Source organism: Hypanus sabinus, chromosome 12, assembly GCF_030144855.1.
Source record: "Hypanus sabinus isolate sHypSab1 chromosome 12, sHypSab1.hap1, whole genome shotgun sequence".
In the NCBI taxonomy this organism is placed as follows: Eukaryota; Metazoa; Chordata; class Chondrichthyes; order Myliobatiformes; family Dasyatidae; genus Hypanus; species Hypanus sabinus.
The window spans coordinates 65,931,310-66,219,667 of NC_082717.1; the positions used below are offsets into that span (position 1 = coordinate 65,931,310).

General features: G+C 40.7%; 3 protein-coding genes across 8 annotated transcripts; 1 reads left to right on the plus strand and 2 right to left on the minus strand.

Moving 5' to 3' along the window:
- Positions 1-5,802: 5,802 nt before the first annotated feature.
- Positions 5,803-93,086, plus strand: ugp2b (UDP-glucose pyrophosphorylase 2b). 2 transcript variants are annotated; one of them, XM_059986137.1, is made up of 10 exons: positions 5,803-5,862; positions 17,940-18,076; positions 31,994-32,101; positions 74,197-74,382; positions 77,089-77,222; positions 80,424-80,721; positions 83,406-83,603; positions 88,605-88,847; positions 91,437-91,541; positions 92,602-93,086. In XM_059986137.1, exons 2-10 carry the CDS (start codon positions 17,972-17,974, stop codon positions 92,707-92,709), a joined length of 1,485 nt encoding a protein of 494 aa, XP_059842120.1. In that variant the 5' UTR covers positions 5,803-5,862; positions 17,940-17,971; the 3' UTR covers positions 92,710-93,086. The 2 variants fall into 2 exon arrangements, with proteins under 2 accessions (XP_059842120.1, XP_059842119.1); XM_059986136.1 differs by lacking the exon at positions 5,803-5,862 and adding an exon at positions 6,452-6,611.
- Positions 93,087-94,188: 1,102 nt separating this feature from the next.
- Positions 94,189-208,017, minus strand: vps54 (VPS54 subunit of GARP complex). Of its 3 annotated transcripts, none has more exons than XM_059986130.1 (23): positions 207,932-208,017; positions 182,073-182,241; positions 179,867-180,108; positions 179,533-179,620; positions 172,467-172,501; positions 171,702-171,842; positions 166,037-166,422; positions 159,862-159,985; positions 157,575-157,682; positions 154,730-154,785; positions 147,752-147,848; positions 146,600-146,940; positions 140,617-140,746; positions 130,152-130,333; positions 127,741-127,853; positions 124,566-124,629; positions 123,587-123,692; positions 115,738-115,825; positions 113,235-113,356; positions 110,246-110,326; positions 98,631-98,738; positions 96,319-96,413; positions 94,189-95,481 (listed from the first exon to the last, which is right to left on the minus strand). In XM_059986130.1, the coding sequence occupies exons 2-23, from the start codon at positions 182,209-182,211 to the stop codon at positions 95,376-95,378; spliced, it is 2,952 nt and encodes a 983-aa protein (XP_059842113.1). In that variant the 5' UTR covers positions 182,212-182,241; positions 207,932-208,017; the 3' UTR covers positions 94,189-95,375. The 3 variants fall into 3 exon arrangements, with proteins under 3 accessions (XP_059842113.1, XP_059842111.1, XP_059842112.1); XM_059986128.1 differs by having other exon boundaries at positions 207,830-207,965; XM_059986129.1 differs by lacking the exon at positions 207,932-208,017 and adding an exon at positions 207,836-207,860.
- A 14,253-nt stretch (positions 208,018-222,270) lies between these two features.
- Positions 222,271-287,132, minus strand: peli1b (pellino E3 ubiquitin protein ligase 1b). Of its 3 annotated transcripts, none has more exons than XM_059986139.1 (7): positions 286,981-287,132; positions 259,944-260,112; positions 253,503-253,632; positions 245,873-245,974; positions 225,218-225,415; positions 224,931-225,119; positions 222,271-224,515 (listed from the first exon to the last, which is right to left on the minus strand). In XM_059986139.1, exons 2-7 carry the CDS (start codon positions 260,018-260,020, stop codon positions 223,952-223,954), a joined length of 1,260 nt encoding a protein of 419 aa, XP_059842122.1. In that variant the 5' UTR covers positions 260,021-260,112; positions 286,981-287,132; the 3' UTR covers positions 222,271-223,951. The 3 variants fall into 3 exon arrangements, with proteins under 3 accessions (XP_059842122.1, XP_059842121.1, XP_059842123.1); XM_059986138.1 differs by lacking the exon at positions 286,981-287,132 and adding an exon at positions 285,211-285,345; XM_059986140.1 differs by lacking the exons at positions 259,944-260,112; positions 286,981-287,132 and adding an exon at positions 253,985-254,187.
- Between the last annotated feature and the right edge of the window lie 1,226 nt (positions 287,133-288,358).

A 288,358-nucleotide genomic window follows, 5' to 3' on the forward strand; every position in this document is an offset into this window, starting at 1 on the left:
AGATTCACTTTCACTTTCCATTTCAGTCGTAACTGGGATTTGTGGTTCTGGTTGTTCTCGTTTGCGCATGCTCCTTCCTTCATGTTTGCGCAGTTCTCATTGGTCTTTTTCTTTAGGATTGATCGACTTTGCCGCAGTTTCCTGTTCTGTATCGCCGGAGGTGAAATGTACCTGAGCCCGTGGTTCATTGGCAGAAGTGGGCCTTGATTCTGTTCCAACTTGCGTTGTCTTCATGGTAGTAGTTTTCTTCATCTTCTGTTTGTGAGGCATAACTTGAAACAATCCGGAGTAGTTTATAAGTAACTTTTAGAAAGTATTGACTAACTTTTCTTCACTTAAACATTAATTTATTGATTTTTTACGGGAGAGCTGGGTTCCAGCATCTCGATCCGATGTCATCACGTGACGTCCCCCTCTAGCTCCTTCTTGAAAGCATCCAGAGAATTGGCCTCCACTACCTTCCGAGGCAGTGCATTCCAGACCCCCACAACTCTCTGGGAGAAGAAGTTTTTCCTTAACTCTGTCCTAAATTACCTATCCCTTATTCTCAAACCATGCCCTCTGGTACTGGCCTCTCCCAGCATCTGGAACATATTTCCTGCCTCTATCGTGTCCAATCCCTTAATAATCTTACATGTTTCAATCAGATCCCCTCTCAATCTCCTTAATTCCAATGTGTTCAAGCCCAGTCTCTCTAACCTCTCTGCGTAAGACAGTCCAGGCATCCCAAGAATTAACCTCGTGAATCTACGCTGCACTTCCTCTACAGCCAGGATGTCCTTCCTTAACCCTGGAGACCAAAACTGTACACAATACTCCAGGTGTGGTCTCACCAGGGCTCTGTACAAATGCAAGAGGATTTCCTTGCTCTTGTACTCAATTCCCTTTGTAATAAAGGCCAACATTCCATTAGCCTTCTTCACTGCCTGCTGCACTTGCTCATTCACCTTCAGTGACTGATGAACAAGGACTCCTAGATCTCTTTGTATTTCTCCCTTACCTAACTCTACACTGTTCAGATAATAATCTGCCTTCCTGTTCTTACTCCCAAAGTGGATAACCTCACACTTATTCACATTAAACGTCATCTGCCAAGTATCTGCCCACTCACCCAGCCTATCCAAGTCACCCTGAATTCTCCTAACATCCTCATCACATTACACTGCCACCCAGCTTAGTATCATCAGCAAATTTGCTGATGTTATTCTCAATGCCTTCTTCTAAATCATTGATGTAAATTGTAAACAGCTGTGGTCCCAATACCAAGCCCTGTGGCACCCCACTAGTCACCACCTGCCATTCCGAGAAACACCCATTCACTGCTACCCTTTGCTTTCTATCTGCCAACCAGTTTTCCATCCATGTCAATGTCTTCCCCCTGATGCCCTGAGCTTTGATTTTACCCACCAATCTCCTATGTGGGACCTTATCAAATGCCTTCTGAAAATCGAGGTACACTACATCCACTGGATCTCCCCTGTCTAACTTCCTGGTTACATCCTCGAAAAACTCCAACAGATTAGTCAAGCATGATTTACCCTTGGTAAATCCATGCTGGCTTGGCCCAATCCTATCACTGCTCTCTAGATATGCCACTATTTCATCCTTAATAATGGACTCTAGCATCTTCCCCACCACCGATGTCAGGCTGACAGGTCGATAGTTCTCTGTTTTCTCCCTCCCTCCTTTCTTAAAAAGTGGGATAACATTAGCCATTCTCCAATCCTCTGGAACTGATCCTGAATCTAAGGAACATTGGAAAATGATTACCAATGCATCCACAATTTCCAGGGCCACCTCTTTTAGTACCATTGGATGCAGACCATCTGGACCTGGAGATTTGTCAGCCTTCAGTCCCATCAGTCTTCTCATCATCGTTTCCTTCCTAATGTCAATCTGTTTCATTTCCTCTGTTACCCTATGTCCTTGGCCCATCCATACATCTGGGAGATTGCTTGTGTCTTCCTTAGTGAAAACAGATCTAAAGTACTCATTAAATTCTTCTGCCATTTCTCTGTTTCCCATAACAATTTCACCCAATTATTTCTTCAAGGACCCACCATTGTTCTTAACTATCTTCTTTCTCTTCACATACCTAAAAAAGCTTTTGCCATTTTCCTTTATATTCCTGGCTAGCTTGCGTTCGTACCTCATTTTTTCTCCCCGTATTGCCTTTTTAGTTAAGTTCTGTTGTTCCTTAAAAACTTCCCAATCATCTGTCCTCCCACTCACCTTAGCTCTGTCATACTTCCTTTTTTTTAATGCTATGCAATCTCTGACTTCCTTTGTCAACCACTGTGGCCCCTTTCTCCCCTTTGAATCCTTCCTTCTCTGGGGGATAAACTGATTTTGCACCTTGTGCATTATTCCCAAGAATACCTGCCATTGCTGTTCCACTGTCTTTTCTGCTAGGCTATCTGTCCAGCCAACTTTGGCCAGCTCCTCCCTCATGGCTCCATAGTTTCCCCTGTTCAACTGCAACACTGACACCTCCGAGCTGCCCTTATCCTTCTCAAATTGCAGATAAAAACTTATCATATTATGATCATTACCTCCTAATGGCTCCTTTATTGCAAGATCGCATATCAAATCCTGTTCATTACATAACACTAAATCCAGAATAGTCTTGTTCCTGGTTGGCTCTTGTAAGAGCTGTTCCAAGATCGCATCCTGTAGGCACTCTACAAACTCCCTATCCTGTGGAACAGCACCAACTTGATTCTCCCAGTTCACCTGCATGTTGAAATTCCCCATAACTACTGCGACATTACCTTTGCCACACACACTCACACAAAATCTTATATATATGGTTTGATTAAGAATTCCTGTTGGTTTAAATAATTAATTACTGTTTATGTCTATAAATATGTAATTGCATACGTCATCACACTATAACGTGGTATGTGTTTGCCCTGCTTAAAGAAAAGACAAAGTTACACTCACTTTTTGGACTCTCTTGACTTCCTTTGAATTAATTTAATATGTTGAAGTTACAAAACATAACAAGGATCTTAGGTGGAACACAAACTTTTTGCCTGCAAGAGTACAGCACCAACAGCACTCAAAAAGCTCAAATAAGGCACAATAGCAACTGTATTTCATTTAGAGTTTGAGGAGATTCAGTATTCCAGAAAATTACTATATCTGTAATTTTCTACAGATAATAGTGTGGAGAACATTCTAACTGGCTGAATTACCATCTGGTATGGGTGGGGGGTGGGCTACTGTACAGGATCAAAATAAGCTGCACAGAGTTGTAAACTTAGTCAGCTCCATCATGGGCACTAGCCTAGATAGTATCCAGGACATCTTCAAGGAGCGATGGTGGCATCCATCATTAAGGACCTCCATCACCCAAGGAATGTCCGACTGATTGCTACCAGGAAGGAGGTATGGGAGCCTGAAGACACACACTCAATGACTCAGGAACAGCTTCTTCCCCTCTGCCATCCAATTTCTGAATGGTCATTGGTCATGAACACTATCTCATGTCTTTCTTTATTTTTATTTCTGCACTTGAAAAGCTGTTCACTTGATTGGAAGCTAAGTATACAACGTTAAACATTTATTCTCTTAATTATTTCAGTACTATAGCTTCATTTGATATGACCTACATATCCAGCACAATAGCTGCTTGACCATCTATTGCAGTTAGAATGTCACTGAGTTATAGAATTACACGGTAACTGTTGCCACAGTTGTGGAGGCCAAGTCATTGGGTCGATTTAAAACAGATTTATAGGTTCTTAATTATTAAGTGTGTCAAAGGTCATGGGGAGAAGGCAGCAGGAAGGGGTTGACAATGATAAAGCACCATGATGGATTAGCAGAGCAGGCTTGATGGGCTGAATGTCCAAATTCTGCTCCTCTGCTCTTATGGTAACAAAACAGACCTTTTGCCAACACACACAAAATGGTGGAGTAGCAGCTATGGAGATAATGGAAATTGCAGAGAATTCTGTGATGGACGTGGAGGCTGGTGGGGTAGTGGGAGGATGGGGTGAGAGAAGACATGCGTGAAATGGAAGAGATGCAGCTGAGGGCAGCATTGATGGTGGAAGGAGGGAAGTCCTTTCCTGTGAAAAAGAAGGACATCTCTATTATGGAATGAAAAGCTTCATCTTGAGAGCAGATGTGGTGGAGACAGAGGAATTGATAGGAGAGGGTGGCGTTTTTACAAGTAACAGGGTGGGATGAGGTATAGTCCAGGTAACTGTGAGAGTCCGTTGGTTTATAATAGACATCGGTGGATAAGCTGTCTCCAGAGATAGAGACAATGAGATTGAGAAATGGGAGGGAGATGTCAGAAATGGACCAGGTAAACTTGAGGGAAGGTTGGAAGGTGGAGGCAAATTGGATGAGTTCAGCACGGGTGCAGAAAGCAGCACCAGTGCAGTGGTTGATGAGGCACAGGAAAAGTGGGGGCGGACACCAGTGTAGGCTCGGAACATAGACTGTTCCATGTAGCCGACAAAAAGGCAGGCCTAGCTGGGACCCATGTGAATGCCTTTGACTACACCTTTTGTTTGAAGGAAATGGGAGGAGCTGAAGGAGAAATCATTTAGAGTGAGGAGAAGTTCCAGGGGTCGGCAACCATTACCACTGAAAGAGCCATATGGACCCATTTCCCACAGAAAAGAAAACACTGGGAGCCAACAAAACCCGTTTGACATTTAAAATGAAATAACACTGCATACAACGGTTTTTTTTTTTGCCTTTATGCTATGTATAAACAAACTATAATGTGTTGCATTTATGAAATTGATGAACTCCTGCAGAGAAAACGAAATTACATTTCTGCATGCAACAAAAACATTTTGAACTCCGAAAAAAAGACGTTGGGTTGAAGGTTACTCCATAGTTAGCCTACTTTCGATCGAAAAATTAAAAGAAATCGCACACTGGCGGGTGTCAGGGATTGGCAGTGGTGATGTATATTAATAGCGATAAAAAACACGTTGAGGCGGTGTGCTACACGCAGCGCTAAAATAGCAACACTGCAGTCAAAGATAACTTTATTCGAACTAAACAGCCTTGCTTTAAAGCCTCCCTCAACCCGCCCCCCGTGGGCGCGGATACTCCAAAAGACACGTACTCACAAACCCCCGTAGGTTATCTCCCTTAGCCGGAACGGTGGCTAATTATGAGCCGGTTCGGATGTGCCAGGAAATGGGGTCGCCACAACTTTTTACTTAGATTGTACAAGATCACCATAATCTTCAAATTTCGAATTACATTTCAAAAACTAACAAACCACGCGGAGCCGCAGCACAGAGATGAAAGAGCTGCGTGCGGCTCAGGTGCCGCCGGTTGCCGACCCCTGCACTAGACAGAGGAGAGTGATGGTGGAGGGGAACTGGTCGGGTCTGGTGTCCAGAAAAAAAATGGAGAGCTTTGAGGCCTTTCTGGTGGGGGATGGGGGTGTGTTCAGGGACTGGATATTCAAAGTGAGAATAAGCTGATGGGGGCCAGGGAACTTGACATCATTGAAAAGATCCAGACTAATGGTTCCTATTGGAGTATACATTAGAATCAGATATCATAGTATGAATTGTAATGCACACAAAATGTTATAGAAAGTTAGCAGGTCAGGCAGCATCAAAGGAGACGAATAAACAGTCGAGTTTATATTATATATATGTGTGTGTGTTTATATATAGATGGATAGGCTCCACTGGCCTGAAGGCTGGTTTCTGTCCTGCCTGTTCCTCTGTCCTCGACCTTCAGGTCGGACATGCAACGTCACACTACAGCCACCACCCGCTGATAGGCTACTTTCCCTGCCAATCATAGCCAGAAAGCCAATAGGCGTCTTTCGCTTGACCACCGCCTTCAGTGCCTGCAGCTCGCTTGCTCCTGAAGGTGGGTTTGTTTGTTTGGGCCACTGTGGTGCAGTTTTATCGCCGGTTCTCGGGCCATTGGAAGAGAGAGCGTGGAGGAAAATAAGGGGCGCAAAGGAGAAGGGAGGGCTGGTGCTCTGGTGTGGGATTTAAGCCCGGTACTCTAGAAATTGGGGCCCTGTGCTTCATTAGCGACATTGAAGTGTTTATCTCGTAACTCGGCGATTAGTCAGTGGACACCGACAGTTTTTTAAAATAACCAGCGGGAATTGGTGCTCGTGGTGGGGCGCACGCGTGACGTCAACACGGGGAAGCGCGAGTCGGTGGAGCGATCGGTTCACAGAATGCTGGGTAACAGCGGCGAGGACGGGTGACCCGCGCCTGGCGGGGGCGCGCGAGGCAGAGGGCCAGTGGCGTGATGGAGCGCGCCTGGCGGGGGCGCGCAAGGCGGAGGGCCAGTGGCGTGATGGAGCGCGCCTGGCGGGGGCGCGCAAGGCGGAGGGCCAGTGGCGTGATGGAGCGCGCCTGGCGGGGGCGTGCGAGGCGGAGGGCCAGTGGCGTGATGGAGCGCGCCTGGCGGGGGCGCGCCGGTTCACTGGTCCGGTGAAGGCGTGACTTCGGGGAGCGGAAAGTTTGTGTTTAGGGTTCGGTCGCGGGCCCGCCTCTTTTCCAGTCCTTAAAAGTCGGATGAGCGCCCAAAGAGTTTTAATCGGCATCCGCAAGCGATTGACTGTAAAGTATTTCAGATTTACTTTGGCAGAATGTCGCGAGGTAAGTGGAGAAGCTTGAAAAAGAAACATTTTTAGAGCAGTTTTTAGGGGATAAGATCTGGGAATGCGACTAATTGGATTGCTAGTCCCGATGGGGTAAATTGTCTCTTCCTTTTTAGTGATGTAACCTTTATCCCTTGGGACTTTTATCAGGACCCATTATTTATTTCCCAAAATTAGTTGATTATTGACTTCCTGAAATGTGTACTGTTTAAAATATTTTCACTAAAGTTTTCTATAACGTCTTCTGTTAACTTTCTTGAGAAGACCCGCTGCTTGCAATTTGTCTTTTACGTTGTTAGATATGCGGCGAATTGTTTGCGTTGTTTTGTGGGGTGGTTGGCGCGTCAGTCTATTGCTAAATGTTTGGCAAATGATGGACGAGGGGCGTTCATATTGGCGAAAGAACGCATACTTGTTTTGCTGAATGTTTGTGCTTGAGAAACAGCCCATCATAAAATATCGGCGATCAATGACCAGACGTTTCTTCTTGCATGCAAGAGCACGATCACCTGAGTAAGAAACTGAGAATATCGAAACTATTTTATAGGGTTGCCAGCTTGGATATATTTATAGAATCTCGGTATATTCACTATATTTAAAGAATCTCAGATTCTTACTTAAAATGTTAATACAAAAAACTGCCGGATGTAGACATAACTCAGACTATTTCTTCACTTATTACTTTTCTAACTTTTTATCAGAACAAATCCCTTTTGTGCAATTTTAATCCTCAGTCTCCTACTTGCATTGCTGACATCATTACCTGAGAATTTTCTTTTGCATTCTATGATTTATTTTACCAACCATTTTTAAATCAATGACCTTCTGTTTTGTTCTTTCTCACAAATAGAAACAATTTGATGTTTACGCTTAAACTGTTTCTGCCTAAACGCTTAATTGTAATAGATGTCTTATGCCAACTTGGGTGTTTTAGATCCTCATCATCCAGGCCATGACATCGCTTACCATAGGACAGGACTTACTTTACTGAAGCCTGAAGTCTCACGCTACCCTGGCTGAAGTGTTCCCTTCAGCCAATGGTTCTTGAACCAACTGGCACAACTCTAATCACTAGAGTTTCCAACACTTTACACTAAAATGGACTTTGTTTGTTCTAAGTGTATTTTATCTAAAATTTTGTATTTTTGTTTAAATGCTGCTTGTATAATGCTGGTTGCCTGTGCTCTGAAAGTAATTTTTGTATGTGTACTTGTGCTTATGACAATAAACTGTTCTTTGACTTTGAGGTGTGTCATGTGTAGAAATGATGGTTGAGATAAAAATTAACTACCTTTTCTGTTACGATGTAAATGAGATCTGGTGAGGATGAGCACTATTATTATATTCTGTTTTACTGTTTTTTTGTATTCACTTATATCCTTTATAAATAAATTTCTGGGCTTGGCCTTATTACTCTGTGGTGCTATATTTAAGTGATTAGTTTCTAATATATATGTTCCCTCATTTTCCTAACCAAAATTTAATGCCTTACATAGTCTTTGAGTTTGAATAATATTACAGTATTAAGTTTATTAATAGTTTTGAACTTGCATCAGTATCTTTATTACCAACTCCCACAGCCAATTAGGTGTTTACTAATTTAGAAATTTTTATTTACAAATCTTAAATATGAATTGGACAAGTCATTTCAATGTTGATCCTTGTGGACTCAGCTCCCCCCCCCCCCCAGTTGAAAGCAGAGGGAAGGGTTTCCTGATGTATGACTCTATACATTCTTGCCTCATTTGTTATTCTATCACTCCCAGAAGTTTAGAAGAATTAACTAACTGCATCGGATCACTTAGAAATTAATGACGCAGTTAAAAATTTCTATTCTCATCCTTATTCCTCTGAATCTTTGAATGATAACATCTCTGTTGATCATTTTTTAAATAATCTGAATATTCCTTCGCTTTCATCTGATTTTAAAGCCAAACTTAATGCGCCTATATCATCAGAAGAAATATCTTTTGCAATTTCTGCATTGTCCTCTGGGAAATCTCCTGGACTTGATGGGTTCCTCGTAGAATTTTATAAATCATTCTCTTCACTTCTTTTTGCTCAGTTACTCTCAGTATTATCTGACTTGTTTAATTATGGCAAATTGCCACCCTCTTTTAAAGAGGCATCTATTATTCTTTTATTAAAAAAGGGTAAAGACCCAACAGAGTGTTCCTCATATAGGCCGATTTCTTTGCTTAATGTTGATGTAAAGATCTTAGCTAAATTTTGGCTAAAGTTTTGGCTTATAGATTAGAAACTGTTATTCCCTCTATTATTTCTGATGACCAATGGTTTTATTAAAAACCGTCTTCCTTTTTTTAACATTCGGCGTTTATTTAATATTTTATATTCGCCTCTAACTGGGATTCCTGAATGTGTTATTTCCCTCGATGCGGAGAAAGCATTTGATCGTATAGAGTGGAACTAACTTTTTGCAGTCTTAGAAAAATTTGACTTCGGTCAAAGTTTTATCTCTTGGATCAAATTGCTGTATTTGTGTCCTACTGCCCTTGTTTTAACTAATTTTCAGAAATCCCAGTTATTTAACCTCAAATGTGGCACCCGTCAGGGATGCCCTTCAAGTCCCTTTCTCTTCGATCTGGCTTTAGAACCTTTGGCGATAGCATTTCGAAATTGTCCTGAATTGACCGGGATTTGGAGAGGGGGTGTTGAGCATAAAGTTTCTCTTTATGCTGATGACTTATTACTCTTTCTCTCAAATCCGTCTACATCCTTACCTCCAATGTTTTCACTTCTTGACCAGTTTAGCCAGTTCTCTGGCTATAAACTTAATTTACATAAGAGCGAACTTTTCCCAATTAATAAGGAAGCACAAGAATTAACATTTCGTGATCTCCCTTTTAAAGTAGTCCATAATCAATTTACCTATCTTGGGATTACAGTCACAAGGAAGTTTAAAGATCTCTTTTGTGAAAATTTTGCCAATCTTTCATACACTATAAAACAGAGTCTGGTACAATGGTCACCTCTATCTATGTCTTTGGTAGGTCATATTAACGTTGTTAAAATGTATGTTCTCCCTAAACTTTTATATTTATTTCAATCAATCCCAATTTTTATTCCTAAATCTTTCCTTGATTCCTTAGACTCAATAATTTTGTCATATCTGTGGAAGAATAAGCGCTCTCGAATTAATAAAGCCTATCTCCAAAAACCTAAAAAAGGAGGGTGGCATGGCTTTACCTAACTTTCATTTATATTATTGGGCAGCCAATATACGTTGTGCTACCTTTTGGTCTTTTTTTCCATGGCCAACCCGAGTGCCCTAATTGGGTGGCAATGGAGTTGAGCTCCACTAAAAAATTATCTATCTCTGCACTTCTTGGCTCTGTACTCCCTAGTAGTGTGTCCAGATTAATAGCTAATCCTCTTGTTAGACACACTTTGCGTATATGGGCTCAGTTTAGGAAATTTTATGGTTTCCGTGGTTTTTCCATTTCCAGCCCTGTCGTACATAATCACCTTCGCTTCGCTTCTTTTCAACAGTTCTCTGCTAAGTTCAATCTGCCCAATACTTATTTTTTTAGATATCTCCAAATTAGACACTTTATTGTTCCTTTAATTCCTAACTTCCCTGAAATGCCTGAGAAAAATGTTATGGACTTATTTCTTTCCATTAACCCACTAGGTAAAGGTTTAATATCAATTATTCGAGATAAACTAGCAGCCTTACGACGTGCCCCTGTGGAGAAAATTAAATTGGCATGGGAGCAGGATTTAAATACCTCCTTATCTTCTGAGACTTGTCAAATTCTCTTACGTGGTAATAAGTGTAGCATGAGTAAATTAGTTAATTCTTTTTTATTAGTTTTTTTATACATTTTCTACATAACTGCAGATAAAAAAACCCAGATCAAAATGAAGATCGCTGATACAGTGCAAAAATAAGCATACAATAACAATATGGCACAAAGAAAGATAATTGAAAAAGCAGGGATTCTCAAATCGGTTAATTCATCCTCTCTGTGTGCTCGCCACTGCCTTTTACAGTTTAAGATTGTTCATAGAGCCCATATGTCTAAATCTAAATTATCTCGATTCTACCCTAGCATTAGTTCGCTTTGTGATAAATGCAAAAGGGGCGAGGCCTCTCTCATTCATATGTACTGGTTTTGTCCTAGCTTGGAGAAATTTTGGAAAGATGTTTTCATAACGTTATCGCATATTCTGAATCACCACCTAGAACCAAACCCTTTAATTGCTTTGTTCGGTTTCTGGGGTGAGACAGATTTACGTCTGAGTTCGACTAAGTGTCAAATTTTATCTTTTGCCTCTCCCCTTGGCTAGACGTTTAATCCTCCTTAGATGGAGAGATGTTGCCCCACCCACGTATGCTCAATGGCTTAACGATATTATGGCCTGCTTGGACCTTGAAAAAAAATCATTATTCAGTTCTTAATTCGGATTTAAAGTTCCATAAGGTCTGGGGGACCTTTTATTGAGTACTTTCATAACCTTCCTCTTAACTAAGGTCTTTGTTTCGGTCCCTTGCTTTCAGCTCCTTTTTCTTTTGGTAGTAGGCATTATTATCTTCTGTTGCTAAGTGTATTCACAGTTTGGGGGTTTGATTGTCCTGATTTCTATTTTCTATATTGCGTTGTGGTTAGTCTGGAGTTTTTTTTTGCGCTGTGGGGCTTGGGGAGGATACTAATTTTACTTGTCTTCAATTTGGGTGCTTTTTCAATTATCTTTCTTTGTGCCATATTGTTATTGTATGCTTATTTTTGCACTGTATCAGCGATCTTCATTTTGATCTGGGTTTTTTTATCTGCAGTTATGTAGAAAATGTATAAAAAAACTAATAAAAAAGAATTAACTAATTTACTCCTACACTTATTACCACGTAAGAGAATTTGACAAGGTTGATCAAGATTTTGACCTCTATTTTGATGTAGTCTTGCTTCTGGATTTTTTTTCTCCTTTTAATAATGTTTTCATTAATTTTCCTGCTGCTGCTAAGTCCCTATGTCACTGGATGTGTTCTAGCTTCATCGTTAAATAAAGGTATTTCATTACTCTTAGCTAGTTCTCTGGCACCGTATCTTTTTGCAATGAATTATTAAATATGTCAAATGGTGCCTTTGCTATCTGGTTCCTAGATCCTTTTAAAATGTGTGAATGTTATCCACTTGGATCAAGGAATAAATTTAATGTTATGATTTCACTTGAGAGGTGGTCATATCATTTCTAATAAGAATTAATTGAATCATACAACACAGATATGGCCCTTCTGCTTACAAAGTCCACGCTGACCATCAAACACTTGTTTCCACTAACTTCTGTCAGTCATCTACATGACATTCCTGTCAATTTCTCCAGAGTCCACCAATCAACATAGTATGGGGGCAATTTGCATTGGCAAATTTACCTACCAACTGGCAAGAGTTTGGGCCTAGGAGGTAACTGAGACCTGGAGAAAACACATGCAGTCACATGGAGAAAGTACAGATTCCTTGCTGACAGCACTGGCGGACAAGATTGAACATCGGTCTCCAGAGCCCTCAGATCGCAGAATACTGTTTTTTTTTATAATGCTACTTGATCTTTTTCCTCAGTAAGTACAAAGCAAGTTATTTTAAGAATCTTTACTTTTTTTAAATTGGTGCTATGGCTTCAATATTGTTATCTATTCCCAACCTGACATTTTTATTTCAACCTGTAGTATTTTACTATCTTCTTTCACAATTTTGTATTTATTTTGCTTCCTAATTATATTCTAACATGCCTTAAGTTCTTCATATTCTCCATTTTCCTGGTTTCTCTACTGTTCATGAATTTGCAATAAGGCACTTTCATTTCCTTCAGATGTGTCACTTGTGTTTTAATCACATGCTTACAAGAATTGAGGACAATCTCTATTACCTCATCCACAGATATTATGGCCTTTGAGGTCTAAAAGCATCAATTCTATCTTCTTGCTAGGCACTTCGCCAGTATTAGAGGTGAAGGGGAGGGTGTTGAGGAGACATGGTTGCGTTCCTAAAAACGATCCAGAAACACAGAAAAACCACAGCACAAAACAGGCCCTTTGGCCCACAATTCTGTGCCGAACATGTTCTTATTTTAGAAATTACTTAGGGTTACCCATAGCCCTCTGTTTTTCTAAGCTCTATGTACCTATCCGGGAGTCTCTTAAAAGACCCTATCACATCTGCCTCCAACAGCATTGCCATTCCATGCACTCACTACTCTCTGTATAAAAACAACAACTTGACCCTGACATCTCCTCTGTACCTACTTCCAAGCACCTTAAAATTGTGCCCTCTCGTGCTAGCCACTTCAACCCTGGGGAAAAGCCTCTGACTATCCACATGATCGATGCCTCTCATCGTCTTATACACCTCTATCAGGTCACCTCTTATCCTACGACTCTCCAAGGAAAAAAGGCTGAGTTCAGTCAACCTATTCTCATAAGGCAAGATCCACAATCCAGGCAACATCCTTGTAAATTTCCTCTGCACCCTTTCTATAGTTTCCACATCCTTCCTGCAGTGAGGTGACCAGAACTGAGCACTGTACTCCCAAGTGGGGTCTATAAAGCTGTAACAATACCTCTCAGCTCTTAAACTCAATTCCACAGTTGATAAAGGCCAATGCACCATCTGCCTTCTTAACCACAGAGTCAACCTCCTTAGAACACCTGCAGAATAAAGACGCATATGTAAGGCTCGTTTTCATTGACTACAGCTCTGCCTTTAATACCATCACTCCAAATAAACTGATTCCTAAGCTCTGGAACCTGGGTCTTAGCACTCAGATCTGCAGCTGGATTTTCAACTTCCTCACAGACAGGACCCAGGCTGTAAAAATAGGGGACAAGCTTTCCTCTACAATCACTGAGCACCGGTGCCCCATAAGGCTGTGTACTCAGCCTCTTGCTGTACTCACTGTACACCCATGATTGTGTAGCCAAGTTTCCATTGAACTCTATATAAGTTTGCTGATGACACCACAATTGTATCTTGGGTAATTATGAGTCTGAGTACAGAGAGGAAATTAAGAACCTAGTGGCATGATGCAAAGACAATAACCTATCCCTCAATGTCAGCAAGACAAAGGAATTGGTTGTTGACTTCAGAAGGAGTAGCAGACCGCACATCTACATCAGTGGTGCGCAGCTGGAACAGGTCAAAAGCTTTAAATTCCTCAGGGTGAATATCACAAATGACCTGACTTGGTCTAACCAAGCAGAGTTCACTGCCAAGAAGGCCCACCAGCGCCTTTGCTTCCTGAGAAAGTTGAAGAAATTAGGCCTGTGCCCTAAAACCCTCACTAATTTTTATAGATGCATTGTAGAAAGCATTCTTCCAGGGTGCATTACAACCTGGTATGGAAGTTGTCCTGTCCAAGACCGGAAGAAGCTGCAGAAGATCATGAACATAGCCCAGCATATCACACAAACCAATCTTCCATCCTTGGACTCGCTTTACACCGCACGCTGTCGGAGCAGTGCTGCCAGGATAATCAAGGACACGACCCACCCAGCCAACTTCCCTCTTAGTCCCTCTTCCCTCTGGGAGAAGGCTCAGAAGCTTGAAGATTCGTACGGCCAGATTTGGGAACAGCTTCTTTCCAACTGTGATAAGACTGCTGAACGGATCCTGACCCAGATCAGGGCCGTACGTTCCAAATATCTGGACCTGACTTGTACTACCTTACTTTCCCTTTTCTATTTTCTAATTATGATTTAAAATTTAAATTGTTATTATATTTGCTTCGATTTGTATTCCAGGCAGCGTGAAGCGCAGAATCGCTGTGATGATTGTACGCTCTAGTATCAATTGTTTGGTGACAATAAAGTAAAGTAACCTGCTGCGCAAGTTTGAGTGTCCTATGGACTTGGACCCCAAGATCCCTCTGATCCTCCACACTGCCAAGAGTCTTAGTTTAATACAATATTCTGCCTTCATATTTGGCCTACCAAAATGAACCACCTCACACTTAGCTGGGTTGAACTCCATCTGCCACTTCTCAGTCCAGTTTTGAATCCTATTGATGTCCCGCTGTAACTTCTGACACCCTCCACACTATCCACAACACCACCAACCTTGGTGTTACCAGGAAATTTAGGAACCCATCCCTCCACTTCTTCATCCAGGTCATTTATAAAAAACACAACGAGAAGGGGTCCCAGAACAGATCCCTGAGGCACACCACTGGTCACTGACCTCCATGCAAAATATTACCCATCTACAACTACTCTTTGCCTTCTGTGGGCAAGCCAATTCTGATCCACAAAGCAAGGTCCCTCTGGATCTCATGCCACTTTACAATAAGCCTTCCATGGAGTACCTTATCAAATATCTTGCTGAAATCCATATGCACTACGTCTACTGATCTACCTTCATCAATGTGTTTAGTCATATCCTCAAAAAATTCAGTCAGGCCCATAAGGCACAACCTGTCTTTGACAAAGCCATGCTGACTGTTCCTAATCATTATGCCTCTCCAAATGTTCATAAATCCTGCCTCTCAGGATCTTTTCCATCAACTTACCAACCACTGAAGTAAGATTCAGTGGTCTATAATTTCCTCGACTATCTCTACTCCCTTTCTTGAATAAGGGAACAACATCCGCAACCCTCTAATCCTCTGGAACCTCCCCTGTCCCCATTGATGATGCAAAGATCATTGCCAGAAGCTCAGTTATCTCCTCCCTCGTCTCCCACAGTAGCCTGGGGTACATCTTGTCTGGTCCCGGAGACTTACCCAACTTGATGCTTTCCAAAAGCTCCAGCACATCCTCTTCCTTTCTTAATTTCTATATGCTGAAGCTTTTCAATCCGCTGTAAGTCATCCCTACAATCACCAAGATCCTTTTCCGTAGTGAATACTGAAGCAAATACCTCTGCTATCTCCTCCGGTTCCATACACACTTTTCCTCTGTCACACTTGATTGGTTCTATTCTCTCACATCTTATCCTCTTGCTCTTAACATACTTGTAGAATGCCATGGGTTTTCCTTAATTCTGTCCACTAAGGCCTTCTCATGGCCCCTTCTGGCTCTCCTAATTTCCTCCTTAAGCTCCTTCCTTCTAGCCTTATAATCTTTTAGCTCTCGATAATTCCCTAGCTTTTTGAACCTTTTGTAATCCTTTCTTCTTGACTAGATTTACAACAGCTTTTGTACACCATGGTTCCTGTACCCTACCATCATTTCCCTGTGCCTATGCAGAACTCCATACAAATATCCCCTGAACATTTGCCACATTTCTTCTGTACATTTCCCTGAGAACAAATGTTTCCAATTTATGCAGCAGGCCAGACAGCATCTATAGGAAGAAGCACTGTTGACGTTTCGACCTGAGATGAAACCACACTTGGTTGGAGGAACAGCACCTTGTATTCCATCTGGGTAGCCTCCAACCTAATGGCATGAACATTGGTTCATGGCTTCCATTAATGCCCCTCTTCCCCTTCTTACCCCATCCCTGATTTATTTATCCCCCCCCTTTTCTCTCTCTGCCCATCACTCTTGCCTGTTCTCTACCTCCCTCTGGTGCTTCCCTCCCCCTTTCTTTCTCTCTAGGCCTCCCATCCCATGATCCTTTCCCTTCTCCAGCTCTGTATCCCTTTCGCCAATCACCTTTCCAGCTCTTAGCTTCACCCCACCCCCTCCTGTCTTCGATCATTTTGGATTTCCCCCTGCCCCTCCTCCTTTCAAATCTTTCTTTCAGTTAGTCCTGACGAAGGGTCTCGGCCTGAAACATCGACAGTGCTTCTTCCTATAGATGCTCCCTGGCATGCTGCGTTCTACCAGCATTTTGTGTGTGTGTTGCTCGAATTTTCAGCATCTGCAAATTTCCTTGTGTTTCCAATTTAGGCTTCAAAGTTCCTGCCTGATAGCCTCATATTTCTCCTTACTCCAACTAAACGCTTTCCAAACTTGTCTGTTCCTATTCTTCTCCAGGAGGAATAGAAAAGGAGATAGAGCTGTGATCACCATCTCCAAAATGTTCTCCCACTGAGAGATCCAACACCTGACCAGGTTCATTTCCCAATACCAGATCAACTCTCCTCTTGTAGGCTTATCTACATATTGTGTCAAGAAACCTTATTGAACACACCTAACAAACTCCACCCCATCTAAACCCCTCGCTCTAGGGGCATGCCAATCAATATTTGGGAAATTAAAATATCCCACCACGACAACCTTGTTATTATTACACCTTTCCAGAATCTGTCTCTGTATCTGCTCCTTGATGTCCCTGTTACTATTGGGTGGTATATATATATTTAAAAAAAACACCCAGTAGAGTTATTGACCCCTTCCTGTTCCTAACCTCTACCCACAGAGACTCCGTAGACAATCTCTCCATGACTTCCTTCTTTTCTGTAGCTATGACATTATCTCTGATCAATAGTGCCATGCCCCCACCTCTTTTGCCTCCCTCCCATCCTTTCTGAAACATCTAAAGCCTGGCACTTGAAGTAACCATTCCTGCCCCTGAGCCATTCATGTGTCTGTAATGACCACCACATCATAGCTTCAAGTACTGATTTCGGCTCTAAGCTCATCCGCTTTGTGCATGATGCTTCTTGCATTAAAATAGACACATCTCAAACCATCAGTCAAACCCTATCACTTACCTATCCTCCCTCTTGCACTGTCACCCAGCTTTCTATGTGTGAGCCAATTGCCCCCTCTTCTGTCTTTTCATTTTGGTTCCCACCCCCCCGCAATTCTAGTTTAAACTCTTCCCAATAGCCTTGCCATGAAAATCCGTATCACGATTTTCCATAAAATGAAGATGCATCATCTGCATATGTTTGGAAATATGAGGTAAAAGGAAAACTTCATTTAGCTTTCTCACAAATTCTAAGACATCAAACTCTGTATGTAAAAGTTTTGAATAGCAATTTGTTAATATTGTAAAGTCCAATTTTGGTTACCTATATGGCTGTAATATGGATTGCCTGTACTTGCAGTACAGATGACTAACAACTCAAAATATATTCACAAGACATTGTTGCTTTGTATTTAAAACTTTAAATAGTTTGCACTGGCCTCTTGTTAGTAGTAGAATCTGAGCGGAGGGAGGTTTTGATGGGAAGAGACTTAGTGGAAATGGGTGATTAGTGGTCCATATTGATGGGCTGAAAGGCATGTTTTTGTGTTGTTAATGACTGATCCATTGAGTAACTAATGTAATTAAATATTATGAGATTTGGTTATTGGGATGAATCTTTAGCACTGATTAAATCCTCTAAATGATTTGATTTAAATACACCTTCACAAATTGTAACTTTGTGTACATAGTTCAATTCACTAAAATCCTGTAAATTTCTTGTCATTTGTTAGGTGTTCCTGTACCGTTAAACCTCACTGCAGCCATGTCGAAAGGTGGGATAGCCAAGTTTGAGTGCCAGCAACTAGAAAGTGCTATGGAAAAAGAGCTTGCTCAATTATTGGCAACTGCTTCAAAGACTGAGTATGATGTATGTATATAGTTTTTCTTTTCGGCTGCTACACTGTGTTTAGAGTATTCAGATAGAAAACTTTGTACCTTTTGCAAGCGAGTTGGAAGTGGATGTCAAAATGATTTTAGATTTGGAAAAAGTGGTTTCATTGAATTATTTAACAATGGGACGGGGAAGAGATGACATGGAAATGTTTAGAAAGGGAAATCCCGGGGGTGGGGGTGGTGATGAGGGAGATTACATGTAAAGTTAGAGCTGTAAATTGGCGGTGATGAATATCTTTGGGTTAGGCTTGTTGAAGAATTTATAAAGGAAGATGTTGCCTTGTTACAGGAAGTATTAAATGATAAAGTGGCATGCAAAAATTTGGGCACCCCGGTCAGAATTTTTGTTACTGTGAATAGTGAACTGAGTAGAAGATGAACTGATCTCCAAAAGTTATAAAGTTAAAGATGAAACATTCTTTTCAACATTTTACGCAAGATTAGTGTATTATTTTTATTTTGTACAATTTTAGAGTAGGAAACAAAAAGGAAAGGAGCGCCATGCAAAAGTTTGGGCACCCCAAGAGATTTGAGCTCTCAGATAACTGTTACCAAGGTCTCAGACCTTAATTAGCTTTTTAGGGCTCTGTCTTGTTCACAGTCATCATTAGGAAAGGCCAGGTGATGCAAATGTCAAAGCTTTATAAATAACCTGACTCCTCAATCCTTGTCCCAACACTCAGCAGCCATGGGCTCCTCTAAGCAGCTACCTAGCACTCTGAAAATTAAAATAAACAATGCCCACAAAGCAGGAGAAGGCTATAAGAAGATAGCAAAGTGTTTTCAGGTCGCCGTTTCCTCACTTTGTAATGTAAGTCCATCTCCCACCACTGCCCCATCCTCACCACATTCTACAGAGGATGTATCGAGAGCATCCTGAGCAGCTGCATCACTGCCTGGTTTGGGAATTGCACCGTCTCGGATTGCAGGACTCTGCAGCGGATAGTGAGGTCAGCTGAGAAGATCATCGGGGGCTCTGTTCCCGCCATTATAGATATCTACACCACATGCTGCACCCGCAAAGCTAAAAGCATTGTGAAGGACCCCACACACTCCTTATACAAACTGTTCTCCCTCCTGCCATCGAGCAAAAGGTACTGAAGCATTCAGGCACTCAGGACCAGACTGTGCAACAGTTTCTTTCCCCAAGCCATCAGACTCCTCAATACTCAAGAGTCTGGACTGACATCTACATCATTTATTATTATATTGAAATTTGTCCTCTACTGTGCCTATTGTTTTGATTATTAATTATTGTGTTGCCTTGCACTGTTTTGTGCACTTTATATAGACCTAATCTAGTCTGTAATCTAGTGTAGTTTTTGTGTTTTATGTAGTCTAGTGTAGCCTTGAGTTGTCTCACATAGTCATAGTCTTTTGTGTTGTTTCATGTAGCACCATGGTCCTGGAGGAATGTTGTTTTATTTTTATTGTGTACTGTATCAGCAGTTTATGGTCGAAATGACAATAAAAAGTGACTTGACTTAATTAAGAAATGGCAGTTAACAGGAATGGTGGAGGTCAAGTTGAGGTCTGGAAGACCAAGAAAACTGTCCGAGAGAACTGCTCGTAGGATTGCTAGAAAAGCAAATCAAAACCCCTGTTTGACTGCAAAAGACCTTCAGGAAGATTTAGCAGACTCTGTGGAGTGGTGGTGCACTGTTCTACTGTGCAGCAACACCTGCACAAATATGACCTTCGTGGAAGAGTCATCAGAAGAAAACCTTACCTGCATCCTCACCACAAAATTCAGCGTCACATGTGTGCAAAGAAACATCTCAACAAGCCATTTGCATTTTGGAAGCAAGTCCTGTGGACTGATGATGTTAAAATAGAACTTCTTGGCCGCAGTGAGCAAAGGTTTGTTTGGAGGAAAAAGGGTACAGAATTTCATGAAAAGAACACCTCTCCATCTGTTAAGCACTGGAGTGCATCGATCATGCTTTGGGCCTGTGTTGCAGCCAGTGGCACGGGGAACATTTCACTGGTAGAGGGAAGAATGAATTCAATTAAATACCAGCAAATTCTGGAAGCAAACATCACACCATCTGTAAAAAAGCTGAAGATGAAAAGAGGATGGCTTCTACAACAGGATAATGATCCTAAACACACCTCAAAATCCACAATGGACTACCTCAAGAGACGCAATCTGAAGGTTTTGCCATGGCCCTCACAGTCTCCTGACCTAAACATCGTCAAAAATCTGTGGATAGACCTCAAAAGAGCAGTGCATGCAAGATGGCCCAAGAATCTCACAGAACTAGAAGCCTTTTGCAAGGAAGAATGGGCAAAAATCCCTCAAACAAGAATTGAAAGGCTCTTAGGCTACAGAAAGCGTTTACAAGCTATGATACTTGCCAAAGGGGGTGTTACTAAGAACTGACCATGCAGGGTGCCCAAACCTTTGCTTCGGGCCATTTTCCTTTTTCATTATTTTGAAACTGTAGAAGATGAAAGTAAAAAAGTAATCTTAAAATATTAAAGAAATGTGTCATCTTTAACTTTATGCCTTTTGGAAATCTGGTCATCTTTTACTCAGCCATTCATAGTAACAGAAATTCTGACCAGGGGTGCCCAAACTTTTGCATGCCATTGTATAATATTATTATCTATATAATATTAAATTTTAAAGCAATGTTTAATCAAGTTTCCAGAAATGCATTTAGTTTGCAAGTTCAAGTTTATTTTCATTTGACTATACATTTAAATGAACAAGTTAAATAACATTCCATTGGACCAGGGTGCACCAGGAGACCATGAGACATAGGAGCAGAATTAGGCTATTCAGCCCATTGAATCTGTTCCGCTGTACCATCAGGGCTGATCTCGGATCATATTCAACTCCATACACCTGCCTTTTCGCCATGTCCTTTGATGCCCTGACCAACAAGGAAACTGTCAACTTATGCTTTAAATATACGCACGGACTTGGTCAGAGCATTCCACAAGTTCACTGCTCTCTGGCTAAAAAAATTCCTCCTTCCTTCTGTTCTAAAATGTTGCAGTTCAATTTTGAGGCTGTGTTCTCTTGTTCTGGATAACCCCACCTTAGGAAACATCCTCTCCACATCCACCCTATTTAGTCCTTTCAACAGGCCTCTTTCCACCCCCCTCCCTATTTCTTCTAAATTCCAGTGAGTACAGGCCCAAAGCTGCCAAACGCCCAAAGTGTGGCATAACCAGTGTCTTAAAAAGCCTCAGCATTATCTCCTTGCTTTTATATTGTATTCCCCTTGAAATACATGTCAACATTGCATTTGCCTTCTTTACCAGAGACTCAACCTGTAAATTAACCTTCTGGGAGTCTTGCATGAGGACTCCCAAGTCCCTCTGCACCTCTGATGTTTGAACCTTCTCCCCATTTAGATAATCCACACTATTGTTTCTTTTACCAAAATGCATTACCATCCATTTCCCAGCATTGTATTCTGCCGGCCACTTATTTTGCTCATTGTTCCAGTTTGTCTTGTCCTATAGCAATTGCATTGCTTCCTCAGCATACCTACCCCCTCCACCTATCTTTGTATAATCTGCAAACTTTGCCACAAAGCAATCAATTCCATTACCTAAGTCATTGATAGACAATGTGAAAAGTAGTGGTCCTAATACTAACCCCTGAGGAACACCACTAGTCACTGGTAGCCAGCCAGAAAAGGCCCCCTTTATTCCCACACAGATATATCTCACACAACACATAAACCAAAATGTGATGCTGTAAATAAGTTTAATATGTACTTCAAAGTGTATGTCGTTTGCAGCACAGGTAAACAGTACAATAAACAGCTCACTGTCCTAGTGGCGAGACCTCTGTAGTGGCAGGGTATTCATTAATCTCACAGCCTGAGGGAAGAAGCTGTTTCCTATCTGGTAGTACTAGTCCTGATGCTCCTGTATCTCCATCCCAATGGTTGTGAGTCACAGAGATTGTGGGATGGGTGTTGGAGATCCTCAACAATGCTTTGAGCCCTTTGTCTGTAATGTTCCCAGTAAATGTCATAAGAAGGGAGTAGGGAGACCCTGATGATCCCCTGGGTGTTTTTTTTAACTGTTCTCTGTAGGGTCTTGCGATCTGATGCCTTGCCGCTTCTTTACCACACAATGATGCAGCCAGACAGGGCGCTCTCGATGTTGCTCTTGTAGAAAGTTGTTAAAATAGGGGCAGAGAGCCTTGCACACCTCATTCTCCTCAGAAAGTTTCGAAACTGCTGTGCCGCCTTGACTAGTCAGGGTGTTGTGGGTCTAGGTTTGATGGCCCATTATGTGTACACCAAGGAACTTTGTGCTCTTCACTCTCTCCATGGCAGAGTGGTTGACCTGAGCCTTCCTGAAATCCACAATCATCTCTTTTGACTTGTCAACATTGAGACTTAGGTGGTTGTTCTTGCATCATTTGACAAACCTCTCTACCTACTCTTCATTGTTGCTGGTGAGACAAATCCACTGTCATATCATCAGTGAACTTGATGCGGTTTGAGTTGAATCTGGCAGTGTGGCTATGAGTCAGCAGCTTGAACAGTAGTTGACTGAGCATACAACCCTGGTGGAGCAACAGTGCTCAGTGTGATACAGCTTGAAATGTTGCTGCCAACTCAGACTGACTGAGGTCTTTGTGTTGAGATCCACAATCCAGTTACAGAGAAGAGCATTGAGTAACATTGAGGACAGTTTACCCACCAACCTCTGAGGGATAATCATGTTAAACGCTGAGCTGAAGTCAAGGAGGACTGCAGCATCATCAGTGGAGTGATGTTGAGTGGTAGGTGAATTGCAAAGAGTCCAATGTAGCTGGAAGGTGGAATTTTGCATGATCTATTACTGGCCACTCAAAGCACTTCATGATTGTTGAAGTCAGCATCACTGGGCAGTAATCATTTAGGCCAATTGCTGTTGCTTTCTTGAGTACTGGAATGATGGTGGCTGCCTTGAAGCCTGTCGAGACAGTTTCAGAGAGATATTAAAGTTGACCGTTAAGACCTCTTGTAGCTGGGCCGCTGAGTCCCTCAACATCTGACCAGGTATGCTTTGCATGGGTTTACCCTGGATAGGGTACTCCTTACCTTGATTGGCTAGACAGTATGATACTTCCTCAGGAAGAGAGGAGGCTTTCCTTGTTGTCACGCATTCAGTTGGTCAAATTGTGCATAGAGAGCACTTGGCCTTTCAGGGAGGGAGGTGTCACTGTCATTGATGCACAGCATGGTCTTGTAATCGGTTCTGATTTGTATACCATGCCTTGTGCCTTGTGTCCCTGGCATCACAAGGATGTCTGTGGGTTTTCTGTGCATACTCAACGTTTTGGCTTCCTGATGGCATGGGTGAGTGTGGCTCTTGTTTAGCGTAGAGTTGTCCTGTCCCCCGATCTGAAAACAGTGTCATGATCCCTAATCAGTGAATGAACCTCCACAATCAGCCCTGGCAGTGTAGTGTTTAATCATGGTGAAGTCCTTAATGCATTTCCTATGTAGCCAGTCACTGATCCTGTGTATTCATCAGTGTTGACATGATGATCAGAGGCAGCTGCCTCCCTTAATATGTTCCAGTCCATGATTTCAAAACTGCAGCACTGAGATGGCACCTTCGGGCCCGGTCCTGATCTCCCTTGAACTGGTTTGACTCATTTAATCAGTGGTCTGTATGCAGGGATTAGCAGAATGGATATGTGGTCTGAGTATTGGAGTTGAGGATGGGGTGCGGCGGGCGGCCTTGTAGGCATCACAAAGTTTGAAATAAACCAGGTCAAATATGCTCTCCTCTGGTTGTGAGGTTGATATGCTGGTAGAACTTTGGCTTTAAGTTTGCATGATCGAAGCCACCAGCAACAATGAAGATGCCACGGTGGTGAGTGGCTTTTAAAGTTGCAGGTTATGCCGTAGAACTCCTGCCTCCTCAGCATTAGAATGGGGAATGTAAATAGCAATAATCAGAATGCAGTAAACTCCCTTAGTAAGTAGAAGGGGGGACTTCACTGTCATTGTGATTTCATTGTCATTTATTTATTTAGTGGTACAGTGTGGAGACGGGTCCTTCCGGCCACTTGAGCCACACCACCCCAATGTTCCCCGACAAACCTGATTTAACTTTAAACTTATCTCAGGACATACTCAGTATGTCTTTGGACTTCGGGAGGAAACCAGAGGACCCAGAGAAAATCCATGCATTTCATGGGCAGGATGTACAGCGACACTGCAGAACAGCACTGGAATTGAACTCTGAACTCTGGAATGCTGAGTTAAGGTAGCATTGCGCTGACCGCTGTGCTACCCTTATTGCTGTTTACATCACAGTAAACATTATTACTGTGGAAAGACGTCAAAATTATCAATATTCCTTTGTCATTTTGAGGATGTTATTGTGAATCAAAATGGATTTACAAGAGTAGTTAGAGATGGGCTTTAATTTCTTACATTCTCATTGAAGTGTATAATCAATGACTGAATAAAAATTATTTGTATTTAGTATAAATACAAAAATGGGCTTTGAGTTTTGGTTAGAATAACTGAGGATAACGAAGTTCAATGTTTTATAGAGTAATGTTGGGGTGTGGTGGAGTGGGGGAAGATTCCTACTGGTAGAATATTGAGCATAGGAATCCAGTTATTCTATCTCTGATAGACTTTTGGTATGGAAATCCTCTGGAGGAATTGAGATGAATTGCCGTCCAATTATTACCCATGAGCCACATTAGAGTATGCAATAGCTGATATTTTTAGGTATAATTTCTTTCTTTCTAAATCTTTTTATTAATATTAATAATATAAACAGAATACAGATGATATATTGATAAAGAAATTACCAACATACACATTCCATTACATATGAAAAAAAACCATACATAATAGTTACAATATAAATGAATTTACCAAGACATAGACCATAAGATATATGTATGGACATAGTAAATCTAAATATTTCATAATGTATAATATAAAAAAAACAGAAAAAAGAAAGAAAAAAAACAAAAAAAAAATTATATAATGCAGAACTAGCTAATCTAATCTAATAACTATAACTAATAAGTAATATAAAAGAAAAAAAACAAAAAAAAGAGAAGGAAAAAAAAAGCGGGCTGTTTATAATATCTCACAAAAATAAGTATTCATCAATGCCGTCACTTCCGGTCCTCTCAAAATACATAAGCTAAAAGCTGGGAAATCAAATGAACTTGGCACAGGGTCATATTACATCATATGAAAATGTTGAATAAATGGTCTCCATAACTTTTCAAATTTAATAGAAGTCTCAAAAGTACCACTTCTAATTTTTTCTAAATTTAAACATAACATAGTTTGAGAGAACCAATTAAATACAGTGGGAGGATCAATTTCTTTCCAATTCAACAATATAGATCTTCTAGCCATCAGAGTTAGAAATGCAATCATTCGACGGGCTGAAGAAGATAAATGCAGTGAGTCTAACATTGGTAAACCAAAAATTGCGGTAATAGGATGAGGTTGTAAATCGATATTCAAAACCGCAGAAATAATATCAAAAATACTTTCCAATATTTCTCCAAAAATGAACACGACCAAAACATGTGAGTTAAAGACGCAATTTCAGAATGACATCTCTCACAAATACGGCTTATATGAGAGTAAAAATGAGCTAATTTATCCTTGGACATATGGGCCCTATGTACAACCTTAAATTGTATTAGTGAATGTTTGGCACATAACGATGATGTATTAACTAATTGAAGAATTCTATCCCAATTCTCACTAGAAATACTAAAACTAAGCTCTCTTTCCCAATCCTGTTTAGTCTTATAAAGAGGCTCTAAACGTATCTTCATAATTATATTATAAAGTTTTGAAATAAGCCCTTTTTGAAAAGGGTCTAATTCAAATAAACTCTCCAAAGTATCTGAAGGCACAAAATTTGGAAACGTAGAGAGTACAGAACTTAAAAAATGTCTAATCTGTAAATAACTAAAAAAATGAAATCTCGGCAAGTTATATTCGTTGGATAATTGTTCAAAAGACATGAAGCAATTATCTAAAAATAAATCAGAAAATCTTAGTAATCCCTTAGTTTTCCAAGCCGAATAAGCTTGATCTATAATGGAAGGGTGAAAAAAACAATTAGATACAATAGGACTATTTAAAACGAATTGAGTCAACCCAAAAAATCTCCGAAATTGAAACCATATACGCAATGTATGTTTAACTATTGGGTTGTCAATTCGTTTCGGCAATTTAGAAAGAGCAAAAGGGAGAGAAGTCCCTAAAATAGAACCCAAAGCATAAGCTGATACTGATTTAGTTTCTAAACTCGCCCAACAAGGGCCAAAAGATCCACCCCCATCTTTCAACCAACATAACAAATATCTAATATTAACTGCCCAATAGTAAAATCTGAAATTAGGTAATGCTAACCCGCCTTCCTTTTTTGTTTTCTGTAAATATGTTTTACCTAACCTGGGATTTTTATTCTGCCATATATATGAAGAAATTTTAGAGTCAACATTAGTAAAAAAAGATTTCGGGATAAAAATTGGTATCGCTTGAAAAATATATAAAAACTTAGGTAAAATAACCATCTTAATAGCATTAATCCTACCTATTAGGGATAAAGACAAAGGTGACCACTTAGTAAACAAACCTTTAATCTGATCAATTAAGGGTAAAAAATTAAATCTTTATGGTTTTTTGTGATTTTGATCCCTAAATAAGTAAAAAAGTCATTAACTAATTTAAAGGGTAAATTTCCATAAATTGGGACCCGTTTATTCAATGGAAACAATTCACTTTTATTAAGATTTAACATACCCAGAAAACTCACTAAATTGAACCAATAATGATAAAACTGCTGGAATGGATTTCTCCGGATTAGAAATGAATAGTAATAAATCATCTGCATACAAAGATAACTTATGAATATCTGTCCCACGATTAATACCCAAAATATCCTGTGATTGTCTGATGGCAATTGCCAAAGGTTCTAAGGCAATGTTAAATAGTAATGGACTAAGAGGACATCCCTGCCTAGTGCCCCGAAATAGGCGAAAAAAGGGAGATCTTTGATTATTGGTAAACACTGAGGCTACTGGAGTATGATAAATCAATTTAATCCATGATATAAATATCGGACTAAAATTAAACTTCTCCAACACATTAAATAAGTAAGGCCATTCAACTCTGTCAAATGCTTTCTCCGCATCTAATGAAATCACGCATTCTGAAGTATCATGTGAGGGAGTATAAACAATATTCAACAATCTCCTAATGTTAAAAAAATAATAACGATTTTTAATAAAGCCAGTTTGATCATCTGAAATAATTTTGGGTAATACCTTCTCCAATCTAGATGCCAGTAACTTGGAAAAAATCTTGGAGTCTACATTCAATAAAGATATAGGTCTATAAGAAGCACAATTAGTAGGGTCTTTATCTTTCTTCAATATTAGAGAAATGGAAGCTCTATAAAAAGATTGTGGCAAATTCCCTAATCTAATGGCTTCCTCAAAAACCTCACCTAACCGAGGGGAAAGAGTAGCGGAAAAAAATTTAAAAAATTCAACTGTATAACCATCTGGACCCAGTGCTTTCCCAGAATTCATTGAGGAAATAGCCCCCTTAATTTTTACATCCGTAATAGGAGTATCCAATATCAAAAGATCATCAGATGATAACCTTGGAAAATTTAATTTTCCAAGAAAATCAGACATGGTATTATAATCTTGAGGAAATTCAGATTGATACAGGGAGGTATAGAAATCTTGAAATGCCTTATTTATCTCATCATGATTAACTGTCAGATTCCCATTCTGCTGACCAATCTTAGTGATTTGTCATTTAACCAGAGCATTCTTCAATTGACTAGCTAACAGTTTACCAGATTTATCACTATGTATATAAAAATCAGATTTAGTTTTCATTAATTGATTTTCAATCAAGGATGTAAGTAATAAACTATGTTCCATTTGAAGTTCAACCCTTTGTTTGTAAAGCTCCTTACTAGGAGCAATCGAATATTTCTTAGCAATCTCTTTAATTTTATCAACCAATAAAAGAGTTTCCATCTTAATACGTTTCCTTAAACCAACAGAATAAGAAATAATCTGTCCACGTATATAAGCTTTAAAAGTGTCCCAAAGTGTTCCACAGGAAATATCATCTGTAGAATTAGTTGAGAAGAAGAAGTCGATCTGCTCCTCCATAAATTTTATAAACTCAGAGTCTTGCAACAAGGTAGAGTCAAATCGCCATTGTCTAGCATTAGAAGCTGTATCCGTAAATTTCATAGAAAGTAATAACGGAGCATGATCAGAGATAGCTATAATATCATAGTTACAACCGATTGCCAATGGAATAAAACAAGAGTCTACAAAAAAATAATCAATTCTTGAATAAGAGTGATAAACATGTGAGAAAAAAGAAAACTCTTTGTCATTAGGATACTGGAATCTCCAAATATCAAAAACTCCATTGTCAGTCAAAAATGAGTTAATACAAGTGACTGACTTATTAGGTAAAGTCTGAATAGATAAAGATTTATCCATCAGAGGATTTAAACAACAATTAAAGTCACCACCCATTATTAACTTATATTCGTTTAGATTGGGTAAAGAAGTAAATAAAGACTTAAAAAAGTCAGGACAATCCACATTTGGAGCATAAACATTAACCAAAGCAACCTTTTTATTACAAAGTAAACCCGTAATTAACAAAAATCTGCCATTCGGATCTGAAAAAATATCATGTTGAACAAATGAAATAGAGGAGTCAATAAAAATTGAAACTCCTTTTACTTTAGCATTCGAATTTGCGTGATACTGTTGACCCCGCCAAAATCTAAAAAAACGAAATTTGTCCTCCCTCCTCACATGAGTTTCTTGTACAAAAATGATATGAGCATTAAGTCTTTGGAATACTTTGAAAATCTTCTTTCGTTTAATTGGATGATTTAAACCATTAGTATTCCAAGACACAAAATTAATGGTCTGAGCCATAATTCTATAATCAACCCTTTGGTATAGAAAGGGTTAACCAACTTATAAACTCATGCTCCCGGAAGAGGAACAAAAGTAGTGAGAAGACCCGGAAGTGACGACAACACAGACATATTTGAAGTTCAAAAACGGCCCGAATAAAAAAACTAACACAAACTGGTACAAAAAAAATAGAATTAGAAAACAGACCATCCCCCCACCCCCCGAGAAAAAGAGAAAAAGCCAAAATATGACTTAAAAAGAGAAAAAGTAAGACTAATCCTACCCCCATGTCAGCTGGAACACTCCATAAAAAAAGGATATATATAAAAGAATCACCCCAACTTTAAAAATAAAATCGCTATAATAAAAACCATATTTCTAAGTATAGTTAGTTGTAAAAAGAATAAAAATATAATCACTAAAAAACAATTATAACTCGGGCTCTGGCCCAGACAAAACAAAAAATATTTAAGCTAAGATAAGCGATGCATTGTACGGAAGAAACACGAAAAATATAAACATAATGCCATCTTAAGCAAAACCAAAAATCTTTTCCAAAAAAACCACCATCTTAATCAAGGAAAAATTTACCTTCAAAGAATTAAAAATATACCTTCGAAGGAACAAAGTTAATAGACAAGTATGTAGTTAAATGATTAAAGTGTATAAGGCAAAACAATTAACATGACGCAAACACACTTTAACTTAGGTATAAAGTGTAGGATGAACCTACACCAATAACCAAATTTTAATTCTGGTTTAAGAGATCGAGAACCATCTTACATGATCAGAATCATTCATTTATTAAAGACTGGTGTCTATAGCAGTAGGGAAGTTCTCCTCCAGATATTTTCTCGCTTCTGAAGTTGAAATGAAAACCTGTCGTGGAGCATTCGACGGAGAAATTCGAAGCTTCGCAGGATATAGAAGCGCAGATTTCAGATTTTTCTCATAACATTCAGCCATCAACGGTTTAAAAAGAAGCCTTCTTTTTAAAAGATCTGGACTAAAATCTTCGATCAGGCGGAAGCAAAAATCTTTGATTTTAATCATTCCTACCCGACGAGCTGCTCTTATAACTTGTTCTTTGTCATGTACATAAAGGAACCGGACAATTACCACCGAAGGTTTGTCTGTAACACTCGGTGATTGACGCCGAATTCTATGTGCCCGATCCAATAAAGGGGGGTTATTCGGGAAAATCGTCGGAAACGCTTCTTTTAAAAGTTGAGCAAAATATTTCGAAGAGTCATCTTTTTCTATGCCGTCTGGAAGACCAAGTATACGTAAGTTCTGTCTTCTGGACCGATTCTCAAAATCGTCAGTCTTGGCTTTAAGGGCTTCCATCAGCTTAATGGTCGAAATTAAATCCTGTTGCAGTTTTCCAATAGTCAAATCTTGCTTCCGAGCTTCTTCTTGCAGAGACGCAATAAGAGCTTGTTGCTGTTTAATTACTAAATCCGTCTTAACCATGTACTCTTGAAAAGCCTTTATATCTTCTTTAAAACATTATTGTAGTTCAGCAAATTTTTTATCCAAAACCTCCATAAACAATTCAAAAGTTAATTCTGTTTGTTGTGTCGGAGCCTGCTTTTTTCCGTTACCATTCGGATTACGTCCGGGATCCCGTCCCTTAGACCTGAGAGACATTTCTGTTTGCATATCTTCAGAAGTTCACAACAAACTCTTGGCAGTAAATCCAAAAAAAAAGAATAAAGAAACTTTCGGTATAGGTAAAAATAAGCTGAATAAGGGTGATCAAAGGTTAAAAAAAGTAAAGGTTATGGAGCGAATCCAAAACGGTACTCACTCCATGAGCGTCTCCAGCTGACCTTTGCAGGTATAATTGAATATTGAAGTGATTGCCAATAAACACCTTAAATTCAATTTTTCAGATGTGTGTTATACCTTCAGAATTCCCCTCATCTCATTTAACTTTCAAATTTAGTTGGTGATATCTGGTCAAATCCCGTTGATTGAAACATTGTACTGTATCATATTTGCCAGGAAAGCACAAAATCCATCTTACTGTAATTTAGTATATTTAAACAAGGCATGGGCTCTCGTGTCATGTTTGGAGAAAGTGATGCATAGGATTTGGGGCACTTTTCAGTGTAGGGACCAGCAGTGTATACTTTTACCCCTCGTGGCAAAAGTGGGGCTATCATAGTTTTTGTGAAGAATTGTTTGTAATTAAATTTGTAGTAATAATACTCATTCCTCTAATTTTTACACTCATTCTTTCAATTTTGAATTCAAGTAAATCACCCTTTCCTTTGCCATTCTGCTTTATCATTTCTCTCTCACCTTATCTCCTCACCTCCCTCTCTCTGGTACTCCTCCCCCTTTTCTTTCTTCCATGGCCGTCTGTCCAGCCCTGTCAGATTCCCCCTTGGCTAGTGCTGTATCTCTTCCACCTATCACCTTGTAGTTCTTCCCCCCCCCCCCCACTCCATTTTCTTCCTGTCTCATCTTTTCCTTCCCTTTCCTGGTGAAGGATCTCGGCCCGAAATGTCAACTATACTCTTTTCCACGGATGCTGCCCCGCCTGCTGAGTTCCTCCAGCATTTTGTGTCTGTTGTTTGGATTTCCAGCACTTGCAGATTTTCTCTTGTTTTTGATTTAAAGAAATGCTTGGTGTGATTGTTTTTTCTCCTTCCTGGATTGAAAGCTAATATAATAAGCCAAAAGCGTAAAAATGCACGGTAATGTTTTTTTTCTCTCTGGGGCAATAAGTAGTAATCAAAAAGTGCCTTTTGTTTCAGGGCAAATTGCTGTGTGTAATTTTGATCTTTCATTCTGAATTCAGTTTTGAGTTTAATTGACTGACTTGAAATTTGAAACTGCCATTAAACTAAATATGTAAATGTTATCGAGATACTTTGTAGTAAAACTTGTCCTTTCAGATATCTGTATGAGTGAATACTGTATGCCTGTAAAGTGTTATTATTTGTTTTGTAGCAAGTGAAGAAAGACTTTGAGGGATTCCAGAAATTGTTTCACAGTTTACTACAGCGAAAAGGTCCTTCAGTAGAATGGGAGAAGATTCAGAGGGCTCCTGAAGATTCTGTAAGTCCTGTGCATTCAGTAATTCAAAGGTTTCAAAGGTACATTCAATGTCAGAGAAATGTGTAGAATATATATTCTGAAATACTTTTTCTTTGTAACCATCCAAGAAAACAGAGGAATGCCCCAAAGAATGAATGACAGTTAAACGTTAGAACTCCAAAGCCCCCCTCCCACGAGTAAGTGGCAGCAAAGCAACAATTCCCCCCTCCCCACCAGCAAAAAAAAAGCATCGGCACCCACCGCCGATCACTCAAGCATGCAGCAAAGACACAGACTTGCAGTAACCCAAAGACTACTCATTGACCTGGTATTCAACATATCACATGATCTCTCCCTACCTAATAAGGGAGAAAGAGATGTCTCTGTTTCACAGCGAGAGGGGAGACATAACTGACAATTTGCTGATATATGATGTTAAAGTTCGGTTGCATTGCTTTCTCCGAGCTCTGTGCTCAAAGAACTCGGGTCTCTGGCACACAGCCAGCTCGCTGCTTTCGATCTTCTATCTCCCTCGATGCACTGGATTCCTGCAGAGACACCAACCCTCAGTTCGCCTGTCTCCAGAGCCACGAGATCCCAGAACTCCAAAGGTGAGTTAATCTCTTAGGACACGTCCTTGACATATCGAATAACGGCCAGTCATGAAACCCTGAGAGTGGGGTCCCTTTTTTGCAAAGAACCAAAGTAAGCTTGTAACTCTGGGTCAGGATCTTCAAAAGAACCCTGAAAAGGAAAAATAGAGATATTAAAGATTGAAATAGAGCTATTTCTGAAGATGCAAGCAAAGGAGTTGCCATTAGGCGCCATTGTCCCCTCCTAAACTCCTCCAATCTTCATTTTTTCACTTTTTTAATTCACTTTTTTAAAAAAAGTGAGTGAACAGGATAGAAATATTACACCTATAACTATTAAGATTTCTTCAGACTTCTGTTGCAAAATTTCTATTTTTTAAAATTTAGTCACCGACTTAGATACTCATAACAGATGAATAGTATGCTAGCTCTTGCTTTCTGCTGCAATCCCATGGCTGTATCCAATTCTAACATAACAAATTTATGGACAGTTTTAGAAAAAAAGTGTGCTATCATTGTCTTCCAACAATAAGGCTCTAGTGGCAGTGGGGCAACTCCCTCCCCTTCGTAACGGAAGGACTTGGGAAACGACAGGCTCAGTGGTCAAAATTTCCTGTAATCGGGAATGTTATGTTAATAAATGAAAGATGGCAAAGAAAGTGTAAGACAGAATTCGCCCTGACCAATTCCTCACACCTGACTAGACACAAGCAAAATGTTTTTAAGGATTAAAAAAAACGCCCAGAATTTATTTTTAAGCTATCTGTTTCAGCATAGGCAAGTATTTCTCGCTTTCCTTTAGCAAGCAGGATCTAGATCAGACCAGTATGCTGTTATCTCTTAAAAAATGTTCTTTAAGGAGTGTACTCGGCTGAATGCTGGTTTTTAGCTGAATTGTAATCATGTGCATTTAGGTACGGCCTTCAGAGTTCTCCTTCAAGTCATGATATAACTGGTTACTCCTGTTATGGAATTGCCCTTGTTCTGGGGATTCTTGGCCTTGACTACATCTGCATATTATAGCAATGTCATCTGTGTCAAGACTGTTTTCCTTTTGGATGTGAATCTTTTTTGTGGACTAATAGTTGGGGATCAGTATTTGGAATGTAAATATCATGTCAAAATTGTGACACTGCTTTTACCTCACTGGACCATTCTTGTTTCTCAACAAATATTGGTCACTGGGGAAAATCTTAAAACTATTAGATTGAGCCTATTTGATTGTAGCACTGAAATTGAAGAAATTGTGGATCATTAGGGGAAAATGCCAATTCTTTTAAGTTTAAAAAATTTAAAATATTGCTTTTTTTCTGGTGGGGTGGGTTTTGGTGTGACTAACATTAATTAGCTATTCCTAATTGTTATTTAACAGGTGATGCTGAACTGCTTTAAATGTTTGCAGTGCACTGAGAAAGAGTGGAGTAGCTTATGGAGCTTTTCAGCCATCAGCTCTGAGTCCACCATGTTTACGGCAGATGCACAGTCTCTCAATTTCATCTCTGGAACACAGTTGTGAACCAGATTGATAAAAAAAGCCTATCTGGTATTTTGTCATTGCCTTTACTAAGACTAATTAGTTTTTAAAACTTCAAATTACTTTGCAATTTAATTTAAATTCCATAGCTGAAATTTGAACTTTTGGGTTATTATTTCAGGCCTCTGGGCTTCTAGTTTGGTTATTTAACCACTACTCTACTGATGTAATAATTGCCTTCTGTTCCCCCAAAAAGTAGAATGTTTAGTTTCCTAACGTTTAGAGCAGTATCTAGGAGGGGAGCAACTAACTGAAGTACGCCATAGGGTTGTATGAGGCATCAGGTAGGCCCCTTTGGTTGCAAGTTTTGTGGGGGAGAATTTAACTCTCCTTTGCCAAATAAAATGGAGGGCCATGTGATTTTTTTTCAAGTTTTGTCGGCAGAATTTTTTTACCTTTAAACTAGATTTACTAAATTATCGGTACCATACATATTTAATTATCAGTGATGAATGCTTTACCAAATATTAATCAATATTCCCATATAATAACTGGTTAAAATTAGTTACATTGACTCTTCATCACCAGATGCATGGTTTTTATGAAAATGAATAGGTTATGTGAGCAAGAATAATTCTGTTTTTCATGTAATTGCACACTTCAAAATACCAAGCAAATGTATGTAGTTTACTGAGAAGCTTTGGCCTTTTTTCCATCACCTTTCACTTTCTAGGTGTTTTTTATTTTGGTCTATTCATCTGGGTTACTTCATTTCTTACAAAGTTGCAGAAACAAATAAGTTTAACATTTTCTACGATCTAATTTTCTGTATGGTGACTTAAAGCAACAATTTATTAACAAGGAACCTTATTTTACCAGTACAGCAGTGAACTGAAGATGGTTTATGTGAAGCACTTGGGTCCTCCAGTCAAATTCTGATTGATGATCAGGAAGTAAAAGAAAAGTGCTGACTGATTTAAATATTTCATGAAAAGCAGCTTGTTCTTGTTTTCAAATATGAAAGGAAAGGCCTGTCAGTACAGCTCGATTAACACTTGGGCTTGTGTGCTGTTCATCTACTTGAGTTAGTTTTGGATTACATATATTTCATACAGTAATATACAAAGGTTACACATTAGTTAGTGCTTTGGTATAGATTTGCAGTAGGGATTGGAATGAGCAGGCTTGGCAGCATTCCAGGTATTGGAGAGTGGGTGCAGTGAGGGTGTATATTCTTCTATAGAGCTAGAGAAATAGAAACTACTCAGTAATGTATTTATACACTCAGTGGCCACTTTACTAGGTACAGGAGTAGAAACCAGTGTTGTCTTCTGCTATGGTAGCCCATCCACTTTAAGATTCGACACATCTTTGATGTGTTCAGAGATGCCCTTCTGTACACCACTGTTGTAAGGGACAGAATGGCTGCCTCCTGTTCCCATGTGCCAATCTTCAATGCAGATCTGACGCACTTTGATTCTGGATTTGTATCATGTGCTTTTGAAGAGGTAGAACTATCTTTACAAAACTTAATGGTATTTTTCTGCATTAGTGATAGGTTCCCATAAAATCCATTAACCTACAACAGTAAGATTTGTGAATTGAGACACTCAATAGGGCAGCAACAGAAAATACTAAATTGGGTTAGTACTATTCTATTAACCAAAATACCAGTTGCTGTACTAATGTAGCCTTTTTTTAAAATAGGACTTGCCCATCAGTAGCTACATTTTTTTTCTGGGGAAAAATATATATTTCTATGGGAGAGGGCTTTATTTATATTGCTGGAATCATGGAAGGATGCAATGCAACAGCAAGCCATTTGACTCATTGGAATTAATTGTGCAACCATTTCAGTCCTATGCATTTCCTTGTGATTCTGTCTCAGCATTTTACCTAATTTCTTTTCAGCAAATGTTGGAAACATCTTTAGCCTTTTTCAGAAACTTTGATCAAGTTCTGAATAACCTTTTCTCTCTTAGTGTTCACTGGTTCTTTTGTAAATATCTACCATATTTTGATTTGATCACTGATTTTGTTCTATTCTGGGAAATCTTTGTTTTTTGCTTACTCATCAGAACATTTTCTGTGTTTGAATACGCCCATCAAATCATTTCAGCACATGTATTTTGTTGTCTAGTTTGGAATAGTTAAATCAAAGGGAATACTGAAACATTGCAAAAGGGCATACTGAGAGCAGTACAAGGCATACCTAAAATTGTTGAGGTGTGAACCCAATAAAACTGCAGAACAGGAATGTGTACAAACAGACTTGAGCAATCATGCAACCAATGAGTCAGATGGAAGGCCAGGATTCTTACCATATCTGAGGTAAGTCTCACTGGCCTATACTTTCCTGGGCTATCTCTATTCCCTTTCTTGAATAAGGGAACAACATCCACAATCCTCCAATCCTCTGGAACCTCTCCCATCCCCATTGATGATGCAAAAATCATAGCCAGAGGCTCAGCAATCTCCTCCCTCGACTCCCACAGTAGCCTGGGGATATCTCTTCCGGTCCTGGTGACTTAATCAACTTGATGCTTTCCAAAAGCTCCTGCACATCCTTTTTCTTAATATCTACATGTTCAAGCTTTTTAGTCTGCTGTAAGTCATCCCTACAATTGCCAAGATCCTTTTCCTTTCTTTCTTTTTCAATCTTTTTATTATCATTAATAATTACAAAATACAATTGATATATTAATAAAGGGATTACAAACACACAAGTTCCCATTACACATGAAAGAATACATAAGCAATCATTACAATATAAATGAGTTTTCCCAAAACATAAACCATACAGTATATGTATGAACAAGGTAAATGTAGGTATTACATAATATATAATATAGAAAAAAAACACAAAAAAGAAAAAAAATATTATGCAAAAATAACTAAACTACTAATCTAATAAAGAAGAAAAAAAAGCAAAAAAAAAAGAAAAACTAGAAAAGGAAAAAAAAAGGGCTGTCTATAATATCTCACAAGAGTACATAATCATCAGTGTCATCAACTCCGATCCTCTCAACATAAATAAGATTAAAGCTGGAAAATCAAATAAGCCTGGAACAGGGTCATATTACATCATATGAAAATATTGAATAAATGGTCTCCATATCTTTTCAAATTTAATAGAAGTATCAAATACACCATTTATAATTTTTTCTAAATTTAAACATAACATAGTTTGAGAAAACCAATGAAATATAGTGGGAGGATTAATTTCCTTCCAATTCAGCAAAATAGATCTTCTAGCCATCAGAGTGAGAAATGCAATCATTCGACAGGCGGAAGAAGATAAATGCAGTAAGTCCATCATTGGTAAACCAAAAATTGTGGTAATAGGATGGGGTTGTAAATCGATGTTTAATACCGCAGAGATAATATCAAAAATATCTTTCCAATATTTTTTCAAAAGCGGACATGACCAAAACATATGAGTTAAAGACGCAGTTTCAAATTGACATCTATCGCAAATAGGATTTATATAAGAATAAAAGTGAGCTAATTTATCCTTGGACATATGGGCCCTATATACAACCTTAAATTGTATTAATGAATGTTTGGCACATATAGATGTATTAACTAATTGAAGAATTCTATCCCAATTCTCAATAGGAATAATAAGATTAAGCTCTCTTTCCCAATCATTTTTTTATCTTATAAAGGGGCTTTGAACGTATCTTCATAATTATATTATAAAGTTTAGATATAAGCCCTTTTTGAAAAGGGTTTAATTCAAACAAACTCTCCAAAATATCTGAAGACACAAAATTTGGAAATGTAGGCAGTACTTAAAAAATGCCTAATCTGTAAATATTTAAAAAAAGTGAAATCTAGGCAAATTATATTTATTAGATAATTGCTCAAAAGACATAAAACAATTGTCCAAAAATAAATCAGAAAATCTTAGTAATCCCTTAGTTTTCCAAGCCGAATAAGCTTGATCTATAATTGAAGGGTTGCAAAAGCAATTAGATACAATAGGAGTATTTAAAACGAATTGAGTCAACCCGAAATATTTCCGAAATTGAAACCATATACGTAAAGTATGTTTAACTATCGGGTTGTCAATTCGTTTCGGCAATTTAGAAAGAGCAAAAGGGAGAGAAGTCCCTAAAATAGAACTCAGAGCATAACCTGGTACCGATTTAATTTCCAAACTCATCCAATGAGGGCCAGAAGATCCATCCCAATCTTTCAACCAACATAACAAATATCTAATATTAACTGCCCAATAATAAAATCTGAAATTAGGTAATGCTAACCCACCTTCCTTCTTTGTCTTCTGTAAATGTATTTTACCTAACCTGGGATTTTTATTCTGCCATATATATGAGGGGTAATTTTTGAATCAACATTAGTAAAAAAAGATTTCGGAATAAAAATTGGTACCGCTTGAAAAATATATAAAAACTTAGGTAAAATAACCATCTTAATAGCATTAATCCTACCTATCAGAGTTAAAGATAATGGTGACCACAGTAAACAAACTTTTAATCTGATCAATTCAGGGTAAAAAAATTAAACCTAAATAATTCTTTATGATTTTTTGTGATTTTAATCCCTAAGTAAATAAAAGAGTCATTAACTAATTTAAAAGGTAAATTTCCATAAATTGGGACCTGTCTATTCAAAGGAAACAATTCACTTTTATTAAGATTTAACTTATACCCAGAAAACTCACTAAATTGAGCCAACAATGATAGACCTGCTGGAATAGATTTCTCAGGGTTAGAAATGAATAATAATAAATCATCTGCATACAAAGATAACTTATGAATATCTGTCCCACGATTAATACCCGAAATATCTTGTGATTCTCTGATGGCAATTGCCAAGGTTTCTAAAGCAATGTTAAATAGTAATAGCCTAAGAGGACAGCCTTGTCTAGTGCCCCGAAATAAACGAAAAAAGGGTGATCTTTGATTATTAGTAAACACTGAGGCTACTGAAGTGTGATTAATCAGTTTAATCCAGGAAATGAATGTCGGACTAAAATTAAACTTCTCCAACATATTAAATAAGTAAGGCCATTCAACTCTATCAAATGCTTTCTCCGCATCTAATGAAATAACACATTCTGAAGAGCTATGTGAAGGAGTGTAAACAATATTCAGTAATCTCCTAACATTGAAAAAAGAATAGCGATTTTTAATAAAACCGGTTTGATCTTCCGAAATAATTTGGGGTAAAACCTTCTCCAACCTGGATGCCAGTAACTTGGAAAAGATCTTGGAGTCTACATTCAATAAAGATATTGGTCTATAGGATGCACAGTTAGTAGGGTCTTTATCTTTCTTCAGTATTAAAGAAATAGAAGCTCTATAAAAAGATTGTGGCAAATTCCCCAATCTAATCGCTTCCTCAAAAACCCTGCATAACCAAGGAGAAAGAGTAGCGGAAAAACATTTAAAAAAATTCTACTGTACACCATCTGGACCTAGTGCTTTCCCAGAATTCATTGAGGAAATAACCCCTTTGATTTCTGCGTCCGTAATAGAAGTATCGAATATTGAAAGATCATCGGATGATAATTTTGGAAAATTCAATTTCCCAAGAAAATTACGATCCTGTGGGAATTCAGATTGATACAGGGAGGTATAAAAGTCTTGAAATGACTTATTTATCTCATCATGGTTAACTGTCAAATCCCCATTTTGCTGACGAATCTTAGTGATTTGATGATTAACCAAAGCACTCTTCAACTGACTAGCTAACAGTTTACCTGATTTGTCACTATGTATATAAAAATCAGATCTGGTTTTCATTAATTGATTTTCAATTGGAGATGTAAGTAATAAACTATGTTCCATTTGAAGTTCAACCCTTTGTTTGTAAAGCTCCTTACTAGGAGTGATCGAATATTTCTTGTCAATCTCTTTAATTTTATCGACCAATAAAAGAGTTTCCTTCTTAATGTGTTTTCTCAAACCAACGGAGTAAGAGATAATCTGTCCACATATATACGCTTTAAAAGTGTCCCAAAGTGTTCCGCAAGAAATATCATCCGTGGAATTGGTTGAAAAGAAGAAATCGATCTGTTCCTTCATAAATTTAACAAAGTCCGGATCTTGCAGTAAGGTAGAGTCAAATCGCCATTGTCTAACATTAGAAACTGTATCCGTAAATTTAATAGAAAGTTTTAATGGAGCGTGGTCAGAGAAACTGTATCCGTAAATTTAATAGAAAGTTTTAATGGAGCGTGGTCAGAGATAGCTATAATATCATAATTACAGACGATTACCGATGGAATAAAATAAGAGTCAATAAAAAAAAATTCTCGAATAAGATTGATAAACATGTGAGAAAAAAGAAAACTCTTTATCGTTAGGATACCGAAATCTCCAAATATCAAAAACTCCATTATCAGACAAAAAGGAGTTAATACAAGTGGCTGACTTATTGGGTAAAGTCTGAATAGATAAAGATTTATCCATCAAAAGATTTAAACAACAATTAAAGTCACCACCCATTATTAACTCATATTCATTTAGATTAGGTAAAGAAGTAAATAAGGACTTAAAAAATTCAGGACAATCCACATTTGGAGCATAAACATTAACCATAGCAACCTTTTTATTACAAAGTAAACCCGTAATTAACAAAAATCTACCATTCAGATCCGAAAAGATATCGTGTTGAACAAATGCAATAGAGGAGTCAATAAAAATAGTAACTCCCTTTACTTTGGCATTCGAATTCGAATGATACTGTTGACCCCGCCAAGTCCTAAAAAAGTGATATTTGTCCTCCTTCCTCACATGAGTTTCTTGAACAAAAATAATATGAGCATTAAGTCTTTGGAATACTTTGAAAACCTTCTTTCGTTTAATCGGATGGTTTAAACCATTAGTATTCCAAGACACAAAATTAATGGTCTGAGCCATAATTCTAAAATCAACCCTTTGGTATAAAAAGGGTTAACCAGATTTTAAACTCATGCACCCGGAAGAGGAACAAAAATAAAGAGCGGACCCGGAAGTGACGACATCGTAGACATATTTGAAGTTCAAAAACAGCCCAAATGAAAAAACTGAAACAAACTAGTGAAAGAAAAATAAAATTAGAAAACAGACCATCCCCCACCCCCACAAGAAAAAGACAAGAATAAGCCAAATTATGGCTTGAAAAAGGAAAAGATAAGACTAATTCTATCCCCATATCAGCGGAAGACCACTCCGTACATAAAGGGTATATATTAAAAAACCACCCCGACCTTAAAAATTATGATCACTATACTAAAACCACACTTCTTAATATACTTAGTTGTAAAAAAAAAGAATATAATCACTAAAAGCTTATAAATCGGGTTGTAACCCAGACAAAACAAAACATATTTAAACTATGATAAGCGATGCATTGTAGGAAGAAGACGAGAGAAAAAAAAATACCGCCATCTTAAAACCAAAAAAATATTTTTCAAAAACCCACCATCTTAATAAAAAAAGAATTCACCTTCGAAGGGTTAAAAATACACCTTCGAAGGAACAGAAATAATAGTCAAGAATACAGTATAATGGTTAAAGTTTGTAACACAGAGCGATTAATATGACGAAAACACACTTTAACTTACCGTAGATTCCGGACTACAGAGCGCACCTGATTAAAAGCCGCACGCTCTAATTTTAAAAAGAAAATCAATTTTGTACTTGTACAGGCCGCACCGGATTTTAAGCTGCAGGTGTCCCGGGTTGTAATATGAGATATTACATGTGAGGATTTTTTAACTTTTAATTAAATCAGTATGGTAACATAAACAAATACATATTGCAAATGCTTTTTTTCGAACAGTGCCTGTAACACAGCTACTTTTAAATATACATACGTATCGGTAACACACAAATTACATTGCGTATACTTTTTTACTGAACAGTGCACGAACAACATTCCAATATCTCCTAATGACTGGTAAAAAAAATATATATACTGCAGCCTACCAGGAAAAGTTATTGATCGCCTTCTTCATCTTCCTCCTGCGCACTAAAACCATCAAAGTCCTCTTCTTCAGTGTCCGAATTGAACAACCTCAGGATCTCGTCACTCACTTCAGTCTCTTCGTTGTCGCTCTCACTTGAGCGCACGCGGTCCTCTTCATCACGCAGCAGTCCAGCCTTTCGAAACCTGTTGGTGATGGTGGATGTTGTGACACGGCTCCACGCATTTAGGATCCACTGGCAGACTTGAGTTAAAGATGCTCTTCGCATGCGTCCTGTTTTGGTAAAGGATTTCTCGCCGCTCGTCATCCAAGCCTCCCACTCAACGCGCAGTGCCGTTTTTTTCTATGAAAAAATCCCCCTGGTCGCTTGGCGTAGCACTCTCTCAGCCAATCCTTCATTAGACTCTCCATCATCCAACCTTTCTTATTGACTTTCACCATGATTTCTTTTGGGAATTTTTCCTTTGGCATTGTCAGCCGCTTAAAAATCACCATCGGTGGAAGCTTTAGTCCGGATGCTGTGCAGCTCAGAACACAAGTAAAATGCGTTCTCTCATGGCCACTTGTTTTCAATGTGATGGACGAGTCACCTTTTTTATTAACAGTCTGAGTGAGAGGCAAGTCAAACGTCAAAGGTACTTCATCCATATTTATGATATCATCTGGCCCGATGGAATTCTCCGCTATCTTTGTTTGAGTGAATGTGCGGAAGTTAGCAAGTTTTTCCTCGTGGTTGGGAGGGAGCTGCTGACACAGAGTCGTGCGTACCCTGACGGACAGGCCTTTTCGTCTCATAAATCTAAAACTCCACGATGGCCCACCTCTAAAATCTTCGATTTTCATTTTGGTGGCGCTTCAGTCTGATCTGCACGCGGCCGCCTGCTCTCTGTGTGTTAACCCAGTCTTCAAGAAAGTTTTCAAGTTCGGGCCATCTGCTATGATTACCTCTGAAAGCTTTTGTCGTCTTTTTGCATTGACTCAGTTCTTCACGCTGGCGTCTCCACCATCTCACCATCGATTCATTTATGCCAAGATTATGTGCAGCAGCTCGATTTCTTTCTTCAACCGCCAGATTGATCGCCTTTAACTTAAAAGCTGCATCATATGCTTTTCTTCGAGTGTTTTCCATGTTGATGAAGGTGAGTACAAATGACTTGATTTACAATAATTTAATTGTGAAAGTGCGCTTGATTTATCGTACAATTTCATTGGACCTCTGTGAACTACTCATCAATTTTATTGGTCTACTGTTACAAGGTAAAATGTTTTTGGCGGCATGAAAAAAAAGTGCATTAGCCGCACCGTAGTATAGGCCGCAGTGTTGCTGCAGTGTTCAAAGCGTGGGAAAAAAGTAGCGGCTTATAGTCCGGAATTTACGGTAAATATAAAGTATAGGATAAACCTACACCAATAACCAGAGACTAAATCTGGTTTGAGGAATCGAAAACCATCTTACACAATCAGAATTACTCATTTATTAGAGATTAGTGTCTGTATCAGTCGGGAAGTTCTCTTCCAGATAACTTCTCGCTTCAGATGTTGAAAGGAAAACCTGGCGTGGAGCATTTGGCGGAGAGATTCTAAGCTTCGCAGGGTATAAGAGCGCAGGTTTTAGATTTTTCTCATAACATTCAGACATCAGAGGTTTAAAAAGAAGCCTTTTCCTCATAACTTCAGGACTAAAATCTTCAACCAAACGGAAATAGTAATCTTGAAATTTAACCATTCCTGCCCACCAAGCCGCACGAATAAGTTGTTCTTTGTCGTGTACATAATGAAACCGGACAATTACAACTGAAGGTTTAGCTGGAGCATTCGATGATCGACGCCAAATTCTATGTGCGCGATCAAGTAACGGAGGGTTATTTGGAAAAACCGACAAACGCATCTTTTAAAAGTTGAGCAAAATATTTTGAAGGGTCGTCTTTTTCTATGCCGTCTGGGAGACCAAGTATACATAGGTTGTGGCGTTTTCACCAATTTAGTGGTCGAAATTAAATCCTGTTGCAATTTTTCAATTGTTAAATCTCGTTTCCGAGCATCTTCTTGCAGAGATGCGATAAGAACTTGCTGCTGGTTAATTACTGAATCCGTCTTAACCATATAATCTTGAAAAGCCTTTATATCTTGTTTAAAAATTTGTTGTAGTTCATCAAACTTTTTATCCAAAACCTCCATAAACAGTTCATAAGTTCATACAGCGTGTTGCGGATGAGCTTGCTTCTTTCCATTACCATTCGGGTTGCGCCCAGGTTCTCGTCCTTTAGATCCAAGAGACATTTCTGTTTGCATATCTTCAAAAATTCACAATAAACTCTTAACGATAATTCCAAAAAAATAGCAAGAATCTATTGGTGTAGTTAAAAATAAGTTGGATAAGGGTGATCAAAGGTTAAAAAAAGTAAAGGTTATGGAGCGAATCTAAAACAGTACTCACTCCATGAGCGTCTCCCGCTGACCAAGATCCTTTTCCATAGTGAATACTGAAGCAAAATATTCGTTAAGTACCTCAGCTATCTTCCCTGGTTCCATACACACCTTTCCACTGTCACACTTGATTGGTCCTATCCTCTCATGTCTTATTCTCTTGTTCTTAACATACTTGTAGAATGCCATGGGGTTTTCTTTAATCCTGTCTGCCAAGGTCTTCTCATGGCCCCTTCTGCTCTCCTAATTTCCTTCTTGAACACCTTCTTGCTAACCTTATAATCCTGCCTGATAGATTCATATTTTCCCTTACTCCAACTAAATGCTTTCCTAACTTGTCTGTTCCTATTCTTCTCCAATGTGATGGTAAAGAAGATAGAGTTGTGATCACTATCTCGAAAATGTTCTCCCTCTGGGAGATCCGACACCTGGCCAGGTTCATTTCCCAATACCAGATCAAGTACAGCCTCTCCTGTTGTAGCCTTATCTACATATAGTGTCAAGAAACCTTCTTGAACACAACTAACAAACTCACCCCATCTAAATCCCTTGCTCTCAGGCAGGGGTGTCAAACTCATTTTAGGTCACGGGCCAGCTTTCATTGCCTCTGTTTTTTCAGCCTGTTCTCATGTTTCTCAGTCTCTGCTATAACTACAAAGTGTTTCACTTCACAAATTCCGTTTTTTATGAAGAAGACTGCTGAGCAAGCATTATTTTTATGATTGGAATTAACTTACAATCATAGGCTTCATATCGCTGGGCCATTAATAATTAAAATAATAGATCTATCTAAAATGATCTCGCGGGCCGGATATAATTGTATGCCGGGCCGGATGTGGCCCACAGGCCTTGAGTTTGACACCTATGCTCTAGGGACATGCCAATCGATATTTTGGAAATTAAAATCTCCCATCATGACAACCCTGTTAAATACACCTTTCCAGAATCTGTCTTCATATCTGCTCCTCGATGTCCCTCTTACTGTTGGATGGTCTATAAAATGATGGTATTCATTTTGAGAAGACTAGAATATGAAAGCAAGGATGTAATGCTGAGACTTCATAAGGCATTGGTCAGACTGCCAATCCAGACATTCGAAGTTCGAGAGGAGGGGATTTCATTCATGTCCACTGACCCAGTGTCAGATCTCGGAATTGATTTGGAGGTCTGACCAGCAACCAATCAGCGTTTGGGATTGACTACCAAGAGCAAATTAAAGGAAAGCAGGGGCAAGTGCAGTGGCCATAGTCAGAATGGACAGAGTTAGTGGTGAGGCCTTAGCTCTTCGAGGCTTCAGTGAAGAGAAGCTTCAGTCAGAAAAGTCAAAAGAAAGGTTGGTAAGACTTTGGGCAAAGCCCAGAGTCAAAAGGTTGAGCATAGTGCAACTAGTGTCCTGAGTTGCATGTATTTCAGTGCAAGAAGTATCATTGGAAAGACAGAAACCTTTCTAGGTGTTAAGGCATGGATTAACACCTAGAATTATGATGTTGTAGCCATTAGTGAGACTTGGTTGCAGGAAGTGCAGGACTTAATATGCCGGGATTCTTCATGACAGAGTGGGAGAGAATAAAGGAGGAGTTTACTACTCAGGGAAAATTGTTACTGTAATCCATCAGAACAGACTGGAGAGTTCAACTAGTGAGGTGTTATGATTAGAACTGAGAAATAAGAAAGGTGTAACTACAAACCCCATTTCCAGAAAAGTTGGGATATTTTCCAAAATGCAATAAAAACAACAATCTGTGATATGTTAATTCACGTGAACCCTTATTTAACTGACAAAAGTACAAAGACAAAATTTACAATAGTTTTACTGACCAACTTAATTGTATTTTGTAAATATACACAAATTTAGAATTTGATGTCTGCAACACACTCAACAAAAGTTTGGACAGACGCATGTTTACCATTGCGTTACATCACCTTTCCTTTTAATAACACTTTTTAATCGTTTTGGAACTGAGGATACAAATTATAGATTTGCAATTGGAAATTTTGTCCATTCTTGCTTGACATAAGACTTAAGCTGCTCAACAGTCCGTGGTCTCTGTTGTCTGATTCTCCTCTTCATGATGCGCCATACATTTTCAATAGGAGATGGATCTGGACTGGCAGCAGGCCAGTCAAGCACACGCAGTCTGTGTCTACAAAGCCACGCTGTTGTAGCCCGTGCAGAATGTGGTCTGGCATTGTCCTACTGAAATAAGCATGGACGTCCCGGGAAGAGATGTCGCCTTGATGGCAACATATGTCTCTCTAAAAACCTAATATACGCCTCAGTGTCAATGGTACCTTCACATACATGCAATTCACCCATGCCGTGGGCACTGATGCACCCTCATACCATCACAGATGCTGGCTTTTGCACCTTTCACTGATAACAATCAGGATGGTCGTATTCATCTTTGGCACGGAGAACTTGACGCCCGTTTTTTCTGAAAACTAGCTGAAATGTGGATTCATCTGACCACAGCACATGGTTCCACATCTGAGATGAGCTCAGGCCCAGAGAACTCGCTGGTGTTTTTGCATAGAGTTGATGTATGGCATCTTCCTTGCGTTATACGGTTTCAAGTTGCATTTCTGGATGCAGCGACGGACTGTGTTAAGTGACAATGGTTTTCCGAAGTACTCCCGAGCCCAGGTGGCTATAATTGTCACAGTAGCATGACGGTTTCTTAGGCAGTGCTGCCTGAGGGCTCGAAGATACGCGCATTCAACAGTGGTTTCCGACCTTGCCCTTTAAGCACTGAGATGTCTCTGAATTCTCTGAATCTTTTCACAATATTATGTACTGTAGATGTTGAAAGACCTAAGTTCTCTGCAGTCTTGCGTTGGGAAATGTTCCTTTTGAACTGGCTAACAATTCTCATGAATTTTGGCACAAAGGTGTGAGCCACGACCCATCCTTGCTTGCAAAGACTGAGCCTTTGATGGACGCTATTTTTATACCCAGTCATGATACCCCACCTGCTACCAATTAGCCTGCTTAATGTGGAGTCTTCCAAACCAGTGGAACTTTAATATTCTGTGCACTTTTCAATCTTATTTTAACTCTGTCCCAACTTTTGTTGAGTGTGTTGCAGCCATCAAACTCTAAATTTGTATATATTTACAAAATACAATTAAGTTGGTCAGTAAAACTATTGAAAATCTTTTCTTTGTACTTTTGTCAGTTAAATAAAGGTTCACGTGAATTAACGTATCACAGATTTTTGTTTTTATTGCATTTTGGAAAATATCCCAACTTTTCTGGAAATGGGGTTTGTACATATATGGGGCTATATATATAAATGGGACCGTGAGGCAGCGAGAGTATTTAAAGAGAACAGTAGATAGAGCGGGCGACATTGTAGTGGGTGACGGAGTAGAGGGAGACAGAGTAGGAATGCTTTGTCTCGAGAGGTTTCGGCGAGCAGAGGCTGAGGATGAGCTTCACTCCAAGTGAGGTAAGGCCGGGTAAGTTCCTTTCAAAGGAAAAAGTTTCAAAAGTTGAGGCCTGTATTGGGTAGGTCATGGCAGCTGAGATCGGCCCCGTGGTTTGTTCATCCTGCAGCATGTGGGAAATTAGCAATACTTCCAGTGAACCTGACGACTATGTGTGAAGGAAGTGTGTCCAACTGCAGCTTCTGGCAGACCGCATTGAGCGTCTGGAGCTGTGATTGGATTTATACTGGAGTATCCGCGATGCTGAGAAAGTCGTGAATAGAATGTTCAGTGAGTTGGCCACACTGCAGGTAAAGGCTACACAGGCAGAAAGGGAAGGGGTGGCCGCTAGACAGCGTAGCAGTAGACAGGTAGTGCAGGAGTCCCCTGAGGTCATCTCCCTCCTAACCAGGTACACTGTTGGGGGAGATGTCTCATCAGGGGAAGGCAGCAGCAGCCGAGTTCATGGCACCATGGGTGGCTCTGCGGCACAGGAGGAAAGGAAAAGGAGTGTGAGAGTTATAGTGATAGGGGATTAGATTGTAAGGGGGATAGATAGGCATTTCGGCGGCTGCAAACGAGACTCCAGGATGGTACGTTGCCTCCCTGGTGCAAGGGTCAAGGATGTCTCTGAGCGGCTGCAGGACATTCTGAAATGGGAGGGTGAACAGCCAGTGGTTGTGGTGCACATAGGTACCAACAATATAGGTAAAAAACGGGATGAGGTCCTACAAGATGAAGTTAGGGAGTTAGGAGATAAACTAAAAAGTAGGACCACAAAGGTAATAATCCCTGGATTACTACCAGTGCCATGTGCTAGTCAGAGTAGAAATAGGAGGATATTTCAGATAAATACATGGCTTGAAAAATGGTGCAAGGGGGAGGGATTCAAATTTCTGGGGCATTGGAACCAGTTCTGAGGGAGGTGGGACCGGTATAAACAGGACGGTCTGCACCTGGGCTGGACTGGAACCAATGTCCTAGGGGGAGCGTTTGCTACTGCTGTTCAGGAGGCTTTAAACTAATGTGGCAGGGGGATGGGAACAAGTGCAGAGAGGGTAGAAGCAAAAAGTAGTAAGGTGAAATGTAAAAGTGGCAGGCAGGCAAATCCAGGGCAAAAAGCAAAAAGAGCCACTTTTCAACATAATTGTATAAGGGCTAAGAGTGTTGTAAAAACAAGCCTGAAGGCTTTGTGTGTCAATGTGAGGAGCACTCGTAACAAGGTGGATGAATTGAATGTGCGGATGGTTATTAATGAATATGATATAGTTGGGATCACAGAGACCTGGCTCCAGGGTGACCAAGCATGGGAGCTCAACATCCAGGGATATTCAATATTCAGGAGGGATAGACAGCAAAGAAAAGGAGGTGGGGTAGCATTGCTGGTTAGAGAGGAGATTAACGCAATAGAAAGGAAGGACATTAGCCTGGAGGATGTGGAATCGATATGGGTAGAGCTGCATAACACTAAGGGGCAGAAAACGCTGGTGGGAGTTGTGTACAGGCCACCTAACAGTAGTAGTGAGGTTGGGGATGGCATTAAACAGGAAATTAGAAATGCGTGCAATAAAGGAACAGTAGTTATAATGGGTGACTTCAATCTACATATAGATTGGATGAACCAAATTGGTAAGGGTGCTGAGGAAGAGGATTTCTTGGAATGTATGCGGGATGGTTTTCAGAACCAACCTGTTGAGAAACCAACTAGAGAGCAGGCCATTCTAGATTGGGTATTGAGCAATGAGGAAGGGTTAGTTAGCAATCTTGTCGTGCGAGGCCCCTTGGGTAAGAGTGACCATAATATGGTAGAATTCTTCATTAAGATGGAGAGTGACATAGTTAATTCAGAAACAAAGGTTGTGAACTTAAAAAAGGGTAACTTTGAAGGTATGAGACGTGAATTAGCTAAGATAGACAAATGATAGTTAAAGGGTTGACGGTGGATATGTAATGGGAAGCATTTAAAGATCGCATGGATGAACTACCAACAATTGTTCATCCCAGTTTGGCAAAAGAATAAACCAGGGAAGGTAGTGCACCCGTGGCTGACAAGGGAAATTAGGGATAGTATCAAGTCCAAAGAAGAAACATATAAATTAGCAAAAAAAAAAGCAGCACACCTGAGGACTGGGAGAAATTCAGAGACCAGCAGAGGAGGACAAAGGGCTTAATTAGGAAAGGGAAAAAAGATTGAGAGAAAGCTGGCAGGGAACATAAAAACTGACTGTAAAAGCTTTTACAGATATGTGAAAAGAAAAAGATTGGTCAAGACAAATGTAGGTCCCTTACAGTCAGAAACAGGTGAACTGATCACAGGGAACAAAGACATGGCAGACCAATTGAATAACTACTATGGTTCTGTCTTCACTAAGGAGGACATAAATAATCTTCTGGAAATAGTAAGGGACCGAGGGTGGAGTGAGATGGAGGAACTGAGGGAAATACATGTTAGTAGAGAAGTGGCGTTAGGTAAATTGAAGGGATTAAATGCAGATAATTCCCCAGGGCCAGATGGTCTGCATCCCAGAGTGCTTAAGGAAGTAGCCCAAGAAATAGTGGATGCATTAGTGATAATTTTTCAAAACTTCTTAGATTCTGGATTAGTTCCTGAGGATTGGAGGGTGGCTAATGTAACCCCACTTTTTAAAAAAGGAGGGAGAGAGAAACCGGGGAATTATAGAACGGTTAGTCTGACATCAGTGGTGGGGAAAATGCTAGAGTCGGTTATCGAAGATGTGATAACAGCACATTTGGAAAGAGGTGAAATCATCGGACAAAGACAGCATGGATTTGTGAAAGGAAAATCATGTCTGACGAGTCTTAGAATTTTTTTGAAGATGTAACTTGTAGAGTGGATAGCAAGGAGCCAGTGGATGTGGTATATTTAGATTTTCAAAAGGCTTTTGACAAGGTCCCACACAGGAGATTAGTGTGCAAACTTAAAGCACACGGTATTGGGGGTATGGTATTGATGTGGATAGAGAATTGGTTGGCAGACAGGAAGCAAAGAGTGGGAGCAAACGGGACCTTTTCAGAATGGCAGGCAGTGACTAGTGGGGTTCCGCAAGGCTCAGTGCTGGGATATTAATGATTTAGATGAGGGAATTAAATGCAGCATCTCCAAGTTTGCGGATGACACGAAGCTGGGCGGCGGTGTTAGCTGTGAGGAGGATGCTAAGAGGATGCAGTGTGACTTGGATTGGTTAGGTGAGTGGGCAAATTCATGGCAGATGCAATTTAATGTGGATAAATGTGAGGTTATCCACTTTGGTTGCAAGAGCAGGAAAACATTATTATCTGAATGGTGGCCGATTAGGAAAAGGGGAGGTGCAACGAGACCTGGGTGTCATTGTACACCAATCATTGAAGGTGGGCATGCAGGTACAGCAGGCGGTGAAAAAGGCAAATGGTATGTTGGCATTCATAGCAAAAGGATTTGAGTACAGAGGCGGGGAGTTCTGCTGCAGTTGTACAAGGCCTTGGTGAGACTGCACCTAGAGTATTGTGTGCAGTTTTGGTCCCCTTATCTGAGGAAAGACATTCTTGCCATAGAGGGAGTACAGAGAAGGTTTACCAGATTGATTCCTGGGATGGCAGGACTTTCATATGAAGAAAGACTGGTTTGACTAGGCTTATACTGACTGAAATTTAGAAGATTGAGGGGGGATATTATTGAAACGTATAAAATTCTAAAGAGATTGGACAGACTAGATGCAGGAAGATTGTTTCCGATGTTGGGGAAGTCCAGAACGAGGGGTCACAGTTTAAGGATAAAGGGGAAGCCTTTTAGGACCAAGATGAGGAAAAACTTCTTCACACAGAGAGTGGTGAATCTGTGGAATTCTCTGCCACAGGAAACAGTTGAGGCCAGTTCATTGGCTATATTTAAGAGGAAGTTAGATATGGCCCTTGTGGCTGAAGGGATCGGGGGTATGGAGAGAAAGCAGGTACAGGGTTCTGAGTTGGATGATTAGCCATGATCATACTGAATGGCGGTGCAGGCTCAAAGGGCCGAATGGCTTACTCCCGCACCTATTTTCTATGTTTCTATGTCACTGACCACCCAACAGTCCTAGGGATTTAGAAAAATATATTTGTGAAGAGAGTACAGACTGTTGCGAGAAACATAAAGTTGTTATAGAAGCTGATTTTAACTGTCCCCATATTGGCTGGAAATTCCATACTGTAAAAGGACTAGATGGAATAGAGTTTGTCATATGTGTTCAGGAAAGTTTCTTTCATCAGTTTGTAGAAGTCCCGATGAGAGAGTTTGTGATACTGGATCTGCTATTAGGGAATGAGACAGGGCAAGTGACATATGTTTGTGTTGGTGAACACAATGCCATAATGTTTCAAAGAAAATATGCTAAAAGGTAGCAACAACACACACAAAATGCTGGTGGAACACAGCAGCCCAGGCAGCATCTATAGAAGCACTGTCGGCGTTTCGGGCCAAGACCCTTCGTCAGGACTGTCTCGACCTGACGCGTCGACAGTTCTTCTCCTATAGATGCTGTCTGGCCTGCTGTGTTCCACCAGCATTTTGTGTGTGTTGTTTGAATTTCCAGCATCTGCAGATTTCCTCGTGCATGCTAAAAGATAGGTCTGGATTGTGGGTTGAGTTTCCAAATTGGAGAAATGCCGATTTTGATGGTAACAGAAATGATCTGACAAGTTTAGATTGGGACAAGCTGTTTTCTGGCAAATGTGTACTTGGTAAGTGCAAAGCCTTCAAAAACACATTTTTGAGAGTACAAAGCTTGTATGTCCCTAACAGAATAAAAGGTAAAGGTAACAAGTGTAGGGAACCTTGGTTTTTAAGAGATATTGAGGTACTGTTTAAGAGAAAAAAATAAAGGTGGAGGTATAGGCAAGTGGGAACAAATGAGGTGCTTACGGAGTAGAAGAAATGCAAGGGAACACACAAGAAGGAAGTCAGGAAGGCTAAAGGAAGACATGAAGGTGCTGTAGTAGACAAGGTTAAGAAGAATCCTCAGGGATTCGACAGATATGTGTGTGGAGCCAAAACAGATGGGGGAGATCTTAAGTGAATACTCTGTGTCTGTATTCACCCAGGAGACAGACAGAGTGTATAGAAGTGAGCCAAAGTGGCATCAACTTCATGAACCCTGTATAGATTACAGAGGAGGAGGTGTTTACTACATTTAGCCAAATTAGTGTGGATAAATTCCTAAGGCCTGATGAGTTGTTCTCTTGGAGCCTGTGGGAGGCAAGTACGGAAATTGCCAGGCCCTAGCAGATATATTTAAATCATTCTTAGCTGATGGAGGAGATACCAGAGGATTGGGGAATAGCCAATGTTGTTCTGCTGTTTAAACGAGTCTAAACAGAAACCAGGACATTTTTGGCTGGTGAGTTTAACATTAGTTGTGGGAAAGTTATTGGAAGGTTTTCTAAGGGACTGGATATCAAAGTATTTGGATAGATAGGGATTGATTAAGGATAGTCAGCATGGCTTTGTACATGGTAGGTCATGTCTAACCAATCTTAGTTTTTCGAGGAGGTTACCAGTAAAGTTGATGAAGGCAAGGCAGGGAATGTTTGCATGGATTAGTAAGGCATTTGACAAGGTTCCACATGGGAGGCTGGTCAAGAAGGTCCAGTCACTCAGCATTCAGGATGAGGTAGTAAATTTGATTAGACATTGACTTTGTGGGTGTGGGTGAAGCCAGAGAGTGGTAGAGGGTTGTCTCTCTGACTGGAAGCCTGCAACTAGTGGTGTGCCACAGGGATCAGTGCTGGGTCCGTTGTTGTTGTTAGCTATATCAACGCTCTGGATGATGATGTGGTTAACTGGATCAGCAAATTTGCGAATGTCACCAAGATTGGGGGTGTAGTGTACAGTTAGGAAGGCTATCATGGCTTGCAGTGATCTGCATCAGCTAGAAAAAGGGGCTGAAAAACAGCAGATGGAATTTAATGCAGTCAAGTGGGAGATTTTGCACTTTGGTAAGACTTACAGTGAACAGTAGGGCACTGAGGAGTGTGGTAGGACGAAGGGATCTGTGAATGCAGGTCTATAATTCATTGAAAATGACATCACAGGTAGATAGGGTCATAAAGAAAGCTTTTGGCACATTGGTCTTCATAAGTCAATGTATTGAGTGCAGGAGGTTGGATGTTATGTTAAAGTTGTATAAATTGGTGAGGCCTTATTGGAGTACTGTTTGCAGTTTTTGTCACCTGTCTACAGAAAAGATGTGAACAAGGTTGAAAAAGTACGGAGAAAATTTACAAGGATGTTTCTGGGTCTGGAGGTCCTGAGTTATAAGGAAAGATTGAATAAGTTAGAACTATACTCCTTACCACGTAGAAGGTTGAGGACTTTTTCTTCAATACTTTGATAACTCCTCTTTAGATTAAGTTTATTCTTTTTTTCTGTACCATAATCCCTTACTTTCAGCTTTTTTCCTGTAAGTTTTATGGGTTTTTTTGATGGGAATTACATTATAGCTTTGGTAGTAAGCATTATATATATATTTTTATATATTTACAGCTCTATGGGCTTGAACACTCTGATTAATTTTTTTTTACATATTGTAATGGTTGGCCTAGAGTTTTGTAATGGGAGGGCAGGGAAGATATTAATTTTATATGATTTTATTTTGGGTGCTTTTTCTTTATTGTTACAAATTATATTTTAGACAGGTTTGTTTTGTGCTGTATTAATCTCCATTTTGTTGATGGTTTTTTTTTGTAGTTGTAGAAACTCATAAAAATGTTAATTTAAAAAAAATGTTGAGGGGAGATTTGATAGATGCATACAAAATTATGAGGGATATAGATAGGGCAAATGCAAGCAAGCATTTTCCACTGAGGTTGTGTAGGACTACAACCAGAGGTCATGGTTAAGGGTGAAAGGTGAGAAGTTTAAGGGGAACACGATGGGAAACTTCTTCACTCGGAGGGTCATGAGATTGGAATGAGCTACCAGCACAAGTGGTGAATCTGAGCTTGATTTCAATGTTTAAGAGAAAAATAGGTACGTGGTATGCAGGGCTATGGTCCCGGGTGCAGGTTGATGGGAGTAGGCAGTTTAAATTGTTTCAACATAGACTAGATGGCCTGAGTGGCCTGTTTCTGTGCTGTACTTCACTATGACTCTGTGGGAACTATTTTGGAAGATGACAAGCTTTTTCACAATGAACATGCAGGTCATTAATTCTGGGGGATTTACTTCAGTTTTGTTTATTTCCCAAGTTACGTTCTTACATTACTAATGCTAATTTCTTTCAATTTATTCCACTAGCCTTGACAGCAAAATACCTGTTTAGTTTTCTCTTCCATTTCCTTATTCCGTAATACATTTTCTTGATCCTGGTCTGTGGGGAGCCCACATGAGCACTTGCTAATCTCAGAAGTTCATGTATTATCTCAGTATGTATGCACTATATAATTCCAAGATTCAAATATCAAATTAAAATTTATTAACAGTGTACATGCATGTCACCATTCAACCCCAAGGTGACTTTTCAGCATACTCAGCAAATCTATAGAACAGTAACTGTAAACAGGATCAATGGACAACAAACTGCAAATGCAGATAATAAATAAATAGAAATAAATAATGAGCATGAATTAACAAGATCAAAGTGTCTTTAAATGAATGTTGTTATCTTTTGTTTAAGAGCCTGATGGTTGAGGGGTAATAACCTTTCTTGAACTTGGTGGTGCAAGTCCTGAGGCACCTGTACCTTCTACTTGATGGCAGCAGCGAGAAAAGAGCATGGGTGGTGAGCATCTTTGATACCAGATGCTGCTTTACTATGGCAACATTTCACGTAGACACAAAGTGCACTGCAGATACTGTGGTCAAAGCAACACATACAACAAGGAACTCAGCAGGTCGGACAGCAGCCATGGAAACAAGCAGTCAATGTTTCGGGCCAAGACCCTTCGTCAGGACTGAAGAGGGAGGGTGCAGGGGCCCTATAAAGAAGGTGGGGGGAGGGTAGGTATAGATATGCCCAATGGTTGGGAAGGTTTTACCCTTTGTACTGGGCCAAATCCTCTATCTTTTGTAGGATTTTCCACTCAAAGGCATCGGTGTTTCCATACTAGGCCGTAATATGGCCAGTCACCAGATGTAATAGTGGTCAAAGGAGCTAGGGTAAAGAATGAACTGAAGGAAATTTATATTAGGCAAGAAACAGTGTTGGATAGACTGTTGAGTCTGAAGGCTGATAAGTCCCCAGGACCTGATGGTCTGCATCCCAGGGTACTTAACGAGGTGGCACTAGAAATCGTGGATGCATTGGTAATCATTTTCCAATGTTCTATAGATTCAGGAACAGTTCTTGCTGACTGTTGTCCTAATGGTGGCTAATGTTGTCCCACTTTTCAAGAAAGGAGGGAGAGAGAAAACAGGGAATTACAGACCGGTTAGCCTGACGTCAGTGGTGGGAAAGACGCTGGAATCAATTATAAAAGATGAATTATGACAAATTTGGATAGCAGTAGAAGGATCAGTCAGAGTCAGCGTGGATTTATGAAGGGAAAATCATGCTTGACTAATCTGGAGTTTTTTGAGGATGAAACTATGACAATGGACAAGGGAGAGCCGGTGGATGTAGTGTACCTGGACTTCCAGAAAGCTTTTGATGAAGTCCCACATAGGAGATTAGTGGGCAAAATTAGGGCACATGGTATTGGGGGCAGAGTACTGACATGGATTGAGAATTGGCTGGCTAACAGGAAATAAAGAGTAGCGATTAACGGGTCCCTTTTGGAATGGCAGGCTGTGACCAGTGGGGTACCACAAGGTTCGGTGCTGGGACTGCAGCTGTTTACAATATACATTAATGATTTAGATGAAGGGATTAAAAGTAACATTAGCAAATTTGCCGATGACACAAAGCTGGGTGGTAGTGTGAAATGTCAGGAAGGTGTTATGAGAATGCAGGGTGACTTGGACAGGTTGGGTGAGTGGGCAAATGTATGGCAGATACAGTTTAATGTGCATAAATGTGAGGCTATCCACTTTGGTGGCAAGAACAGGAAGGCAGATTACTATCTAAATGGAGTCAAGTTAGGAAAAGGGGAAGTACAACGAGATCTAGGTGTTCTTGTACATCAGTCAATGAAAGCAAGCATGCAGGTGCAGCAGGCAGTGAAGAAAGCTAATGGCATGCTGGCCTTTATAACAAGAGGAATTGAGTATAGCAGTAAAGAGGTCCTTCTGCAGCTGTACAGGTCCCTGGTGAGACCCCACCTGGAGTATTGTGTGCAGTTTTGGTCTCCAAATTTGAGGAAGGACATTCTTGCTATTGAGGGAATGCAGCGTAGGTTCACAAGGTTAATTCCTGGAATGGCGGGACTGTCATATGTTGAAAGATTGGAGCGACTGGGCTTGTATACACTGGAATTTAGAAAGATGAGAGGGGATCTGATTGAGACATATAAGATTATTAAGGGATTGGACACGCTGGAGGCAGGAAGCATGTTCCTGATGATGGGTGAGTCCAGAACTAGAGGCCACAGTTTAAGAATAAGGGGTAGGCCATTTAGAACTGAGGTGCGGAAAAACTTTTTCACCCAGAGAGTGGTGGATATGTGGAATGCTCTGCCCCAGAAGACAGTGGAGGCCAAGTCTCTGGATGCATTCAAGAGAGAGTTAGATAGAGCTCTTATAGATAGCGGGGTCAAGGGGTATGGGAAGAGGGCAGGAACGGGGTACTGATTGTGTATGATCAGCCCTGATCACAGTGGCAGTGCTGGCTAGAAGGGCTGAATGGCCTCTTTTTTTGAAAACTTTTTTTATTGCATTTTTAAGTGATTACAGAGTAAAGTATGGAAAAAAAATGTATATAACCCTTCCCCCCTCCCCTTAACCCCTCCCCCCTAACTTCCCTATAGAAAAAAAAGAGAAAGAAAGAAAGAAAAAAAAGCAAGTGCCTGGTTGTTGGAAGATCCCCACATGCTCCATGGAGTTCGTAATAACTTTAGTATATATATTTATTTCTTTCCCCAAGTAACCAATTGTTTCATCTTCAGAGCACCTATATATTTAATCCTGTCTTTTGTAAATAAGGGCACCAAATTTTCAGAAATGTTTCATATTTATCTCTTAAATTATAAGTAATTTTTTCTAATGGAATACAGCCATAAATTTCTTTCTTCCAACAATCTATACTTAAATATGTATCCGATTTCCAAGTAACTACAATAGCCTTTTTGTAGGCTATTGTACATTAGCCAGTGCAATTTTTATGAATTCTTTCTGCTATTTATTTAGTTTGAGTTTCGGTTTTATCCCTTCAATATCACCTAGTAAGAGTAATATTGGATTATGAGGAAGTTGTGTTCCTGTAATTTGTTCCAGTAAAAGTCTTAAATTTGTCCAAAAAGGTTGAATTTTAGAACAAGACCATGTAGAATGTAAAAAAGTACCAGTTTCTTGGTTACATCGGAAACACTGATCAGATAAATTTGGATTTAATTTATTTATTTTTTGTGGTGTAATATATAATTGATGTAGAAAATTATATTGCACTAATCTTAACCTAACATTTATTGTATTTGTCATACTATCAAGACATAGTCTTGACCAATTTGTTTCTTCAATTTTAATATTCAAATCACTTTCCCATTTTTGTCTTGACTTATGGACTCCTTGTTTAATTGCCTGCTTTTGAATCAAATTATACATACAAGATATAAATTTTTTAATATTTCCTTTTTGAATTAAAATTTATATTTCATTAGATTTTGGCAATAACATTGTTTGACCTAATTTTTCTCTTAAATAAGCCCTTAGTTGAAAGTAACAAAATTGATCAAATGACATTAATATACCTCCTTCAAAACAATCTCCTATATATCTAATCCCTTTTTGAAACCAATTATATACAAGTTGATTGTCCATTGTAAAAGGAATAAGTCTATTTTGAATTAAAGATCTCTTCGCTAATAAAGATTTTTTTGTCTCATCATCAACATTTATCTTATTCCATAAGTCAATCAAATGTTTTAATATAGGAGATTCTTTCTTTTCCGGTATCCATTTAGATTCCCATTTATATATAAAATCTTCTGGTATGTTTTCTCCTATTTTATCTAGTTCTATTCCAATCCATGCTGGTTTATCTTTCTCGAAAAAAGATGCAATAAATCTAAGTTGATTTGCTTTATAATAATTCTTAAAATTTGGAAGTTGTAACCCTCCTAGATCAAATTTCCATGTCAATTTTTCCAACGATATTCTTGACATCTTAACTTTCCAGAGAAATTTCCTCACATATTTGTTTAACTCTTGAAAAAACTTCTGGGGTAATTGTATTGGTAATGATTGCAATAAATATTGTAGTCTAGGGAATATATTCATTTTTATAGTATTTACTCTACCTACTAATGTTATTGGGTAATGTCATCCATTTATCAAGATCTTCCTGAATTTTTTTCAAAAGTGGTGAATAATTTAATTTGTATAAGTTTTTTATGTCATTATCAACTCTTATACCTAAATATTTTATACCATTTGCCGGCCATCTAAATTGAGTTATTAATCAACATTGACTATAATCTCCTTTAGTAACAGGTAAAATTTCACTTTTATCCCAATTTATTTTATAACCTGTTATTTTCCCATATTCTTCTAATCTGTAAAATAATTTGTGTAATGAATGTAATGGATATGTTAAATAAAGTAGAACATCATTAGCAATTAAGTTAATCTTGTATTCTTCCTGATTAACTCTGAAACCCTTAATATCTGGGTCTATTCTAATTAATTCAGCTAATGGCTCTATTGCCAACACAAATAAAGCAGGTGATAATGGACAACCTTGCCTAGTTGATCTTGTTAACTGAAATGATGTTGAAATTTGACCATTTGTCACTACTTTAGCTTTGGGATTAGTATTTAAGGTTTTAATCCATTTTATAAATGATGTTCCTAATCCATATTTTTCCAATACCTTAAATAAATAAATAAAAATAAAAAATAAAAAATAAAAAATCCCATTCCAATCTATCAAATGCTTTTTCTGCATCTAAAGCAACTGCCACACTCATTTTCTCCCTTTTTTGCGCTAAATGGATTATCTGCCGATTGTCTATTTTTGATAAATCCTGTTTGATCCATATGAACTAATTTTGGTAAGCATTTAGATAATCTATTAGATAAGATTTTTGCTATTATTTTATAATCAGTGTTTAATAAAGAAATAGGTCTGTATGATGCTGGTTTTAAAAGGTCTCTATCTTTTTTTGGCAATACTATTAAAATAGCTGTCGAAAAAGATTCTGGAAGTTTATGCGTTCTTTCCGCTTGATGTATTAACTCCATAAAAGGAGGAATTAATAAATCTTTAAACTTTTTATAAAATTCAGTTGGGAAACCATCTTCTCCTGGAGATTTACTACTTTGATAGAGTTAATTTTACTACTTTTGATTTTGTAATAGCCTTTGTTGATCTATCTAAAACTGGATCTAAACAAAAATTAAAATCTCCACCTATTAATATTTTATCATGTGCGTTAGCCAAATTCAAAAAGACCTCCTGTATAAATTTTACATCATTTTCATTTGGTGCATAAATATTCATAAGAGTCCATAGTTCTGAAAAAAATTGACAATGTATAATCAAATATCTTCCTGCTGAATCAATTAATACATTTTGTATTTTAATTGGTAAATTTTTATTAACCAAAATTGCAACTCCTCTCGCCTTTGAGTTAAATGAAGCTGCAATAACATTTCCAACCCAGTCTCTTTTTAATTTCTGATGTTCTATGTCCGTTAAATGAGTTTCTTGTAAGAAAGCTGTATCTATTTTCATTTTTTAAATATATGCTAAAATTCTTTTTCTTTTTACTGGTCCATTAAGCCCATTAACATTAAAACTTAAAAAATTCAATAAATTAGTCATTGTTTTTAATTATGTTACTCCAATCAATAATAATGCCTAATCTTTCAACTTTCGTGGTATCTTGAGAAATCTTTTTAGAAGTCTCCATGTTGCTATGTGTGTCCCCACCTATCATCCAGGCAAAAGAATAGAAGAAAAATAGAGTATAAAGAAAAAAACAAAATACCCTCCTACTAATGTTGTGAAAGATAAAAAACGCAACATTACCCCCCTCTATTGTATGGGTCATGGCAATCGCCATGATTACACACGTGAATCCCGTAGTAACCGATTCAAAGCTCCCCAGCCCCCCCCGCAACATAAAAAGTATATATATAAGAAAAGAAAAAACATACTATTCTCAATTAATATTTCTAAAATTTTACTTTTCTCCCTTGTATCGTCCTTAAATGTCCATCAGTTCCATTCGCTATCTCTGTCTTCGTCTTTAACCATTACATTTAGAAGTCTCTACGTTTAATTAGCGAATAGATGGAAGTTTTTGTGTGAACACCTCCGCATCTCGATAATTGGAAAAAAATCTTTTTCCCTCCTCCAAAAAAATTATCAGTGTTGCTGGGTGACGCATTAAAAATTTATATCCTTTTTCCCATAAGACTTTTTTAGCTGAATTAAATTCTTTCTTTCTCTTCAAAAGGTTATAAATTATATCAGGATAAAAAAGAACTGGTTTCTCTGCTATCATCAATGGACCCTTTCTTCTTTTGGCACCTTGGGCAGCCGCCCTCAAAATCTTTTCTTTATCCTGGTATCTTAAACATCTTATCAAAATTGATCGCGGATTTTGAACATCTTGAGATCTTGGCCTTAAGGCTCTGTGCACCCTTTCAATCTCAATTGAAGTTTCTTCTCCCATTTCCAATTTTTCAGGAATCCGTTTTTGAAAAAAATTTATTGGGTCTTCTCCTTTGGTATCTTAAGTCCAACAATTTTAATATTGTTGCGTCTACTAAAATTTTCAAGCTTATCAATTTTTTCCACGAGTTGTTTTCTTTCTAATGTCCAGGCATTATTATCATCTTCCATTTTCTTCATTCTTCCATCCATATCTTCCATTTTAATTTCCAAATCTGTAATTTTCTTTTCCATTTTTTCCTGTTTCTTTGTCATTTTATCAAACATAGTCTCCATATTTATTATTTTTTCTTTAATTACTTTTTGGTTACTTTTAATTACTTTTAGTGCATTTAATTTATGCATTATTTGCCTCAAAGTCTTTTTTGTATTTTCAGAGGAACTTTCATCTCCATCTTCGTCTGATTTTTCCAGAGAATCCGACTCTCTCTCGGATTCACTTTCACTTTCGGTTTCAGTCGCTGCTGGGTTTTGTAGTTCTGGTTGCTCTCGTTTGCGCATGCTCGTTCCTTTACGCTTGCGCAGTTCTCGTTGATCTTTTCCTTTAGAAATGGCCGATGCTGCCGCAGTTTCCTGTTCTGTTTCGCCGGTGATGTATTGTACCTGAGTCCGCGGTTCTTTGGTAGAAGTAGGCCTTGGTTTCCAACTTGAGCTGTCTTCGCGGTAGTAGTTTTCTTCGTCCTCTGTTTATGAGGCATAGCTTAAAACAATCCGGAGTAGGTTATAAGTAACCTTAAGAAAGTATTGACTAACTTTTCTTCAGTTAAACATTAATTTATTGACTTTTTTATGGGAGGGCTGGGTTCCAGCATCTCGATCCTACATCATCACATGACGTCCCCCCAATGGCCTACTCCTGCATCTATTGTCTATTTTCCACCACACATCTATAGAAGTTTGCCAAGGTTTTTGGTGAAGTGCTGAATCTCTGCAGACTCCCGAGGAAGTAGAGGCACCGTTGTGCTTTCTTTGCAATTATATTTATATGATGGGTCCAGGAGGTCCTCTGAGATTGTCACACCCAGGAATTTAAAATTACTGACCCTCTCCAACTCTGAATATCACTAGATCATGGATTACTCAAGGAAGATTACTTCCTTCTCCTGAAGTCTACAATCAGTTCCTTAGTCTTACTAACGTTGAGTGAGAGGTTGTTGTTAATACACCATTCAGCCAAATTTTCAGACTCACTCTTGTATGCTGATTCATCACCACTTTTGATACAGGCCACAACAGTGGTGTCATCAGTAAGCTTGTATGTGGTGTTGGAGTGTAAAGCAAGTAGAGCAGGGAGGGGGCTGAGTACACATCCCTGCAGTACTGCTGTGTTGATGGAGATTGTGGAGGAGATGTTTTTGCCAATCCGAACTGACTGGGGGTTTGTAGGTGTGGAAGTCCAGGATTCGATTGCACAAGGGGTGTATTGAGGCCCAGGTCTTGGAATTTACTGATTAGTTTTGAGGGGATTTTAATACTGAATGCTGAGCTGCAATCTATAAAGAACATCCTGATGTATGTATCTTTGCTGTCTAAATGTTCCAAGGTTGTGTGAAGAGCCAGTGAGACAGCATCTGCTGTAGACCTATTGCTTCATTAGGTGAATTGGAGTGGATCCTAGTTGCCACTCAGAAAGGAGCTGATATGCTTCAGCACCAGCCTCTTAAAACACTTTATTACCATGGATGGAAGTGCCATGAGGCAATAGTCTTGAGACAGGTTACAGCACTCTTCTTGGGCACCAGTACAATTGAAGCCTGCTTGAACCAGGAGGGTACCACACACTGCCAGAGCAAGAGGTTGCAGATATCTGTGAACGTACCAGCCAGTTGGTCTGCACAGGTCTTCAGCAATCATCTAAGTACTCCATCTGGACTGGATGCTCTCTTGAAGTAGCCCACACATCATCTTCAGGTACCGAGACCAAAGGGTCATTGGGAGACATGGGTATATGTAATGGTTCCTCCCTCTTCTGGTGATCAAAGCAAGCATAGAAGGAAGTGAAACCCTGTTGTCCTCTATGGCAGAGTTTTTAACTTTGTAGAGGTTAGGGCATTCAAACCCTGCCACAGCTGTTGAGCATCCCTCATTGATTCCAGTCTAGTCAGGAATCTCAATTTTGCTCATGAGATGGCTTTTTACCTGCACCTGATGATCATACCTGCACTTCTTGTAGCATTCTTGATCTCCAGACATGAATGCCTGGAGATTCAAGCAGATTCTGGGTTTCATTGTTCATCTAGGACTTCTGACTGGGGAAAGCATTGAACGATTTCATGGGGACATTCAGCACAGCTGTTTCACTAAAATCTAATGACCCTGCTGTCGTCATTCAGGTCCTCAGTTAAGTTCTTGAACATGGCCCAGTCCACTGTCTCAAGGGAATCCTGTAACTATTCCTCTGCTTCCTGCAACCACCTCTTCGTTGTCTGGAGCCATGGTCGTTTTGCTCTGTATGTAGGTAGCAGGAGTACAGACAAATGATCCGACTTGACAAAATCCCGTCTCAGGAAGGAACGTTAGTTACTGCTTATCGTAGTGTGGCAGTGGTCTCATAAATTGGGATCTCTGGTACAACAGATAATGTGTTGCTGATTATTGAGCAGGGTTTTCTTCAAGCAGGCCTGCTTAAAGTCACCAACTATAATTTGAAATGTGTCGGGATGGGCTGTTTCTTACTTACAGACAAATCGTGCAGTTTTGTGAGTGGTTGCTTATAATTGGCTTATGCTGTTATATAAACTGTGTTTAGGATCATGGTCGAGAACTCCTGAGGCAAAGAGAATGGTCTACATTTAATTGTTAATTGTTCTAAGTCAGGGGAACAAGAAGTCGACATACTCCCAACGTCTGTGCACCAATGAGAATTGACTAAAAAGCACACATTGCTACCTTTTTCCTTAACAGAATTCGCGGTTCAATCCATTCTGAAAATCGTAAAATCTTCGGTTGTATCACTGCATTCGGAGTATCCACACTTAACTAAATTTCAGTGCAACAAACACTTGAGATCTGCCTCTGATACAGCAGCCTTACCCTGAGATCTTGAATTTTCCTGTGACTGCACATTCACCACAAGATGCTAAGCCTCATCTTTCTAAGCTTCAGCTTGGTTTGAATTCCACCTCTTCTACCACATTTTCGGCTGTGACGTTGACCCTTAACTGCTTTGTTCATGACTTCATGTAATTTCATAGCCTGTTGTTAAAAGGATATTTAAATGCTGCAAATTGCAGCAAAAGGAATTCAAAAGGGGAAAATTTAAGGGAAAATGGTTCAATTTTTTGCAGTCTACAGAGAATAGCTGATGTATGCCGGCGCCATCTTGTTCCTGATGGCCACAAAACAAAGAAAACCGTGGAAGACAGTTCAAAGAGAAACAGCAAACTCATCCCCTGCACAAAAAAAGAAAGGCAACACGATCATCAACCCAGCACAAAATGCAACAAAAACATCAGCTCCAAATCCCTTGCCTTGTACAAGGGAACCCGTTTGTTTTCTTACCCCATTTCCAGAAAAGTTGGGATATTTTCCAAAATGCAATAAAAACAAAAATCTGTGATATGTTAATTCACGTGAACCCTTATTTAGCTGACAAAAGTACAAAGACAAGATTTACAATAGTTTTACTGACCAACTTAATTGTATTTTGTAAATATACACAAATTTAGAATTTGATGGCTGCAACACACTCAACAAAAGTTGGGACAGAGTTAAAATAAGATTGAAAAGTGCACAGAATATTCAGGTAACACCGGTTTGGAAGACTCCACATCAAGCAGGCTAATTGGTAGCAGGTGAGGTACCATGACTGGGTATAAAAGTAGCGTCCATCAGCGGCTCAGTCTTTGCAAGCAAGGATGGGTCGTGGCTCACACCTTTGTGCCAAAATTCGTGAGAATTGTTAGCCAGTTCAAAAGGAACATTTCCCAACGCAAGACTGCAGAGAATTTAGGTCTTTCAACATCTCCAGTACATAATATTGTGAAAAGATTCAGAGAATTCAGAGACATCTCAGTGCTTAAAGGGCAAGGTCGGAAACCACTGTTAAATGCACATGATCTTCGAGCCCTCAGGCGGCACTGCCTAAGAAACCATCATGCTACTGTGACAATTATAGCCACCTGAGCTCGGGAGTACTTCGGAAAACCATTGTCATTTAACATAGTCCGTCGCTGCATCCAGAAATGCAACTTGAAACTGTATTACACAAGGAGGAAGCCATAGATCAACTCTATGCAGAAACGCCGGCGAGTTCTCTGGGCCCGAGCTCATCTCAGATAGACCGAAAGACTGGAACCGTGTGCTGTGGTCAGATGAGTCCACATTTCAGCTAATTTTCGGAAAAAACAGGCGTCAAGTTCTCCGTGCCAAAGATGAAAACGACCATCCTGATTGTTATCAGTGAAAGGTGCAAAAACCAGCATCTGTGTTGTATGGGGGTGCATCAGTGCCCACAGCATGGGTGAGTTGCATGTATGTGAAGGTACCATTGACTCTGAGGCGTATATTAGGATTTTAGAGAGACATATGTTGCCATCAAGGCGACGTCTCTTGCCGGGATGTCCAGGCTTATTTCAGCAGGACAATGCCAGACCACATTCTGCATGGGCTACAATAGCGTGGCTTTGTAGACACAGAGTGAGTGTGCTTGACTGGCCTGCTGCCAGTCCAGATCTATCTCCTATTAAAAATGTATGGTGTATCATGAAGAGGAGAATCAGACAACGGAGACCATGGACTGTTGAGCAGCTTAAGTCTTATGTCAAGCAAGAATGGACAAAATTTCCAATTGCAAATCTACTATAATTAGTATCCTCAGTTCCAAAATGATTAAAAAGTGTTATTAAAAGGAAAGGTGATGTAACACAATGGTAACCGTGCCTCTGTCCCAACCTTTGAGTGTGTTGCAGCCATCGAATTCTAAACTTGTGTATATTTACAAAATACAATTAAGTTGGTCAGTAAAACTACTGAAAATCTTTTCTTTGTACTTTTGTCAATTAAATAAAGGTTCATGTGAATTAACATATCACAGATTTTTGTTTTTATTGTATTTTGGAAAATATCCCAACTTTTCTGGAAATGGGGTTTGTATGTATTTACCGTGGCTTCTGTAATGTGTTTTTATTTCTTGGTAATTTACACTTTTATCTAATGCTGTAATTTACCCAATCTTTTGGCTTGCTCTGAGCAACAATGACTGCTAAGAGGAGTTAATGCACCTAAGAAGTATATGTAAAATATGACTTTTTCGTATCTCGGAAGCTACTAGTTGGGTAGTAAAGGCAAACATTAATGATGAAAATTTCCACTGTCTTCATTGTGCTAGCACAGCCTTTGGTCAATTGAGGAAAAGGATATTGAAGATCAAGGCCTAAGACTTCACACAAAACTCATGGTCAACTATCATATATGCAGGTGGTCGCCAACCCGTCGATTGTGATCGACTGGTCGATCTTTGAGACTTTCCCAATAGATCCTGAAAAAAATGAAAAATAAATACACAAATACTGTTGAGAGATTGCTTACGGGTTGCAGGGTTTTAGTTCCGTTCTTTCTGCCTAGTGCGCATGCATATAGCTCTCCCGCCACGAACAACATAGTGTACTTCAGTGGTCCCCAACCACCAGGCCGTGAGGAAACGATATGATTTGGCAATATGAAACAATATGAGTCAGTTGCACCTTTCCTCATTCTCTGTCATGACCACTGTTGAACTTGAACGCAGGTGAGGTCATAAGTCACCTAAACGCAGTGATACCGTCGCGCGATAGGGATCACTGGTTGGCCTTGAGTAACTGGCTGCCTCATGGCTGGCAAGAAGTGCCGTTGCTACTGGCCTGGAGCACAGACATGGGCGCTGCCTCTAGACCTGTTTAACACACCGAATGTTCATGGGGAATCCACTGCTAAAATATTCACAGACGACCTAATTCAGGCTCAGGGTTTCATAAATAGCAGAGCAGTTACGTCGCTGCGATCTGCTGAAACAAGCTTTTCTCGGCCGATAGTCTCTACAGTGGGGGGGTGGGCACGTGTTCTGTCGCACTCCTCGCTCTGTCGGTCTCTCTGGACTGCGACCGCTGTGACCCTGGCACGGGAACCTCCGGCCCTTACCTTGTCCTCTTACCCCACCCATGACCAGCCCCACCTGGTCAAGGCGTCTGGTGGCGGGTGGGCGGGAGGCTGGCGTTCGGGCCCGGAGGCTGTCTGATGAGGCAATGAAGCCCTTAAAACTGCTTTGGTACCCTGAGTCCAAGCACCCTGCACTTAAAGGCAAACCCACTGAGTTTTCAGTGGAAAAAACATGAGCAAGTGGGACAGAAGCTAAGTGCTGAGAGCCACGTAAACTAAATTGCGGAATAGTCTGGACATAAGGAAAGCTGCTTTGAGTATCGCTGTATTCCAGTCGTGTTTAATATCCCCCCTCCCCCTGTTGGCCAGTCTGCAAAAATATTGTCAATATTAAACCTGTCCGTGGTGCAGATAAGGGTGGTGACCCCTGGTGTACATACATTATTTCTACTTCTGGGTTGAGGGCGGGGTTTTACTTCCGGTCTTTTCTGCTCAGTGTGCATGCATGTGACTAAACAATTTAGTAGGTCGATCTTGCCTTTCACTAAGGCCGAGGTAGGGGATCTTGGGCTTAAAAAGGTTGGTGACCACTAATATGTGCTTATAACACCTGGACTGCATACACCTCAAAACAGTGGGGAGCAGACTATCATTGTGGTTTTCTCTGCACAATCATCCCATACACTGGAAGGATGTGAATCAGTGTTGGCATTCTTCAGCACTGAGGCCTTAATTACACTCAGTTGGCTCCCTCTCACAGTCCATGTGGTTCACATTGCCTTACAGCAGATTTCTGAATAGACAATATGCAGAACTCTGTCATGAGAAGAGATGACCTTACAGACAGGAAAAGATTTGAGGATTTACTCAATGCCTCCTTGGAGAAATATAATATGCCCACTGACTCCCACAATCACTCATTGGTAAAAGAGTATTTGGGACAGTAATGAGAACCTCAAAGCAATTTGTTATGAGCATGCAGAACTGAACCTTTGCATAAGTCATAAAAGGAGTGCTGCATTTCACAAAATATGCACTGTCTGTCCTCCCAGGTACCATCTGTGGAAGAGATTTGTGTTTCCCACATTGACCTTGCTAACCATTCCAGAGATTATTCAACCAGAAAGGAAGCTAAGCATTACCTGATGAGAGGAAGATTTTTTTTTGCAAACAGCATTGATACCTTGCATGTTAGAGTCAGTGCTTATGTACTGCCCTACGTTTTCATATTGTTATCAGATCTACCATGGCTAGCTTGCGCCTTATACTTCTGTATATGCTTTAAATTTAAGATCATAGCTTTGAATTGAACAATAGTGTGTTCCATTTATTCTAATTATTATTTGTCTTCCCTAAGGCCCCTTAACTACATTAGCACAATACAAGTTTTTGTGCTGGATTTCTAGATTATCATACTGAAGAACTATCTTGTATACACTCTATGAATTTGTTCTCCATGCTGCTATTGCTAATTTAACTTGTCCAGACTATAAGATTCCTGTAATTATTTTATTACCCATGTTACCATATGTGTCCTTGATTTCCTGATTTTTTTTATATATACCATGAACAACATTACCACTTCTGTTAAGGAACTCACAACTCCCACCAATGACTCCTACTTGCTGTTTCTTTGCCCTTAGCTGAATCCACTTAATTTTCCTTGCAATTATCCTTTCTTTATTAATGCCTTTTATCCCATGCTTTATTATTAGGGCAGTTTGTCCATTCAGTTTTGCCCTTCTCTTTTAAGTTAAATACGCATCAATACTCAATTTTCATCTGTGGGCACTTACACTGAGTACAATGGTATTCGATCATTTCCATTTATTTATATTTGTACTGTGGCGGCTCTTTTCCTAGCGTATGCGAACCGACTCACAATTAGATAGCCTACGGGGGTTTGCGAGCACAGAGCTTTGGAGCCTCTTCGCCATGGGGGGCCGGTTGACAGAGGCTTAAAAGTGAGGCTGAAGTTTTCGAATAAAGTTTTTCCTTCGACTGCAGTTACCGACTCCGTGTCGTAATTTTAGCGCTGTTTGTAGCACACCGCTACAATTGGTGACCCCGACGGTCCAAACGATTTTTGGACCAGAAATGACCGACGCCGCCTCTGTTCATGCGGTTTCGTTGAAACTGCCGGGTTTCTGGACACAGCGCCCGGACCTATGGTTCCAGCAAGCCGAAGCCCAATTCCACGTTCGCCGGATCACCTCAGAAGACACCCGCTACTACTACGTGGTGGGCTCCCTCGACCAGGACACAGCTGCCCAGGTCGCGGAGTTCGTACAGTCGCCCCCGGCAGACGGCAAGTACACGGAATTCAAAGCCCTGCTCCTCAGGACTTTCGGACTCTCACGGCGTGAGCGGGCTGCCCGTTTACTGCACCTGGATGGCTTGGGAGACAGACCTCCATCGGCTTTAATGAACGAGATGTTGTCTCTGGCCGAGGGACACACAGGCCTCATGTTTGAGCAGGCATTCCTGGAGCAGCTGCCCGAGGACATACGCCTGCTGCTGTCCGACGCGGATTTCAGTGACCCCCGGAAGGTGGCAGCCCGGGCGGACTTGCTGTGGAACGCCAAAAAGGTGAGCGGGGCGTCCATCGCACAGATCTCCCAGCCACGCTCCCGGCAGCAAACCAGTCCAGGCCCGGCCGCAGAGCCCACTAACCCCCGGCCCAATGACCACTGGTGCTTCTACCACCAGCGGTGGGGCGCAGAAGCCCGCCGTTGCCGCCCGCCCTGCAAGTTCCCGGGAAACGCCAGGGCCAGCCGCCGCTGATGGCTACGGCGGCTGGCCATCGGGATAGCCTCCTGTATGTGTGGGATAGCAGGTCGGGACGCCGCTTTCTGGTCGATACTGGGGCTGAGGTCAGCGTTTTACCTCCGACAAGTTACGACACTCGCAGCAGGGCACCGGGTCCCCCCCTGAGGGCCGTGAATGGCAGCACAGTAAGGACCTATGGCACCCGTCAGGTGCAGCTACAGTTCGGCCCCAGCCAGTTCACGTGGGACTTCACACTGGCCGCCGTAGCCCAACCGCTTCTGGGTGCGGATTTTTTGCGAGCTCACAGCCTGCTGGTTGACCTGCCCAGGAAGAGACTGGTACACGCCGAGACCTTTCAGACGTTCTCCCTGGGCGCGGCCCAGTTGCCAGCCCCTCACCTCGGCTCCATCACGCTGTCCGACAACGACTTCACCAGGGTCCTGGCGGAGTTCCCATCGGTTCTGGCACCGCAGTTCACAGCAGCCATGCCCAGGCACGGCGTACAGCACCACATCCCGACACAGGGACCACCCCTCCATGCCCGTGCTCGGCGGCTTCCCCCGGACAAGCTCCGACTGGCGAAGGAGGAGTTCCAGAGAATGGAGGAATTGGGGATCATCCGGCGGTCCGACAGCCCCTGGGCTTTCCCCCTGCACATGGTGCCCAAAGCGACGGGGGGCTGGAGACCGTGCGGCGACTACCGCAGGCTGAACGAGGCTACCACACCGGACCGCTACCCTGTGCCGCACATTCAGGACTTTGCGGCAAACCTGCACGGCGCCCGGATCTTCTCCAAGGTCGACCTTGTCCGAGGGTACCATCAAATCCCGATGCATCCTGACGACGTCCCCAAGACGGCTCTCATCACCCCGTTTGGCCTCTTCGAGTTCCTCCGCATGCCGTTCGGCCTGAAGAATGCCGCACAGACGTTCCAGCGGTTAATGGACGCGGTGGGACGGGACCTGGACTTCGCGTTCATCTATTTGGATGACATCCTCATAGCCAGCGGCAGTCGTCAGGAGCATCTGTCCCACCTCCGTCAACTCTGCGCCCGACTGAGTGAGTACGGTCTTACAATTAACCCTGCCAAATGCCAGTTCGGACTTGATACCATTGACTTCCTGGGCCACAGGATTACTAAAGACGGGGCAACCCCTCTGCCCGCTAAGGTAGATGCGGTCCGCCACTTCCCCCGACCCACCACGGTCAAAGGCCTTCAGGAATTCGTAGGTATGGTCAATTTCTACCGCCGCTTCCTCCCTTCAGCTGCCCGGATCATGCGCCCCCTGTTCGCCCTGATGTCGGGTCCGAGCAAGAACATTACCTGGGACGAGGAGTCCGCCGCCGCTTTCGTTCAAACGAAGGAAGCTTTGGCTGACGCCGCAATGCTAGTACATCCCAGAATGGACACCCCTACCGCCCTCACAGTGGACGCATCAAACACGGCAGTCGGTGGGGTGCTGGAGCAGCTCATCGCAGGTCGCTGGCAACCCCTGGCGTTTTTCAGCAAACACCTGCGGCCACCCGAGCTCAAGTACAGTGCTTTTGACCGGGAACTGTTGGCGCTCTACCTGGCAATCCGGCATTTCAGGTACTTCCTAGAAGGTCGGCCCTTCACCGCGTTCACGGACCACAAACCGCTTACCTTTGCGTTTACGAAAGCATCCGACCCCTGGTCATCCCGCCAGCAACGCCACCTGTCCTACATCTCTGAATACACAACGGATGTCCGGCACGTCTCGGGTAAGGACAATGTCGTGGCGGATGCGCTCTCTCGCCCTACCGTTCATGCCCTTTCCCAAGGGGTAGACTTTGAGGCACTGGCAGAGGCACAGCAGGTGGATGAGGAGATTCCGAGTTACAGGACTGCAGTCTCTGGTTTGCAGCTCCAGGACTTCCCCGTGGGCCCAGGTGAGAGGACCCTACTCTGTGACGTCGCCACCAACCAGCCCCGTCCGGTCGTCCCCGCAGCCTGGCGGCGACGTGTTTTCGACTCCATTCATAACTTGGCGCATCCCTCCATCCGGACAACTGTCCGGATGGTTTCCAGCAGGTTCGTTTGGCACGGACTCCGCAAACAGGTCAGTGAATGGGCCAGGACGTGCATGCACTGCCAGACGGCCAAGGTTCAGCGGCACACCAAAGCCCCACCGCAGCAGTTCCATCCCGCCCACCGGCGTTTCGACCACATTCATGTGGATATCGTGGGCCCCCTGCCAGTGTCGCGCGGAGCGCGTTACCTCCTGACTATCGTGGACCGGTTCACAAGATGGCCAGAGGCGGTCCCGCTCACCGACACCACCTCCGAATCTTGCGCCCGAGCCCTGATCGCCACCTGGATATCCCGCTTTGGTGTACCAGCCCACATTACCTCCGACAGAGGCGCCCAGTTCACCTCCAGCCTGTGGTCAGCTATGGCCAGCCTTTTGGGGACTCAGCTGCACCACACCACTGCCTACCACCCACAGTCGAACGGGCTAGTGGAGCGTTTCCACCGTCACCTGAAGTCGGCCCTCATGGCCCGCCTGCGAGGAGCCAACTGGGCGGACGAGCTTCCCTGGGTCCTTCTCGGCATCCGCACAGCGCCCAAGGACGACCTGCACGCCTCGTCGGCCGAGTTGGTATACGGCGCGCCCCTGGCCGTCCCCGGGGAGTTCCTACCAGCCCCGAGGGGGCAAGAGGAAGAACCCGCTGCAGTCCTGGGCAGACTTCGCGAGAAGCTCGGTAACCTGGCCCCCATACCCACTTCACAGCATGGGCGGCACCCGACCTGCGTACCCAAAGACCTACGGAACTGTAAGTTTGTGTTTGTACGAAGGGGCGGGCATCGGCCACCGCTGCAGCGGCCATACGAGGGGCCGTTTACGGTGCTCCGGAACAACGGGTCCACGTTCGTGCTGGACGTTGGGGGGAAGGAGGAGGTTTTCACGGTGGACCGCCTCAAGCCGGCCCATGTGGACCTGGCGCAACCGGCCGAGTTTCCGGCGCCTCGGCGCAGAGGCCGACCTCCCAAGCAGGTTCTGGCCCAGGCTGTGGACATTGGGGGGTGTATCGCCGGTTCTGGGGGGGGGTTATGTGGCGGCTCTTTTCCTAGCGTATGCGAACCGACTCACAATTAGATAGCCTACGGGGGTTTGCGAGCACAGAGCTTTGGAGCCTCTTCGCCATGGGGGGCCGGTTGACAGAGGCTTAAAAGTGAGGCTGAAGTTTTCGAATAAAGTTTTTCCTTCGACTGCAGTTACCGACTCCGTGTCGTAATTTTAGCGCTGTTTGTAGCACACCGCTACAGTACCATCAATTCTGTCTTGTTTTGAATGCTGTACACATTCTGATAAGAAGCCTTATGTTATTTTTGCTCCCCCCCAAAAAAAACTTAGACTGCAATCTTATGTTTGTTTGTTCTGTCCCTACCTGACATAATTAATATTGCTATTTGGCTATTCTGCTCTATTGCCTTATCCTTCATCATTAGCTTGTTGAATTTTTTGACAGTTGAACTTCAGTTCCTCCCCTTTAGAGCATTTGTAATTTGTAACAGGAGTTTAATCCTAAATAAAGAGCCACAGAAGTGCTCAAGTAAAATATTTTGCTATAATTTATCAGGTGACATTGAATTTTGAATGAATAGTGATGGTTGCATTTCTTTAAAATTTCAATTCTACTTACAGATTCAGTCGTATGATAAAATACAGGCCCGAGGATTGCCAGATGATATAGCTTCGCTTTTAAGTAAACTGGTAGTGGTGAAGTTGAATGGAGGACTTGGCACTAGCATGGGTTGCAAAGGGCCCAAAAGCCTGATTAGCGTACGTAATGAGAATACGTTCCTGGACCTCACAGTACTGCAGATAGAGGTAAGAACAAATTGTTCTGATCTAGAATGTGTTCAACTGTCATGTAATTTTGCTATTGACTTTTTCTAATTGGTGGAATGTTGTTGTATTGTACCTGGCCACATAAAATTAATTTGGGCTTCTCTAATGAAAGCACAAGCTATACAGACTTGAACTGTTGCCGAAGTAGAGAATACAGTTGATCATGGTATCGTGCATTCGGATAACAGTCAAGCTGGCTGCCTGGCTAGATACTGAAAGAATGGTTGGTGCTCGAGTTCCTGTGAGAATGATGACTAACAGATAGAACTGCAAATACTGGAATCTAAAACTGAAATACTGAAAGAACTTAGCCAATCAATCAGCATCTGTGGAAAGAAATTATTTATTTAAATCTTACATCTGTCCCACAGTGTGAGAGAATAAAAGATCTTGGCATTATGACTGTATCAATGTAAAAACATATGAATTTAAAAGTCTAATGGTTTGTAGAAAGAAGCTGTCCCATAGCCTGTTGGTCCTGGCTTTAATGCTGCGGTACAGGTTGCCAGACGGAAGCAGCTGAAGTAGTTTAAGGTTGGGGTGACTGGTGTCCGTGAAGATCTTCCAGGCCTTCTCTGCGCACCTGCTGCTGTAAATGACCTCAATGGAGGGAAGTTCACATCCACAGATACGCTGGGCTATCCATACCACTCTCTGCAGTGCCTAGTGCCCGAGGTTGGTGGGGTTCCCATACCAAGTGGTGATACAGCCAGTCAGGAGGCTCTCAGTGGTGCCCCTGTAGAAGGTTTTGAGGATTTGGGGGCTTGTGCTGAACCACATTAGTTGCCTGAGGTGCAAGAGACACTATTGTGCGTTTTTTGCTACACAGCTGGGTCTGTTTGGATCAGGGATCTTGCTCAGAACTTGGGCAAGAGTGGAGGGTTTGTAGTTTACAAAATGAAGCTGGGGGAGCAGTGAGGTAGAAGACAAAAGACTACATGGAGATAAGATCAGGCCATAAGCATGGGTACTGAAATCATTGTAGAAGCATTGCTAACCAGTGATCTGCTCTTGACTGCTTTCTGTATTCTAAATACTACTTAAAAATATAAATAAAGGCTCGGTTTTCAGGTAATTGTAAAATAACTATGGATAGTTGTTTTGGCATGAAGGGTCATTCAGGGGACCATATTCCTCCCTCTGATTCTGATGGCCTCCTTAATAGTTTTAGATCTCTGTTGCAACCCATTACGTAGGCACACCATTGGTGAATGAACCAGCTGCATAGGTTTTGTACATCAAATTTCTTTCCAAATGCCTCAACCTCATTATACCATTTTTCCTTCTATCCATTTTCCTTTTGCTGTGAATGTTCATCTCTAAATTGCCTTCAGACATTTCTTCAAATTAAACTTCTGTTGATGTTATTGTCAGGCTGCATGTGCATTGCGCTCAGATCAGATTGTCAAATGTACCGTCTAGGGACATCTTTTTAAACTAACAATCATCTATTAACAGCATTGCCATTGACTGAGTTGGAAACAAGTTAGGGTTTTGCTAGGATCTCAGTTAATTGTAGGGTAAACAATTAATTTATTCAGTATAAACTGAAGCTGTGAAATACATTTTTTGACTTGTGTGTGCAACTACTCCCAATGAAAATTATGTGATTTATCCAGAAAAAAAATGCCTCGAGTGAAGGATGATATACAAGTTACATTGTTGTGGTCACTAGGCTAGGGTGACTTTGTAATTACCTGACCATCTCCTAATCAGGCACTAGGCATAGTTAAACCATAAGAAATAAACAGACATTTGGTCTGTTGGGTCTGCTCCAGCACTCCATTGTAGCTTGTGGGGGGATTTATTATCCCCCAACCCCATTTTCCTACCTTCTGTTTGTAACCTTTGGCACCCTGACTTATCAAGAACCTGTCAACCTCCGCTTTAAGTATACCCAACGACTTGGCCGCCACAGCTGTTTGTGGTAATGACTTCCACAGATTCATCACCTTCTGGCTAAAGGAATTCCTCCTCGACTCTGTTCTAAATGGACATCCCTCTATTCTGAGGCTGTGCCCTCTGGTCCTAGGCTCCCCCACTATAGGAAACATCCTCTCTACATACACTCGATCTAGGCCTTTCAGTATTGAATATGGTTCAGTGAGATTTCCACCCCCCCCCCCCCATTCTGCTAAACTCTTGTGAGTGCAGTCCAGAGCTCCTTCCTGAAGAAGGGTCTCAGCCTGAAACATTGTTTACTCTTTTCGAAAGATGCTGCCTGACCTGCTGAGTTCCTCCAGCAGTTAGTGTGTGTTGACTTGGAATTCCAGCATCTGCAGACTTTCTCGTGTTTGTGGCCTATAATTTCTTTCACTGTCTCCCTCTCTTAAAGGGTAGAGGGACATTTGCAATTTTCCAGTCTTCTGGAGCCATTCCAGAATCTAGTAATTCTTGAAAGATCACTACTAATGCCTCCATAATCTCTGCTGTTAATGTTAGCATGCTGTAGAGATGCAAATATTAATTTTGTATTTGATCTCTGAAACCATATTGGAATATTGAGTCCGCATAAGAAAACATGTAGAATATTATTGTGAAATTTTTAAACCAGATGTGCTGGTGTTACTTAAAAACAGAATTCTGGTGAATAGCTTGAGTAATAAGGTACAGTGCATGTTACATCAGTTATCATCAAAACTTCCCCTTGTAATAGAATAAAATCTAAATTTATCTTTTTGTTAGCATTTGAACAGAACGTACAATGCAGATGTTCCCCTCGTCTTAATGAACTCATTCAACACTGATGAAGATACTAAGAAGATATTACAGAAATATAATCACTATGGAGTGAAGATTCATACCTTTAACCAAAGCAGGTAAAGAAATCTTTTCAGAATGAGAATCAGGTTTATTATCACTAGCATGTGATGTGAAATTTGTTAATTTAGCAGCGGCAGTTCAATGCAATACATAATCTAGCAGAGAGAAAAAAAATTAAAATAAAAACAAGTAAATCAATTACGTATATTGAATAGATTTAAAAAATGTGCAGAAACAGAAATACTGTATATTTTTAAAAAATGAGGTAGTGTCCAAAGATTCAGTGTCCATTTCAGATCAGATAGCAGAGGGGAAGATGCTGTTCCTAAATCGCTGAGTCTGTGCCTACAGGCTTCTGCATCTCCTACCTGATAGTAATAGTGAGAAAAGGGCATGCCCTGGATGCTGAAGGTCCTTAATAATGGATGCTGCCTTTCTGAGACACCGTTCCCCAAAGATGTCCTTAGTACTTTGTAGGCTAGTACCCAAGATGGGGCTGACTAGATTTACAAACTTCAGCTTCTTTTCGTCCTGTGTAGTAGCCCCTCCATACCAGATAGTGAAGCAGCCTGTCAGAATGCTCTCCATGGTACAACTAGAAATTTTTGAGTGTATTTGTTGACATGTAAAATCTCTTCAAACTCCTAATAAAGTATAACTGCTGTCTTGTTTTCTTTATAACTACATCAATATGTTGGGACCAGGTTAGATCCTCAGACATCTTGACACCCAGGAACTTGAAGCTGCTCTCTCTCCACTTCTGATCCCTCTGAGGATTGGTATGTGTTCCGTCGTCTTACCCTTCCTGAAGTCCACAATCCGCTCTTTTGTCTAACTGATGTTGAGTGCCAGCTTTTTGCTGCAGCACCACTCCACTAGTTGGCATTATCTCACTCCTGTATGCCTTTTGTCACCACCTGAGGTTCTACCAACAATGGTGGTATCATCTGCAAATTTATAAATGGTATTTGAGCTATGCCTAGCCACACAGTCATGTGTATATAGAAAGTAGAGCAGTAGGCTAAGCACGCACCCTTGAGGTGCACCGGCATTGATCGTCAGTGAGGAGGATATGTTGTCATCAGTCTGCACAGATTGTGGTCGAAGATCTAATTGCAGAGGGAGGTACAGAGAACCAGGTTCTGCAACTTCTCAATCTGGATTGTGGGAATGATGGCATTAAATGCTGAGCTGTAGTCAATAAACAGCATCCTGACATAGGTGTTTGTGTTGTCCAGATGGTTTGAAACCGTGTGGAGAGCCATTGAGATTGCATCTGCCGTTGACTTATTGTAGCGATAGGCAAATTGCAGTGGGTCTAGGTCCTTGTTAAGACAGGAGTTCAGTCTGGTCATGACCAACCTCTCAAGACATTTCATCACTGTCGATGTGAGTGCTATTGGATGATAGTCGTTAAGGCAGCTCACATTATTCTTCTTGGGCATTGGTATAATTGTTGCATTTTTGAAGCAAGTGGGAACTTCTGCCCGCAGCAGTGAGAGGTTGAAAATGTCTTTGAATACTCCTGCTAGTTGTTTGGCAGAGGTTTTCAGGTGCGCCATCAGGACCTTCCACCTTGTGAGGGTTCACTCTCTTTAATGACGGTCTTAACATTGGCCTCTGAGATAGTGAACTAGGCTGCCTTGTGAATTTAGTAACTCAGTTTGATCTGATTACAGTCTCAGCTGTTTTTAAGTGTGTCTGTTGATCACCCATTTAACACTGGTACTTTCAATGAGTAGCATTACTCCATTAAGCAGCATTAATCCATTGCCAATAGCAACCTGGCTATGACTACTCTAATGAAACCTCTTTATACTATCAGAGCATTAACCATCAGGTTTTTCCTGTTAGGAGGTACATCATTTTAAATGCAATTGCGAATGAATTGTTGAACTATGATTCATTTTTCCTTAAATTTAGCAGATATACTTCCTATTTCAGAAGAAGAATTGCATAATTTCTGGTTAAATGAATGTTTTACAGACAATGGTGTGCTACAAGTCTCTGGTCAAAGTGTATTTTGCAGCCTGGCAATATAATAGTTTTGTCAGCAGTGAATGACACTTCCTGTTTATTGATGGTAGTTCAGTAATGAAATATAGCTTTGATTCCTAGCCAATAAATACATGCACCATTTCAATTTTACAGCATCAACTACTAGGTCTAGCATAAATGGTCCTACTGTTTTGTAAACTGGCAATTTTCTTAGTTTGCTTGCTGAGCCAATAATGTCTATTGCTGCCCTGCAGCCAAGACAAAGAATAAATGAAAGGACAGTATCACCTGTTTATTATGTTTGACCTTTAACAATTTCTAGGTTTCAAATGAAAGTAGATTTCACAACAAGGGAAAGCTTTACCTGAAATCTAAGTACAGCCAGTCCCCGGGTTATGAAAGAGATCCGTTCCTAAGTTGGAACAGGTTAGCCTATCCTTCGATGCCTTATTCCCTAGTGCACTTTTCCTCTTTCGAAATGTAGGTCCTTTCAGGCATAAGCCAGTCTCATCTAAATCAGATATTTGGTCTGGCAAATAATCTCCCTCAATAATTTTTTCAACATTTCAGGAAGATCACTCACAGCACTTACATCGGCACTTGCTGCTTCACCTTGCACTTTAATATTATGTAAATTTGCCCTCACTTTGAAATAATTGAACCAACCCCTACTCGCAACAAATTCTTCATCACAGAGTGAAATAAACACGAGATGGGAATTATCGATCCATAAAGTTAACTCGTGAAACAGGAACACTGCGGATTCAGCAGCAACCATAGGCGGTGGGTCCTGAGCTCCCCCAGGTCCTAAAGTCCACCTGCACTGAGACAGGGACACACTCAACAGTGATAATGGCATCATGATCCAACTTAAAATGGCGGTCGGCATTCTCCTTCCTCGAGCTGATGAACTTTTAATATAATAGGCTTTATGGCAGGCCATTCGTAAGTAGGAGTTGTTCCTGAGCTGGACGTTTGTAACTCGGGGACTGCCTGTAGAATTGAAATAAACTGCTTTTGAAAGATGAGTTGTCTTGATTTTTATCCACTACAGCAAAAGAGAACGGTTTCGAGTTCAATGTTTCAACAACATCGAATACTAGGAACTTTTATGTGATGGTTTTACGAATTTCTTAATTTTAGACCAATTGTTGATTGTCAGAATAGGCTGTATTACTATGATCTTCCATTACTCTTTTAGATCTAGATAGAAAATTTGCTTTTAGTAAAATCTCCCAATTTTTTAAATTGTTCCTCAGGTACCCACGGATTAATAGAGAATCCTTGCTTCCTGTAGCTAAAGAAATACCTAGTTCTGGGTCTAATGCAGAGGCCTGGTATCCACCAGGTCATGGAGACATTTATGCCAGCTTCTACAACTCGGGTCTATTGGAAATGTTTCTCCAACAGGGGAAAGAATATATTTTTGTATCCAATATTGATAATCTTGGAGCAACTGTTGATCTGTACATTCTCCATCATCTTTTGAATCCACCAAATGGAAGGAAGTGTGAATTTGTTATGGAAGTAACTGACAAGACTAGAGCAGATGTTAAGGTAATTAACTTGTTTTAAATTCAAATATCAAACATCACAAATTTTAAGCATTTTAAATATAAAATATATAATTTATGATTTGCATGTTGGAATATGCAGCAAGAAATGAAGCAAAGCACAGAACACGGATAAAATCCCATTATATGCTGTTCCCATATTCAGATACTTATTGGCTAATCTCAGTGCTGTGGACTGAAAAGTAAAATTTTGAGCTCAAATGCTAAAAAAAGCTTCAAAACATTGAAAGCACATCTAAATGTTTTGTGACAGCAGGATTGCTTGATGTTGTACATGTACATATGTGTGAGCACAGCACATTTTCTGGTATTTATTTGACTCATTTGGATTTAATCTTACTTGTCAGAAACTATTGGTTAATGTTGTTGAGACTTGTGACAAACTCTAATAGTGCTGAGACACAAGAGACTGCACCTGGAGGAGCTCACTAGGTCAAAGCATCATCAAATCATGTTGAAATGGTTATTGACTTCCCAGATTTTTAACTCCATAAACCAGTGATTCACATTTGTATTTTTCTTATAGAGCTTATTTATTTTTTGGGCTCCGGGTGATGCTGCAAGGCCAGCATTTATTACTTATTTAAAATTGTCATTAGAGGTGAGAATCCTTTCCAAGGGTAGCAACACACACAAAATGCTGGAGGAACTCAGCAGGCCAGGCAGTATCTATGGAAAAGAGTACAATCGATGTTTTGGACCGAGCTCCTGTTGAAGGGTCACAGCCCAAAATGTCAGCTATACTCTTTTCCATGGATGCTGCCTGGCCTGCTTGAGTTCCTCCAGCACTTTGTGTGTGTTGCTTGGATTTCCAGCATCTGTAGAATTTCTGTTGTTTGTGATTGGATTTCCAAGAGTAGACCCAGTAATGGCAGACATGTGATAAATTTCTAAGGCAGGCAGGTGTTACTTTTGTTCTTGATTGTAGAGGTTAAAGAACTGATCCTAGTATCAGTGTATTTTGTGCTTGAGGTATAATACAACCATTGCTCTGGTGGTGTAGGAAATGAATGTTTATGATGATTGATGGGGCTCTAATCAAAAGGACTGTTTTGTACTGAATGGTGGTGTTTCCTGAGAGCTGTTGGAGCCACACTCATTCAAGCAAGTAGAGTGATTTTGAAATGTGCTTTATAGCTATTAAAAAGGCTACTGCTATCTATAGTGGGGGGTGGGGGGGGGAGTCATTCACTGTAGATATCCAGGCTCTGATCCCTGGTATTCGTCTGTCTGGTCTAGATGAATTTCTGGTCCCAATAGTTGATGAAGGAAGTTGTAATTTTCTCACATGCATCCCCTCTGTACTTCTCTTAGATTTCTTCAGGAGGTCTTGCAGTTCTTTTGAAGTATATCCACCTTCTGGCTTCCTGAAATATGGGATCTTGAGTCCATGAAATTACTGAGGGGCAAAGGCGGTCCAATATTCGTGAAGTGAAAAATAAAGAAATTCTCCAAAGGCCTTGATGCATGAAAAATGCATGCTTACAGACATTTATACTGTGTCATTACTAAGAGCAGAAATGACCTTATTAGAAATTGGGTAGACCAGCTCTTTGAACAAATGCGATTCTACCTGGAAGGACTCTGAAAAGTCATACTTTAGGAAACTGGTAAAATGTTACTGAGATAGTAGTGCAACTCAGTCAAAGCATATGTAAAAATAACATATGGAGAAAAATTGCATAAAATAGATCCCGTCAGCTTTTTTTTTAGTAAATATAGTGTCATTAACTGAATCTAATGCTAAGCAATTTGGTATTTTAAGGGATCAATCTCATCACTTTTCCAACAATAACATTTTAAATGAGGAACTATATCATCTATAAATTTCAGGAACTTGTAATCAGTTGAAGACAAAATAAGGAAAGAGCAGTCAAAAGTGACTCTGGCTTGAAATATTGAAGGAAATTTTCAGTTGTAGGCTTTAAAAATGACATGACTTGCTTTAGCACTGCATTAATAAATAAATACTATTTTTGGATAAATTTCCCTAGAAAATCAATAGCATAAGACTGAAATACATTTTCCATTGATTTTGGAATGAAATGCCATAATGTGTGTTTCTAAGTTTCACTTGGAAATCCAGGTCTGAATCAACCCTGTGCTCCTGATGTATTTCCTACTTCAGTTGTGCATGGTTTTTTTTAGTTCATTTTGTTGTCCTGCAGTGACTATTATTGGACAGTTTGGATTTTCCAGAGCATTTCTAGATTGGGAACTCTCAGGTAAATCCTGTACTTGCCTTCAATTCTTATAACTCCTTGCATTGCAGTAACTTCAGTTAATTTCTTTTCCCTCCCACTCCTAAGCATGCATTAAAATCTTGCATTGGAGCAAGTGGCACAAAAGTGAAGTATTATTTTAAAATGGCATTTTTTTCTTGAGCAATGTTTCAAAAGTCCAGTAATGAACTTTTATTTCCATATACATATTCAGTATTCTGCTTATTAGTCATAAGGAATTATCCTTGAAGTAATATTTGGCTTTTCCAAATAAGTAGGAATACTTGTATGCCATTGTGATCATTTTAGTTCATAATTGAATTCTATGCATTGAGTGTGACTCACAGAATTACTTCCTCTTTGTTATTCTTTAAAAGGTGGAAATAACAACTTGAATTGTTTGCTTATTTTCACATTTGATTCTCATGAAGCCATTGCTCTTCAGGGTGGTACCCTTATTCAATATGATGGAAAGCTGAGACTGCTGGAGATAGCTCAGGTACCAAAAGCGCATGTCGATGAGTTTAAATCTGTCACTAAGTTCAAGATCTTCAACACCAATAACTTGTGGATTTCTTTGGCTGCAATTGAAAGGCTACAAAAACAAAATGGCATTGACATGGAAATCATTTTAAACCCAAAGGTAATCTAATTTATAAATATCAGATGTTTTAAAACAAAAGCTTGCATTTGTTACAGATATTACTTACTAGACTTGTCTCAAAATGTATCAGACAAATTACTGTTTATAGTCACAGAATATTGTAGCCAATTTGTGTAGTACAGTATCCCAGAAACAACACTAAATACTTATCATTTTATTGTTCTGATTAATGTATTATCTTTGAAATAAATGATCATGATAGTATTTTAAATGTTTCTCCTTCCTTTTAGCTGTGCTATGATTATTAGATACTAGACCACAAGACATAGGAGCAGGATTACGCTATTTGGACCATCGTCTGTTCCACCATTCAATCATGGCTGATCCTTTTTTCCTCTTCTTAGGCTCAGTCCCCGGCCTTCTCCCCATAACCTTTGATGCCATGTCCAATTAAGAACCTATCAAACTCTTAAACAACCAATAACCTGGCCTCCACAGCTGCCTGTGGTAACACATTACACAAGTTCACCACCCTCTGGCTAAAGAAATGTCTCCACATCTGTTTTAAATGGACACCCCTCTATCCTGAGGCTGTGCCCTCTTGCCCTATACTCTCCCACCATGCGAAACATCCTTTCCACATCTACTTTGTCAAGGCCTTTTAACATTTGAAAGATTTCAATGAGATCATCCATCATCCTTCTAAATTCCAGCGAGTACAGACCCAGAGCTATCAGACATTCCACATATGATTACCCTTTCATTTCTGGAATCATCCTTGTGAACCTCCACTGCACCCCCTCTAATGCCAGCACATCTTTTCTGATATGAGGAGCCCAAAACTGTCCATAATACTCGAGGTGAGGTCTCACCAGTGCCTTATAAAGCCTCAGCATTACATCCCTGCTCTTGTATTCTAGACCCCTTGAAATGAATGCTAACATTGCATTTGCCGTCCTCACCACTGACTCAACCAGCACATTAACCGTTAGGGTGCTCTGCACAAGGACTCCCAAGTCCCTTTGCATTTCAGATTATCTCCTTGTTGAAAATACATTTATTTCTATTAACAAGGTGCATGACCATGCACTTGCCAATGTTGTATTTCACTTGCCACTTTCTTGCCCATCTCTTAATCTGTCCAAGTCCTGTTTCCTCCACCAGTCTTCGTATCATCTACAAACTTGGCAACAAAGCCAACTATTCCATCATCTAAATCATCGATATACAGCATAAAAGGAAGTGGTCCCAACACCAACCACTGAGGAACACCACTAGTCACAAGCAACAAACCAGGAAAGGATCCTTTTATTCCCACTTGCTGCCTCTTACCAATCAGCCAATGCTCTAACCATGCCAGTAACTTTCCTATAATTCCATGCGCACTTAACTTGGTAAGCAGCCTCATATGTGGCACCTTGTCAAAGGCCTTCTGAAAGTTCAAATATACAACATGCACTGCATCCCCTTTACCTATCCTACTTGTAATCTCCTCAGAGAATTCTAACAGGTTCATCAGGCAAGACTTTCCCTTAAGGAAACCATGCTGACTTTGTCTTATCTCGTCTCGTGTCATCAAGTATTCCGTAACCTCATCTTAACATTTGATCAACATCTTTCCAACCTTCCCAAGAGAGCACCTTCTCTCTTGTAATAGTAACTTCACTCACTTTTCTTCCCTCACGCTCTTCCAACACTGGCACATTGATGGTGTCTTTCACACAGTGAAGACTGATGCAAAAATACTCATTTAGTTCATTTGCCATCTCCTTGTCCTCCATTATTATTTCTTCAGCCTCGTTTTCTAGTGGTCCTTTTTTTTTTACATACTTCAAAAAGCTTTTACTTTTCATTTTGATATTATTTGCTAGCTTTCTTTCATATTTCATCTTTTCCCTCATAATGATCTTTATAGTTGCTGTCTGTAGGTTTTTAAAAGCTTCCCAATCCTGTTTCTGTTGATTTTTTTCTATGTTGTATGCCCTCTCATTTGCTTTTACATTAGCTTTGACTTGTCAGTGACAGTTGTACTATTTTGCCATTTGAGTATTTCTTCACTTTTGGAATACACCTGTCCTGCACATTTCTCATTTTTCCTAGAAACTGACATTTTTGCTGCTGTACTGTCATCCCCGCCAGCATCTTCTTCCAACTTACGTTGGCCAACTCTACTCATACTACTGTAGCTTCCTTTCAGTGAAATACAGCTACATAGATTTTACTTTCTCCCTGTCAAATTTCAAATTGAGCTCAATCACATTGTGATCACTGCCTCCTAAGGGTTCACTTATGTGGCTGGAGAGGGTCATGGATAACGATGTTTTCCACAAAATGCTACCCTTCACATCCCCTCCATATTATGAAATGAAAATCCGAACAATGTAATTAAAGTCTAGGTTTCTCTATCTGGCATATTATTTCAAAGTTAAGTATATATGAATGTCTTCCAGTTTACTAGTTTTTGGTTTAGAATATCCAGCATTTTTCAGTGTGTGTCTAGAAATTCATGTCAGTACATTTTAGAGTAATGTGTTTGAATAGGTTAGAATTGAATTGAATTGACTAGGTTGGTTGGTAACACACCGTTGCCTTGGTGTTGGAAAATTATACTTTGAAGTCCCATACTAGGATTTGCACTTCTGAGCTGATATTTAGTACAGTACTGAGCAATTGCTGCATTGTTAGAAATATCTTTTGATGAAATGCTTAATCGAGGTATGAGTAAATGATTTGTGAGAAAGCAGATCACTTCTGTCAGCATTGCAACCTGTACATTAATGATTAGGAACATTGGAAGGTAGAATAACTTCTATAACAAGTGGTGTATATGGGATCTAGCTGTATGCAAATGGAAATTTAACACCGAATACACTGAGAAGAATTGTTAGTTGTGAAGCACTTCAGGATGATAACACTGCATGAAATATGCATTGTGGCTGGTTTCATTCTTATATCACAATTTAAAAATTTGAATGTTAAATCTGAATCTAGATTAGATTGTGAGAGTAGAAATCACAAACATGAAGTTCACAGTCTGTGCATGAGAACTAGTGTGGGTTTTGTTTAATCTGTGTTTGCAGGAAAAAATTGGAACTAGCAGGATTTTCCTGATTATTTTTTGATAATGCATCTACTTAGAGGAGATGTGAAATGTGGGTGTCAGCATTAACTAATGTACTCATTGCTTTTAAGGAAATGTTTTTTAAATTTAAGTAAACACTTATTTTCTCAACAATGACTCGGGTGGCATTATTTTTAGTTATTCTGTATTGTCCAACTACATTTTGTTAGTTGGGGGAGGAATCTGTAGATCAAAACTTGAAATTATTTTCACCTCTTGCAACCCTTTGACACGTTGACCATATCGTCCTTCTGCCACGACTGTTCTGTTATCAACTGAAATGCAGCAGCCTACTCCTGATTTTTTTTTTCTTCTTACCTCCTGCAGCCAGAGAATCTCTAAAATATCCCCTTGAACACTCCTACACCATCGCTTCTGACAATCCCGAACACATTACTGAGCAAAGTCAGGTTCCAGGTGTACACTGAAAATAAACTTAACCTACTTTTCCCCACGGCCTCTCTCGTGCTGCTTGGTCAGTATTCAGTTCAGCATAACCTACGTTTCCTTCAGATGGACATCAGCAGAACCAAAGCCACTACCTTTGCTGTATCGCATCACACTTCCATCACTATCTTGGGAGAACTAGATTGTGATCTCAGCATTGTATCTGACCCCAAGCTGGGCATCAAATATTAATGGGTTATTAAATTTGCATAAGACAAAGTTTGGTTTGTGGATATTGTAGATTTCAGTGATGCAGAGCTGGGCTGAGAAGTGGCTGATGGAGTTTCAATCTGTAAATTTGTGAAATGATACACTTTGGAAGATTGAATTTGAAAGCAGTGTCAGAGATAATGAAAAAAATCTTAGCCATGTAGAAGAACAGAAGGATCTTGGGGTCCATGTCCACAAATCCCTCAAAGCAGTCGTGCACGTTGATAGGGCAGTGAAGGTATATAGTATGTTGGCTTTAATTAGTTAGGGGATTGAGTTCAATCTGCAAGTTAATATTGCAGCTCTATAAAACTCTGGTTAGACCACACTTGGAATATTGTGTTCACTTCATAGGAAGGATGTGAAGGTTTTAGGGATGGTGCAGAGGAGATTTACCAGGATGCTGCCTGGATTAGAATGCATGTCTTGCAAGGATAGGCTGAGTAAAGTAGGGCTTTTCTCTTTGGAGTAAAGGAGAATGACAGGTGGCTTAATATAAGTGTGTATGATGATAAGAGGGATTGATAATTTTTTTTTACACAGAATGGGTGTGTGGAACAGGTTAACATGGGTGGTGGTAGAGGCAGACACAAGGGCATTGAAGAGATTCTTAAGTATACACATGGTTGAAAGAAAAATGGAGGAGGGGTTAGATTGATTTTGGAATAGGTTAAAAGGTTGGCATGATATTATGGTCTGAAGGGCCTGTATTGTGTTAATACTATTGTTTTATATCCTGTCCATCACATATATATCCTTGTAATCAAAAATAGTACTACTGTGAAATCACTTGCCCCTGAACGACTTATCCATTGTTTTATCTCCAGAGCTGCTTATTTCAATACTTTTCTGGCCTTGTCCCTTTTGGCTCATGTTCTCACTCTCAGAAGGTTCCTTTGCTCCACACATGCTCTTGGAGCTACATTTGCCTCCACTTAAGCAAAATTTAAATTTCAGAGTTGTCAACTCGGTTTTCAAATCACTATCTTTGTGTCCTCCTGCACTAATACCACTATTCTTCCAGTTCTGGCCTCCTAGATAAACTTCATTCCCTTTGAAATATCATTGACAACCTTGCTTTCAGCCTGTCCAGGAGAATGCCATCTCTTTTCTGCTTACAAGCCCTTTTTTGGCCAGTCTTTTTAATTACCCATTTATATATTCTCTTCCTGCACCTTGACAGAGTTTTTAAATGTCTAGTTAGACCTTTAAGTCCTGTTGTCATTTGCTTTGATTTCACTATTTGCTATTTTTTCTAACAGATATTGGATGATGGTCTAAATGTGATTCAGCTTGAGACAGCTGTAGGTGCAGCCATTAAGTGCTTTGAAAATGCATTGGGTGTCAATGTGCCACGTAGTCGCTTCTTGCCTGTCAAGACCACATCTGATCTAATGTTGGTGATGTCCAACCTTTACAGTCTTAATGCTGGATCTTTGACAATGAGTGACAAAAGAGAGTTCCGAACTGTGCCTCTGGTTAAACTTGGGAGTTCCTTTACTAAGGTAATCAACTGAGGAGATGCCAGTAAAAGTATTGTTCATTTGTTAAACACTGAACTATCCATTCTTGAATGATTGTAAGCTATACTTTGTAGGCTTAATATTTTTCTTTCTCAAATTGAATGAAACGTGACCTGTTTTTTACCCAGAGAAGGAAGAAAAATAGAAAATAAATTGAAATATACTGTGCCATAATTGGATGGGTAAGTTAATAAAAAAAATACTTAATAGTTAAGTCATCAAATTTGGAGCCTGTTTGATATTCCAGGGATCTACCTCTACAGACTTGTTCATTCTGCAGCAAAAGCATGTCTCACTTCAGTGCCCTGCACCGAGGATGCATATTTTGTGATTTAATGAGTATTCTTGTCGATATGCCTCTCTATCAGAGGACTTTAGGTTCAGACCCAGGGAATAATTGTCAAACACAGTTTACTTCAAAATACATACTGTTCATTAGCAAGCTTGCATTGCTCAGTTGACAAAACAGAGTTTCTGCTCATAGAGCCTGGGAAAGTCCACTATCAAGTGAGCCCCAAGAATTGTTAAACATACGTTATTATATACATACTGAATGTTGCTTGGCATCTTGATAAAGGTACACAGAGCAGTTTTCTCATGCAACAAACACTCTTCTGTTCTTACATTATCCTCACAGTTAGCAGATTAGTTATCGTGCAACATTATTAGCCAAGCTGCAAATAAGTCAGTTACTTTTACTTCTGCATATAATTCCTCATTCTCATGTATAAAAATAAACATAACTGCAGAAATACCTGATGCAGTGCCTTGGGCATGAACCTGATTCAGTTTGCTATTAAGAAATGGGAACAAGTGCAGCAATGATCTTCAAATCAAAAGGGTATTTAGTGGCAAGTACGTCTTTCTTGTTAGTATCTAACATTGCTAACAGTTCCGACTTTTGAATTGATGAGGTTAGGAATTCAAGACACTCACACCAATTCATGATGACTTTTAAGATGTATACAGTCTAGTAAGAACCACAGTTGGAAAGTAGATATTCAAGAGCTCTAACTTAGAGAAGCAAGTTTAAAGAATGATGGTCAGGATAATAGCTTAGCAATTCAGCATTAGTACCAGTTTGATAGAAGCTAAGAAAAACAAGGGCAAGAAAACACTGTAGACCTACATTAGTGATATAGAGCACAAACTAAATCAAGAAATGTATAAACATGTTCATGAGGAATGGAGACAAAAGTAAGTTTAATCTGCATATTGAATGGAGAGACTGAATTAGTTGTAATGGCAAAGACAAATTCATGGAGTGCATCAGAATTGGTAATATAATCTCACTGTGAAGAACCAAGTTAGAAATGACTTTTTTAGTTTACACTTCTGTAAAAATAACTCAATTAACCTGCTGGTTGAGGATGTTTCCAAGAAAGAGCAGTGACTTTAAAAAATTATGTATGATTGGTACAATTTCAGGTCTGCCTGCAATGTGGATCTTTAATCTACAGTATTAGAAGGTATGATAGTAAATTAGCAAGGGAAAATATTACTGAATTATTACATGAAAATTAGTTGTAAACTATTCTTTATGGTAAAAAAAAGTGAAGTGGTCCATACATGGCTAACAAATAACAGTCAAAGGTAAAGGCTAAAAGTACAGCAGTGAAATCTAAGGATTGGGGAAAAATTTAGAATTTTTGGTATAAAAGAACTAGGAAATATATGGGAAAACAGAAATATGAAAATAATCTATCAGGCGTGTTTAAAAAGGAAAAGATTTAGCTTGTGTTCACTATTTTGTAGATAGATTGATAAGTAATAACAGAGAATGAAGAAATTGCAATAAATTAAATTATCTGTCTTCATAATAGATGTCAAAGAAAACCACCTGGTCATAGAGAACAGTAGAACTAGACAATGAGCTGAAAGAAATTAAGAAATTAGAGGGAAAAAATGAATGTAATGGGACTGAAAATCAAATTCAAACCTGATTATCTGTTTTGAAAGAATTGTCAGTGACAGTTATCTTTCAAAATTCCATAGATTCTCAAAGATGGAATCAAATCTACCAAGTGGTAGCTGGTCACTTAAACAATAGAATTAAATGTTGATATGGGATTATTAAGTAGCTTGTGCTTGACAAATAAGCTTTCTGATGTTACAGCATTGCTAAAACATGAATATCTAGCTGCAGACGGCCTCACATGATTGGTAATAATTAACTTCATCAGGAAAGAGTATAACCCCGGAATGCAGAGGCATTATCAAATTATATAGAACATGCTGGCTGCATTTCTCAGGTCTATCTTCATTTAACAGTGAGGAAGGAAAGTTAATATTGATACTTAAAAACCCAAGATTCTGTTTTGTTAGTGATGTCAAAATTTATGTTTCTCATCTAACAAAGCATTGTTTAAAGATGATAGCGGCTAAAGTAGTTGTGACCCAACTTCAGAGAAGATGAAACAGTATTTTATATCTAAAATTGAATTAATAGTAGGCTTGTTAGGTATAGAGTACAGCAAGTGGATATAACTAGCTTTTAAAACAGTGGCCAAATAGAGAAGTAAGTACTAAAATACTAAAGTTTAAATTGATGAGTTTATTTTTCCTTATTAGGTACAAGATTACTTGACCAGGTTGGAGAGTATACCAGATATAATTGAATTGGATCATCTTACTGTCTCAGGAGATGTTACTTTTGGGAAGCATGTTGTATTAAAGGTTAGTGAAAACCATGTTTAGTGTGCATAGTAAAGTGTTTGTTTTTTCCTAAATTGCCATTCTGTATGCCCAATTTTCACATGACTACTGACTGTATTTTTCAAAATGTTGCCTGTGTTCAAATGAAAACTGAACATTTAGCTACAGCCAAACTGAACCTTTTCCTTTGCCAACTTGACTATGAATGAGTTCATTTATGGTTCAAAAATATTTCAATTAAATTCTTGGAGGAAAAGATACAAGTTCTTGCCAAGTGTATCAGCATAAAACAGAGGTTTGTACACTTCTGGTATCAAGTCAGAATCTTGTCTAAGCTAATTAGTAAATCACACCTATTATTGAAAATGTTTTTTAATTTCAGATATAATTTTCAAGTTCATTTAGTAATCATGTAAAGATGTTTTTATATTGTGTCTTTTACAACCACAGACATAAAATGCTTGATAGTCTTTGAAGAAATTCATACTATTAATTCGTGTTTTTTTTAAACAAAAGGCAATGAAATAGTAAACAAATAATCAGTAGTATTAGCTGGAACACCAAGAGAGAACTCTTGCAATGTGACGAATACAACAGGATGTTTTAGATCCTCCCGAGGGTAAATGGACCTTAATTTATATCATGTAAATGTATTCTTTCTGCTCCATGCACAAATAAAAGTTATCAATTTCCCTGTTTCATAAGTATATTCTCACCATTTAATTCACATCTAACTGCTGTGTTGGTAGGCTAACTGGCTACTACAATTTATCCCTCTGTTGTTAATGATAGAAAATCAGAGGGGATTTGAAGGGTGTGTAAGAGCATAAATTGCAGGGGTACAATAAAAAGGAGAATGGGACTAAGGGGTTGCTCCCTTGGAACCAGCTTGCACTCAATGGTTAATGGCCTCATAGTTACAAGACATGCTCATATTTCCACTACATTAGTTCATTAAACTTCCATATCAGCAATTGGTATTCAGTAAATTGTTAAATGTTTGTTTTATGATGTAATTAAAATGCATTAAAAAAAAATATCACATGCCTCAGCCTGAACAGGAAATTATTTCTCTTTTTAGGGAACAGTCATCATTATTGCAAATCATGGAGACAGGATTGACATACCTCCAGGTGCCATATTGGAAAATAAGATTGTTTCAGGCAATTTGAGAATCTTGGATCATTAGAAAGATGACTCTGAACAGCTGAAATAAACTACTTAAATTGTTTTACGTGATTAGTCACACAGAAATGCCAATCAGAGTTATGTGTATCTGGTGAGTGTGTAATAGCTTTGAGTGTGAAAATGTTGTTCTTCTGGGCAGCTCTTTGCAAACTTGCTTGCCATTTTAAAACTGTACCTGTTACAGTCTTGTATTTTAAATTGTATAACAACAGCCTGGTAGTAATTGTATATAAGTATCAAAATGTGACCCTAATTTTCCCATTAAAACTAGCTTTAAAATAAAGGCCACTTACCATAGTGGAGCCAAATTGCAGTTTTCCATTCAGAGCTTGTATTTACGTTGTTAGTAAAATGTAATAAAGTGCACTTTGAAAATTGTTTATTGTTGTGTGCAGTTTTGTAGTAGTAAATAGATTTCTCTTCCTTACCTCCACACATCCTACCAGAGGAGCACCATTCTTCCCACATGCTTGAGCCAAAGAGGTGAAAGGGAGAAATTTAGAAAAGTTTGGGACATTTAGAAAGGTTTCAGATTACCACAGTGAAATTATAGTTGCTCTCAGTTCATACTGAAAGGAACTACTGCAAAATTGAAAGCTGCAATTAATGGAGAATCAAAATGTTCCTATAATAGTTATTAGAGATTTAATTTTAAAATAAAGTTTCACTGGTTGGAATGTAAAAACAGCCATGTTTTAGGGATTATTTCAGAGGAGGAAGAGGAGCATATATTCCACTTAAGCATGAATAAGCACTTATAAAGAAAAACACCTTATCCTCTGAACACAACTTCAAATGTCCCATCATTGAAAAGTTCCTACAATCAATGGACTCATTATCAAGGACTGTTCCTCTCATATTATCAATATTTATTGTTTCATAGTTTGTTGTCCTCTACACACTGGTAGAATGGCCTAGTTGAACAGACTTTCATTGTTTCTGTTGTAGTTACTACTGCTTAGATTTGTTGAGTATGCCCACAAGAAAATGAATCTCATGGTTGTATATGGTGACATATCTACTTTGATAATGCTGTTGCTGCAGTTTTGAACTTCTGCATTTTCTTATCTATTTAATAGAGGATAAATATAAACCAGAGCCCAAGTCTACAGCTGCTCAAGGCTTCATGCTTCTTGGCAGTAAAAGTATGAAATTAGTGTGTTAAAGCGATCTGTTTATATCAGCAGTGTTAGTTTATAAACAAGATAATTAATGGTTTTAAAAATAAACTTATCCATAGCTGAAAAATGAGCCAAGTTGCTTAATTGAATAGGAGGAAGTCCACCTGTAAAGGTAAATGCACAGAGATTACACCAGATATTTAAGCAGACTTGGAATTATGTTACTAGCTCTTGGGGTGGATTGCAAAGAACTGTTAATATTTGGGTGGAAAGCAACCTTTAGCTGATTAAGTGCTGTTCAAACAATTCTCCAATTAGATCACCAGAAGTCTGAAACACCAAAAAATATAAACTGTAAATAATAAACAATCTTACTTTTATTTTTACATTTTATTTCAATTAAAAACAAGGATTGGAGAGAGATTACTATTAGATATTATCAATCCTCAGCAAGCTCAGTTTTAAATTAATTATAATAGCAGCACAGAAGGGAGACAAGTTGGTGTTCAGTGCCACCAGTGTGGAATTAGGCACAATAAATATGGACTTCACTCCTGGCAGCACAAACTAATTTTTTGCACTGCATGATAAATAAACTTAGGCACTTGACTGTATTGTGGATGGCCACCATTAATTCTGTTTACAGATGGCACGAAGTTCCACAAAATGATGAAAAATAATTTCAAATTTATCACCACTTCATTTACAAGTACAGATTGAAAATAAACTAATCAGCTAATGTTTTCCTTGAAATCCAGTGAGGCATTTTAAGCACCAAAGAACTTCCCTAAACATCTATTTCAGAAATGAAAACTGGAATCTGCCAAATGCAAAACAAGCAAGTTGTTAAGCTGCTGCATCTAAAAAAAGGAAACTCATTACAAATATATTGTTGCTGTCTTCTATTGTTTACCAAAGGTGCACTGAGGATATACAACTGAAAATAACCCCAAAACACTTGAAATTTTTAAAGCTTTGCTTGAACAACAACTGGGCTATGGGAAAACTGTACATCTTATATGCAACCACCACTCCGAAAGATTATTTAAAATTCATTATAGAAAGGTCTGTAAAAAAATAAAGTTCCTAGATTATTAATAGTCTCCCACCCCATGGATAAACAAAACCATTTTTGAATTATTAATGTAACATGAATTTACAACTGTTTAAAAGCTATAAACTGTATCATCATTAACATTTTTGTTTAAAATAGTGTTATGATTGCACAAATTTTAACATACAAATAATCAGATGCAAAGCATCATTTAGTGCTACATAGTCTTCCAGGAAAGCCAGAGCTCACATACAGTACTGCTTTTGGTCCACAGACATTAGAACCTACTTTGAAAATGAAGGACCTACTTTAAAAAATGAAGAACACTCAGCTGAGCAGCTGCCCACAGAAGAACACTTTCTGCAAATCACGCCCCAATTTGGTCTGAGAGGTGCTTCTCCAGTGGAGAACAGTCATTTGATTATTGGGACAGTGAAGGTTGAGGATCATCAAAATAAAATCGCAGCATGCAAAGAGGTGTTCTTCAGAATGTCACCTTTTCTGCTCCCATATTTCTGTCACGTTAATGTCCAAACTCTCAAGGCCTTTTAGTGCTTGAATGTTTCCAGTGTAGAAAGCTAGATCTGATGTAACAAGCCTGCAGATAAAATAGATTGTCCAATTAGTCTCAGCCATAATTTCTCCACGTACAAGTATGCATGATTTGATGCAGCCACGGCAAATTCCTCTCATCTTTCTACGCCACTCAGCCATTTTTTAAATAAAAAAATCAATGTAACATAATGTCTTGCTCATTGGCTGTAAAGCTGCAATGACCACAAAGATGGACAACAAACTTATATTTACCATTTCATTCTGTGGCTAGCATAGTTCAACAAACAACTGTAGTAGTTTTACACAAGTATTCAATATTCAATTGTTAAACCCACTAAGAAAGAGCAGAGGCTGGTGCAAGAGTAACCACTCACTTGAGATGGTATTTTTGATGCCATTTTACACGCAATTCAAATAACTAAATTGAAGAATTCTAAATGCGTAATACTACAACTGTTGTATTTTTCAGGTGAAAATAAAATGTGCTGTAAATTGCTCTGATTCAAAATAATAATCACTACAATTACACCAATTGCAGTCAAATAAATTCAAAAGCAGCTCTAAAATTTTTTTTTCATACAGCCATGACACCAATAAGGATGCTTTAGAAACCTTTTTTATTATTTTAAAACAAATTACTGAAAATCTTACAAAGGTATCCTGACATAAAAATATAAAAACATTTGTCAGAAAACTCAGTATTTTAAAATGTTACCCACAGGTATATTCAGCAGTATTAATCAAATCAGATTTAATCACTATTCTTAAAGATCAAAAATTTCTAAATGTTGCTGGATTGCGCTGATTCATGGCAGATCTTACATTCAGCAATATGCAAATACATTCAAGAGGAAACATTAATCAATAAAAATGTACAAACCCATGTAAAGGTCCACCATCATTCACCACATTTAAGCGGTTAAGTTGCCTCTTCAAATGAACTTTAAAACTTGAATTGATTTTCAAGAACAACATCTAAAAGTTCAGAGAGAAATGCATTCACATTATGATGTTAATTTGTGCTCTTGTCCCTTTTCCTACTTTGCCACCACCTACCCTCATGCACATCTCCCTTCCACAAATACAACATTAAGTTTCCAGAGAATCTGTACAATGGGACCTGATCACAAACTCTCACAGTAATATTTTGGTACATTTCCAACTGACCTTTTGAGCTTAGAAGAATGGAGCGTGAGGAGAATCTCATTAAAACCTATGGAATTGTGAAAGGCCCAGATAATGTGGATGTGGGGAGGTGGTTCCTATATGGGGGAGTGTAGGACCAGATGGCACAACCTCAGAACAGACAGAATTCCCTTTAGAACAAAGATGATGAGGAACTTCTTTAGCGAAGGATGGTAAATCTGTGGAATTCACTTCCACAGCTATGGAGTCCAAGTCATTGGGTATATTTAAAGCAGAGATTGATAGGCTCTACGGTGCCAAAGTTATGGGGGAAAGGCAGGAGAACAGGGCTGAGGGGGATAATAAATGGACAATATTGAATGGCGGAGCAGACTCAATGGGCCAAATAGCCTACTACTGCCCCTATTTCTAAACACAAATTCTTTAATAAACATATTAATGCTTGTAATGAATGGCCAGGGAGAGGCAATATCAGAAACTATAAGAGGATTCTGTAATTATTTGGTAGTAAAATTAACTTAAAACAATTACTAATACATCTGGGGTGCATTATTTGAACGTATTAATTTCTTGGTGCCTTACCATTTCTACATGGTTATTGTACAACTTGATAAGAATGGTGGTCTGATTCATAAGTTTACATATGACAAAAGAACTGGTGGTGTGGATAAGCAAAAATCCACACATTTTATTTTATATGTCATGTAAAAGCAAAAAAATTACAATTGAAAATAAAAATGTTGGAAACATTATGCAAGTCAGGAGAAGCAGAAAAGAGTTCCATGTCAAAGACCCTTCGTCAGAACAGGGAAAATTGAAAAAAAACATTCATTTTAAGTTGCTGGGAGGGATGAATAACAGAAGTAATCTGAAAGCCTACATGATCTCTGTGCCTGTGTCCTGCACTTGGGTCCGCACTAGCCGCTCATTGCAACACATCCAGGCCATACTCTCTTCTTGCTGCTGCCATCAGGAAGCAGGTACAGAAGCTTTCGGACTCACACCACCAGGTTCAAAAAGCTCTTTGTAACTACCTCTTCAGGTTTAACTGCTGAGGTACTGCGGGTAATAACTTGTAGTGGAATTTACTTTGTATTAATTATTTCTCATTTACATGATGCTGCCTCTGTACAACTTCACAAATCATTTTTAGACTTACAAGGAAAAAAGTTTGGACGTTGGAAGAGGATTCAAAGAAAACTTACAAAAGGTAAGTGGACATATATGTGAAAAAGCATTTTAACAGAGTATGGGGAACAGCTAGAAAGTGGGATGAGCTGGATGACTCTTTTAAGAGGCAATATATATGCAACAGCCTGAATGTTCAGCTCTGTCGTGCAGACTCCAAAATTCTGATCAGAGATCATCAAGCTGCTGCTTGTAATGCTAATTAGTCAATCTTTATATCGGTGGAAATACAGACCATGAAACAATCCCTTCTTTAGATATATTTTTAAAATAATAAATCACAGAGCATAGACACAGCCAACAAAAAAAAACCAGCATCTATAGTCTACCCCAAAATGAGGTGCCAATTAAAAGTCCAACCACACTGGGGGACCTGGACTCAGGTGTAGGCCAGACCAGGTAAGATAATCAAATACTCTTTCTGATGGCCATGTCACTAAATAATGAACACAGGATGATACAGAGTTGACGGACAAAACTTTTACCCAGATTAGAAATAAACATCAGAAGACATGCTTCTAAGGTCCAGCAGGAAGTGTTTTTTTTTAAAAACACACAGGGGTAGACACCTGGAACAGGTTATGAAGAGTAGTAGAGGAAGCAGAGGGAATTTAAGAGGCGTTTGGATGAACATGAGTATAAAGGAAATGGAGAGATATGGATGATACACAGGATGAGGACATTTAGTTCAAGTCGGGTTCAGGACCAGCACATCATGATGAGCCAAATGACCTATCCAGTGCAGTACTGTTGTTATGTTCTAACATTGTATTTCCAGTTAATACTATCCAATATTAATACAAAAGCACATTACTCAATTTGTTACGGATGCATAGATTTAAAAAAAATATGACCTACCTGTGTTTGTTCTGGAGGTAAGAGGTCATATATAGCTTCATGCATTTTAGATGTTTGCTTACAGATGTTTCGGAAACAAGTAGAGGGTACTGGTGCTTTCACTTCATACTGGAAACAAGGTAAAAGCAGAAATGCTCACACGAGGAAATCTGCAGATGCTGGAAAGTCAAGCAACACACACAAAATGCTGGTGGAACACAGCAGGCCAGGCAGCATCTATAGGGAGAAGCACTGTCGACGTTTCAGGCCGAGACCCTTCGTCAGGACTAACTGAAAGGAAAGATAGTAAGAGATTTGAAAGTAGGAGAGGGAGGGGAAAATGCAAAATGATAGGAGAAGACCGGAGGGGGTGGGATGGAGCTGAGAGCTGGAAAGGTGATTGGCGAAAGGGATACAGAGCTGGAGAAGGGAAAGAATCATGGGACGGGAGGCCTAGGGAGAAAGAAAGGGGGAGGGGAGCACCAGAGGGAGATGGAGAACAGGCATGGTGATGGGCACTGAGAGAGGGAAAAAAAAAGGAGGGGAAAAAAAAACTAAATATATCAGGGTTGGGTTAAGTATTTATTTTTTTACCCTTCTTTTTTTTCTCTCTTTCTGCCCATCACTCTGGCTGTTCTCCATCTCCCTCTGGTGCTCTCCTCCCCCTTTCTTTCTCCTTAGGCCTCCCGTCCCATGATTCTTTCCCTTCTCCAGCTCTGTATCCCTTTTGCCAATCACCTTTCCAGCTCTCAGCTCCATCCCACCCCCTCCAGTCTTCTCCTACCATTTTGCATTTTCCCCTCTCGCTCCTACTTTCAAATCTCTTACTATTTTCTTTCAGTTAGTCCTGACGAAGGGCCATGGCCCGAAATGTCGACAGTGCTTCTCCCTATAGATGCTGCCTGGCCTGCTGCATTCTACCAGCATTTTGTGTGTGTAGCATAAATGCTTACTAGTTTAACAGTAACTCACTATTTCTCAACATAGTATGTCCTTGTAGTCAATGAATTAAGGTAGCTGCATTTTAAAGGCTGGGATCTGAAGGACCTAGAATCAAATGATATTGCAAGTTCATCTTGCAATACATATGCCATTGCCCTCTGTTGTAATTACCACATATACTAACATTCCCAGTTAATGCATTAACTTACTCATTCTTAACGTGTTGTCTTTATATTAAATGGTTACGTTATCCTTCCTCACCAATTATCACACAAAATCTTCATACACCAGTTTAAAATTTTCCTTTGCATTGCATCACAAATTGCTGCTAAAATACCACTGTTCATTCCTTCCACAGCAATAAAAAATTAAGTTTCAGGTATCATAAAATTACAGAATGACAGGAAATCATTGACAAATGTGTAGCTCTCTGACAATCCCCAATTAATCCACACTTCAGCCACTGCATATTATCCTCAAAAATCTCTATTCCATTTGTAATTCACTTTTTTATTGAAGTTCATCATCAAAAACATTTCCTTAAGATGTACTTCAGACACTGTACATATATATCATATAATCATATATATCACAAATCTCCACAAAGTGTTTATCCGAGGTATACACTTACAGAAAAGAGTGGAAAGAAAAAACTAGCAAAAGGAAAGAACTATGTACAAGTGTAGGGAGTGATCTTTTTTTTTACAACAGATTCATTGATTTGTGAGAATAAAATCAGGCCTATGAGGCATTATGTAGTTCAACCATTTTTCCCCAGTATGAATCAAATTGGATAAAATTCTCTTACGTTTGATTGGATTTAATAGGCCATTGACATTAAAAGAAATGAATTTTACCTTGTCCTTAGCCATCTGTATTTATCTGTCAATGTATCATTGAAATTAGAATAAAACTTAATCGATCTACTCCTTGAACAAATAAGAACCAAGAAACGCAAATAATAACAAAAATGGCAACGAACGTGTGATTCCAAGGCTGAGGTCTCTAGTAGATGACCCTGCGTTGAGCTAGAGGAAATGTCTAGCTGTGGGGGATAACCCCTCCTACTTGTGAGCTGAGGGCCCCCACTGCAGTATTCATAAGTCAGTGAACAAATCCATTACACAGAAAAGATTTCCCTGTGTACTCCTATACACACATATACATACACACACATATATTACATACATACATATATATATATATATATATATATATATTCTCATTTTGGTGGGGGAAAAAGAAGTAAGCGAATAAAGAATAACAACTAAGTAATATAAAATCCACATTATAATAAATATTTCTCGAGATAGGTATATCACCGTGTACTTTTGCTTCTGTTTAGCTTCTCAACAATGTTAAAGTTAGCCAAACCTTATGGCTCTTCTGAAGGGGGTGAGGACTGTCTTTGGGAAACTCCCGGTCTCTTCCTGATGTGTTTCTCTCAGCCTCCTCCCATCTCCTGCCTTCTTGATTCTTGCACTATTTCCCTAGTGGAGCGGGATAATTCCTCAGTTAGGCTTTCGCTCGTTTTGGTCACGCTGATGGGCAACTCTCTGGCCTTCATGTCTGTAGTCGCCTCTTCCACTCTCTGGTATAACCGCGTCCCATTGTCATAAAACACTCGAAGTTTAGCAGGGTACGGAGTTTGAAATCTAATTTTTTTTGCTTTAGCACTTGCTTTACTTCAGAGTATTCTTTGCGTTTCTGCAGGACCGTGGTGTGGGGGGGGGGGGGGGTAATTTTGGTCGAAATATATTAATTTATTGTCGAAAAACACCCCAGGCCCTTCGTAGAATCTCCGCCTTGGTGCTGTACCGCAGGAATTTAATTATTATAGAGCGTGGCTTTCTATCCTGGGTAGGTTTCGGGACTAACGCGCGGTGGGCTCTTTTGACTTCCAGCTTCATAGCCGAGGGAAGATCCAATGCGTCCCACAGTAACTTTCCGACAAACTCTGTCATAGACGAGCCCTCCACTCCTTCAGGAACGTTGTAGATTCTGATATTTTTCCACCGTGATCTTCCCTCTAGGTCAAGCAGTTTACCTTCTTGGTGATGTAGTATTTTTAGTCTTACTCAGTATCCGTTCCACGTTTTGAATGCGATCTTCCACCTTCTCAATTCGAGTCTCTGCCACCGCTATTTTTTGATTGGCATTGGCGCTGACTTAACACCACGGAGCTGCTGCTTTATTTCTTTCTGGACCTCCATTATTTCTTTCAGGATTTCGAAGGTATTCGCCGCTTCGCCTGAACAAGGCCCAGCGTCCGCCTCGCTAGCACGCGGTCGGGTAGGAGAGCCGCTCGCTGCACTCCGCTTGGACGCAGGCTCCACAGTGTCGCTTTTTTATTTCTATTCCTTTTCCCCATTCTTGCCCCTCTTTTCAGTTCAAATATTTTTTGAAAAATATTATATTTGATGGGATAACGGAGCTTAATACGTGTTTTTCTGGAGGAGCTAGTGACTTAAACTGCCATTCCTGACGATAACGTCCCCGGAACCAAAAAAAAATCTCTATTCCAATTGTCCTCATTCTTTAACAGAACTCTCCTTTTCATCATCCGTTTGTGAGTGAATCTTCTCTTTGCTGTCTTCACTGATTTCTTACCTTTGCTAATTACTTAAGCCTTCTCTTTCATGTAGGATTACATCAAATCAGAAGTCACTCAGCTTCTAATCAGGAACGATCACTAAATAAGACTTTCCAACAACAATAACCAAATTGAAAGAACTTTCTAAAAAGAAAAAAATGCTTATTCATTTGTTGATCTCCATCTCATGACATCAAGGATTCGTCCACACAGATGTTGCTCTCTGGATATCTTATCACCATAAGACATAGGAGCAGAAATAGGCCATTCAGCCCACTGAGTCTGCTCTGCTGGATCATGGCTGATGCTGGATCCCACTCAATTCCATACACCTTCCTTCTCGTCATATCCTTTGATGTCTTGACCGATTGGGAACTATCAATTTTTGCCTTAAATATACACATGGACGGCCTCCACCGCATTCTGTAGCAGAGCATTCCAGAGATTTACTACTCTCTGGCTAAAATTATTCCTCTTTAGCTCCATTCTATATGGTCACTCCTCAATTTTGAGGCTGTGCCCTCTATTTCTGGATACCCTGCCACACGAAACATCCTCTCCACATCCAGCTTGTCTCATTCTTTCAACATTCAGTAGGTTTCAATGAAATCCCCCTTGTGTTCTTCTAAATTCCAGTGAGTACAGGACCAAAGCTGCCAAACACTCCTCATATGTTCACCCCTTAACTCCCAAAACCATCCTCGTGAACCTCTTCTGGACTCTCCCCAATGACAACACATCCTTTCTTGCCATATGGAGCCCAAAACTGTTGACAATGTTCCAAGTGTAGCCTGACTAGTGTCTTATAAAGCCTCAGCATTATCTGCTTGCTTTTATATTCTATTCCCCTTGAAATAAATGCCAACATTGCATTTGCCTTCTTTACCACAGACTGAACCTGTAAATTAACCTGATGTGAGTCTTGCATGAGGACTCTCAAGTCCCTCTGCACCTCTGATATTTGAACCTTCTCCCCATTTAAATAATAGTCTGTACAATTGTTCCTTTTACCAAAACACATGACCATACATTTCCCAACAATGTTTTCCATCTGCCATTTTTTGCCCATTCATCCATTTTGCCTAAGTCCTGCTACAATTCCTTAGCATTACCTACCCCTCCACTTATCTTTGTATTATTCGCAAACTTTGCCACAAAGCTATCAATTCCATTATCTAAATCATTCACAAAGAATGTCAAAAGCCAGCCACCCCAATACTGACATCCGAGGAACACCACTAGTCATCGGCAGCCAACCAGAAAAGAACCCTTGTATTCCCACTCGCTGCCTCCAACCTGTCAGCCATTCTGCTATCCCTGCCAGTATCTTTCCTGTAATGCCATAGGATTTTATCTTGTTAAGCAGCCCCATGTGTGGCACATTATCAAACGCCTTCTGAAAATCCAAATAAATGATATCCACAAATAAATATCATTGTCCATCCTGCTTGTTACTTCCTAGAAGAACTCCTAACAGATTCGTCAGGTAAGATTTCCCTTTACAGAAACCGTGCTGACTTTGACTTATTTTATCATTAGTCTCCGAGTACCTTGAAATCTGATCCTTAATAATAGACTCCAACACTTTCCCAACCACTGAAGTGAGGCTAACTGGCCTATACTTTCCTTTCTTTTGCCTTCTTCCCTTCTTAAAGAGTGGGGTGACATTTGCAAACTTCCAGTCCTCTGGGATTATGCCAGAATCACGTGATTCTTGAAGGATCATGACCAATGCATCTGTTATCTCTTCAGCAACCTCTCCCAGGACTCTGGGATGTAGTCCATTTGGCCCAGGTGAATTCTCCACCTTACAATCTTACAGTTTGCCTGGCATTTTTTCCCTTTGTACTAGCAATGGCATTCACTCCTGCATCCTGGCACTCACGGACCTCTAGCACACTGCTAGTCTCTTCCACACTAAAGACAGATGCAAAGTACCCATTAAGTTCATCTGCCATTTCTTTGTTCCCTATTACCACCCCACCAGCATCATTTTCCAGTGGTCTAATACCAACTCTCACCTCCCTTTCACTCTTTATATAACTGAAAAAATAGTTTTGGTGTCCTGCTTTATACTATTGGCTAGTCTGCCCTCTTTTCCCTTCTTAGAGTTTTTAGTTGCCTTTTGTTGGATTTTAGAAGCTTTCCGAACATCCAACTTCCCACTCACTTTTGCTACCTTATATGCCCTTACCTTTGCTTCTATGCAGTCCTTAACTTCCTTTGCCAGCCACGGTTGCCTAACCTTGCCATATGAGAACTCCTTCCTCTGTGGGACATATCTGTCCTGTGCTTTGTGAACTGTTCCCAGAAACTTCATCCACCTCTGCTTTGCCATCATCCTCGCCAGTATTCCCCTACAATCCACTTGAAGAAGCTCTCTCATGCATCTGTAGTTCCCTTTATTCCATTGCAATATTGATACATCTGACATACTTCTCCCTCTCAAATTGCAGTATGAATTCAATCATATTATGATCACTGTCTCCTAAGGTTTCCTTTACATTAAGCTCCCAAATAAGATCTGGGTTATTACACAACACCCAATCTAAGATAGCATTTCCCTGAGTAGGCTCAAGCACAAGCTGCTCTAAAAAGCCATCTCATAGGCATTCAACAAATTTCCTCTCTTGCTACCCAACACCAACCCGATTGTCCCAATCCCCTTGCATATTGAAGCCCCCCCATTAAAATTGTGTCATTACCCATATTACATGCCTTTTCCAGCTCCCTTTGCAATCTTAACCTTGCATCTTGGCTACTATTTGGAGGCCTATATACAATTGCCATAAAGTGTTTTTTTTAATCCTTGCAATTTCCTAACTCCACCCACAAAAATATAACATTCTCTAACGCTATATCACCTCTTTCTATCTCTTACAAACAGAGCCATACCACCCGCTATGCCTCCTACATATCCTTACAAAAGTATATCCTTTAACCTTAAGCTCCCAACCATGTCCTTCTTTCAGCCATGACTCAGTGATGCCCGCAACGTCATTCCAACCGATCTCTGATTGCACCACAAGTTCATCCACTTTGTTCCAAGTGCCATGTGCCTTTAAAAGCCACACCTTCAGACCTGCATTCTTCACCCTTTTGAATTTTGCCTCTGTGGTGCTATTTAACTCTTTGCTCTGTTTGCATTTGTACCCAATCATTGGCTTGTCCTTCCTTACATTCATGTTACATCCATCCTCTACTAGTAAACCTGCTGGCTCATCCTCAGCTCTATCATTCTGGTTCTCATTCTCCTGCCATATTAGTTTAAACCACTCCCAACAGCTCCAGTAAATCTACCTGCAAGAATATTGGTTCCCCTCGGATTCAAGTGCAACCTGTCCCTTTTGTATAGGGCCCACCTACCCCCAGAGGAGGTCCCAATTACTGTGCATCTTCTGCACAAAAGTTCAATGGTAAAAATCTCAAAGTTATTTCCAAATATCATACTATAGAGGGAAGGAGTGTGGGGCCAGATAATCTGCAGAACGAGAGATCACGGACTGAGTTGAAGACAGTTCCTTGTGGACTTTACGTGCCCACTTTAAAAAATGAGAGGGACCTGTTGGGACTTGTCTGTGGAGTGGGAGGTTTAAGCAGAGTGGCCACTGTATGGGTGGACAGTGTTAGAATGGTCAGGCTTTGAGTCAACAGGCTTGGGCGAGAACAGGCGCAGGCTAGAACTCAAGTTTGAGAAGTCAGATGACTGTAGGCAAGATGATAGAATGTTCCTCCTGTGAGATGTGGGATTTCAAGGTATCTAATGGCTCCCCCTGTTGATTATGTCTGCAGGAAGTGCACCCAACTTCAGCTCTTGACCGACATGGTCAAGGAACTGGAGCTGTATGTACTCAGGACCATTTGGAAAGCTGAAAACCTCATAGGTAAAGGCTTTACTGAGGTGGTCACATCCAGAGTGCAGGTTCCAGATAGTAGATGGGTGACCACCGGGAAAAGTAAGGGTAGTAAGCATACACCCTTTTGCATGATGACCTATAAGGGCACAGCAGGAGCAGCCAGGACAGTGGTACCGTGGCTAGTTCTGAGGCTAAGCAGGGAAAGGTAAAGTCAGGCAGAGCAATTGTGATAGGAGACTCCATAGTTAGGGAGATGGACAGAAGACACAGTGGCCACAAAAGAGAAGCCAGGATGATGTGAAACCTCCCAGGTGCTAGGGTCTAGGATGTTTCAGAGGGGTGCAGAAGATTTTCACCTCTCTGGGAGGGCAAGCAGCCAAAGGTCATGGTGCAATGACACAGGTAGAAAGGAGGGAGAAGTCCTGTGCAGCGAGTATGAAGAGTTAGGGAAAAGGCTGAAGGGCAGGATCTCTAAGGTAGTAATCTCTGGATTACTCCCAGTACCACATGAGTCCTAAACGAACCCTAAACGCACACAGTATACAGGAATAGCATGATAGTACAGATGAATGAGTGGCTGAGGAAATGATGCTGGGGCAGGGATTCAATTTCTGGATCTGTGGAATCTCTTCTGGCGGAGTTATGAACCCAAGGGGGACCAATATCCTTGCAGGCAGGTTTGCTAGAGCTGTTGGGGATGGTTTAAACTAATTTGGCAGGCAGATATGTGCTGGAGTGATCGGGCTGAGGATGGGCAGTTGATATACAAGTCGATGCAGTGTGTAGTGAGACTGAGGAAGAACAGACAGATGATAGGGCAAAATTGTAGTCAGTAGGATGAGGTGAAATGTAACATCAGGGTAAAAGTGAAAAAGGGTGATGAATACAGGACTGAAGATGATATAGTTGAATGTACACAGTATACAGAATAAAATAGATGATCTCGTATTGCAGTTAGAGATTGGCAGGTATGACGTGATGGACATTACAGAGTCATCGCTGAAAGAAGATCATAGTTGGGAGCTTTATATCCAAGGACAGGCAGATAGACAGAGGGGGTGGGGTGGCTCTGTTGGTTAAAAACAAAGGTCTAATCCTTGGAAAGAGATTACATATAATTGAAAGATGTCGAATCTTTGTGGGTAAAGTTAAGAAATTGCAAGGGCAAAAGGACCCTGATAGGAGTATAACTGAACAGTAGCCAGGATGTGGGATACAAATTTCAATAGAAGAAAGAAAAGGCATGTAATCAGGGCAATGTTATGATAGTCATGGGGATTTCAATATGCAGACAGACAGGAAAAATCAGGGTGGTAATGGATCCCAAGTGAGGGAATTTGTAGAATGTCTAGAAGATGGGTTTTTAGAGCAGTTTGTGGTTGAGCCCACTAACAGAAAGGCAATTCTGAATTGAGTATTGTGTAATGAATCAGATTTGCTTAAGGAGCTTAAAGTAAAAGAACCCTCAAGAGGCAGTGATCATAATATAACTCACCCTGCAGTTTGGGAGGTAGAAAATAAAGTGAGATGTATCAGTCTTACAGTGGAGTAAAGGGAATTAAAGAGCCATGAGAAAGGAACTGGCCAAAGCTGATTGGAAGGAAACACTAGCAGGGATGACGGCATAAAAGCTATAGCTTCTGAGGGCAATTCAGAACGCGCAGGACAGACAAATGCCAAAGATGAAAAGTACTCTGAAGGGAAAATGAAGCAACTGTGGCTGACAAGGGGAGTTAAAGATAGCGTAAAAGCAAAAGAGATGGCATATAATATAGCAAAAAATAGTGGGAAGTTAATGCATTGTGAAGCTTCTAAAAAAACCAACAGAAGGCAACTAAAAAAAGTCATACAGGAGGGAAAAAATGGATAATGAAGATAAGCTATCCAATAATATCAAAGAGGATACCAATTTTTTTTAGATATATAAAGAGTAAAACAGAGCAAGAGTGATAAACGATACAGGATAGGTAGCAATGGGGAACAAAGAAATAATGGCCAAGCATAACTAAGAATTTTGCATCAGTCTTCACTGTGGAAGACACTAACAGTATGCTAGAAATTTGAGAGGGTTAGGACCAGAAGTAAGTGTAATTACTATTACTAAGGAGAAGATGCTTGGGAAGCTGAAAGGTCTGAAAGTGGACAAGTCACCTGGATTAGATGGACTACACCCCAATGTTCTGAAAGAGGTATCTGAAGAGATTGTAGAGGCATTAATAATGATCTTTCAAGAATCACTAGATTCTGGAACGATTCCGGAGGACTGGAACATTGCAAATATTACTCCATTCTTCAAGGGAGAGGCAAAAGAAAGAAAATTAAAGACCAGTTATCCTGACTTCAGTGGTTGGGATGATATGAGAGTCCATTATTAAGGATGAGGATTTGGGGTACTTAGAGGCACATGTTAAAGTAGACCAAAGTCAGCAAGGTTTCCTTAAGATGACATCCTGCCTGACAAACCTATTGGAATCCTTTGAGGAAACAGTAGACAGGATAGATAAGGGAGAATCACTAGATGTGTACTTGGATTTTCAGAAGGCCGAGAGCCCATGTATTACAGGAATAACAGCATGGATAGAAGACTGGCTTACTGGCAGAGGCAAAGAGACAGAATAAAGGGGACAATTATGGTTGGCTGCTGGTGACTTGTGTGGGGGGTGAATATTGGGATTGCTCCTTTTCATATTATATGTTAATTGCTTGAATGACAGAATTCATGGCTTTGTGGCTAAGACTGCATATGATAAAAAGTTAGGTGGAGGAGCAGCTACTGTTGAGGAAGCAGGGATTCTGCAAAAGGACAAAGTAGCAGATGGAATATAATGTAGGGAAGTGTATGGTCATTGCCTTTGGTAGAACAAATAAAAGTGTGGACTATTTTCTAAACGGAGAAAATTTAAAAATCAGAGGTGCAAAGGGACTTGGGAGTCCTTGTGCAGGATTCCCTGAAGGTTAATTTGCAAGTTGAGTCAGTGGTAAGGAAAAACAAAGAAACACAGAAAACCTACAGCACTATACAGGCCCTTCAGCCCACAAAGTTGTGCCAAACATGTCCCTACCTTAGAAATGACTAAACTCTCTATTTTAGCCCTCTATTTTTCTAAGCTCCATGTATTTATTCAAAAGTCTCTTAAAAGACCCTATTGCATCCGCCTCCACCACCGTTGCTGGCAGCCCATTCCACACACTCACCACCCTGAGTAAAAAAAAACTTACCCCTGACATCTCCTCTGTACCTACTCCCCAGCACCTTAATCCTGTGTCCTCTTGTGGCAACCATTTCACCCCTGGGAAAAAGTCTCTGACTATCCACACGATCAATGCCTCTCATCACCTTATACACCTCTATCAGGTCACCTCTCATCCTCCGTCGCTCCGAGAAAAGGCTGAGTTCACTCAACGTGTTTTCATAAGGCATGCTCCCCAATCCAGGCAACATCCTTGTAAATCTCCTCTGCACCCTTTCCATGGCTTCCACATCCTTCCTGTAGTGAGGCCACCAGAACTGAGCACAGTACTCCAAGTGGGATCTGACCAGGGTCCTATATTGCTGCAAATGCAATGTTAGCATTCATTTCAATAGGACTAAAACATAAGAGCAAGCATTTGATGCTGAGGTTTCACAAGGCATTGGTCAGACCACACTTGGAGTCCCACTATCTAAGAAAAGATGAGCTGGTATTGGAGAGAATCCAGAGGAGGTTCACAAGAATTATTCTGGGAATGAACGGGTTAACACGTGAGGAGCGTATAATGGTTCTGGGCCTGTACTCACTGGAGCTTAGAAGACTGAGGGGCAGATCTCATTGAAACCGATCGAATATTGAAAGGCCTAGATAGAGTAGATGTGGAGGGGATGTTTTCTATAATGGGCGAGTCCAGGACCAGAGGGCACAGCTTTGGAATAGAGCGATGTCTATGTAGAATAGAAATGAAAAGGAATTTCTTTAGCAGAAGATGGTAAGTCTGTGGAATTCATTGCTAAGGACTGCTGTGGAGGCCAAACAACTGAGTACATTTAAAGCAGAGGCTGATTGGTTCTTGGTTATGGGAAGATGCACCCAGAAGAATCATGATTCTATATGCCTTATATGAACCTACTGGCAATGGTCTGGAAGCAGACATTCAGGAACTACAACTGTACTTAAAATAGCATGTGAGCATCAAACTAGCAGAATATGCATGGTTTGAATTCTTTAAAGAACTGAGCATAGCCAGAGAAACAAAACTTAAAATTTTACCTTAGACAATGTTTTATCACAGAGTCCATCCATGATTGCAACAAGTTTTGCCAAAATCTCAGCAATATGGTCATTATAATCCTTGGTAAACAGAAAAAAAAAGTTATGCTACATTAAAATATACCAAATATACATGAATCATCAATGTAATGCAAAACTTTGGCTTTATTTATTGATGTTTTAGCTACTGCTTCTGTGTTGGATTTAGGGAATTTATAACAACTGAAGCTTTCAGAAACTAATTGTATCCAGAATACACATCAACTTCCTTTACAAACACAATAGAAAAAGAAAAAAGACAGAGGTATACCAGCATATTTATCAGAAACTGTAGTAGAAGGCCCACTGTTGTTCAGGGTTGACCATAGATATTGCATTCTATCTATGCAAGCCAGAACAGCACAATATGGTGAGCAAGCTATTGCCCATGTAGCAGGCTCACCGTCTTGACACAGCTGATCAATCCAGAGGAACAGCTGAGATTGATACAGTTTGGCACCAGTGATGTTGCCAGTCAGTGTTGAACTCAGTGTAGGACTGCATTAGAAATTCTAGCTCTAGATTTTTCCCCTTGGGGTTTACTGTCAAAGCCTTCCCACCAGCAGGTATAGCTTGAAGGTTTGAGATCAAAATTTTCCTTCTCCTAGATGAGCTGTCAACCATGGCTGACAAGCCCCATCTGCCCGAAGTGAATGGTTTTAAGGTGCCAGTAACTTGCCTTTGTCAGTAGAAATGGTTCTGTCAGGCTTAGTAGCTATGCCACATGTGAAGGCCAGGAGCTGGACTTGGTTGTCAGGGGCCATTTGAGATGCATACTATTAAGTGCATTTAATAGGTAATAGGAGCAACTACTACTGCCTGGCCATGACAATCTTAAGGAACCTAGAAACTGTAGTACTGGAAATTAAATGCAAACAACTTAATCAGTATTAATGCCTCCATTTTGACTACAAAAGGGAAAAGTATCACGTGATGTGAGAGACAATTTATTCAACTCAAATACAGGGACATGTTGCTCTTTGCTTAGTTTTCCAAAACACTACAATTTTATTCAATGTCTTTTGCTATACTCAAATCTTTATTTCCCAGCATTTGTCTTTGCAACTTACTGGCCATCTCCTAACTTTATTTGAGGCAGGATTAAGTTCATATTGCTTTTTATCAAATTATTTTTCATAGATTTTAAAAGACTAGCAACAGGGGACAAACTGCTTTTTACATTCACAAGAAACTGGAAACTTTCAAGGACAAGAAAATTATATATTGTTGGAGGCCAGGATAAGCAAGAGTTCCAGATGGCACATGCAGTGACCAAAAGGGCTGGTGCCCCAAATACTGTATGAACTGGATAAGTCTTAAAACAAAAGTGATGTATTTGCTACAAAGTTGATTTTTGACAAGTATTAAAGATTCCACCAAATGTAATCAATTATTTTAAATGAAATTTAAAAGTTCTCAAGGTCGACAAATGAGATAACTGGATAAGCTGACTTTCATTCTGAACAAGTTATGAATTTTTGAATGGTCTATGAACACTACCTCACTATTCATTTCTTGCACTTCTAATTTATTTACTTTTAAGAGTTTATAGTAATAACTTCGTGTTGCCCACAAAGCAACAAATTTCACAACATATGTCAGTGCTAATAAATCAAATCTGATTTATCCAGTTCATACAGTGATAAAGTCCCACATAGGAGATTAGTGGGCAAAATTAGGGCACATGGTATTGGGGGCAGAGTACTAATATGGATTGAAAATTGGCTGGCTGACAGGAAACAAAGAGTAGCGATTAACGGGTCCCTTTCGGAATGGCAGACTGTGACCAGTGGGGTACCTCAAGGTTCGGTGCTGGGACCACAGCTGTTTACAATATACATTAATGATTTAGATGAAGGGATTAAAAGTAACATTAGCAAATTTGCCAATGACACAAAGCTGGGTGAAATGTCAGGAGGATGTTATGAGAATGCAGGGTGACTTGGACAGGCTAGGTGAGTGGGCGAATGTATGGCAGATACAGTTTAATGGGGATAAACGTGAGGTTATCCACTTTGGTGACAAGAACAGGAAGGCAGGTTACTATCTAAATGGAGTCAAGTTAGGAACAGGGGAAGTACAATGAGACCTAGGTGTTCTCAATGAAAGCAAGCACGCAGGTACAGCAGGCAGTGAAGAAAGCCAATGGCATGCTGGCCTTTATAACAAGAGGAATTGAGTATAGGAGTAAAGAGGTCCTTCTACAGCTGTACAGGACCCTGGTGAGACCCCACCTGGAGTATTGTGTGCAGTTTTGGTCTCCAAATTTGAGGAAGGACATTCTTGCTATTGAGGGAGTGCAGCGTAGGTTCACAAGGTTAATTCCCGGAATGGCGGGACTGTCATATGTTGAAAGATTGGAGCGACTGGGCTTGTACCACTGGAATTTAGAAGGATGAGAGGGAATCTGATTGAAACATAAAAGATTATTAAGGGAATGGACACGCTGGAGGCAGGAAGCATAATCCCACTGATGGGCGAGTCCAGAACTAGAGGCCACAGTTTAAGAATAAGGGGTAGGCCATTTAGAACAGAGATGCGGAAAAACTTTTTCACCCAGAGAGTTGCGGATCTGTGGAATGTTCTGCCCCAGAAGGCAGTGGAGGCCAAATCTCTGGATGCTTTCAAGAGAGAGTCAGATAGAGCTCTTATAGATAGCGGGGTCAAAGGATATGGCGAGAGGGCAGGAACAGGTTACTGATTGTGCATGATCAGCCATGATCACAGTGAATGGCAGTGCTGGCTAGAAGGGCTGAATAGCCTACTCCTGCACCTGTCTATTGTCTATACGTATACCTCAAGGATACCTTTTTCATTCTTATGTACAGTATTAACTTTTCAACAAATTCTAAATGCTCAGATAGTCAGTCACTTTTAAAACAGCTCTTTGATACGAATTCCAAACCCAATACTAATGCAACAACATTTAGAAAATACTGAACAACTTTACCTTAGTGATATGGTCAAAGTGCCTCAGCATATTGTATTGCTTGGGCTGTAGCCGAGCTTCAAAGTGCACTCTGATTATGGGAACGTAGTGCACAATTAGCTGTAAACAACGAGAGGCAAGCGCTGCACAGATAAAGTCAAAAAGGTTAAAAATGAGCAAAAATGAACATCAAAGATATTGCACATAAAATAATCTGTTAACTGGGCATACCACCCAAATAACCTGCACTTACTACAAAACTAAATTCTCCTTCCACATGCCAGCTCCATTTACCTATTTTTTATTCTTCTTTTCGTTACCCCATAACTACAGTGTCTCTGCTCCAATCAAGCAATGCTTTCCTCAGGATTATTATCTGGGAAAAGTTTCTCCTTCTGTCCATCATTTAACCTTACTGTCCCAAATCTTTAAAATAGTTCTGTAATAACTTTAAATGCTTCTCAGAAACAGTACCATGATTTGTTTTCTCCTTTTTTTGTTTGTAATTCCTCAAAGGAATTAGCAGGCTTGGAAACGTGCACTACAATTTTTTTACTGTCATAAGATCCACAAATTTGCAGGATGCTAACTACAAGCTAACAGGGATTTTATATAATTCAGCATTGCTTCTTGACTGTTTTATTTTAAAAACTATCTTGTAACCATAACCTGTGTTCTTGTCTATCATTTCTTGTAGACCAGCCCTCCTAAATTCCTCAGCTTTCCAAGGTTACTTTGTTTTCCAAGCAAAATAAACTTTTAAAAATCAACATGTATCATATTATATTTATTGACATGGATTCACAACTATGATTTTGAATCATTCAATCCTCTGAACGATATCTCCTTGCATTTTCCTTTGATGTTCCAATTTAACATATGTGCTATTACAGTCATTTGCAAATGTGAACACCTTTCCTATCCGTACATTCAAATCAATTTATTAGTGACTAGAAATTCCCTATGAAGAACCAAAAACCACTTTGAAAAACTTTAAAACTCTATTTTTTTTCTGACGATTTGCTGTATCCCATTTCCCTCAATTCTGAAAAATTATTATCCTTGAAATAAGTACTATATTCAATACTCATAGCGATCGCTTGGGCAGAATGGTAGCTTAACAGTTAGCGTACTGCTTTACAGCACCAATAGTAAGAATGGAGTTCGATTCCCACCGCTGTCAGTAAGGAGTTTATACGTTCTCCTGTGACTGCATGGGTCTCTTCCATGTGCTCCGGCTTCCTCCCACACCCCAAAGGTGTATGGCTAGGGTTAGTGAGTCGTGGGCATGCTATGATGTACTGGAAGCATGGTGACAATTGTGGGCTGCCCAGTACAATCCTTGCTGATTTGATTTGATGCAAACATACATTTTACTGTGTGTTCTGATGTCACATGTGACAAATAAAGCTAATCATTTAATCTTTGATTTGCAAAAGGAGACTTCCTACTATTTTTTTTCTTTCAATGTTCAGCCTTGTGCATCTAACCAAAGCAACACTGATTTGCTAGGAAAATAAGTGCTGAATGATAATGCATAAGGCAGACAGAAAGCAGCCAAACATTTCTAAAGTTCACTTTCATTGCAATTTTGGTGCATTAGAATTCTGCTAAATATTACAAAATGACTTTCTTTGCTTTCATGATTGGGGTTCAAAACAGACATATGTTATTTGATGCAGATTTGGTTGCTATTACTTGGCACTAGCTTGATAAGTGAAATGTTTTACTGGTCTAACCTACATTGTTTTCAACTGGGAAGTTACAATGTTGAATCATACTCCTGAAGCTAAACAACAAATTGTAGGAATGTATGATACCTAACATCTAAAGTGTACAACTGAAGAAAGAAAACATTGCAGACGAGACTTAAATTTGTCAAGGGAAAGTTATTAAAAAGAGAGAAATTACTAGAGGACATAATCTCTGCTCTGCAATACATAGTGTCAGGAAGGCAACCAATCCACAATATGCACAGGAAAAACTCCATGTCAGATTTGGAAAATATGTTGCATGTACAATAACTTCCCTTTCATGTTTACCTGCCATTATCTGATAAGCAAAAATGGATCTTAACTATGTTAAATGTATTCCTGAAACTTTTTTAAAACCAGTACCCATTTGCCAGCCCATTGAGTAACAGTTCTAAATGAATTATTCAATGGGTTCTGAATGGGAGTGGAAAATTCCTAGTTCATTACAAAATAAACTTAATATAAAATGATATTTGATATTTCAGGCCAAGGCCCTTCATCAGGACTGGGGAAAAAAGATGAGAAGTTAGAGCAAGAAGGTGGGGGGGGGGGGAAGGAAGGTGGAATCTGGAATCAGAAAGGAGAGGGGAGAAGACCATCGAAGAAAGGGAAGGGGGAGGAACACCAGACAGAGGTGATAGGCAGGTAAGGAGATAAGGTGAGAGAGGGAAATAGGAATGGGAATGGTGAAGAGTGGGGGCAATTACTGGAATGTTGAATGAATTTTGTAATCTTGGTTATAACGCTAGTGAAACAAAAACCTCCGTTACCTAAATTTTTGGTAGTTATTGTTTTCAGTCCAACAACCTGTAATGCACCTGCTCCAAGTACAAGCTGGCAGCTTCGTGAATTAAAATGCTAAAAAAGGGAAAGATGTTTAAGTGCCTTCAATTTAATATTTATTGCTTAAAACAGCACTCTAAATGGCATTAAGTATCTGTATGCAACATAATTACAATACTAAATTATTCATAAGCCACATAATCAAAGAAATCTTCAAAATAATCACAGATCACTGACATTGCTCCGTTAATGCTAACCTAAAATAATGAACTCTAGATATTTAAGGTGTGAGTAACCCAGTTACATCAAAATACTGTAAAACTTCATTTCTAAGTTTACTTATATTTTAATTTAGTCCATCCACAAGGATAAAGAATGCGAGGATTTTAAAACTCTGAAGGAATATAAGTTACACTTCTCTTTAAACACTAAATATATAAATTGTGCATGTTTTGCACACTTTGTGGAAACAAAGAGAAATTGAAACAGTCAATCTAACTCAGAGATCTTCAGTGGAAAATCAATTTGGTGGTTCAAAGTTCATTTGTATGCATAAATTATACAAGTATTGAGATTTGTCTGCTTACAGGCAGCCACAAAGCAAGAAACCTGAAAGAACCAATTAAAAAAAGGCCAACAACCAATGTGCAGTGAATGGGGGGTTGTGGGGGGGAGGGGGGAGGAACCGAATCATGCCAACAATAAAAGCAAGCAACAGCATTCCAAAGCAAATTGCTAAACCTGCCCAATGCATCACCAGCACTCGACTACCTAATGTCAAGGACATGCAGTGCCTTGAAAAAGTATTCAGTCCTCCAACCCTTTGATCACTTAAATGAGTATTACAACCAGGAACTTCGATCAATTTAACTGAGAATTTTTTATTTCTGAATCATGTACTCCTTTCTTCACAGTAGAACCCAAAAAATGGAAAATTGTAAAGCATGAGAATTGAAAAATTCAAAAACTGTAATGTCAACAGTTCAAAAGTATTCACCTCCCTTTGCGCAGTCCTCAGTTGAACCCCCTCTCGCAGCCATTACAGCTGACTTTTTTGACAAGCCGCTATTAACTTTGCACAACATGATGGAGCAAGATTTGCCCATTCCTCCTTGCAAAATTACTCAAACAGTGCCAGATTAGTTGGGGAGTGGTGGTGGGCAGCAATTTTGAAGCCTTGTCAGAGATGTTTGATTGGGTTAAGGTCAGGACTCTGATTAGGCCACTCAGTGACATCAATTTTCTTCATCTGAATCCACTCTGGAAGTGTGCTTTGAGTCATTGTCCTGCTGAAAGACAAACTTCCTCCCTAGCTTAAGCTTTCTGGTAGATGCTGGCAGGTTTTTATCCAGAATCTCTCTGTGTTTAGCAACCATCATCTTTCCATTAATCCTGACCAGATTTCCAGTCCCTGCTGTTGAAAAGCATGCCTGTAGCATGATGCTATCTCCACCATATTTTACAGTAGGGACAGTGTGGCCTGGCTGATGTGCAGTATTAGATTTACATCACACATATTGCTTAATGTTGAAGCCAAAGAGTTCCACTTTAGTCTCATCTGAACCCAAGACTTTCTTCCATATCTTTACAGTATCTACTAAGTAACACTTTGCAAAGTCTTCACAGGCAAGGATATGCTTTTTTTAGTGGTATGTATGGCATAAATCAACAATATGCATCAGCCAGGTGACACCATTCCTACCGTAAAGTATGGTTGTGGTTGCATCATGCTATGGGGATGCTTTTCAGCAGTAGGGAGTAGAAATCTGGTCAGGATAGATGGGAATGTGGCGACCCATTTCCTGGCGCATCCGAACCGACTCACAATTAGATAGCCTACGGGGGTTTGCGAGCACAGAGCTTTGGAGCCTCTGCGCCATGGGGGGCCGGTTGAGGGAGGCTTAAAAGTGAGGCTGAAGTTTTCGAATAAAGTTTTTTCCTTCGACTGCAGTTACCGACTCCGTGTCGTAATTTTAGCGCTGCGTGTAGCACACCGCTACAATTGGTGACCCCGACGGTCCAAACGATTTTTGGACCAGAAATGACCGACGCCGCCTCTGTTCATGCGGTTTCATTGAAACTGCCGGGTTTCTGGACACAGCGCCCGGACCTATGGTTCCAGCAAGCCGAAGCCCAATTCCACGTTCGCCAGATCACCTCAGAAGACACCCGCTACTACTACGTGGTGAGCTCCCTCGACCAGGACACAGCGGCCCAGGTCGCGGAGTTCGTACAGTCGCCCCCGGCAGACGGCAAGTACACGGAATTCAAAGCCCTGCTCCTCAGGACTTTCGGACTCTCACGGTGCGAGCGGGCTGCCCGTTTACTGCACCTGGATGGCTTGGGCGACAGACCTCCATCGGCTCTAATGAATGAGATGTTGTCTCTGGCCGACGGACACACATGCCTCATGTTTGAGCAGGCATTCCTGGAGCAGCTGCCCGAGGACATACGCCTGCTGCTGTCCGACGCGGATTTCAGTGACCCCCGGAAGGTGGCAGCCCGGGCGGACTTGCTGTGGAACGCCAAAAAGGTGAGTGGGGCGTCCATCACACAGATCTCCCAGCCACGCTCCCGGCAGCAAACCAGTCCAGGCCCGGCTGCAGAGCCCGCCAACCCCCGGCCCAATGAACACTGGTGCTTCTACCACCAGCAGTGGGGCGCAGAAGCCCGCCGTTGTCGCCCGCCCTGCCAGTTCCCGGGAAACGCCAGGGCCAGCCGCCGCTGATGGCTACGGCGGCTGGCCATAGGGATAGCCTCCTGTATGTGTGGGATAGAAGGTTGGGACGCCGGTTTTTGGTTGATACTGGGGCTGAGATCAGCGTTTTACCTCCGACGAGTTACGACACCCGCAGCAGGGCACCAGGTCCCCCCCTGAGGGCCGTGAATGGCAGCACAGTAAGGACCTATGGCACCCGTCAGGTGCAGCTACAGTTCGGCTCCAGCCAGTTCACGTGGGACTTCACACTGGCCGCCGTAGCCCAACCGCTTCTGGGTGCGGATTTTTTGCAGGCTCACAGCCTACTGGTCGACCTGCCCAGGAAGAGACTGGTACACGCCGAGACCTTTCAGACATTCTCCCTGGGTGCAGCCCAGTTGCCAGCCCTCACCTCGGCTCCATCACGCTGTCCGACAACGACTTCACCAGGGTCCTGGCGGAGTTCCCATCGGTTCTGGCACCGCAGTTCACAGCAGCCATGCCCAGGCACGGCGTACAGCGCCACATCCCGACCCAGGGACCACCCCTCCACGCCCGCGCTCAGCGGCTTCCCCCGGACAAGCTCCGGCTGGCGAAGGAGGAGTTCCAGAGGATGGAGGAATTGGGGATCATCCGGTGGTCCGACAGCCCATGGGCCTCCCCCCTGCACATGGTGCCCAAAGCGACGGGGGGCTGGAGACCATGCGGCGACTACCGCAGGCTGAACGAGGCTACCACACCGGACCGCTACCCTGTGCTGCACATTCAGGACTTTGCAGCAAACCTGCACGGCGCACGGATCTTCTCCAAGGTAGACCTCGTCCGAGGGTACCATCAAATCCCGATGCATCCTGACGACGTCCCCAAAACGGCTCTCATCACCCCTTTCGGCCTTTTCAAGTTCCTCCGCATGCCGTTCGGCCTGAAGAATGCCGCACAGACGTTCCAGCGGTTAATGGACGCGGTGGGACGGGACCTGGACTTCGCGTTCATCTATTTGGATGACATCCTCATAGCCAGCGGCAGTCGTCAGGAGCATCTGTCCCACCTCCGTCAACTCTGCGCCCGACTGAGTGAGTACGGTCTTACAATCAACCCCGCCAAATGCCAGTTCGGACTCGATACCATTGACTTCCTGGGCCACAGGATTACTAAAGATGGGGCAACCCCTCTGCCCGCTAAGGTAGATGCAGTCCGCCTCTTTCCCCGACCCACCACGATCAAAGGCCTTCAGGAATTCGTAGGTATGGTCAATTTCTACCGCCGCTTCCTCCCTTCAGCTGCCCGGATCATGCGCCCCCTGTTCGCCCTGATGTCGGGTCCGAGCAAGGACATTACCTGGGACGAGGAGTCCGCCGCCGCTTTCGTTCAAACGAAGGAAGCTTTGGCGGACGCCGCAATGCTAGTACATCCCAGAATGGACGCCCCTACCGCCCTCACAGTGGACGCATCAAACACGGCAGTCGGTGGGGTGCTGGAGCAACTCATCGCAGGTCGCTGGCAACCCCTGGCGTTTTTCAGCAAACACCTGCGACCACCCGAGCTTAAGTACAGTGCTTTTGACCGGGAACTGTTGGCGCTCTACCTGGCAATCCGGCATTTCAGGTACTTCCTAGAAGGTCGGCCCTTCACCGCGTTCACGGACCACAAACCGCTTACCTTTGCGTTTACGAAAGCGTCCGACCCCTGGTCGTCCCGCCAGCAACACCACCTGTCCTACATCTCTGAATACACGACGGATGACCGGCACGTCTCGGGTAAGGACAATGTCGTGGCGGATGCGCTCTCTCGCCCTACCGTTCATGCCCTTTCCCAAGGGGTAGACTTTGAGGCACTGGCAGAGGCGCAGCAGGCGGATGAGGAGATTCTGAGTTACAGAACCGCAGTCTTCGGTTTGCAGCTCCAGGACCTCCCCGTAGGCCCGGGTGAGAGGACCCTACTCTGTGACGTCGCCACCGGCCAGCCCCGTCCAGTCGTCCCGACAGCATGGCGGCGCCTCGTTTTCGACTCCATTCATAACTTGGCGCATCCCTCCATCCGGACAACTGTCCGGATGGTTTCCAGCAGGTTCGTTTGGCACGGACTCCGCAAACAGGTCAGTGAATGGGCTCAGCTGCACCACACAACTGCCTACCACCCACAGTCGAACGGGCTAGTGGAGCGTTTCCACCGTCACCTGAAGTCGGCCCTCATGGCCTGCCTGCGAGGAGCCAACTGGGCGGACGAGCTTCCCTGGGTCCTACTCGGCATCCGCACAGCGCCCAAGGACGACCTGCACGCCTCGTCGGCCGACTTGGTATACGGCGCACCCCTGGTCGTCCCCGGGGAGTTCCTACCATCCCCAAGGGGGCAAGAGGAAGAACCCGCAGCAGTCCTGGGCAGACTACGCGAGAAGCTCGGTAACCTGGCCCCCATACCCACTTCACAGCACGGGCGGCACCCGACCTGCGTACCCAAAGACCTACAGTACTGTAAGTTTGTGTTTGTACGAAGAGGCGGGCATCGGCCGCCGCTGCACCGGCCATACGAGGGGCCGTTTATGGTGCTCCGGAACAACAGGTCCACATTCGTGCTGGACGTTGGGGGGAAAGAGGAGGTTTTCACGGTGGACCTCCTCAAACCGGCCCATGTGGACCTGGCAAAACCGGCCGAGTTTCTGGCGCCTCGGTGCAGAGGCCGACCTCCCAAGCAGGTTCTGGCCCAGACTGTGGACATTGGGGGGTGTATCGCCGGTTCTGGGGGGGGGGGTTATGTGGCGACCCATTTCCTGGCGAGCACAGAGCTTTGGAGCCTCTGCGCCATGGGGGACCGGTTGAGGGAGGCTTAAAAGTGAGGCTGAAGTTTTCGAATAAAGTTTTTCCTTCGACTACAGTTACCGACTCCGTGTCGTAATTTTAGCGCTGCGTGTAGCACACCGCTACAGGAAGATAAATATCGCTAAATTCAGAGAAATCCTGGATAAAAATCTGTTAGTCTCTGCAGAAAGCTTAAACTGGGAAGTTCATCTTTCACAGCAGGATAATGGCCCAAAGCACACTGCCAGAGCAACCAGGGAGTGGCTTCAGATGAAGAAAATATATTGTCCTTGAGTGGCCCAGTCAGGGCCCTAACCTTAACCCGATCGAACATCTTTGAACATCGAACATCTCATGATTGCTATTCACCACCGCTCCCCAAGTAACCTGGCACAACTTGAGCAATTTACAAGGATGAATGGGTAAATCTTGCTTCATCACGTTGTGCAAAGCTAATAGAGACTTATCCAAAAAGACTACGGGCTGTAATATCTGCAAGAGGTGGTTCAACTAAGTACTGAGCAAAGGGGGATGAATACTTTTGATCTGCTGACATTTCAGTTTTTGAATTTTTAGTTCTTCATGCTTTATAATCTTCCCTGTTTTTTTGGGCTCTACTTTGAAAAAAATGAGCATGAGATTCCCAAATAAAAATTTTCAGTTAAACTGATCAAAATCCCTGGTTGTAATACCTGCCTATGTGAACAAAGGGTTTGGGACAGAATACTTTTTCAAAACACTGTATATAGAGAGATACTGGAAAAAGGCCAGCAATATCATGAAGGATTCCACTCACCCAGCTCATAGAGTGCTCCACTCCCAGCAGAGAGGAGGCTGTGTAACATCCATGCCAGGATCACCGGACTCTCCCCCAAGTAGTAAGCCTGATCAACATCTCCAACCACTACTCACCCCTGCGCACCCATTACCACCACTATTTATCATTTCCTGTTAGAGTCACCTTATGTAGAGACAGTCCTGTCTCTAGTGTCACTTTAAGTACATAGTTTGATTATAAGCTATCTTATGTATTTCTATTTATTGTGTTCTTTATCTTAGTGTGTTTTAATATGCTACATCTGATTTGGAGTAACAATTGTTTAATTTTCCTTTACACTTGTTTACTGGAAATGACATTAAACACTCTTGAAATCATCCTTTGTGCTGGAGATTAGTTTAAACATAGTCAGACAATAGTCATTTTTAAATCTGCGATCAACCATGTTACAATTGTTCTCAAAGAATGAAGGGTTATCTTATTGAAATATATGAACTTAAAGGGGAACAATGGGGGTTGGGGCGGAAGATGTCACGAGATTGCCACTCATGGAGGAGTTTTGAATGAGAAGAGAGTTTCAAAATAAGGGGCTAGTCATTCAAAACTGAGGGGTGTAAAAATTTATTCTTGCAGAGTATGGTGACTCTCTGCAATTCTTTACCTAAAGTGTTGTGGAGGTAAGATCACTAGAAGTATTTAGAAGCTCAGACAGAACATTAGCAGAAGACAATGAGTGGGAATAAAGGGAGCCTTTTCTATTGGCTGCCTGTGACTAGTGGTGTTCTGCAGGGATCAATGTTGAGTCCACTACTTTTCATGTTATGTGTTAATGATCCGGATGACGGAATTGATGGCTTTGTGGCCAAGTCTGTACATGATCCAAAAAAGGTGGAAGACGGGTATGTCAAGGAAGCAGGGAGTCTGCAGAAGGACTTGGATAGATTAGAAGAATAGGCAAAGAAGTGGCAGGTGAACTACAGTGCAATGAAGTGTATGGTCTTGCACTTTGGTAGGAGTAAAGGCAGAGACTATTTTCTAAAAGGGGAGTGAATTCAGAAATCAGATGCAAAGGATTTGGGTCCACTTCAGGATTCTCTAAGGGTTAACTTGAAGGTTCAATTGGTAATTAAGTATGGGAAAGGCAACCTAGAATACAAAAGCAAGAATGTAATGATGAGGCTTTATAATTCATTGGTCAAACTGCATTTGGAGTTTTGTGAATAGCTTGGGCCCCATATCTAAGACATACCACGGCTGGTGGCGCAGTCAGATCAGCGCTGGGCTTGAGAATGGAGGTTCCCGAGTTCGATCCAGTGACAGACCGCTTTCATCTTAAGCTTGCGTATCTAGACAGCTAAGATGTAACATCCACGGTCAAGCCTGACTGACCTCACCTTACACAAGTTTCTTTTCATTTTTCTTCCTTATTTTTTTATGTTTCTCTCTGAAATTCTCCTTTACAAGACAGGTACCTGACTCATGCCATCACTGTCCACATGAATGCTAACAGGCTAATACTTATGATCCTTTATTAAATGACTGGCTTTCAAAATGGTTAAGATTACCTTCAATAAATCTGCGAGACGAGTGAGCATGTCAGTAGTAATAGAAGGGATGTCATCTACACATTGACAATATTCAAATATTATTCTTATTAACAGTAAAACAGTCCTGTTAAGATAAAAGAAACCAAGAATTATGAATCACCATTTTCTGAGAGTTACAAGTTGGTTGACAGGACTACTGCTATACAAAAAAAAATATACTATTACTTGCACAAATAGATTAGGCTGGACATACTGCATTAAAATCCAGTACATCTGCCAAAGTATTTCCTGTGAACATAAAGTGGAAATTATTATGAAAATTACAGGATCTTAGAAAAAGAAGTAATTTTAACCCCGAGCCCAGATGATAAAGCTGAATAAAAATTAATGGGCTGAGAAAAAGACTGCCTTGAAGAAATCATAAGAAATTGGGCACCATGGTAGCGTTATGGTTACTGTGACACATTTACAGTTCAGAGCGTCAGTGTTCCGAGTTTAATCCTGACATTCTCTATAAGGAGTTTGTTCATCTTCACCGTGTAATGTGTGGGTTTCCTCTAGGCACTCCCATTTTCTCCCACAGTCCAAAGACATACCGGTTGGTAGATTAATTGGTCATTGTAAATTTTCCCATGAGACTAGGGTCAAACTGGGGTTGCTGATGGACTGGCTCGAAGGGGCAAGAGGGCCTATTCCAATATAAAAGTTGGAACAATATGCTGCAACTTTACAAAACACTAGTTAGGCCACACTTGGAATACTGTGAGCAAATCTGGTCAACAAAACATAATATCAAGAGAAATGAACTGAATTTCCTTTCAAAATATGGTAAGCATCAGGAATTTAATGGAAGATGTTATGGTTGATAGTGATGCAGTGTAATGTCTTTTTGCAAAGTAACCCAGAATACAAAATGCATATATATTCTAAGGAGAGTATCTTAATAATAGGTTTTTAAGCAGTGAGAAAACGTGCATTATTTTAAGTGCCAACATACCCAACTACAGCATACTTCTCTCCATCTACAGCCAGGAAATCTGCTGGCTTTCGTTTTTGTTGTTCTAAAAATTTGAAAAAAAAAATCACTTTTAATGTGATGAATACAGTTTTCCTACTTTTGCCAAGAACTCTCTGCACCAGGATGTTATTTTAATACATAGAAATCATATATAATGGATACATTATTTATGAAATTGTTATGGCTGAGAGCTTATTCTCTATATGATTTGACTCAGCTTATAACAATTCTCACACACTGTGAAATTTTTCATCTGTTAAATAACAGACTTTTGTGAATAAATTTTTAACAATTGAACATTTAAAAAAGAAATCAGGAGGGGTAAAAAAAAAGGTATGAAGTTGCCCTAGCAGACAAGGTGAAGGAGAATCCCAAGGGATTCTGCAGATACTTTAAGAGCAAAAGGATTGCAAGGGACAAAACTGGCCCTCTGGAAGATCAGAATGGTAATTCATGCATGGAGCCAAAAGAGATGGAGGAGATCTAAAATGGATCTATTTTTCCATCTGTATTTACTCAGCAGATGGACACAGAGTCTATGGACGTGAGGCAGAACAGCAGTGAGGTCATGGATCCTATACAGATTACAAAGGAGGTGGCCCTTGCTGTCTTGAGGGAAATTAGGGTGGATAAATCCCCAGGGCCTGACAATGTGTTTCCTTGGACCCTATGTGAGGCATGCGCAGAAACTGTAGTGGCCTCGGCAGAGATATTTAAAACACCCTTAGTAACAGGGAAGGTAGTGAAGGATTGGAGGATAGCTAAGAAAGGCTCTAAAAATAAACCAGGAAATTATAAGCCAGTGAGCCTGACATTGGTAGTGAGAAAGTTATTGAAAGATATTCTAAGGGACTGGATATATGAGTATTTGGATAGACAAAGACTGATTAGCTATAGTCAGCCTGGATTTTTAAGTGGTAGGTCATGTCCAACCAATCTTATGAAGCTTTTTCAAGGAAGTTCCCAGGAAAGTTCATGAAGGCAGGACTGTGGATGTCGTTCACATGGAATTCTGTAAGGCACTTGACAAGGTCCCACATGGGAGGTTGGTCAAGAAGGTTCAGTCACTCAGCATTCAAGATGAGGTACTGAATTGGGTTAGACATTGGCTTTGTGGGAGAAACCAGTGGTAGTGGATGGTCGTCTCTCTGTCTAGAGGCCTGTGACTACAGGAGTGCCGCAGGGATTGGAGCTGGGTTTGTTGTTTGTTTGTCATCGATATCAATGATCTGGATGATAACGTGGTTAACTGAATCAGCAAATTTGTGGATGACACCAAGATTGGGGGTGTAGTAGACTGTGAGGAAGACCATGAAAGCCTGCACTGGGATCTGGACCAGCTGGAAAAATGGGCTGAATAATGGCAGGCAGAATTTAATGCAGAGAAATATGAGGTGTTACACTTCAGTAAGACCAACCAAGATAGGTCTTACACAGTGAATGGTAGGGCACCAAGGAGTGTGGTAAAACAGAGGGATCTGGGAATACAAGTCCTTAATTCATTGAAAGTGGCTGCACAGGTAGATAGGGTTGTAAAGAATGCTCTTGACACATTCATAAATCAAAGTACTGAGTACAGGAGATGGGATGTAATTCTGAAACTGCTTAAGACATTGGTGAAGCCTAATTAGCATTATTGTATGTAGTATTGGTCACTTACCTACAGTAAAGATGTAAAAAAGTTTAATAGAACACAAAGAAATTTGACAATCATTTTGCCGGGACTGGAGGACCTGAGTTATAAGGAAAGATTGAAGTTACGACATTATTCCTTGAAATGTAGAAGATAGAGGGGAGAATTGATTGAAGTATACAAAATTATAAGGGTATAAGATAGGGTAAATGCAAGCCGGATTTTTCCACTGAAGTTGTGTGGGATTACAACTCGAGGTCATGGGCTAAGAGTGAAAGGTGAAATGTCTAATGGGAACATGAGGGGAAATTTCTTCACTCAGAAGGCCATGTGAATGTGGAACGAGCTGGCAGCACAGTGGTGCATGCAAGCTCGATTTCAACGTTTCAGGGAAGTTTGGATAAGTACACGGATGGTAGTGGTCCGGGTGCAGGTTAATGGGAGTAGTTAGTTCAAACAGTTTGGCATGGACTAGATGGGCCAAAGGGCCTGCAAGTGTGCTGTATTTTCTATGACTCTATTAATTCCATCTTATTGTAAACATTATTTTCCATCCTAGAATTAAAATCTCCAAATAGAGAAAGAAATGTCTTAAATCTGTTTAGTAAATCTTCCTTTTGGCCGAACAGGCAGGAGGCATTTTTGGATCTGGTTTAAGAACCAGCAGATTTTATGAAGAATAGTCATCACAGAATTAAGGCAACATTTTGTTTAATTTGAAGAGTAACAAATTAAACTATAAGGGCACAATAGAACCAGAGCTGTGGTGGAGGGGAACTAGTTGGGTCTGGTGTCCAGAAAAAAAAAATGAAGGGGTTCAGGCTGAAACGTCAACTGTACTCTTTTCCTAGATGCTGCCTGACCTGCTGAGTTCCTCCAGCATTTTGTGTGTGTTGCTCAGATTCCCAGCATCCGCAGATTCTCTCTTGTTTTGAGATTGGAAAACCGAAGTGTAGTAGGTAAAAGTGCAACAGTGAATAATATTAAAGGAGGTCTCCAGAACAGGAAGATACATTCTGACAAGTGGAAATCAAAGCCAGACCCCTTGGGTAACAAAAGAGAAAAGCAGGCTGAATATAGTAGAACAACACACACAAAAGGTAGGACATAAATGGATTTCAGCTGTAAAGTTAGATTGGGCAAGGTGGAAATTTTGACCTTGAAGTGCAAACATTCAGAAGATTTCAGAGAATAATAATTTTGCGTTTTATTTTACAGGGCTAATATAGCACCATTCCATGCCAGATTGCAGGGCCAAGGAGAGAAATGGAAGAAGAAAAAGAGAGACTGTATAGAAAGGATGCACAAGGAAATACAATTTAAAAAGAACAGAGTGATTATGATCTGGATTCATTCCTGGAAGGGTGGTAAAACAAGTTAAACAAGGCCATTTGAGCAAACAAATGAGTAATTACGGGGGAAAACCTGACAGAAACATTTCCTCTAGTAGACCAAATCTGACAAAAGCTTAAATATTTGCTTTTCTAAATCTTAATTTGAAAATGCAAAAAAAAAATTGACCTGTGACTTTCTTCTCAGGTAAAGCAATCACACCATCTTCAGCAGAATTGACTAAGTCCTGGAACTCAGCTGGAACCTCAGCTTGCTTCCAACGTTCATTATCCAATAGAAGACTGCATCAAAACAAAACCAACAGCTCTGACCTCAAAATAGTCAAATTACAATTGCATTTTTATAGTTACAGATAATCTGAGATGATTCACAAAGCTAACTTCTTGAAGTTGCTTTGTTTTGATCATGCTTTACTTGAACAAATCACAGGAAGACATTATTATTAAAAAGAAGCACTACTGTGTTTGTGTTCAGATAATATTTTATTCTTCACTTTTAGCCCCCACTAATAGTGAAATAGATGAAGAAATATGAAAAATAGTGTACAGCTAAACCTTCCTGGCATTTCAACTAGGAAGTCTAATGATTTCTAAAAGATATAACTTTAAACATTTTTGTGCTTTTCACAGAAGTGAACTTAAATTGCCACCTCAATGTACACATGGGGGCAGTGCAGTAGTTTATCGGTGTCTTAATTTCCGTGATTCAGGTTCACCTCTGATTTCTGATTGATGCTATCTACATGGAGTTTGCATATCCTAACATCAGAATTAGATTCACTTTTTCTGGAATGTGCAAATTAGCAGAATTGATTGCAATTCGGTGCTAAGCATAAAACAAAGGAGAATACAATAGCAACCAACAATTTACAAGATTATAGTGCAAAAAGCTATAAGCAATCAATAATTAACATAAATGTCAGTAATCAGACCAATAAATGTGAACATACGAACAGACTAAAATTAACAAGAAGAGGAGGAAAGACCATTTAACCGTTGCTGTGAAGGGACAGTTAGGGTATTAGACCTGAGTGAATTTTGTTGGGAAGCTGCATAGCTACAGGAAAGAAGCTTCATGTAGTCATGTAGTCCTGGTGGTGACAGACTTCTAGTATCACTTTGATGGCAATTTGGTGATGCTAGGGTGGGTGGAGTTTTCCAGCTCTGTTCTTTGGTCTGGCAATGAACAGGTCTTTTAATGTTGGTAGCTGACAGCCAATGATCTTCTCCGCTGAGTGGAACACTCGGCCGTATTACTACCAGTATATTACTTAAATATACTTATACATCCTCTTATTTCCTCAAAAAACTTGAAAGCCGGTCTTACCTTCACGAAGTGTATACTGGTTGTTCAGAATCTATCAGGAGGCTATAGTCATTCTATTAACCACTGAAAGCTTGATCTTGGGCTATTTGGTCTATCTAGTTTTGCCTCCCTTGAAAGCAGACTATCACCCTGCCCAATTCCCAGGGTCCCATGGCTAATTCATAATAATCCTATCTCACTGTTCCCCTTATGTCTTACACCCTTTTATTTCCAATATTTTAAATTTCTGTAAAATACATGGCAAAATACCAGTTTAATAACTTAGCTTTTTTTTTTGCAAGGCGTTTCTTTTCATCTACAATTGATTGGCCTTGGCATCATTCACCTATTCTAGCTTATTCACATTGTTCTAAAAGATTATTTTATTTCACAAATAAGCTTCTTGTCAGAGTCTTTTCACTGCAAGATTTACAGTTTTTACCTGTTTCCTCCTTGTGCCTGCACAAACTTATTTTTGTCAAAATTTTCCTATTTTCCCCCAAATAAAATGTCTTGCTTTCACCTTTCTATGCAATTTCTGGAGCCTCAGAGCAATGACTACATTCACTGTGCTGCAACAAATTAAAATATACAGTGATAGAATATGTAAGTAAACACCGTTCTATGAAATTTGAATTTTATTATCTCTATTGCTTATTGCCAAGGCAGAATTGACAAGCAAACTCAGCACACTTGTATATTTCTTCTCCTATGTCCACCTGTTATCTAGGTATGCTTTTCAATGCATGCACACACATTTAAAAACATAGCAACCAGCCTATGTTTTTAACTCTCCTCCCATCCGGTAGGCACTACAGGAGCCTTCGCTCCCCCACCAGCAGGCACAGGAAGAGCTTCTTCCCTGAGGCTGTGACCCTGCTGAACCTCACATCACAACACTATGCAGTATTGCACCCATATTGTACTGTCTCAGTACTTTTATGCTGAAGCACTTACTTTTTATTCGCAGTTATTTTGGAAATAACACTATTCTTTACACTTCTGGTTAGAGGCTAACTGCATTTCACTTGGCTTTGTATCTGTACTCAGCACAATGACAATACAGTTGAATCGAATCTAATATAATCTTTGAGTGTTCTAAAGAGCCTTAGAACATACTGTGTTCCAGCCAAACCATTACATCCTAATAAATTCAGCTTTTGAACAGTGGATCGTGAACTTGTACTGAAAGACAGGCCTATGCCAACTTCCTTTTGGTTCTAAACCAGTAAATAGCTGAAAGAATGTTTGGCATCCTTGTTCATTGGGCATACCTGAGTTTTGTTTTCCTTTCTTCATGAAATCGATTGACAAACTTATTGGCCTGACTTTGAAGAGCACCTCGAAGGGACATACTTCGCCTATTGCAAATCTTCTCCGTTTCCTGTACAAACATCTCTACTGTTCGTGATAGGGCCACAAACTCTGAGGAGTTCAACTTTTCAAGGAAACCACCCTTCAAGACAAGGAAACACGTAAATGATTTAAGTAAATTAGGTACAGGAAACCACATACAGCAAAAGTGAACGTTTTTTCCCCATTTAACCAACTCAATTATGCATTCATTTAAAAGAAAACTATAGCTTAACCAGGTATAATGGACAGCAGCAGAGGGATTACCATCCCGTCCTTTCACTTAAGATGTCTGGGCTTGAAACTATCAAAGTGTTTATAAACTGAGGTAAAGAGCCAAGATATTAACAAGGCTGAAAACTAGATGGCTAATGATGGAGGTAATAATAAAGGTGACGTCAATGAAACTGTCATTACACATACATGGGACCTGGAGAAATTGAAAGAAACAGAATTGTTACTTCTTCACTGGAAAATGTGGAAAATGAAAGCATAGCTTTTAATCCAAATCTCAAGAGAGATGAGAGGCATAGAGAATTGAGGGTTTGGAGTCTGAGAAAAAGACTGACGAATCTAAGAGGCGATCATGAATTATGAAGAACAACGGGAGTGGAAGAACATCGGTTCATAGGAAAACGTCAAAAGGAAATTCTTGAAAAATGAAGAATGTAAAGTACCCATGGTGAAAATCTGGAATAAAACTGAGATATTCAACTGGTCAGGTGGCATCTATGAAAAGAGAAACTGAGTTCATGTTTCAGCTCAATGACCTTGTATCAGATGTGGTAATATAGACTTCAAATTACAGAGAAAAAATGGTGGGAGAATGGAGACAAAATAGATTGGAGGACTAGAGGTTAAATATAAAATTAATATAAGGGTAGAGAGTTTGTGTAAATGCAGAATTAATTGAAGTTATGAGCTTGGAAACAATACAATCTCCTTTATATTTTGGTTAACTCATATCATTTTTCTTTTAGTCATTTAATCTCTCCAGACATCCATCCTCTTACATACCTTTCCTTACTTCTTAGGCAAAAAAAGGCTTGGAGAAACAATAAAGCTGAAAGCCAACCAATTCCCAAGACATTATGATCTGCATCTTAAGGGTTAGTAAGGGATTCCACAGAACATAAAAGATGGAACACAATGTGGAAAAATGTCTGGTCATATACTTCGTTGAAACAATAAGAAAATGAAGTATATAATTTTTTTTAAATAGTGTGCTAATGAAAGGCATTGGCATGCAAGGGAATCTGGGCATCCTTGTCTATGAATCACAGAAAGTTAATGTGCAGGTTCAGCAATTAATCTGTTCGTTTTGTAGCAAAAGTAATAATACTGTGATTACAAGAAATGTTCTGATGAATCAGTGCTTGGAATATTCTGTATATCTGTCTTCCAATCAAGGAAGGATATATTAAACACACAGTTTGTGTATCAAAGGTTAAACAGATATGTTTCCGGGATGAACATGCAGAGGGGGAGAAGTGTAGATGCTGTCATTCCAGGACAAATTGAACAAATCCGGTGATCTCATGAAAACATACAAATCCTTAAAGGGCTTGATTGGCACATGGATGGAGGTTTCTCCTGGCTATGCCCTGAACTATTGGTCTCAGAGGCGAGATGGAATTTCTTCATCCAGAGAGAAGTTAGTTTTTGGTATCTTTTATCTAATAGAGCTCAGTTTCAGAGCAGATTAAGGTCCCTTCTCCACAGTTGTTCTGACATGATATTAATCTCTAAGCTTTCAGCCATGTTCCCAACTATACAATTTGATGAGCTAGTAATGCCAAATTCCATTTCTGCTATCTGCACTGGCAGACCATCTTGAACGACGGCTGTTTTGGAGTAAAAGATCAAACAAATTCCAAGACAGTCAATCAATAGGCAAAAATGATTTTGTTGCATTTTACCCCCCACCCCAGACAACATTCCTATCATCTCTTAGTTTCCCACATTATGTGGTACTCAGGCCTATCAGCTTTCTTTTGTTGAGCCCAAAAGCATGCATGGAATTAACATACACCAATTATTGTTTTATAACATTGTGTCTCTTTCTTACAATAAACTAAGGATTCTACACAGCTGCTTGTGTTCTACTGTGGAATTGACAATGAGATCATTAATTGCTAAATTTCTACAGAGATGCATAACCATTTCATAACATTTACAGACCACAGACATCAGTCATTTATTCCCAAATATAATCCAAGTTTTGAGTTAATGATATATTAATATTTCATTAACAAGTATGGGGTTGCCACATAACCCATGCTGAACACTGCCTTTCATAATAAAAGTACATTATTTGGGAGGGTGAATTTCTTTTAAAAAATCACCACGTTTTGTGCCACTTAAAACAAAATCCTAAATTACAACAAATAAAATTTGATTTTGCAGAGCCGGCAGCTTTATTATTTTTCACTTGAAACAGTTTAGTTTTTAATTAGAAAATCTTAATTAAGATTTGAAACACTTACACAGTTCAAGGAAAATGAGGATCATTCCAGTAAGTCAATTAAGGAGGAAGGAAATGAAAGGAAGAAAAATCTGAGTATAATCTTCAATAAGGCATCTACTGTAGCATTATTACATGTTGCAAGATACAGTAAACTAACCATTTCAACAATTGTAAATCCTCTGACTAAAATACATACCTAAGCACTTCATAGCTTGGCAAGGAAGAATATTGAGGGCACATTCATATAGGAAGGCTGAGTGACACAACAGTTTTCGTATCCGCAAGTTTCTTGAATCTCATACCAGCAGAAATTTACACCATTTTCTGTTCACAGCATAATTTTTACAAGGACGTTGCCTGGATTGGGGAGCATACCTTATGAGAATATGTGGAGTGAACTCAGCCTTTTCTCCTTGGAGCGACGGAGGATGAGAGGTGACCTGACAGAGGTGTATAAGATGATGAGAAGCACTGATCGTGTGGATAGTCAGAAGCTTTTTCCCAGGGCGGAAACGGCCAACATGAGAGCGCCTAGTTTTAAGGTGCTTGGAAGTAGGTACAGAGGAGATGTCAGAGGTAGGTTGTTTTTATGCAGAGAGTGATGAGTTCATGGAATGGGCTATCGGCAACGGTGGTGGAGGTGGATACAATGAGGTCTTTTAAGAGACTCCTGGATAGGTACATAGAGCTTAGAAAAACAGAGGGCTACGATAACCTTAGGTAATTTCTAATTAAGTATATGTTCGGCACAGCATTGTGGGCCGAACAGCCTGTATTGTATTGTAGGTTTTCTATGCTTCTCGGTTTGGTTGAAAATGCTTTGAAAATGGAAAATAAGTATATGTATAAATCAGGCTAATCTTGAGTGGGATGCAACATTCTCCCACGTGAACACATTCTCCAAGCTTTGGTGGCTCCTCTCGTGCTTCATTATACAAAACTGGGATGGAGTTGATGGTTTGTTAACAACAAGCTAAACTTACTGCAAATTTTTGAGTTTTGATCATTTGAGTAATCCAACAAACTTGTGTCACATATCACTTACAAGGAGGCAAGACAAAGGAAATAGTAATAAAAAGTTTTGGCAAATGGTGCAGGCGATCTATAATAAAAATGGTATTGCATCATACTCTCAAACATTCCAGGATACTCAACCCAATAAAATTATCCAGCTGATTCAAAAATCTCCCACCACTCCAACACTGTTATTAATACAGCTTCCCAGAATCTGTCTCCCTATCTGTTCCTCGATGTCCCTGTTACTATTGCGAGGTCTATAAAAAACACCCAGTAGAGTTATTGACCCCTTCCTGTTCCTAACTTCCATCCACAGAGAATCAGAAGACAATCTTGGTGGGATCAAGGCATGACTGTGCAAGTGTGTGGACGTCATCGAGTTTGACTGGTGGGACGGATTTAAAAGAAGACAATTTTATACAGCAGGTGCCAGTGGAGCAGGCGATGGAGTAGAGGGACACAGAGTAGGCGGGCTTTGTTTCAACAGTGCTTCGGTGATAACAGTTCGAGGTGTGGTAAGCTACTTGTGAGGAATAGGAGGTATGTCTGTGAGGCCGGTGTTCTGTACTGGGTGTCAGACATGGGATGTCCGGGAGACTCCCAGCCTCTCGGATAGCCACACCTGCATCATGTGTGTCGAGCTGCAGCTCCTTAGGGAGCGCGTTAGGGAACTGGAGATTCAGCTTGATGACCTTCATTTGGTCAGAGAGAGTGAGGAGGTGATAGTGAGGAGCTATAGGCAACTAGACACACTGGGGTCTCAGGAGACAGATACGTGGTTAAGTCAGGAGAGGGAAGGGAAAGGTCAGATACAAGAAAGCACAATTAGTTCTCCTGTTTGAGTACTGCTGGGAGGGGTGGAAAACAACCTACCTGGGGAAGCAACAATGGTTGCACCTCTGGCACAGAGTCTGGCCCTGTGGCTCAGAAGGGCAGGGAAAGGAAGAGGATGGCAGCAGTAATAGGGGACTCTATAGTTAGGGAGTCAGACATACGATTTTGTGGACGCAGGAAAGAAACACGAGTGGTAGTTTGCCTCCCAGGTGCCAGGGTCCAGGTTGTTTCTGATTGTATCCTGATATCCTGAAGTGGGAAGGTGAACAGCCAGAGGTCGTGGTACATAATGGTACCAATGACATAGGGTAGGAAAAGGGAAGAGGTCCTGAAAACAGACTACAGGGAGTTAGGGAAGAAGATGAGAAGCAGATCCTCAAAAGGCAGTAATCTCGGGATTACTGCCTGTGCCAAGCGACAGTGAGTAAAGGAATAGAGTGAGGTGGAGGATAAATGCGTGGCTGAGGGATTGGAGCGGGGGCAGTGTTTCAGATTTCTGGATCATTGGGATATCTTTTGAGGCAGACATGACCTGTACAAAAGGAACGGGTTGCACTTGAATCCAAGGGGGACCAATATCCTGGTGGGGAGGTGGGGAGGTTTGCTAAGGATATTGTGGAGAGTTTAAACTAGAATTGCTGCGGGGTGGGAACTGAACTGAAGAGACAAACGAAGGGGAAGTTGGCTCACAAATAGAGAAAGCAATGTGAGAGGGAGAATAGGCAGGTGATAGAGAAGGGATGCACTCAGATTGACGGCTTCAGATGTGTCCATTGGAACTATGATGTTGTGGCCATTACAGAGACTTGGATGGCTCAAGGGCAGGAATGGTTACTTAAGAGTGCCAGGCTTTAAATGTTTCAGAAAGGACAGGGAGTCAAAAGAGGTGAGGCGTGGCACGTTGATCAGAGATAGTGTCACGGCTGCAGAAGAGAGATTGTCTATAGAGTCTCTGTGGGTGGAAGTTAGGAAGGGTCAATAACTCTACTGGGTGTTTTTTTATAGACCACCCAATAACATAACATATAACAATTACAGCACAGAAGCAGGTCACCTTGGCCCTTTTAGTCCATGCCGAACGCTTACTCTCACCTAGTCCCACCGATCTACACTCAGTCCATAACCCTCCATTCCTTTCCTGTCCATATATCTGTCTAATTTTACTTTAAATGACAATATGCAACCTGCCTCTACCACTTCTACTGGAAGCTCGTTCCACACAGCCAACACTCTGAGTAAAGAAGTTCCCCCTCGTGTTACCCCTAAACTTTTGCCCCCTAGCTCTCAACTCATGTCCGCTTGTTTGAATCTCCCCTACTCCCAATGGAAAAAGCCTATCCATGTCAACTCTATCTATCCCCCTCATAATTTTAAATACCTCTATCGATTCCCCCCTCAACCTTCTATACTCCAAAGAATAAACACCTAACTTGTTCAATCTTTCTCTGTAACTTAGGTGCTGAAACCCAGGTAACATTCTAGTAAATATTTTCTGTACACTCTCTATTTTGTTGATATCTTTCCTGTAATTCGGTGACCAGAACTGTACACAATACTCCAAATTCGGCCTTACCAATGCCTTGTACAATTTTAACATTACATCCTAACTCCTATACTCAATGCTCTGATTTATAAAGTCCAGCATACCAAAAGCTTTCTTCACCACCCTATCCACATGAGATTCCACCTTCAGGGAACTATGCACCATTATTCCTAGATCACTCTGTTCTACTGCATTCTTCAATGCCCTACCATTTACCATGTATGTCCTATTTTGATTAGTCCTACCAAAAAGTAGCACCTCCCACTTATCAGCATTAAACTCCATCTGCCATCTTTCAGCCCACTCTTCTAACTGGCCTAAATCTCTCTGCAAGCTTTGAAAACCTACTTCATTATCCACAACGCTACCTATCTTAGTATCATCTGCATACTTACTAATCCAATTTACCACCCCATCATCCAGATCATTAATGTATATGACAAACAAAATTGGACCCAGTACAGATCCCTGAGGCACACCACCAGTCACCGGCTTCCAACTTGACAAAACAGTTATCCAGTTAAACAGTTATCTCTGGCATCTCCCATCTAGCCACTGTTGAATCCATTTTACTACTTCAATATTAATACCTAACGATTGAACCTTCCTAACTAACCTTCCACGTGGAACCTTGTCAATGGCCTTACTGAAGTCCATATAGACGACATCCACTGCTTTACCCTCATCAACTTTCCTTGTAACCTCTTCACGCACAAATCCACGTTAACTATTCCTAATCAGACCCGGTCTATCCAGATAATTATATTTACCACCTCTAAGAATACTTTCCAATAATTTACCATGTCAAACTTACAAGCCGGTAATTGCTAGGTTTACTCTTAGAACCCTTTTTAAACAATGGAACCACATGAGCAATATGCCAATCCTCCAGCACCATCCCTGTCTCTAATGACATTTGAAATATTTCTGTCAGAGCCCCTGCTATTTCTATACCTACTTCCCTCAAGGTCCTAGGGAATATCCTGTCAGGACCCAGAGACTTATCCACTTTTATATTCTTTAAAAGTGCCAGTACTTCCTCTTCTTAATTATCATAGTTTCCATAACTACCTTACTTGTTTCCCACACCTTACACAATTCAATATCCTTCTCCTTAGTGAAATTGTTCAAAATCTCCCCCATCTCTTTTGGCTCCAAACATAGCTGTCCACTTTGATTCTCCAAGGGACCAATTTTATCCCTCACTATCCTTTTGCTATTAATATAACTGTAGAAACCCTTTAGTAAGCCCAATAGTAACAGGGACATCGAGAAGCAGACAGGAAGACAGATTCTGGAAAGGTGTAATAATAACAGGGTCATCATGTTGGCAAATTTTAATTTCCAAAATATTGAGTGGCATCTCCCTAGAACAAGCGGTTTAGATGGGGTGGAGTTTGTTAGGTGCGTTCAGGAAAGCTTCCTGAAACAATATGTAGATAAGCCTACAAGTGGAGAGGCTGTATTTGATCTGGTATTGGGAAATTAACCGGGTCAGGTGTCAGGTCTCTCAGTGAAAGAGCATTTTGAACACAGAATTATGACCACTATCTCCTTTACTTAAGCATTCAAGAGGGGGAGGGATAGGAACAGACAAGTTAGTAGAGCGTTTAATTGGAGTAAGGGGAAATAGAAGATTATAAGGCTAGCAGGAAGGAGCTCAAGAATGAAATTAGGAGAGCCAGAAAGGGCCATGAGAAGGCCTTGGTGGACAGGATTACGGAAAACCCCAAAGAATTCCACAAGTATGTGAAGAGCAAGAGGATAAGATGTGAGAGAATAGGACCAATCAAGTGTGACAGTGGAAATGTGTGTATGGAACTGGAGGAGATAGCAGTGGTACTTAATAAATACTTCACTTCAGTATTCACTACAGAAAAGGACCTTGGCGATTGTAGGGATGACTTATGGTGGACTGAAAAGCTTCAGCATATAGACATTAAGAAAGAAAGAAAGAGGATGTGCTGGAGTTTTTGGAAAGCATCAAGTTGGATAAGTTACCAGGACCGGATGAGATGTACCCCAGGCTACTGTGGGAGGTGAGGGAGGAGACTGCTGAGCCTCTGACGATGATATTTGCATCATCAATGGGGATGGGAGGGGTTCTGGAGGATTGGAGGGTTGCACATTGTGTTCCTTTACTCAAGAAAGGGAGTAGAGATAGCCCAGGAAATTATAGACCACTGAGTCATACTTCAGTGGTTGGTAAGTTGATGGAGAAGATCCCAAGAGGGAGAATCTATGAACATTTGGAGAGGCATAATATCATTGGGAATAGTCAGCATGGCTTTGTCAAGGGCAGATCGTGCCTTACAAGCCTGATTGAATTTTTTGAGGATGTGACTAAACACATTGATGAAGAAAGAGCAGTAGATGTACTGTATCTGGATTTCAACAAGGCATTTGATAAGGTACCCCATGCAAGGCTTATTGAAAAAGTAAGGAGGCATGGGATCCAAGGGGACCTTGCTTTGTGGATCCAGAATTGGCTTGCCCACAGATGGCAAAGTGTGGTTGTAGATGGGTCATATTCTGCATGGAGGTTGGTGACCAGTGATGTGCCTCAAGAATCTATTCTGAGAACCCTTCTGTTTGTGATTTTTCTAAATCACCTGGATGAGGAAGTGGAGAGATGTGTTATTAAATTTGATGATGACACAAAAGGTTGGGGATGTTGTGGATACTGTTGTGGAGGGCTGTCAGAGGTTACAGTGGGACATTGACAGGATGCAAAACTGGGCTGAGAAGTGGCAAATTAAGTTAAACCCAGTTAAGTGTGAGGTGGTTCATTTTGATAGGTCAAATATGATGGCAGAATATAGGATTAGTGTTAAGACTCTTGGTAGTGTGGAGGATCAGAGCGATCTTGGGGACCGAGTCCATAGGACACACAAAGCTGTTGCACAGGTTGACTCTGTGATTAAAAAAGCATATGGTGCATTAGCCTTCATCAACAGTGGGATTGAGTTTAAGAGACGAGAGGTAATGTTACACCTTTATAGGACCCTGGTCAGACCCCACTTGGAGTACTGTGCTCAGTTCTGGTCACCTCACTACAGGAAGGATGTGGAAATTATAGTAAGGGTGCAGAGGAGATTTGCAATGATGCTGCCTGGGTTGGAGAGCATGCCCTATGAGAATAGGTTGAGTAAACTTGGACTTTCTCCTTGGAGTGACGGGAGGATGAGAAGTGACCTGATAGAGGTGAAACGTTGAAGACAGGCATTGATTGTGTGGATAGTCAAGAGGCTTTTCCCCAGGGTTGAAATGGCTAACACACGAGGGCACAGTTTTAACGTGCTTAGAAGTAGGTACAGAGGAGATGTCAGGTGCAAGTTTTTTTTGCGATGTCAGGGCGTGGAATGGGCTGCCAGTGATGGCGGTAGAGGTGGATACGATAGGGTCTTTTAAGAGACTCCTGGATAGGTACATGGAGCTTAGAAAAATAGAGGGTTATGGGTAACCCTAGGTAATTTCTAAAATAATTACGTTCAGCAAAGCACCGTGGGCCGAAGGGCCTATTTTGTGCTGTTGGTTTTCTATGGTTCTATGTTTCTAATTGCTAACAAAAGGTTTCAATGTTAATAGAAGGTGCATTCAAAACTACACCAATTCTCATCAATGGCAAAATATTAACGTTTAAAAAGATTTAGTGCTCTGAGGAGATCTCCAAACTTTGGTTAGTAGCTGTCCAGGGTTCAGACAAATGTCTACAAAATTACCACATTATATAACCGCAAGGAAATTCTTTTTTAACAATGATGAAAAATAATAGGAATCCAGGTTCTTGTGGGAAGAAATCATCTAGAGCCTTTTATAACATTAACTATTTAGGAGAGAGATCATCAGACAACTAGGAGGACAAATTGCAGATGCAGTCAACCAACAGACCAACAAAATGGAGGCAAAACAACACTGAAGTTAGAGTAGTGCTGAATATCAGATCAGAAATGACCAAACTTCCTGAAGGAAGCACGTTCACAAAGATTGAGAAATCATCATCAGCTTGAGGTTTATACTTGAGGTACACTGTCTGTAGGATTAGTTAGTACAGAGCAACACAGCTTATCAAAGAGCAAGTGATACATGTATCACAATGAGAGTACATAAAAAACACATTAAAAATACAAGTCTGACCACAAGTCAAAATATTTACATATTGCAGGCTTGTGTAAATGATTTATTTGGTATTTCAAACTTTAGAGCACTGTGGCAATTGACAGATTACAGAATTTAAACTTAAATTATATTTAAATCCAATTAGGTCTGTACAATGAAAATAATGGCAATTAGAAATCAATTTTCCCAGAAAGTGATTACAATATCGTTGGTAAAATACAGTACAAGTGAATTGAGGAGAAAGATTTCATATAATTACTATAGCGCAAGGGAGAAAATAAGAAGGCTTAAAACTCTAGAGAAGTAAGGCTTAGATCATTAAGTTGCTTTTTTGATGTAGGGTCACGTTCACACATAAAGTTACAATTTTAATGCGACTATGACATAGAACTGAAAAGCAAATTACCTTAGCTCTAGCCATAAGGAACTTAACACACCGATCATGGCAGATGTCGGAAGCACTGCACAGAAGTTCTTGAATATTGTTGGCAACTCTGCCAAGTTCTAATTCTGTAAGTCGTGAGTCATCACTGACCCTGAAATCAAAAATGGGACTTAGTACAAACTTCCAGAAACAATTTTAGTGAAGAAATATAAAAGATATATTCTTTCTTTCTCTTTCAAAACATTGTTCTCCTTTTTGGAGGGTACAACTTTCCAATGACTATATATTACCTAAGTTTAAGACTAAGCCAACGTGGCTGTTGAATGATGTCACATTGCTTGTATTCCACAATCCATGATAACTAACAGCAAAAGTCAAAGTTCATTACTTATGTACAAGGTACCTTCAAAATGAGTAAAGGAAAATGAAATTCCAATTCACATATAATGGTTTTGCCATCACTGTATCCCCCACTATCAATAGTCTGGGTTTACTAATGATCAGAAAATTAACTGGAGTAGCTAAATGCAAAATCAAGCCACAAGAGCAAGTCAAAGACAGACAGACAGACATACTTTATTGATCCCGAGGGAAATTGGGTTTCGTTACAGTTGCACCAACCAAGAATAGAGTAGAAATATAGCAAAATAAAAACTAGAAATAATTAAATAATAATAAGTAAATTACGCCAAGTGGAAGTAAGTCCAGGACCAGCCTATTGGCTCAGAATGTCTGACACTCCGAGGGAGGAGTTGTAAAGTTTGATGGCCACAGGCAGGAATGACTTCCAATGACACTCAGTGTTGCATCTTGGTGGAATGAGTCTCTGGCTGAATGGACACCTGTGCCTAACCAGTACGTTATGGAGTGGATGGGAGACATTGTCCAAGATGGCATGCAAGTTGGACAGAATCCTCTTTTCAGACACCACCATCAGAGTCCAGTTCCACCCCCACAACATCACTGGCCTTGCAAATGAGTTTGTTAATTCTGTTGGTGTCTGCTACCCCAGCACACAACAGCAAACATTAGGGATCCTGTGGTGAGTAACTCAAAATTCAAAGTAAATTTATTATCAAAGTACTTAAATGTCACATATACAACCCCAAAATTCATTTTTGTGTGGGCATATCCAATAAATCCAGAGAATAATAACCATAACAGAATCAATGAAAGACCGCAAAACTTGGGTGTTCAACCAGTGGGCAAAACATAACAAGCTGTGCAAATGCAAAAAGTAAGAAATAATAACAATAAATAAATAATCAATATTGAGAACATGAGGTGAAGAGTGCTTGAAAGTGAGTCCAGTTGTCGTTGAAATAGTTCACTAATGGGGCAAGTGAAGTTACTGGTTTTGATTCAAGTCTAGTAACCGTTCCTGAATCTGGTGGGGAGTCCTGAAGTTCCTGTACCTTCTTCCTGATGGCAGCACTGAAAAGAGAACATGTCCTGGGTGGTGGGGGTCCTTGATGATGGATGACTCTTTCCTGCATCAGTATTTCATGTACATGTGCTCAATTGTGGGGAGGGCTTTGACTGTGATAAGCTGGGCCATATCCACTACTTTTTAAAGAATTTTCCATTCAGCCAGTGATGTAGCCAGTATACTCTCCACTACACATCTATAGAAGTTTCCAAATCTTCACAAACTCCTAAGGAAATAGAGGTGCTGCAGTGCTTTCTTCATAATTGCTCTTACGTGCAGGGCCCATTATTAGCCAAAATAATAACAGAGGAATTTAAAATTGCTGACTCTTGAGTTTCCGGTGACGTCATCATTGAGAATGGCAGCTTAAGTCACTAGCTCCTCCGGAAAAACATGTATTAAGCCCCGTTAACCCATCAAATATAATATTTTTCAAAAAATATTTGAACTGTAATGAGGGGCAAGAATGGGGAAAAGGAATGGAAATAAAAAAAGCAACACTGCGGAGCCTGCGACCGAGAGGAGTGCAGTGAGTGGCTCTCCTTCCCGACTGCGTGCTAGCGAGGTGGATGCTGGGCCTCGTTCAGGCGAAGTGGCGAATATATTCGAAATCCTTTAAGAAATAATGGAGTTCCAGAAAGATATAAAACAGCAGCTCCGTGATATTAAGTCAGAACTCACCAGTGTCAATCAAAAACTAGCGGTGGCAGAGACTCAAATTGAGAAGGTGGAAGATCGTGTTCAAAACGTGGAACGGATACTGAGTAAGATAATAAAAACATTACATCACCAAGAAGGTAAACTGCTTGACCTGGAGGGAAGATCACAGCGGAAAAATATCAGTATCTACAATGTTCCTGAAGGAGCAGAGGGCTCGTCTATGACGGAGTTTGTCGGAAAGTTACCACGGGACGCGCTAGATCTTCCTTCGGCTATGAACCCAGAAGTCGAAAGAGCCCATCGTGCACTTGTCCTGAAACCTACCCAGGATAGAAAGCCACACTCAATAATAATTAAATTCCTTCGGTACAGCACCAAGGCTGAGATTCAATGAAGGGCCTGGGGTAAGAAGAGAGTGTTTTACGATGATAAATTAATATATTTCGACCAAGATTAGCCCCCCCCCCGCAGTCCTGCAGAAACGCAAAGAATACTCTTAAGTAAAGCGAGTTCTAGAGCAAAAAAAGATTAGATTTCAAACTCCGTACCCTGCTAAACTTTGAGTGTTTTATGACAACGGGATGCAGTTGTACTAGATAGTGGAAGAGGCGACTACAGACATGAAGGCCAGAGAGTTGCCCGTCAGCGTGACCTAAACGAGGGAGCGCCTGAGGAATTATCCCGCTCCGGTTGGGAAATAGTGCGAGAATCAAGAAGACAGAAGACGTGAGGAGGCTGAGAGAAATATATCAGGAAGAGACCGGGAGTTTCCCAAAGACAGTCCTCATCCCCTTCAGAACAGCGTTAAGGTTTGACTAACTTTAAAAATGCTGAGAAGCTAAACAGAAGCAGAAGTACACGGTGATATACCTATCTCGAGAAATACTTATTATAATGTGGATTTTATATTACTTAGTTGTAATTCTTTATTCGCTCACTTACTCCTTTTTCCCCACCAAAATGAGAATATATATATGTGTGTGTGGGTGTGTGTATATATATATCTTTTTTTGTGTGTGTGTGCATATTTGCATATATAGGAGTACATGGGGAAATCTTTTCTGTGTAATAAATTTGTTCACTGACTTTTATGAATACTGCAATGGGGGCCCTCAACTCACAAGTAGGAGGGGTTATCCCCCACAGCTAGACATTTCCTCTAGCTCAACGCAGGGTCATCTACTAGAGACCTTAGCCTTGGAATGACATGTTCGTTGCCATTTTTGTTATTATTTGCGTTTCTTGGTTCTTATTTGTTCAGGGAGTAGATCGATTAAGTTTTATTCTAATTTCAATGATACATTGACAGATAAATACAGATGGTTAAGGACAAAGTAAAATTCATTTCTTTTAACATCAAAGGGCTATTAAATCCAATCAAACGTAAGAGAATTTTATCCAATTTGGAACAATTTGATTCATACTGGGAAAAATGGTTTAACTACATAATGCCTCATAGGCCTGATTTTATTCTCACAAATCAATGAATCTGTTGTAAAAAAAAATCACTCCCTACTTGTATATAGTTCTTTCCTTTTGCTTGTTTTTTCTTTCCATTCTTTTCTATAAGTGTGTACCTCAGGTAAATATTTTGTGGAGATTTGTGATATATATGATTATATGATATATATGTACAATGTCTGAAATACATCTTATGGAAATATTTGTTTGATGATGAACTTCAATAAAAGATTACAAAAAAAAATTGCTGACTCGCTCCACCTCAGATTCTCTGATGAGGACTGGCTCATGAACCTTTAGTTTTCTCCTCCTGAAGTTGATAATCAGCTCTTTGGTCTTGTAAGAGACCAAAGAGTAAGAGCTTGTTGTTGTGGCACCACTCAGTTAAATTGTCAATTTCCCTCCTATATGCTGATTCATCACCACCTTTGATTTGGTCATTGACAGTGGTGTTGTCAGCAAACCTGAATATAGTATTGGAGTTGTGCTTAGCTACACAGTCATAGCGTAAAGAGAGGAGAGCAGAAAGCTAAGCACACAGGCTTGTGGTGCATCTGTGCTGATGGAGATTGTGGAGGAGATGTTGTTGCTAATCTAAACTAATTGGGGTCTGCAAGTGAGGAAATGAGGACCCAATTTCACAAGAAGATATTGAGGACAAGTTCTAGGAGTTCATTGATCAGTTTTGATGGGATGATAGAATTGACTGTTGTGCTGTAGTCGATAAAGAACATTCTGGTGTATGCATCTTTGTCGTCCCGATGTTTCAGGATTGAGTGAAGAGCCAAATGAAACTGCATTTGCTGAGAACCCCATGTGCCTGTAGGCAAATTGCAGCAGATCCAGTCACTTCTCAGACATTAGTTGCCATTTTCGTCACCAACCTTTCAAAACACTTAATCACTATGGATGTAAATGTTTCTGGACGATAGTCATTGAGGAAGGTCACCACGTTCTTCTTGGGTACTGGTATAATTGAAGCCTGTCCACCATCTACAAGACTCAAGTCAACACTCTCTCGTGCCTGGATGAGTTCAGCCTCAAGAATGCAAGAAGAGTTCAACACTACAAAGATAGTGCTTGATAGGCACACATCCCAACCATTAACTCACTACACCACCAGTACATTGTAGCAGCAAACTTTACCCTCTATGGGATGCAATACAGTAACTCACCAAGACACCTACACAATACCTTTCGAGTTCGACCAGTTAGATGGTCTCGGGCAACATGGGAACACCACAACCAGGAAGTTTCACTCCAAGCCAAACATCATCTTGACTCTAAAATATTTTGTTATTCCTTCACCACCACCAGCTCAAAGTCTGGGAACTGTCTTCCCAACAATATTGTGAACGTACTTACACTGTAAAGACTACAGCAGTTCAAGAAGTGCAGTTCACCACCACCTTCTCAAGGGTATTTGAGAGGGCAATTAGCTGCTGGTTCAGCTAATTAATATATGAATTTATATGAATATATAAAACAGAAACTCCTTTGATGTACAATGGGAATTGAGACACAACCTAGAAATTATTTTTTTGTTTGAAAGCTACAATTTTGGCTACAATGATCCAAATACCCAATTTATTAACTTTATTCCAACCTTGTCAGAAAACTTATTCTGAATGGATGCACAATGCTCTTAGAAATTCTAGCATCACACAAACATGGACCAAAAGAAGAGGAAATCTAGAAGCAAGATAGTAGGGACTGTCCTCAATATTTGCAATTTCATAGTGTGGTATCAAAGAACACTCAAAACCAAAATCACTGGGCATCGGTGAAAAAACACCCGAGTTGCTGAAATCATACCTCACACATAGGAAGGTGGTTGTGGCTGTTAATCACTCTAGCCCCAGGACATTTTAGCAGAGTTCCTTGGAGAAGATGGCCAAACCATCCCCATCTCCTTCCATCAGGAAGTTAGATGTGGGAGCATCTGCACAATATACATTTCTATTCACAATTCCTCAGCAAATGAAACAGCTAATGAACAACTGTCCTGAACAACAGTCAGGCATCAGCCACATACCACAAACATGCCAGTACTAATGGAACATTTACAACTTAAAGGGAATACAAGTTAAAAGCTCAATGGAGCACTAACTAGAGAGCATTGAAACACAACCACTGAAGTAATCCTATTCTTTAACAAAAGTAAAATGACAAATGCATGAAATTAGGAAAGCAAAGTAAAACAAAAACTAGATATAATCAGTGATGCAGTACACTGGCTTTTCCTTGGTTCCCTTGTTGAGTTTAAATTTGCATGAGTAGGACTAACTTAAGAGTTCTTCCCAAAAGCAAGCACAGGCATAATGAGCCAAATGACCACTTTGTGCTGGGAGATTTTATGTTGTTAAAGTGACTTAGATGTGCACAAAATAAGAGAGAAAAACAAAGTTAATCACTTCAGGCACACACAGTAAGATCAGGAAAAAAAAAACTTACATGAGCTCTAATCCCCCTGGCATTTCTGAAGATGTGTGCTCCTTACTGGATGATGAATCAGTGGTGCATTCCACTTCAGAAGCTGAATCACTGCCATATGCATCATTGTTTTGAAAGGCTGTCCTCTGTGGGTCAGTTTCTACTTCTGATGAAGTTAGTTCTTTCTCATTATATGCATCACTAATAAACATGCCTTCATGAGTCAAGTAAGCCACTTCTGTATCCAGACTATGACCCAAACCAGTAGCTTTCTTACAAGAAACAGCCTCCAGTTCCCTGGTCTTTTCCTGATTTTTGTCCAATACCAGGAAAACAACTCGACGGATGGTAACCAGGGTTGCCTGCAAAGACAAATATATCAGGTATACACCATTCTGTATTTATAGCCTAATCTGCCTAGAGTATAGTTACATCACCAGGACTGTCTGGGTCACTGTTTCAGAAATACAAGCTCAAATCCCATTTTGACATCTGAAGAATTTTACTTTAACAAATTAAACAAACTTGGATTTTAAAAATGGTCCCGGTTATAATAATCATGAAATCACTGGATTGTTTGATAGACACACCTGGTTCATTGAAGTTCCTGCACAAAGAAAATCTGTCTTCCTTAATCTGCTTGGACAATATGCAACTAGCCCTACTAGCATGATTGACTGTTAACTGCCTCCTCAATTTAGAACCATTAAGGATGGATAGCAAATGCTGGCATCGCCAGTTATGTCACATCCCATCAATGAATTAAAATTAATATTTTAAATGTAAACATCTGTTAATTTATTTGGAAGTAAATGTATAGGAGTCATTCAACTGACAATACCTGAAAACAGTTCCAATTAACCATTACGTAATATAAATATAGGACTGAAAAGCAAATAATCAATAAATCTTAGTTTATTCAACTCTTCTACATATATTTCAACAATAGTTAAAAATAAAACATGACAAGAATAAGCAGTCTGTGTATTACTCAAGTTTAACCACCATCCATGTCAAAAATAAACTGCAATCCTATTGCACTGTTCATAACTTTAAAAATCTAAAGGTCACAGTGGTGGCCAATGTCAATTATGTGGGCATTACTGACTTTTCTTTGAGCACAAATTGTTAAAAGATGGATTTAAAAACATCCTAAGTGTACCTAAGGCTTACCTTAACTCGCTTCAGAAAATTAATAAAGCTTGAAAAGATATTTTTCAGAAGATCCAGCCACTGAGGAAAACTCAGCATTCGCATCTGATCTGCGAGCCTTAAAAAGGTAGATACTGATAGATTAGTATTTCTTTTATTCATGTAAGCTCATGGGAATACAATTTGAGAACATGAAAACCTTAGATTGAAAATGATTATTGATCACTGCTTGGTGTTGAGGAAAGATAATAAAATTAATAGCTTGTCCGGTTTTACAGCAGCAGCAACAACTGAACTAACACTGCAGAGCATTGTTGAGGCGCTGAGTGATCCAATTCTGCTCCTATACCTTACGTTCTTTAAACAAACCATTACTGCATTTGACTGAAGTATTCCAGAGTTAATGCATAGAAAGACTGGCTGATTTTTGTTTGTGGAATAACAAAGGGGAACAAAGAGACATTTTCTTAAATATCATTATAAATCTATATTAATATGTTTTATTAATTTCAGGATGGAAGAGTTTTGATTTACCATTTACTGGTTAATGACTGGCAGCTTCATAGATGTATGTACATACAGAATACTGTGGAAAAGCAAAGGCTAATCCAAAACATTTTTCTTATTTGTTAAGGCACAACTGCAAGACATGGAAATCAATAGTGGATATTACAATGGGGCCTTTTACGCCATTGTTTTCATGGATAACAATAGAGCCATTTAAGTTATTTCACTTTCCAATTTGCCATGGAGGTTATGCAAATGCTTATGCAGGAACCTTTTAAATGTGACGAGATTTGCTTTCATTATGTTTTCAAAACAATAATTTCTAGACATCATTACTCTTTGAGGATTTTTACAAATATTTCTCTTCAGTTGCTTTTATACTAATAAAAACAAATGCGGCCCAGTCAGTTTCTCCACACAACTCCAATTCTGTAGGCCTGACCAACATCTTCAATAGTCTGTATACTTGTTACTGCTATCACATGATTCTTGTAATCGAATGACCAACACCCTACCTGTGACCTAAGTACTTTTTTCATATTGTTTTGTCTTGACATTCCTGCTTCAACATTCTATGTCTGTTGTAAGTGAGGAAACAGATTTGATAGGTCTCAAGGACATGGATTCTGGGTGACCAGTCCATGATAGATAATTTTTTTAACAATTTGAATATTTCTAAACTGATAGATGAAGACCATAGCCTGTTAGATGCTCCTATTTCTATGGTGGAAATAGGAGAGGCTATCTCATCAATGAATTCAGGGAAAGCTCCTGGTCCTGATGGTTATATAGTAGAATTTTTTAAAACTTTTTCTTCTTTGCTCTCTCCTTGGTTATGTGAAATTTTTAATGATGCGTTTGCTAAGAAGAGATTACCTCAATCTTTTTATGAAGCTAATATTTCTCTAATTCTTAAAAAAGATAAAGATCCTACTTTATGTACATCTTATCGCCCTATATCACTATTAAATGTAGATTCTAAGATTCTTACAAAAATTTTAGCTATTAGATTAGAAAAAGTACTATCACAGATTATTTCAGAAGATCAAACCGGTTTTATGAGGAATCGGTATTCCTTTTTTAATGTTAGAAAATTGATTAATATAATTCATACTTCACCACCCACAATCCCAGAATGTGTTATTTCATTAGATGCTGAAAAAGCTTTTGATAGAGTGGAATGGATATATTTATTTAATACATTGAGAAATTTTAATTTTAGTCCTAACTTTATATCATGGATTAAATTAATATATCATAAACCTGTTGCTTCTGTTCTTACAAATAACTATAGATCCTCTTTTTTTCCAATTATCTCGTGGTACGAGACAAGGCTGTCCCTTAAGTCCTTTATTATTTAATATTGCATTAGAACCTTTAGCTATTGCTATTCGTGAATCTCCTAATATTAATGAGAAGTTATACAAATTATCACTTTATGCTGATGATTTGCTGTTATATATTTCTGACCCTGATAGGTCTATTCCCGCTATTTTATCCTTGTTGGTTCAATTTGGTACTTTTTCTGGTTATAAACTAAATTTAGATAAGAGTGAATTATTTCCTTTAAATGCACAAACTTTATTGAGTGATAGGATACCATTTAAAGTTGTTACTGATAACTTTACCTATTTAGGTATAAAAATTACCAAGAAATATAAAGATTTATTTAGACTAAATTTTTTACCTATGCTTCATCAAATTCATCAACTTACTACAAGATGGTCTCCTTTGTTTTTATCATTAATTGGTCGGATTAATGCTATTAAAATGATGATTTTACTGAAATTTTTATACTTATTTCAAGCCCTACCAGTTTTTATTTCTAAATCTTTTTTTGATAACATTGATTCAAAAATTTCCTCATTTGTGTGGCAAAATAAAAACCCTAGGTTAAGTAAAAAGCAATTACAAAAATCTAAAAAAGATGGTGGTTTAGCCTTACCCAATTTTAGATTTTATTATTGGGCAAATAATATTCGTAATTTAATGTATTGGAAACTAGATTTGGATTCACCACTGTGCCCACAGTGGGTAAATTTGGAATGTAATGAGGTAAAGGGATATTCTCTATTCTCTGTTCTTGGTTCTTGTCTTCCTGCTGATTTAGTTAAATTTAATAAACAAATATCTAATCCTGTTATTAAACATACATTACGAATTTGGTTTCAATTTCGTACGTTTTTTACTTTGAAAAACTTTGTTCTTGATAGCCCTATCTTACTTAATTTCTTTTTCAAACCCTCTTGGACAGATCAAGCTTTTAACATATGGAAAAGGAAAGGTATAAAATGTTTTCGAGATCTCTTTTTTGAAGATACTTTGATGTCATTTGACCAACTTTCCAACAAATTTGAATTACCTAAATCTAATTTTTTCAGATATTTACAAATTAGAAATTTCTTACATAAAGTTTTACCATCTTTTCCTAATTCAACTTTGGTGGACTTTACAGATTTGATTTTTACCTTAAATCCTTGTCAGAAGGGATTAGTAGCTTTTATTTATAATATGATTATGAAGATACAACCAGAAATATCAGTTAGAATTAAACAAGAATGGGAAAAAGAACTTCGATATAATATATCAACAGATAAATGGGAAAAAATTTTGCAAATGGTTAATTCTTCTTCTATATGTGCTAAACATGCTTTAATACAATTTAAAATTGTACATAGAGCTCATATGTCTAAAGATAAACTTGCTCGATTCTATTCTCATATTAACCCTCAATGTGACAGATGTCATTCAGAAGTGGCCTCATTGACCCATATGTTTTGGTCATGTCCCACTTTACATAATTACTGGAAGGACATATTTACTACTATTTCCTCAATTTGGAATATAGATTTACAACCTCATTTCATTACTGCAATTTTTGGCATACCAAATGAAGATGGTAATCAGTTTTCTCCCTCAATCAGACGAATGATTGCTTTTGTAACATTAATGGCCAGAAGGTCTATATTACAAAATTGGAAAGAAGTAAATCCTCCTACCACGTTTCAATGGCTTTCTCAAACTATTTCTTATTTGAGCCTGGAAAAAATCAGAAGCACTATTTTTGACTCATCAATTAAATTTGAAGAAACTTGGAGACCGTTTATTCGACATTTTCATATGAATTAATTTGGCCCTTTCCAGACCTTCTTTCTGCTTATTCATGTTCAGGTATGGAGTTCTGGAGTTTGTTGACACTATCATATACTTGTAAACTATTATTGTTGCCCATGTTAGTTTAGTTTAGAGTTTTTATTTTTCTTAATATATACTTTTTTTTTCACATATTTTCAAATTTTTTTTTCTCTTTTTTAATGGTTATTTTTGTTTTTTTTTCATATATAATCATATGGACTTGATTGATTAAGGTATTTTTTTTTCTGTTGATGTTTAATAGGATATTGTTATCTTATTATCAACGTGATTTCAAGTCTATTGTATTCATAATTTACTCATTATTATGTTATGTTTTTTTTGTGTATATGTGAAAATTAATAAAAAGATTGAAAAAGAAAGAAAAGAAAGGACATGGATTCTGGACACGGAACTTTGGTGGTAAAGGATTTTAATTACAAAAGGCAAACGTGGGAAAATGGCAACAGAAGCAAAACGCACATGTGTACAATTTACAGCAGTCGGATCGGCAATAAAACACACGTAAACAATTACAAATGAATGTGGGAAAATCACGCAAGAACAAAGTACACACACACACACAACCAAGGGAAAGTCAATACAATATCTGCCCCCCTTGATTCTGTGCAGGCACGGCTCTCTGCTATTAGGGACAATAACCAACGCTCCCAACCCAATTCAATGCACAACTCACCAATAATTTCTCCAGCACTGTTCCACGGTTCTCAGCCTGGAGTGAACCGGGGTGATCCCTCTGATAGCAAGGAGGAAGGGTCCAGCACACCTGGCACCCTTTATAGTGCAGCAGAGTTGGAGGGTCCCACCAGGTAATTCACAGGAAGGCCAATGGCTCAGCGCCAGCAGAGTTAAGCTGATTACAAACGCCAATTGCCAAATACAAGGCTAATTAAAGGGGCCAATGGTTAGGTGTGCATTGATGGGCCAAACCTTGATTGACAGGTGTTGTGCCTTCCGACCAGCTAATGGGCAGTGCTGTCACATGACAGTCACGACCCCCCCAATACAATGTCTCAGCCAAAAAGGCACATAACCCATATTTCCCAACCACCTCACCTATTGGTCGAAGACAAACACTTCTTGGTATCCAGCTATTTACTCTATATTTCTTTAGCTTGTTTGCCTGCCCCAAATAAACTAACTCAATTTCTCCAATCTGAATTCTAATTGCCACCCTGTACCCATCTAGTTAGTCCATTGATAACTTCCTATACCTTGGAATGGCCATTTATGCTATCAGTCACACTTCCGACATCAGCAGCCAACATTTTACTTAGGGGCCCCAAACACAAGTCCATACATCATAAAAAAACAAGAGGCCTAGCCCATGACACTGCAGAACAACCTTCCAGCCAATGACCATTAAGGGCATTTTCTTCCACTCAGCTAATTTTTAACTCAACTTTTCACTTTCCCTTCGATAACATTGACTTTGCTTTCTTGAACACAGAAAACTTTAAGAAACACCTTGCTAAAATTCACATAGTGGTAGTCCTTCAGATTGGAAGAAGATATGCTGTTGTGCAGTTCATCTGTAAGCACGGAGGTGGCTCTGCAGTCCCAGTCTGGAAGTGCAGAGTCTAGTACAATGGGGGCACTGGAAGTCTATTGTTGTAATAATTGTGGCTGCTGTTTTGTGACGCCGCTCATGGTTTCCTATCAGTTTTTGGCAGCGCCTGTCTTCAAAACTGGTGTAGGCTTCATAGCACAGGGCTCGACAGCAGGTTCTGTCAGCTGCTTCAGCTTCTAGTTCCCTTGGCTGAATGTCACAGTAGCACAAGGCTTCCTTCACAGCGTCTTTGTAGCACTTGTGTGGACAACCTTGAGTTCTCTTTCTGGTCTCCAGTTCACCATAGAGCAGCTGGCAAGGCATACGATGGTCGTCCTTTCTGAAGACGTCTCCTACCCACTGCATCTGGGCTCTGATGATCAGGGACTCAATGCTGGTGGACTCCGCATGATCCAAGACCTCCAGGTTGGAGACATGGTCTTGCCAAGGAATGTCACGGATGCAGCGGAGGGCGTGCATGTGGAATTTCTCCAGTTGTTTGATGTGTCATTGGTACAGAGTCCAGGTCTCACATCCACCTGGGAGAGAAGGGATGACCACAGCTCAGTAGACTTTCAGCTTTGTGGAGATGCGGACGTTGTGTTGATTGAGCACTCTGGTACGCAGCCTCCACAGAGCCTGGCTGGCCTTGCTGATCCTGGAGTCAATTTCTTTGTCCAAAGACCCATCACTCGAGATGATGCTTTCCAAGTATTTGAAGCTGTTTACATTTGTCAGCTGGGTGTCATCAACAGTGATGTTTGGTTCTATGGGGTTGGCATGGGTTGGTGAAGTACTTCAGTCTTGTTCAGGCTGATAGTCAAGCCAAAGAGCATAGCAGCGTCTGAGAGTTTGTTCAGCATCAACTGTAGATAACTGTCTTTGTGCACCAGGAGCGCACAGTCATCAGCAAAGAGGGTTTCTTGAATGACTATATGGAGGCACTTCATCCGTGCGTTCAAGTGGCTAAGGTCAAAGAGAGAGTCGTCCAATTGGACCCTGATGTACACTCCTTCAGACCTTGGACAGCATGTGACAACATGCAAGTGATGAACAGATTGAACAGGACTGGGGCTAGTACACAGCCCTGCTTCACCCCATTGGAAATGGCAAATGCAGCTGACGTATCACCACTGCAAAGGACCTGTCCTGTCATTCCTGGCATGGAGCAGCAGAATCATCTTTACGAATTTTCTTGGGCATCTGTAATGTCTCAGGATGATCCAGAGAGCCTCTCTGTTTACAGTGTCAAATGCCTTTGTCAGGTCAATGAAGACAGAGTAAAGAGGCTTGGTCTGCTCGATGCACTTCTGGAAATTCACATAAATGACAGAAAAAGCACCACCATCATTGATATCCCTCTTCAAAAAAATTCAACCAAGACAGGTAAACATGACTTGCCCCTTAACAAACCAATGTTAATAGTTCTGAAGTAACCTGCCTATTGCCACGTAATTCATTTTATTTCTCAGTTTTTTTTTCCCCATTAACACCATGAAGCTGACTGACCAGTAGCTCTTTGGTGTAATCCTTTATCCTTTTACAAACAATATCATTTACTCTTTCCTGTCTGATAGCAACATGTCTGTTGACAAAGATACTTGATTAGAGCATTGCAATTTATCCAGATTTAAATTTTCTTAATTAGTACTATGTTAAGTTATCATCAGCAAAAGTGACTTTAAATAACTTTTAACCAGCAGGGAAATTGCTTAAGCACTAACTGAAGTAACTGGTGATGCCAAGCTCATCAGAATGACTTACTGTATTTTGATTATTAAATTACTTACTTCAAAACAACTTCTGTGTCTATTTCATCCATTTGTGCAATAGTTTCAATCACAATCTGCAAGATATACACACAAGGAGTCACAACCAGGGAGCCTGAGATCAGCTTGTGTATAAAACTGTAGCTTTGGTATATGCTTAATATTTCAAAAGGAACTTCCAAACAACTATCAGACCACCAAGCATTACTTAACAGTTTCAATGACAAGGATAGCAAATTAAAGCATAAAAAGTAAGCTGTACAGCCCCTCAATCCAATTCCACCATCCAATACGATCGTGACCTATTTTGTATTGCAATTCATTTTCTTTTCTAATCTTCAGTTCTCGAATTGTTCAAAAACCTTGAACTTATTTTACAAATAAGTATCCATACACTCCTCTATATGTAGAAAATTGCTTATATTAACAATTCAAGTTCAAGAATAGAAATTACATGATATTATGTAGTTGTAAACAGTTTAGTAAGACTGGCTCCAGTGCCTTCCTAAATATGAAAATAAAATGCTCTATTTAACTCTTTGCCATATATCTCCACAAAATAATCAGCTGTAAATTGCATCTGTGGAAACAAAGATAAAAAACATTTCAGGTTGCTGATCTTTCAAAAAATAACACAAAACAGCTCTAAAGTGAAAAGAGGCAGGGAAAGTTCACACAACAAAAAGGAAACCTAAAATAAAAATAGAAAATGTTGGATAGATACAACAGGTCTGGCTGTATCTGTGTGTGAAGGAACAGAGTTAACATTTCAGGTTGAAGGCAGAGAGACTGATGGAAATCCCAATAGTAAAGCAGAACTTCTTCAGGTTGAGCAGGTTGAAAAAGTAGTAATGAATTCAACAAGTGAAAATCACCCCCCGCAAGAAAAACTGCAGATGCTGAAACTCTAACATAAAACTGAGAACTCTGGAAATATTCAGCAGGTCGAGATGTATCTGTAGGAAAAGCAACAGAGTTGATGTTTCAAGTTGAAAAATAAAAAAGGGAAGTTACAGGATTGGGAAAAGAGCAGAAATTTAGTTTGGAGGGAACTTTTTGTAAGAAAATGAGCCAAGGGGAGATTTAGTTGAGATGTACAAAATTATGAATATCCAGAGAAGGTAAAGAGGAAGGAAATTTTTCGCTGGTGAAAGAGTCACAGGGCTGGAGAAGGGGGAATCTGATAGGAGAGGACAGAAGGCCATGGAAGAAAAGGATGATGTGCACTGAAGGGAGGTGATGGGCAGGTGAAAGAGGGAAATGGGAATGGGGAATGATGAAGGGGCGGGGGCATTATCGGAAGTTCAAGAAATCAACTCTCATGCTGCCAGGTTGGAGGCTACCCAGATGAACATAAGGTGTTGCTCCTCCAACCTGATTGTGGCCTCATTGCAACAGTCGAGGAGGCCATGGGTGGACATACTAAAATGGGAATGGGAAGTGTAATTAAAATGGGGGCCACTGAGAGATCCCGCTTTTATTGGCAGACGTAGCGTAGATGCACAGCAAAGCGATCTCCCAATCTACTTTGGGTCTCACTAATACACAGGAGACCACACCAGGAGCAACAGATACAGTAGACAACTCCAACAAACTCATAGATGAAGTGTCACTTCACTTGGAAGGACCGCATAGGGCTCTGAATGGTAGTGAGGGAGGTGGCATAGAGACAAGTGTAGCATTTATTCCGCTTATAAAAACAAGTGCCAGGAGAGAGATTGGTGGGGAGGGATGAATGGATAAGGTAGTCGTGTAGGAAGTAATTCCTGTGGAAAGCAGAAAGTGAGGGGAAGGAAAGATGTGCTTGGCGGTGGAATCCAGTTGGAGATGGCTTAAGTTATAGAGAAATATGTGCAGGACGCAGAGGCTGGTGCAGTGGTAGGTGTGGACAAGAGGAATCCTACCCCTGGTAGGGTGGTCGGAGGATGGGATGAGGGCAGACGTGCACAAAATGGAAGAGATGCAGTTGAGGGCAGCATCGATGGTGGAAGAAGGGAAGCTCCTTTCTCTGAAGGAGGAGGACATCGCCTTCATTCTAGAATGAAAAGTATCATTCAGAGAGCAAATGTGGTAGAGATGGAGGAATTGAGAGAAGGGGATGGCATTTTTACAAGCAACAGGGTGGGAAGAGGTATAGTCAAAATCTGACTCCTCATCTTTTTTCCCTTCAGTCCTGATGAAGGATCTTAGCCTGACTATACCTTTTTCCATAGATGCTGCCAGGCCTGCTGAACGTCTCCAGCATTTTGTGTGTTACTGTACATACAATTTATTTTTTCTAAACCCATATGATATTTGAGTTCCTGCTGAAGGATTTCATAAGTTAACTGACAAGTGATCTTTCATTAACTGGTCTTCAGTTCCCCGTTACCTCTTCCCCTCCTTCATAAAAGTTATTCACAATACTAACTGTCTATGTAATTCTATATTTTTAACTCCAATTTTAAGTTGCTCTGAATAAAGTAATTTAAAGGTTGAGTCAAATCACCAGAGACGCAGGTGTTAATATAATTTGCCTATTAGCTGGTTTTGATAAATACAGCATCTTCTTTCGGCTTGACAGCACTAACTGAAGGCTGGCAATCAGTAACACATTGAACACAATTCAATGGCAGCTTCAGCATTCTGATACAGTCACCAAGAAACCAAAGTAATGGGGCATTCTACATTTTATTTCTTATATTAAAGTGCACTGAAAATTCAATATTTATTTTTATTCAATTTATTGTCAAAAGAGCTGGGATCTCTATACTTTTATTGCAGAAAACGTAACCTGATATAACAGTTACACCTTAAGCTCAAAGCCAGATTTTCATATAGTACTAAAACAGTACCACAGGAACTAATTACAGAAATCAAAATGTACCTGTTTAATGATGTTTCTTGCAGCAACAAGCATCTTGTCATGATAAATATCCAAAAAATCTAGTTTTCTTTGTCTTAACAGCCCAAAAACCAAAGATATTAAGCGCTCCTTTAAAAAAAAACGCAGAATAAAGCTATCAAGGTGTGTAATTTTACTCTGATCTCCTCTGGACTTTTTCAAAAACATATCTTTCTATATATTTATTAAAAACAAAAATGGCTACAAAAGCTAACTGATTGGGTTTACAAATAACAAACCAAAATGTAGTATTTGGAACTTTATGTATAAAATTTGAACATATTTGTACTACAGTGAAACAGAAAAAGATGTAGCTGCCTGGCCTGCTGCGTTCCACCAGCATTTTGTGTGTCTATCTACTTGAAATGATTGCTTTCTGACCATTGATCCCATGTTCACGTAAAACACGTCCTTGAATGAAGTACACTGGTCTGAAAAGCTATGAATCTGAATGTTTCCATTGCTGAAGAAGGTGGGCTAGTTATGAACTGGCTAAGTGAAGAGGTTTTCCAGCTTGTACCAGCTAAACTCAAATGCAGCACCAAAACACACAAAGTTCTGAAGCTCTTTCTCTCAGGTCAATTCCTCTCCCACACTGTCCATCACCCCCCCAGCCCCCCTGATCTCCATTATTCTGGTTAAGTGCAAGGAGATTTAATCATTATGTTTGAGGCCAGGGATCATCATCGTTTTGAAATAAACACTCCCCTTTGTTCATGCCAGCTTCAAGCAATGTAAAGTCAGGTATATTGGATTACACACTAAATAATGCATCTCAAAGGTAACATTTCTCAGAGTTGTACAATGTCTCCAATGATGACATTGGTTACATAGTGTCTTGAATGAAAATACGCCCTTCTGCACTTCAGCATTTTCAACAAAATTACATCCTTGCTCTTCCATTTATATCTCCAAGACAAAAGTTACAAAGTACAGCAATAATTCGACACCTTCAAATATTCTTTATAAATCCTGCTTCAATGTTACAGATCTGACTTACTGAAGCAGTGGAGTAACTTTGGAAATAAATTCCTAAGGTTAATTTTAGGATCAACATCTGAATTCTAAGAAAGACTAGAAAATCTTAAATTTCTTTTTCAGCCTAATTGTCATATGGCAAATATTCTGACTGGGGAAAGAGGTAGCTCAGAATTATAAATCAGCAAATGGTCATTTTAGTACATCTGTCCTGATTAAGAACCATTCATCAATAAATATCACATAAATGGGATAATTTGTTGGTGGTGAGCTTGTTGTGTGATAAAGTGGCTTTCAAAATTCTTCACAATATTGGAGACTACTATTCAAAATTATTTAATCAATTATATCAACAATCTGGATGATAATGTGGTTAACTGGATCAGCAAATTTGTAGATGACACCAAGAATGGGAGTGTATTGGACAGTGAGGAAGGCTATCACGGCTTGCAGCGGGATCTGGACCAGCTGAAAAAATGGGCTGAAAAATGGCAGAAGGAATTTAATGCAGACAAGTAGGAGGTGTTACACTTTGATAGGACCAACCAAGGTAGGTCTTACACAGAAAACGGTAGGGCACTGAGGAGTGCGGTAGAGCAAATGGATCTGGGATACAGGTCCATAATTCATTGAAGGTGGCAGAACAGGTAGATAGGGTGGTAAAGAAAGCTTTTGGCACATTAGCCTTCATAAATCAATGTACTGAGTACAGGAGATAGGATGATATGTTGAAGATGTATAGACAGCAGCAAGGCCTAATTTGGAGTTTTGGTCAGCTACCAGCAGGAAAGATGTTAACAAGATAAAAGAGTACAAAGAAAATTTACAAGGATGTTGCCAGGGCTGGAGGACCTGAGTTATAAGGAAAGATTGAATAGATTAGGACTTTATTCCCTGGAACGTAGAAGATTGAGAGGAGATTTGATAGAGGTGGGACTACAATAAGAGTTCATGAGTTAAGGATGAAAGGTGAGAAGTTTAAGGGGAATGTGAGGGGAATCGTCTTCACTCAGAGAGTGTTGAGAGTATAGAACGAGCTGCCAGCACAAGTGGTGCATGCGAACTGGATTTCAACATTTAAGAGAAGTTTGCATAGGTATATGGGTGGTAGGGTATGGAGAGCTATGGTCCCAGTGCAGGTCGATGGAGAAAGCAGTTTTGAATGGTTCATTCTGTTCATGTGCTGTACTCTTCCAAGATTCTATGACTGTGAAGCACTTTGAAATCAGAAGAGACTGAAAAATATAGAATTCAAGAATTCCACTGATTTTAAGTAAATATTCTTACATACCTCTTCTAACATCTGATCATCTTCCAATGGCCTATTTAAATCACTATGAGCATATGTAGAAAAATCTGCTACTACCATTTTATCTATAAGTCTTTCCAGTTCACACAGCTGAGAACCAAGGTGTCTGGAAAAGACAAAATACATTAAGTTAGTTTTTTTAAAAATTAATCATACTTTAAGCACTAAGAAACAAAGGATTATAAACTTCTTAAAAAACTACTCAACTAAGTACAGCTCATTACAATTCCACAATAATACCATATTATAGTACAATTTTGATATTCAGTCTGTGAAATATACTTCAGCAAGAGTATCTTCATTTGACCAAATCCATTTCAATAAAATGATTAGATGTCCCAACAATGATTTCTTCTAGAAGTTAATTAAATGAGTTACCCGATACCTTTTATTATGATCAATATGAGGTTCATTGTCTGAATTCATGAGAATTACATAGCCAACAATAACTGAATTCTCACTCTACCAATGATACAAGAGACATCATAAAATTGACACATTTGAAGGAAATATCTGGAGAAAGGAGAAAAGACAGCAGAAGAATTATAGTGAATAAAAGCTTTAAAAAAATCTGATTTTCTAAAAGCATTAAGGCATGGACTGTACCCAGACTGACAGCACATTCACACATTAGCATAACAAAACACCCAACTTTCTTCTGTAAGACCTACTCAAATAAATACTGAAATGTTTTGAGCATCACTGCCTCTAAACAACTTATGCAGCCCAAGGAAACCTTCCAGACTGTGAGGGTCCTCAAAGGTGAATGCCACTTTCCTGAGGCACCATCTGTTGAAGAGGGCTGTGCCCATGATGCAGCTGGGTGAGTCTACAAACCACGGCAGACTCTTCTGTTCCTCTGCACTGGAGGCTCCAAACCAGGTTGTGACTCAACTAGTCAGAATGCTCTCTACCGTACATTGATAGAAATTTGCATGGTAACATCCCCTGAAAATCCTAACAAAGTAGAACCCCTGACATGCCTTCTTTGTGACTGGATCATTGTGATGGGCACAGGATAGATCCTTGGTCTTGCAGACACTGTTGGCTGTTGTTGCGAAAGCACTCAGCTAGTTGATTTAGCTCACTCCTGCAAGCCTCTTGATTGCCATCTGAGACTCTACCAACAACAGTGATATCATTGACAAATTTATGGATGGTGTTGGAATTGAGCATGGCCAGTCATGAGTGCAGAAAGAAAAATCAATGGAAGAGAAATAAACAAGAGAGGAAAGTGTTCATATTCTACTGTATCCAAGACAGATGAAAACTTCAACTTATATAATATTTTATAAATGAGATTTCATCATTATGCATTTAATTTAAAGCAACAAATGCATGAAACCCAGTGGTAGAGGAAATTGACGTAGCCAAAGAGAAAAAGATTAGGCATAACCTAGTGCATGGACATTTCACAGAGAGAGAAAAAGGACAGAAAGATCCAAGGAGAATGAAGTGAACTTAGAATCTGTGAGAAACTATTCTGTCTATTCAGAAGTTTTACTCTATTTACCATATATTTTTCCAACTGTGCAAAATAATACAATTACCTACCATTCAAATTATCTTTCAGGTAGAGAACATATGTAAAAGTTAGTTGTTCGTAACTTTTGTTTAGTAATAAATTCCTACAAAAATATTTGCATTCTCTGTACATTATTTTAACTGTACAAGAAATGACAATTACAGGTCAGTTTGCTCAGAGCAACTAATGAAATAAAGTGGCATGGCATCATGTCAGATTTAAATCATTGCATCATGGGCTGGATGTTAACATTTCAGGACGTCTACCAACACTAACAAATTGGGGGGGGGGAGGGGGAGTATTTAAATTTTTATAAAGAAGAAATATATTACAGCAAAGCAAAAATACACTGATATAAAGGAAAAAGCTATGCAATATATATCAGCAAAATAAAATATTCAAAGTTAGTATAGGATATAATAGCATAGTATAGTAAGGGGAACAGAGATTTGGTCCAGCAGTTCTTGGGGTCCAGTATTCATCCACCCAGGCTTTAAATAAAGTTCTTTTGGGACTCCTGTAGTTTCACAACTTGAAGCACAAAAGAGATTGTTTAGTCTGACACTACTTGGCATGGTAATCTGGAGTCTGTGAGAAATTAGAGTGAAGAGTGTGGTATAATTATGACTTCTAAGTGCCAGTCAGTCAAATGAGGGTACTTCATGAGAGATCACTGCAAACATACAATTTGGCATTTTGTGATCGTTTCCTGCAGGTACTGCGTGTGCTGTTTAGCAATTATTCCCCATCAAATTTGCCTCACACATAATAAACCAGAATAGTTAAAATCTTGTACTCTGTAGAAATTCCAATTACTAGGAAAATAATCACAAAAAAATCTTTTCACTAACTCAACAGAAGCTCTTGATGATGAAAGGCAACATAGATTTTCCAGTTAGAGCTAACTCATACCAATTTTTTCACAATTGCATTGTGGCAAAGGTTTCCCATTTATAGAAGCTAGAAAAAAGTAAAGATCATGTTGCATAAAATGCATGCCATAAAGGTAACTAAGCAGCCCCAAAACCCGATGAGGTGCCTGTCTTCACTTTATCACTTAACTGCAAATGGCCAAAAACAAACGTAATTTGTGTGCAATCTTCCTAAAGCAAGAACTGATCTATCCTCAGATTCCTTACATGATATTGAGAGCCTGTACAATAATAGTAAAGCTCTAGAGACTACCTCCAATTAAATATACATAAAATATCTTAACAATGAACTTCGAATAATGCATTAAGTGGATGATATTTCTATCTTAAAATTTACTAATTTCATTAACTTTAATCCCCGTTTATACATTAACAATAAATCATTCCAATTTAACAATCTGAAAAGGTGAAAAAATACGTGCCATGTACAAAATTATACTTGAATGATAAAACCAATTTAATCACTCTACAATTAACAACGGAATTAGTAACAATGCACAAGTTTGGTTGAAAAGTTTTTTTTTGAATAATTGAAAAATGCTCATTTTGAACTTTATTTGCACAAGTGTCCCTGTATTTGTGTAGGTATAACAAAGTTCTTCCCAGATTTACTAAACATAGTTTAATTGTCTTTTCTGAATTAGGTCATGAAGGGATAACTACTCCCCTCCAGACACACTGAATTTTAATCAGAAGAAGCATACAGTTGTCTTGTTTCGTTCAGATAATGCTGATAGATATTATCTGGGCAGTTTTGCTCCTGTAATTTAAAATCCATTTATTATTGCAATTATTCTCAAAATATTTATGAAAATTCACTTCTAAATTCTGGACCACTATTGTAATCTACCATTTCCCTCATTCTCCCCACTCTAGGTTTCAAACCAAGTGGAGACGACTCCAGCATGAAATTCAGATTCAGATTCCTTTATCACTTGAATACCGACTCTGACACCTTTCAAATCATTGTCAGGGACTTCAGTCAGGTTTGTTTGAAGAAATCTCTGCCCAGTTACCATCAGCATATCACCCGCAGCACCAGGGGTCCCAACACACCTGATCATTGCTATGCTACGATTAAGAATGTCTACTACTCCATGCCTGGACCGCACTTCGGGAAATCTGATCACTTCGCTGTCCTTCTACCTGCATACAGGCAGAAGCTAAAGAGCAATGCTCCAGAGATAAGGACAACAAAGAGGTGGTCACAGGAGGCAGAGGACTGGCTATGGGATTGCTTCAAATAGGTGGACTCGACTGTGTTCAAGACTCCTCAAAGGATCTGAGCCCAATATACCATGATTGTCACAGACTTTGTATAAAAAGTCGTAGGTATGTGTGTCCTTACATTATTATTCAGAGTCTTCCCAACCAGATGCCCTGGATGTACCATGAGATCTGCAGTCTACTGACAGGCAGATCAGTGGCATTCAGATCTAGTGAGAAAATAAAATACAAGCGGGCCAGATACACTCTCCGGAAAGCCACCTTACATGCAAAGAGGTGAATCTGGATCAAACTTCAATCACCGAAGGATGTTCAACAGCTGTGGCAGGGCTTGAATGCTACCACTTCCTACAATGTGAAATGAAGACACATAGGTGACAACAAGGCTCTCTCCCAGGTGAGCTCAATGTTTTTTATGCTTGCTTTGGTTGTCAAAACATAGAGACACCTTCACGAACTCCCACAGCCCCCGATGACCCTGTGATTTCAGACTCTGAGGCCAATGTGAGAACATCCTTAGTGAGGGTGAACCCATGGAAAGCAACTGGCTCAGATGGGTTACCTGATTGAGTATTAAAGACCTGTGCTGATCGACTGGCTGGAATGTTCACTGAGATCTTTAACCTCTCGCTTTAGTAGTCTGAGGTTCCCACCTGCTTCAAGTAAGCTTCAATTATTACAATTGCTATGAAGAGTGTGGTAACCTGCCTCAATGACTATTGCCCAGTAACATGTCCACTGTGATGAAGTGCTTTGAGGGATTGGTGATGAACCTGCCTGAGAAGTGACTTGGATCCGCTCCAATTGGCTTATTGGAGCAACAGCTCCACAACAGATGCTATTCCATTGGCTCTTCACTCAACTCTGGAACATCTGAACAGTGAAGATACATATATCAGGATGCTCTTCATTGACCAAAGCTCAACATTCAATACTAACACTCCCTCAAAACTAATCAATAGGTCTCAATACCTCCTTGTGCAACTGGATCATCAATTTCCTCACTTGCAGACCCTGCCAAGTTTGGATTGGCAACATCTCCACAATCTCCATCCACGTAGAAGCACCACAAGCTGTGTGCTTACCCACCTGCTCTACTCGCTTTACGCTCATGACTGTGAGACACCACCATCGTTGGCTGAATTGAAGGTGGTGACGAATCAGCATAGGAGGGAAACTGATAATCTGGCTGAGTGGTGCTACAACAACCACCTCTCACTCAACGTCAGAAGACCAAGGATTTGATTACTGACTTCAGGAGGAGGAAACCAGAGGTCCATGAGCCTCTTCTCATTGGGGGATCAGAGGTGGAGTGTGTCAGTAAACTTTAAATTCATTGCTGTTACCATTTCATTACAACAAAAGCACAATAGCACCTCTACTTCCTTCCAAGTTTGTGAATATTATGCATGACATCTAAAACTACAGATGTGTGGTACAGAGTATATTAACAGGTTGCATCACACCCTGGTATGAAAACCCCAATGCACTTAAAAAGAAAAGCCAGAAGTATTGGATACAGCCCGGTCATGGATAAAGTTCTCCCCACCACTGAGCACACCTACATAGAGTGCTGTTGCAGGAAAGCACCATCCAGCATCAAAGTCCCCCACCACCCAGGCCATGCTCTCTTCTCACTGATGCCAATAGGAAAAAGGTGCAAGAACTTCAGAACCCACACCACCAGGTTCAAGAACAGTTATTACCCCTCAACCATCAGGCTCTTGAACCAGAGCAGATAACTTCACTCAGCCCATGGACACACTTTCAGGGACTCTTCATCTCATATTTTCGAAATCTGATACCCGCAAGAAAACGAATCTCAGGGTTGTATATGGTGATGCGTATGTACTTCGATAATAAATTTAATTTCAACACAATTTAAGGATGTGCTGAGGGCAGCTCTCAAGGGTCACCATACATTCTGCATCAACACAGCATGATCACAATGTTCAGCAGAATAATACAAGCAAAAGTGATAACACAACAAAAGCATAACAAGCCCCTTTCCTACTTCCACGCACCCACTCACACACAGACAGGACAATTTGCATGTGAGCCTCCAACCTCCGGACACACTAAATCACTGGCTTGGACCATTGGGCCTTTTTAACATTTAACACTTTTACTGCTTAGTTTCCAAAACTTACTTTCTTACTGTCTTAATTAAACTAAGCACTACATTATCACTGAAGCAAAACATCACTGCAGTACAGAAACCCATTATCAAAAAAAAAATAATTTTAGTGGACTTCAACCTGGAGCCACTTCTTCCCTTTACTTAGCAGCAAATTGTCCAGCTACATCTTGTTAATAATTATTTTTTGTGGCTTTAAACTAAAAATTCATGGTCAAAGGTAAAAACAAAGTGCTTTAAAGAAGTAACCTGAGGCTTTACTATATGTTCAAAAGTTAAGTATGCAGAAAATAAAGACAATACAGTTAAAGAAGTGATTTCTCCAGTATTCTATACCTGAAACTATGAATTCCTTGAAGTTCCTGTTGCAGCACCTCCTGTGTTGTTGCAATTAGATCCAGTGCCCCAACAAATTCAGAAGTGGATAGTAACAACTGTACTGTAGGCTGTGTTTGATGCACTGTAGCCATTAATTTTAGTTTATTATATAACTTTACACAGTTATTTCTAGTCACAGCAAGTCTCAGTATTTGCAACGATCCTTCACATGTCACTTTGTCAATCTGGGCAATTTTGTCACGAAGCATTTTTACAGCTTGAGAGGTTTTGGTGAGGTAGTCCTGCAATTCATGTTGAGAGGTCATTGCATGGAAAAAGGCATCGGAACGGAGAGAAATCTGATGAGCTATGTTCACTTCCACAACGTCCAAATAATGGCTTAACTGCGAAATAAAAATGCATCAAAATCTTAAAGTATGGCCATTCAAAACTTCACAGATTACTAAAAAGAGCTTGGAAGCATGTTTTATTTATTGCCACTTTCAAGAATTTTTCACTCAACTTCACTCACCCCGTCACTGAACTGTTCCCACAACCTATGGACACACTTTCAAGGACTCATCTCATGTTCTTGATTATTATTGCTTATTTTATTGATTTTTCTTCGGTATTTGCACAATCTGCTGCCTTTTGCACATTGGTTGTTTGTCCTGTTAAGTGCAATCTGTTACTGATTCAATTCTTGAATTTTACTGAACATGCCCACAAGAAAATTAATCTCAGGGTTGTATATTGTGACATTTATGTACTTTAATAATGAATTAACTTTGAACAACAGCTTAACCAACAATAAGACTGCCACTTTTATTGCTCTACTCTGCTTCAATTATTATAACCTCTTCTATCCCCTAGCCCGGGGGTCGGCAACCCGCGGCTCCGGAGCCACATGTGGCTCTTTTACGTCTGTGCTGCGGCTCCCTGTTGCTTTGGGAAATAATTGGTTGTGGCGACCCTTTTCCTGGCACATCCGAACTGACTCACAATTAGATAGCCTACGGGGGTTTGCGAGCACAGAGCTTTGGAGCCTCTGCGCCATGGGGGGCAGGTTGAGGGAGGCTTAAAAGTGAGGCTGAAGATTTCGAATAAAGTTTTTTCCTTCGACTGCAGTTACCGACTCCGTGTCGTAATTTTAGCGCTGCGTGTAGCACACCGCTACATGGTCAGTATTTAATTAAAATGTATTTTATGTTAGTTTGTTAGTTTTTGAAATGTAAATCTAAATTTGAAGATTATGGTGATCTTGTACAATCTAAATAAGACATTGTGGCGACCCATTTCCTGACACATCCGAACCGGCTCACAATTAGCCAGCGTTCAGGCTAAGGGAGATAGCCTACGGGGGTTTGTGAGTACGTGTCTTTTGCAGCATCCGCGCCCATGGGGGGCGGGTTGAGGGAGGCTTAAAAGCAAGGCTGTTTAGTTCGAATAAAGCTATCTTTGACTGCAGTTTACTGACTGCGTGTAGCACACCGCTACAACGTGTTTCTATCGCTGGCTGTCCAGAGGGGAGGTGCTGAAACGCTTTGTCGCGTGTCTGGAAGAAGTGAAAACTTTCCTGGGCAGCAAAGGGCTCACCTTTCCTGAGCTGGAACAGCCAGAGTGGCTGGAAAAGCTACACTTCATGGTAGACATGACAGCACACCTGAACACGCTGAACACAGCTCTTCAACGGGGTAAGGACGTACAGCCCTGCACATGTTGGAGGATGTTTTGGCATTCGAGCGCAAGTTGACGTTGCTTGCCAGAGATTTACAGAAAGGCACATTGTCTCATTTCCCCAATTTGAGAGAGTTCAAACAAGGTCACGACATGATAAATTCGGAGTATTTACATTCTGCAATCATCGCAATACAAACATCGTTTGGGAAACGCTTCTGTGAGTTCAGAGAGGAAAAAAACACATTATCCTTCCCGGTCACTCCCCTAAGCATCGATCCATCCCTACTGAATACGACTGCATTGTCAGGTGTGAGTCAACCTGAACAAGTATGATAAATATTTTAATTGCCTATTATTTTACGTATATTCATATGTTTTCATTGTTCAGTGAAATAGTCCTTTTATTTTTCAGGTTGACAGCTGGCTGACGTTATTTTTGCTGCTGGCGGCAAATTTAAGTTCGGCGTTTTTCATAAATACAAGGAGGACTCAAATAGACGTTGAGTATTTTACTTAAAAGTAACCTTCAACCCAACGTCTTTTTTTTCGGAGTTCAAAATGTTTTTGTTGCATGCAGAAATGTAATTTCGTTTTCTCTGCAGGAGTTCATCAATTTCATAAATGCAACACATTATAGTTTGTTTATACATAGCATAAAGGCAAAACAAAACGTTGTATGCAGTGTTATTTCATTTTAAATGTCAAACGAGTTTTGCGGCTCCCAGTGTTTTCTTTTCTGTGGGAAACGGGTCCAAGTGGCTCTTTCAGTGGTAAAGATTGCTGACCCCTGCCCTAGCCCCTGCCACCCTTAAATACCTCAGTAGAATCACTATATAAGCAAATAGATCTCAAAAAATGTATTTTCCATCAAAACAGGCATCATCTATTTAGCTTCCATGAATTCTTCTCCCAACTCCAAGTTAAATCTTCCACATCAAGAATATTCCCTTGTCATTTACAAGCTCACTTCCAGCTGCAAACTGCAGATCTCACTGGTTTAATGTCAATAAGCTAATTGCCAGCTGTATTCAATTTATTATTTCCAATCTTGTTCAAACTTCAAATGGTTCCCTTTCCTCTACTAATGAAAAAAATAACGATGACTAATTTCTTAACTGCTGCTACTGAAAACCTTGTCAAGGGCAGCAATTTCATCCATTGAGATCACTAGTCAGTCTGCATCTTATTTTTCTGGAAATATCCTGAAAATAATTGAAAGAACCCTTTGAAATGGCCAGCAAAAGTTCAAATATTTACATATCCAAACCTTAAATGTTTAAGTACTAGACATTGACATCTCCACATACCCTTGATATTCAATATTATTACCACTGCTGAGTCCTCTACAAATGGTTCCTGCACCTCTGATCACTGGAAACTCAACAAGATCAATCATATAAATACCATGGCTATCAGAGGAGGTTAGAAGCTACTCATATACATCTTGCAGCAAGTGGCTAACCTCCCATTTTCCAGGGCCGTTTTACTGTCAATAAGACAGAAATCAAATGATGGACTATACATGAGAATGAAAGGACTTTGCAGAGGGATCATCTACTGAGTCAGTGAGGGTGGAAAGCAGAAACAGGAAGGGAACAATCGCTCTATTAGGAGTATTCCACAGACCCCATCAACAGCAACAGAGGCAGTGAGGTACAGATCAAGAGTCAGGTTTTGGAAATATGACAGAAATAACAGAATTGTTGTCATAGGTGCCATTGACTTCTATAATATTGATTGGCACCTCCTTTGTGCAAAAGTTTTAGATGGGGCAGAATTTGTTTAGCAAGTAGGATTCTTGACACAATATGTGGACAGGCCAATTAGAGGAGAGGCCACACTGTATCTAGCACTAAGCAATGAGCCTGGTCAGACAAACGTCTTGATGGGGAAGCATTCTGGGGATAGTGACCACAGCTACCTGACCTTTATAACATAGCATGGACAAGGATAAGAGCAGATGGTATAGGAAAGTGCTTAACCAGGGGAGGGCTTATTAGGAAAGAATTTGAGAGTGTAAATTGGGAACAAATGTTTTCATAGAAATGCACAGAAGAAATGCTGAGGTGGTTTAGGGAATACTTGCAATGAGTTCTAGATAGGTTTCTTCTTTTGAGTCAGTGGAAGCAAGGTAGGGAGAAGGGACCATGGTTGACAAGAGAGATGAAACATTTAGTCAAGAGGAAGGAGGAAGCATACTTAAGCTTTAGAAAGCAAATTACAGGCAAGACTCTTGAGAATTATTATGTAGCCAGGAAAGCTCTTAAGAAAGGACTTAGGAGCCAGAAGGAGATATGAGACCTTGGTGAGTAGGATTATGGAAAATCTCAAATATTATACACATAGTGAAGAACAGTATGGTGATTAGTCTGAGGGTACGCCCATTCAAGGATAAAGGGTGAAATATGTGCCTGGAAGCAGAGGAAGTGAGTGAGGTCCAAATGAATATTTTGCTTTAGTGTTTACTTAGAAAGAAGGACTGACGAATGTGAGGTCAATGTACAATAGGTGATGTGCTAAAGCACATTAAGGTTAAGAAAGAGATAATATTGGAGCTTCTAAAAAACAGGAGAATACACAAGTCCTTGAGGTTGTATGGGATATATTCCAGGGCACTACAGGAAGCTAGGGAAGAGATTGCTGGAGCATTGATAATGATCTATAGATCCTCCCAGGCCACAAGAACAGCAACAGAGGATTGGAGGAAGGCAATTTTGTTTTGTTGTTCAAGAAATGTAATGGGAATAATCCTGGGAAGTACTGATAAATGAGTCTTATGTCAGTGGTGGGCAAGCTATTGGAGAGAATTCTTAAAGAAAGGATATATATGAGAAGCATGGTCTTATTAGAGACGGTTAGCATGGCTTTGCGAGAGGTAGGTTATGCCCTTCAAGTCTGACTGACTTTTTCAAGGCAGTGATGAAAAAAAATTGACAGAAGTAGAGTGATGGATGTGGTTTATACAGATTTTAGTACAGCATTTGATGAGATTCCCCATTGAAGGCTCATCCAAAAAGTCATGAGGCATGGGATCCAAGGAAACTTGGCTGAGTAGATTCAGCAAAGACCAGATCTCAAAAAATAAATTTAAAGAGAAAAATAACAAATGAAGCTACTCGTGCCTTTAGTAGAATTGGGTTTTCTCTAGCTTTTAGCCATAGACCTGACCGAGATGAATCTGTAGATTCTAATGAAACCAAATACCACATAAAACAAGTCAGAGAGCCATGGAGATGCTGGATTTTAAATTTCGGCAGTTATTTCATTCAGAAAAGTCTATTTTGATAGATTATCCAAAAATAGGATCTAGATTTACAGCTGACAACATATCACACAACCAAGAAAAAAAGTAATTCAATTAATCTGTTCCTTAAACCTTTAAATCAATTTGCTGGGCCATGTCGTACCATGGCTCATTATGACTAAATTATTCCCTGGACACTGTAAAATCTACTTTCATGAAAGGGTTTTCCTATGTTCACCAATTTAACCTCTTATCATGAAAAATGGAAAAACAGTACAGCTGTACTTGATACTATCATTCTAACATGGAATGTTAATATAGCTAAAACAAGATGCTGATACTTCAGTAGGTCAGACAGCATTTGAGTTGAGAGAAACAAAGTAGAAGTTTCATGACAACACACACAAAATGCTAGAGCAACTTAAAAGTTTCATGATTGTTGCAAAGCCTGTCTGGGTCACTGATGTCCCTCAGGAAAAAAACCTAGCATCTCTGCTTGGTCTGAGCTGACCTACATACATTATTAGACCCAGGAATGTGATTGTTTTCACAGGGACTTAGGGATGGGCAACAAATGCTGGCCTCTACAGTGATGTCAACATTTCAAAAAATGAATAATGATGTTATCTACTTTTCATTGCCACTAGGTATTAGTGCTATCTCAAGTGACTGGAAGACTCTACTGAATCCGATTTTCGCATCTTAAAAGAGAATACAAGTCAAAATTTCTTCAAGGGTAACAACTTATGATTCTGGTACCTTTTCCTGTAATAACCTGGAAGATGCACCATCACGAGCTCCTTTCACACCAGCTTCATGTTGACCACCAAAATGTGACCAGGGTAAGACAGATGAGAATGTTAGCGGATCTTCCAGAGCAAAGTCTGACTTCAGAAATATCTGTAAGATAACAACATAAACAATATTCAGCACCTTTTGTATTGATTGTTTCTATTTAAATCAATGTAATTGTGTCAAAGCTGAAGATCACAACGTAATTAACAATGAGATGTCATTAAATAACAGCAAAATTTAAGCTGTTAAATAAAGACTTCATTCCAAGCATCAAAACATGGCAAAATTCAAAGCTGCCTTCTAGGAGAGAAGTGGCTCCTTCAAAGCATGAACCAGCTAATCCACATTTGACTGAAAGATTACAAACATGACTGATTTGTAACAGAATTTTTTAAGCAAATGGAGCAAATTTTTTTTTAAATTCTCAAATGCTGTATTATCAATGGTCCAATTCTAGCTTATTTCTGGTTCCCTCCAAACATTATGAGAGAGTATTGAAGATGATCCTCTCAGACTTCTCTCCTCCTGCTGCCACTGCCTCTAGGGAGCCACAAATAGGAAATGCCTGCTGGGCACAGGGATCACTAGAACAAGTGCTGCTGTTCTGCTTGCATTTGCAATTTAGCGATATCTCCTGCCGACATCACATCAGATTCTGATTTAGTATAACTTCTGGTATGTAAGGATAACAGTGTCTAGATCTTAATAAACTAAAAGAGTACACATTACCTTAGGTACTTGATCCAAGTCCGTTCTTGATTTGTCTGCAATGATACGAATATGAATATTGATAAAATTAAAATGTAATACATCTTAATCGTGCTGGACTTTGCCTGGTACCCACAGTCCCTATAACTCAAGGACTTACTTGACTCTGCAGAGAGCTGATTAACCTGACCCTCTAAAACATGAGACAGACAGTGAGACACAGCGGTGGCATTAGCAGCAAGTAGGCTTCGAGCAGATCACTGCTAAATGCACCACCTATAGAACACTGATAGCATTTCACAGGGGTGGAGTGTTATACACTGTCAAAGCCAGTGAGTTTTATTTTTAAATCAGGAGATATTCAAAAACTTAAAATTGTTCCAAATTATTTTTAAGGATGTAAAAAAAAACATCAAGTAAAAATAAATAATTGACATACATTCCTCCTTAACTCCAGATCATTAAAAAAACTAACTGATAGATAAAAACACGAGAAAGTTTACAGGGGCTGGAAATCCAGAGCAACACAAACAAAATACTGGAGAAACTCAGTAAGTCAAGCCGCATCTACGGAAAAGAATAAGCAGTTGATGTTTCAGGCCAAGATCCTTCACCAGGACAAAAAGGGGTAAGATGAGATAGATCAAGTCTCTAATCCTAAATCCAACAAAACTGGGCCCTCTAGTGGGCTACACGTGGAGTCCAGCAACAGAGCAGAATAACAGATATACCAAATTTCTTATTTGGAAAGGGAACCAAAGTGAGAAACACAAGTCAGATAAAGTTGGGTGTGCAATTGAGGCAAGACTATTATTGAAAAACAGCTCTAAACTAAAGCAACTGATTTAATTTGAGATTTTATGTTGTAACAAGATCATCATTTATTATTACCACACTTTGACTTCAAGAACATGTTGGTGAGCAATCTTGACGAACCACTGCAATACCCTAGTGCAGGTACTCCCACAGTGCTAAGGAGACCCAGTGACAATGAAGTAATGGCAATATACTTCCACGTCAGGATGGTGCACAACATGCTATCTCAACGCTGCTGTTGGGCTGCTCATTTGCTGAGAAATTGAGAATGGAATTAAACATGACAGAAAGCAGATCATAGATGAATAGTTGGACCTAGATCAATACCCTTAGGAACTTCACCTGTTATATAGTGATGCTGGAAAAAAAACTTTCCTCCAACAACCAGTTATCTACTTCTGTGTGAGTTGTAATTCCAACTACAGGAGTATTTTTCCTTTGACTGCAATTTTACCAGGTACTTTGATGCCAGTTTCAGTCAAAGGATGCCTGATGTCAAGGGCTGTCATTCTACTTCACCCCTGAAATTCAGCTCTTTGGTCCATATTATCCCAGATATTGTGATGATATCTAGAGCTAATGTGTTCTGGTGAAGCCCAAAAAGTAAAGCTCGATAGCTTGGTCAACATCAGTTTCCATCACTTTTGGACATGACAGAGATAAGGCAGCAACTACACAAATTGGATTTATCCTGCTTTTTGTAAATTGGACATAGCTGGGCATTTGTCCACATTGTCACAGAGATGCCAGTATTGAAACTATATTGGGACAACCTATCTAAAAGGCATAACAAAAGAAAATCTTCAGATGCTGGAAATCCAAGCAGCACACACAAAATGCTGGAGGAACTCAGCAGGCCAGGCAGCATCTATGGAAAAGAGTAAAGAGTCAACATTTTGGGCTGGGACCCTTCATCAGGACTGGAGAAAAAAAAAGAGCAGAGCTAAAAGATAGGGGAGAGGAGGGAGAAACACAAGGTGATAAGTGAAACCACGAGCGGGTGGGGATGAAGTAAAGAGCAGGGAAGTTGACTGGTGAAAGAGATCCAGTGCTGGAGAAGGAGAAGTCTAATGGGAGAGGACAGAAGGTCGTGGAAGAAAGAAAAGGGGGAGAAGCACCAGAGGGAGCCAATGGGCAGGCAAGGAGATGAGGTGAGAGAGGGAAAGGGGATGGGAAACGGTGAAGGGTGAAAGGAGGAGGGGGCATCACTAGAAGTTCAAAAAATTCTTCATTCATGCCATCAAATTGGAGGCTATCCAGACGGAATATAAGGAGTTATTCCTCCAACCTGAGTGTGGCTTCATCGTGACAACAGGGGAGGCCATGGATAAACATATCAGAATTGGAATGGGAAGTGGAATTAAAATGGGTGGCCACTGAGAGACCCCACTTTTTTTGGCAAATGGGGCATAGGTGCTCGACAAAGCAGTCTCCCAATCTACGTTACGTCTCACCGATACACACAGGAGGCCACACCGGGAGCAGCAGACTCAGTATATAACCCCCAACAAGCTCACAAGTGAAGTGTCACCTCACATGGAAGGACTGTTTGGGGCCACTTGCAAGGATAACTGCCAGGAGGGAGATCAGTGGGAAGGGATGAACGGGGGGAGGGAAAGATGAGCTCGGTGCTAGGATCCCACTGGAGATGGCAGAAGTTGTGGAGAATTATGTTCTGGACGCAGAACATCTCACATCTGGTAAGTGAGGACAAGAGGAACCCTATCCCTGGTAGGGTGGCAGAAGGATGGGGTAAGATCAGACCTGCGTTAAATGGAAGAGATATGGTTGAGGGCAGCATTGATGGTGGAAGGGAAGCCCTTTTCTTTGAAGAAGAAGGACATCTCCTTTGTTCTGGAATGAAAAGTGTCATCCTAAGAGAAGGTTGGCACAGGCGGAGGAATTGAGAGAATGGGATGGCATTTTTTACAATTAACAGTGTGGGAAGAGGTGAAGTCCAGGTAGCTGTAAAAGTCTATGGGTAATAGACATCAGTAGATAAGCTGTCTACAGAGACAGAAAAAGAGAGATTGAGAAAGGGGAGGGACGTGTTGGAAATGGACCAGGTAAATTTGAGGGCACGGTGGAAGTTAGAGACGAGTTCTGCATGGGTGCAGGAGACAGCACCAGTGCAGTCATCAATGTAGTGTAGGAAAAGTGGGGCTGGACGCCAGTGTAGGCTTGGAACATAGACTGTTCCACACAGCCAACAAAAAGGTAGGCATAGCTGGGACCCATGCAAGTGCCCATGGCTACACCTTTTGTTCAAAGCAAGTGGGAAGAGCCTAAAGAGAAATTATTAAGAGTAGGACAAGTTCTGCTAGACAGAGGAGAGTGATGGTGGAGGGGAACTGGCAGCGTCTGGTGTCCAGAAAGAAATGGGAGAGCTTTGAGGCCTTCCTAGTGTGGGAACAGAGATGTATCTAAAAAGCACAATTAGTTCTGGAGCACATTTACTATCAAAGCATGTACACTATATACAACCTTGAGATTCATCTTTTTGGGGGGGCAGCCACAAAACAAAGAAACATAACAGAATTCGTGGAAAAACCCCACACCACCAGTCCAGGGGCCCGATGGCTGCAGGCCGCAGCAGCAGAACTGGGTTTAGCGCAGAGGTGAGTGCAGTTGGCTGCAGGCCACAGCTGCAAAGTCAGTTTAGCGTTGAGGCAAGTAAAGCCTCACAGAGCAGTGAAACTACCACTGAGATGTTGCCCGATTCCTTAGCTTTTTTACATCCTGCATTCTCAGCCATTTCTTGATGGTTTATTCTATGTGACGTCTCTGTTAGGGGATCTTGGGAGAAAGCCAAGATGGATCATTTGTTCAGAACTTCTGGCTGAAAGCAATTATTAATGCATTAAGGATAGTAATGTTCTTCCTGTCTTTCCTTTACTTCAGCAGTTTTGCTGCCCTTCACCATTCACGGTTAGTTGAGATAGGACTGCAGAGCTTCAATCTGATCCACTGACTGCAAAATTGCATTTAGTTTGGCATACATGGACTTTAACAGGTCTTTGATAAGGTCCTGCATGGTCAGCAATGCAGAAGGCAAGATGATATGGGATGCATGGAGATCTAGCCCATTGGATACAAAACTGGCTTGATGGCAAGAGCCAGAGATCGTAAAGTAGGGTTGCTTTTCCATATTGGAGGCCTGTAACCAGTAGAGTGCCATAGGGGTTGGTACTGCAGGGGTTGTGCTGGATCCACCTTTGTAATTTATACCAATGATTTGGATGGCTGATGATGCCAAAATTGGTAGTATGATGGACAGTGAAAGTGGTTTCTAAACTTGCAACAGAATCTAGATTAACTGGGAAGGTGAGCAAAGGAATGGCAAGTGTAACTTAATCCAGATTAATGTGTAGTGTTGCATTTTGGGGAGTTAAACCAGAGCAGGACTTGCAGTAAAACACAAGATCCTGGAAGTGTTGTAGAACAGAGAGACCAAGCATACAATTACCAGAAAGTGATGACAGGTAGTCAGGGTGGTGAAGAAGGTGTTTGCATATTCACCTTATTGATACACAAGTCATAAGAGGAATAGGTAGAGCAAATGCTCACAGTCTTTTTCCAGCAGTAACAGACTCCAAAACAGAGAGTACAGGTTTAAGGTGAGAGGATAATTATTGAAAGGGGATCTGAAAGGCAATGTTTTCCACATAGAGGATGGTGGATATATTGATCAAGCTGCAAGACAAAATGGTAAAGACGGGAACAATTACAATGTTGTATGGTTATTTGGATGGATAGATGGATGGATGGAAATTTTTTTAAAAAAAGAGATATGGCCAAACGTATGGTACTAAATGAGGCCAAAATCTCTGTCAGCATGGACAAGTTAGGCCGAAGAGCCTGCTCTGCACTGCGTAATTCTATGACTCTAAGTAGTGCTGCATTACAACTTCACTAGATTGATACCTCATCATTATTGAGTCTGGCTTCTGCTCCTCCCCATAAGCCATCCTACACTCTTCAATGAGCCTAGTAGAAACCCTAGCTTGATACTCTACTCTCTACACCCACGACAATTTGGCTAATGCCATCTATAAATTTGCTGATGATACAACCATTGTTGGCAGAATTTCAGATGGTGACGAAAGAGCATACAGAAGCAAGTTATACCAATTAATTGAGTGGTATCACAGCAACAATCTTGCACTCAAAATCAGCAAGACCAAAGGGCTGATTGTGGACTTCAGAAAGGGTAAAATGAGGGAACACAAACTAATCTTCACAAAGGGATCAAAAGTACAGAGAATGAACAATTTCAAGTTCCAGGGTATCAACATCTCTGACGACCTAACTTGGACACAACATATTGATGCACTTATAAAGAAGGCGAGAGTAGCTATATTTCATTAGGGGTTTGAGGAGACTTGGTTTGTCAATTAAAACACTTGAAAACTTTTACAAATGTACCATGGAGAGCATTCTGACTGGCTGCATCACCGTCTGGTATGCACAAGATTGAAGTAAGTTGCAGAAAGTTATAAAATTAGTCAGCTCCTTTATGGGTACTAGCCTCTGTAGTATCCAAGTGATCTCCAAAGGAAGTGCCTTAGAAAGGTGACGTCCATCATTAGGGATCCCCATCACCCAGTTCATGCCTTCTTCTCATTGTCACCGTTGGGAAGGAGGTACAGGAAGGACGCTGAAGGCACACACTCAGCAATTCAGGAACAATTTCTTCCCCTCTGCTATCCGATTTCTATATGAACATTGAACCCATGAACTCTGCCTCACTATATTTTATTTCTTCTTTTTCCTTGTGCTACTTATTTTAACTTAACTATTCAGTTTTTTTTCTCCATATTTATTTATCATGCATTTCATTGTACTGCTGTTGTAAAGTTAACAAATTTCACAACATTTATTGGTGATATTAAACCAAATTCTGGAATTTGCTTTGTCAGGAAGTCATGGATTTTCAAAGCGTGTATTTCATCTGCTCCTAACGGTCCATAACATTTCATGGATGCTCAGTTCTGAACTGAATCAGAAGAATATGCCAGGCACACATAATTGAGGGTTCCTCAACATGATTGTGCAGTAATCATTACATCAATTCTATCACGGGCAGAAGCAGCTATCACAGGTAGGTTACCTGAAGGAGCTTAACCCTCATGGTTTTTCTTACTACTTGCCATAGACCCAGTTGCCCACTATGCCCTTCAAAATGTGGTCAGTTCAGGCTGTGGTGGAGTTTACATGCAAATTTGCTGCCAGACCAAAAACTTTATTCAGTGCTTCTTCCAAGTCTGTTCAAGATCAGCAGTACTGTTTCATCAACTGAGGGAGGACAATAGGCAATAATCAGAAGGTCCTTACCCAAACTTGACATGATGCCATGAGAATTCATCAGTTCTAAACATGATGCCTATATACCACAGATCAATCAGATTTGCAAGCTAAATCCTGACAGTGGGACAAAGAAACTCAGAAATTCTGATGCAGGAGTTCAGCATATCAACTGCAAGGGAAAATTCTCTGGGTTTAATATTGTCAAGGTTGACTAGAGCAGGTAAGGATTTCATCTACTCAGGGATATTGGTGAAACAGATGCAATTTCACAATATTCCTGTAGCTTTCATGGTCAACATTACTCTGACTAGTTTGGCCTTTCTTTTCACCCAAATTCCACAGCCTCCATGCTGGGATCTGAATTCGTGTCATTACATTTTTCAGTCTAAGGCTCTTTGCTTATTACTTCAGTAATGTTACCATTGATCTAATAAAAACTGAGGCTCATGAGTACCATTGATTCAAATGAAAAGACATATTTTCACTTTGTTCCCATCTCTGAGAGTAATAGATGTAGATGTCCAAACATTAAAAATAAGATTAGTCTACCTCAGGAATAACAAAAACATTTACACATATTACACTTTTCTTTACCTTGGACATTCAAACTAAGGATACCCTACAAAGTCAAATTTTCAAATAGAGAGGAGATACAAGAAACTCATTATGTCCAGCTAAAGTACCTGAAACACCTACAGTCCATTTCCCTTCACAGGTGCTGCCTGACCTACTTGAGTTCCTCCAGCAGACTTTAAAAAAAAACTTCAAGCAATTCAGTCCGTTTACATCTTTCTAAGTATTACGAGGTTATAGCATTTTCCATTCTTCTGCAACAAAAATAAAACTAGATTTTATGAACTGCATTTTCAGCATTTCATAAATGAAAAAAAACGTGCACCTAAATATATATTTCATTTTTGAGCATCTCCAATGCCACATATAATCCAAGTGAAAATGACCTTACCATGACTACGTACAACAGGTGCAAGTGTTCTATCAGGTCCATCCTTAACCGGACAAATTTCCTTACACTTCTCATGAATCTTCTGTCGCTAAGCATAAGAAATGCATTGAAGAGATGAAGCAATTTCAGGAACAGAAGGTTATAAACTTTAGCTTTGATTAATTTTGTATCTTTGTCAAAAGAATTTCATTTGTGAAAGCATTATATAAGATTGAAGCAAGAAAATACACGGTCATGGATAACAAATAAAGACATAATAGTATCTAGATAGGGAAGAATTTGCTTCAAGTGATGCTGAAAGCCAAAATAAAGGTAACTTTCTACCAATGCTTACAGAAGTTGTGGCTTGAAGGTAGGGTGCAAAGTGTTCCTTGGTAATTAGTGGGAGGTAGAAGGAAGGCATAACTTCGGACTCCATAAAATCCAGCCCCCATGTTTTAGTAAAGAAATCAGATTCCCTTTTGGATAGTCTAGGGTCATTTAACGCTGCTGGAAGGTTCACTTTGGAATGATATATCGTCCACCTATGCTGATCAGCCACTACTGATGGGCCATCACAAAAACTGCTAGAATCTCCTGCAAAAATAGAATGCACAGCACACATTATAAGAAGGCATTTGTATAAATATAACGAGAACTCAAGTCATTTCAACTTCTCAACACAAAAACTGTATCTTTAAATAACCTTTCCTTCCCATTATACCTTTCTACTGATGATACAGGTTGAAGTCCGTGTTTGGTCCACCGCAACCCTATGCCATGGAGCAAATTAGTTATATGAGTAACTATAACACTTTATTAGTCACTCAGATCACTGCAATTATTGGAATTAATTAATCACTAATATCTTGGTACAATATGTGCTATGGAATTCTTTGAAAGTAGCCAAGCTCCTAGAGAAAAAAAATATAATTTTAAGGCACTTTGGCAATAATAGAGTATACATTTTCCAAAAAAGGACTTCAACACTCTCACCATTGTGATGTCCTGATCCAGATTCACACACAAACATTTTGGATGCAACAGAAACATTAAATCACTCTTTTGTCAGCATTATGCAGAAAACAGAGAAACTGACATGTTGATTGCAATCTAATCACCAAGGTTACTGTGGTCTACAATAGTGTGCTCAAGCTAGCCATATCCATACAGTTCTTGTTCGAAAAGCTACAGGGCCTGGACCTCTTACCTCCCTCTGAAACTGGATCCTCAAATTCCTAACTGGAAGACCACAATCTATGTAGATTGGAAGTAACATCCACACCTCGCTGATAATCAAAACTGGTGCACAGGGATATGTGTTAGCTCACTGCTCTACTCTCTCTACAATCATAGCTATGTGGCTAGGCATAGCTCAACTGCCATCTATACGTTTGCTGATGATACAACCACTGTTGGCAGAATCTCTGATTGTGACAAGGCGGCATACAGGAGTGAAATATACCAGCTAGTTGAGTGGTGTCACAACAGCAACCTTGCACTCAATGTCGGAAAGACCAAAGAGCTGACTGTGGATTCTGGAAGGGTAAGATGGGGGAAAAACATACCAATCCTCACAGAAGGATCGAAAGTAGAAGGACTAAGCAATTTCAAGTTCCTGGTTGTCAATATTTAACAAGGAGTTTGAGGAGATTTGGTTTGTCTCCTAGAAATTTCTGCAGATGTACTGTGGAGAGCTTTCTGACTGGCTGCATCACTATCTTGTATGGTGGGGTGGGGGGAGGGGAGGGGTATTGCACAGGATCGAACTAAGTTGCAGAAAGTTGTAAAATTAGTCAGCTCCATCATGGGTACTAGCCTCCATAGTATCCAAAACATCTTCAGCAAAGGTGACGTCTAACATTAAGGATCCCTGCCACCCAGGGCATGCTTTTTTGACATTGTTACCATCAGGAAAGAGATCAGGAGCTTGAAGGCATATGCTCAGTGATTCTGAAACAGCTTCTTTCCCTCTGCCATCTGATTTCCAAATGTGCACTGAACCCCATGAACACTACCTCAATACTTTTCTAAAAATTTCTGTTTTTGCACTACTTATTTTAACTTAACTACTTAAGATACATATACAATTACTGCAATTCAGGTTTTTTCCTTTATTTATCATGTACTGCATTGTACTGCTGCTATAAAGTTAACAAATTTCACAACATATACCAGTGATATTAAACCAGGTTCAGATCAAATGTGGAACAATCTCTAGCCTACAATTTAGCGAATATAGATACAAAACAAAAATCAGTAACTAAATTTCTTGAATTTCCTTTTCTACAAATGCCAAAAACAGTTTCCTGTAACCCTCTATAAATTATAACTGGCACTAAATAATCAAGATGTACGTGTTAAGAATAAAATAATATAAGATTGATGTTGCCTGGATTAGCTGATGAGAAGAGATATGCTCTTATTCCCTTTCTTCAGAACTTTAAGGCATTCTTGCCTCAAAATATTTTCATATGCTTTAAGCAAGCATTGTTAATACATATCAGGCATTGGAAAGAAGATGGGGTAGTAGAAGAATGGAATGGGTCATACTGCATTACCTGTTGGTTCTTTTGGACAGACATCTGGCAAAGACCTAACAGCTTTAAAGGGTTTCAAAGAAAGTTCCATTTCTTTTTTGAACCTCCCATCACTGTTGCTTGGATGAGGCACTGGTGGAGAACTATGGCTTGAGGCCATTGCACTAGGACATCCCAAGCAGGTGCCTAGCTGCACACAAAGAAAGAGAAAAAAGGTCATATAAAAATATCAAATTGTAGAAAGCAACAAAAAGTCATTTTAAAACAATTAGAACTTACCCTCATAAGAATAGCTTCAAAAAATATTTATAATTTTCTTGCATTTTCTCCAAATTAAACAAAAATTAGTTTATGACTAAAATTTTCTCAAAAAATAATATAACTGAAATGAGCAAAATTGCAATGGCATCTTTGATAGGTAAATAGCAATGGTTTCAAATTGTTCCAGTTTTGTTCCCCACACTAGTTTTATATCCGTGCATCCTTTTTAATCATTACATTGTTCTGACTTCTCAGTCAGGATCCATCAATAACAAAACACAAGTCCCTATATTGCTAATGCATTCATTTATTTAGATAATGGTACATGTATTCATACTCTGATTCACTCTCTTGAATAAGGTTTGGGGCATAATGTAGATAAGGTAATCAACTGATCATCCTTAAACGTGTGAAATTCAAAATTCTAGAATTAACTCTCAGATACCGGAACAAGAAATTTGTGACGTTTTAAGTCATTAAATTCATGAATAAATACAAACATGAAATAAATAACAAGACTAGATAGGAGTGCAAAAAATAATAAGAGCACCAAGTTAACATTAATTTTCTTCCCCGAAGGAGGAATATTACATTAGAATAAGAACGTTAAAACATGTATTTGCAACTTGCTGGGGAAAGCCAATCATTTATGTGAAACAGTTGTATTTGTTCATACAACCAACCATCAGAAAGTTGGAGATTCCCATGGAAATACAAAAATAGTGTTTTCTTTCTCACTATCCAAGAAACCCAACAGGCTTTCAAGGTGAAATAGCAATTCATTCAACCACTTCAGTATATTGATTTCAATTATCAAAACATGACCTCTACACTGGAAATACAAAATGCAGGTCAGCTGACTACTTTCCAGAATGCCTGCATTCAGTCAAGAGAGACTTTGAACTTCCAATCTCCTGTCTCACACCCACACCAGTGACTTAAGTCTTCAGCCGCCTGTATTTCCAACAATGCCCAATGCAAGATCAAACTACAGCCCTTTATCTTCATTTGTGGATATTACAGTCCTTAGGAATTAAGGACTGTAATATCAAATATACCATATATAACAATTTCAGGTAATCTTTTTTTCCTCTCTGTGGATGTGGTTCAGATTTATATTTCAACTTGTTTTACTTTATGTCAGTTCTTCTGAGTAACTGCTCCTTTGACAGCTGATTATTTTCCCAGTTCTGATGCACAGTCCTTGATCCAAAATGTCTTTTTCCATCCCTGTTGATGCTTACCTCCTATTCAAGATTTTGGTGAAAACAGTTGTAATTTGCTATGACTGATTCAATGCAAAGAAAATCAAATGGATGCATTTGTACTACAAACTTGGAGGTATTTCAGAAACTGAACTGTACCTTTATTGGGAGCTTGCTGTCCTACAATAATGCATCTCTAAATTTACGAGGGATGATTAATAAGTTGGTGGCCTAAGGTAGAAGTAGATGAGTTATTAACTTCAAACTTTCTGCATTTTCACTCAAGGAGTTAAACTGCACGTGCATGTAATGAGAGCTGTATAATTCATTTCCTTCTACCTTAGGCCACAAACTCATCAATCACCGCTACTGTAGACCACTTCTACAAAGAAGGGATCTGTATGCTCCACGACTACTGGACTAAGTGTGTACATGTAGGAGGGGACTATGTTGAAAAATAAATGTGCTAGGTTTTCTAAAATTGACTCCTTCTACCTTAGGGCACGAACTTACCAATCACCCCTTGTATTTGTAGATTTGGGAATGAAATATTATCATCAGAATATCAAACAATGCAAAGGCATAGCAGAGAGGGGTAGCAGTTTGCACCACAGTCTGCTCTAGAGATCCCAGTCTGATCATGGTCTATGATAATGGAAAAAAATCTCTATGTAAGAGATAAATCACTGGCAAATAAGTGAGAAAATCGAACTGATGGGTGTGCTTGACAGCCAGCATAAACTTGATGGGTTGGATGGCCATGTTATGTACATCATGAGAAATTCAAGAAACATGAAACAATTGACTTTAGATGAGGCCAAATAATATTAAGGGCATGGAATTTCCAAAATACCAGAGGACAGAGGTACTCAAGAATTGAGATGAAATGAAATCCTTTAAACATGGAATTGCTAATATTGTTTTTTTATATAGAAGCACAAATCTGAGCATATGGTACAGAAGTGCACATAATATAGGAGAAGTAAACATGTTAAGGAAAGAATGGGCCTTACACTCAACATCTGCAAAACAAAGACTGTCCACCAAACAACTTCTGCTGTATAACATGGGCTTTGACCTCAGGCAATATAGACTACTTCTCATATTTCAGGGTCCATTTCTCAGCAAATAAACATCAGAGACAACTACATCAGAACAACATCTGGTCCATGGAGGAAAGGGGTGTTTTTGTACCTTACATCAGGCACAAACCTCCTGGTCTGCTGCCCTTTTCAATGCTTTTGAGACCTGGATTACTAAAATCCTCAAAAGCACTGGAAGTATAAACAAAACAACATCAACGTCCTCTCACAGATCAACATCTCCATCCTTAAGGCCCTAGTTACATTTACTTGACTACATTGGCCAAACCATATTGGTGGAATGATCAACACCAGACTCTTGAAACAGTCACTCCATTTTTCATTATCTAAATGCAGAAAAAAAAACATAGTACAGTGAAACCCAGAATTTATGCGCCCCAATTTAACGCAAATTCGGATATAAGGTGATCAGTCATTGGACTCCATGTCCATGTCAAGCCACACTCCCCCTTCTCCAGCCTTGTATCTCTTTTGCTAATCAACTTCCCAGCTCTTGGCTTCATCCCGCCCCGTGTCTTCTACTATCATTTCGGATCTCTCCCTCCCCCTCCCACTTCCAAATTTCTTACTATCTCTTTTCTCTATTAGTCCTGATGAAGGGTCTCGACCAGATGCTACCTGGCCTGCTGCGTTCCACCAGCATTTTGTGTGAGTCACTGGACCTTGTTTTACTCAAAATGGAACAAACTGCTAGAAAGAAAATCTTTTTCTTTGAAAGATAAGCTTCATGCACTTGACGCGATCAAGACTAAAAGTCAAACTCAAGTTGCACAAGACCTCAGGATACCGGAATCAACACTTCATGGCTGGAAATCTCACAAAGAAAAGTTATGTGCATTGCTTTGCAAAGTTGAAGAAGAAACAGGACTAAAATCCAAATGCCTGAAGACAGCCAAAGATGTCAGCCTCGATGACTCCCCATACAAGTGGTTTGTTCAATTTCACGGGATTTCTCAAGTGTTAGTGTTTCTCAAGCTTTACTAAAATTTAATTTGTGTTTTAATTTCTACAGTAACAACAACGAATTATTCGCAGAATTCTTTAATTCAAAGGTAACTTTACTTGCCAGAAGGTAAATGTGCAAAAATGGGTCAAATAGGGCAAAAATAGGGGTGTTTTAGGATGTTAGGTTAACATTGGGTCAGTTTCAACAGTGATTTTCTTGAACCCTGATTTAGCGTGGCCCCACTTTTTTCACAATGACATCTTATGGACCCAAACAATCGCATTATAACCAGGTTTCACTGTACAACAAATCAATTACAGAGCTATGCATTTGTTTGCCTCCTCATCGCCATCTGAAATTCCTCCAACAATAGTTGTGTCATCGGCAAATTTATAGATGGTGTTTGACATGTGCTTAGCCACACAGTCGTAGACGTAGAGAGAGTAGAGCAGTGGGCTAAGCATCCTTAAGGTCCACCAGTGTTGATTGTCAGTGAGGGGGGGGGAAAATATATATATAAAATGGCTATAGGGAAAAATTCTCAGGAGTCTGTCTGTTAACGTTTTCCTGATGCATGGGTTCCAAGTAATTCATAGAACTGGCATATGTGCAATAGAAATTCAGATTCTATTAATGCAAACATGATAATATGGATTGACAGCAAATATTCAAACCAATTATATTTACTAGAAAGACTGACATCTATCACACATCTACAAAATTCAAAGTCAATATAAGCTGGCCTTTGATTAGCATTAGTCACAGGAAAATCAGGTGATCATAAACTTAGACGTCAGATAAGAGGGCAAATGTTTTGCATAACACAGCAAAATGATAAATGTACAGTCATTCTGTGTTCATGGAAACATAGAAAACATAAGATACCAATAATAAATCTGACCAATCATTCTTGAGTCGGGAAAGAACTATCCAAACGAATTCAGCCTTCCAGTTATTGACTCATCATCCAACAGTACACTTTTCAAGTACACATCCAAGTATTATTTAAATGTGATCTTTTCTACTTCAACTTTCATTCCAATCATTCTACCAATTACTTGGAACCCATGGCCTTTTAACCCATCTCATCCATGGAAAAACAGGTTCTTCTTATTCACTCCATCCATGGTCTCAATTTTATACACCTCAGTTAAGCATTCCCCCTCTACCGTTTGCTCTGAAATGAAAAACAATATTAATTTATCCTATCTTCCCTCCGGTCTATAATTTCCCAGATCTGGCAACAACCTTGTAAATCTCTTCTGCATCATCTGTAGTGTAATAAGAGTTTTCTGTAAAGTGATAGTACAATATCTATTGTATATAATTTTGGCATCCATCCTCTGGTCTTTTACTCCATGCCTCAAATTAAGAAGGAAAGCATTCAGGACATTTTTTTTAAATCTAACATCTTCATGGTATAGTGATTACCAGAATTATATGTTCCACTCAAACCATGGTCTAACTGGCATTAGACAGCATTCTCAAGCCAATTGGACCATCTATATTCTCCTGAAATCAAAGGCTTTCCTCCTCTCCATCAAAAACATGATGATTTCCTTTAATAAAAACACAAAATGCTGGCAGAGCTCAGCAGGCTAGACAGCATCTATAGGAGGAGGTAGTGACGACGTTTTGGGCTGAAACCCGGTTAATTATTGATAATTAAGTCTTAATTATTGATTTATGAAACAAACACCAAGAGAAAGAATACTGAGCATTGTGGAACCCCAGTGATAACATCCTTTATGTTAATAAAACAGCCACCAATTATAAGTATCTGCTTCTAGCGACTAAGTTGATTTTAGATCTGATCTGCCATTGATCCATGGAGAATAAAGGCCATGCACCTTTACTTTGTTTGACCAGCCTACTATGTTGGCACCTTAATTAAATCTCTGCAGACTACATTGAACAAATTGTCATCATTATGTTTAACTCATCAAAAAAAATCAATCTACATAAACATATATGAACTCCTCTTACAAATGCATATTGGATACTCTTAATTGCTCTTATGTTCACGTTGTCCCTCAGAATAGATTCCAATCAATTGTTTGACATTGGCATCAAAGTAATTTGCCTGCAAATATTCACTTTATCTCTTCCTCACTTTCAACAGAATGACACAATATCAACAACCTTTCAATTATACAGTGCCACCCCAGCCACCAGGGAGAATGCAAAAACACAACTGGCTCATTTGACTCTTTGTGCCTGCTCCATCATCCAGAAAGATCATGGCATTCAAATAAAATGTAGCCACCTTCCTGCACAAACCCCAAATCTCCAAACTCCCTTTTAATCTAAAAATCTAATGATCATCATCTTAACAAACTCACTGATTAAACCTCCGTAGCCTCTGAGTGAAAGAATTTCTTTCTGTATGTCAAATGTATATTGAATGCATACCTCATCTTAGGCATCAAGAGAGCAGAAGCTTGAGAGGCCATGATTCACTCAGGTTTGCCGATCAAGTATTAAAGACAGCGACTCACAATGGTAAGACGTGTCACAACGTTCTGCAAAGGGAGTTCAGGGCGTTAGATGCTAAGTTAAAGAGCACGACCTCCAAGGGTAGTGAACTCAGGATTGCTACCCATGCCATGTGCTAGTGAGGTCAGAAATAGGAAGGTCACACAGTTTAACACATTACTCAGGAGTTGGTGTTGGAGGGAGGGCATAAGAATTTTGTATCATTGGGCTCTCTTCCAGGGAAGGTGGGACCTGTACCAAAGAGACAGTTTGCACCTGAACTAGAAGGGGACTAATATCCTAATGGGAAGGTTTGCTAATGCTGCATGGTGGGGTTTAAACTAAAGTTGCAGGGGGATGGGAACCAGAGTGCCAGAACAGTTAGTGGAGTGGTTGTGGGGGACAGATGCTGATAAAACCTCAGACAAATTTAGGAATTAAAAGATTGAGCATGGTGCGACTAGTGTCCTGAGCATTGTATACTTCAATGCAATGAAAGCCGGATGAGCATAGGGCATGGATCAACACCTGGAAATATGCAATTGTAGCTATTAGTGAAACTTGGTTGCAAGAGGGGCAGGAACTGGCAGCTCAATATTTCTGGGTTCCATTGTCCCAGGCGTGCAGAGTGGGAGGGCTTAAAGGAGCAGGGGTGACATTGCAAGTCAGGGAAAATGACAAATGTTCAGTCAGAACAGACTGCACAACTCACCAAGTGAGGCACTGTGGGTAGAACTGAGAAAAAGAAAGGTATATTACAGAAAAACTGAAAAAAAGGTTACTGGGGCTATATTACAAACAACCCAACAATCTGAGGGATCTAGAGGAAAAAAAAACTGTGTAAAGAGATTACAGACGGGGACTTCCAGTAAGATGCGATTGCTTAGCTGCTCCGAACTTTTGTTCCGTTATTTTCGCTATCTTTGCACTAAATGTCTCCATTTTTTAAACCTTAGTTAGGAACTTTATTTGGTTTCTTTTACTTGCCTGTGAACACATCTACCTTACAATGTCTAACAAGGGTTCTAAAACCGGGAGAAAGGAAGTTCCCGCTCTGCGTTCTGAGACCCTCGCTGCGCTGGAACAACACCGAGACGATACTTTAAAGGAATTTAGAACTGCTTTCAAACAGCTGGAAGCCAAACTGGATAGGATCAACGACAGAATGGATGAACATGCTGAACACTTATCTCGCATCGATTCGACTTCTGAAGATTTAGAAAGTCGTGTTCGATACTTGGAGACTCTCTGTTCCAGCCTAGAGGGGAAAAGTAGCAAACTCCTTTCCAAAATGGTGGATCTCGAAAATCGGAGCAGACGCTGTAACCTTTGAATTCTTGGGTTGCCAGAGGCCACCGAACAGGGATCAACCGTGAAGTTTTTCGCCGAGTTTTTCTGTGAGATATTCAGGAAAGATTTGCTTCTGAACCCGCCTGAGCTCGAAAGGGCACACAGGATCTACGTTCCCCCCGGAATTCTGGGCTCCCGCCCGCGACCAGTAATTTTGTGCTTTCATCAATTCCAGGTAAAACACCGTCTGATTATGGAGGCACGTCGCAGAGGTACTTTTACTTTCCAAAATACAATCATTCGCTTTGTGGAAGATTTTGCACCCCAGACCTTAAAGATGCGCGCTGAGTTTAAAGGCGTAATGAAAGTGCTTTTTGATCGTGGTTTTAAACCCTCTCTTCGCACTCCTGCCGATTTACGAATCACGCTTAATACTGGAAAATATAAGTGGTTTAAGTCAGTGAAGGAGGCTGAGGCATTTGTTGCAAGTCTTCCGGCTATCCAGCCATCTTTGGAACCCGATCGGACCTCCTAAAATGGTGGATAAGTACTTCTCGTAGTAAAATTACTTTTTCTGGACTCAGACTTTACTTGAATCACTCAGACATTATTTATTGAAACTCTAAAGGCTGTTGACAATCTCTCCCTGGATTTGGTGTGTCTTTTTTAAATAGACATTCTGTGCTTAATGTTTCCCTATGGACGTTTAAATAGTACTTGTGTAATCTATTTTATTCTTGTGCAACTTTATCTATAGAGTTCTACAATTGACTCTAACTTGTTTTGGAGGTTTGAAGTCTTTATTGAAGGCCTCCCTGTTTGTTGGTTCACAGTTTAACTGCTGATTATTTTTTATTTCTTTATTTATTATTTTATTTCACCTTTTTTTTTAAATCTCTGATTTTTTTTTCCCTCTCTGTAAATGGTTGATAAGTACTCTTCTTGAACCTATAATTTTTCCCTTCCTCCCCCCTTTCTCTTACTTTATTCTTCCATAATTTTTCGCAGGTAGGTTAGTTTTGGTTTTCTTCCGATTTTCTCTGTATTAAGTTTTATATTTCTGCAGAAGATGTTCCAATTTGTAGTTATGTTTTCTAGTGCATAAACTAGTTACTATTTGCTATAGTATTTATTCGGAACTGCTGTTAATGACACAGATCTGGAAGTTATATGTGGGTTAATGTTTTTGGTAGAGCTAGCTGCTTTTTTTGGTAGCCGTCTAGTTTTGGGTTGTGTGGGTGGGGTGGATTTTCCAGTTCCAACATCACTCACTGTATTTATTGTTTGTCTTTATTGCTCAGGATATGTTTATGTTTTGATTTCACGAATCTATGTTTACATTTCTGCTCCCAGACTGCTATTGTATTGCTTGACTTTTTATATGCCTGCTGCCTTCTATGCATTAGTAATTGATAATGGCTAGTGCACTTAAATTCGTGAGCTGGAATGTAAAGGGATTGAATCACCCTGTTAAAAGGAGGAAGGTATTCTCACATATTAAACAACTCAAAGCTGACATTGCTTTCCTTCAAGAAACTCATATTCGTTGTTTTGATAACTCCCGGCTTCTGTCAAAGTGGGCGGGTCAGCATTTTCATTCATCCTTTGCCGCTAAAGCTAGGGGAGTCTCCATTCTTAACTCAAATATTCCTTTTGAACTCCATAATAAAATATCTGACACAAATGGCTGTTTTATTATTGTTTCCGGTAAACTATATAACACTAAAGTTGTACTAGCAAACCTGTATGCCCCCAACTTTGATGATGTTAACTTTTTTGAACATTTTTTTTCCTCACTACCAGACTTAAACTCATACTCTCTTATACTGGGTGGGGACTTCAACTGCTGGTTAGATCCTAATCTGGATCAATCGTCCTCTGTTACCAGATCACCTACTAAATCTGCCTTAGCTATCCAATCGTTTCTCCCTAATTTTGGTATCTCTGATATATGGCGTTTCCTTCATCCTATTGAGAGAGATTATTCTTTTTTTTCACATGTTCACCATACCTTCACTAGAATTGACTATTTCTTACTCGATAACCAACTTATTCCATTGGCCTACTCTTGTGACTATCAGAGTATACTGATTTCTGACCATGCCCCAATTACTCTCTCTCTGAACTTTCCTGGTCTCCCCCAGAGGAATAAACACTGGCGGTTTGATTCAACTTTATTATCAGATGATGATTTTTAAAAAATGATTAAGGATTAGATAACCTTTTATTTTAACACTAATGCATCACCTGAAGTGTCATCCCAGATTGTCTGGGATGCCATGAAAACATATCTGAGGGGTCAAATAATCTCTTACACAGCAAATCTCAACAGAAGATCCTGTGCAGATCGATTAGACCTCATTAACCAGATTAAAGAATTGGATAACTATATGCTCAAACTAAGAACCCTGAACTATACAAGAAGCGTGTTGAACTCCAAACTAAATTTAATCTTCTGTCTACTCAACCTGTTGAACACCAACCTCTCGAAAGCAAGAGTCGCTTTTACATTCATGGGGATAAGTCTGGTAAATTTCTAGCCAATCAGCTGAGGCACTCCAAAGCCAAACAACATATTACAAAGATCCGGAAGGAGAATGGAGACTTTACATCGGATCATTTAGAAATTAATGACGCATTTAAAAATTTTTATTCTCGGCTTTATTCCGCTGAATCTTTGAATAACAATATCTCTGCTGATCAATTTTTAAAGAATCTGAATATTCCTTCACTTTCAACTGATTCTAAAGCCAAACTTAATGCGCTTATATCATCAGAAGAGATATCTTTTGCAATTTCTGCATTGTCCTCAGGGAAATCTCCTGGACCTGATGGGTTCCCTGTAGAATTTTATAAATCATTCTCTTCACTTCTTTCTCCTCAATTACTTTCAGTATTATCTGATTCATTTAATTATGGCAAATTGCCACCCTCTTTCAATGAGGCATCTATTATTCTTCTATTAAAAAAAGGGCAAAGACCCAACAGAGTGTTCCTCGTATAGGCCGATTTCCTTGCTCAATGTTGATGTAAAGATCTTAGCTAAAGTTTTGGCTCATAGATTAGAAACCATTATTCCCTCCATTATCTCTGATGACCAATCAGGCTTTATTAAAAACCGTCTCCCTTTTTTTTTAAAACATTCGGCGTTTATTTAATATCTTATACTCACCTCCAACTGGGATTCCTGAATGTGTTATTTCCCTCGATGCGGAGAAAGCATTTGATCGTATAGAGTGGAACTACCTTTTTGCAGTCTTAGAAAAATTTGACCTCGGTCAAAGTTTCATCTCTTGGATCAAATTGCTGTACCTGTGTCCTACTGCTTCTGTTTTAACTAATTTTCAAAAATCCCAGGTATTTAATCTCAAACCTGGCACCCGTCAGGGATGCCCCTTAAGTCCCTTTCTCTTTGATTTGGCTATAGAACCTTTGGCGATAGCATTTCAAAATTGTCCTGAATTGACCGGGATTTGGAAAGGGGGTGTTGAGCATAAAGTTTCTCTTTATGCTGATGACTTATTACTCTTTCTCTCAAATCCATCTACATCCTTACCTCCAATGTTTTCACTTCTTGACCAGTTTAGCCAGATCTCTGGCTATAAACTTAATTTACATAAGAGTGAACTTTTCCCAATTAATAAAGAAGCACAAGAATTAACATTTCGTGATCTCCCTTTTAAAGTAGTCCATAATCAATTTACTTATCTTGGAATTACAGTCACAAGGAAGTTTAAGATCTCTTTCGTGAAAACTTTGCCAATCTTTCATGTACTATAAAACAGAGTCTGGTACAATGGTCACCTCTATCTATGTCTTTGGTAGGTCGTATTAATGTTGTTAAAATGTATGTTCTCCCCAAATTTTTATACTTATTTCAATCTATCCCAATTTTTATTCCTAAATCTTTTTTTGATTCCTTAGACTCTATTATTTTGTCATATCTGTGGAAGAATAAGCGCTCTAGAATTAATAAAATCCATCTCCAAAAACCTAAAAAAGAGGGTGGCATAGCTCTACCTAACTTTCGTTTATATTACTGGGCAGCCAATATACGTTGTGCTACCTTTTGGTCTTTTTTCCATGGCCAACCCGAGTGCCCTAATTGGGTGGCAATGGAGTTGAGCTCCACTAAAGAATTATCTATCTCTGCACTTCTTGGCTCTGCACTCCCTAGCAGTCTGTCCAGATTAATAGCTAATCCTCTTGTTAGACACACTTTGCGTATATGGGCTCAGTTTAGGAAATGCTATGGTTTCCATGGTTTTTTCCGTTTCCAGCCCTGTCGTACATAATCACCTTTTTTTTACCTACCACGTACAATTCAGCATTCCAGGTTTGGTATAGGAAGGGCATTAGACATTTTGAAGATCTTTTCATTGATAATCGCTTCTCTTCTTTTCAGCAGCTCTCTGTTAAGTTCAATCTGCCCTATGCTTATTTTTTTAGATATCTCCAAATCAGACACTTTATTGCTCCTTTAATTCTGAACTTTCCTGAAATGCCTGCGAAAAATGCTATGGACTTATTTCCTTCCATTAATCCACTAGGTAAAGGTTTAATATCAATTATTTGAGATGAATTAGCAGCCTTACGACGGGCCCCTGTGGATAAAATTAAAATGGCATGGGAGCAGGATTTAAATACCTCCTTATCTGGGACTCGATTCTCAAATCGGTTAACTCAACCTCTCTTTGTGCTCGCCATTGCCTTTTACAGTTTAAGATTGTTCACAGAGCCCATATGTCTAAATCTAAATTATCTCGATTCTACCCTAGCATTAGTTCGCTTTGTGATAAATGCAAAAGGGGCGAGGCCTCTCTCATCCATATGTACTGGTTTTGTCCTAGCTTGGAGAAATTTTGGAAAGACGTCTTCACAACGTTATCGTATATTCTGAATCAGCACCTAGAACCAAACCCCTTAATTGCTTTGTTCGGTTTCTGGGGCGAGACAGATTTACGTCTGAGTCCGACCAAATGCCGAATATTATCCTTTGCCTCTCTCCTGGCTAGATGCTTGATCCTCCTTAGATGGAGAGATGTCGCCCTGCCCACCCATGTTCAATGGCTTAACGACATTATGGCCTGCTTGGACCTTGAAAAAAATTCATTATTCAGTTCTTAATTCAGACCTAAAGTTCCATAAGGTCTGGGGCCTTTTATCGAGTACTTTCATAACCTTCCTCTTGACTAGGGTTTTTTTCTTTTCGGTCCCTTGCTTTCAGCTCCCTTTTTTTTCTGGTAGTAGGCATCATTATCCTCTGTTGCTAAGTGTATTCACAGTCTGGGAGTTTGATTGTCCTGATTTATATTCTCTATATTGTGTTGTGGTTGGTCTGGAGTTTTTTTTTTGTGTGTTTTCGGGCTTGGGGAGGATACTAAGTTTACTTGTCTTCAATTTAGGTGCTTTTTTTTTAAAATACTCTTTCTTTGTATCATATTGTCATTGTATGCTTAATTTTGCACTGTATTAATGTTCCTCTGTGATTTGGGGTTTTTTAATCTGTAAAATGTATTAAAAAAACTAATAAAAAAAAGAGATCACAGACAACATAAACGTTCAGGAAACAAGGTTGTGATAAAAGGTGATTTTAACTTTCCACGTATTGACTGGGGCTCCCATACTGTGAAAGGACTAGTTGGGGTAGAGTTTGTAGAGGTTGTGGCGACCCACTTCCTAGCACACTCGAACTGGCTCACAAATAGCCAGCGTGCAGGCACAAAGGCCAGGTCCACAACAAAGGGAGAAAAGCCTGCGGGGGTTTGTGAGTACGTGTCTCTTGGAGCATCTGCGCCTGGGGAGGGCGGGATGAGGGAGGCTTTAAAGCAAGGCTGTGAAGTTCGAATAAAATTATCTTTGACTGCAGTTTACCGACCCTGTGTCGTTATTTTAGCGCTGCATGTAGCACGCTGCTACAATTGGTGATCCTGACGGTCCAAACGATTTTGGACCGGAGATAACCGACGCCGCATCTGTTCATGCAGTTTCGTTGAAAATGCCAAGCTTCTGGACGCTACAACCTCACTTATGGTTCCAGCAAGCAGAAGCCCAATTCCACGTTCGGCAGATAACCTCAGAGGACACCCGTTACTACTACGTGGTGAGCTCCCTCTACCAGGGCACAGCGGCCCAGGTTGCGGAGTTCGTACAGTCTCCCCCGACAGACGGCAAGTACACGGAATTCAAAGCCCTGCTCCTAAGGACTTTCGGACTCTTACGGCGCGAGCGGGCTGCCCGTTTACTGCACCTGGATGGCTTGGGAGACAGACCTCTATCGGCTTTAATGAATGAGATGTTGTCTCTGGCCGACAGACACACACCCTGCCTCATGTTTGAGCAGGCATTCCTAGAGCAGCTGCCCGAGGACATACGCCTGCTGCTGTCTGACACGGATTTCAGCGACCCCCGGAAGGTGGCAGCCCAGGCGGACTTGCTGTGGAACGCCAAGAAGATGAGTGGGGCGTCCATCGCACAGATCAACAGGCCACACTCCCAGCAGCAAACCAGTCCAGGCCCGGCTGCAGAGCCCGCTAACCCCAGAGGCAGGGGTGGGGAGCCCAACGAACAATGGTGTTTCTACCACCAGCGGTGGGGCGCAGAAGCCCGCCGTTGTCACCCGCCCTGCAACTTCCCGGGAAACGCCAGGGCCAGCCGCCGCTGATGGCTATGGCGGCTGGCCTTCGGGATAACCTCCTGCATGTGTGGGATAGAAGGTCGGGACGCCGGTTTTTGGTCGATACTGGGGCTGAGATCAGCGTTTTACCTCCGACGAGTTACGACACCCGCAGCAGGGCACCGGGTCCCCCCCTAAGGGCCGTGAATGGCAGCACAGTAAGGACCTATGGCACCCGTCAGGTGCAGCTACAGTTCGGCTCCAGCCAGTTCATGTGGGACTTCGCACTGGCCGCCGTAGCCCAACCGCTTCTGGGTGCAGATTTTTTGCGGTTTCACAGCCTACTGGTCATCTGCCCAGGAAGAGACTGGTCCACGCTGACACCTTTCAGACGTTCTCCCTGGGTGCAGCCCAGTTGCCAGCCCCTCACCTCCACTCCATCACACTGTCCGACAACGACTTCACCAGGGTCCTGGCGGATTTCCCATCGGTTCTGGCACCGCAGTTCACGGCAGCCATGCCCCGACACGGCGTACAGCACCACATCCCGACCCAGGGACCACCCCTCCACGCCCGCGCTCGGCGGCTTCCCCCGGACAAGCTCCCACTGGCGAAGGAGGAGTTCCAGAGGATGGAGGAATTGGGAATCATCCGGCGGTCCGACAGCCCATGGGCCTCCCCCCTGCACATGGTGCCCAAAGCGACGGGGGGCTGGAGACCGTGCGGCGACTACCGCAGGCTGAACGAGGCTACCACACCGGACCGCTACCCTGTGCCGCACATTCAGGACTTTGCAGCAAACCTGCACGGCGCACGGATCTTCTCCAAGGTAGATCTCGTCCGAGGGTACCATCAAATCCCGATGCATCCTGACGACGTCTCCAAAACGGCTCTCATCACCCCTTTCAGCCTTTTCGAGTTCCTCCGCATGCCGTTCGGCCTGAAGAATGCCGCACAGACGTTCCAGCGGTTAATGGACGCGGTGGGACGGGACCTGGACTTCGCGTTCATCTATTTGGATGACATCCTCATAGCCAGCAGCAGTCGTCAGGAGCATCTGTCCCACCTCCGTCAACTCTGCGCCCGACTGAGTGAGTACAGTCTTACAATCAACCCCGCCAAATGCCAGTTCGGACTCGATACCATTGACTTCCTGGGCTACAGGATTACTAAAGACGGGGCAACCCCTCTGCCTGCTAAGGTAGATGCGGTCCACCATTTCCCCCGACCCACCAAGATCAAAGGCCTTCAGGAATTCGTAGGTATGGTCAATTTCTACCACCGCTTCCTCCCTTCAGCTGCCCAAATCATGCGCCCCCTGTTTGCCCGGGCAAGAACATTACCTGGGACGAGGAGTACGCCGCCGCTTTCATTCTAACGAAGTAAGCCTTGGCGAACGCCGCGATGCTAGTGCACCCCACAATGGACGTCCCTACTACCCTCACAGTAGACACATCTAACACGGCAGTCGGTGGGGTACTGGAGCAGCTCATCGCAGGCCGCTGGCAACCCCTGGTGTTTTTCAGCAAACACCTGCGGCCACCCGAGCTCAAATACAGTGCTTTCGACTGGGAACTGTTGGCGCTATACCTGGCAATCCGGCATTTCAAGTACTTCATAGAAGGTAGGCCCTTCAGCGCATTCACGGACCTTACCTTTACGTTCATGAAGGTATCCGATCCCTGGTCGTCCCGCCAGCAGCGCCATCTGTCCTACATCTCTGAATACATGACGGATGTCCGGCACGTCTCGGGTAAGGACAATGTTGTGGCGGATGCGCTCTCTCGCCCTAACATTCATGCCCTTTCCCAAGGGGTAGACTTTGAGGCACTGGTAGAGGCACAGCAGGCAGATGAGGAGATCCCGAGTTACAGAACCGCAGTCTCCTGTTTGCAGCTCCAGGACCTCCCCGTAGGCCCAGGTGAGAGGATCCTATTCTGTGACGTTGCCACCGGCCAGCCCCATCCCGTCGTCCCGGCACCTTGACGGTGACGTGTTTTCGACTCCATTCATAACTTGGCGCACCCCTCCATCCGGACAACCGTCCAGATGGTCTCCAGCAGGTTTGTTTGGCATGGACTCTGCAAGCAGGTCAATGAATGGGCCAAAACGTGCACGCACTGCCAGACGGCCAAGGTGCAGCGGCACACCAACCTCTGCCGCAGCAGTTCCACCCCACCCACCGGCATTTTGACCAAATTCATGTGGATATCATGGGGCACCTCCTCACTATCGTGGACCGGTTCACAAGATGGCCAGAAGCGATCCCACTCACCGACACCACCTCCGAATCTTGCGCCCCGGCACTGTTCGCCACCTGGGTGTCCCGCTTTGGTGTACCGGCCCACATTACCTCCGACAGAGGCACCCAGTTCACCTCCGACAGAGGCACCCAGTTCACCTCCAGCCTGTGGTCAGACATGGCCAGCCTTTTGGGGACTCAGCTGCACCACACCACTGCCTACCACCCACAGTTGAACGGACTAGTGGAGCGTTTCCACCGTCACCTAAAGTCAGCTCTCATGGCCCGCCTGCGAGGAGCTAACTGGGCGGGAGCTTCCCTGGGTCCTACTCGGCATTCGCACGGCGCCCAAAGATGATGTACACGCCTCGTTGGCCGAGTTGGTGTACGGCGCGCCCCTGGTCGTCTCCAGGGAGTTCATACCAGCCCCCAGGGGGCAAGAGGAAGAACCCACAACAGTCTTGGGCAGACTACACGAGAGGCTCGGTGACCTGGCCCCCATACCCACTTCGCAGCATGGGCAGAACCCGACCTGCGTACCCAAAGACCTGCAGTACTGTAAGTCTGTGTTTGTACGAAGGGGCGGGCATTGGCCACTGCTGCAACTGCCCTACGAGGGGCCGTTTACGGTGGTCCAGAACAACAGGTCCAGTTTCGTGCTGGACGTTGGGGGGGCGAGAGGAGGTTTTCATGGTGGACCGACTCAAACCGGCCCTTGTGGACCTGGCACAACCTGTCGAGTTTCCGGCACCGCGGCACAGAGGCCAACCTCCCAAACAGGGTCCAGCCCAAACTGTGGACATTGGGGGGTGTATCGCCAGTTCTGGGGGGGGGGGGGGTGTTATGTGGCAACCCAGTTCCTAGCACACTCGAACCGGCTCACAAATAGCCAGCGTGCAGGCACAAAGGCCAGGTCCGCAACAAAGGGAGAAAAGCCTGCGGGGGTTTGTGAGTACGTGTCTCTTGGAGCATCCGCGCCTGGGGAGGGCGGGATGAGGGAGGCTTTAAAGCAAGGCTGTGAAGTTCAAATAAAATTATCTTTGACTGCAGTTTACCGACTCCGTGTCGTTATTTTAGCGCTGCATGTAGCACACCGCTACAAGGTGCTCCTTAATCAGTACGTAGAAGTCCCAATGACAGAGTGTGCAATACTGGATCTGCTATTACGGAGTGAGACAGGGCAGATGACAAAACTACTTAGGGGAACACTTTGCATCTACTAACCACAATGTTATTAGTTTCAAAGTAAATATGGAAAAGCACGGGTCTGCAGGTTGAGATTCTAAATTGGAGAATTGGAGAAAGGCCAAGTTTGATGGTATCAGAAATGATCTGGGAAGTGTGGATTGGTACAGCCTGTATTCTGGCAATGATGTACTTGGTGTCCTGATCAAAAAGCTCACCTCTGTCTCAGAACACTGCGGACTTTTACCGCTGTACCATTGAGAGCATACTCACCAACTGCCAGGAGTTCCCAGAGTGCACAGCTTGCACAATCTCTCATGATCCCAGAACATATTCTACACAACTCCTCTACTTTCTCTCTGAGGAAGCTGAAGAGAGCTGGACTTTGCACATCTATACTCACATAATTCTACAGATGGGCAGTAGAGAGCTGCATCACTGCTTGGTATGGAAACTGCACTGCAGTGGACAGGAAGTCCAACAACAGGCAGTCAAAATTGCCCAGTGCTTTACCAGCACACCGCCATCAAAGACATATATACAGAAAGGTGCCAGAAAAAGGCCAGTAACATTATGAAGGATCCCTACCCCAAACATCACCTGTACTCTTTTCCACAGATGCTGCCTGGCCTCTGAGTTCCTCGAGCATTCTGTGTGTGTTGTTTGGATTTCCAGCATCTGCAGATTTTCACTTGTTTACTCTGCTGATGGACTGAGAGGAGGCTACTTAGCATCCACCAGGACCACCAGACTCAAAATCAGGAACATTCTTCAAGCAGTAAGGTTGATCAACACCTCCATCCACAAAGCCACCCCACTACATCCCCACCCACCACTACTTTATCATTTCCTGTCAGTCACCTTATGTTCAGACTCTCGCATGCCTTGCATCACTCGGTAGATGTACAATCAATCGATGGATACAAGCTATCTTGTGTATTTATATTTATTCAGTTTTTTTTATTATTGTGTTCTTTATCTTATTGTGTGTGTTTCTTTGTGCTGCAGCAGATCTGGAATAACAATTACTTTGTTCTGCTTTACACTTATGTACTGCAAATTATATTAAACAATTTTGAATCTTGACAACTGTGATCCCAGGCATGGAAACATCATCTCTGTATCTCCCCTGACAAACCCTATAACAATGTTGTAAGTTTCAAAAAGATAACCACTCAATCTTCTTAGCTCTAGAAACTAATGGCATAGTCTTATTAATATCTCCTCAAATCACCAAACAGACCATCCATCTGTTGAAGTTTTGCTGCACTCGTGCTACTGTGCATATATACTTTATCATTTGGGAAATCAAAACTATACATAACATTCCGGATGTCATCTCTTAAAGTGCCCTACACAAATGAAGCAAGATGTCTGTGTTCTGCAACCAAATCCACTTGCAATAAAAACCAACATACTATTTGCCATTCCTATTGTTTGGTGCACCTGCATGTGAGAGTTCAGTGATTATGTGCCTTATATGCCCTCTGAACACTAACACTTTAATAATTCCCTATGTGTCCCCTCACAAGATATTGTCCACATTATATTTCATTTTTCAGATCGACACCTATTGATTTAATCTGTCCATAATCCATTGAATGCATTATATGGGATCATCTTATCCAAGTCCTAGGTGAAGCTTCGGTATTCCTGCTGCACCTCACTGATCAAAGCTTCCCAATCTGAAAATGGAATTTTTATTCCTAAATGCTTTGGCTATTAACCAACCGTCAACAGAAAAAATGGTGACAACTTTAACAATTTTCTCCCTTGCTTCTTTTCACTGTCCCGATTACATTTCATCCATGCCTGAAAATCTGTTTAGTTGCTAAAATGCAAAGTGTCTTAATACTCCCTTTTGTACTGTATTTATTCCATTGATCATTTCATTTATCTTTACATTTCAACATCAGCATCATTCCCGGTTTGTAAAGACCACCACAAAATATCCACACAAAAAAGAGCTTTACCCAGATCCCCTTCCAAAGAAACAAAGCATCTTTTCCTGATGAATTCAATTTTTTCTATGCAAGTTTTTTTAACAGCCTCCAACACACCTGTACCCAAAGTCACCGTGCAAAAGTCTGAGGATAGAGATCTCGTGGGTATCCTCAGATCTTGTGCAGACATTTTTAACCTCTTCCAACTCCATGCAGTGATTCACACCTACAAGAATTATCATACCGGTATCAAAGAAAAACAGGGTACTGTGGCGACCCATTTCCTGCCGCATCCGAACCGACTCACAATTAGATAGCCTACGGGGGTTTGCGAGCACAGAGCTTTGGAGCCTCTGCGCCATGGGGGGCCGGTTGAGGGAGGCTTAAAAGTGAGGCTGAAGTTTTCGAATAAAGTTTTTTCCTTCGACTGCAGTTACCGACTCCGTGTCGTAATTTTAGCGCTGCGTGTAGCACACCGCTACAATTGGTGACCCCGACGGTCCAAACGATTTTTGGACCAGAAATGACCGACGCCGCCTCTGATCATGCGGTTTCGTTGAAACTGCCGGGTTTCTGGACACAGCGCCCGGACCTATGGTTCCAGCAAGCCGAAGCCCAATTCCACGTTCGCCAGATCACCTCAGAAGACACCCGCTACTACTACGTGGTGAGCTCCCTCGACCAGGACACATGGCCCAGGTCGCGGAGTTCGTACAGTCGCCCCCGGCAGACGGCAAATACACGGAATTCAAAGCCCTGCTCCTCAGGACTTTCGGACTCTCACGGCGCGAGCGGGCTGCCCGTTTACTGCACCTGGATGGCTTGGGCGACAGACCTCCATCAGCTTTAATGAATGAGATGTTGTCTCTGGCTGACGGACACACATGCCTCATGTTTGAGCAGGCATTCCTGGAGCAGCTGCCCGAGGACATACGCCTGCTGCTATCCGAAGCGGATTTCAGTGACCCCCGGAAGGTGGCAGCCCGGGCGGACTTGCAGTGGAACGCCAAAAAGGTGAGCGGGGTGTCCATCGCACAGATCTCCCAGCCACGCTCCCGGCAGCAAACCAGTCCAGGCCCGGCCGCAGAGCCCGCCAACCCCCGGCCCAATGAACACTGGTGCTTCTACCACCAGCGGTGGGGCGCAGAAGCCCGCCGTTGTCGCCCGCCCTGCAAGTTCCCGGGAAACGCCAGGGCCAGCCGCCGCTGATGGCTACGGCGGCTGGCCATCTGGATAGCCTCCTGTATGTGTGGGATAGAAGGTCGGGATGCCGGTTTTTGGTCGATACTGGGGCTGAGATCAGCGTTTTACCTCCGACGAGTTACGACACCTGCAGCAGGGCACCGGGTCCCCCCCTGAGGGCCGTGAATGGCAGCACAGTAAGGACCTATGGCACCCGTCAGGTGCAGCTACAGTTCGGCTCCAGCCAGTTCACGTGGGACTTCACACTGGCCGCCGTAGCCCAACCGCTTCTGGGTGCGGATTTTTTGCGGGCTCACAGCCTACTGGTCGACCTGCCCAGGAAGAGACTGGTACACGCCGAGACCTTTCAGACGTTCTCCCTGGGTGCAGCCCAGTTGCCAGCCCCTCACCTCGGCTCCATCACACTGTCCGACAACGACTTCACCAGGGTCCTGGCGGAGTTCCCATCGGTTCTGGCACCACAGTTCACAGCGGCCATGCCCAGGCACGGCGTACAGCACCACATCCCGACCCAGGGACCACCCCTCCACGCCCGCGCTCGGCGGCTTCCCCCGGACAAGCTCCCACTGGCGAAGGAGGAGTTCCAGAGGATGGAGGAATTGGGAATCATCCGGCGGTCCGACAGCCCATGGGCCTCCCCCCTGCACATGGTGCCCAAAGCGACGGGGGGCTGGAGACCGTGCGGCGACTACCGCAGGCTGAACGAGGCTACCACACCGGACCGCTACCCTGTGCCGCACATTCAGGACTTTGCAGCAAACCTGCACGGCGCACGGATCTTCTCCAAGGTAGATCTCGTCCGAGGGTACCATCAAATCCCGATGCATCCTGACGACGTCCCCAAAACGGCTCTCATCACCCCTTTCAGCCTTTTCGAGTTCCTCCGCAAGCCGTTCGGCCTGAAGAATGCCGCACAGACGTTCCAGCGGTTAATGGACGCGGTGGGACGGGACCTGGACTTCGCGTTCATCTATTTGGATGACATCCTCATAGCCAGCAGCAGTCGTCAGGAGCATCTGTCCCACCTCCGTCAACTCTGCGCCCGACTGAGTGAGTACGGTCTTACAATCAACCCCGCCAAATGCCAGTTTGGACTCGATACCATTGACTTCCTGGGCCACAGGATTACTAAAGACGGGGCAACCCCTCTGCCCGCTAAGGTAGATGCGGTCCGCCTCTTTCCCCGACCCACCACGATCAAAGGCCTTCAGGAATTCGTAGGTATGGTCAATTTCTACCGCCGCTTCCCCCCCGTCAGCTGCCCGGATCATGTGCCCCCTGTTCGCCCTGATGTCGGGTCCGAGCAAGGACATTACCTGGGACGAGGAGTCTGCCGCCGCTTTCGTTCAAACGAAGGAAGCTTTGGCGGACGCCGCAATGCTAGTACATCCCAGAATGGACACCCCTACCGCCCTCACAGTGGACGCATCAAACACGGCAGTCGGTGGGGTGCTGGAGCAACTCATCGCAGGTCGCTGGCAACCCCTGGCGTTTTTCAGCAAACACCTGCGACCACCCGAGCTTAAGCACAGTGCTTTTGACCGGGAACTGTTGGCGCTCTGCCTGGCAATCCGGCATTTCAGGTACTTCCTAGAAGGTCGGCCCTTCACCGCGTTCACGGACCACAAACCGCTTACCTTTGCGTTTACGAAAGCGTCCGACCCCGGTCGTCCCGCCAGCAACGCCACCTGTCCTACATCTCTGAATACACGACGGATGTCCGGCACGTCTCAGGTAAGGACAATGTCGTGGCGGATGCGCTCTCTCGTCCTACCGTTCATGCCCTTTCCCAAGGGGTAGACTTTGAGGCATTGGCAGAGGCGCAGCAGGCGGATGAGGAGATTCCGAGTTACAGAACCGCAGTCTCCGGTTTGCAGCTCCAGGACCTCCCCATGGGCCCAGGTGAGAGGACCCTACTCTGTGACGTTGCCACCGGCCAGCCCCGTCCAGTTGTCCCGACAGCATGGCGGCGCCGCGTTTTCGACTCCATTCATAACTTGGCGCATCCCTCCATCCAGACAACTGTCCGGATGGTTTCCAGCAGGTTCGTTTGGCACGGACTCCGCAAACAGGTCAGTGAATGGGCCAAAACGTGCATGCACTGCCAGACGGCCAAGGTGCCGCGGCACACCAAAGCCCCACCGCAGCAGTTCCATCCTGCCCACTGGCGTTTCGACCACATTCATGTGGATATCGTGGGTCCCCTGCCAGTGTCGCGCAGGAGCCAACTGGGCGGACGAGCTTCCCTGGGTCCTACTCGGCATCCGCACAGCGCCCAAGGACGACCTGCATGCCTCGTCGGCCGAGTTGGTATACGGCGCGCCCCTGGTCGTCCCCGGGGAGTTCCTACCAGCCCCAAGGGGGCAAGAGGAAGAACCCGCAGCAGTCCTGGGCAGACTACGCGAGAAGCTCGGTAACCTGGCCCCCATACCCACTTCAGAGCACGGGCGGCACCCAACCTGCGTACCCAAAGACCTACAGAACTGTAAGTTTGTGTTTGTACGAAGGGGCAGGCATCGGCCGCTGCTGCAGCGGCCATACGAGGGGCCGTTTATGGTGCTCCGGAACAACGGGTCCACGTTCGTGCTGGACATTGGGGGGGAAAGAGGAGGTTTTCACGGTGGACCGCCTCAAACCGGCCCATGTGGACCTGGCGCAACCGGCCGAGTTTCCGGCGCCTCGGCGCAGAGGCCGACCTCCCAAGCAGGTTCTGGCCCAGACTGTGGACATTGGGGGGTGTATCGCCGGTTCTGGGGGGGGGGGGGGGGGGGTTATGTGGCGACCCATTTCCTGGCGAGCACAGAGCTTTGGAGCCTCTGCGCCATGGGGGGCCGGTTGAGGGAGGCTTAAAAGTGAGGCTGAAGTTTTCGAATAAAGTTTTTTCCTTTGACTGCAGTTACTGACTCCGTGTCGTAATTTTAGCGCTGCGTGTAGCACACCACTACAGTACCATTTATTAAAAACAACCACTCTGACGTTCAGCATCATGATGTGCTTCAAGTGGGTGCTCATGGCATGCATCAACTCTGATCTTCCAGAAAACCTCAACCCACTGCAATTTGCCTACCACTGCAAATTCATAGAATTCATAGAATCAACTCTGGAACACCTAGGAAACAGAAGACACCCATGTTATTGACTATGGCTCTAATACTATAATTCCCAAACTCCTAGATGTAGGATTCAACACCTCACTCCGCAACTGGATCCTTGATTGCCTGATCAACATACCACAATCAGCAAGTATAGGTGGCAAGATCTCCACCACAATGATCCTCGGCATTGATGCCCTACAAGGCTGTGCCTTCAGCCCCTACTTTGCTTCCTATGCACTCACAATGCGTTGTCAGATACTGCTCTAACTGTATGTACAAGTTCGCAGATGACACCAACATAATGGGCAGGAATTCAAACAATGATGAGACAGAGGATAGGAAGAAAATAAAGAGCATAGCTACATGATGTGAAGACAACAATTTACCCCACAAAAGTCAGTAAAACAAAAGAGCTGGTCTTTAACTTCAGGAAGTTGGGTATGTCCTGTAGGTACTGAGATTAAGATGGCAGAGAGATTCAAGTTCCTTGGTATAAATATCACCAATAGTTTGCCCTGGTTCAGCAACTTAAATTCCACCATCAAGAACATCAACATTTATATTTTCTTAGAGAGCTAAGGAAATTCGGCATGACCTTCACCAATCTTTACAGATGCACCATACAAAGTGTTTTATCTGGTTGACCTACAGCTTGGTATGGCAAATGCTCTGCTTGAGACCACAAGAAATTGCAGAGTTGTGGACACAGCTCAGTCTATCACAAAAACTAGTCTCCCCTTCACTGACTCTGTCTGCACTTCCTAATACCTTAAAAGTTAGCCAGCATACTCAAAGACACCCACCCGGTATTCTGTCATTCTCTCTTTTACCTCCTTCCATCAGACAGAAGATACAAAAGCTTGAAATTGCACCACAAACTCAGGGACAAGTTCTATTCTGCTGTTGAAAGGACCTCTTGAACAATAAAGATGAACACCTTGTCATGGCCCTTGCATCTTATTTGTTGAGCTAGACTACACTGTCTCTATTACCATAACACTATATTTTGCATTCTGTTTGTACTTCTGTTTGGAATTATCTGTAAGCATGGCACACTTTTTTTTACTGCATCTCAATACATGTGCAATCTTCTGCTTTCAGAAAACGAATTCTGAACTGGGTATTTATGGGGAGCATGCTTTCCTCACCAAGAAACCTTGAATTAGGGTCACATTCTCAAAGGGGTAAGCCATTTCAGAGTGAGAGGACACAAAATCTCTTAATTTAGTGAGATAGTCAAGACAAGTTACTTCTACTGTCATTTCAACCATAACTGCTGGTACAGTACATAGTAAAAATGAGACAATGTTTTTCAGGAACATGGCGTTACATGACACAGTACAAAAACTAGACTGAACTACATAAAAAAACAACAGAGAAAGCTACACTAGACTACAGACCTACATAGGACTGCAATGAATAATGAACAGGACAATAGGGCAAGGTCTCAGTCCAGGCTCTGGGTATTGACGAGACTGATAGCTTGGGGAAGAAACTGTTACATAGAAACTTCTTAGAATTCTCTACAATGCAGGTCAACCACTAACTGCTTTCAAATCATAAATCAATGAATATCTGAATATTAAAATATCTGGATATCAAGAAAATGGAGATCTATAAGAAAAATGGACCTATATCTATCTCTTCCAATTTCTCATGTTCATCGGTAAAACATGTGAAATATACATAATGTTAATTACATTTCAAATGAACGAAATTATACATTGACAGTGGCACTTCATACAAAGTCTTTATTTCCAAACTACTTAATTAAAAGTAGTTTGGTCAATAAGCATCTCTGTTATGATGGGCAGCGGTGGAAATAGAGCTGGACGTTAACGTGAAAAGAAATCAAAATAAATCAGGGTCAACAAAAATAGAACATTAAACTTGCCAAATAATGATTACTTTTGCGAAGCAGGCAATTATAAATTGAGGACATTAAAATGACACATCAACACTGCATCACACGGCAGACGAGCACAGAGCTGGTATCTCCAGCAGTTACAGTATCTCAAAACGTTCAGCGTTCGCATTTTGCTGTTTACAAGGGTTCACCAATGAAACGACACACCACATGAAAGTTTAACGCTGATCACCCCGTCAGCGGTGACATTGCTCCGAGATCGCATAACAACAATCCCGAGGCCTAGTCGGAGTTAAGGCCCTGCCCCCGTCGCACCGACTGCTGCCACCAATGCCCATCAGTCTGACCTGCACCTGAGCCACTGCCCTCAGCCGGCCTCCTCCTCGGCTGTCAGACCCCATCCACGTCGCTCCCTCTGTGCCCGCGCATGATGAACCCGAACGGTCTACCTGCTCCGCCTGGCGCTGCGGTCCCAATGCTGCCACCCGGAGCCGGAGTCATAACAAGCGCCAGCCCAGTCCGGCATGCACCGCACGGGAGGAGGGGGCGGGCTGAGGGAGAGGGAACGGTCACATGACATCGTCCCGGCCGGCCGCCGGTCTGGCCTGAGGGTTGGTGGCCAGTTCGAGACGAAGATCAGGATCAACTTTGTTACCACGGACATGCAGCGTGAGATTTGTTGTGTTGTGAAAGCTTTACAGTGCAAGATATTAAAATTACAGAAAACGAATTGTGTAAAAGATGAATAATGAGGTATTTCATGCCGTTCATGGACCGTCAGAAATTTGATGGCGGAGGGAAAGAAGCTGCTCCTATATCGTTGAGTGTAGGTCATCAGGCTCCTGCACCTCCTCCCTGACGGTAGAACGCGAAGAGGACATGTCTTGGATTGTCAGGATCTTTCATGAGGGATGGCGCCTTCTTGAGGCACGACCTTTTGAAGATGTTCTCGAGAGTGGGAGGGTTGTGTTCGAGATTAAATTGATTACATTCCTCTGCAAAATCTTGTGATCCTGTGCATTGGAGTAAGAATGTACTCCATGTTGTCTGACCTATTCCTTTTAAAGCCACAGCATTGCACAACATATTCTAGTCTTCTCAAAATGAACGCTGACATTGAATTTGCCTTCCTTTAGGGAAATCCTCCCAAATCCCTTTTTAATCTCTGATTTCTGAATTTGTTCCGTTTAGAAAAATAGTCTAGCCTTAACTTCTTCTAGCAAAGTACATGACCATACACTTTTCTACATTCTATTCCATCTGCCATTTTTTTCCCCATTCTTGGAATCCGTCCTGACAAAGTAGAGACGTTACTGTATCTTCTTCATGACTACATCAATGTGTTGGGCACAGGGTAAATCCTCAGATGTGGACACCTAGGAACTTTTAACTACTCCTTCGTCAACAGTTGATTGTACTTGGAAGCTGCATACAAAATTAGGTTGATGAATTACGAAAGCAATAACATGAACCATTAAACTAATACAAGAGAAGCATGGTTTCATTTTGAAAGGAATATTTAAAAAGGATATTCTATTCTTGTACATAGTTAGAATCCTAATTGTAGAATGATGCCATTTGGCCTATCGTGTTTATGCCATTTGCAATTGGGCGGCTGGAGTTAAGTCACAACTGAACGATGGCATCCAGTTCTCGCAACTACACTTTAGGAGAGATGATAAAGCAGGTTGGTTTCCTTAATATCTATGAGATTTTTGATGCTCGAGAAACTAGAAAAAGGCAAAGGCCTCTTCACTTCTCAAGCCTTAAGCTTGCTCAACCATTTAATAAAATCATAGCTGATCTGATTGTAACTTCATTTCTGAACTACATCCAGCAATATTTAATCTCCTTGCTAATTAATTAACCACCTCTGCATTAAAAATCAAAGACACTGATTCCACTGATGGTTCAGTAAGAGAATGCCAGAAAAAATTACCTCATCAACACTTAAGTAGCATCTGACTTGAATCACCAAGGCATAATAGGCTACAGAAGAACTTGCAATTAGTGTAATGCTATTACAGTGCTAGATGTGAGATGGGGGCTCAATTCCCACCGCTGTATGTAAGGAGTTTGTACATTCTCTGTGACAGTGAGGGTTTCCTCCAGGTACTCGTTTCCTCCCACATTCCAAAGATTTAATTTGATGCAAATGACACATTTCACAGTATGTTTCAATGTACATGTGACAAATAAAGCTAATCTCTGAAAATGTAGATATAGATGGTTGGCATGGACGTGGGGGAAAGTACTGTATTACTCTATATCTACTTGGAAATCTATCTTTTAAAAAGAGGCCCCTGTTCTAGGTTCTCCCAAAAGAGAATTTCTCTGTTGCCAAGCACCCACAGAATGTTATACTTTTCGATCAAGTTACCTCTCAATCTTTTATACATCAGTTTATGGAACATCAGTTTTCACTAGTACAGTCCTTCCTCATAATCTTATATGAAGTGTTTTCAATACATTAATAACAAAAGTAAGGAGACTAATATTCTGCCCATTATTCCAGATGTGGCCTCTACAACTGCCCTAATTCACTGGAGCAGAACCTTCTGACTTTTGCATTGTTTTAAATACACACAGCAAGCAGCTGGTGAGCTCGAAATTCCAAAAGCCATGATACTTAATTTCTTCTCATCTGAGTCCTAAATGATCAAATTTGCTCTAAGATTATGACCAATGGCTTTTAACATTCTGAATAGGAGAACCATCAACGTAATATCTACACTACCAAGCCTTATAGAAGTTTTACTTATGTTTCAATGAGCACATGCTGTACTTCATTCCCAAAATCTGCTATCTTTTTAACTTTTTGGTGAACCTGGAACCTCCACTCCTTTGTAACCTACTTTGCAAATATACCTTCTCCTAATGCAACACCATTTTGGTGAACCTGGAACCTCCACTCCTTTGTAACCTACTTTGCAAATATACCTTCTGCTTTGAAACCATAAGGCATGGGGCAGAATTAGGGCTAAGTCTGCTCCACCGTTCAATCATGGCTGATTCTTCTTTTCTCTCCTCTGCAACCCTAGTTCCTGGTCTTCTCCCCATAACCATTGATGCCATGACCAATCAAGAACCTATCAATCTCTGCCTTAAATACACCCAACGACCTGGTCTCCACTGCTACATTTGTCAACAAATTCACCACCCTTTGGCTAAAAAAAGGGCGTGTGAAGCAAAGCTTGTGTATGATATTCCAAGTGAATTTTATCAGGGCCCTATAATTAGAGCAAGATAACTTTTTCACATAAATTGTCGTGCAATAAGGACCAACATACCTTTCACTTCACAAATTGCTTGCTTGCCTGCATGTTAACTTTCACCAATTTGTTTTAGCTGGAATCTCACAAGGAATTGCTAAGAAGACTTCCAACTGAGATCCTTCTCAAAAATAAAGCATTTTTTTAAAAACTGAGCTTTTTCTACCTAAGTAGGTGATCTCATATTTTATTTACATCTGTCATGTCCTTACTCATCTTCATAACCTGTTTACATCATCCACAAGTGTTTCTGCAGACTCTTTGGAATCTACACATCAATGAACCTTGCAGCATCTCACTAGTCACAATCACCCAACATGGAAATGGTTCACTGATCCCCTGCTGGCCTCCTTGAGCCAACAAGTCTTAAAACCATGTCCACAACAATATCAACTTGAATTATATCCATTAATCACTTGTGTACACCATTTCAAAGACCATCTGCAAATCCAAATATACCTATTCTGTTAGTTACACCCTTAAAATACCCTGAACTGTTTTGGCAAATATTTCATGAATGCTTGTTGAATTTGTCCAATTCTACTGTTATTTTCTTTGTGCCTATTTTTCCCACCATACCTTAAACAATAGATTTTCTCCATTCCTGATGTCAGGGCAACTGGTCTACAATACTCTGTTTACTATCTCCTTTCTTTTTTAGGGCTATATTTGCTACTTTATAATCTGTGGGGAAACATTAGCATGAGTGTATCCACCATCTCCACAACCACCTTCATTAAAACCCTTGAATGTATTTCACAATGTGCTGTATTTTTATTACCTTGCAAAAGCATTAACTTCTTCAATACTTAATAATGTTATTTTCTTTGAGCTTCACTTCTTTCTTTCTAAATCTTTTTATTAATATTAGTAATATGGACAGAATACAGATGATATATTGATAAAGAAATTACCAACATACACATTCCATTACATATGAAAAAAAAACATACATAATAGTTACAATATAAATGAGTTTACCAAGACATAAGCCATAAGATATATGTATGGACATAGTAAATCTAAATATTTCATAATGTATAATATAAAAAAACAGAAAAAAGAAAGAAAAAAAACAAAACAAAATTTATATAATGCAAAACTAACTAATCTAATAACTATAACTAATAAGTAATATAAAAGAAAAAAAAACAAACAAAAGAGAAGGAAAAAAAAAGTGGGCTGTTTATAATATCTCACAAAAATAAGTATTCATCAATGCCGTCACTTCCGGTCCTCTCAAAATACATAAGCTAAAAGCTGGGAAATCAACTGTACTTGGCACAGGGTCATATTACATCATATGAAAATGTTGAATAAATGGTCTCCATAACTTTTCAAATTTAATAGAAGTCTCAAAAGTACCACTTCTAATTTTTTCTAAATTTAAACATAACATAGTTTGAGAGAACCAATTAAATACAGTGGGAGGATCAATTTCTTTCCAATTCAACAATATAGATCTTCTAGCCATCAGAGTTAGAAATGCAATCATTCGACGGGCTGAAGAAGATAAATGCTGTGAATCTAACATTGGTAAACCAAAAATTGCGGTAATAGGATGAGGTTGTAAATCAATATTCAAAACCGCAGAAATAATATCAAAAATATCTTTCCAATATTTCTCCAAAAATGAACATGACCAAAACATGTGAGTTAAAGACGCAATTTCAGAATGACATCTATCACAAATAGGACTTATATGAGAGTAAAAATGAGCTAATTTATCCTTGGACATATGGGCCCTATGTACAACCTTAAATGGTATTAGTGAATGTTTGGCACATAACGATGATGTATTAACTAATTGAAGAATTCTATCCCAATTCTCACTAGAAATACTAAAACTAAGCTCTCTTTCCCAATCCTGTTTAGTCTTATAAAGGGGCTCTGAACGTATCTTCATAATTATATTATAAAGTTTTGAAATAAGCCCTTTTTGAAAAGGGTCTAATTCAAATAAACTCTCCAAAGTATCTGAAGGCACAAAATTTGGAAACGTAGAGAGTACAGAACTTAAAAAATGTCTAATCTGTAAATATCTAAAAAAATGAAATCTCGGCAAGTTATATTCGTTGGATAATTGTTCAAAAGACATGAAGCAATTATCTAAAAATAAATCAGAAAATCTTAGTAATCCCTTAGTTTTCCAAGCCGAATAAGCTTGATCTATAATGGAAGGGTGAAAAAAACAATTAGATACAATAGGACTATTTAAAACGAATTGAGTCAACCCAAAAAATCTCCGAAATTGAAACCATATACGCAATGTATGTTTAACTATTGGGTTGTCAATTCGTTTCGGCAATTTAGAAAGAGCAAAAGGGAGAGAAGTCCCTAAAATAGAACCCAAAGCATAAGCTGATACTGATTTAGTTTCTAAACTCGCCCAACAAGGGCCAAAAGATCCACCCCCATCTTTCAACCAACATAACAAATATCTAATATTAACTGCCCAATAGTAAAATCTGAAATTAGGTAATGCTAACCCGCCTTCCTTTTTTGTCTTCTGTAAATATGTTTTACCTAACCTGGGATTTTTATACTGCCATATATATGAAGAAATTTTAGAGTCAACATTAGTAAAAAAAGATTTCGGGATAAAAATTGGTATCGCTTGAAAAATATATAAAAACTTAGGTAAAATAACCATCTTAATAGCATTAATCCTACCTATTAGAGATAGAGACAAAGGTGACCACTTAGTAAACAAACCTTTAATCTGATCAATTAAGAGTAAAAAATTAAATCCAAACAAATCTTTATGGTTCTTTGTGATTTTGATCCCTAAATAAGTAAAAGAGTCATTAACTAATTTAAAGGGTAAATTTCCATAAATTGGGACCCGTTTATTTAATGGAAACAATTCACTTTTATTAAGATTTAACTTATACCCAGAAAACTCACTAAGTTGAGCCAATAATGATAAAACTGCTGGAATGGATTTCTCCGGGTTAGAAATGAATAGTAATAAATCATCTGCATACAAAGATAACTTATGAATATCTGTCCCACGATTAATACCCAAAATATCCTGTGATTGTCTGATGGCAATTGCCAAAGGTTCTAAGGCAATGTTAAATAGTAATGGACTAAGAGGACATCCCTGTCTAGTGCCCCGAAATAGGCGAAAAAAGGGAGATCTTTGATTATTGGTAACCACTGAGGCTACTGGAGTATGATAAATCAATTTAATCCATGATATAAATATCGGACTAAAATTAAACTTCTCCAACACATTAAATAAGTAAGGCCATTCAACTCTGTCAAATGCTTTCTCCGCATCTAATGAAATCACGCATTCTGAAGTATCATGTGAGGGAGTATAAACAATATTCAACAATCTCCTAATGTTAAAAAAAGAATAACAATTTTTAATAAAGCCAGTTTGATCATCTGAAATAATTTTGGGTAATACCTTCTCCAATCTAGATGCCAGTAACTTAGAAAAAATCTTGGAGTCAAGCTTCACTTCTACTCACAAAATACCTGATCAATTTCTCTGCCGCTTGCTTATTCCCCAGTATAATTTCTCCTGTCTTTAATTTTTTCTCCCTAAATTGTTTCCCCTTCCTTGTCAATTCTTTGATCTTATGTTGAATACTAATATTTTCCCAAAAGCATTCACTTGGGCCAATTCTGACACACCTCTCCCCTTTCTTGATCTACAGACAGACATACTTTATTGATCCCGAGGGAAATTGGGTTTCATTACAGCCGCACCAAGAATAGTGAAGAAATATAGCAATATAAAACCATAAATAATAATAAGTTAATCATGCCAAGTAGAAATAAATCCAGGACCAGCCTATTGGCTCAGGGTGTCTGACACTCCGAGGGAGGAGTTGTAAAGTTTGATGGCTTCCATCAAACAGGTAGGAATGACTTCCTATGCTGCTCAGTGTTACATCTCGGTGGAATGAGTCTCTGGCTGAATGTACTCCTGTGCCTAACCAGTACATTATAGAGTGGATGGGAGTCATTGTCCAAGATGGCATGCAACTTGGGACAGCATCCTCTTTTCAAACACCACTGTCACAGAGTCCAGTTCCACCCCCACAACATCACTGGCCTTACGAATGAGTTTGTTGATTCTGTTGGTGTCCGCTACCCTCAGCCTGCTGCCCGAGCACACAACCGCAAACATGATAGCACTAGCCACCACAGACTCGTAGAACATCCTCAGCATCGTCCGGCAAATGTTAAAGGACGTCAGTCTCCTCAGGAAATAGAGATGGCTCTGCCCCTTCTTTTAGACAGCCTCAGTGTTCTTTGACCAGTCCAGTTTATCATCAATTCGTATCCCAAGGTATTTATAATCCTCCACCATGTCCACACTGACCCCAGATGGAAACGGGTCACCGGTGCCTTAGCCCGCCTCAGGTCCACCACCAGCTCTTTAGTCTTTTTCACATTAAGCTGCAGATGATTCTGCTCGCACCATGTGACAAAGTTTCCCACTGTCGCCCTGTACTCAGCCTCATCTCCCTTGCTGATGCATCCAACTATGGCAGAGTCATCAGAAAACTTCTGAAGATGGCAAGACTCTGTGTTGTAGTTGAAGTCCGAGGTGTAGATGGTGAAGAGAAAGGGAGACAGGACAGTCCCCTGTGGAGCCCCAGTGCTGCTGACCACTCTGTCTGACACACAGTGTTGCAAGCGCACGTACGGAGGTCTGCCAGTCAGTTGATCAATAATCCATGACACCAGGGAAGCATCCACCTGCATCATTGTCAGCTTCTCACCCAGCAGAGCAAGGCAGATGGTGTTGAACACACTGGAGAAGTCAAAAAACATGACCCTCACAGTGCTCGCCTGCTTGTCCAGGCGTAGACACGGTTCAGCAGGTAGACGATGGCATCCTCAACTCCTAGTCGGGGCTGACAGGCAAGCTGGAGGTGGTTTAAGTGTGGCCTAACCATAGGCCAGAGCTTCTCTAGAACAAGTCTCTCCAGGGTCTTCATGATGTGGGAGGTCAATGCCACCGGTCTGTAGTCATTGGAGCCTCTGAGGCGCGGCATCTTCGGTACAGGAATGAGGCAGGACGTCTTCCACAGCACAGGAACCCTCTAGAGACTCAGGCTCAGGTTGAAGACATGGTGAAGTACTCCACATAGCTGGGGGGCACAGGCTTTGAGCACCCTGGGGCTGAAACCATCTGGGCCTCCAGCCTTGTTTGGGTGGAGACATTTCAGCTGTCTTCTCACCTGTTCAGCTGTGAAGCCCACCGTGGTGGTTGCAGGTGTGGGAGGGGTGTAGTCACGAGAGCAGGGTGGGGAGCTGTGAAGAGGGGTAAGAGGGGAGAGTGGAGTATGTGTTGGTTGGGGGCCGACAACAGATGAATCATGTGGAGGATGGGCAGGGGCCACAGTGTCAAATCTGTTGAAGAACAGGTTAAGTTCATTGGCCCTGTCCACACTGCCTTCAGCTCCTCTGTGGCTAGTTTGCCAGAACCCAGTGATGGTCCTCATCCCACTGCAGACCTCTCTCATGTTGTTCTGCTGGAGTTTCCACTCAAGATTCCTCCTATACCTGTCTTTCGCCTCCCTGATCTTGGCTTTCAGGTCCCTCTGTATTGTCCTCAGTGCCTCCCTTTCTCCATCTCTAAACACCCTCTTTTTAGCGTTCAGGATGTCCTTGATGTCCAGAGTGTTTACTGATTTTTTAATATATAAACCTATTTATTTACATAGCTACCTTGTCTGTACCTCTTCCTGCCTAGTCTCCTGTAAAAATGGCATTCCCTTTTCAGTTCTTTCGTCTCTGCCACATCTGTTCCCAGGATGAGGATTTCTTTTCCAGGACATCAGAGAACTTCTTCAAAGAACAGGGCTTCCATTCCTCCACAATTGATGCTGCCCTCACCCGCATCTTCTCCATTTCCCAGACCCCATCTTGCCACCACCTTAACAGGGATAGAGGTCCTCTTATCCTCACCTATCATCCCATGAGCCTCGTCATCCAACACATTATTCTCCACAATTTCTGTCATCTTCAATAGGAACCTACCACCAAGTGCATCCTTACTCCCCTCCCCCCACTCTCCCCAGGGTTCACTTCCTCTGTGTCCCTTGCCATTAATCTCTACGCCTAAACATTTGCATCCTCCTTCACCTCTACTCAGGGCCCCAAACAGTCCTTCCAGGTGAGGCAACATCTCATCTGTGGATCTGTTGGTATCATCTACTGTATCCAGCGCCACCAATGCAATCTCCTCTGCTATGGTGACACCTGTCATAGATTGAGGGACCACTTTGATGAGCACCCTTCGCTCCAGTGGCCAACTATTTAAATTCCAATCTCTATTCCCATTCCGACATGTTGGCTCATGGCCTCCTCCTGCTATGATAAGGCCAATCTCAGGTTGGAGGAACAACACCTCATATTTCACCTTGGTAGCCTCCAACCTGATAGTTTCATACAGTCCAGATTGCAAATGTTCATGCTAGTCATCATCTTACAATTGAGTTTTTGCATAACTATGATTGCACAAGTTAGATGATGCTATGATGGGATTCTTAAGAAGCTACAAGCCAGCTAATAAGGAATTAACACCTGCTCAGGAGCCAGTCAATGACGTGTGGAACAAAGTGGTTACTGAGAAGTTATATGAAACCCTCAAACTAACCACATTTAGAAATACTACCCATCACACAAATTAACCATTAACCAACTATTCCTATTGAGCTGCATAGTTGGTTCTTCACAAGTCACACAAGGGCCTAACTCCCTGCACTTGCAGAGACTGTAACCAAATTCCAACACTGTCTTGATTTAACATCTATGGGAAAGGCTTAGAAGGCTAGGCTGAGCAAGCTAGGGCTTTTCTCTTGTGAGCAAAGGAGGATGAGAGGTGATTTGACACATGTACAAGACAATAACAGATATCGATTAATTACCAGAGACTTTTTCACCAGGGTGGAAATGGTCAATAACAGGAGGCAAAATTTTAAGGCGATTGGAGGAAAGTATAGGATATGGAATGTCAAGGCTAAACTTCTTACACAGAGTGTTGGGTGCATGGAACACATAGCCATGGTGGTAGAGGCAGATAGATTAGGGACATTAAGAAACACTTAAGTGTTTGATAGAATGATAGAAAAATGATGGGCTGTATAGGAGTGAAGAGTTAGATTAATTTTAAGAGTAGGTTAAAAGGTTGGCACAACATCATTGTTACGTACCCCATAACTGGGTTAACAGACCAGCAGAAATGGAATGATACATTGGAGTCTGGTGGTACTGAAAATAAAGGTGTTTATTAGTAAACTAAACAATACAGTATCAAAAATGCCAATATACATATAAAACAGGTTAGCAATAATAAAAATAGAAGAGTAGGAATAATAATCAACAGTAAAAAAAACAAGCTCTATCAAAGTCTAGGGGTAAATGAATTGTCATTAGAGAATATAGAGTTCAGTTCAGTTCGTGCTGAGGTAGTTGTTGTGTTGCAATGTTGGAGAGAGAGAGAGAGCGAGCAAGAGATGAGCAGCTGCAGCAGGCAAACCTTCCATTGTACTAATGTGGTCATTCCATTATGACCCCTCCGTTCTCGGCTAGACCGTTCTTCCATGTTGGCTCGTCACTCTGGCATGAGTGGACACACACACAAGCCCCCACTGTCACACTGTGAGCTTTGTGACCGATCTCCCGATTCAGTCCTCTAAGCCCCCACCTTCCTGTGGGTGCACAACACTCTTTCAGTGTCCACTGGTGTGTCTGATGGTGTCTCCCCAGATCCGTATTTTATCTCCCCTTGATGGGGTATCAGCCATCCATCAACTCAACATGACCATGTCCATCAAACTACGCCACTCCCTGCTATCTCAGCAAGAATGTTAACGAGCAAAGAAGTATCCTTGTAGCAAAAGGTAAACAATCAGTAAAGAAGCCATAATACATTAAAGAGTCATCTCTCTCTCTCTCTCTCTCATCTGTAGCAGATGCCTTTACCTCTATTCTTCATCTCTCTCTCTCATTAGCAGCATATTTTCTGGGGGGGGGGGGGTCAGCTCTGGACCCCATTTCCATCTGGTTTGTTCAGCACACATAACATCATGGACTAAAGGGCTGTAGTGTTCTATGTTCTAAATGTTTGCAACCTCTGGTGAATCTCCATCTTACTATGTGCAGCATATGAAATCATTTTTAACGAGGAAAACTAATTGGTTATGCAAGTCATGGTCACTGAAGAGAAATACTGACTCACCTGCAAAGACTTCATATCATTTAAAAATATTATCCATCTTGAAATACATCAGTTAAATAAAGTGCCTTGTTAGTGTCTCAGACTAAGGAAATATCTCACAAATTAACACAGACTATGCTAATGGTGGGCATACATCTCAATTTCAATGGAACATTTACTGTAAACTTCACATCAACTATTTTCACATGCTTGCTAGTGATTTAAAAGCTCTTCTACATTACTAGGGTAACTGTAAAATGTGCTTTTGCAATTTTTCTTGTATATTACACTGCACTGATGTCACATGCAGTTCCCTGCTCATTGATGGATTATTACTGCTAAATGTATTCCCAAGCCCATACTGTAGAATAGGACAACTTGCTCAGTTCTTAAGGGTAAAGATTTCCAATGCAGTTTAGATCCAAGCTCTTTACATATCATTGCAAATAAAAAAAAACACTCACTTTATACTGTTAGAAATGCATAGATGAACATTTGAACAATTGAAATAGGAGTTTGAAAATATTGGTAATGCTCATCAAGAAATTGCAGAGGAATGGAGACAAGTACAAAAACTGCTGTACAGTGCTGTAGTGATTAGCACAATGCTTTACAGTTCCAGTGACCCAGGTTCAATTGCCACCCATCTGTAAGGAGTTCATAAATTTGTCCCATGACCATGTGCGTTTCCTTTGGGTGCTCTGGTAAGTTGTCCTGTGATTAGGCAAAGGTTACATCGGGGTTTGCTGGGCAGTGTGGCATAAAGGGCTATTAGGGTCTACTCTGTGCAGTATCTCAATATACAAAGAAATAAAACAAGCATGTTCACACAAGTTTGACTGTATCCTGCTTGTAACATTTAAATAGCACAAATAAAGTCTGGCAATCATTTTAACCAATTCATGTAATTTATTCCTTTTTCTCTCATGTTGAAAAATTCATCCCCTCCTCCAGAGCCAGCTATAACTATTCAAGGTGTATGTTTTTTTTAAAAAATCCCTGTTCATCTTTCTGCAGGTTTTAATTTCCTCTGTTGACCTCCATAGTCATCCCTTTTTCTGTGACATGATCCTCAAGTTACAAGATGATTTTCATCAAACCATCAGTACAATTGAGTAGCATTTATTTTATCAATTGGTCATGCCTTACATTTTATTCACACATTTGGAAATGTAGATTTGTTCAAATGCTGTCTTTTGAAATCATCCCTTTCAGCTCAAATCTGCTATAACCTCAAAATAACCAACATTAGGTCAAATACAATTTTATAAAGTTTTTGAAAACTCAAGTTTCTTACTTAGTTGAGAACAATCTCCAGTAAAATGCCAATGGTAGGATTAGAATACTTAATATGCAATAAAAATCCCTGAACATCTCATTACTGCATATTTTGAATAGTTGAGTTATAACACTTTCCATTTTGATGAATCCTATCTTTTAATTAAATAAAAAAAATCCTGGGTCTTACAGTGTACAGAGCTGAGTTTGGAGATTTCACAATTATACCCACTCTAAAAGCTTTATGCAATTATAAGGTTTCTTTTTGATTTACAAAAAAATGACTTTATGTAACATAACATTTTATGGAAACTTCCAATTCCACCCAAAATCTTAAAAAAAAAACAGAATGTGAAGCCTTTTGTTTGCCATAATGTACTTACATAAATTGGGCCTGATGTATTTTGGTACAAGGTCTTCAATGGTGCTTCAAATCTTGAGACTGAATATTGTCTGAATCTTTGACTGAATAGAATACTCAAGCAAGATTACCATAGAACCCAATGAGACAGGTCCCTTGGCTAGCAGAGATAGTTGTTGCAATAATGACATCAATTAAAGCATAAACATTCATTTTAATAAAAAAAAATCTTACACACAATACAGGTGTATTCATCCATGTGTCTACAGAAACAGACCAATAACCGAGGAAACCACATACAGTAGAAAACATCCATTTGAAGTTTGGAATTTCAGGCAAGAACAGGCCATCTTCAAACAGGATCTCCACTTTTCTTCAGCAGTTACTTTGAGCGACTATAGAGAACATTAATTTGAGGAACAGCAGACAAGTCTCTGCTCTCCAGCCAATTGGAATTGTCTTCCTCTGGTGACTTGCTGTTTTTCTTGATATCAAAGGGACAGCTAGGTGTTGCTTTTCAGCTATGATAATGATATCTAGCATGCCCACCTTCATTGGACTGATTTATCAGATAACCAATATGTAGAAACTGAAAAACACCAGATTTTACCAATACAGCAAAAAAATTCAAGGAACACAAGCAGAGACAAGATCATACACTCAAGAGCAGTGCATCATAGATTTAACCTAATCTTAAATAATAAATAAGTCTATTCAATGATATTGCATTAAATGATTTGTAAAATTTTTGCTTTGCTAAGAGTGGAGGGTAGTAATGGAAAGAGTGAACTGGGTGTTCAAAGAGATCAGATTCACAATTTTAGGCAAAATATTTTGAAAAGCTTATCAAATGGCACATTAGTTTTAAGTTGTGTACCTGCTTCAAGGAAATTCATGTACATTTCTGTCTCCAATCAAAGCACATTAAGTTGTATGTCATAATGGGGAAGAGCCAATGATTCTACTGAATAAAGTAAAAATGATCAAAACCACAGATATTGGGTAAATGCAAATTCCATATTTGGTGACCTGACACTTGCCAACTTATTTCTAATGTCACTACAGAATACCTTGCAAAATATTCAGTTGTCATTACCACCAATCAATGGCAAATAATACCCCAAATTTTATCTCAGCAATCACTTAACATTAAGAAATCTAACATTTGAACTCAGTGCCATTTTCATTCTTGTTTGAAAAATGTACAAAATCAAAAAAAGTATAAGGTTTTTGTTCAAAGTCAGTGGAAACTACCACCATGTAAACTTAAGACAAAATGATATTTATCAGCATAAAATTCTTTATCATCTGCACCCCTGTAGCCCATCTTACACAAGATTCCACTACATTTGTTGACAACTGCCTACAAAATATCTCCACTATATTGAGATAACCTCGCCTCCAAATCATGATGGTCATGTCCCATGGCTTCAACTTAGCAGCCAAAACACAAGATTTGATATTGGTTACCTGGTTCCAAAGATTAATGTTTTCTATTGCATTCTCACAGAACCATGTACTTGTACCAAACTAAATTGCGACAAACTTCAAGGTTTGCTCAAGCACCATAGAACAATTTGAAAGCAATTTTTGCTTTCAAGGAAGCCATTCAGACAGATCCTGTGGTTTAATTCATTCTAAATGCAAAATAAGTCTGGACTTCAAGATAGCAGGAGCAGTCAAAAGTAGAGCCAAATCCAACAGTTTTATTTTCCAATGGAACAAATAAACACGATTGTAATGATTTTTTTTAAAATTCATTTTACAAAAGAAAATAATCACCATTCTAGTATCTGCTCAAACAGAAGTTATGAAATGGCAATAAATCACTGTTTTAAATCCTGAGTTAAATGCACTGTCAGTAATACAGTCAGAGCCATGAATGTTGGAATACCAGCACACTGAGGCCACATTTAGTTACTTTTTTTGCCCTTGAAGCAGTTGGAGATGCACAGTGAAGCGGATGTCAAAGTGAAAAAAAAAATTAAAAATCAGATCAAATTTGACACATTTTACTTCCTCACTCAGCAATCTCTCTATTATGAAAGTATTTAGTTTGTTAATACCAATATCCAATTTGTTGTCTAGATTCTTTCATAACAAAATAGTTCCAAGATTATATACAATAAACTGAATTAAAGGGGACAAGTGATCATTGCTCAGGGTACAATTCTGATTACCAAAAATCAAAGAGCAGTTTGAACATTGCTATTTAATATTACTTCACAAAAAAATCAAGACATAATAGGCTTAAGGTTAGCATTCCACATATGCTAAGAAACCCCTACAAACATCTAAAGCTACATACATTACAGGCAATAATTTAGTACAAAAGGTCCTACAGAACTTAAGCTGCTATACAGCAAAATAAGCCAGCTTTACACATCCTCAATTACTGGAGCTAAACAAGAGTTTAGCAGGTGAACTTGTGTAAACAAATATATTCAAGATGGTGTCATTTCCTTACAGTGATGCACCTCATCACGTTAGTAGCACACCAGAAAATATTTTGGCAGAAGGGCTTCCCTGTTACAAAATGTTCAATGTAGTTAAGATGCAAAGAGCTACTCTTATGCAGTGTAACTGAAGTGGTATATTGTTTTGTAATAAAGAAATACAAAATATTTGATGCACCCAATTTCTATCTGTTCTTACTTTGAGCCTATTGACATTTAGCAAAAATAAACAAGGATCTGAGTGAAACTAAATAAAGCTCATTTATACTCAATCCTTCTGACCTTACTTGCAATTGAAACCTGTCAACATTCTTTAGAAATAGTTATTCTATGGGAGACAAACTGCTCACTCCTTCATACAGAGCCAGAAGCAGCACTGCAAGACAACTTCAATGATTGAGTACCATAATAAATCACATATTGCATGCTCTTAAAGTTCAAAGTTTTCTGCAAATAGTGTTGAAACAAATTAAATTGCACAGAATCAAAAAATCTCTTTTGTAGTAACAGTAGTAGGTTAAATTGTATTGGATCTATTCACTCCTTTACAAACTAGGATTAATCATCTGAAATTGATTAACATTTTTGACTATAAGAGTTAATATTTGTACCTGGTATCTGTCAATAGGTCCAAAATAAGATGTGTTTTTTTAATATCTGGGCAAGAAAGTTTTGTATTTCAAAATACCTGCTTTTAACAAATGCAAAACTTATCAAAACTCTGTCTCAGAGGCAAAAATCACAAAAAAATTAGGTTACTTTCCTCAAAGGACTACATAATTCAGGTTATGTCCCAGAACAGACAAATCCAAAACCCATGGAATTCAATATAGAAAACTAGCTTATAATTCTGAAAGTTATCAAATGTCTTTCTGTTATCAATTTACCCACCAGTTAATAAAATTAAGTCCTTAATCAAGAGGTCCCTGGAAAATAAGTCGAACATATCCTTGTTCCCCTGTGAGCTGAGTAGAGCAGAAAGGACAGGCGGCATGGAAAGTGTGAGTGCCATGAGGAAGGGGAATTTGGGACCAGTAGGTGGTAGTCTTTTCTGAGCACACATGTCCACAAGGGCTGAACGCATGGGTTGGAGGTCCTGCATCAACATAAAATCCAGCCTCACTCCCTAACCAGAGAGGAACATACGGACCTAGCGATCGACACATGGGGCATTCTCTTTCTTTTCCATCCCTTTCATCCTTGTTTCCCCAGTTGTGATAACCATGCACATGTCCACAATTGAGATACACCCATGGTTGCTTCTCATCGACATCTTTCCTTTTCATACTGGGGAATGCAAGAGTGTTAAATCCAACTGGGCATTGTGGTCTGGCTGCATTTATCTCCTGGCGAAGGGCCTCTAGGTGCTTAACTGTAGGAGTATGTGCAAGTCCTTCTGCGGTGCGCCAAAGCAGCGTTGCTCCACAGAGATCTATTAAAGAACCATCCTGCAGAACGTTGGTTTCATTTTCAACCTAAGAGGCAAATGAAATCAAAAGTGTGTGAATTATGTTAAATAACTTTTGCACATGACAAAACTATATATTTGTATCTTTGTAGAAAATCCAAAATTAAAGACAGGATAAAAATATTAACTGAATAGCTTCAACATAATATACAAACGAGTTCCGGTACTAATGGCATTCAAATGAATGGACCATGATTTGACATAATAAATCTCAAATGTATTTGTTGGCAGGTGATGCAAAGGAGAGGGAATTTGGGATGAGAGTGGAAGAAAAAAGGATATTAAACAACATATCCAGGGTTTTCTCCAACTGTTTCGGAAGAAGGGCTCAGAGTTCAGTTCACACAAATCAGCAAGGTTTAATATAACCTTTCCAAGGACACAAGAAATACTTTGTAATGTGACTATTCCTTGGAACCTACCATTCTTCCTCGTTGCTGTGCTGATCTTGTTTCTCTCAAAGTAAAGACATTGCCACAAACAGAAATCTCTCTCCAGACCCCTGGTTTGGAATCTTCGGTAAATCCAAGCCGCGGATGCATCACAAGCACACCATTTGTTGTTAAACCATCCATCTGAGCATCAGAAGTTTTCCATTTAGCTGCCTTCTCCTGAAAGGAGGCAAGAAAATAATTACTGTGCATGTTGAAACCATACAAGTTTGAATCTAAAGATTGTAGTCAACAGCTTAATTTCCATTTGAACTTACCCCAAGGAATATATTCTTAAATGAGTCAAATCCAGCTGCAAATATCCTAGCAGTGTAGGGAAGATTTCTTTCACATATAATGCGACATGCAAATCTGGATATGGTACTTTGAGCAGACTGAGTATCAGCATTACTTTGACTTCCCGGTACAGTGTCTGTCACCACAAAATCAATTGGACTTTCAGTTGATCGGCCAATCTAAAAGGAAAACAACAAATAAAAATCTGCTGTTACAAGTGATTTCCCACCCCCACACACGCACATTATCAAAGTCTAATATTTGCAAGGTTCCCCAAGATTAGTTGTTGAAATCACTGATTAATCTGCAAAGCCAATAGACTAACTCTGGACAATTGGTGTAGATGAAATGCTGGAACTCAAGTTCTGAGTGATCAGTACTCCTTAATCATTTGACTCAATGTCAGCTAGACCAAGAGCTGATTATTGACCAGGAGGAGGAAGCCAGAGGTCCATGAGCCAGTTCTTATCATGGGGGGGGTGGGGGGGAGGGAGGGGGTAAAATTAGAGGTGAAGAGGTTTAGCAACTTTAAATTCTTCGGAGTTATCATTTCAGAGGATCTGTCCTGGGCTGAGCACAGAGGTACAATTACAAAGAAACACAGCAGTGCCTCTACTTCCTTAGAAGTTTGTGAAGATTCAGCATGACATCTAAACCTTTGACAGACTTCTATAGATGTGTGATGTAGAGTATATTGACTGGTTGCATCATGGACTAGTACAGAAACACCACTGCCCTACACCAGTGGGGATCACTTCACACGCCCATCAATGAAACAAACACTCAGAACTTTGAAATAACTGTTATTCTGGATCTGATGAAGTACAAAAATTAAAGTACATAATATTAATTCTGAAAAAAATCCAAAAGAAATAAAAGTACGTAAGAGCTTAGATTGATTGTATATCCATGAAACGATACTTGGCTGTACACAAAGTGACTGACAGTAAATAATACAGTAGTGATGGAATTAGTGGGTGGAGGAGTGGATTAGCCTTACTGCTTGGGGAACGTAATTGTTTTTGAGTCTGGTGGTCTTGGTATGGATGAAACGTGGCATCCCCTCTAATGGGAGTGGGACAAACAGTTCATCAGCAGGGTAATGAGATCCTTCACGTTTCTGGTCCTTTCCCGGTAATCCTTGATGGCAGGTAGGCTGATGCCTGTGAAGCACTGGGCAGTTTTGACTACCCGTTGTAGAACCCAGTCTGCCCTAGTGAAGATAGGTACCACACATTGCTGGTGAGAGACTGAACACACCAGCCAGAGGTCAGCACAGATCTCTAGTACATGGCCAGGTACCCAACCGGATGCCTTCCTTGGATTCACCCTCCTGAAGACAGGCTGCACATCAGCTTCAGATACCTAGATCATCAGGAGATGCGGGTGCTTATGATGGTTCCTCCATGTTCTGACGGTCAAAGCAAACATAGAAGGCATTGAACACATCAAGAAACGAAGCCCTGCTGTTCCCCTGTTTGAATTAACTTTGTAGGAGGTTACAGCATTCAAAACCTGCCACAGCTGTCGAGCATCTCTTGCTGATTGCAGTTTGGTCCAGAGTCTCCACTTAACCCATGAGAGGGCTTTCCAGAGATCACACTTTTAACTCTTGCACCAGACTTGATCTCCAGAATTGAATGCCTCTGATCTGGTCTTCAGCAAATTTCAGATCTCATGGCTCATACAGGGTTTCTGATTGAGGAAGACTGAATGATATAGTGGGAACACACTCATCTACAGCTGTTTTAATAAAGTCTATTACAACCCTGATGTATTCATTCAAAATCTCTTAAGTGAGTGGTTAACCACAGCCCAGTCTTCTGTCTCAAAACAATCCTGTAATTGTTCCTCTGCCTCCCACGACAACGTCTTTTGTCCTAATCTCTGGGGCTTACTTTTTAGGTTCTGTCTGTATGTTCTGAACTCGGACCATTTGGGCTTTTTAAAAAGGATTTTGAGAGGTTCCATACAGAAGGTAGTCTGCAAAATGAAAGCATGTGGAATGAAAGGGTAATCTACTGGTATGGAATTAGTTGACAAGAAGCAGAGTTAGAATAAACAGGTTATTTTCCAGACAGTATCTACAAACCCCATCTCCAGAAAAGGTGGGATATTTTCCAAAATGCAATAAAAAAAATCTGTGATATGCTAATTCACGTGAACCTTTATTTAACTGACAAAAGTACAAAGAAAAGATTTTCAATAGTTTTACTGACCAACTTAATTGTATTTTGTAAATATACACAAATTTAGAATTTGACGGCTGCAACACACTCAACAAAGGTAGGGACAGAGGCATGCTTACCATTGTGTTACATCACCTTTCCTTTTAATAACACTTTTTAATTGTTTTGGAACTGAGGATACAAATTATAGATTTGCAATTGGAAATTTTGTCCATTCTTGCTTGACATAAGACTTCAGCTGCTCAACAGTCCGTGGTCTCCGTTGTCTCATTCTCCTCTTCATGATACGCCATACATTTTTGATAGGAGATAGATCTGGTCTGGCAGCAGGCCAGTCAAGCACACGCACTCTGTGTCTACAAAGCCACGCTGTTGTAGCCCGTGCAGAATGTGGTCTGGCATTGTCCTGCTGAAATAAGCACGGATGTCCCAGGAAGAGATGTCGCCTTGATGGCAACATATGTCTCTCTAAAATCCTAATATATGCCTCAGAGTCAATGGTACCTTCACATACATGCAACTCACCCATGCCGTGGGCACTGATGCACCCCCATACCATCACAGATGCTGGCTTTTGCACCTTTCGCTGATAACAATCAGAATGGTCATTTTCATCTTTGGCACGGAGAACTCGACGCCCGTTTTCTTCTGAAAACTAGCTGAAATGTGGACTCATCTGACCACAGCACACGGTTCCACAGTCTTTCAGTCAATCTGAGATGAGCTCAGGCCCAGAGAACTCGCCGGCGTTTCTGCAAAGAGTTGATGTATGGTTTCCTCCTTGCGTAATACAGTTTCAAGTTGCATTTCTGGATGCAGCGACGGACTGTGTTAAGTGACAATGGTTTTCCAAAGTACTCCCGAGCCCAGGTGGCTATAATTGTCACAGTAGCATGACGGTTTCTTAGGCAGTGCCGCCTGAGGGCTCGAAGATCACGCACATTCAACAGTGGTTTCCAATCTTGCCCTTTACGCACTGAGATGTCTCTGAATTCTCTGAATCTTTTTATAATCTCTGAATATTATGTACTGTAGATGTTGAAAGACCTAAATTCTCTGCAATCCTTTTGAACTGACCAACAATTCTTTCACGAATTTTGGCACAAAGGGGTGAGCCACGACCCATCCTTGCTTGCAAAGACTGAGCCTTTGATGGACGCTACTTTTATACCCAGTCATGATACCTCACCTGCTACCAATTAGCCTGCTTAATGCGGAGTCTTCCAAACCAGTGGAACTTGAATATTCTGTGCACTTTTCAATCTTATTTTAACTCTGTCCCAACTTTTGTTGAGTGTGTTGCAGCCATCAAATACTAATTTTGTGTATATTAACAAAATACAATTAAGTTGGTCAGTAAAACTATTGAAAATCTTTTCTTTGTACTTTTGTCAGAAAAATAAAGGTTCATGTGAATTAACATATCACAGATTTTTGTTTTTATTGCATTTTGGAAAATATCCCAACTTTTCTGGAAATGGGGTTTGTAGTTGCGCATACGAGGAAATCTGCAGATGCTGAAAATTCAAACAACACACACAAAATGACGGTGGTCCACAGCAGGCCAGGCAGCATCTATAGGGAGAAGCACTGTCGACATTTCGGGCCGAGACCCTTCGTCAGGACTAACCAAAAGGAAAGATACTAAGAGATTTGAAAGTAGTGGGGGGGGAGGGGGAAATGCGAAATGATAGGAGAAGACTGGAGGGGGTGGGATGAAGCTAAGAGCTGGAAAGGTGATTGGCAAAAGGGATACAGAGCTGGAGAAGGGAAAGGATATTGGGACAGGAGGCCTCAGGAGGAGGGGGGGGGGGGGGAGCAGAAAAACACCAGAGGGAGATGGAGAACAGGCAAACAACTAAACAGAAAATTAAATTTACAGGGAAAGCTTTAGCAACTATAACTGACAACTTTCGAAAGGACCACAATAAAATTGTTAAGGTTAATGATTTAATACCAATAATTAGAAGTTTCCTGGTACCAGAAGAGCAACAAGATATTTCCAAAGAGGGTGATGTGCCAGGTAACAAATATTAAGGGATAAACGTGTATTGGAAGAACAAGAGGAGCAAATGAAAGAAAAAATTTGAAGAGGAAAGCAGCAGATATGGAAAAAGATGGTGCAGCTTACGTTGCAGGAAGAAATTGCAGCCAAGATGGCCAAAGTGAAAGCACTGAAGGCTTCAAGTGTTATGGATGCTAAAGGTGTTCCAACAGTACATTTCTATGGTGTGAGTTCTTATGTTGACATGGCACAGAAAAAATCCAACATACACAATGTTCCTCAAATGTCTATGAATGAGTGTGCATCCCAAGGGATAGGTCAGGATTTTCACACTCAGCCTCCACTAAGATGGCACTATGAATCTATGTCATATCCAAAATAGCACAAGGTGCTTCTGAGGACATTAATTTACAGGTGTCACTACTCCTGTTTCAGATGATACAAGTCTAAATAGTGCATTGGAGTCATAGACACAAAAGGAAATAGCAAGTTTACCAATGCAACAATGCATTGCATCTCTGCCCAAAAGAGATTCAAATCTTCAGTGGTGATCTTGTTGTAATGCAATGGGAGATGTTCAGCCAATGTGAGAGCTGGACATACTTATATCGATTGTTGTAAAGAAGTTGCCTTATGTACTTAATCATAAATGGAAATGTTTTGCCTGTGAGGTAAAAGATAATCACAATCATGAGGGTACTTTGTGACCTTGTCAAGTGTATCAAAAAAAGTGAGGATTTCAACACACCCAATGTATGGAAATTACGGGATGCTACACCACCTGCAGTAAGTAAAGGCGTGAACAAAACTGTCACAAATTCATTCTAAGGCTTTGCCACTACTGTGGTGACCATGAAACTGAGCTCAGAACTAATGAAAGGGAAATGGTCTCATCAGCCAAAAGGGGTTGTCTGTTCTGCCAGTAGAAATAATTTGGATCCATACTCTCAGTTGGAGAAGGTGATAAATAATGAGAAGATTGCCGTCCTAAATGAAATTGGTGTCTGCTTTGCTTGTTTATGTATGGAACACGTTAGCAAGGATTCATGCAGGTATGCAGTGGCAAATATCCCAGCATATTTCATATTCACTTTGAAGAAAAGGGTGTAGATGCAAAACAAGCCATGAAAGAATCAAAAATGATAGTGAATACTGCCCTGGTATCTAATAGCCCCATGGCGGCTGGCAATGATTGTAAATTTCCTATAATTCCACTTTGAGTAAAGTCCAAAGATAACAAGACAGTGGCTACTTATGCTTTTCTAGCTCCTGGAAACGTAAGTGTTCTGCACAGTGAGCCTCATGAACAAGCTCAACCTAACAGGAAACAGAATACGTATTCTCTTAATGCACCATGGGTCACAAGGAGGTTGAGAGTAGCTATGTTGTTTCAGGATTGGAAGTGGCTAGCTTAGATGGTGAAAGCCACTGCCTAACATCTATAAACAGGAAAGTATAGCTGTCCACAAAGGGATTGTCAGGTTGATCTCCAGGAATGGTTTCACCTGAAGCATATTCACTTGCCAGAAATTGAGCTGCGAATAGGGACAAATGTGTCTAAGACACTGGAGCCATTAAAAGTGATTTGCAGTGTTAATGATGGAACAGAACAAAGTTGGGTTGGGCTGTTAATGGACCATTGAAAAGAGACCATCATGGTGGAAAAGACTACACTCCATGAGAGCTGATTTCAGTTTTGAACTTAAATGAACTTCAGCAGCAACATTTAAGAGATTTCCCTGGTTTGTCAAGGGAAAGATCACAAGTTCATGGAGCTGCTGACAAATTCTGCAAAACTAGTGGATGGTCACTACCAGATTAGTTTACCTCTGAGAAAGAAGGATGTTAACATGCTGAGTAACAGGAAGGTTACTGAGCAGCAAGCTCCAAATCCAAGGAAAAGGTTCAAAAAGAATTTGTCATTTTATGCTAATTACACAGTTTTCATAAAAGATGTAATCTCCAAAGGTTATGCCAAAAAACTGTCAGCAGAGGATCTGGAATGCAGTGATGGGAGAAGTCTGGTATATGCCACAGTGTTTATCAACCCAAACAAGGTGTTGTGTTTGACTGTTAAACGACTTTTCACCTAATGCTCATTTGTTATAGGGACCTAGTCTTACTAGTGCTTTGCTTGGAGTCATAACCAGATTCAGAAAAGAACCAGTGGTTGGAAACCGAATAAATGTTTCATCAGGTTAAGATGCCAGTGGAAGGTGCAGACCCAGTCAGGTTTCTTTGATGATAACCTCAGCCAAGATATGGTGAATTTTAGAATGGTGGTACATCTCTTTGGAGCATCTTCATCACTGAGTTCTGCCAATTTCAAGCCTGAAGGCTTAGTGTGACAATGCGAGGAGCATTTGTAACAAGGTGGATGAGTTGAATGTGCAGATAGTTATTAATGAATATGATATAGTTGCGATCACAGAGACATGGCTCTAGGGTGACCAAGGGTGGGAGCTCAACATCCAAGGATATTCAATATTCAGGAGGGATAGACAGGAAAGAAAAGGAGGTGGGGTAGCATTGCTGGTTAGAGAGGAGATTAACACAATAGAAAGGAAGGACATTAGCCTGAAGGATGCGGAATCGATATGGGTAGAGCTGCATTACACTAAGGGGCAGAAAATGCTGGTGGGAGTTGTGTACAGGACACCTAACAGTAGTGAGGTTGAGGATGGTATTAAACAGGAAATTAGAAATGCTTGCAATAAAGGAACAGTAGTTATAATGGGTGACTTCAATCTACATATAGATTGGGTAAACCAAATTGGTAAGGGTGCTGAGGAAGAGGATTTCTTGGAATGTATGCGGGATGGGTTTCTGAATCAACATGTCGAGGAACCAACTAGAGAGCAGGCCATTCTAGATTGGGTATTGAGCAATGAGGAAGGGTTAGTTAGCAATCTTGTCATGCAAGGCCCCTTGGATAAGAGTGATCATAATATGGTGGAATTCTTCATTAAGATGCGAGAGTGACATAGTTAATTCAGAAACAAAGGTTCTGAACTTAAAGAAGGGTAACTTTGAAGGTATGAGACATGAATTAGCCAAGGTAGACTGGCAAATGATACTTAAAGGGTTGACGGTGGATATGCAATGGGAAGCATTTAAAGATCGCATGGATGAACTACAACAATTGTTCATCCCAGTTTGGCAAAAGAATAAACCAGGAAAGGTCGTGTACCTGTGGCTGACAAGGGAAATTAGGGATAGTATCAAGTCCAAAGAAGAAACATAAATCAGCAAAAAAAAAAATGGCACACCTCAGGACTGGGAGAAATTCAGAGACCAGCAGAGGAGTACAAAGGGCTTAATTAGGAAAGGGAAAAAAGGTTATGAGAGAAAGCTGGCAGGGAACACAAAAACTGACTGTAAAAGCTTTTATAGATATGTGAAAAGAAAAAGATTGATCAAGACAAATGTAGGTCCCTTACAGTCAGAAACAGGTGAATTGATCATAGGGAACAAAGACGTGGCAGACCAATTGAATAACTACTTTGGTTCTGTCTTCACTAAGGAGGACATAAATAATCGTCCGGAAATAGTAAGGGACCGAGGGTCTAGTGAGATGGAGGAACCAAGGGAAATACATGTTAGTAGGGAAGTGGTGTTAGGTAAATTGAAGGGATTAAAGGCAGATAAATCCCCAGGGCCAGATGGTCTGCATCCCAGAGTGCTTAAGGAAGTAGCCCAAGAAATAGTGGATGCATTAGTGATAATTTTTCAAAACTCCTTAGATTCTGGATTAGTTCCTGAGGATTGGAGGGTGGCTAATGTAACCCCACTTTTTAAAAAAAGGAGGGAGACAGAAACTGGGGAATTATAGACTGGTTAGTCTGACATAGGTGGTGGGGAAAATGCTAGAGTCTGTTATCGAAGATGTGATAATAGCACATTTGGAAAGAGGTGAAATCATCGGACAAAGTCAGCATGGATTTGTGAAAGGAAAATCATGTCTGGTGAATCTTAATAGAATTTTTTGAAGATGTAACTAGTAGAGTGGATAGCAGAGAGCCAGTGGATGTGGTAACATTTAGATTTTCAAAAGGCTTCTGACAAGGTCCCACACAGGAGATTAGTGTGCAAACTTAAAGCACACGGTATTGGAGGTATGGTATTGATGTGGATAGAGAATTGGTTGGCAGACAGGAAACAAAGAGTGGGAGCATACGGGACCTTTTCAGAATGGCAGGCAGTGACTAGTGGGGTAACGCAAGGCTCAGTGCTGGGACCCCAGTTGTTTACAATATATATTAATGATTTAGACAAGGGAATTAAGTGCAGTATCTCCAAGTTTGCGGATGACACGAAGCTGGGCGGTGGTGTTAGCTGTTAGGAGGATGCTAAGAGGATGCAGGGTGACTTGGATAGGTTAGGTGAGTGGGAAAATTCATGGCAGATGCAATTTAATGTGGATAAACGTGAGGTTATCCACTTTGGTTGCAAGAACAGGAAAACAGATCATCATCTGAATGGTGGCCGATTAGGAAAAGGGCGGTGCAATGAGATCTGGGTGTCATTGTATGCCAGTCATTGAAGGTGGGCATGCAGGTACAGCAGGCGGTGAAAAAGGCAAATGTTATGTTGGCATTCATAGCAAAAGGATTTGAGTACAGGAGCAGGGAGGTTCTGCTGCAGTTGTACAAGGCCTTGGTGAGACCGCACCTAGAGTATTGTGTGCAGTTTTGGTCTCCTAATCTGAGGAAAGACATTCTTGCCACAGAGGGAGTACAGAGAAGGTTCACCAGATTGATTCCTGGGATGGGAGGACTTTCATATGAAGAAAGACTGGATTGACTAGGCTTATACTCACTGGAATTTAGAAGATTGAGGGGGGGATCTTATTGAAATGTATAAAATTCTAAAGGGATTGGACAGGCTAGATGCAGGAAGATTGTTTCCGATGTTGGGGAAGTCCAGAACGTGGGATCACAGTTTAAGGATAAAGGGGAAGCCTTTTAGGACCGAGATGAGGAAAAACTTCTTCACACAGAGTGATGAATCTGTGGCATTCTCTGCCACAGGAAACAGTTGAGGCCGGTTCATTGGCTATATTTAAGAGGAAGTTAGATATGGCCCTTGTGGCTAAAGAGATCGGGGGTATGGAGAGAACGCAGGTACAGGGTTCTGAGTTGGATGATCAGCCATGATCATACTGAATGGCAAAGGGCTCAAAGGGCCGAATGGCCGACTCCTGCACCTATTTTCTGTGTTCCTATTTCACTCTTGGGAAGTGCACTGAAGATAATGAAGGACAGTTCAGCTGCAAGATAGTAGACAAGGTTTTGTATTACTTCTATGTTCACAACTGCCTGGTGTCAATGTCCTCTGAGCTGGAGGCAGATTCTCACTCGCAAGATCTTGCATCCATTTGTGCTAAAGACTGTTTTCAAATCAGGAAGTAGATCAACAGAAATTTTGTGCCATCTGTTCTACCAGAGAGAATTCTAGGTGTGCACTGATGTATTCAGTGATACTTTCAAATTTAGGATCATGATTCAGGATAGACTGCTTACCAGAAGGGGGATCCTATCCACAGATAGTTCCATCTATGACCCTTCAGGAATCTTGAGTCCAGTTGTGTTATCTGCCAAGAAGATCCAACAAGACTGATGCAGGTAAGGGCTTAGTTGGGATGATGCCATTCTAACATCAGTTGCTTGTGAGTGGACAAGTTAACTGGAGGAACTTTCTTGGCAAAGTTGAAGATGACTGTATATTTGAACCCTTTGGATATTGGTGAAGTTTATGGTGTGCAGTAACACCATTTTACAGGAACAAGTGAAAATGGTTATGGAGTAGTGACTCACCAATTGTTGCGTGACACGTGTTCACAGGCGCACTGTACTTTTATTATAGGGAAATCTATGGCAGCTCCTTTGAAGTCATTTTCTATCCCTCATAGGAGCTCATTGCTGTTATGGTAGCAAGCCTATGGACACATTGTGAAGAAAGAAATCGCATATGCAGCTTTAGGACTCTGTTAAGTATATTAAGAATTAAACTTCCAGGTTCCGAACCTTCATTGCTAACAGAGTTTCAGAAATCAAAGTCTCACAGGTATCTCAGAGGTATGTGAATACTTCAAGCAACCCTGCACATGTGGTCTCTAGAGAGCTGAAGGAGAAGGCCTTTCAGAAGAGCAAGACTTAGGTGTCTGGACCTCAATATCTTATTCTGCCTGAAAGTGAATCCCAATTGTTCTGAAGAACCTCTGCTAGATGAGCCAGAAGTCAAGGAGATCATCAAATTTAAAAGGTGACGGTTTAGTTTAAAAGGTGACATTTATTTCCTCAGCAGTTTGAACGGGGCACGACTGTGCAAGCACGTGGAAGTCGGCCAGTAAGAACAGCAGGAAGAGTTTAAAAAGACAGATTTACAGAGCGGGCATCAGAGGGTTGAGGCGAGGTATGTTATCTGTTTAAAATAAAGACACAAAGTGTGTGTGAGGCTGGTTTTCTGTGCTTGGTGTCAGACATAGAAGGTCCTGGACAACCAGCCTCCTGGGTCAACCACATTTGCACCAGGTGTGTCAAGCTGCAGCTCCTTAGAGACTGCGTTAGGGAACTGGAGATGCAGCTCCATCACCTTCGTCTGGTCAGGGTGAGTGAGGAGGTGACAGAGAGGAGCTATAGGCAGGTAGTCACCCCAGGACCACAAGAGACAGAGAAGTGAGTAACAGTCAGGAGAGGGAAAGGCAAGAAGCAGGTGCTAGAGAGTACCCCAGTGGCTGTCCCCTTTAACACTAAGTATTCCTGCTTGAATACTGTTGGGGGGGGGGCAGGGGGGAAGGACTACCTGGGGGAAGCAACAGTGGTCGTGCCTCCAGCACAGAGTCTGGCCCTGTGGCTCAGAAGGGTTGGGAAATGAAGAGGATGGCAGCAGTGATAGGGGACACTATAATTAAGGGATCAGATAGACGATTCTGTAGATGCAGGAAAGAAACACAGATGGCAGTTTACCTCCAGGATGTTTCTGATCACGTCCACAATATCTTGAAGTGGGAAGGAGAACAGCCAGAGGTTGTAGTACATTTTGGTACCAACAACACAGGTAGGGAAAGGGAGGAGGCCCTGAAAGCAGTCTACAGGGAGTTAGGAAAGAAGTTGAGAAGCAAGACCTCAAAAGGTAGTAATCTCGGGATTACTGCCCATGCCATGTGACTGAGTATAGGAATAGAATACCTATACTATTCTATTATGATAGAATGAGGTGGAGGATAAATGCGTGGCTGAGGGATTGGAGGAGGGGGCAGGGATTCAGATTTCTGGATCATCGGGACCTCTTCTGGGGCAGGAGTGACCTATACAAAATGGACAGGTTGCACTTGAATCCAAGGGGCACCACTATCCCGGCGGGAAGGTTTCCTAGGGCAATTGGGGAGAGATTAAACTAGAATTGCTGGGGGGTGGGAACTGAACTGAAGTGACAGGGGAAAGGCAGGTGACAGAGAAAGGACGCACTCAGAGCGATGGTTTGAGATGTGTCTATTTTAATACAAGGAGTATTATGAAGAAAGTGGATGAGCTTTGAGCATGAATCAGCACTTGGAGCTATGATGTTGTGGCCGTTACAGAGACTTGGATGGTGCAGGGGCAGGAACGGCTACTTCAAGTGCCAGGTTGTAGATGTTTCAGAAAGGATAGTGAGGGAGGCAAAGGAGGTGGGGGCGTGGCACTGTAGATCAGAGATGGTGTCACATCTGCAGAAAAGGGAAGTCATGGAGGGGTTGTCTACGGAGTTTGTGTAGGTGGAAGTTAAGAATAGGAAGGAGTCAATAACTCTACCGGGTGTTTTTTTTCCCCATATAGACCACCCAACAGTAACAGGGACATCGAGGAGCAGATATGGAGACAGATTCTGGAAAGGAGTAATAATAACAGGGTTGTCATGGTGGGAGGTTTTAATTTCCCAAATATTGATTGGCATCTCCCTAAAGGATTTAGACAGGGTAGAGTTTGTTAGGTGTGTTCAGGAAGGTTTCTTGACACAATATGTAGGTAGACCTACAAGAAGAGAGGCGGAACTTGATCTGGTATTGGGAAATGAACCTGATCAGGTGTCAGGTCTCAGTGGGAGAGCATTTTGGAGATGGTGATCACAATTCCAGCTCCTCTACCATAGCACTGGAGAGGTATAGGAATAGACAAGTTACGGAAAAGTTTAATTGGAGAAAGGGAAATACGAGACTATCAGGCAGGAACTTGGAAGCATAAATTGGAAACAGATGTTCTCAGGGAAAGATACAGAAGAAATGTGGTAAATGTTCAGGGGATATTTATGTGGGGTTCCGAGTAGGTACGTTCCAATGAGAAATGGAAAGGATGGTAGGGTAACAGAGCCATGGTGTACAAAGGCTGATGTAAATCTAGTCAAGAAGAAAAGAAGAAAGGCCTACGAAAGATTCAAAAAACTAGGTAATGACAGGAATCTAGAAGATAAGGATAGCAAGGAGCTTAAGAATGAAATTAGGAGAGTCAGAAGGGACCGTGAGAAGGCCTTGGCAGCCATGATTAAAGAAAACCCCAAGGCATTCTACAAGTACATGAAGAGCAGGAGGATAAGACGTGAGAGAATAGGACCAATCAAGTGTGACAGTGGAAAAGTATATTTGGAACCAGAGGAAATAGCAGAGGTACTTAATGATCTTGTCAATTATAGGGATGACTTGCAGTGGACTGAAAAGCTTTAGCATGTAGATATTAAGGAAGAGGATGTGCTGGAGCTTTTGGAAAACATCAAGTTAGATAAGTCACAGGGACTAGATGGGATGTACCCCAAGCTACTGTGGGAAGCGAAGGAGGAGACTGCTGAGCCTCTGGCAATGATCTTTGCATCGTCAATGAGGACAGGAGAGGTTCCGGAGGATTGAGGAGTTGCGGATGTTGTTCAAGAAAGGGAGTAGGGATAGTCCAGAAAATTATAGACCAGTCAGTCTTACTTCAGTGGTTGGTGAGTTGATGGAGGAGATCCTGAGAGGCAGGATTTATGAACATTTGGAGAGGCGTAATATGATTAGGAATAGTCAGCATGGCTTTGTCAAAGGCAGGTCAAGCCTTACGAGCCTGATTGAATTTTTTGAGGATGTGACTAAACACATTGAAGGTCGAGCTGTAAATGTAGTGTATATGGATTTTAGCAAGGCATTTGGTAAGGTAGCCCATGCAAGGTTTATTGAGAAAGTAAGAAGGCATGGGATCCAAGGGGACATTGCTTTGTGAATCCAGAACTGGCTTGCCCACAGAAGGCAAAGAGTGGTTGTAGACAAGTCATATTCTGCATAAAGGCCGGTGACTAGTGGTGTGCATCAGAGATCTGTTCTGAGACCCCTTCTCTTTATGATTTTTATAAATGACCTGGATGAGGAAGTGGAGGGATGGGTTAGTAAATTTGCTGATGACACAAAGTTTGGGGGGGTGTTGCGGATAGTGTGGAGGGCTGTCAGAGGTTACAGCGGGACATTGGTAGGATGCAAAACTGGGCTGAGAAGTGGCAGATGGAGTTCAACCCGGATAAATGTGAGGTGGTTCATTTTGGTAGGTCAAATCTGATGGCAGAATATAGTATTAATGACAAGGCCATAGGACACTCAAAGCTGCTACACAGGTCGACTCTGTGGTTAAAAAAGCATACGGTGCATTGGCCTTCATCTGTCATGGGACTGAGTTTAGGAGCTGAGAGGTAATGTTGCAGCTATATAGGACGCTGTTCAGACCCCACTTTGAGTACTGTGCTCAATTCTGGTCATCTCACTACAGGAAGGATGTGTAAACCATAGAAAGGGTGCAGAGGAGATTTACAAGGATGTTACCTAAATTGGAGAGGATGCCTTTTGAGAATAGGTTGACTGAACTCAGCCTTTTCTCCTTGGAGCAACAGAGGATGAGAGGTGACCTGATGGAGGTGTACAAGATAAAGAGTGGCAATGATCATGTGGATAGTCAGAGGCTTTTCCCCCAGGGCTGAAATGGCTAGCATGAGAGGGCATAGTTTTAAGGTGCTTGAAAGTAGATACAGAGGAGATGTCCAGGGGTAAGTTGTTTCTCTTTATAAACACAGAGTGGTGAGTGTGTGGAATGGGCTGCTGGCGGCCCAGGGTCTTTTAAGAGACTCCTGGGTGGCTATATGGAGCTTAGAGAAATAGAGAGCTATGGATAAAGCCCAGGTAGTTCTAAGGTAGGGACAGGTTCAGCACAGCTTTGTGGGCCAAAGGGCCTGTATTGTGCTGTAGGTTTTCTATATTTCTGTTTCTATTACAAGGCATGGCATGCAGGTTGAAGAAGAGTTGGAAGCAGTACCATGTATTAACTATCACTTCTCATCTTGGGCCCATTTGAGGAAAACAGTAGCTTGGATTCTTAGGTTTAAAAATTTACTCTCATTTCTTAGTAGGAAAAGGAAATTCTCGATTTTGCAAAAGAGAGAAAGTGTGAAAAGAAAGTCATTCTCAAGCTTAATCCAGTACTCAAAGATGGTATCTTGTGGACAACTTAGCAGATTGGCCATGCCTGAAGAGTCTGAACATACTGGCGAAGGATCTTCATATTTCAGAATTCATTCTGAAATATGTACATCAAGGAGTGGGACATGGTGGTCATATTTAGGTTGTACCAAAAAAAGATTCCTGGTGTTAATACAGATACAAGAAAATCCTGGTTATGTGCATCATTTGTTGACAGTTGCATGCAGTCCCAGGATGTCAGTGCATGGTGGATCTATCTCTGGCCAGGGTCTACCTAGGTGAACCTCCAGACATATGTGTTGGAATGGACTACTTTGGACTTGAGGTAATACAGTAAGCAGTACAGTAATGAGATATGGGATTATATTTACCCATCTAGCTATATAAGCTACTCATGTTGAAGTGGCAGCTTCTTTGGACACAGATTCCTTTATTAATGCACTTTATAGCAAAACAGAACAAGTTCATGAATCGTGCTCTGATAACTTGACAAACTTTGTTACAGTTGAGCATAAATTGAGATAGCCATTGATAAACTGAATCATTCATAGATCAATGATGTACTTGTTCAGAAAGAAATAAAATAAGATTTTTAATTGCACCCCCTCCCCCCACCAAGCTGGCTCACATGGAGGAGCATGGGAGAGACTGATCAGGTTGATAAGAAAGGTTTGCAATTCTACCATGAAGGCGCAGAACCGTGACAGAATTTCCACACAGTTCTTTGTGAAGTGGAAGCTATAGCAATGGTCATCTGATTACTAAAGAATCATTCAATCCCAATGATTTGGAAGTGTTAACACCCAGTCATCTGTTGCCTTCTCAAGAGCTCACCACCCTTACCATCAGGAAAATTCCAAAAGGAGGATGTTTATGCTCGTTGTAGATGAAAGCAAGTTCAATATATGTCCAACTTGTACTGTAAACTGTGGGTCATGGAATATTTATTCCAGCTGCAGAAACATTACAGATGATCAATAAAAAAAATGCAATTTCCTCCCAGGAGATATTGTGCTTTTGTTGATAACACAGCATCTTGAAACTCATGGATCACGGAGAGAATCACTTAAGTTTTCTCGGACAGAAAAGGATTTGTGCAACAGGTATGCATCAAGACCGAGACAAAATGTTTGGATTGGCCTATAACCAAGACTTTTTTCTATATGAGGTAGAGGTTTGAGGCTGGGCTAAGTGCTAGTAACCTCTGACCTAGATGAGTGTAGTATGACTTGCCTGGAAGAAGAAAGGACATTTGTGTGAATGTTAAGATTTCACATCTCCTCTGTTTTGGTAGCATGTAGTCGTAATTATTATAGTACAACAATTAGGAGGCTGGTATGTATGAGTCACGAATCTGTTTTCAATCTTCATTGTATTGTGTATTGCACATTTATTATGGTAGTCAGTCATGTGGGTTGGGGTGTACATGAGTTCGATAGAGCTCTTATAGATAGTGGGGTCAAGGGGTATGGGGAGAGGGCAGGAACGGGGTACTGATTGTGAATGATCAGCCATGATCACAGTGAATGGCTGTGCTGGCTAGAAGGGCCGAATGGCCTACTCCTGCACCGACTGTCTATTGTCTATTCATGCTTTGTTCTTGTCAGTTTAGTACTGGGGACCGACAGATGTAATTTCTTTTGTTGACCACTTGATTACACTTAACTTCGTTTAATCACATTTGAAGTCACTTAACTGTTAACTTCGATCAAGTCTGCTTAAGTACATTTAATATTGCTAGTCTTAGTTTCAGAAATTGGATCACTTCAAAATTGTTTGTTTTGCTAGTTACATTACAGGACTGAATATATTTCTTCAACTTTGTGAAACATTATTATTGGATTGACTGGAGGGAGTGTCAGACAAGGATAACAATCTGTGGGGACAACAGCAGCAACATTCATTTCTTCAAGTTTGCTGCTTCTGAAAGGTTGGACAAACTCCGCAGGTACATCGTCTGCTGAAGATTAGATTTGTGACATTCAAGTCTGGCAAAAGAGACAGTTTTGAAAGGGATTGGTGGTGACATCAGATGTACGACAACTCTGGTAGGGTTTGCAAGACATTACTTCCCACAAAGCGAAACCCAATAGCATGAATGGCAGCGATGCTTCACTACCAGATGAACTCAATGACTTCTATGCCCGCTTTGAAAGGGAGAGTATAACTACAGCTGTAAAGATCCCTGTTGCCCCTGATAATCCTGTTATCTCTGTCTCAGAGACTGAAGCAAGGCTGTCTTTAAAGAGAGTGAACCCTTGCAAGGCGGAAGATCCCAATGGAATACCTGGTAAGGCTCTGAAAACCTGTGCCAACCAACTAGTGGGAGTATTTAAGGACATTTTTAAACCTCTCACTACGACGGGCAGAAGTTCCCACTTGCTTCAAAAAGGCAACAATTATACCAGTGCTGAAGAAGAAGAATATGAGCTACCTTAATGACTATCGTCTGGTAGCACTCACATCTACAGTGATGAAATGAGGTTGGTCATGACTAGTTTGATCTCCTGCCTCAGCAAGGACCTGGACCCACTGCAATTTGCCTATCGCCGCAATAGATCAATGGCAGACACAATCTCAATGGTTCTTCACATGGCTTTGGACCACCTGGACAACACTAACACCTATGCCAGGACACTGTTCATCGACTATAGCTCAGCATTTAATACCATCATTCTCACAATCCTGACTGAGAAGTTACAGACCCTGGGCCTCTGTACTGCCCTCTGTAATTGTACCCTCGACTTCCTAACTGAAAGACCACAATCTATGCAGATTGCTGGTGCACCTCAGGGACGTGTGCTGAGCCCACTGCTCTACTCTCTATATACACGACTGTGTGGCTAGGCATAGCTCAAATACCATCTATAAATTTGCTGACAATACAATTGTTGGTAGAATCTCAGGTGGTGATGAGAGAGCATACAGGAGCAAGATATGCCAACTAGTGGAGTGGTGTCACAGCAATAATCTGGCATTCAACATCAGTAAGACTGAAGAGCTGATTGTGGACTTCAGGAGGGGTAAGACAAAGGAACACATAGCAATCCTCACAGGGATCAGAAGTACAGAGAGTGAACAGTTTCAAGTTCCTGGGTGTCAAGATTTCCAAGGATTCAATCTATTCTCAACATATTGATGCAGTTATAAAGAAGGCAAGACAGCCACTATACTTCATTAGGAGCTTGAAGAGATTTGGTATGTCAACAAATACAGGTGTCCCGTTTTTCGAACGTTCACTTTACGTCAACTCGCTGTTATGAAAGTTATCTGTTTTTGCTAACAGAAGGTGTTTTCACTGTTACAAAAAAAAGACAGCGTGCACGCCAAGCAGCCAGGCTCTTCCCCCGGAACTGCATTCTAGCCAGCATTGCTTAAACACGTGCCCGTGAGCATCTGTGCTTTATGTTGATTTATTTTGTGCACATTGAGTTCTAAGGTATCGGAAAAGCCTAAGTGAGCGTGAAAGGGTGTTACACTTAGTGTAAAACTAGACATAATAAAGTGTTTCGATCGTGGTGAACGAAGTAAGGATATAGTGAGTTTGGCTAAGGGTTTGTGGAAGTTGACAATGATGATGTTGAAGAGGTTTTAGCATCCCATGACCAAGAACTGACAGATGAAGAGCTGATGAAGAGGAAAGGATAACAAATGAAACCGAACGCAGTAGCAAACAGCCCGAAAGTGAAGTCGTCCAGGAACCGAACATGAAGCAATTGCATGAGATTTTTGCTGTGATTGACAATGCTGCAATGATTGCAGAAAAGTATGACTTTAATTTTGAAAGAGTACGTAGGCTTAGGGCATATTTACAGAATGGTTTGAGTGCTTACAAAGAACTGTATGATAGAAAGATGCGCGAGGCTAAGCAGTCAAGCATAGTCATTTTTCAAGCCTTCCACATCAGCCACAGCAGACGACGAAACTCGACCTTCGACATCGAGACAGGCAGACACAGAAGGTGACCTGCCTGCCCTGATGGAAACAGACGACGATGAGATGATATCCCAGTCTCCTCTACCTCCCACCACCCAAAACTCCAACGACTCAGCCTAACACACCATTCGTCTGCTCGCTCTCTTCTCGATTCCGATAAGTGAAACTACACTGTACATACATTATTTCTACTTTATATAGACTGTGTATTTTTATGTGTTATTTGGTAGCTTCATAGCTTAAAGGTTACCGGAAAGAGTGCTTCTGCTGAGAGCACTTGTGCCATGTGTTTCTGCTGCGAGTGCTTGTGTGAGATTTTCACTGCGGTGGACAGTGCTGCAATAATTGCAGAAAAGTATTCCTACTTTATATAGGCTGTGTATTTATCAGATCATACCTGTTTTTACCTTGTTACTGTTATTTTGGGTTTTATGTATCATTTGGCATGATTTGGTAGGTTTTTTTTGGGTCTGCGAACACTCACAAAATTTTCCCATATAAATAAATGGTAATTGCTTCTTCACTTTACGACATTCCAGCTTACAAACTGTTCCATAGGAATGCTCTGCCTTCGAATAGCAGTGGAAACCTGTACACTCAATAACTTCTATAGATGTACCGTGGAGAGCATTCTGACAGGCTGCATCAGTCTGGTATGGAGGGGCTACTGTACAGGACTGAAAGAAGCTACAAAGGGTTGTAAATCTAGTCAGCCCCATTTTGGGTACTATCCTACAAAGTACTCAGGACATCTTTAGGGAGCGGTGTCTGAGAAAGGCAGTGTTCATTATTAAGGACCTCCAGCACCCAGGGCATGCCCTTTTCTCACTGTTACCATCAGGTAGGAGGTACAGAAACCTGAATGCACACACACTCAGCGATTCAGGAACATTTTATTCCCCTCTGCCATCCGATTCCTAAATGGACATTGAACCTTGAACACTACTTCAATTTTTTTAATACATATTATTTCACTTTTTTTGAACAATTTTGGATCAATTTGATATATGTATACTGTAATTGATTCTTTTTTCTTCTTCTATATTATGCATTGCACTGAACTGCTGCTGCTAAGTTAATGAATTTCACAACACATGCTGGTGATAATAAACCTGATTCTGAACTTTTTTTTATTTTTCTCTGCAGAGGCTGAGGGAAGATTTGATAAGATTATGAAAAGACATAGTATCTTTCTCCCAAAGTTGAAATAGCTACTACAGGGCATGCATTTAAGGTGAAAGTGGTTAAGTTCAAAGGAGGTATGGGCAAAATTCCTTTCAGAAACATTGATGGGTACTGAGGTAGTACTGCCAGGGGAGGCAAATATGAGAAAGGCATTCAGAGGCTCTTTGATATGTATATGATTGTGTAAGAAAAAGGACAGAAAAGGATGGATTAGTTTAACTGAGCATTTGATTACTAATTTAATTAGTCTGGCACAACACTAAGCCGAAGTGTCTGCTCATGTTGTTCTGTGTACTACAACACGAAAACATAATAACATTATCCAAAACTTGTCAAATTTTATCTAAATTACAATCCCACTTTGCAACATTTAGTATTTGAAAGTTTGGAACTGATCCCTTGATGCATAATTAGCAATACATCTTTAAAACGTTACTGCATTAAGCAATCCTATCAACTGATGACTTTGTTTAAAACAATGTAAAATAACAAACATAATGCCAAGATTACAATGCAACAAGTTAACTCAACTTCTAAAACAAGTTCTTTAAAAACAGATTTTTAAAATTTTTTTATAAATTGTTAGAATGAGTGGATTTGTCCAGTAAACAAGGCAACACTGATGATCAACTACTGAAATGCTGCTGTTGATTCTAGAATAAACAGAATGATGATACAAAATTAAATCCCATATTCATGTGAATGAAATATTTCAGTTTAATATCCTGATGCAATAATAAACTTTGGTGAAATATCCTCATTTAGGGAACTGAAAGATGGCTTTTTAAACTACTGGTTAAATCACTTTCAAAAATAAATGCTCTAAAGCTCAAAAAATCTTAACAGTGCTTACCTGAAACATATCCGTATTGTTGTCATGTGTATATTCCACCACCACTGTCTGAGCTCGAGACAATGTATATGAAATACTGTGTTGGTCCTTGTTGCTTATTGCCTATACAAAATAAATTGAAAAGTAAAATATGAAACTAAATAAACATAAATTTCCAGCACATAATCTTACGAATTTAAAATAGGTCTGTATGCAACACAAAAATAATTAATTCCTACTAAACTACATAATAGAACAAATACTGATCTAAGAATCTGCAGCATCTACAAACTACAAAAGTTGGAGCATCTCTCAAATTGGATCAAATTGGATTTAGATCCAATAGGGAAAAAGCATGGAAACATTAGTATAATTCATTCCAGGGCAGCCAACAACTGCCAAACAGCACATTAGCTACTTCAAACTTTTGTGTTTACTCTACATTTGGATTGAGTTTTTGAAAACACTAGTCAAAAGATTTTTTTTAAAAAAAAAGGAAAGCAGGGGAAGACATGGAATAAGAATACATTAATGCAGTTAATCATTAATGTGGCCTTAGCATTGACTCTAATTTCTCCAGATGACTCCTGTGTGAAAGTAATTTAGCCTTTCATAGAAAGATCAAAATATCCAATTGAAAACTAAAATACAAATTAGAGATGCAGGAAACCAAAAGTAAAAAATACTGAAAATGCTAAATAGGCGAGGTCACACCCAAGTAGAGGAATTAGGTCCTTAATTCAAGCCGACGACGTCTCATTGAAATACTTCCACTCTTATACCCTTTGTATTTCAAGCTATTTATTCTATCTCATTTTCTGAGGTGTCAGAGAACTATAATAGAGAAACAAGCCCTTCAGGTCTGCGCAGAAGTATTGAAACTGACTACTCCCACTGACCTGCACTGGGACCAAGGCCCTCCATACTCCTACCTATCCAAACTTCTCTTAAACATTGAAACAGAACTTGCATGCACCACTTGTGCTGGCAGCTTGTTCCACACACTCATGACCCTCGAGTGAAGTTTCCACTCATGCTCCACTTATACTTCTCACATTTCACCCTGAACCCATGACTTCAGTGGAAGTCCATTCCAACCTCAGTGGAAAAAAAAATCTGCATTTACCTTTGCAAGACCCCTTATAACTTTATAAACCTTTCAAATCTCCCCTCAAATCTATGTACCAAAGAATAAAGTCCTAAACTAATCAATCTTTCCTTACTCAGTTCTTCAGACCCTGCAACATCCTCGCAAATTTTCTCTGTACACTTCCAATGAATTATGGACCTGTACAGCAAGATCTCTTTGGCCTACTGTACTCTTCAATGCCTTGCCATTCATTGGGTAAGACCTACCTTCTTTGGTCCTACTGAAGAGTAAAACTTCTCACTTGTCTGCATTAAATTTCATCTGCTATTTTTCAGCCCATTTTTCCAGCTGATGTAGATCTCTCTGCAAGCCATTATAACCTTCCTCACTGACCACTACACACCCAATCATGGTGTAATTCACAAATTTGCTGATCTAGTCAACCACATTACCATCCAGATCACTGATAAAGATGACAAACCAAGGACCCAGCACTAAACCCTGCGGCACCTCATTAGTGACAGCCTTTGGTCATAGACAACCATCTACTTCCACTCTTTGGCTTCTCCCACAAAGCCAATGACTAATCAAATTTACAACTTTAGCTTGAATGTTAAGTGAATGAACTTTCTTGACCAACCTCCCATGCAGAACCTTGTCAAATGCCTTGCTAAAATCCATGTATACAATGTCCACTCTATAAAATTGCTTAGATATGATCTACCATGAACAAAGTATTGTGAACTATCCCTAATCAGTCCATGTCTATCCAAATACTCATGTAACCAGTCCCTTAGAATACCTTACAATAACTTTCTCAATACTGATGTCAGGCTCACCGGCCTACAATTTCCTGGCTTATTCTTGAACAGCAGAATATTAGCTACCCTCCAATCCTACAGTAGCTCATCTGTCGCTAAGGATGATATAAATATCTTTGCTAGGGCCCCTGCAATTTCTGCACTTGCTTCCCACAGAGTCCGAAGGAACATCTCTTCAGGCTTCAGGGATTTATCCATCCTAATTTGCCTCAATACAGCAAACACCTCCTCTTCTGTAATCTGTACAAGTTCCATGACCTCTCTGCTGTTTTGCCTCACTTCTGTAGACTATGTCTGCCACCCAAGTACATACATGCAAAAAAAAAGTCCATTTAAGATCTCCCCCCATCTCTTTTGGCTCCGCACATGGATTACCATCCTGATCTTCCAATGACCAATTCCGTCCTTTACAATCCTTTTACTCTTAAGTTATCAGTAGAATCCCTTCGGATTCTCCTTTGTCTTGTCTGCTAGGGCAAACTCAGTCTTTCTTTTAGCCCTCTTGAATTTCTTATACCCCATAAGTACCTCATTTGCACTTACCTGTCTATACCCGTCGGGCACTTTTCCTTCTTAACCAGGGCCTCAATATCTCTTGAAAGCCAAGGTTCCCTGAACCTGATATTATATTTTTTTCCCCTAGCAAGCACATACAAGTTTTGTACTTTCAAAATTTCACTTTTGGAAGCCTCCCACTTACCAAGAACACCTTTGCCAGAAAACAGCCTACCTCAATCCGCACTTACCAGATCATTTCTGATACCATCAAAATTGGCCTTTCTTCAATTTAGAATCTCAACCTGTGGACCAGACATATCTTTTTGCATACTTACTTTGAAATTTATGTCATTATGGTCATTAGATGCAAAATGTTCCCCTACATAAACTTCTGTCACCTGCCCTGTCTCATTCCCTAACAGCAGATCAACTATCTTGTTGGGACTTCTACATACTGATTGAGGAAGCTTTCCTGAGCACATTTGACAAACTCTATCCCATATAGTCCTTCCAGATTGTGAATCCCAGGCCGCATGTGGAAAGTTAAAATTGAGTACTATAACAACTTTTATGTTTCATGAAACTCTCTGATCTTGCTACCAATTTGCTCACCTGACACTCAAAGACTGTTGGGTGGTCCATAATATAAGCCCTATTAACATGGTCATACCTTTCTTATTCCTCAGTTCCACCCATCAAGCCTCACTAGACAAGTTCTCCAGTCTGTCCTGACTGAGCACTGCCATGACATTTTCCCTGAGTAGTAAGTAACACAACCCCTTCTACTTTAATCCCTCCAGTTCTATCACATCTAAAACAACGAGAATGTAGAATATTAAGCTGCCAGTCCTGCCCCTCCTGCAACCAAGTCTCACTAATGGCTACAATTTCACAACTCTATGTGTTGATCCATGCCCTGAGCTCATCTGCCATTCCCAAAATACTACTTGCATTGAAATATATGCAGATCAAGACTTTCATCACACTTTGCTTAACCTTCTGATTCTTAACTTTGTCTGAGGTCTTAACATATCTCCACAACCTCACCACTGAAACCCATGCGGCACTGACAAATCTGCCTGCTAAGTTACAAATCCCTCTCCAGTTCAGATGTAAACCTTCTCTTCTGAACCGGTCATACCTTCCCTGGAAAAGAGCCCAATGATCTAAAAATCTGACATCCTCCTTCCTCCACTAACACCTTCACCACATGTTAAAACGCATGACCTTCCCATTTCTGGCCTCACTAGCAAGTGGCACAGGTAACAAACCTGTGGTCATGACCCTGGAGGTTCCATTCTTTAACTTAACATCCCTGAACTCACTTTGCAGAACCTCATCCCTCTTCCTACCTATCTCCGGATTGGAGGCTGCATCTCCAACACCATCACACTGAGCCCAGGGGCCCTCCAGGGCTGTGTGCTCAGTCCACTGCTGTTCACTCTGCAGACCCACGACTGTGCTGCAACACACAGCTTAAACCATATCATCAAGTTCGCCGATGACACAACCGTAGTGGGTCTCATCAGCAAGAATGATGTTTTTGTGGCTGTGCTTTTTTTTTGTTTGTAGAAAAAAAATTAAAGGAAGAACGACGAGTCAGCATACAGAGAGGAGGTGCAGCGGCTGATAGACTGGTGCAGAGCCAACAACCTGTCTCTAAATGTGAACAGAACAAAACAGATGGTTGTTGATTTCAGGAGGGCACGGAGCGACCACTCCCTACTGAACATCGACGGCTCCTCAGCAGAGATCGTTAAGGGCACCAAATTTCTTGACGTTCACCTGGCGGAGAATCTCACCTAGTCCCTCAACACCAGCTCCATAGCAAAGAAAGCTCAGCAGCATCTCTACTTTCTGCGAAGGCTGAGGAAAGTCCATCTCCCACCCCCCATCCTCATCACATTCTACAGGGGATGTATTGAGAGCATCCTGAGCAGCTGCATCACTGCCTAGTACGGAACTTGCACCGTCTTGGATCGTAAGACCCTGCAGCAGATAGTGAGGTCAGCTGAGAAGATCATCGGGATCCTCTTCCTGCCATTACGGACATTTACACCACACGCTGCATCCGCAAGGCAAACAGCATTATGAAAGACCCCATGCACCCCTTATACAAACTCTTCTCCCTCCTGCCATCTGGGAAAAGGCACCGGAGCATTCGGGCTCTCATGACCAGACTATGTAACAGTTTCTTCCTGCAAGCTATCAGATTCCTCAATATCCAGAGACTGGACTGACACCAACTTACTGCCCTCTACTGTGCCTATTGTCTTGTTTATTATTTATTGTAATGACTGCACTGTTTTGTGCACTTTATGCAGTCCTGGGTAGGTCTGTAGTCTAGTGTAGTTTTTTTCTGTGTTGTTTTCACTTAGTTCAGTGTAGTTTTTGTACTGTTTCATGTAGCACCATGGTCCTGAAAAACATTGTCTCATTTTTACTGTGTACTATACCAGCAGTTATGGTCGAAATGACAATAAAAAGTGGCTTGACTTGACTTGCTGCCTACTTGGACTATGACCTCTGGCTGCTCACCCTCCCACTTAAGAATGCTGAGGACTTGATCCGAGATGCCCCAGACCATGGCACCTGGAAGGCAACATAGCATCCAGGAATCTCATTCTCATCCATAGAACCTCCTTTCTATTCCCCAAATTAACAAAGCCCAATAGCGACAACTTGCCTCTTCTACTCCTTCTGAGTCACAGTGCCAGACAGTATCCAGATAGATAGATAGAGATAGATAGATACTTTATTCATCCCCAAGGGGAAATTCAACATTTTCCAGTGTCCCATACACTTATTGTAGCAAAACTAATTAGATACAGTATTTAACAGTATAAATATGATATGCATCTAAAATCACCCTCCCAAAAAGCATTAATAAATAGCTTTTAAAAAGTTCTTAAGTAGTTTACTAAAGTGCATTTTGTGGTAACTTAAGCTCAGTTCTAACCCCGGCACTTTAACATGTCTTGCCCCTGGTGGTTGAATTGTAGAGCCGAATGGCATTCGGGAGTAATGATCTCTTCATCCTGTCTGAGGAGCACTGCATTGACAGCAACCTGCCACTAAAGCTGCTTCTCCTTCTCTGGATGGTGCTGCGCAGAGGATGTTCAGGGTTTTCCATGATTGACCGTAGCCTACTCAGCGCCCTCTGCTCTGCCACCGATGTCATACTCTCCAGTTCCGTGCCCACGACAGAGCCCACCTTCCTTACCAGCTTATTAAGACGTGAGGCGTCCCTCTTCTTAATGCTGCCTCCCCAGCATGCCACCACAAAGAAGAGGGCGCTCTCCACAACTGACCGATAGAACATCTTCAGCTTCTCACTACAAACATTGAATGACGCCAGCCTTCTGAGGAAGTACAGTCGACTCTGTGCTTTCCTGCACAGGGCATCTGTGTTGGCAGTCCAGTCTAGCTTCTCGTCTAACTGCACTCCCAGATACTTGTAGGTCTTAACCTGCTCCACACATTCTCCATTAATGATCACTGGCTCCATATGAGGCCTAGGTCTCCTAAAGTAAACCACCATCTCCTTGGTCTTGGTGATATTGAGACGCAGGTAGTTTGAGTTGCACCATATCACAAAGTCCTGTATCTGCAGAGGTACACTTGTTGAGGGAGGCAGCCACAGGGATACTCTACATTTTTTTAATTTTTTTTTTAATTCTTTTCCCCTTCCTGACTGTCACAAAGATTCTTTTGTCCTACACCTCGAGTATAATTACCTCTCCATATGTCCTATCTACTACCCTCGCAGCATCCTGAAAGATCCACAGTTCATCTAGTTTCAGCTCCAGCTCCTTAATGCTTTGTTTGCTTCCAAAACATAGGCTACATCCACACTACACCAGATAAATCCATAACCGAAGACTTTTGTCTTTGGTTTTACCCTCCATCCACACTGAAACAACGTTTTCATCTCCCAAAACTGGAGCTTTTCAGAAACGCTTTCCAAGGTGTGTAATTTTGAAAATGCTGCTTGGGCAGATCAGTGTGGACGGGGTAACCAGAGAAATTTGAAAACGCTGTCAGCAGTGCGCCATTTCATTGTTTTCTTGAACACAACCTAACAATTTCAGAACAGAGGGCAACAAAACTGAATCCAGAAGAGTTAGAAATGTACTCACCAAATACTTTGACCCATAACTTACTGAATAAATATGTATAATTACTTTGCCCTGTTTTCTGTCCTTGCTCGTATGAAGGTGGTTTACCTATTTATGCAAGTACTTCTCTGACAATAGATGTGTAACAGCCTAATGTAACATTGTATGGAAATACAAGATAATACTGATGCAGACATGTTTTATACATTTAACAAGGGGCTTTATTAATGCAACAGCGTTAGTCAGTTTTTCAATGTTCGTCAGCTGGGTCATACTGTCCGTGAACTCCCTGTCGGTTGCCTCCATACGCTTCAGTATTTGTTTTTTTTAGTTTTAGGTCCTCCTGCGCAAGAGCCAACAGCTGCCTGTTGTTTAAGTTTTTCTAGTCTGTATCTGAACAAACACACACTTTCACGGCGAGATTTGACACCAAAAATGTCGTTTGTTTTCGGTAGATGTGTCCTGTGCATACGCAATAGGAGGAGATTCGCCGAAATCTCCGTTTCAATGCGGACAGAGATATTTTTAAAAACGCATAGTGTGGACGTCTATCGTTTTTACGTGAAACCAGCGTTTTCAAAATTATCTGGTCTAGTGTGGATGTAGTCATAGTTAGCTTTGACTTCCAAGTACCCAGATGTGATTAAAATCACATCATTATCATCCTATACTATTAGCATTCAGGGGCGTTCTGGAATGCAAAAAACCATCCAAAAGTTCTTTTGTAAATAATTACTTAAATTGCACTCTTATCACCTTCTGCCCACAGCTTCCAAGCAGCAAGTGAACATATAGCAAGCTCAGAAGCGTCTCAGCATGAAACACGGACCTGTCTATTTCCTTCTCATGAGCTGCCCGACTCATTGTGTTCCATCAACATTTTGGTTTGCCCCCTCCAAAGTGGCAAGCTGTTTAATTTCTTAACATAAACAGCTATGTCTCTCCTTCTCTCACACACCTTAAGTCAAACTCCAACAGATAAAAACTAAGCTCAAAATAAAAGTTCATATTCTCGATCTTGTCCACTTACTTTGCCTTCTGTATAAAGCCTCTAAAGTAAACTTCATAGTTGAAGAAAATGACATGTTAATTATTAACTAGAAATTACAACTTTGAAGACGTACTTTCTCTGCTTGAGGTGTACAGGTGACGTGCACTGTGCTCGGTTTCACCCCATTTGGTTTTGGTCTTTTGAATAAAGCAAATCTGCTTTTTCTTCGTCCTCTGTCTCCATTTGGCAGAGATCCATTGTACCTTATAGAATAGAAAATCAACTGTAAATAAAATGTGAAATAATCAAAACTTGCCCTGAAACTTTAACACATTACGCTCCAATTGCAAGACACTCATGCCAAACTATGCTTTACTATGATTAGAACAGATCTCCATGTGTAAGCTTAGATATTTTGCAAGCAAGCTTAGAAAAACTATTAAATAATACATGTCTAAATACATGTAGACCTCCAGGAATGATCGCATGAGGTCAAGGGAGGTCATCAAGAGGAATTGTGGTTACCACCATCAACTGTATTCAAGTACAAAATCATTCAACCCAGCAGCACTTCAGTTCCACAGAAGGATATTTAACAGTCTAAAGATCACTTACGATGCCCATCCAGTACAGTTACATTGTTTTTGCATTCACATTAACGGAAGTCTCCATTAGAGGTCTTCCTTTCTTTCTTTTTCAATCTTTTTATTGAGTTTCATATAAATATAAAAAAAAACATAACATAATAATGACTAGGTTATGAATACAATAGACTTAAGATTACATTAATAATAGGATAATGATATCCTATTAAACATCAACAAAAAAAGTACATTAATCAATCAAGTCTATATAATTATATATGAAAAAAACAAAACTAATCAAAAGAAAAAGAAAAAAAAATTAGAATTGTGTGAAAGAAAATATATATATGAAACAAACACTAAACTAAAACTAACATGGGCAATAATAACAGTTTATAAGTATATAATAGTGTCAAAGAACTCCGGAACACCATACCTGAACAAGAATAAACAGAGAGAAGGTCTGGGAAAGGCCAAATTAATTCATATGAAAATGTCGGATGAACGGTCCCCAAATTTCTTCAAATTTAATTGACGAGTCAAAAATAGTGCTTCTAATTTTTTCCAAACTCAGATAAGAAATAGTTTGAAAAAGCCACTGAGACGTGGTAGGAGGGTTTACTTCTTTCCAATTTTGTAATATAGACCTTCTGGCCATTAATGTTACAAAAGCAATCATTCGTCTGATTGAAGGAGAAAACTGATTACCATCCTCATTTGGTATACCAAAGATTGCAGTAATAAAGTTAGGTTGTAAATCGATGTTCCAAATTGAGGAAATAGTAACGAATATGTCCTTCCAATAGTTATGTAAAGTGGGACATGACCAAAACATATGGGTCAGTGAAGCCACTTCTGAATGACATCTATCACATTGAGGGTTAATATAAGAATAAAATCGAGCAAGTTTATCTTTAGACATATAAGCTCTATGTACAATTTTAAATTGTATTAAAGCATGTTTAGCACATATAGAAGAAGAATTAACCATTTGTAAAATTTTTTCCCATTTATCAGTTGGTATATTGTATCGAAGTTCTTTTTCCCATTGTTGTTTAATTCTATCAGACATCTCTGGTTGTATCTTCATAATCATGTTGTAAATAAAAGCAACTAATCCCTTCTGACAAGGATTTAAGGTAAAAATCAAATCTGAGAAATCTGTTGAAGTTGAGTTGGGAAAAGATGGTAAAACTTAATGTAAAAAATTTCTGATTTGTAAATATCTGAAGAAATTAGATTTAGGTAATTTAAATTTATTGGAAAGTTGGTCAAAAGACAAAGTACCTTCAAAAAAAAGGTCACGAAAACATTTTATACCTTTCCTTTTCCAAATGCTAAAGGCTTGATCTGTCAAGGAAGGTTTAAAGAAAAAATTAAATAAAATAGGGCTATCAAGCACAAAGTTTTTCAAAGTAAAAAAATTTCCGAAATTGAAACCAAATTCGTAATGTGTGTTTAATAACAGGATTAGATATCTGTTTATTAAATTTAACTAAGTCAGCAGGAAGAGAAGAACCAAGAACAGAAAATAATGAATATCCCTTTACTTCATTGCATTCCAAATTTACCCACTGCGGACACAATAATGAGTCCAAATCTAATTTCCAATACGTTAGGTTACGAATATTATTCGCCCAATAATAAAATCTAAAGTTAGGCAAAGCTAAACCACCATCTTTTTTAGATTTTTGTAATTGCCTTTGCCTTTTAACCTGGGGTTTTTGTTTTGCCACACAAATGAGGAAATTTTTGAATCAATGTTGTCAAAAAAGGATTTAGGAATAAAAATTGGTAAGGCTTGAAATAAATATAAAAATTTCGGTAAAATCATCATTTTAATAGCATTAATCTGACCAACTAATGATAAGAATAAAGGAGACCATCTTGTAGTAAGACGTTGTATTTGAAGAAGCATAGGTAAAAAATTCAGTCTAAATAAATCTTTATATTTCTTGGTAATTTTTATACCTAAATAGGTAAAATTATCAGTAACAACTTTAAATGGAATCCTGTCATTGAGGTCTTCCATTTACAACTCCAGATGCAAAAGCCCTCCACCAAAACTGAAGAAAATGATAGTGGTATCAAAAACAAGACAGCTTTAAGAAGAGAGAAAGATTTAAAAGGGAATCGGGGTGGGGGGGGGGTTGCTAAAATGAAAAAGCAGCTTGTGGTGGCAACATTAGATACAATTTCTATATTTGGGAGGCATTCACTTAAACACATCAACAGGCAAGGCTACAAAGGATTCATAGCACAAGGAGATAATTTATTAACAGAGAATTGAGACAAAAAAACTACATTCTGGTATGAAGATATCAGAAATTTGTTGGTAAGGCAAGGAAAAAAAATGGGACAAATATACATTCAAAAATTCAGGATACATTCGTGAAAACCAGCACGTCTAACTTCCTGTAACTACATTTAAACACACAGAGTAGTGAAAGTATTCGCTTGATTATTGGACACATAGGCTTGTTAATATCAGAGATTCTGACATCGAAAATGTCTGAAGTTTCTGACTAGCAAAATTTAAACTCCAACAAATTCATCAATGTTGGCTGGTGATATGATGGGAAAGCATGATGTGCTTGGGGCATAAACAATAATTTCTACACTTTTCTCCATAAAGAAACCTGTATTTCATCTTCACAAATTCTTATCCTACAAGTCTCATCGTTGTCAGTAAACTTCGAAGTAAATTTATTATCCACCATATATAACCCTGAGAATCAATTTATCGGTATATTCAACAAAACCGCAGAATAACAACCATAATAGAGTCAATGAAAGACAGTACCAACTCAAGCATCCAACCAGTGTACAAAATACAACAAACTGCAAATACAAAAAATAGTAACAATACATAAGCAATAAATAACAAGAACATGAGATGGAGAATCCTTGAAAGTGAATCCATTGGGTGTGGGAACATTTCAATGATGGGACAAGAGCCTGATGGTTGAGGAGTAATAACTGTCCTTGAAAATGGTGGTGCCAATCCTGAGGCTCCAATACCTTCTTCCTGATGGCAGCATGAGAAGAAAGCATGGGCTACATGATGGAGGTCCCTGATGATGAATGCTGTTTTCCTGCAATAGCGATTCCTACAGATGCCCTCAATGGTGGGGAGGGCTTTACCCATGATGGACTGGGCCATATCCACTAGTTGTTGCAGGATTCTGTTCAAGGGCATTGATGTTTCCATACCAGGTTGTGATGCAGTCAGTCAATATACATGATACATCTTTAGAAGCTTGTCAAATTCTTAGATGTCAAGAGGAACTCTTAAAGTAGGGGCACTACCATGCTTTCTTCATAATTACTACATAATTACATAATTGCTAGGCCCAGGATAAGTCCTCTGAAATAATAACACCAAAGAATTTAAAGTTGCTAATTCTCTCTACCTTTGTTCCTCCAATGAGGACTGGCTCATGGGCCTATGGTTTCTTTCTCGAGGTCAATAACCAGCTCCTTGGTCTTGCTAAGAGCTTATTGTTATGACACCAATCATCCCGATTTCCATACTCCATTCTATGTACTGATTTATCACCACCTTTGCTTCAGCCTACAACAGTTGAGTTGTCAGCAAACTTAAAAATGGAATTGGAGCTTCACTTAGTCACACAGGTATAAGTGTAAGGGAAATAGAGCAGGGGGCTCTTGTGGTTGCCAAACTGAACTGAGTTTGCAAGAGAGGATATCTAGAATCCAACTGCAGAAGGAGGTACCGAGGTCAAGGTCTTGGAGCTTATTGATTAGTTTTGAGGGATGATGGTATTGAATGCTGAACTGCAGTCAATAAAAAGCACCACGATGTATGTATCTTGATTGTCCAGATGTTTCAGGGTTGAGTGAGGAGCCATGAGATGAATCTACTGTGGACCTGTTACTCTGGCAGACAAATTGGAGCGGACCTACATCACTTCATGCAGAAGTTGATACATTACATCACCAACCTCTCAAAACAAGTCATCACTGTGGATGCAAGTGCTATTGAATGATAGTCACCATGTTCTTCTTGGACAACACTATAACTGTAGCCATCTTGAAGCGGGTGAGTATCTCAGACTGCTGAAGCAAGTGGTTAAAAGATCTCAGTGAACACTCTAGCCAGTTGATCAACACAGGTCTTTAGTACTTGGCCAGGTACCCTCTCCAGGTTGGATGCTTTTTGTGAAGGCTGCTTGTACATCAGCCTCAGAGATTGAAATCAAAGGATTATCAGGGACTTCACTAGTTTGTGATGGTTCTCCATGTTTTGATGGTCAAACTGAGTACAGAAGCCATTAGCTCAAATGGAAGCAAAGCCCTGCTGGTGATAGTATTTGAGCCCTGCCACAACTGCTGAGCATCCTTCATTGATTCATTCAGTCCAGAATTGCCACTTCACCTGTGAGGTGGCTTTCCAGAGACTGTAACTTTTAAGTTACCAGATTTGAATGCCTCTGATCTGGCCTTCAGCAGATTGTAAACCTCATGATTCATTCAGGGCTTCTGATTGGGGAAGACTGAATGATTTTGTGGAGATATACTCATCTAAATTGTTTTAATACTATCTATGACAAACATGGTGCATTCATTCCGATCCACAGATGTGTCTTTGAACAAAGCCCAGTCCATTGACTCAAAGCAATCCTGTAGACGCTCTTTTGCCTCAAGCGACCTCCTCGTCATCCTAATCTCTGGAGCTTTCTCTTTAGCCTCTGCCTGTATGCAGGCAGAAGGACATCCAAGTGATCTGATTTACCAAATTGTCGTTTGGGTGTGGAATGGTAAGCATTCCTCATCTTCGTATAACAGCCGTCTAGTATGTTGGGACCTCTGGTGCTTATTGAGCAAGGCTTTCTCCAAACAAGACTGGTTGGTCCCCGACTACGATCTGAAATGTGCTGGGATGGACTGTTTCTTGTGTGGAGAAGGCATCATTCAGCATCTCAAGCAATTGATTATAGTCTACCTCTGGCGATATGTTAATTGCAGTCAAGGTATGGAGGAGAACTTCCTAGGTGAAAAGAACAACCATGAACCATTTAGTGTTCATGGTTGGGAGCGAGAGAACACAAGTTTGACAAAACCGCCACATGTGGAACACCACTGAGAGTTTATCATGAAACACAAACTTACACCTTTTCTGAATCAGTAGTTCAGTCCATACAGAAAATCAAGAAGCCTTCTGGTTTGATTGTTGTATCTGTTATGTTGGGAGAAAGCCAAGTACAGAACAACAATCTCTCATTTCCCTCTAATAATCAGATCCTCTATTTTTGTTAATGTCACAGAAATTTATAGGTTGAAAATGGGATCTGTAAGTTTATACAGAACTTAATGTGAATCAAAATAAAATGCAGCATCCAATTGCTTTACCTTTTAAGTTGATTTGGTCATCCATGTGTAAATTGTACCTCTTCACATGTTTCTTCCTCTTTTACTTATGCTGGATTACTTTCAAAATTGTCAATTAAAGAGGAAATTATCCCCAGTTTTCAGTCTTTAAACATCACTCAAACAGGTTTTATTTAAAAGGTCTTCTCTTTCAATCGAATATTTAATACATAGAACAACGCATTAACTTATTGTGGATAAGAGTCACCAATCAATACCTTTTTAAACTGACAAAAACTTGATTCAAAACAGAATTAGTAATAAAGCTGCCCACGCTAACCTCCCATGAAACAGAAGAGCTCATTTCAACCACCAACAACCTGCATTTCTTGAAAACTTAACAGAGGGAACTCATCCTTCACACTTTATGGAGGTGCAATCCATAAAATGTAAGCTGGGCCGAATGAGGTGACTGCACATTGGGCAATTAAATTCCTAGTAAAGGAGGTGGATTTTACACAGGTTTTCTAAAGATTTGAAAACTTTTCTAACTCAGAAAAGGATTTATTGCACCTATCAAAATCATCTGCAGCAGAATCTATAATCCATTGTTTCTTTCATCAACAACCTACCCTTCTTAAATACAAACAAGTGCTTACCCTAGCACAATGATTTCACCATATTTAATGGGTGCTTTTGTGGATGAAGAAAGATTTTCTTGATCAGGAGAAAACATTAGATGAGTTAGGTGGTTTAAACACACGTTGTGGTTTCCTTCAGAGTCTTGAATTTTCACACAACTTTTTCATCATTTGTGGTTAAATGTTCCTGCAAGAAAAAAAAAATATTTTCATTTTAGGGATATTTCAAACTAAGCTTATGAATTTACACAGTTTGTAGGGCATTATAGTGTATTCCAAATAGAGGTACAATTCTCAAAATCCAAAGTGATAGTTAATATTTTAGTTCAAAACCCAGCATCAAGATGGAGTAGCAAGGGGCGAGAAAGAAAGGGAGCAAGGTATGAGCTGGCAGTTTGCATAGCAGATAACAGACATTCGCCAGTACTTTGATATTATTAGTAGAGCAAATACATTAAAATGTTACTTTAGAGGTACAGTTAGAATCTAACTGAAGGACTGGCTGTCCATTCCCACCAAATCCTCTAGTTTAAAAAAACATTTGCAAAAACACACAAGAGTTATATTCTTTTCTTAAGACCAGGAGTCCTAATAATAGCAGGATCAGTGAGTACTCATGAAGTGTAAAAACTGGTACAATTTTAGAAACAGGCAGCCAAATACAGGTTGAGTAGCCCTTATCTGAAGTTCCAAAAACCAAAAACCTTTGAAATCCAAAATTTATTTTGAGTGCTGACATGATATCACAATGGAAAATTCCATAAGGCACGGAAAAGGATCTCAGGCAATGCACAGGTCTCTGTGCACCACAGTTCTGAGAAGTGAACTCACATATGGAATGAATAGAAGCTCATGCAAAATAGAAAAAGACTGCATAAAGCAAAAAAATGAAAATCAATTGTGTATTGAAAAAGTTCATTCATCAGTGGAGTGAGCATATGGCGCCTAACAGTATGCTGATCATGAAACAAAGATTTATCATAACAAACTGAAAACTAAAGGTAATTGTGAATATTCAGCACTGGTTGCAGAAATTTAAAAGGCACGGCATTAAATTGTTAAAACATTTGTTGATCAGAATGTTATGTCCGCAGCCCCCTCCTTTGTGAGAATAGCCCCCTCCTTTGTGAGAATCGCAAGAGCACTAGTTGGGGGGGGGGGGTCAGTAGACCCAGGAAATGGGAGAGAGAGACGTGCCGAATACCTCGTTCCACCGTGATGCAAAATAATGCGACATTGACCATTGTCTCCTGGAGACCACGTTTGTGGATTGGGGACTATGCTACGTACAAGCCCTCGGGCAAAGTGGGCTGGTTGAGAGAGAGACTGCATCACCCCAACCTGACTGACATCTGAGACCCCGTGAGGAAGTATAAGAGAGGGTCTGGGGGAACAACCCCTTCAGACGCACCAGAAGAAACGCTAACGATCCCGTAGTAGCAGGAAGCCATTTGAAAGAAGTCACATGCGTTCGATTCCACAGCTGGAATCAGTGACTGGAACCACGGAAACCAGCTTTGAGCTAACAACGGGGAAGCCTGCTCCCCTGATTCAATGGATTTGCTTAATAAAAGACCCGGGCAAGTTTCTTTTCTCACCAATCTCTCTCTCTCTCTCTCTCTCTCCAACAAGTGAAAACACAGCAGTCCCCAAAAGGCTGAAGCCTGCAGAAACTGAAGGACTTTTATATTTCCAATATATTATCCCGTAGACAAACGATCGAGCGGTCTCTCATTGATGGTTATTATTAGACCCGCGCTTTTAGATTGAGTAGTGACAACGTATATTATCTGAATGTTTGTATTAATCTTATCTTTGTGCCCCTCAATAAATAAAGACTCTTAAAAATAGTACCATCAGACTTCAACGGACATCTCTATCTTTGCTGGTAAGTGATCCAGTTACAGGATTTCGTAACAAAAAATACAGAGTCAGAAATTATGGCAATCCAAGCCATCTCATAAAATTCCAAAATCCAAAACACTTCTAGCACCAAACAGTTCAGATAAATGTACTCAATCTGTACTACATAGCAAATTTCCATGACAGCAATTTGATAATACAATAATTGAATTCCTGTAATGATGATTGAAAAATTACGGTCTAAAGAAAAAAAACGATAACCCTTCAACATAGGGTTCTACTTCCATCCCAGAATGCTGAGAATATCCCACTTCTAGGATGGTACATTTATTAAAAATGTTCAAATATTTTATCTCCAATTAACACAGTAGTTGCCATTAGTCTAAATTAGTTCGAGAACTGTGCAAATATGCTTTTATTTTTTTACATTACACATGTACTTTGGCTGCTTCTGGGACCATACGAGTTCCAAAAATCACCTATAAGCATAAAGTCTTGGGAGATTCAACATACTACATTGTCACTACCACATAGCTATTTAAAACAAGCTGGATTTTGGAGAGGCAGTAAGAGGAAATTCATTCAACATCTTACAAGGTTTGAGTGTGTTGTCTGAGTAGAGAATCTATTTTGTCCTGAAATGCACAGGGACTGAAAGAGCCAAAAAGCTGCAGAAGAAACTCCACTGCACTTTAGCTCACATTCAATACGAATGAGTAAACCAGATGCCGAACTATCAAGATTTCTGAACAAGTTGGATGCTGGATTAACATGAGTTTTACCATAACACGGTTTAACACACAATGATGCTTCTAGTCCTTTCCAAATGCTTGCACTACCACAGTAGGTGGTCCCTTATCACATATTCAAAAGTCAACCGTTATGATATGGTTACTTCACCTCACCCTACCCAACGCAAGTAGAAAAGCAAACCTCACCTACATAATTCATTAGCCTGTAACATCCAGACCACATTTGGAAGCATGTCAGGAGAGCTCAAGAAACAAGGAGGAAAGCAAAACTGAATGCTTTCCGGATTTTAACTACTGAAAGTTAGCATTTCAAGAGCTTCAATTTAATATGAAACATTAAAATTTAACACTCTGCTAAAGACTTTGTTGCCCAAGTAGCTTAAAATGACTCCATAAAATTAAATTTATTTTCAAAAACACAAATTCTTGACTCCAGTTAACAGCTTTTGAATATTTTTTAAATCTGTATATCCAGTTTGGATTGCACACAAAAAGCCTCAGTAAATAGCAAGGCACTTGGAAAATGCCAGCAAACATGTAAAATGACCTTTACCCCTTAATAAAATTGCTAGACATTGCATTTTTGTGTATTAAGATAGTTATATTAAATTCCGAAGTAACTACATCAGGAAATGTGATCCAAGTGACGTTGACCATGGAATGATTGTTGGTGCTTGACCAGGTGGTTTGAGTATCGCAGAAACTGCTGATCTTCTGGGATTTTCACACACAGACTCGAGTTTTCAGGGAATGGTACAAAATAAAAAATTCAGAGAATGACAGTTCTGTGGGCAGAGTAGAATGGCTAGACTGGTTCAACATGACAGGAAGGTGGCAGCAATTCAAATTACCACATGCTACAATAGTGGTGTGTAAAAGAACATTTCTGAATGCAAAACACATTAAACGTTGAAGTGGATGGGCTACAGCAGCAGAAGACCACAACATGTTCCACTCCTGCACCTAATAATGTGGTCACCGAGTGTATGTTTAATAGCTTAATTGCTATAATCAACTGGTCATTTAATACCAATCATGGAATGTTGAATCATACATAGTAGGTAAAAAAAGGTGATTATGTAAGATAGGACTAGAAGAGGAAAAACCATAGAAACCAGAAAATTTCCTAAACTGAGTCCAAATTCGCAAAGTGTGTCTAACAAGAGGATTAACAATTAATCTAGACAAACTACTAGGGAGTACAGAGCCAAGAAGTGCAGAAATAGATAAATCTTTAGTGGAACTCAACTCCATTGCCACCCAATTAGGGCACTCAAGTTGGCTATGGAAAAAAGCCAATAATATAAACGAAAGTTAGGTAAGGCCATTCATTCCATCTTTTTTAGATTTTTGGAGATAAACTTTACTAATTCTGGAACGCTTATTCTTCCACAGGCATGACAAAATAGTCGTCTAAAGAATCAAAAAAGTTTTAGGAATAAAAATTGGGATTGATTGAAATAAATATAAAAATTTAGGGAGAACATACATTTTAACAACATTAATACGACCTACCAAAGACATAGATAGAGGTGACCATTGTGACAGACTCTGTTTTGTAGTATATAAAAGATTGGCAAAATTTTCACGAAAAAGATCTTTAAACTTCCTTGTGACTGTAATCCCAAGATAAGTAAATTGATTATGAACTACTTTAAAAGGGAGGTCACAAAATGCTAATTCTTGTGCTTCTTTATTAATTGGTATAGGAAGGGCATTAGACATTTTGAAGATCTTTTTATTGATAATCGCACCTTTTCAACAGCTTTCTGCTAAGTTCAATCTGCCTAATGCCCATTTTTTTTAAGATATCTCCAAATTAGACACTTTATTAATCCTTTAATTCCTAACTTCCCTCAAATGCCTGAGAAAAATGTTATGGACTTATTTCTTTCTATTAATCCACTGGGTAAAGGTTTAATATCATTTATTCCTGATACATTAGCATTCTTACAGCGTGCCCCTGTGGATAAAATTAGAATGGCTTGGGAGCATGATTTAAATATCTCTTTATCTGATGAGACTTGGGACTTGATTCTCAAATCGGTCAATTCAACCTCTCTTTGTGCTCGCCATTGCCTTTTACAGTTTAAGATTGTTCATAGAGCCCATATGTCTAAATCTAAATTATCTCGATTTTACCCTAATATTAGTCCTATTTGTGATAAATGCAAAAGGGGCGAGGCCTCTCTTATTCATATGTACTGGTCCTGTCCTAGCTTATAGAAATTTTGGAAAGATGTCTTCATAACTTTATCCTATATTCTGAATCACCACTTAGAACCTAACCCTTTAATTGCTTTGTTTGGTTTTTTGGGTGAGACAGATATACATCTGAGTTTGACTAACTGTCGAATATTATCTTTTGCTTCTCTCCTGGCTAGACGTTTAATCCTCCTTAGATGGAGAGATGTTGTCCTGCCCACGCATGCTCAATGGCTTAATGATATTATGTCCTGCTTAGACCTTGAAAAAATTCATTATTCAGTTCTTAATTCGGATATAAAGTTCCATAAGGTCTGGGGACCTTTTATTGAGTACTTTCATAACCTTCCTCTTAATTAAGGTTTTTTTCTTCGGTCCCTTGCTTTCAGCTTTTTTTTTTGGTAGTAGGCATTATTATCTTCTGTTTTCAAGTGTATTTACAGTTTTGGGGGTTTGAATGTCCTGATTTATATTCTCTATATTGTGTTGTGGTTGGTCTGGAGTTTTTTTTTGTCGTGGGGCTTGGGGAGGATACTAACGTTACATGACTTCAATTTGGGTGCTTTCTAAATGATCTTTTTTGTATTATACTATTATTGCATGTTTATTTTTGCACTGTATTAATTTTCTTCATTTTGGTTTGGGTTTTTGTTATCTGTAGTGATGTAGAAAATGCATTAAAAAACTTTAAAAACTGGTCATTTAATGTATAGAGTATTAATGAAAATAGCATATACAAATTTAACCAACTTATCCTGACAACTCAAAATGTAGAACAAGAGTAAACCAACATTCAGAGTACACCTCCAAAAGATGAATGAAAAATTAGGTAAAAAAGGCTAAAGTATTTAACTTTATGACATTAGAACAAATCTTAATTTCAACAAAGCAAATAAGAGTTTTGTCAAAAGGAGAAAATTAAAATAGAAACCGATGGAAATAATTTTCTTTTAAAAAAAGAGATTGAGCACACTAGACACTAAATGCAAGCTGTGTGATGACAACCAGACATGTGCAAATAACCTGTATATCCATGTCAAGATTGCAGAAGAGTGTGTAATTAGGCAGTGGTTTAAGGAAGATTGAGCTTAGGGGAAGGGAAGAAAGCCAAAGAATAAAAGTGAAATAGAGAAATGTTCCACGCATGCCGTAAATCAGACCTGCAATGAAACTGAGCAAAGCATTTAAAGGGCTTGAGATCCTGGGGAAATAAATGTTTGTGTTAATGACTGAATTATGATAACCTACAATTATGTGCCAGATGCTAACTTGAAAATTGAGGTTAGCTGAAGCCTAAACCCATTACTGTTACAAAGTACAATTAATAAGGAAACACCCTTTTAAAATGGAGGGATTATAATGAATGGTTGTCACCAACTTCATCAAAATCTGCATGTATTAATGTGCTGCTTTAAGGAGAGTTTCCTAAACCATAATCTCTCAATGAACTAGGATATTTTCAGTCTGCTGAAGGCCAGATATGTGCCATACAGAACCAGTGATCCAGAATCCTACAAATCCAGGTACGACCTATAGAAGGCCATTACAAGAGCAAGAAGGGAATTCCATGCAAAGTCAGGGACACCATCGGATACATGATAGCTATGGCAGTTTACACCCTATTACTTCATACAAGGTGAAACCCAACGGCAGAAGTGGCAGTGATGTTAAACTCGCCGGTGAACTGAACACCTTTTATGTTTTGAAGGGAAGAGTAACACCAAACTTGTGCGCATTCATACATCTGGCAATCTGCAATCTATCTTGGATGCCAATAACAGAACATCCATCAGAGGCTGCTCTCTTACAAAACATGACAGTGGATATGGCTGGGTATTGAAAACCTGTACAGATCAGTTAGCTGGAGTATTCGAGAACATCTTCAAGCCCTCACTGCTGTGGCCCAAGGTTGCTACCTGCTTCAAATGTACAGCAATCATACTGGTGCTGAACAGGATGAGCTATCTCACCACCACCAACCAGTAACATTCATACATACTATAATGAGGTACCTGAAAAGGTTGGTTATGGCTGTAATCAACTCCTGTGAGTGTATGCCCTAGTTACAATTTTTATTGTTCTGCTATAGATATTTCATTTAACCATTTCTGTAAGAGCAGCCTGTTCTGCCTTTAGCATGTTTGGGCTCGAGCTAAAAATAATGGGTTATGTTGTTTAGCTTGGGAATGTTATGTCAGCCAATTAGGATGGTGGAATTGGGAGCAGTTTCTGGAGAATGCTGGACAAAGTGGTTTTTGTGACAGACAGTGATATGGGTTGAGATCCTTTTGGTGGAAGCTGGGAGAAGACAGGAGGGAAGATGATGGAGGGCACTGTCCCTGTTGCAGAAGGTGTTTTGTGCAGATGAATGGCTTCAAGAAAGAAGGACTAATACCCCTGTAGGGGAGCCCATTTGGTCATGATGGATTTCAAACAACATTCGGAAGATAGTATGTGCTTTCACACAGACTGAGTCCAGCATGCAAGTTAAAGACAACTTCAAGATGAGCTCCAACTTCTGTGCACATTTGGACTGGGTTAACTGTAATAGGCTCTTACTTTTCTCACCCCTTTCTTTTTCCTACTGTTTGAAAAAGCTGACATTTGTAAATACACTTTAGTGATAATTGTATGCAGTGTACGATGTTATTTCTTGCCGATGGGTAGTTGCAAGTGGCAGCATTTACACAGTATTCACTCAGGTTGGGATGCAGGTGGTCGAAACATCTCCGCTCTCTGGTTCTGGTGGAACCAAAGTCATATTAACCCCGATTAAAGGTGGTTTTTTGAATTGAGTCTATTGGCTTGTTAGCAAGGGGCAAACCAGCCACGTTTCTAGAGACACGTGGTAAAAAGGGGTTTCATGAAAAAAGATCTGAATATGCTGCAATTAACTTAATGGTCAATTTAATGATGCATAGATTTCACAACTTTAAGAATTTCTTCAAACCAAGCAGATACAACATCTTTTAAGTGGTCAGAGGTTCATCGCTAAGGTTGGAAGACTCCAAGCCAGGCTGAAAGGCAAAGGGATGAGGCCCCCTCTACCCAGCATCTTGTTTGCAACTGTGTAGTTGTTGGAGAACAAAACTGCAGACCTGAGGGGAAGAAGACTATACTGGAGGGAAATGAGTGATTGTTGTGTGTTCTATGTCTCAGGGAGACATGGCTTTCTCCAAACATGCCAGATACATTGGTCAGACTGAAAGGCTTCTCAATTTACTAAATGGACTAAAACTAAGCTGCTGATTCAGAAAAGGCAAAAGGTGAAGGTGTGTGACTCTCAGTCGTGCTCCGATGTGGTAGTTTTGTTGAACTCGTGTTCCCTCAACCTTGAACATCTAATGATCAAATGCTGTTCTATTTACCTAATGAATTCTCCATAATCCTAACTGCAGTCTACATATGACCAGTGGCCATCTATAATCAAGAGCTTGAAATACTGCATGATGTCATCCCCAAACTTCTGGTCCATCCCAAAGCATTTCAAATCGTAGTCGTGGACTTCAACCATGAAGAAAATCCTACCCAATTATAATTAGCATACAACCTGTAGCAGCAGAGGTCCTAACACAACCAGACCACTGTTACACTATGATAAGGAATGCCTACCAGTTCATGCCCAGACAGCATTTTGGTAAATCAGATCACTTGACTGTCCTTTTCCTATCTGCATACAGGCAGAAGCTAAAGAGCAAGAGTTTAGGACAACAAAGAAGTGCTCACAGGAGGCAGAGGAGTGGCTATGGGATACTTCAACTCAGTTGTCAGGACCGTGTTCAAGGATTCATCTATGAATCAGAATGAATACACTATGGCTGTCATAGACTTTAGTAGAACAGTTGTAGATGAATGTGTCTCCACAAAATCTATCCGATTCTTCCCCTATCAGAAGCCCTGGATGAACCATGAGATTCACAATCCGCACAGGGCCAGACAGAAGCATTCAAATCTGGTGATCAATAAAGTTACAATCTCCAGAAAGCAATCTCACACGCGAAGTGACAATTCCAAATTATATTTGAATCAACAAATTAAGCTCAACAGTTGTGGCAGGGCTCAAATACTATCACCAGCAGGGTTTCACTTCCAGATGAGCTCAGTGCCATCTGTGCTCACTTTGATCACCAAAGCATGTCAAACTCTCAAAGTCCCCAATGATCCTATGATCTCAGTCTGAGTTTGGCATGCAAGCAGCTTTCATGAGGGTAAACGCACAAAAAGCATCCAGCCCAGACAGGGTACATGAGCAAGTACTAAAAAACCTGTGCTGATCAACTGGCTGGAGTGTTCACCAAGATCCTTAACCTCTCACTTCAGCAGACTGAGATACCCACCTGCTTCAAGCAGACTTAAGTTATACTGGTGGCTAAGAATAAAGAAAGGAGCTTTCATGACTATCGTCCAGTAACACTTACATCCACAGTGATGAAGTATTTTGAGAGGTTGATGATGAAACATATCAACTCCTGCATATTGCTTCCATTCCAATTTGCCTAATAGAAGTCCACAGCAGAAGCCATCTCATTGGCTCTTTGCTCAACCCTGGAACATCTGGACAACAAATATGCATACATCAGCATTCAATATCATCATCCCTTTAAATCTAAACTCAAGTTCCTAGACCTTGGCCTCAATACCTCTTTGTGCAAATGGATACTCACTTTCCTCACTTATAGGCCCCAGTCAGTTCAGTTTGGCAACATCTCCTCCACGATCTCCATCAGCACAGGTGCACCACAAGGCTGTGTGCTTAGCCTCTTGCTCTACCCCTTTACACTAACAACTATGTGGCTGAGCACAGCTCCAATGCCATATTAAAATTTGCTGATGACACCACTGGTATAGACTTAATCAAAAGAGGTGATAAATGAGCATATTGGAGGGAGACTGAAAATTTGGCTGGGTGGTACCATAATAACAACCTCTTACCTCAATGTCAGCAAGATCAAGGAGCTGATTATTGACTTCAGGAGAAGGCAAACAGATCCATGAGTCAGTCCTCATCAGAGGATCAGAGGTGGAGAGAGTCAGCAACTTTAAATTCCTTAGTGTTATTATTCAGAGGACCTGTCCTGGGCCCAGCACACAAGTGCAATTATGAAGAAAGCATTGCAGCAACTCTACTTTCTTAGGTTTGCAGAGATTTGGTATGACACCTAAAACTATGACAAACTTCTATAGATGTGTGCCGAAGAGCATATTAACTGGCTGCATCACAACTTGGTATGGAAACACCAGTGTCCTTAAATGGAAAATCCTACAAAAAGTACTGCATACAGCCCAGACTCAGGGGTAAAGCCTTCCCCACTAGTGAGCACATCTATACAAAATGTAGTCGCAAGATAACAGCATCTATCATCAGGAGGCCCCACCTTCCAGGACATGCCTCCTTCTCGCTGCTATAAGGAAGGTGGTACTGGAGCCCCAGGACTAACACCATCAGGTCCAGCAACAGTTGCTAATCCTCAACCATCAGGCTCTTACACCAAAGGGGATAACTTCACTTGCTTCATCACTGAACTGCTTCCACGACCCATGGACTCATTTTCAAGGGCTCTTCATCTCTTGATCTTGATATTTATTACTTATTTATCATTTCTTTCTTTTTGCAGTTGCACAGTTTATTTATTGCCTTTTGCACACTGGTTGAAGAAGTTGGTTCTTTCTTTCATTGATCCTGTTATGGTTATTACTCTATGATGGATTTATTGAATATACCCGCAAGAAAATCAATTTCAGGGTTGTATATAGGGACATATGTACATTGATAAGTAATTTGCTCTGAACTTTAAATTGCCTACTGCAGCCAGACATCACTGCCTCCTCATTCTACTTTGAAACACGTAGTCAACAGCAAGCATGTGTCAGACTGGTCTATTTATACCTGTGCAAATTATGCCACATCTGGTGACCCCGTGATCTGTCTGAAAGGCTGATGTCAGAACATTTTTCAATAGGATGAACCATCACAAAGTATCAGTCCTCGACAGTGTGCCCAGTTGAGTACCGAAAACCTATACCAACCAACTGGTGGGAGTATTCAAGGACATCTTCAACCTCTGATTGCTACAGCTGGATGTTCCCGCTTGCTTCAAAAGGGTGTAAATCATGCCAGCAGCCAAGAGCAGGGTAAACTGCTTCAACGAACATCACCCAGTTGCACTCACAGCTACTGTGAAGAAGTGCTTTGAGAGGTTGGTAATGACCAGTCAATGACATGGACCTGCTGCAATTTGCCTATTGCCATAATAGGTCTACTCACAGGCTCTCCACTTGGCCTTGGACCATCCGGACAACAGCAATATCTACATCAGGCTGCTGTTTACTGATAACAGCTCAGCATTGAAAACCATCATACCCTCAGTTCTAATAAGCTTCAAAACTTAGGCCTCTGTACCTCCCCCTACAACTGAATGCTTAATTTCCTCACCAGGAGACCATAGTGCAGATTAGAAATAACCTCTCCTCGTTGACAATCAACAATGGCACACCTCAAGGAGGAGTGCTTAGCCCACTGTTCTGGTCTCTCTACACCAATGCTGTGGGGTTAGGCACAGTTCAACTGTCATCGATAAATTTGCCAGTGACACAAATGCTGACAGCAAAACCTCAGAGGGTGATGAAAGGGCATACAGGAATGAGACAGATCAGCTGGTTGAGTGATGTCATAACAATAACCTTGATCTCACCATCAATAAGACCAAGGAATAGCCTGTGGACTTCAAGGGGATGGGGGAAATAAAGGGAACACACACCAGTCCTCATGGAGAAATCAGCAGGGGAAAGGGTGAGCACTTCCAAATTCCTAGGTGACAACATCCCTAAAGACCTACCCTGGGCCCAGCTTACATATGCAATTACAAAAAAAGGAACAGCAGCTATTTTTCCCATTGGAAGTTTGAGATTTGTTATGTCACTGAAGACTCAAGCAAATTTCGACAAATTTATCATGAAGAGCACTCTAAATGGTAGCATCACCCTCTGATAGAGAGGGGCCACTGTACAGGATTGTATACAACTGCAGAAGGCTACAGACTCAGCCAGCTCCATTATGGACACTAGCCTCCCCAGCAGAGGAAATCTTTTTTTTGCCATCACCTTCTGAAGAACAATGCATCCACCATCATCCAGGACATGCTCTTTTCTCAATGTTGTCATCAATGAGTTCGTACAGGATGGACGGGGACAGACAGGGGACGGACACCTCCCCCCCCCCCCCCCCCATTTTAGGAACAGCTTCCCTTCTGCCAAATTTCTGAATGGACAATGACCAACCCATAAAACAACCTCACTATTTTTGCACCACTTAATTTTCACACTAAAAAAAAAGATATTGCACTGTACCGCTGCCACAAAACAAATTTTGTAACATATGCCAGTGACATTATTTTGAAATCAGCTGGTTGAGTGCTGTTGCATTCAATGTCAGCAAGACCAAGGAAATGTTGTGCAATTCTGGAAGGCAGAGAACACATACCACTCCTCAATGAGAGGATCAGCCATAGAAAGGGTGAGCAATTTCAAGTTTCTGATTGTCAGCATCTGAGGATCTATCCTGGGCCCAACACATTGATGCAATCGTGAATGGACACCATTGACTCTACTTCATTAGGAGTTTGAGGAGATTGTCAAAGTCTCATGCAAATTTCTATGTAGGTATGGTGGACAGCATTCTGACTGGTTGCATCACAGCCTGGTATGGAGGCTCCAATACACAGAGGGATGTAGACTCAGCCAGCTCCATCACAGGCACAACCCTCCCCATCATAAAGGATACTTTCAATAAGCAATGCCTCAAGAAGGAAGCATCCATCAGTAAGGAACCTCATCATCCAGTGCGTGCCCTTTTCTTGCTGCTACCATCAGGGAGATGGTCCAGGAGCCTGAAGACCCACACCCAACAAATGAGAACAAGTTTCTTCCCTTCACCATCAGATTCCTGAACTGGCCCCGAGCACTACCTCATTATTTGTCTTTTTTGTACTATTTTGTTATTTATTGTCTTTGCTGCTACAAAACAAAGAATTTCACTTCATGGTTCTTGGATTTACTGAGTATGCCCACAAGACAACAAATCTCAGGTTTGTATATGGTGACATATAGTCTTGATTTACAGCAACTATCACACCAAACAACTAACCTAAAAACTTAATCTTGAAATACATTTAAAGATAAAGCCTGAAAAGTGGCAGAATGAAATTCCAGTCTACAGTGAACTAATTAATCTCCATCCAGGTTGCGGCAGGAGTACCATTACTTCAACATTCCTCTGACAAAGAAAGAGGAAGATTAACAAGAAAGCAATTCCTGCACATGGCATATACACATACAAAACCAGGGCACGAACTCCAAATAATTTCTCAACATAGAGGCAGTGAGACAATTTTACTTCCCTACTTCAGCACAGAAAATTTAAATATTGGGGGATCACCAGAGGTCAAGGTACTGCCTTAAAATGAATTTAAAATTCCATGGAACACACACAAAATGCTGGTGGAACACAGCAGGCCAGGCAGCATCTATAAGGAGAAGCACTGTCGACGTTTCAGGCCAAGACCCTTCGCCAGGACTAACTGAAAGGAAAGATAGTAAGAGATTTGAAAGTAGTGGGGGGAGGGGGAACACACGAAATGATAGGAGAAGACTGGAGGGGGTGGGATGAAGCTAAGAGCTGGAAAGGTGATTGGTGAAAGTGATACAGATCTGGAGAAGGGAAAGGATCATGGGACAGGAGGCCTCGGGAGAAAGAAAGTGGGGAGCACCAGACGGAGATGGAGAACAGGCAGAGTGATGGGCAGAGAGAGAGGAAAAAAGAACAAACAACTAAATATTGTCAGGGATGGGGTAAGAATGGGAGGAGGGGCATTAACTGAAGTTAGAGAAGTCAATGTTCATGCCATCAGGTTGGAGGCTACCCAGCCGGTATATAAGGTATTGTTCCTCCAACCTGAGTTTGGATTCATCTTGACAGTAGAGGAGGCCATGGATAGACATATCAGAATGGGAATGGGACATGGAATTAAAATGTGTGGCCACTGGGAGATCCTGCTTTCTCTGGCGGACCGAGCGTAGGTATTCAGCGCACCGGTCTCCCAGTCTGCGTCGGGTCTCACCGATATATAAAAGGCCACACCGGGAGCACCGGATGCAGTATACCACACCAGCCGACTCACAGGTGAAGTGTCGCCTCACCTGGAAGGACTGTCTGGGGCCCTGAATGGTGGTGAGGGAGGAAGTGTAAGGGCAGGTATAGCACTTGTTCCGCTTACAAGGTTAATTGCCAGGAGGGAGATCAGTGGGAAGGGATGGGGGGGGGGGGCCAAAACGAGTTGACAAGGAAGTCGCGTAGGGAGTGATCCCTGTGGACAGCAGAGGGGGAGGGGGGGGGGAGGGAAAGATGAGCTTTGGTAGTGGGATCCCGTTGGAGGTGGCGGAAGTTATGGAGAATTATACGTTGGACCTGGAGGCTGGTGGGGTGGTAGGTGAGGAAAAGGGGAACCCTATCCCGAGTGGGGTGGTGGGAGGAAGGGGTGAGGGCAGATGTGCGGGAAATGGGAGAGATGCATTTGAGAGCAGAGTTGATGGTGGAAGAAGGGAAGCCCCTTTGTTTAAAAAAGGAAGACATCTCCTTCGTCCTGGAATGAAAAGCCTCATCCTGAGAGCAGATGCAACAGAGACGGAGGAATTGTGAGAAGGGGATAGCATTTTTGCAAGAGTCAGGGTGGGAAGAGGAATAGTCCAGGTAGCTCTGAGAGTCTGTAGGCTTATAGTAGATATCAGTAGATAAGCAGTCTCCAGAGATGGAGACAGAAAGATCAAGAAAGGGGAGGGAGGTGTCCGAAATGGACCAGGTAAATTTTAGGGCAGGGTGAAAGTTGGAGACAAAGTTAATGAAGTCAACAAGCTCAGCATGCGTGCAGGAGGCTGTGCCAATGCAATCGTCGATGTAGCGAAGGAAAAGAGGGGGACAGATACCCGTAATGTTGAAGCAACACACACAAAATGCTGGTGGAACGCAGCAGGCCAGGCAGCATCTGCAGGGAGAAGTACAGTCGATGTTTTGGGCTGAGACCCTTTATCAGGACTGACTGAAAGAAGAGCAAGAGATTTGAAAGGGGGAGGGGGAGCTGCTGCGTTCCACCAGCATTTTGTGTGTGTTGCTTCAACATTACCTTTGGTGGATTAGAGTGCACACAAGCTGTAATGCCCAGACTCATTAAGAAACAATGGCTACCTGGGGAAGATGTGCTTTTATCACAGGATGTAAAATTTGGTTTTAAATAAATTCAAAACCTAGAAGGTCCTGATGAAGGATTTCAGCCCAAAACTGTTCATTTGACTGTTCCCTGCTCTCCATGGATGCTGCCAGAATTGCTGAATTCATCCAGCATTTTGGATTGGTTCTTTAAAACTGTAGCTGCAGGAGCAATTTTGAAGTTTGTTTCAGTGAAAAGTGTAATTTTTGAAATTAGGATGAAGGATTTCTTGACTTTGTGGAAGCTTGGTGAAGGGGAAGCATGGTGGGAACCTCAAAACTACCTACACAAACCTTAGCTGTGGTAAAAAAGTGTCAATTATACAGGAATGGTGATGCATGTTATTTTAAAATACCCCCTCCTTTCAATCTTTTGCAACACAAATTACAATGATTACATTGCCTTACTGTTTGTTGCTCAGTAACTCACAATTCAGACCAGGCATCAAGAAACATCACTTTCAACTATTATCTAAGTTATTGAAACATTGTTAAACCTTAAATATTGGATTTTATTGAAATAATATGAGTTTGACAAATATTATTAAGTCATAGTAATGCAAAAATAGCTGATCAGAAACCAATTCCTCTGATATACAGTAAAATTCATCATACAGCACCCTCTCAATTTTATTAACACCAAATAAGATTTTCCATATTACTGGTTATTACTCTATTAAAACAAAATACACTTAGATCACGATTTTAAAGTTACACAACATATAATAATTTTCCCTGGGGACTGTTTAACAAGGTAAGAGTCCATTGTATTACAGGAAAGATATTAGTATTGATAGAAGATTGGCCGAGTAACAGGAGGCAAAGATAGGGAATAAAGGGCACCTTTTGTGGCTGGCTGCTGATCGGCTAGTGTTGGGTGCTCTTTTCGCATTATCAATGACCTGGATGACAATTAATGACTTTACAAACAATATAAAGTTGGTGGAGATGCAGGGAGTGTTGAGGAAGCAGTGAGTCCACAGAACGACTTGAACAGATTAGGAGAATGGGCAAAGTGGCAGATGAAACACAGTGTAGGGAAGTGTACTGGCATGCACTTTGGTAGGAGTAAAGGTATAGACTATTTGCTGAACAGTAAGCAATTCAGAAATCGAAGGGGTAAGCTAACTTTGGAGTTCTATGCAGGATCCCAAAAGGTTAACTTGCCAGTGGAGACAGTGGCAAAGAAGGCAAATGCAATGACAGCATTCATTTCCAGAAGACTCGAACAAAAAAGCAAAGATACAAATGCTGAAGCTTTATAAAGCATTGGTACAACCATATTTGGAATATTGCGAAGTTTTTCAGCCCATTTTATATGCTCTGGCATTGGAGAGGTTCAGAAGAAGTTCATGAGAATAATTCCAGGAATGTAAGGATTAGTGAGGAACATTTGATGGCTCTGGGCCTATACTCACTGTTCAGAAAAATAGAGGGTGGGGGTGGGAGAAGTATCTCATTGAAACCTATTGAATATTGAAAAGCCTAGATAGAGTGGATGTGGTGAAGATGTTTCCAATAGTGGAAGAGTCTAGGACCAAAGGGTACAGCCTCAGAATCAAAAACAAGCAGCATTTTTTTTTAGCCAGAGGGTGGTGAATCAGATGGCTGTGGAGGCCAAGTCATTGGGTATATTTAAAACAGAGGTTGATAAGTTCTTGATAGCCTAATTCTGATACGAAGCCTTATGGTCTAAAAATTTTAGATTCCCATTGCCTGCATGTTAAACTAAAGACGGTATTTGCTGGAAATGCTCAACTGATCAGGCCGAATCTGTGAGAAGAAAGATTTAATGTATCGAATCAATTACCCTTCATCCAAACACCTGTACACTACTGATCAGCCAACAACTCAAATGCAGTAACTATTAAAAAACAAAAATTACCTGCTTCAATTCCAGAATTTAAGCTTGGAGAAAGGAGGAACAAAATTTGCCCCATTTTAGCATTCCAGCATTCAGTGAGACCAAGACTTCTGTAACATAACTCCATCTACCCTTTTGCTTATCAACCACAGTGATAATGACATCAAATGCCATTTCAAACTTAAGTATACAAAGGGTGGTGGAAGTGTTTCCTAACTTTAGACTTGAGAGGCATGGTGTGAATTTTTAAAACCATATCTCCTTTTTCTAGAATTCAGCAATCATCTATCCTACCAGTTGACAAAGTCAATCATTTTTTAAGTTTTTAAATTCCAGATATAGTATATTCTCATTCATGGAGAGTGGGTGCTAATTGCATGAGAATTGGACACAAACATTACCATAAACAATCGTATTCTCTGCAAAAACTTTTAAATAAAGCTGTAACACAAGTAGCTTCTGAGGTTTATTGAATTTTGGCATTGCTTCACTATCCGAGTACTTGTTAAAAGTAACAGAATACAATCACAAGTGAGCATTACTACTTCTGACCTCGTGATGCAGAGAAGGTAAAAATTAAGGAGCTGAAGATGCTTCCACCTGTAACACTGTCTTGGGAAAGGAAAAAAAAACTTGTTGGCCAAGGTGATTGGCCTCCATCAACCACAAAGGCATCTTCACCAAACTAAGATGTGCCGCTGAGGAGGGGAGAAAAGGATTAGCTGTGACTGAATAGCAGAACAGACTTGACGGGTCAAATGGCCTAATTCTGCTCCTATGTCTTATGGACTTCATCTCCATCAAAGATGACTTCATTGAACTTTCTCAATAGTTCCCATTGATTTCAAATAGATGAAGCTTCTACTGGCCACACTGAAGCAAATGGTACTTTGACAACAAGTGTAGTCAATGATCACCCTAGTTTTTTTAGCTGATGCTGGGAAAAAGGCTGTTAATGAGAATTGGAAACAACTTGCCCCTGCAAAACCATAACCAGTTGATATTTTCCAATGCTTATTGCCCATTGATAGCACAATCAATGATGATTAACATTGATAATTGTAAATTGATACGTTGGTAAATGACTTGATGCAGTTTAGGTCTGCTCTCCCCACCCCTCACAAAATGGACAGAATACACTAGACAATTTTCCACTGGTTAGTGCAAAACTGGGAATCTCAAGAAAAGGTCAGGATGGATCATTAAAGATACTATTGGCAAACACTTTACATTCAATGCTGCATATCACTATCATTAATATTCATAGTTTCCTCCTCAGCCATTTAATTGTCCATCACAGCTCAGGACAAGGCAAAATTGTAGTTGATCTATTTATTGATGGTTATCAGACACCTTTATTGTCTGTAGTTACTTTCACAGTTCAGGATTCATTATCCCACTTGTGGCTTTATCAATACAATAGAAACACAACCTGCTCTAAGAGCTTAAGTGAGTGAAGCGACATAGATGGGAAAAACACACTGGGTTGAGCAGCACTAATGGGAAGAACATGTTGGGTTGAAATCCTGCATCAAGATTGAGATGGCCAGCATAGAGAGAAGGGGAGCAGCAAGAAAGGATTCTGAGGCAACTGGTGGGCTGACAGGTACAAGATGACAGGCAAGTACAGCAAGGTAGGGGAGTTGAGTAGGCATCCAGCTGGGAGACTGTGGCAGATGAATGATTGATAGAGACAAAGGAAAAGGAAAAAATAAAGGAGGAAGAGGAAGTGTGAAGATGGGAGGCAGCTACTAGAGGAAGAAAAGCAGGAAATCAAATTGCTACTAGAGCTAGATTTGGATAAACAAAGGAAGTAGGAATGGGAACCATTAATGGTTATGGGAGCACTGAACAACAGCTGGAACTAGATTGGGGTTAGAAAACCTGCGTAGTGGAAGAAGCCAGAATGGAGAGAAAATAAATGGGAAGACTGAAGGATTGGGGGGGGGGGGGGGGGAGGAGGGAAGACTGAAGGATTGGGGGGGGGGGGGAGGAGGGAAGACTGAAGGATTGGGGGGGGGGGAGGAGGGAAGACTGAAGGATTGGGGGGGGGGGGAGAAGAAGAGGGTTACTTAAGACTGGAAAACAATATTCATGCCAATATGTTGTAGAGTACCAAAGTAGAACAAGGTGTTCCTCCGTTTTACATTAAGCTCCAGCATGGCAGTAAAGGCGGCCAAGGATGGAAAGGTCAGAGTGGGACTGGGAATGGGAGTCGAAATGTCTTCAACTGGGAGCTCAGGATAGTCATCACAGGTATTCCGTGATGTGATCACTGAGTCCACGTTCAGTCTCGCCGATAAGAGAAAGCCATGTAGGAATATAAAATGCAGCAAACAATGTTGGAGGAGATGCATGTGAACCTTTGCCTCAACTGGAAGGAGAGGGAGGAGATACAAAAACAGTTACTTCTACTGTGAAGGCAGGGGTAAGTGCTAGGGGGAAAGAAGAGATGGCTGTGGAGGGATGAATGGATATGCAGTCATGAAGGGAGCTGTCCCTGTGGAAGGTGATTAGGCATTGGGAGGAAAAGATGTGACTGGTGGTAAAATCATGGTGCAGATGACAAAAATGATGAAGGATGGTTACTGGATGTGGAGTCTCATAGGGTGAAAGGCAAGGAACAGGGTGACTTTTTTTTCCAGTCGGAGAGGAGGTAGGATGAGAGTAGTACGAGAAACAGTGGAGATGTGAGATGCAGCTCCATCAACTACAGCAAAAGGAAAGACATGCTTAGTGAAAAACAACATTTCAGATACCCCAGAAAAGAAACATCATTTTGGGAGTTCAAGAAGCTGGATGAAAAGAATGGCATCCTTACAAGATAGAATGGGAAGAGATGTAGTTTAAGCAGTTGTGGGAGTCTTTTGAGTTTACAAAAGATTTGTTTCCTGGGGTGGAATCATTGAGATCTGGTAAAGAAAGAAGTGTCAGCAATGGACCATGTGAATTGAGAGCAGGTGAAACCTGGCAGCAAAAGGATTAATTGGTGATTTCTGCATGGGTGCAGTCATCAAAGTAACAGAGAAAGAGTGGAGAGTGGTACAGAAGGTTTGGAACAGGGACTGCTGAATGTAGCCAGCAAAAAGACAGACCTCTATACCTAGGGCTCATACAGGTGCCCCATAGCTACACTTTTGTAGAGGAATCAGAAGTCAAGTTGTTTGAGTTCAGCCAGGCAGATGAGAGTTTCAATGATGAGGAACAAGTTGGATCTTCGTTGTACAAAGAAGCAGTGGACTTTTAGACTACTGATGGGGATGTAGATTATATCCATCATGAAGAGGAGGCTTTGGGGGCCAGGGTATCAGAAGTTATCCAAATGCTGGAGGGCATGCGAGACTGGATAATAGGAAACAGGATGGAGTCGAGGTATAAACAGATAGTTTTGTGGGCAAGAGCAGGCAGTAACAGTGGGTATACTAGGATAACCAGAATGCTGCTCCTCTTCTCTCTATGCTGGCCATCTCAATCTTGATGCTTGATTTTGATCCAACACATTCTTCCCAATAGTACCCATTTGTGATATTGGAAATGAGATAGAAGCAGAAAGTTCTTAAATAATGGACCTTTTCCAGAGATTGGTAAGCTGAGTTATGAGAACTGTCACGTGGCTTCCACAAGGTCAGTCCAGCACACTGCAACAACACTGTCCTTTTGATGACTAGGTTGCAATTGGTGGGAGGTGGACTGCGGGCTGAGCGTTTGGAAAGGGGCAACACTGGAGAGGCCCAGGAGCAGTTGATGCCATGGCAGGAAATGGAAATGAAACGGTTAAGGTAGAATACAAGGCCCAAAATGAGTGTCTGAGAGGAAAAGGAATACTTCAGATACAAGAAGAGGGTTGATGTGACATTACTAAAGAAATAGGCACTGAGGCAGTGACAACAGAAGTGTTCCAACTCATAGCTGAGCTGCAGGCCCAAGGATATAAATGTGAGGCCTTTGCTGAGGACAGACTGCTCAGCACCTGAGAGGGGAAAGTTCAGCAGGAATTAAGAAGAACTACCAGTGTTTGGAACTGAGGAAAGGATTAGAAAGGCAGTGGGAAGGGATAACTTGTAGGTGGTGAGATGGGAGGGGGGGCAGTCACAGCAGAAAGAGAGGAGGAAGTAGCAAGGATAATGTAGGTCAGAAAATGAGGAGCTGTGCTAGGACAGAGGTGGCTACCAGTCTTACCCAGGCATAATGGTAAAGAAAAGCATCACCAGGAGATCTGCTGTTGTATGATTCAGAGTGACTCATGTGTTCAATTCTGAGCTGATCTACCAATTAATAAATATACCCATTGAGCAACACACAAAAAATGTAGGAACTCAGCAAGTCAGGCAGCAGTTATGAAGAGAATAAACAATCAACATTTTGGGCTAAGATTCTTCAGCAGGATTGGAAAGGAAGTAGATAGAAGCCAAAATAAGGTAGGAGAGGGGCAGAGGTATAAGCGAGCAGGTATCCAGTATTGTATTATATCCAGCATTGCCAGTGCTACTTCCTCCATGTCAGTGAAACCCAATGCAAACTTGGGGACCACTTCGCTGAGCAGCTTTGCTTCATAGGCTGCATGAGGCAAGATCTCTTGGTGACGACACATTTCAACAGGACTTCACATTCCCAAACTGACATGCTTATCTGTGGCCTCCTTAACTGCCATAATGAGGGCAGACTCAGGTTGGAGGAGCAATAACTCATATCCAGCTGAGTAGCTTTCAATGTGATTACATGAACTTTGATTTTCTTTAACTTTCAGTTAACTCCCACCCTTTCTATTTCCATTCTGGTTACCCTCTCACCTCTTCTCTTTACTTGCCATCACTTCCCTCTAGTTCTCCTCCTTCCCTCATTTCATGGTCCACTGTCCTCTATTAGATTCCTTTTTTAGCTCTTTATCTCTTCCACCTAAAGCTTATTACTTCATCATCCCTTCCTCACCAATCATCTGCCAGCTTGTACTCCTTCCCCTCTCCCACTCTTTTTCTGGCTTCTGCTTCCATCTTTTCCAATTCTGATGAAGGACCTCAGCCTGAAAAGTTGAATGTTTATAACTTTCCAGAGGTGCTGCCTGACCTGCTGTGTTCCTCCAACATTTTGTGCGCATTGTTCAAAATTTTCAGCATTTGCAGAATCTTATGTCCCTCTTTCAGAAAGATGGTTGAGCCACACTATAGAATTCAAGGAAAAATAAGAAACGACAGCTTCTGGAATCTGGAGAAGCTCAACAGTTAAAGCAGCATCTGTGAGAGGAATACCACTGAATTCCTTAATATGAAAGAGCTGTCTCTAGGAGGATTTTATGGCAGGCAGTTTTACCAGTGAGAAAGACTAAATGGAAGTTACTGGACACTTAATGGAATAATTAGAGCATTGCCAGATCAGCAGGAGGCAGCGAGTGGGAATAGAAGGATCCTTTTCTGGTTGGCTGCCAGTGAGTAGATTTGTTCTGCAGGGGTCGATGTTTGGGATCACTTCTTTAAACACTACATATCAATGATTTAGATGATAGAATACACAAAACCCTAGAGGATCTCAGCAGGCCAGGTAGCATCTATGGAAAAAAGTACAGTCGATGTTTTGGACCGAGACCCTTCAGCAAGACTGGCCCAAAACATCAACTATACTTTTTTCTGTAGATACTGACTGGCCTGCTGAGTTCCTCCAGCATTTTATGTGTGTTGCTTGGATTTCCAGCGTCTGCAGATTTTCTTGTGTTTGTAGATGGAATAGATGGCTTTGTTGCCAGTCTGCCAATGATATGAAGATTGGTGGAAGGGCGGAGGAAACAGGTAGGATGCAGGAGGACTTAGACAATTTAGGAGAATGGGCAAGGGAGTGGCAAATGAAATACAATGTTGGAAAATGCATGGTCACACACTTTGGTAATAAGAAACAAATGTGCAGGCTATTTTCTAAATGGAGAGAAAATACAAAAACTTGAGATGTAAAGGGACTTGGGAGTCCTTGTGCATAACCCAAAGGTTTACTTGCAGGTAGAGTCGGTGGTGAGGAAGGCAAATGTGATGTTTCATTTCAAGAGGTCTAGAACAGAAGAGCAGGAATGAGATGCTGAAGCTTTATAAGGCACTGGTGAAGCCTCACCTTGTGTATTGTGAATGGTTTTGGGCTCCTCATCAAAGAAAAGATGAGCTGACATTTGAGAGGGTTCAGAGGAGATTGACAAGGATGATTCCAGGAATAAAAGGGTTATCATATGAGGAACATTTGGTCGTTCTGGGTCTGTACTCACTTGAATTTAAAAGGATTGGGGGGGGGGGGGGGGGTGGCGGGGATCTCATTGAAACTTTTCAAATGTTGAAAGGCCTAGACAAGAGTAGATGCGGAAAGGATGTTTCCCATGGTAGGTGGGGGGGGGGGGGGGGGGGAGGAGAGTCTAGGATAAGGGGGCATAGCCTTAGAATAGAGGGGCATCTATTTAAACAGATGTGGAGAAATTTATTTAGCTAGAGGGTGTTGAATTTGTGGAAGTTATTATCACATGCAGCTGTGGAGGCCAGGCAATTGGGTGTATTTAAAACAGAGCTTAATAGATTTTTGATTGACCATGGCATCAAAAATTATGGGAAGAAGGGCTGAGCAGGGGAATACAGGATCAGCCATGATTAATTAGTGGAGCAGACTCAATGGACCAAATGGCTTAATTCTCTTATTGTCAGATTGGGAAGGACCGATAGTTATGTAACATTTCCACTCATGAGTTCTTTCATCACTTGATCCAAGCCCACTTTGATAGCCAAGTCCCTGTGATTCAATCAGTTGTGTATTGTCCTTGTGAGACAACTAAATTCTCCTTCCTGGGCACATTCTGTCCTCTTCAAATTGGTTAGGTAATGGTCGAAGTGAAACAGGGACTGGTGAATCAGCTGGGGCTCGGCAATAACTAATAAACAACATGTGGATGATAAGTGTATCATTTTATGGGCCCCCGAAGTCAAGGGTATGGTTTCTGAGAGCCATCCTTCATTATTTATAATAATTACAAGAGTCAATAGTTAATATCATGAAATCACAATGTTTTACAATCACAGATGCTGGGAAAGAGAATTATTTTATATATTCTTATAAATTAACTGTTTTGGTTTGCAAATCTAAGTCCCCAATTACCCACATGTATCACTATTACACAAGAAATACAGCTTAAACCTCCATCAATGGGAAGCAAGCAAGCAACTGATACAGGCAAGCCAGATATTCCATAATCAAACAAATCACTTAGCTTAAATCATAATGTTAAAGTGAATTTCTACCTTGATTGGATGTGGGCCTTGCTTGAGGTACAAAATTTGCTGCATTTCAGAGTCCACGGTCTCAAGAGTTAGATATTACAGCAGCTTTATTATGCAAGTTTTTACTATGCAAGTGCACTTCATTTACATATCTCAGGGATCTATTTCTCAGATTAAAAACGGTGTCAACTATTGGTTATGTTTAATAAAGTAAATGCATTTGTTATATTTAGAATTAAACTTTACTGTGGTATTTTACAATTCTGGAAAAAAAACTACAATGGTTTTCAGTACTTCAAGTGATAATTCAAGGCCATCTCATTACCTTGACGTAAAACTTGACGAAAACTGGCAAATTTACATGCCATTATCATGATCAGGTAACGTACTTCAGTCAAATATTAAAAGATAAACCTTCATACATACGGACAAACTAGCCGTTCTTCCTCCAATAATATATTTTAAATTCAGCCAAACAAGTAACTAGCATCTTGTAAGACATCTAAAGTGGAATTTGAGCCCACAATCAACTGCCTCTCAAATCACACGTTACCATATGCTTACTTCTGTTTCCCGTATTTTAAATAAACATATTTGCATTATTAAACATAACCAATAATTGGGATTTTACTTGAAATCATGAAGTTTTAAGAGAAAATGGTACCCCGCATCTGTAAGTATGAAAAGTACATCAAACTTGTAATAAGGCAGTTGTAATATCTAACTCTCGGGACGGTGAATTTTGGAATTCAGCACTGTACCTCAAGGGAGGCCAAAATCCAGACAAAGACCCCCTCCTCGGGCCCGAGACCAAAGGCCTCTCCCCACAGTTCATATGAGATCTAAACAGCTTTAGGGGAAAGTGTGAGAAACTGACGCAGGAACGAGAAAGGGGTACGCGTATAGATGAGGGTGGGGTAACAAGGATCTGAAAATAATCAATCAACCCTCAGTCTTCCCCGACGAGGCGTTGCGCAGAACCGTAGTTACCGCGAACACAAAGCAGTCCGGATCAAAACCGGCGCCGTTAAATTTCTCGCCACTCCTAATATAACATCTATACCTTCTCACACGCAGTGGAAATGCAATAATTCGAATAACATACCAGAGCTCCATAAATTCCCTTCGTAATTTTACGTTAAAGTTAAAATTACGACCTCGCGCCAACAACCCCAACCCGAGTCACCATTTTGTTTTAAAGCTCCCAAAGACGGCCGGCCGGCCGGCGCGTAACGTCATTACGTAAACTCCGCCCCGTCTGGCAGAGCGCCGTGCGACGTCGTTTGGAGGTCCCGCCTTCACTGTCAACCGTGCAACGTCACGGCAATGCCACGCCCCCCACTGCCAGCTACCTCTTTACCGCACTGACAGGCATCAAATGACATCAGTGCCGAAGCTCCTCTCTTTCTGCGCTGACTGGCACCTGCTCGAAAATCGCACTCCATTGATTGGTGCGTGAGGCCAAGGCGAAATTACATCTCATTTCAGAGATTACTTGGAAGCTTGTCAGGATTCCATCCAAAACACAAGCTGCATTTGTACCAGTTCCTTTCCTCCAAAAATTACTTTCCTAATTGAAAATCTGTTGCAAATATATATGCATTGAAAAAAAACCTCGTAAATTACACAAATGTCCGCATTTTATCTTTCCCGTAATGATAGAGGTTGGATCACTTTAAAAAATCCTGTTTAAATCATCAGATTAATAACATTGGAGTGAGACCCAAGACGAAAGCGATTTCGGTCTACGATACATACAATATGCTGGAGGAACCCAGCAGGTCAGGCAGCATCCTTGGAATCTACTGAAACACGAGAAAGCCTATTCATCAGAGAAGCTCTTGAAAATAATATAACAGCACTCCTATTTTATCAATATATAAGGGATGTTTCTCCCAAATTACATAAGAGCTTTTAACGTTTATGGTCAAAGAATATTCTCCGACAACATGGACACCAGTGGATAGAGGAGAAGTTCAAAAGTATTTGCATAATTTACCTGAAAAAGTGTAACATCCTCGCTGATACGTGGGAACTCGTGGCCCTTGACCGCTCAAAGTGAAGAAGGCGCGTTCAGGATGGCGGTGAGAAGTGATTTTACGCATCACAGAAGCCGACTATGATTGGCGATAGGAACAGACTTCTCCAAAACTCACACAAGTTCCCCCCTCCTTCCGTTAATCCCCCCTTACCCACTTGTGGCAGAGTCAGTGGATACCATATTGGCATCATCAGCCAACTCAGTACACACACAACTGGAGTGGAAGCAAAGTCATCTTCGACCTAAGATCTGACTAAGAAGAGGAAGCTAATGGAATATTATATGGAAATAAATACTGTAAATTCAATCTTACCATTAATCATCTGCTTGTTTGGTACTTGTGGAATTTTATTTCTAAATTTCCTCAACTACCGATTCAGATCTACGTCGCTCTGACTCTTACACTTTACATTTACATTTACACTTTACCCTTATCAAACTCAGTAAATAAATCATGCTTATAATTCAAGCCCGTCATTGCCGGGAGCCAGACTCGCCTTTGTGTAACCCACCAAGACGGGCTTCAAAGGATTCAATTATTCGATGTTATCAGACGTGGTTTATAACCAACTTATCCTACACGGGAAAGGCTTTACAGTGAAACAAAATCAATCTCTCTGAAGCTAAAGGAACACACATCCAATACATTTATCATCTTGTACATATAAGTACAGGGATTAAATGTAAGCCCCGCTGGCAACATTTGGTTTGAATCGGAGGGACTACCAGCGCCAGCTGCAGTGTTGTTTAAAACAATATCACAAGCAGTCACTAAAACATGATTGTACTCCGCTGTGCGATCTGTTATGCAATGTTACCCAATCTCCCACTTACCCGATTAGATTTTTGGTTCGTGTGTAATTTTGTGCACAAGCCCAGCTCGCCGCTTTCAAATGTGACAGCGAAAAGCGCAGCACATTTCTTCTTACTGCCTCGTCGAGCTCTCCGCCCCTTAACTGAAGTCTCTTCCTGCGGGCGGGGAAGCCTCTCTCCTCCAACCATCCCCACCCTCCCCCCCCCCCCCCCCAACACAGTTCAATTCCAGCAACCAGTTTCGCTCCTCCTCATCCAGGCCTGAAACCCACAGAGACCCACTACTAGAAGGCATCCTGGGAGTTGTAGTTCATTGACGATCATGCTCAGGAAAGTCGATGCAGACCCGTGTATCCGAATTGTTACACTCCGATCTCCGCAGCAACTAGCGGAGCTGGACTCCGGAGTTATTAAAATAACTTTCTGTGCCAGTTTGACCGAACCTACGATAATACAGACGAACACAGTGGCTGCAATTCCCACTTTGTTCTTCGGCTGTCCAAATTGTTCAATGAGATGTACTTTAAAATGATGTGGGTTGAATGGCCGTTGGCTTTTTAAAATATGTCAATTTGTTCCGTACATCACAAGAACAATCATGAAGTACTTTTGCAGATACGAACGTGATGTTTTTCCAAATGAAGGTTGCGATTAGGAGGGGAGTATTGTTCCATTGTTTTCAAGTCTCCTGTAAGAACAAAAAAAAACAATTTGCAACGAACATTTCATTGTACTTAAGGCAGAGAGAGTATATGAGTTAAACATACTGACCCCATTGCAGCAAATAAAACTGAAAGCTTAAAAAAACATCGATGATCTATATAGCTTTCTACAGGCATGATTTGCAATGAATGAAAGGTTGTTACAAGTAGGTTCAATAATAGTTTTGAAAATTAAATTAAATTTATGTAATTTGTAATTTGTGTAATTATGTTTGGTCGATTGGGCACTGGAAGTCCAGAATTTGAAGCACGAAAATCGGTTTTACCGATTACCACAACCGTTTTCAGTTTTATCGATAGATTGGTTAAATTATATATATTTCTTCTGAGTTCTTTGTTGAATCGATTAGTCTCTTTTTTATCGCTCCATCAGAAGTGCAAATATTTTCCTATGTTTTCCTTATTTCTTCAGTCACTGCCTCCTCCCCTTTGGAACTCTTCCTTAAATTACTGAGGGAGATCCCTGACCTGAGTCGTTCACTGGGTTTTCTTTCCACTGGTGCTTCTGGACTGATGGAGTTCTCTCATTTTCTGTTTTTTGTTCCAAGGCATACTAATTACTTTGCAGAATCGCAGGATTCCCCGCACCCTTCAAAAGCTTTCTGAGATCCTAAGTAACTGATAGACTTTTTCAAAAAATAAATAATCTTCTTTTTCATCATGCTCTGAAACTGCTT

Excerpts from the sequence above, each read along its gene's own strand:
- vps54 (XM_059986128.1), bottom strand. The coding sequence starts at position 207,883 with ATGGGGTCTGACAGCCGAGGAGGAGGCCGGCTGAGGGCAGTGGCTCAG. Across the intron at positions 159,986-166,036 it reads CAAGGAATTCATAGTTTCAG|ACACCTTGGTTCTCAGCTGT; the intron begins GTATAGAATACT and ends TGTCTTTTCCAG. Across the intron at positions 95,482-96,318 it reads GATGGTGGACCTTTACATGG|GCTTGTTACATCAGATCTAG; the intron begins GTTTGTACATTT and ends TTTTATCTGCAG.
- ugp2b (XM_059986136.1), top strand. Across the intron at positions 18,077-31,993 it reads CTTCAAAGACTGAGTATGAT|CAAGTGAAGAAAGACTTTGA; the intron begins GTATGTATATAG and ends TTTGTTTTGTAG. Across the intron at positions 32,102-74,196 it reads AGAGGGCTCCTGAAGATTCT|ATTCAGTCGTATGATAAAAT; the intron begins GTAAGTCCTGTG and ends TTCTACTTACAG.
- peli1b (XM_059986139.1), bottom strand. The coding sequence starts at position 260,020 with ATGTTTTCTCCTGATCAAGAAAATCTTTCTTCATCCACAAAAGCACCC. Across the intron at positions 225,120-225,217 it reads TTAAGAATATATTCCTTGGG|GAGAAGGCAGCTAAATGGAA; the intron begins GTAAGTTCAAAT and ends GCCTCCTTTCAG. Across the intron at positions 224,516-224,930 it reads CACAGCAACGAGGAAGAATG|GTTGAAAATGAAACCAACGT; the intron begins GTAGGTTCCAAG and ends TTTGCCTCTTAG.